The sequence below is a fragment of the Peromyscus maniculatus genome, chromosome 7, assembly GCF_049852395.1.
Source record: "Peromyscus maniculatus bairdii isolate BWxNUB_F1_BW_parent chromosome 7, HU_Pman_BW_mat_3.1, whole genome shotgun sequence".
Lineage (NCBI taxonomy): Eukaryota > Metazoa > Chordata > Mammalia > Rodentia > Cricetidae > Peromyscus > Peromyscus maniculatus.
Window position 1 is genome coordinate 95,793,572 of NC_134858.1, and position 288,358 is coordinate 96,081,929.

The 288,358-nt window shown below is 45.1% G+C and overlaps 2 protein-coding genes and 1 long non-coding RNA gene across 6 annotated transcripts; 2 read left to right on the top strand and 1 right to left on the bottom strand.

The window, feature by feature from the left end:
• Nucleotides 1–94,904: 94,904 nt before the first annotated feature.
• On the bottom strand, nt 94,905–97,644 carry LOC121830950 (uncharacterized). Its single transcript, XR_013052898.1, has 3 exons — nt 97,535–97,644; nt 96,400–96,889; nt 94,905–95,769 (listed from the first exon to the last, which is right to left on the bottom strand). It is a non-coding gene; the product is annotated as an uncharacterized LOC121830950 (long non-coding RNA).
• A 3,435-nt stretch (nt 97,645–101,079) lies between these two features.
• On the top strand, nt 101,080–222,960 carry Nmnat3 (nicotinamide nucleotide adenylyltransferase 3). 4 transcript variants are annotated; one of them, XM_076576879.1, is made up of 6 exons: nt 101,109–101,277; nt 132,120–132,203; nt 162,034–162,183; nt 209,308–209,491; nt 214,272–214,351; nt 221,588–222,960. In XM_076576879.1, exons 2-6 carry the CDS (start codon nt 132,158–132,160, stop codon nt 221,950–221,952), a joined length of 825 nt encoding a protein of 274 aa, XP_076432994.1. In that variant the 5' UTR covers nt 101,109–101,277; nt 132,120–132,157; the 3' UTR covers nt 221,953–222,960. The 4 variants fall into 4 exon arrangements, with proteins under 4 accessions (XP_006975216.2, XP_076432994.1, XP_076432995.1 ...); XM_006975154.4 differs by lacking the exon at nt 132,120–132,203 and having other exon boundaries at nt 101,080–101,277; XM_076576878.1 differs by lacking the exons at nt 101,109–101,277; nt 132,120–132,203 and adding an exon at nt 102,011–102,504.
• A 16,571-nt stretch (nt 222,961–239,531) lies between these two features.
• Nucleotides 239,532–261,119, top strand: Rbp1 (retinol binding protein 1). Its single transcript, XM_006975153.4, is given in 5 exon segments — nt 239,532–239,705; nt 239,707–239,809; nt 240,238–240,416; nt 258,794–258,895; nt 260,877–261,119. Coding segments are annotated over 5 exon segments (597 nt in total). The 5' UTR covers nt 239,532–239,546; the 3' UTR covers nt 260,931–261,119.
• Nucleotides 261,120–288,358: the final 27,239 nt, after the last annotated feature.

Consider the following 288,358-nt stretch of genomic DNA (forward strand, 5'->3'; position numbering starts at 1 on the left):
ATTAACTGTTGCTATACTAATTTTTTTAATTTTAAGCTAGGTTTGCATCCCTAGGACAAACCCCACTCCATCATGGTGTGTAGTTTTCTTGCATCTTGTGGAAATGAAATTGCCAATGTTTACTTGAGGATTTTTGTATCTATGTTCATGAAAGACATATGTTCTCTATTTTTCTGTGCCTTTGTCAGATTTTTGCGTATTGTTGATCCAATTTAATCTTCTGAAAAAGAATGTAAGGAATTATAGCTCCTTCCTTAACTATTTAGGGTAATCATCTAATGTGCTGGTGAGCCCACCTGGGTCTGGGCCTTCCTTTTTAGGTTATTAATTATTGATTCAACTATTTTAACAGATACAGACCTGTTCTTATTGTCATGTCCTTCTTGAATACATATTGACATAATGCATATTTTAAGAGATTAATTCCACTTCTAAGTTACCACATTTGTGGGCATAGAATTGTTTCTAGTATCCCTCTATTATCTTTTCAATGCCCAGGGGATGTACAGTTATATTCTCTCTTTCATTTCTGATGTTCATAATTTAATTAGTCTGTCTAGAAATTAATTAGTCTGTCTAGAAACTTAATCGATGTTGTTGATTCATTCACAAAGCCAACTTTTAGTTTATTGATTTAATTTTCTATTTTCAATTTCATTGGCTTCTGATCTGTTTTACTATTTTCTCCTATTTACTTTGGATTTCATTTGCAGTTCTTCCTCTTCTTCCCTGGCATGGAAGCCCAGGTTCTGAGTTCTAGGTCTCCTTACATCTCTCATCTTCACTAACATATGCCTTCCATGCCATCAATTTCCCTCTAAGTGCTGCCTCCACTCTAGCTCACACATTTTGATAAGTTCTATTTTTGGTTTTTTTAGTTAAGGAAATTTTTGTTCATTTTACATACCAACCACAACCCCCCCTTTCCTCCTCCTGCCCCTCTAGCCTTCTCTCCCAATCCACCCCCCATTCCCTTCTCAAATAAAGTAAGTCCTCCCATGGGGAATAAGCAGAGCCTGGTACATTCAGCTGAGGCAGGTCCAAGCCCCTCCCCCTGACTCAAGGCTGTGTAAGGTGTCCCACCATAGGTATTGGGCTCCAAAGAGCCAGCTCATGCACCAGGGATGGATCCTGATCCTACTGCCAAGGGGCCCCTTAAGCAGAAACTAGACATCAAAATACTGAACAATCCAATTTAAAAAATGGGCTACAGAGCTAAACAGAATTCTCAACAGAAGAATCTCAAATGTCTGAAAGACATCTAAGGAATTGCTCAACATCCATCAGGAAAATGCAAATCAAAATAACTCAGATACCATCTTACACATGTCAGAATGGCTAAGATCAAAAACACTGATAACAGCTTATGTTGGAGAGGATGCAGAGCAAGGGAAACACTCCTTCACTGTTGGTAAGAATGCAAACTTGTATAACCACTTTGGAAATCAGTATGGTGGTTTCTCAGAAAATTAGCAATCTTCAAGACCCAGCTACACCACTCTTGAGTATATACCCAAGATATGTTCAATCATACCACAAGGACATAGGCTCAACTATATTCATAGCAGCATTATTTGCAATATCCAGGACTTGGAAACAACCTAGATACCCCTCAACCGAAGAATGGATAAGGAAAATGTGGTACTATTTTTGTTTTTATGTAGTACATTTTACCTTTAAATTTCCCTCAAGATTTTTCTTTTACTCACTCATTGTCTAGAAGTATGCTGTTTAATCTCCAAGGATGTTGGTGTTTTCTAGGTATCTTTCTAGCTTAATTCCATAGTAGCCCAAAATCAGACACTGAGATTTATGATCTTTCTAATTTCACAGAATATTATAGTGCCTAAACTGTGGCATTTTTGCTGAATGTTCCATGTGTGCTTGAGAAAAACAGAAACCTTTAATGAGTTATTCTATAGCTGTCCATTGGTTCCCTATGGCTAGTGGTAGCATCAAGTTCAATGGTGTCCATATTCATTTTCTACCTTCTAGATCTGTTTGTGTCTAATACAAAGGGTGTGGAGAATCACAAATGCAGCTATAGATTCATCTATTTCCTTTACAGTTCTTCAATTTTATGTCTCATGTCTTTTAATGTTTTTTGTTGGGCACACATATGCCAAAGATTGCTGTGTTTTCCAGAGAACTGAACCCCATTATCATTGTGTCATATTCCTTTTTATACATGACAGACACCATTATTCAAGTCTACCCTTTCTGAAAGTAGCTACACTTGCTTTCTTTTCATTAGTATTAGCATGGGATATCCCTTTATATCCTCTATCTTTTCATGGATTATTTAGTCTTTATATCTAAAATAGTTTTTCATAAACAAAATATAGTTTCAGTCTTATTTTTGGATCCACTCAATGCCATTTTATTTTTTTCATATTTATTTTCTGCATGTCTGACTGCATGCACAAATGTGGCATGTGTTCCATGGTATGAGTGTGGAAGTCAGAGGAGTTGGTTCTCTTCTACCATGTGGATCCCAGGGATCAAACTCAGGAGTTCGGGTGTGACAGTAAACACTTTACCCAGTGAATTATCTCACTGACCAAACAATAGATTTTAATTGATTTTATTTTTAATGCATTTAGATTATTGACATTCAAAGTAGAATAATGGTTGAATTAATATCTACCATGTTTATTGTTGTTTTTATTCACTTTACTCCAACCTCTGTAGTTTAAATTAAGCATATAATATAATTCCATTCATAATTTATAGAAGTCCATTTTATAGTTTTTATTCTTTTTAATAGTTGCAATATACACCTGGTGGAATTCCACTGCTCTGGTGAAGACCCCAGCAGCCAGCCAGCAGGGGAGAGATCTGCAGACAGGCTGTACCACCACCGCTGCCACCCATTGGACTCTGTTCCCACAAGACCCATTCTACCACCCAACCACAACTACCCCAACATCCTCTTTGTGGACAGCCCTTTCTGGCAACATCAGCAGCCTCTATAGGCACAAGTACCACTTACACCAGTTGGAAAAAGAGATGACTAAACACCATTGTTTATGTAATAATACATAAACATACATTTATTCAACATCATAAAGGGCAACATGGCACCACCAGAACCCAGTGGTCCTACAACAGCAAGACCTGACCATCCCAGCACAGGTGAATCAGAAGAAAATGACCTTAAAATAACTTTATGAAGATGATAGAGGCCCTTAAAGAGGAAATGAAAAATACCCTTAAATAAATCAAGGAAAAGACAAGCAAAAAATTGGAAGAAAACAATAAATCCCTTAAAGAAAATGAGAAAAAAAATCAAACAGGTAAAGGAAACAGTTCAAGACTTGAAAATTGAAATAAAGGCAGTAAAGAAAACAAGCTGAGAGAATTCTGGAAATGGAAAGTCTGGGTAAGAAAATAGGAACGACAGATGCAAGCACCTCCAGCAGAATATAAGGGATGGAGGAGAGAACCCCAGGTTAGAAGACACAATAGAGGAAATAGATTCATTGGTCAAAGAAAATGTTAAATCCAAAACATTCTTAACACAAAACATCCAGGAAATCCAGGACACCAAGAAAAGACCAAACCTAAGAATAATAGGGATAAAAGAATGAGAAGAATTCTAGCTCAAAGTTACAGAAAATATATTCAACAAAATCATAGAAAAAAACTTTCCCAACCTAAAGAAGGAAATGCCTATGAAGGTACAAGAAGCTTACAGAACACCAAATAGACTGGACAAGAAAAAAGTCCCCTTGCCACATAATAATCAAAACACTAAACATATAGAATAAAGAATATTAAGAGCTGCAAAGGAAAAGGGCCAAGTAACATATAAAGGCGTACCTATCAGAAGTACACCCAACTTCTCAGTGGAGACTCTGAAAGCCGGAAGGTCCTGGGCAGACATTTTGCAAACACTAAGAGACTACAGATGCCAGCCCAAATTATTATACCCAACAAAAACTTTCAATAAACATAGATGGAGAAAACAAGATATTCCATGATAAAACCAGATTTAAATAATACCTTTTTAATAAATCCAGCCCTACAGAAAGTATTAGAAGGAAAATTCCAACTCAAGGAAGTTAGCTGCACCCATGAAAACACAGGCAATAGATAATCCCACAGCAGCAAAACTGAAAAAAGGAAAACACACACACACACACACACACACACACACACACACACAAAACCAACAACAACAAAACCAAAAAATAACAGGAATTAACTATCACTGGTCATTAAAATCCCTTAATATCAATGGACTCAATTCACCTATAAAAAAAGACACAGGCTAACAGAATGGATACAAAAACAGGAACCATCCTTCTGCTGCATACAAGAAATATACCTCAACTTCAAAGACAGGCATTATGTCATAGTAAAGGGTTTGGAAAAGATTTTCCAATCAAATGGACTGAAGAAGCAAGCTGGTGTAGCTATTCTAATATCTAACAGAATGGATTTCAAATTAAAATTAATCAAAATAGATGGAGAAGGATATTTCATATTCATTGAAGGAAAAATCAATGAAGATGAAGTCTCAACTCTGAACATTTATACCCCAAATACAAGGGCACCCACATTTGTAAAAGAAACATTATTAAAACTTAAATCACACATCAAACCTCACACATTAATAGTGGGAGACTTCAACACCCCACTCTCACCAATGGATAGGTCTGCCAGACAGAAACTTAACAGAGAAATAAGGGAACTAACAAATGTTATGACTCAAATGGACTTAACATTTACAGAATATTTCACCAAACACAAAAGAATATACTTTCTTCTTAGCACCTCATGGAACCATCTCTAAAACTGACCATATACTTGGTCATAAAGCAAATCTCAACAGATACAAAAAAAAAATGGAATAGCCCCCTGTATCTTATTGGATCACCATGGGTTAAAGTACAAACTCATGGAAACCAAACATCTCACAACTGAATTACCACTGAGTCAAGGAAGAAATAAAGAAATTAAAGACTGCATAGATTTCAATGAAAATGAAAGTACAACATACCCAAACTTATGGGACACAATGAAAGCAATGCTAAGAGGAAAGGTCATAGCACTTAGTGCCTAAATAAAGAATTTGGAGAAATCTCACACTAGTGACTTAACAGCATACCTGAAAGCTCTAGAACTAAAAGAAGCAAACTCACCCAGGAGGAGTAGTCAGCAGGAAATAAACTCAGGGCTGAAGTCAATAAAATAGAAACAAAGAGAACAATGCAAAGGATCAATGAAACAAAGGGTTGGTTCTTTGAGAAAAATCAACAAGATATACAAACCCTTATCCAAACTAACCAAAAGGTAGAGTGAGAATATCCAATTAACAAAATCAGAAAAAGGGGGGACATAACCACAGATACTGAGGAAATCAAGATAATCAATAAGTCATACTTGAAAAACCTGTACTCCACAAAATTGAAAAATCTAAAAGAAATGGACAGTTTTCTAGATAGGTAGCACATACCAAAATTAAATCAAGACCAGATAAACAAACAATTCAAACAGACCTATAACTCCTAAGGAAATAGAAGCGGTCATTAAAAGCCTCTCAACCAAAAGAGTCCAAGGCCAGATGGTCTCATGGCAGAAATATATCAGAATTTCAAAGAAGAGATAATATCAAATTGTTCCACACAATAGAAAGAGAAGGAATACTGCCAAATTCTTTTTATGAGGCTGTAGTTACCCTGATATCCAAACCACACAAAGATGCAACAAAGAAAGAGAATTACAGACCAATCTTTTTCATGAACATTGATGAAAAAATACTCAATAAAATACTGGCAAACCAATTCTAAGAACACATCAAAAAAATCATCCACCATGGTCAAGTAGGCTTCATCCCAGAGATGCAGGGATGGTTCAAGATACGAAAATCTGTCAATGCAATACACCATATAAACAAACTGAAAGAAAAAAACATACATGATCATCTCATTAGATGCTGGAAAAGCCTTTTGACAAAATCCCACACCCCTTCATGATAAAGGTTTTGGAGAGATCAGGGATACAAGGAACATACCTAAACATAATAAAAGCAATATACAGCAAGTCAACAGTCAACATCAAATTAAATGAGAGAAATTCAAAGCAATTCCACTAAAATCAGGAATAAGACAAGGCTGTTCACTGTCTCCATATCTATTCAATATAGTACTCAATGTGCTAGCTAGAGCAATAAGGCAACAAAAGGAAATCAAGAGGATACAAATTGGAAAGAAAGAAACTAAAACTCTTGCTATTTGCAGATGATATGATAGTATACATAAATTCTACCCAGAAATTCTACCAGGGAACTTGTACAGCTGATAAACACCTTCAGTAATGTGGCAAGATACAAGATTAACTAAAAAAAGAAAAATCAGTAGCCCTCCTATATGCAAATGATAAATGGACTGAGAAAGAAATCAGAAAAACAACACCCTTTACAATAGCCACAAGTAATATAAAATATCTTGGGGTAACTTTAACCAAACAAGTGAAAGATCTATATGACAAGAACTTTAAGTCTTTAAAATAAGAAATTGAAGAAGATATCAGAAAATGGAAAGATTTCCCATGTTCATGGATAGGTAGAAATAACATAGTAAAAATGGCAATCTTACCAAAAGTAATCTACAGATTCAGTGCAATCCCCCATCAAAATCCCAACACAATTCTTCACAGACCTCAAAAGAACATTACTCAACTTCATATGGAAAAAAAAAACCACAGGAAAGCTGAAACAATCCTGTACAATAAAGTAACTTCTGGAGGTATCACCATCCCTGACTTCAAGCTCTACTATAGAGCTATAGTTGTAAAAACAGTTTGGTATTGGCATAAAAACAGACACGTGGATCAATGGAATTGAATCTAAAACCCTGACATAAATTCACATACCTATGAACACCTGATTTTTGACAAAAAAGCCAAAATTATACAATGAAAAGAAAGAAGGAATCTTCAACAAATGGTCCTGCCCTAACTGGATTTCAACATGTAGAAGATTGCAAATAGATCCATATCCATCGCCATGTACAAAACTCAAGTCCAAGTAGATCAAAGACCTCAACACAAACCCAGTTACACTGAATTTGATAGAAGAGAAAGTGGAATCTAGCCTTGAATGCATTGGCATAGGAGACTACTTCCAGTAACACCAGTAGCACAGACTCTGAGATCGACAATAAATGGAACCTCCTAAAACTGAAAAGCTTCTGAAAGGCTAAGGACACTGTCAATAAGACAAAACGACAGCCAACAGAATGGGAAAAGATCTTCACCAACCCCACATCTAACAGAGGACTGATCTCCAAAATATATTTTAAAAACTCAAGATACTAGACAGCAGAATACCAAATAATCCAATTTTAAAATGGGGTATATATCTAAACAGAGAATTCTCAACTGAAGAATCTCAAATGGCCGAAATTCACTTAAAGAACTGTTCAATATCCTTAGGCATTGGGGAAATGGAAATCAAAATGACTCTGAGATACCATCTTACACCTGTCAGGATGGCTAAGATCAAAAACAATGATGACAGCTTATGTTGGAGAGGATGTGGAGCAAGGGGAACACTCCTCCACTGTTGATAGGAGTGCAAACTGGTACAGCCACTTTGGAAATCAATATGCCAGTTTCTCAGAAAAATGGGAATCTATCTACCTCGAGACCTAGCTGTACCATTTGGGCATATACCCAAAGGATGCTCAATCATACAGGACACTTGCTAAACTATGTTCATAGCAGCATTATTCGTAATAGCCAGAACCTGGAAGCAACCTCAATTTCCCTCAACTGAAGGATGGATAAGGAAAATGTGGTACATTTACACAATGGAGTATTACTCAACTGTAAAAAACAATGATCTCATGAAATTTGCAGGCAAGTGGATGGTACCAAAAAAAAATAAGACTAGATAACAAAGAGGTCCCAAAGAGGGATACATGGATTTTCCTAAGAAGGGGAAATCGAAGAGATCTGGGTAAACTGGGGGCGGGAGTGGGGGGGGGAGAGGGGGGTATGGGAACTTGAGAGAGCAGTTTGGGTGTGCTGGATGCAGGAGGCAGTTTAGGGGTGGGGTGGAAGGCTAGGGAGAAACCTGGTGCCAGGGAAACTCCCAGGAATCCACAAGGATGACCTTAGCCAAGACTGCTAGCAATAGTGGAGAGGGTGCCTGAACTGACCTTCTCCTGTAATGAGATTGCCGACTACCCTAGTTGTCATCACAGAGCCTTTATCCAGTAACTGATGGCAGCAGATGCAGAGATCCATAGCCAAGCATTGGGCTGAGCTCCAGAAGTCCTGCTGAAGAAGGGGAGGGGGGAGTGTACAAGCTAGGGTGGTCAAGGTCATGATGGAGAAGCCCACAGACACAGCTGATCTGAGCTTGTGGGAGCCCATGGACTCTGAACCAACAGTTAGGGAGCCTGCACGGGACCGACCTAGGCCCTCTGCATGTATGTGACAGTTGTGTAGTTTGGTCTATTTGTAAGGCTCCTAGCAGTGAGATCAAGACCTGTCCCTGGCGCTTAGCTGGCCTTTGAGAACCTGTTCCTCAGGATGGATTAACTTGCCCAGCCTTTATACAGGGGGAGGAGCTCAGTCCTACCTCAACTTGATGTGCCATACCAAGTTCAAGCCCATGAGAGGTCTGCCTCTTTCAGAATGGAGACAGAGAAGGAGTGGAAGGGGAAGGAGATAGATGGGAAGTGGTGTGGGAATGGAGATGGGAGGAGAGGAGGAAGGGAAACTGTGGTCAGTATGTAAAATAAAAAAAGTTAATAAAAAATAAAGATAAAATATAGTTGCAATATACATTTACTACCAGTGCAACCAGCTTTCTTTTTTGTTTATTTTTTTTCTTTTCTCTCTCTCTCTCTCTCTCTCTCTCTCTCTCTCTCTCTCTCTCTCTCTCTCTCTCTCAAAGGATCTCTCTATGTAGGTTGGCCTCAACCTCTCAATCCTCCTGCCTCAGCCTCCTGGATACTGGGATCATATACTTTCTTTGCTTCCTCCTCATTCTCCTCCATACTTCCACGTTCCCCTCCTCCCCCTCCTTTTCCTCTATTTCATGCAGGAAATTACATTCAGGTCTGATGCTTGCCAAGCAGGTACTCTTCCACTCACCTACGTACCTTGCCCTAGGAGAAGCTCCTTGTCATCAGTCTTGGTCATGATTTCTTGGATATGACACAAACAGGTAGCAACAAAAGCAAACACAGACAAGCCCGTCTGTATTAAAGCGCTTCTGCACACTAATCTACTAAGGAAAATGATCACCTTCAGAATTCTCCTCCTTCGTGAGTGAGTACATACAGTAAAGCCCATCAATTCACATACATTAACTATGCGACTTTCTATTAAAAGGAAACCATTTTTAAAGCACACTGTTAAGACAGAAATAGGAAATTACTGAGGACATTTTTATAAGAACATTAAATGCATTGCTTTAAAGAGAAAACAACACAAAAGAGGTTAAGACATAAATTGACTCTATGTAGAGCAAAGGAGAGTATTGGAGAAAAAATAGTGAGGATACAATGAAGCTTTGACTACCGAATTCTCCACTGGTCTGATAGATAACTGTATGTTCAAAATAATAGCGATTACATATTAAATTATGTATCCATATATAAACATACATATGCTTGTGTGTAAGAGAAATGAATGACAGTGAGCTAGGACAGTCACACTACAGACATTATTTCCACTATACATGAAGTGCAAGAGTTATTTGAAGTTGGGCTTAGGGGCCTATGAGATGGCTCAGTGTGGGTAAGGGTGCTTGCTGCCAAGCCTGATGGCCTGGGTTCACTCCTGTAATACACATGGTGAAAAGGAGAGAGCTGGTTTCTAAGAAACTACCAGTCAAAAACACTCCAAGAAAAACTGCCCTCCAAAGGTAAAAACAAAAGTACAATGTTATTTGCAACTTTTTATAATAAAGTTTTGAATAATTTTAATTAAATAAAAGTGATAAGGACTTGGCCGGACAAACAACAACATCTTGTTAACAGGATTGCTAACAGACCTGACCTGCCTTCTAAGAAATGCTAAAGGAAGTTCAAGTCCACATAGAGGAATTAAATAAGACACAAGCATATGAACATACAGAATGTGCTAGTGTGGTACTTGCATGGGCAAAGTGACAATACTCTAATGGTAGTCCACAAATCACTTTTAATTATAAAGTATAAAAGCCAAAAGACCAATTTGTTAAGAATAGGAGTTACACAACTTTGTTAATAAAGACAATAAAAAAGACATGAGTTTTGACATAATATAAAATTTGAGGGGAGCAGAAATACAGAGTTTTTACATGATTGAGGTTTGAAGTTGAGCTGTTGTTAGTTAATATTACTAGAATTACTATAATTATGAGATGTTTTATGTGACCCTTATACTAACTACAAAGAAAATACTTATGTAAAGATAAAAAGACAAAAGGTATCAAAACATAACAACAAGAACAACAACAAAAGAAACACAAAACAATAAACAGGAAAAGAATAGAGGAACAAGATAGCCTAAAAAATAGTTAAAATGGAAATGAATGCTCTTTTTTTATCAATAATCAGTTTCATGTAAATGGATTAAATGTCTCAGTAAAGGGACACAGAATGACTCAATGGAAAAACCAAGGCCAAATTACTTACCATCTATAGAAAGTGCATTTACATGTAAGAATACACATGGTGCACATCTTTAATCCCAGTACTCGTGAGGCAGAGGCAGGCAGATCTGAGTTCAGGCCAGCCTGGTCTACAGAGCAAGTTCCAGGCCAGCCAGGGCAGGGCTACACAGAGAAACTCTGTCTCAAAAAAAAAAAAAAAAGGCATAGGCTGAAAAAATAAAGAATAGAAGATTGTATCTAGTAAAATGATGAAAAAAGTGAGAACTTTGCTCTGCTTCATTAGGAAACAGATTTTTAAGAAACTTGCACAGAAGACTGTGCACAGATTATATAACAATTAAGCATCAATAATACATCAATAAGATGCAGCAATTACAAACAGCATGTGCCCTATCAAATACCTAAATATGGAAAGCAAGTCTGGATAGCAGATCTGGACAGCAATATATATATATATATACAGAGAGATGGTAGCAGGCTTCAATAATCCAGTTTCAGTGCTAGAACATTCGGACAGAAAATCAAACAAGAAAGAACAGACTTACATGTCGCTCTAGACCAAATAGATCTCACAGACATGCAGAACATGCCAACCAAAGCAACACATTAAATGTCCTCTCAAATGCACATGGCATACCCCAAGACACAGCACATTAGTAGCTGACAAAACAAATTATAATTACATTAAGGACACTGAATTTATACTAAATATCTTTCTAGCCACAATGGAACAAATCTACAAAGGACAGAAGGAAAAATCAGAGAGTTCACACATACAAATTAAACAGCACACTGTTACAAAAATGAGACAAAGAAGAAATCAAAAGGGAAATCACAAAATATATGAACATGCATAAGAAGGAAATACAACATACCAAAAGTTACTGAGTTCAGAGAATTCCCAGAGATAAATTCCACCACCACAAAAAAAGTGAAAGTTTTCAAACTCGATACCTTGAGGAACTGAAAAAAGGAAAACAGGAAAAATCAGGAGAAGGAAAGAAATCAAGATTACAGCAGAAATAAATGAGAAAAAATATAGAATACAATAGAAAAAAATCAATGGAACAGAAAGTGCTTTGATTTTTGTTGTTGTTTTCATTCTAAAGATAAATGAAATCAACAAATCTTTTGCTAGAGTCAACTAAAAAAATAGAGAACACTCAAATAAATAAAATCAGGATGAAAGAGGAGGCATTACAACTGAGGGCAAAAACATAAACAAGACCATAAATACTGCTAGGAACTGCATACCAACCAATTGGATAACATTGAAATGAACAAATGCCTAGAAATATACAACCAGCCCAAACTGAATCAAAAAGAAATCAACACTCTGAACAGATCAAAGATGAGGAAGAAAAGCCCCTCAATTTTTGTTTGCCCAAGAAAGTCTCCATTTGTCTTTCACTTTTGAGAATGTATTTCATAGAACATACAGTTCTAGGTTGGTGAGGTTTTCTCTCAGTGCTAAACAGCACCCTCTTCTTACCTGGCTTATCGTGCACACAGCTAAGGAAGACACATGATGCCTTAGAAATAAACATTATGAAATGGTTATTAAAATTCAGCACATCCATTATCTTTCATAGATATTCTTTGTGGGGGAAGAGCTAAGGACATCCAAACTAGAATATTTTAATAAACCAGTAAATGGTAGGGTAGGATGTTTTGGGTCCTGTATTATATGTTAGAGGTCTAACTTATCCATACACTTGCTCTAAGTTTGTCCCCTTTAACCACACCCCACCAATTCTTATGTCACCCCTCTCCACGTATAACTAGTAAACACCATTTTATTCTTTGTTACTATCATTTTATGCAGATCATGAGGTCTATGAAGCCAACTCAGGGCCTTTCTTATCTTTGTTCCTTTGCTGTGTGTTTACTGTTCTCTGGCATCTTTGGGGGTTTCATTCACCTCTTAATTTCTTAAAGTTTGAAGTGTATACCTAGATGTGGGATGATAGCAGTTTATAAGGCTTTCAACTTACTCTCTAAGTTTCCTGAATCTAGTGGTGTCTGACCTTGATGTAGGGAAATTCTCAGTCATTATTCCATCAGTTTCTTCATCCCTCCTTCTCTTTATTGTCCTTCTGGTGTTCTTGTTACATGTATATATTATATTTGTAGTCATCCCATAGTTTTTTTAATATTCTGTCGCATTGCTTTTTTCCCTAGTCTTTTTACTCTGTCAGTTTGGGAGGTTTCAACTGAGACAGCTCAGCCTTTGAGATTTATTCCTTAACTATATCCAAGCTGCTAATAAGCCACCAAAGCAATTCCCAACATCTGTTACAGTGTTTTATTCCTAGCATTTCTGTTATTGTGTTATCTCTGGCATTTCTTTTACAGTATGGACTGGTTAGTTCTCTGTCAACTTGACACAAGCTGAGGGTCATCTGGGAAGAGTAGACCTCAACTGAAAACTTGCCTCCATAATATGGGCCTGTGAGCAAGTCTGTGGGGAATTTTCTTGATAAATGATAGGTGTGGGAGGACCTCATCAATATGGGTGGTGACACCTCTTGGCTGGTGGTCCGGAGTTATAGAAGAAATCAAACTGAGAAAGCTGCGAAAAGTGACCCAGTGTCTTAGTTAGGGTTTCTATTGCTGTGGCGAAACACCACGACCAAAGAACAAGGTGGGGAGGAAAGGGTTTATTGGGCTTACACCTCCTAGATCATAGTACACTTCCTAGATCATAGTCCATCATTGAAGGAAGTCAGAACAGGAACTCAAGCAGGGCAGGATCCTGGAGACAGAAGCTAATTCAGAGGCCATGGAGAGAAGATGTTTACTGCCCCTGGCTTGTTCACCCTGTTTTCTTATAGAACCCAGTATCACCTGCCCAGGGATGGCACCACCCACCATGGGCTGGGCCCTCTCCATTGGTCACTAATTGAGAAAATGCCTTACAGCTGGATCTCATGGAGACATTTCCTTAACTGAGGCTCTTTCCTCTCTGATGAATATAACTTGTGTCAAGTTGACACACAAAACCAGCCAGTACAACTGACCCCTTGTCAACTTGACACACAAACACATCACTATTAAACCACCAGCCTTCCTTTCTTATTCATCCCCAAGATCTCACCTTAGAATCATAAATTTTAAAAGTCCCAAAGTCTTTAAAAATTCAAACACATTAAAATTTCAGTCTCTTTAAAATATCCAATCTTTTTTAAAAGTTCAAGGCTTTCATCTGTGGGCTCTTTTAAAAATCAAAATTAAATACCTTCAACAGGAAGGGACCAGGGCACTATCACAATCTGAACGAAGCAAAACCAAACTCCAACAGTATAAATAACTCAGTGTCCAATTATCTGGTATTTACTCACCATCTTCTGGGCTCCTCCAAAGGGCTTGGGTCATTTCTCCAGCTCTGCCCTCTGCAGCACATGCAGCTTGTCTTCTAGACTCTGGCTGGCTCCACTCCATTGCTGCTACTGTTCCTGGTGCTCTTTCCGTGGTACTGGCATCTCCAAAATGCTAGTGTTCCTTGTTGCAACTGGGCTACACTTTCACCAATAGCCTCTTACAGGCTGTCTTCATGGTGCCAAGTCTCAACTTCTTTGCAAGACCCCTTCAGTCCTGGGCCTCAATGGCAACTGAGCCTGCACCTTCACCAATGGCCTCTTCTGGCCTCTCACAATGCCAAGCTTCAGTTGCTCTCCATGACCTCTTCAAGGCTTCAAAAGCAGTACCACCTGAGTAATGCTTACACATTACCAAGTCTGCTGCCAACACGAGTTACAACCATGGCCATCTCTGGAACACAGATTCACTGTGCTTTCAAGAAACACTTCCCAGAAGATTTCACCTCAATGATACTGGTCTCTTCTTATTTACCAATTTCTTAGCTCCGGCCAACTAACATCAATATCCCAGCAAAGCAAAGTTTTGCTTTAGTAGTTCTGGTATCTTATTAATCACAGCTGATTCTTCAACTCCAGCTAACCAGAACCACAGGATCTTAATTCAGAATAACAGATGGCCCTGGTAGGGTCTTAGAAACTTCACAATCCAGGCCTCCATCCTCTGCACTACTCTCAATAGTCTTATCTCCCAATCTTCCACACAACAGCCCACTGAACTCTCAACACTCAATGGCTTTTCTAGCCAAAAGTTCCAAAGTCCTTCTATAATCCTCCCCAAAACAACATGGTCAGGTCTGTCATAGCAATATTTCCATTACACAGGTACCAATTTGTCTTAGTTAGGGTTTCTAATGCTGTGATAAACACCATAACCAAAGAGCAAATTGGGGAGAAAGGATTTATTGGGCTTACACTTTCAGATCATAGTTCACCATTGGAGGAAGTCAGAACAGGAATCAAGCACGGAAGGATCCTGGAGGCAGGAGCTGATGCAGAGGCCATGGAGAGAAGCTGCTTACTTCTCCTGGATTACTCAGCCTGCTTTCTTAATGAACCCAGGACCACCTGCCCATGGATGGCATCACCCACCATGGGCTGGACCCACCCCATTGATCACTAATTGAGAAAATGCCTTACAGCTGGATCTCATGAAGGCATTTCCTCAACTGAAGCTCCTTCCTCTCTGATGACCCTAGCTTGTGTCAGGTCGACACATGAAACCAGTAAACAGCACTCCTCCATGGCCTCTGCTTCAGTGCCGGTGCCCAGTTTCATGCTTTACATACTGCTTTGGCTTCCCTCAAGGACGGACTGTAGCCTGGAAGCCAATTTCCTCCCCAAGTTGCTTTTGGCCATTCATAGTGCTCATCACAGCAACAGAAACTCTAACTGGCACAGAAATGTGAAGCATTGCTCTAACTGGACATGACCAGGTTGTTTTTCTTTTGAGAGGGGTTTGTGGAAACACTTTAACCTTTGGGCTGGAAAAGCCAATGAGTGTTGAGCCCTTAATGGATTGCTCTGTGGGAGCCTGAAAGATAAGAATGTGGAGGAAAATGCAGATGATGGAGGCCAGGCTTGTGAAGTTTCTGAAGGAAGTGTAAGAGTCCCTCAAAGACTATCAGGGCAAATTGTGTGATATTTTGTACTATGATTCTATGGTTTCTGCTCATCTGGGGCTAACAGTCAGCTGTGATTAGCAGGGAATCGGCACCACTAAAGCAAAAACCTTTGCTTTACTGAGACAGTTTGTGCTGGTTAGATGGGCATAAAAAAAATGAGCTGTGATTAATAAGAGATCACCATCGTTTGCATGAAATCAACTGGGAAGGATTTCCCCAAGATCATCCCACGGAAGCTGTGGTCCAGAGAGGCCAAGGCTATCCATCAAGCTGATAGCAGGTCTTGAAAACTAATGTATAGAAGTTTCCCAGATGGTACTGGTTCTGAAGGATGGAAGGAGTCCCAGGAAAGGAATGAGGTTTGGCACGACATGGCAGGTTCAGAGTCTTCCTGAAAAGAACCCAAGGAGTCATTGTTGAAGGTCCAGCCTCAACTGCCCTGAAGATCTCAGCTTATTGAAATTCCAGGACTGTGGGATGACCACCAAGGACAATGGCAGGTATGGTTTGAATCAGGCCTGAGCCTAGAAGACAAGCTGTGCATGTTATGAATAGAAGAGCCAGAGAAATGGAGCTGCCTAGTGCCCTGGAGCCCAGGAAACCATAAGTGAGTCCCAGGCCTTGGACACTGACCTACAGAATTTGATTACCACTGTTGAACTTTGGTTTTGCTTGGATCTGATTGTAACTGTGCCCTAGTTTTTCTCTTATGAAACAAGAAAATATGCAACTTACTTGGGATTTTACAGGAGACTACAGTTATGAGCTGGGATTTTAAAAGAAAACAGACTTTTAAATCATTAAAATTTTGAAGGACTATGGGACTTTTAAGTTAGACTGTTTTATATTGTGATATTAAAACGAGACCTTGAGAGTTATCAAGAAATAAAAGATTACGGTTTAACTGTGGTGTGTCTGTGTTTCAAGTTGACAAGTGGTGACTGTTCTGTTTAGTATTTTGTAAACTTGATACAAACTGGGGTCATCTGAGAAAAGGGAACCTCACTTGAGAATCATCCCCCTCAGACTGTCCTGTGCGCAAGTCTATAGATCTATTCTTGATTAATGGCTGATGCAGGATGGCCTAGCCCACTGTGAATGGTGTCACCCCCTAGGCAGGCAGTCCAAGATCATATAAGAAAGCAGCAAGCTAAACACGCTATGAAAAGCAAGCCAGTGGGTTGTGTTTCTTCGTGGCCCCTGTCTCAGTTCCTGCCCCAGTTCCTGCTTGAGGTCCGGACTCGTCTTCCCTTGAAGATGGTTGTAATTTGCAAGCTAAATAAACCATCTCTCCTTCAGTTTCTTTGGGTCACAGTGTTTATCACAGTAATGGGAAAGCTAACTAGGGCATGGTGTTTTATCTCTGCATTTGTGTTACAGTGTGTTATCTCTCACATGTCTCTTGCAGTATGTTGTAGCATGAATTGTTAGAAGGTCTTATTAATAAAATCAAACCTGAAGCCAGGTATTGGGGTGAATGCTGGAAGACCAGAGAAGCAGAACAAACCACAGCTACCTCACCTCACCAATTCCTCAGCCGATCCTGTTTCCTCAGACTAGAAGCCTCTGAGTCCTCATCCAAATGGATATCAGCTGAACTGCTGCTCAAAAGCCTAAAAGCTTAACAGGCTCTAGTTCCTGGTCCTCATGCATATATACCTTTCTGTTCCTTGCCATCATTCCCTGGGATTAAAGGCGTGAGTCACCATGCCTGGTTATTTCCAGTGTGGCTTTGAACACACAGAGATCCAGACAGATCTCTGCCTCCAGAATGCTAGGATTAAAGGTGTGTGTGCCACCATTTTCTGGCCTCTACATCTAGTGGCTATTCTGTTCTCTGACCCCAGATAAGTATATTAGGGTGCACAATATATCAATATATCAGGGGACACAATACCACCCCAGCGTGTTATCTCTAGCATGCCTGCTCAGGTGTATTGTCTCTGGCATGCTGGTTGCAGTGTTTTAGCTCTGACATCTCTGCTGCAGTGTTATGCCCAACAGGTATGTTGCAATGCGTTCTAGCATCTCTGCGGCAGGGTGTCAAGTCTAACCTTCCTGTTTTGAGATGTTATCTCTAGCGTGTGTTATTTTAAGCATTTTTTAGTTTTTTTTTATAAAAATTCTATCTCTTTGCTTATATTGCCCATTTGTTTTTACATGCTATCTACCTTATCTATTAATGACCCTAGCATATTATTTATAATTTAAGTTTCTGTCTGGCATTCTAATATTCCCAATATATATGAGTCTATTTTCAATTATTTCCCCCCCCCCTTCCTTCTGTCTTTCTCTCTTCAGCTGGTCCTCACATAATGAGTGCTGTGATAAGTTGTGGGATGGGGGAATAGTCTACTAGTTTATAACCAGGTCTTTCAGTGAACAGGCTCACTGGACTGTTGAATTCCATGTTTTTCATTTTCCCCTCTCCCTTTGATAGAACAGTATAGATTAAGTGGTCTGGAACTGAGTACCTTCTACATAGTAGACCAGGGTGGTGGCTTGAATGAGAAATATCTCCCATGGGCTCATGTATTTGAATAATTGGTGTCCGGGTGTTGGACCTGCTTTGAGAAGTTATAGAACCTTCACAAGGTGGGACCTCGATGGAAGATCGTGCCACTGGGGCATGCCTTGAAGGTCTGTAGCCCCACTTCAACATGGGGATAGCATGTGAACACCTAGCTTCTTCCTCTTGCTGCTGTGCCATGCCTTTCCCACCATTGTGGACTCTGGATCTCTGGAACCATAAACCAAAATAAACCCTTCCTTTCTTAAGTAGATTTTGGTCATGGCATTTTATCACAGTAGCAGAAAAGGGACGAATAGAGCTAATAAGAGTCAAAGTTAGCTAGTTCTCAGTTTCTGTGTCAGTTTGTTTTTGATAAAAATCCCCACAGCTAGATGTGATTAAGATATAAAAAGAGGGGGCTGGAGAGATGGCTCAGCGGTTAAGAGTACTGACTGCTCTTCTAAAGGTCCTGAGTTCAATTCCCAGCAACCACATGGTGGCTCACAACCATCCATAATGAGATATGGTGCCCTCTTCTGGCCTGCAGGGATACACTGTATACATAATAAATAAATAAATCTTAAAAAAAAAAAAAAAAAAAAAAAGATATAAAAAGAGCGAGAAGATTCAGATCAGTACAGACAGGGTGAAAAAGGAAACAAACCATGTGGGCTCTTTTGTGAAGAACAGTCTGACTGCAAACAAAATGGCTCCTTCCCTGTCATACTGACAGAAATGTGGGGAGCTTTTTCTGCAGCATTCACTGTGGGAGCATAGAAAAGATCTCCAGGAACCAAAACTCATGAATGTTCAGAGCTTCCCTATGCCTGGGTTCTCCTGGAGCTCTTATTTCCTCACGTTTGCCCATGTTGAGCCTCCAGCATCCCACCACTGACACTCATATCCACTCACCCAGACACTGGTTCCCTCATGGTTTCTGAACATGGGGGTCTGCTTTAGTAAGTCACAGTTCTGTCCTACTTGTGGGTCTTCCCACTCCGGGTCCTGTCACCTTCCATCACTTATCCAAGAAGAGGTGTTGTTTTTTGTATTGTTCAGCTTTTTACTTGTTAGGGTGAGGTGGTGACTTGGGCATGGTGGACTGAAATCCAAAAGTCACAGTAGAGTTTCTGGATAAAAAGGAACCCTTGTACCTCCAATTCCTTCAGAGCATGTGTGACCAAAAGGCTGTAAAGGAAAGCTCTAGGAGGGGGGATGCTCAGGGAACAGGATAAGTCCTGATGGAACTATAATTCATGCCTCCCCTTTGAGGGTAACCTTAATGAGATACGAGGGTCTGAATTTTAGGCCCTCTTTGTCCAGGTAAAAAGCTCACTGTTACGGTGGATTTTGCAGGACAAGGGCCTGCATGAGGCAAATGGTTGTCTAACTTCCTCTCTGAAGGCCGAGTCTCACTGGTTCAATCAGCTTTGTTTTCTGTCACTCAGACAGGCAGCAATGAAATAGTGCTCAGAAAAATTACATTCCCAGCAATTTCAGAGTGTGCTTGGCTCCTGAAGCATGCACACAATTGCTACTTCATAAAAGTTTGATAAATGAGATGCAAAATATACAGTGCCTTCCTCTGAACAACGTAGGGGGCTTTATTCCAAGGGTCATTTTGGATAATGAAAAACACGATTAATGAGTTTGATTAAAGGATTCATTAACAGTGGAGAATGTCCAGAAAGTAAAGAAGAAGGATCTTTGCCTGGGAGTATCAAGCAAGCAAGTCACTCAGCTTAAAGCCATAGTAGTTTGACTTTGGGGGAAACCAGCTTCTGGGATGGTCTCAGCTACTGTGACCTTAGACAAGTGTGTAGAGACCTTGGGTAAGTCTTGGACTTTCTCTTTGCTTTACTTTATCTAAAGGAAGAGCTGAAATTCTAAAGTGTACTCCCTGAATTCTTAGATTCTTAGGGAGTGAGGTTTGTTGCAGAAACTAGGCCCTTAAGTCTGCTTGCTGTCTAGTAGGGCATCCAAAATGAAATCCATGGTAATAGAGTTTCCATTCAGGAGTGCAATATTTGCCCACAGTAAAGAGGGCAGTATTGGGAGAACTTGGAAGGTTCCATCTTAAATAATCATTTCAACCTTCCATAAACATAAAGGCATAAGTGCAACTGTTGGTCTGAATCTGTGTGTAAGTGTATACAGGGGTTTATATTTGCATTTTGTATATGTTTATGTATAAATATACATGCATATGAGTGTGGATGTCAGTGGGTAAATGTGTGAGTGTGACTGTCTGCAGGAATTAGTGGCCACACGAATGTGTGGATGAGCATACAAGTGAATGTGTAATCATTTGTATGACTGTGATGCATGTGTACATACTGTGTGCTTATATGAATACACACACACACACACACACACATGAGAATGTGGGGGGGGGGTCTCTGCATTTATAGATGTGGGAATATGTCACAGCATTTAGGTACAGGTTGTGCATATGAGCATTCCTTTCAGTGCCCTGCTCCTTTCCCCTGCTGGTAAGAGTGCTTTGCCTCCTGCTGCTGGCCCACTCATTCATGGGCTCTCTCTTTATAGTATCTCCTTCGGGTGCAGTAACCAGAGGACGTTAAATAATGCAGCCTGCAGGTATATAGAGAGCAGCTTGTAAAAACCCTTAAGAATAAAGTGTTTTAAGCAGAAAACTCCGACATTACACAGCAGTCCTCTGCTGAACTCATTCATATTGTGTTGGGGAACAGAAAAGAGGAGGTTTGCAGAGGAGAAGGCCAGCTGGGGCCCAGGACTGAAGAGCCTGTCAGCTGTGAGAAAACAATTTATATTTAGAAAAGGGACAAATTATTTCCATGACACAAACAACTACATTATTAACCCATAAATGCTTCCATTCTTAAAATGCCTGAGTATTTTTTGCATGAAGACCTGGATATATTTGACCTGAGTCCATACCAGATTTAACTATGAAAAGCAAATGCTTTCAGCAGGATGAACTAAGGACATGTGATTGGAAGTATGCAGTGCCCTTGCATCTGAATAAGATGTGAAAACACCGGCCAAGTCCTCACCACTTTCTGAATTTAAAAAATGCATCTGTGGAGAGAGAGCCTGGCATTCTAGGATGGGAATGACTGGTTTGTGTAGAGACGTTCCAAGAAGAGAAAAGATACCACTAGGCTGTGAGACAGAAGGTAAGTTCCCTCACTTTCAAATTTAGCATGACTTCTGGACATAGTAGATGCTAAAATGTTTAGTTTTATAAATTAAGTAAGTGTGTTATTGGATGAATCAATCAGCTGATAAATAAAAGTATTCCATGGTGGGAAAGTGAAGAACTGACTCTTGGCTTTTAGAGCAGCCTTCATTAAGATCAATCTGCCAAAAGGTGCTTTGTCCTCAAGCTCACAAGCACCTCCAACATCACATTTCCCAGAATGCTCTGCAACAGTGAAGTAAGAGCTTTTGGATACTACTATCTTTGTGAAGCTAAAGGACTGGGCCCCACGGACATGGGGATGCAGTCTCTTCTGATGCTGAAGTGCCTGTTCGGCTCATTTTGAAGATGTCTGAATGACTGATTCAACTCACTGTTGTTGAACAACAAAGGGCAAAAGTTATGATATCTGTCAGAAATGAGAGACCCATTCCTTTCTATAAGGCACCTTGAGTACTGATGAAGACAGAACCTGTTAACTCTGAGATAATACACAAGTCTTGTAAGTGGGTGGCTCTCCGAGGTTCAAAGTCTCAGTCTCTAGTTAGAAGGGAGATTTCTAGGGACAGGCATAATAGTATATGTAATAAATTTTGTCATCTATAAAAAGGAGGAGTAATGTTTTTAAACTATTATAGAAGAATCTCTATGCTAAATTAAGTACAAAAGCAAGATAGAAAATGAATATTATGCTACCATATACAGAAAGAAAGAATGTTTAGAAATGTATAGGAATTTTTTTCACTGAGATTTAAAGTCTTTATTCTGTCAAGATCAAGGATACAAAGAACATACAGAGAAATAATAAAAGCAATGTATAGCAAGCACAGCCAACATTAAATTAAATGGAGAGAAACTCAAAGCAATTCCACCAAAATCAGGAACAAGACAAGGCTGTCCACTCCCTCCATATCTATTCAATATAGTACTTGAAGTTCTAGCTAGAGCAAGAAGACAGAGGAGAACAAGCAGATACAAACTGGAAAGGAAGAAGTCAAATTCTCATTATTTGCAGATGACATAACAGTATACACAAGCAACTCCAAAAATTCTACCAGGGAACTCCTACAACTGAAAAACATCTTTAGCAAAGTAGCTGGATACAAGATTAACTCGAAAAAAAAAATAAGTAGCCCACCTATATACAAATGGTAAAAGAACTGAGAAAGAAATCAGAGAAACAACACCCTTTACAACAGCCACACACACAATACAACATATCTTGGGGTAACTCTAACCAAATTAGTAAAAAACCTGTATAACAAGAACTTCAAGTCTTTGAAGAAAGAAATTGAAGAAGATATCAGAAAATGGAAAGATCTCCCATGTTCATGGATCAGTAGGATTAACATAGTAAAAATGGTAATCTTACCAAAAGCAATCTACATATTCAATGCAATCCCCATCAAAATTCCAACACAATTCTTTACACACCTTTAAAGAACAATACTCAACTTCATTGGAAAAACAGGATAGCTAAAATAATCCTGGACAATAAAGGAACTTCTGGAGGTATCACCACCCCTGATCTCAAACTCTATTACAGTGTTATAAAAAAAAAAACACCATATTGGCATATAAATAGACAGATGGATCAATGGAATTGAATCAAAGACCCAGACATAAATCCATACACCTATGAATACCTGATTTATTTTTTTTACAAAGAAGCCAAAATTATACAGTGGAAAAAAGAAAACATCTTCAACAAATGGTTCTGGTGTAACTGGATGTCAACATGTAGAAGATTTCAAATAGACCCCTAACACCCTGCACAAAACTCAGATCCAAGTGGATCAAAGACATCAACAAAAATCTAGTTACACTGAATCTGATGGAAGAGAAAGTGAGGAATAGCCTTGAACACATTGTCACAAGAGACAACTTCCTGAATAGAACAACTATAGCACAGACACTAAGATCAACACTAAATGGGGCCTTATGAAACTGAAAAGCTTCTGTAAGGCAAAGGACACTGTCAATAGGACAAAAACAGTAGTCTACAGAATGGGAAAAGATCTTCACCTACCCCACATCTGACAGAGATATGATTATATATAAAACTCAAGATACTAGACATCAAAAAAACCAAATAATCCAACTAAAAAATGGGGTATATACATAAACAGAGAATTCTCAACAGAAGTGTGGGAGTCCAGCTCCAACCTTTTGAAGGGTTCTTAGGTGGAGGAGAGAAATTAAGAAATGATAGATAGAAAGAGAGACCTAGATGACAAGAAGAAAGACAGAAACACAGAATGGCTTCGTGAGGGCCTGGGTCAATATCCACTAGCCTTGAAGTTTATTCAAAAGGGATTTTTATAATATGCCAAGGGAAAAGGCAAAAGACCTCCTCCTTGCAAGACCAAAGCATACCATACAGCCAACTGTAGACCCTTCCAAACACCTGGTAACCAGACTCATGGTCAAATCATCCCATTATGCAGCCCTGCTGGGTAAAGCAAGCTCAGGTTCTCTGAACCTGAGTAATTTCTCACTAAGAGGCTTCTAGGGGTTCCCACACAGAAGAACCTCAAATGGCAGGGAAACAACTAAAGAAATGTTCAACATTCTTAGCCATCAGGGAAATGCAAATCAAAACGACTCTGAGAGTCCATCTTATACCTGTCAGAATGGCTAAGATCAAAAATACAAATGACAGCTTATGTTGGAGAGGATGTGGAGCAAGGGGAGCATTCCTCCATTGCTGGTAGGAGCACAAACTTGTACAGCCACTTTGGAAATCAGTATGGCAGTTTCTCAGAAAATTGAGAATCAATCAATCTCAAGATCCAGCTATACCATTCGGGCATATACCCAAAGAATGCTCAATCATACCACAAGGACACTTGCTCAACTACATTCATAACAGCTTTGTTCACAATAGCCATAACATAGAAATAACTTAGATGCCACTAAGAATGGATAAAGAAAATGTGGTACATTTACACAATTGAGTATTACTCAGCTGTTAAAAACAAGGACACCAGAAAATTTGAAGGCAAATAATAGAACTAGAAAAAAAAAAAACATCCTGAGTGAGGTAACCTAGACCCAGAAAGACAAACATGGTATGTACTCACTTATAAGTAGATATTATCATAAAGGATAACCATGCTACAATCCATAGACCGAGAGAGGCTAGGTAACAAGGAGGGCTCAAGGGGGGGATGCATGGATCTCCTTGGGAAGGGAAAATAGAAGAGATCTCCTGGTGGACTAGGGAGCGATTGGGGATGGGAACTTGAGGAATCAGGTTAGAGGGTGGATGGAAGGGGAGAGTACTGAAAGAAATGACTAGAAAGGGGGGCATTTGGGGGTCAGGTTGAAATCTGATGCATGGGAAATTCACAGGAATCTACAAGGATGACCCTAGCCAAGACTTCTAACAAAAGTGGACACATAACCTGAACTGGCCACCTCCTGTGATCAGATTGGTGACTACCCAAATTGTCATCAGAGAGCCTCTATCCAGTAACTGATAGAAACAGATGCAGAGACTCACAACCAAACATTAGGCTGAGTTTGAGGGAATCCTGTTGAAGAGAGGGAGGAAGGATTATAGGAGCCAGAGGAGTCAAGGACACCACAAGAAAACCCATAAAAACAACTAACGCGGCTCATAGGAACTCACAGAGTCTAAAACAACAACCAGGGAGCCTTCATGAGACTGACTTGGGCCCTCTCTATATATGTGACAGCTATGTAGCTTGGTCTACTTGTGAGATTCCTAACGACGGGGGCAGAGGCTGTCTCCACTGCTTTTGCTGGCACTCAGTAACCTATTCCTCGTACTGGATTGTCTGCCCCAGCCTTAATATGAGGGGAGGTGCTTAGTCTTACAGCAATTTGATATGCTATACTTTGTTGATACCCATGGGAGACCTGTCCCTTTCAGAACAGAAACAGAGGAGGAGTGGATTGGGGGGGATGATGGAGGAAGGGAGGGAATGGGAGAAGAGGGAGGGGAAAATGTAGTTGAGATATAAAATAAATTAAAAAATCAATGAAACAAAAAAATACACACACAAAGTATTCTTTCAATATACCTTGCTTTATTCAATTTTAGAACCACGTAAATATTATATATGAGACAAAATTAAATTTTAGAAAAGAAATCCCTAAATATCAAAATGTAAATGAAGTGAACCTAACTCCATTTAGTGGCTAAAATAATCACCCAGACAGGCTCAGTTTAAGACATCTTTTTTTTATATAATTTAATTTAATTTTGCATATTAGCCACGGGTACCTTTGTTCTCCACCCTTATGCCCCCCCCCCCGCCTTCCCCCCAGCCTACCCCCCATTCCCATCTCCTCCAGGGCAAAGACTCCCCTGGGGATTGAGTTCAACCTGGTAGATTCAGTCCAGGCAGGTCCAGCCCCCTCCTCCCAGGCTGAGCCAAGTGTCCCTGTATAAGCCCCAGGTTCCAAACAGCCAGCTCATGCACTGAGGACACGTCCCGGTCCCACTGCCTGGATGCCTCCCAAACAGATCAAGCCAATCAACTGTCTCACTTATCCAGAGGGCCTGATCCAGTTGGGGGCTCCTCAGCTATTGATAGTTCATGTGTTTCCATTCGTTTGACTATTTGTCCCTGTGCTTTTTCCAATCTTGGTCTCAACAATTTTCAATCATACAAACCCTCCTCTTTCTCGCCAATTGGACTCCTGGAGCTCCACTTGGGACCTGGCCATGGATCTCTGCACCCTGTTCCCTCAGTCATTGGATGGGGTTTCTAGTACGACAATTAAGGTGTTTGGCCATCCTATCACCAGAGTAGGTCAGTTCAGGCTTTCTCTCAACGATTGCCAGTAGTCTATTGTGGAAGTATCTTTGTGTACCTTGATATCTGATGGAATATATTCTAAAAAATAGAAAGAGGTAAAAACTCTTTTGCTTTATTTATTCATATAATTTCTTTGGTTTTGTTTAAATTCTTATTTTGACCATTTAAAGTGTATATAATAACTTATTGTGATTATATCTGCCTGACCCCCATTGCCATCTGATATCTCCCTTCCTATTCCTCTGAACCTCTCCAGTTCATTGGCTACACAAGCAAAAAAAAAAAAAATAGCTGGGCAGTGGTGGCACACACCTTTAATCCCAGCACTCAAGAGGCAGAGCCAGGTGGATCTCTGTGAGTTCAAGGCCAGCCTGGTCTTCACAGCAAGATCCAAGACAGCCACCAAAACTACACAGAGAAACCCTGTCTCTTAAAACAAACAAACAAACAAACAAACCAAAACCAGCAGTCATTAACAGTTCATAACTCCTCAGAAAGTGCTGGAGCCTCATGGGCATCTCTATCCATGATGGAATGCTTCAGGGCCCAATCTTACGCAAATGTCCATAGCAGCTGTGTGTTGTGGGTACAATGACAATATCATATGTAGACCTACCATTTTCCCTCTTTCTTTTTTCTTCCTCCCTCCCTCCCTCCGTCCCTCTCTCTCTCTCTCTCTCTCTCTCTCTCTCTCTCTCTCTCTCTCTCTCTCTCTCTCTCTCTCTCTCTCTCTTTCTTTTCTTCCCTTTGGTTAAAGCCTTGCCCCATAGTCCTGGATGGCCTCAAATTTGCAATTGCAATCCTGCCTATTCTTCCAAGTGCACCAATAATTCTTAAACTCATGTGTAAGTGTTTTTGTCATGGAGTTGGTGGTGCTGTTTACACTGTTCTGCTTTGTCAGGTGTGTGTGTGTGTGTGTGTGTTTGTGTGTGTGTGTGTGTGTGTGTGTGTGTTGCAATAAAACACATGAGTAATTATATAGTGACAGTGAAAAATGATGTGTTCAGTAAGGGAGAAAAGGTATATAGACAGATAATCATTGAGGTTAAGTAAAATCCTATAACCTTAAATCTGAGTAGGTAGCAGCAGAATTAACTCACAATAAATTTAATCTTAAATATATTTACATATGCATTCGTATTTCCTTGGTTCTACCCATTAAAAAGGCCTAGAAACAAGAGCTAAGGCATGGCACAGAGCTCTGTGGATGCCCATTTTCTCACTAAATGACACTGGAAATCCTTGGAGAAATACTTGATGACAAGTCTGGGACAGGATCTGTATGAGACAATTTGGGGACATTTCCTCAAACTTGAGTAGCAAAAATACTCTAAGAAGCCTCTAGTATAATGTCAAAAGGACTCAGGAGATAGTTTGAAGATGTCCCCACAAGCCAAGGGAAGGTGATTTGAGCTCCAATGATGATAATGGCTGAAACGGATGAAAAGACATCAAATATCCTTAAACCCATGAGTTTATAAAAATCAAAATTAAACTAGTCACCATTGGAAGGCACAAATTAACCAACTAATTATCTTAGAAAACAGTAAAGAGAGAGATAATCAAGCATTTATCTTGTTTTTCCTAAATGAACTATCCCTCAGGGTAACTGCAGAGTTGATGGAGGGAATTATCCATTTATAGATGCATTCTAGCTAATAAGTGAAGGCGGCAAGACTGAATTAGCATATGAACATCTTGCCAACTCCAATAAATTCATGGATCTAGACAGTGAGCATCGATGTCTGCAGCATCACATGTAGACAGTGAACACTGCTGCCTTCTGATGCAAACCGAACCATTGGGGAGACTGCCTTGGAAAAGAAATGTAACCCGAATGCAAGCAAGCTTCTAGATCTAACTGCCAATTTACAAAACTAAATAAGTAAATAAATGGATAAACAGAGAAATAAATATGCAAATAGGAGCAGGGCTTGTTAACATGTACCACAATAAGTTCTATTAGCAAAACCCAAAGTGTGATGAACTCTCCAGGACAAATGACCCAGACCCTCCAACAGATACATTACAAAGGAAAAAGACTTTGATTGACAGGAAGCCAACACACTACAAATGGTACCATTAAGCATGATGTCAATTCTTCACAATATATGAACTTTATACTTTAATTCAAACAAACTATAAAGACTATATAAAGCACCAGGGAATTATGAGTAAAAAATGGTTACTTTATAAAATTAAAGAATTGAAGCATTAATCTAATTAATCTTATCAATAGAAAGTCAGGAGTCAGATAGTGGGGTAAAAATGTAAAAGAGCAGAGAAGCAGGAGAGCAGCCACAGTCGCTTCCTACCTCTCTGATTCTTCCAAATGGGCCAAGATCCTCTCTCAGCGCCCCCTTACCACTTCCTGTCTCCTCTCTCTACAGTCCTTTAAACCTCTATGGTCAGCTAGTGGCTAACTCCACCCTCTAGCTCCAAGCAAGCTTTTTTTTTTTTTTTTTTGGTTTTTCGAGACAGGGTTTCTCTGTGTAGCTTTGCACCTTTCCTGGGACTCATTTGGTAGCCCAGGCTGGCCTCGAACTCACAGAGATCCGCCTGGCTCTGCCTCCCGAGTGCTGGGATTAAAGGCGTGCACCACCACCGCCAGGCATTTTGGTTTTTTTTTTTTTCCAAGCAAGCTTTATTTGTCAGAACACAATCAAAATATCACACATTTCTCCCTTTTTGTCTAAATAAAAAGCAAAGGTTTTAACTAACATAATAAAGCTGTATACAATAAATACAATAACTATATACAAATATATACAGGCAATAATTACATTAACAATGTCCAGTCCATTTGCATTTGACAAATTCAGAGAAAACACTTCATATATATCCTATCTTGGTGAGTCCAAAATGTTGTACCTAATTCATTTTCTATCCTAACTTGTGTTACCAACCCCAAACTATTTTTATGCCTTTCAATCTTATACACTTTATACGTTGTTTGTGAGTTTCTTTTCTAAATTTGTTAAAAAGGAAAACTATAATTATCTAGTCTTCAACTACATCAGAGACCCGAGAAGGATATACTATCACCTGAGTAAACAGGAAGTGCAGAGCAAACAACTTCTAAAACTAAGAAATGACAGAAACAGCTGGCTTCCTGGACAGTCACCCAAGGTTCCTCTGCAATGTTAGGGAATCAAGCTTTGGCCTCCAGGCCTAGAATATCTGCCAGACTTTCCTGTGAAGCAGTGAATTCTGCAGGACTGTCTTACCTTGTCTTGGCAAAGTTTGGCAGTCACTTTCTTTTGTGATTTCTGCTTGTCCAGTTTGGACAGTAACTGTCAGCAATAAAGACAAGGACAGTTTCTTGCCCAGTGGCTAACTTTTGCCACAAAGAAAGTAAACTGTGATGTTTCTTTGATGTCTATCATCTTCTCTAAAGTAGGTTGGTGCTACCAAGAGTAGACATGTCTCATTGTCATAAAAAAAAAAAGTTATTAAAACATCTTAAATGCCATATTCTGTAGATCTCTGAAGTGTTTAAGACAATCTATCTAAAATATGTCTATAAAATATCTAAAATATCAAAATATCAAAATATCTACTTGACCTTAAAAACATGCCTAACATGACTATAAGTTTGATTGTAATAGATAACTAACTACTTACATGAATTTCTTTATTATCCTAAATAGTTTGTATAAACTTGTAATAACTTTCAAGAACTAGAAATTTATATTACATTGTTAAGTGAGCTGTATAGGTACAATACCTTGAACAAGAGTAGAAATGTATGTACAGTATGTTCTAACCAAAATAACCTTAAATTTATATCAATATACAAAAATATCTTAAACAAGAGTAAAAAATATATACTGTATAACAAAAAGAACTTTAAATTTGTAAAATATTAAAGATTAATAATTGTTTTTTGGTTTAAAATATATTCAATAATCTACCTTGTAGTGGGTAGCCATTCCAGCTTTGGTCTGGAAGTTCCAACCCCCATAGAGGCTTTGGTAACTATCACACCTATGAGGCGGGGCCAAGAGAGGGCCCTGAAGACCCAAGATCCAGATGTACTGCCCTCTCTTGGTTCCCAGACCCTGGACGCTAGAGGTAGACCAAACAGTTCTCAAGAGAACACCACCAGACTGTGCTACATCTTCCCCAGACCCTGTAGCCTATCTGTTCATTAGTGAGTTACCCCACAAAATAAACCTCCCTTTTAACTACGTGGAGTGGCCTTAATAATTTCACCAATACTACCTTTTCTACCTTTTTATCCTATCATTTCTATCTTTTTCTTTTCAGAACAAGTTCCCTGAAGCTAATCTCCTTTGTTCAGCTTTTTTCCTGACCATTACCAATAACAGCTTGTAACCAGACCCCCTAAACAATGACAAATATCCATAACCCACTTTTTTGAGGAATGTGGGCATAGTTTTCTAGACTACTTCCTATTGATTGGGAGCACTGGTAATCTTTGAGAGACCCTGTGAAAATTTAGGATTATGGTCAAGTCCTAACCAGAGTATTCTGTGAGGCTGGCTCATCTCAGCCAGCAGCCGTGAAGCTGTTCTGGATGTTGGATCATCTGGGCCATCTATTCCCATTGGATATTTTTCAAGATGTCTTCCTCAATTAAACTTTATTTTTTTTTTAAATTTGGAATGAATCCACAGCCTCTCATTTTGTATAGAAACAAAAGCATAACCCCTCCCCCAAATTAACACATCTTTTGATTTAAATTTTGAACTCAAGATATTTTTTTCAAATATATAGGTTTGTTTAATCTAGCAGTCTTCATAATCCAACTCTTTTAGCAGCCAAAAATTTTAAAGATAACACAATAATATACATAATCCAGACTCTGTGTATTTTCCATCTTTACATTGCTTATTTCCTTTATATTATTTTTACTCCTCTTTTTAAGGACTTTATTATTTTAAAACTATAATTTTTTTAATCTATGACTATGTAACTCTTTTTATTTTCTCTCAAACCTATGTAATATTTTTAAACACACTGTAACAAAAGAGATTTCTTTTGTCTGAATCCATCTCTATTGTGTATCTCAATCTTTTTTGACTACTTGAGTCTTTAAACTACTAAGCAGCATGGCTAGAACCAAAGCAGTGGCATTGGCAGCTGGCTCCATCCTGCTTGGCTTCTGAGAATCTAGCTTCATGGTGGAAGTACCAGCAAGAAAGTCATGCTTACTACCACAACTCTGGGGAGCTGTTGGGTCCATGCTGCCACCAAGTAGCATGCAGCCTGCCTCCCACAAGCCCTATTCAAGTGCTCTGTAACAAGACCTCCCAAAAGAGTCATTCATGCCACCAGCACCAGGAAGTCCCTTTTTAAAGGAGCCTTACCTCTGCTTGCCACCAGAGCCTACCTGAGAAAAGACAGTTACCAAGAAGCTGTGCTTGACTCCATTTTTGTGGTTTAGAATCTTTTTTAAAGCTTTTTCAGGTCTTATGTGGAAATTCCTGCCAAACATTTTAGAGCCATATGTAACCAGATGTTTCCTATCCTGGCTGCCTGGTCCCAAATAACCAACTCAGAGGTGGAATATGAATTATAAATGCTTGGCTGATAGCTCAGGCTTATTACTAACTAGCTCTTATATTTTAAGTTAACCCATATTCCTTATTTATGATCTGCCACATGGCAGTAGCTTTATTAACATGTCACATTCATCTCCTGCTCCCTCTACTTCTGGCTGGTGACTTCTCGCTCCATCCTCCTCCTTCCCAGCATTTTCAATTTGGCTTTCCCACCTAACTTTATCCTGTTCAACTATTGGCCAGTCAGCTTCTTTATTAAACCAATCATAGTGATAAATCTTCACAATGTACAAAAGGATTATTCCACAGCAAATAAATGTTAAAATTGTTGATATTTTTAGATGGAAATAATATCATGGTTATTTTTTTAAGATCCTTCCCTTATAGAGGCATAGCCTAAAATGTTTAGGGATGGTGTGATAAAAATAACTGGATTGTCTCTTCAATAACCTATAATGGGGTGGGAAAGAATGGGTAAAAAATACAGAGGAAGAAGACTGGCACTTGGTTGATAATCACTGGAGCTGGGTAATGGGAAAGGGGGGTCTGTTATTCTATATTCACTACTTTCATATGAGTGTGAAACTTCTTATAATGAAAAAGAAAAAAAAACATGGTGACTGACAGCCTCATAAATGCTAGATAAATAGATGCCTAGACAAATAAAAGGCAATAAGCAGTGGGAACTAAGACATGTCATGGACAAGAGTCTTTTAAATTAAAGGATCAACCACAAAACCCACAAAAATTTCATTTTACCTGAAATGGCTTTGGCATTCTAGTTTGCTTCCTATTGCTGTGCTAAAACACTAACTAAAACTAACTTTGGGGAGGAATGGGTATATTTTAGCTTACAGGTTATAGTCCATCACTGATGGAAGTCAGGGCAGGAACTCAAGGCAAGAACTTGGGAGCAGGAACGGATACAGAGACCATGAAGGAATATTGCTTACTGGTTTGCCCTCTATGGCTTGCTCAGCATGCTCTTATACAACACAAGACTACCTGCTCAAGGCAGCACCACCCACAGTGGGCTGGGCCCTCCTACTACAATTACCAATTAAGAAAATGCCCCATAGACAGGGACCACAGGCCAATCCATGGAGGCAATTTTTCACTTGAGGGTACTTCCTAGGTGTATCAAGTTGGCAACTGAAGCTTCTGGTGACATAAGGTGTAACTGAGTTAGGCAGCTTCTTTAAGAGGCCCTTGTGTAATGTTCTTGTATCTCTCTTCAATATCATTGTGACTCTCATAATTCAAGAATTATGAATCTTGGAATGTCATTGACTCCTCCAAAGCCACACAGCTGATGAGTGCTGAAGCACCTAGACCACAGAATGAGTCTTCTAGAACCCTATGGAGCAGTAGTTCTCAACTTTATTATGGCTACAAATTTAATATGGTTTAATACAGTTTCTCATGTTGTGGTGACTTCCCAATCATAAAATTATTTTGCTGCTACTTCATAACTGTAATTTTGCTACTGTTATGAATTGTGATGAATTAGATGTATATATCTAATATGCAAGATATCTGATATGTGGCCCTCCTGGAGGGGTACAACCCACAGGTTGAGTAATACTTGCTGTAGAGAGCTTGTGTTCCCACCCACTCTTATTATCTCCTCTCTGGAAAAGATAACCTGTGGGCTTTAATAAACACACAAGACAACAAAGATCCCTTCTGATCTTGAACTATCTAAGACTTTCTCTTTTGGGGGGGTGTGAAATACACCCAGATGTCAGTAATACTTATTGCTTTGAGGGGCAGATTATGCATGAGTTTTTTTTTCTTTTTCTCTCTTGGAAAAATGTCACCCTTATCTGCAAAACTGCATGTCAAATGTGAAGTAAGCAAACCTCTCACAGCCCATTGACTCCCACCCACCCTTTCACACAGCATGCCATCACTGCCTGATGTATACACATCATCTTATTATATTGAAGAATGCTTTTCCTTGGTGTTTGGGGCTTTGCTTCCTCCCCCCCCCTCCAGATAGTAATGTTTATTTAAAGGTGGCAGCTTTCCATTCATAAGAGGCCTTGTTTCATCTCAGTGTCCATCATGTGGTAGCATGGAGCATATTTTCTAGCATAGTGTGAGATGTCCCTGTTTGAAATAATAGTAATTCTTTTTCACTCCACTGCTTTAAAAGGAGGTTTCTTCTAATTTTGGTGGACATTGGGTGCTATGGTTTACATGTATAGCCCAAAAATAATGTGTGGAAAGTTTAATTCCCAATGCAAAACTGTTAGGGTGATTCAGCTATGCAGGCTCTACTTTCATGAATAGATCAATGATGCAGTCAAAGAAGGGGATTCTTTATGAATGGATGGGATGTCTCTGTTTATTCTTCTCATTGCCCTTCCACTGTGTGGTGCTTTCTGCCATATAATGTTGCAGCAAGAAATCCCTGTACAAATACCAGTACCTTGGCACTGGACTTCTCAGTCTCCAAACCTATGAGAAATCAAATTATGTTCATTATAAAATTACCTAATCTGTAGCATTGTATTGTAAGTAGTACAAAACAAATTAAGATTGTGTGGCTGAGGAATTTGCACCAAATGCAGACAAATTTATTCAACAGCTTGAAAGGCACAAAGCAAGGCTGAGAAAGTTGGCCACACTGTCACCCTATGTGCCCGACGATATAACATAGAGGCCATAATGGCAGGTTAGGACTTTTGTGAACTTCTGTGCATGCTTTGTCCTCTGAACTACACAGCATGCATCTCAGGGAGGAAAGACATAATCTTTATCAAACCTACCATAGTGAGAGCAGAAGAAGCCAACCATGAGGGTGTCCGTGACTACTGATGCTGCTATGACACTGTGGTAGGAGCCAGACCTCAGAATGACATCAGGAAAAGCAGCCTGTGGTGTGTTGGACATAGGCTTTCCCGCATTTCACCTTTGTGGAAATGGCAAAAAATAAAGCCACAAAGTGATAGATACAATATAAACTTACACATGAGCATGCCAGTGAACATGGAGAAGCTAATTGTCCAAGAGCCAACAAGTGCAGAAGGCAGCGTTGACCCTGAGTCTTCTGATACCAAAGCATCGCAGAGTGCTAGCCTCTAAGTGTAACAGCCATCCTCTTCATCAGAGCATCTGTGACTCTTTGAGAGAGACCCTCAAGATCAGGCCTGTTGACTATTCCTTCATAGAAGGAGGCAAAACCATCATTAGACTCTCACCTGAGATCCTAGCTGCTCCATCCTTCATCTCCCAGACAGCCTTGATCCTGTTGAATTGCACATAGTGCTGTGGTCTCAGGAGGTGCTAGAGCACAGAGAATGGAAAGTTGTCTGAATGGTAGATTTAATCCACTCAGCCAAAGAAAAATCATCCACCCTGAAGTGAAAATTTTCAGTGGTTTGGCTACCTTTGAGTCACCTACATTCCTATAACCTCTTCCCTGAGCTTTGTAATTAAGTCCAATTAACTCATTGTTTCCTGCTTGCTGTGGTACATAATATGTGCTTATGGCAGAAAATTTAGGAAAGTGCAGAGTTTACAAACAAAAGAAGATATATAATCCACCATTCAGAAAATAGTTACTCTTTTTTTTTTTTTTTTGGTTTTTCGAGACAGGGTTTCTCTGCGTAGCTTTGCGCCTTTCCTGGAGCTCACTTGGTAGCCCAGGCTGGCCTCGAACTCACAGAGATCTGCCTGGCTCTGCCTCCCGAGTGCTGGGATTAAAGGCGTGCGCCACCACCGCCCGGCTGAAAATAGTTACTCTTAACACTTGGATATAGTGCGGAAAATCCTGGTGGCCTAATGCCTAAAGCTGTCATCACTATCTCCTCAAAACCTAGGAAAAGAAGTTGTACACAAGTGGTGGGATTCAGCAGAACGACAGTACCCCAATCATTACAACGATCATAAACATCTCCATAGCCTTTGACACATTGCTGATGTCATCCTAAGTACTTTATATACTCATTTACCAACAGAGGAGGAGAAAAGTCAACATAGTTGAAATTTTTCAATATTTTATACCGTCATAAAATTTGGCCCAACAACTTGAAACTCCTCTTTCCTTCCTCTGATACTCAGCAGGAAACAACAACAGAAACTCTATGTTAACATATGGCCAGTAGCTTACTAAGCACTTGCCCATCTAAGTACTGTGTGCGGCTCTTTAATAGGCTCCTTCTCCACCAAAAGTCTTACTGGACCACTAAGCATCAATTGTCACTTTACACCAGCCATGTCCGTTCATTGGTTGAAATCAAATTCTTCAGCTCTCTCCTGGACCTGCAAGCCAGAAATGATGGGGTGAACTCCCCAGTTTATGCCTCAACAAGTCTTCCAACAGTGCTAATGCTTGGAACCCATGATTGAAGACATATGAGGAGCCCCTATCACTCTGGAGGACAAAGCAGGGGGATCATGTTTTTCAGGAGAGCATGGACTGCATGGTGAGCTCCTGTATGCCCTCTCCTGCAAAAGATATAGTAAAATGTTAATAGTGACCACATCTGCTATTGGACTGTGTCTGGTGGAGTCCAGTGAGCCCTTCCAGAGGAGGTGAACTTTCCCTGGCACTCAGAGTTCCCCTTTAGAGAGGGAGAAACAGAGGGCAAGGCAGTGCTAGTCTTTAGGATTTGGGCTATGCTATGGGGCCTCACTTGCTGCACCCAGTGTAGGAAATCCTTCACTCTCACCTTCAGCTCTCAGCCTCGTCACTGCCAGTCAATAGCTGTCAATGGCCATTACTGTAAGGAATCAGGGAATTGATGAGTAGGCAGAAAGTGAGTGAGAGGTGCAGTCAGCAAGGGGGCAGAGGTGGTGAGGAGGTGAAGAGGTTGCCTGGAGTCCACCGGCAACCCTCATTGACCGTCCCACCCATGAAGTCACCCTGCTTGTCCTCTGATGCTATCAGGCTGCTCAACCCACACTCCAGGACCCATGACCCCCAAAGGCAGCACATAAAAAACAAGACACAAAGTCAGAATATCTGTCAGTCCATGAGAGATTGTCTCGGAAGTCTGTTCTATGTGAACAGCCTTTGGGGTTGGGTGTCCCAAAGTATGCCTGGTTCTGCTTCCCCTGGGGTCAGCACAGGGAGGCTTGTATCTTATGTTACATTTATCAGTCTCCTAAGTCAATAGGCTTCTGATCGGCCAACAAGGGAAGCAGGGGCGGGGGGGGGGGGCGGGATAGCAGGAGGAGGAAAAAAGCCAGGGTACTATTGTTCTGATATCTCTACCCACTGAGTTTCTCAGCCATGACTGACCATCTTCATTGGAGGAGCCCACACTACAAGTCTGGCAAATGTCTTTGTCCCCTTTTTATCCACATAACCAGTGCTTGGGGACGCCTGCTAGTGTGGATGGCATATTATGAAATTTGTCCCACTAAACTAGGCAGCATGAGCTCACATTTCCTGCTGGACAATGGCTCTCCACAATGACACTCTTCCTTCTTGCCTCCACAGCCTATGAGTTCTGAGCCCTCTGAGGCTCCAAATCTTATTCAGTGTCCGGACTTCTCCCCAGATTCATTGTTTGCTCTTCTCCAGCTAAGTAGAAAGCTCTGCCCCAGTCTTAGGCATACATCATCCCCAGACTTTGTCCAACCACTGCCCTGGACTGCTCCACTTTCCATATGCCCCTCCAAAGGCTTCTGTTCCTTTCAGACTCAGTCTATGCACACACACACACACACACACACACACACACACACACACACACACACACGTACTGCTTTCAGGAAGCCCCCCTGCTTCCCTCTTTCCTTATCCCTCCCTCCTCCCCTCTCTTTTATACACCCCATCCAACTCCTTGCCTATCTTACATACAACACACAAACATCTACCAGGAGTTGGCCCAGGTCTAGTACCTAGATATGTTTGGACAGGACCAAGACATCCTGAATTTCTGTTTCTCCAACAGGACCCAGTATAGGTCCTTCCCAATACAGATCCCTAAGGTTGAGGGAAAGGTTGAATTTCTCATGGGAATATAGGTCTGTATCAGTGCTGTGTGGGGCTGGGGCTTCTGTCATTTCACCTAATCAACTTTCTGCTTTCTTCTTTTCCAAATAATGTGAAGACATTTGGCCCCTGCTCATCCCCCAACTCATTGATAGTCTAGGACCCTGCAGATCAGCACAAGTTAATGTTTTCTATGTTGAGACATAAAACAATGTCCTGGTAGAGGCAAACACCAAGATTCTAGAAGTGTCTGGGCTTTGAGGAAACTTCACTGGTAAATTGGTATGTGATGTTTAAGCATGTTGAAAGCAGACACTGGGAGCAAGGGAACCCTCCTGTCCCATATTTATTCCAGACATTCATCAAAATGTTTTCGAAAACACATTTTCCTATGGTAGTCTGCCTCTTTGACTCTGTGATGGAGAAAGAGAATAGCAAAATGGTCCATGTGCCAAAAAAAAAAAAAAAGTGTATGTTCTTGAGGACAGTCAGAAGGTGGCTCATCTCCAACAGACATTACTGTTGTTTATCCCATAATATAAAGATGTCAAGCCATGGGAAGCTCATCCATGGAGGGGATAGAATAGATATGCTTGTGTTCCCAATTGGAAACTCCAACTACTGCCTCAGTCTGTATCCGCTGGATGATTTTAAGTGCCTAATTTGATGATGCTATCTATTTGATGCTACTTGCTTTTCCTTGGAAGCTTTACCCAAGGGGACATTCTGCTCAGTCTGCAACTCTCTTGATCAAGAAATCCAGCTAGCTGCCTCAACGGGATGTTTCTAGTTAATTTCTGTTGGCTGTTTATAATCCTTTAACTTGATGTTTCCTTCCATTTGCTCTCTCAATTGGCCTACTGCCATCATCTCTACTAGATGTTTTGAGCACCTGATTTGATGATGTTCTATGATCTAGCTGCAGCTCCTCTCTGCTGCTTGCTCTTTATTCTTTTACTTTTTGCTTGCTCTATATGTAATCAACTCACTTATTTAAACCTGAAAGCACCATTATTGTAGGCCATTCTCTGGATCATACAGAGCATCCACCTAGCTTGACCTCCTTGAGATTTTGGTACCCTGGCTCTGTCATCCTACCAGTTTCTCAGTGCCAAGGACAGGAGATTCAGAAACATGGACTAAAAACACTGGATCTTATGTGCTAAGTGCTGGTTGAACAGTATCAAGTGTATGGGGTCATCTTCAGAGGCAGCTCTTGGCCATCATTAGGCAATTTCTGGTCAATTGCTTCCCCTACTTTCCTTATCAACTGTAGCCAGTCTTTCTTGTTGGATTTTCTTTGGACTGCCAGCCCCCAAATAATGACACGGAGACTTATCATTAATTATGGAAGCTTGGCCTTAGCTTAGGCTTGTGCCCAACTAACTCTTATAATTTAAATTAACCCATTTCTATAAGTCTACATTCTGCCATGTGGCTCTTTACCTCTCTTCCATTCTGTACATCCAACTCCCTCCATATCTCACTGGCTTAATCCCACATGCCTCAGATTTTCCCTGAGTTCCTCTCTCTTCCTGGAAGTCCTGCCTATTCTCACCTGCCTAGCTATTGACCATTTAGCTCTTTATTAAACCAATCAGAAGGTGCTTAGACAAGTGAGGTAAAACAGCAACACGTCTTCATAGTGTGATCAAATATCCTGCAACAATTAACCATGTCATACATCCCACGAGCATGTGATCTTGTCTCCTGATTCACACAGACACACAGATGAATCCAAAAGTTTATTTCTTCTACTGAGTTAGATGCTTCCTCCTGGTTGTCATGATATCCGAGGCTGGAATACCTCTTTATAGAGCTTTCTCTGCAGTCAGACTGAGAGTACTTTAAGGCCTATCTTACTTATCCTCCTAACTCCTCAGCCCAGCACATAGTCTAAACCAGAGTAAGTGCTTATGGAACATTTGCAGAAATGAGAGGTTCATACCTACTTATAGAGTAGGCAATAAACACATGCACCATACAGTCAAAATGGTGTACGGTGCCCATGCTTGGGATTAGCTTGCAAGTAAGGGGAAGAATTCAGCACTAAGAACAGCACTTCTAATCCCATGGTTGACACTCTATGATTCTCACGATGAGCTTAATAATGATCCTGAGACAGGCCAGCCTTCCCACCAGGCTGACAGGCTGCCATTGGCCAAGGCAATACCCACGGTAGGATCAGAGGTCCCAGGACAGCTGTAACTGTGTAGCTGTGCATCTGCTCATTACTGCTCTGTACATTTGTCTCCCTGCCACTCATCCTCAGATGACATGGGATGAACGGATGTGTCTGGAGGAAGCTGTGTGGGCGGAGGCAGACAACATATGGCTCCTATGCCTTTCCATTTATACATGTTGATATTTCCCCCCCACAGCATGTGCCAAGGCCATAGACACTGTTTGTTTTGAAGTTAGCCTAATTAGTGAACTTCTCTGCTTCTCTCTGTGTGCCAATTTTTTAACTTAATTCTATAAAAAAAAAAAGGCTTCATTCAAGAGTATACAGCCTGGTACACAGCCACTGTTTGGGCCCCTTCACCCTTTGAAAGATGTGTCAATGGACCGACACCCAACACCCATAGAGGCATCAAAGTCAATAGAAGCAGAGAAGATAAAACACAATGTTTTCCCTCACTTCAACCTCCCCCTATAGCTGCAGCAATCAAGATTTGTTTGAAATAAATTTTTGGATTCGTCTGTGTGAATCAGGAGACAAGATCACGTGCTCGTGGGATGTGTGACATGGTTAATTGTTGCAGGATATTTGATCACACTATGACAAATCTTGTGAACAAATCTTGAAAACAAACATGTGTTTTCAGCACACTTAGGTAGAAGTAACCCATGTTACTGTGCTATTTCTTAGCTTAAAAACTCTCAAAGTCACCTTCGTGACACCAGGCTCTTCAGAAGCACCCTCTATGCCAGCTTCATCCTTTTCCACCCTGCCCTTCTACCTCATTTCTGCTCTCAACGCTCCAGCCAATTCACCAGGCACCAGTCATTTCAGTACCACACATGTGCTCACCACTCTTGAAGCCTAGGATGCTTTCCCTCTCTGCCCCACACCTAAGAATCATTGTGGTGATAATGTGTTCCCAAAAATATTGTGTACCCTAGTAAACTTATTTGGGATCAGAGAACAGAACAGCCACTAGATATAGAGGCCAGAAAATGGTGGCACACTCACCTTTAATCCTATCTCTTGGGAGGCAGAGATCCATCTGGATCTCTGTGAGTTCAAGGCCACATTGGAAACAGCCAGGTGTGGTAACAAGAGCCTTTAGTCCCAGGACGTGATGGCAGGAAGCAGAAAGGTATATAAGGTGTGAGGACCAGGAACTAGAGCCTGTTAAGCTTTTAGGCTTTTGAGCAGCAGTTCAGCTGAGATCCATTCTGAAAGAGGACTCAGAGGCTTCCAGTCTGAGGAAACAGGATCAGCTGAGGAACTGTTGAGGTGAGGAAGCTGTGGCTTGTTCTGCTTCTCTGATCTTCCGGCATTCACCCCAATACCTGGCTTCAGGTGTTGGGTGATTTTATTAATCAGGTTTGATTTTATTAATAAGACCTGTTAAGATTCGTGCTACAAATCATCACATTCAACATCATACGTTATGAACAAGCTAGTGTGTTGCCTCATATTCTGATTTGTTAGATTCATTGTGCAGATGAAATGAATGAGATTAAAAAAAATCATGTGACTTGCCCATGGCCATGCAGCTAATAACCATCAGAGCCAGAGTTTGACTTCAGATCTCTATGCAACCAATGTTCTTAGAAATGTCATGTTTCTGTGTTGGGGCCTCACCTCCCTGGATTCAGTGTGTTCTTTTCCTCTTCTCTGAAGTCTCTTTTGAGCCCTATATATCCTTTCCAAAACTCCTTCACACCTTTCTCTCTACACACAAGCCTCTAGGCAAACTCCTAATAGAGCCTTGAAATCACACAGCACTCTGTCTCCCAGAGTGAAGCTTCACAAAATGGGAAAGGACCCAGAGCCTTGGCACTTGGGTGAAGTTCTGACACATGTGTGGGTGTCTAGTCCATTGTTTTTAAATGAGCTAATTAATGGGTGACAAAGACAGTCCAAGTCTCAGTAGACGCAAAGAACGGCGGGAACCAAAAACATAGTCTTCCAAGTGGCACAGCCTCCTCTCATCACCGCAGTACCTTCGGAGCCTTCTGACTTTCTTACAAAGCTTCCAATTTCATCTTGGACAGCCTCTCTGCAGTGCAGGCATGCTGATCTCACGGGGCAAATGATATGGAATCAGAAGCTGGATTGTGGTGACTCCTGGAGACAACACTGAACCAAGTGTCCCTGCCCTTTTGTTAGATGCAGCTAAGATGGAGTGACATGGGACTGGGATGTAGTCCTTCCAAGCCAAGCATGCCTTAACCATTGTAACACATGATCATGAGCTGTCATGGAGTTATGTTCCTAAAGGACCATGCCAGAGCTCCCTGAACTTCTCACAAGCATGCACCTGAATGAAGCCACCTCCACATGCAGGTGTGGACTGCATCCTTCCCTGCCAGGGCTTTCACACAACTCCTGTGCCTGGAAGCAGAATCCCCATCCTTCTCTTTTATTGGTGTCACCGTCTTTCCCAGTAAGGAAAAGACATGCTTATTATTGTTCTCAACAACCACAGGAAAATGAGCTTCAAACAATATTGTTTCTCTTCCTTACTCAAAGAGTAAAGTCTGTGGAGTCATCTCATTGAGACAAGTATGGCTACAGAACCCCTGCTGATGGAATCATCATGTCCCAGAAAGAGTGTTCTCATCTTTTCTTGATATCATATGCACATGTTATTCTCATGCTAAAATTCTGTCATTTTCACACTGTAAAGGGCACATTAAGAAAGGAGGCAATCACGCATCTGAGCAAATCACAGCTCACTCTCTGGCCTCCTCCTTGTACATCTGCAGAGAGCAGTTACCAGGCTACGATGCTATGTTTTCACTGTCTCTATTACTGTCCCCTTCCCCACTGTAGAAAGCTTCTGGAAGAACGGATTTGCCTTACCACCTCTGTATCCCTGATCTTAAGCCAAGCCTCACTGTTTAGAAAGATGATCTTACATAAACACTACATGTTGATGGAATGTACCTCTGGAGCATCCCAGGAAGATTTTCTGAATACATGAATGTATGAATGAGAAAATGGGCCAAAGTAAGAAGACTTCATGATCTCTAGTCCAGATAGTTCTTAGATAGAAACTTCATTTTGACTTATTCACTTTCATATCCTTTACTTGAAAAGACAGAGAACTACAGAGTCCACACGAATCAGCTCCTTCTTTTATATCTGCTACCCACTGCGTGCCAGTACCACACTGAGGATGTAAAGAAGAGCCACACAGTTCTGAGCACAGCAGACTCCACAACTATGGTGTAGGACTGCCCAATTGAAGCTTTCACTAGGGCAACTATATTGTTTGCACATCTCAGAGAAAAATGAAAATGCCAAGTCTTGGCCAACAGCTAGTAAGTCAATCAGACCTCCTCACAGATCAAGGCCTCAACCCACAGTCAATGGGATGTACTCAAGAGATTGCTTCCTCCACACTAGAACATGCTTGGCCCCTGGATACAAGGTGAAGAAAAGGGAGAGGCTTTTGTGAGTCTCTTCCAAATGTGCTGTGGCACATATAGTCCAGAATAAGAACAATTTCCACCTGTCCCACACTGAGACATGAATCTAGCCCTCTCTCTACCTTCATCTAGACCTTGGGGACAGAAGGCAATCTCAGACCACAGGCTTCCTCATAGCCAGCAACCTGATCCTTCTTCCTAAAGTATCTAGCACAGGAATGAGAGGAGAGTGGTGGGTAGGCAGTCTTGAGTTCATACCAGAGAGGCCGCAAAGGTGAGACCACATATGAGCCAAATTTCAGTTCCCACATACTCCTTGTCCCAAATTTCAAAATAAACAATTGTGGATTTCAAGACAACAACATTGGACTATTAAACTGCAGATATGGGACCATCAACAACACTGGAATATTAAACTGCAGATATGGGACCATTCTGAACACAAGGACTGTGTGTCAACATGGATACACTGGTCATGTACTCATGATTGAGGCCCCGGGGTGGAGAGCATCACCAACTATAGCATTGCTTAGAGGGCAGGAGTAAGTGAGGTAATCAGATGAGGTAAGACCAACTCTACTGGGAAGACATGAAGGGCAGAGTCATGGACACGTTCTTATAGCCCACCTGGCCTTCCCTTTCCCATAGTGCTCTGAGAGGCATCTCTGAGAAGTAGCATCAACTTCACAACATTGTTTCAGATGTGCACTCTCCAGTCCCATCCTAGTCCCTCTGAGTGAAGACCTGGAGAGTGATACCCTTGATGTGATGTGACACCTCTCCAGGCAAGGCCAGTGCAAGCTCAGCTGTGAAATCCCCAGGTCCAGATAGCAGTACTCATAGCCCATCAGTATGACGTCAACCCAGAGATCACTCAGCAAACTCAAGCAGCACAGATGCTCATAATGTACATAATGCTCAGAAAGGAGGCCATGGGCCAGGCTGCTTGGGGTTGAACCCCAACCTTAGCCATGACCTACCTATGTGTCCTTGGATAATATGGCTAACCTTTTTGTACATTGACTATTATCCACCATCTGTAGCATAACAATGTTCACATCTCCTAATGATCAAAACATTGAGATTCCTGAAGTGCTTGGCAGAGTGCCTTGAACACAGTAAGTGCTCTGTATTTGATAGTCAAAATAATAAGATAACAGTGATGGTTAACATTGATCAAACACTATAGACCTGACACTAGTCATGTGTTTATGATGATGATCTCATTTTGCCATGCAAGTCTTTTCACCTATTGTGTGGTTAAAAATAAATAAATAAATAAATAAATAAATAAATAAATAAATAAATAAATAAATAAATAAAGTATTGCCAGAGAATCCACAATGGCAAACAGACATCAAACTCCATTGTCCTAGGCCTGTGTCTGAATCTATTGTTGATTGATTGAGCCTCACTCCTGAACCCACAGGAGGGCCAGTCAAGTAAAATCTCTATCTTGGTTGTAGGAAATTAGGTTAAGCACTAAAAAAAATCTGGTACATAGTAGGCCCTGGATCCACACAGGTCCTTTTATAGTCACACAAAACCTGCCTCATATTAGTGGGATAGCCTGTCACTCCCTGGCTACCATGTGATTTGCATAATGAGGATTATACCACAATCTCAGCCCTTGCTTTCCACATCCCTGCTAATCAGAGAAACCTCTTCACTTGGTTTTAGTCCTTCCTGTTGGAAGCTCTGAGGACAGGGGCCTCATCTTCCCCTTTCTCTTGGCCCTTCCTCCTGCTTTTCTCCTTGGAGAAAGCATATAAATATATCCAAAGAACACTGGCATTTAGATGCCCTACAGTTTAAGGGCCTATTTAAAATTAAGCATGCTGAATAAAAGTCCTTTATGAGGTGTTCTAAACCCCTATAAAATACCATCGCCGACACCTCAGGAAGCGGGTTATTTGCAGCTTCATAAACAGAGCTACGTGGTAGGTGCCTCAGCCAGGTTGGGATTAGGAAATCCCACACATAATTCTCAATACCTGAAATATTCTACCTCCTCCATGCCTGACGGTTGTAGCAAACCTGGAGGAGAGGGGCCAACATCCTCCAGCCAGTTGCTTTCCAGCCAATGTGTGCTCAGGACAGCCTTTCCACTGTCTTTACTGAGCCCCTCCCCCACTTTCTCAGAGATTCAAGGTTAAGATTCAGAGGGGAAACTGCACACACATTGTATTAATGTCAGTTCTGTGGTTTTACACTGTACCCCGTCACATAAGACGAAACGGTTCTGAGGAATTGGGTGATGGGGACACAGGACCTTTTGTACTGACTTTGCAATACCCTGTGAATCTGTAGAGGCTTATTCTAAATGAAAAGTTAAATTCAAAAGGAGATTTTTAGATTTTAAGAGGATTTCATGGCTCCTCAGTAAATGACCCATAATCCACTAGGCTATGCCCTGCCTAGTTTCCTAGGGAACCAATTCCTAAAAGAATTGGGAGGCCTGTTTTTTGTAAACTGATCTTTCTTTAAACTCAGAAAAGAAATTTGACACATTAGACACTAACTAAAATGTCTGCAAGGTCCTAGATTGTTGAATTTGGTTCTTTGGGGAATTATTTATTAATTATACTAAATATCAACATTATGCCCTAGACTCTAGGGCCTAGAGAGTGGGATGTTTAATGGTATATTAAAGCCTACACATCTTCACACAAGGGCTAATTCCTTTGTCATCACTTTATTCAATATTTCTTTTTACATATGTTTTGACTAACTTCAATTCAATTAATAATTCAATAAGCTGTGACTATTATGTAAAGTAAATCCACAATATGCACAGCAACAACTCTGGGCCAGGTGTTATTGTAACCAACATCGTGTCATGGATACAGTATGAAGAACTAACTCTCCCAAAGTTGTACAGCTGGTGGACAGAGTTCTTTAGGCTGAGATGGTCTTGTGACACCCAAGAACAGGAAGAATGTCCTTAGGTACTCAGAGAATTGTTTTAAATTTTAGTAAAAGGCATGTGCCATGAACTGGTCTTCTTCAGAAATGTCAGTCTAGTACAGTAATGCTAACTATAAATGTGTTGTTCAAAACAGCTAAGAATTTGAGGGCAATGACTGGAATATAAAATGGTGGGGACCAGTGTGGACACTGTCCAGGGTGCTGAACACTGAAGTATGTCTGACTCAACTTTAGAAGGTTCCCAAACAGAAAAAGAATCTTAGCTGTTATCTTTTGAAATTGTTTAGCAGTGTTAAGACTAAGATAAGAAATCAAAGGAATGGAGGGGTGAAATCAAATGTTTTCTTTATATAAAAGAAAAGAAAAAATACAGGAGACCATTTTGGAAACTTCAGTGTTACAAAGAGAAATTGTTTTCCAAATAAGACATTGCAGCCCTCATCTGATGGGCACTGGAATGAGAAGCCATTGGACTCTTGCTGAAATCCCAGTTCTGCCTCTCAGATAATGACAGCTGATGTTTCAACCCCATAAAAGTAGAAAATTAAAAATGAGATACTTTCTATATTTTAAACATATTAGTACATAAGATACTGTTACTGCTAACCAAGTAATAAACAGTGTAGCAAACATCACAGGGTTACATCAATTTATTACCACCAAATAAAGATCTATTAACATTCTATTTTCTCACAAATACACCAGGATAAAGCTCAGTCCCCTTTTTATGAGATCAGCAAAGCCTGTTAATAAAAGAAAGACCATGCATGCCCGGCATCTATTGAGAGATAAGGCAGAACACTTGATAATGATCTGCTGACAAGACAGGGAATTCACCTTCTCGGGGCCAGAAAATGAGCAATGTCTGAACATGGAGAAAGGTCTTGGGTTAGAGCCCATCATTGGAACAACAGACTAAGTGTTGGGGGCATAATATCCAACTCCAACCCTAAACCACAGTCCACATCATAGCCACAGAATCAAAGCATTTGATTCATTCATGAAGTTTTGCAGAGGCCCTTGTAGATGAACAGTCTTATTAAATAAGAAACACAGGGCCAATTGCAGAGTTAAAAGCCCAAGAGGTCAGAGCAGTAGCTCAGAGCTAAAAACCCTTTCTTACCCTTCACTGCCACTGCTGTCCTTCCCCTCAGCAAGAGGCCTACTTCCTGTGTGTCTGTCTTTTTATTGACTTTCTGTTCTGCCTTCTCATAGGTTGTAAACCCAGGCACATGACCTCCTCGTCACTGCCTGTCTATACAGACCTCCAGGTCTTCTAAGGTTGGTATTGAGATTAAAGGCGTGTGTCTCCATGCTGCTGTATCCTTGAACACACAGAGATCTGCCTAGCTCTGCCTCCCAATTGCTGGGATTAAAGGGGTGCACCACTACTGCCCAGCTTCTGTTATGGCTTGCTATTAGCTCTGACCCCCAGGCAACTTTATTTATTAACATACAAATAAAATTACATTTCAGTACAAATAAAATATCACCATAGGCCCTCCTTGTACTGGGTAGTCTCTGTTACTGAAAAATGTATGGAAAAGAGTTGTAAGAGTGAAACTATGGAGCACCTTGAGATTTCACTTGAAAATTTCACTTGGAAATTTGGCTGAATGCTATAAGTAAAGAAAGGCAAGGTCAAGATTGGAGGTTAAAAAGATATTAGGACTCCCTATGAGGCAGGACTGGTGATTAAGGGTGGCTATCTCAGTAAAAGAAAATGAATCCCAAACTAACAATGAAGACAGATGGACAGGAAGCTTCAGGTTCTCAGAGTAATGTAATGGAATAACCTATGGGGTTGATGTCTGCTATGATTGGAATGGAAGAATGAATTCTAGAATGTTGCCTAATTTTCTCATGACATGTGAAACTGTGTTGATATCATACAGCAGACTACAAGATACAGTGGAGGAAGATCAGGTTTGAGGGCAAAATGGAACTTTCTCCCCCATCCACTCCACCCCTCTTCTTCTCATCCTCTACTTCCTCCTAGTTCTCCTCTTCTACTTCTTTGGTGTTGGAAATTGAACTTAAGGCCTTGCAAATGCTAAATGAATGCTCTACAACTGAGCTTAACCTCCTTCATGTACACACACACACACACACACACACACACACACACACACACACACACGGGGGAGGGAGAGAGAGAGAAAGAGAGAGAGACCTTTAAAAACTCTTTTTTAAAAAGATGGGATCTTACTAAATTGTGCAAGATGACCTTGAATTTGCTCTGTAGTCCAAACAGTCCTTGAACTTGGCACCCAACCTCCTGAGTGTCTGGAAGCACCTGCTTTCTGCTGATAAAAACTTGTAGACAAATTTCTAGGTAGTCTTATTAAATAAAGAACACAGAGCCAAATATAGGGGTGAAAGCCTTAGTGATCAGGGAAATAGTGAGAGCCACCAACTACCTTATCTCACCAGCCCTGTAGCTTCCAAAATGTGAGCTACTTCGTGTCTAACCTGTGCCTTTATTGCCTTGCTTTTCTGCCCACTCATTGGCTCTTAGCCCAGTTACCTCACTTCCTTGTCACTGCTTGTCTATACAAACCTCCAGATCTCTATGGTTGGTACTAGGATTAAAGTGTGTGTATCACCACACTTGGCTCTATTCCCTAGTATGGCCTTGAATACACGGAGACTCTGCCTGCCAAGTGATCAGGATTAAGGGTGTGTGCTATCACTGCCTGACTTTTGTGTTAATGACTTGCTATTTCCTCTGATCTCCAGGCAAACTTTATTTATTAACATACAAATAAAATATCAAAAACTACATGAACAAAGTGAGGGGTTGGGCCCTGAGAGCCGTGGTGGTCCAGGCAGGAACAGAGACAGGCAGAATTGGAAGGCAGCTTTGTAGGAGGACTTGACACATGGAAAGTGATGTTGAAGTCCACAATACAGGAACCCTGTGGGGTATAACATGCCTGCAATCTGAGCTACATCCTTACTGACCTTCTCCTTTGCAGACTGGCATGCAGTCTCCCCTACCATTTCAAGCTGCCATGCTTCTGGGCCTTTGCATGTTCTGTGTCTTCTTCCCGGGGCACCCTACACTCCATCACACAGGGAAGGAAGCCCTACCATCCTTCCAGAATGCCTTGGGAAGGAATCTATGATACCCATGCTCACCTTGGATTATCATCAGACTGCATCAGTGCAGAGCTGTCTTATCTACAAGTCCCTGGCTCCAAATTCAGCACTATTAAATTAGCAATATCACTTTGATGAATAAATAATTAAATACTCAGAAGCAGCATGAAACCAATTGGAACAAGCAGGGAACATGCCCTGAGAAGAAACACTAGTTTTAACTGATTCACCAGGTGTTTGGGTTTATACATTTTCTTTATAATACTCTAATGTGAGACAAACTGACAGATCAATAGATGTGACAGAAGCCACGTGAGGCCTAAATTTGATTTGGAGAGAAGCAAACATCATCTCTAGGATTATAGGAAAACCATGTTTTTATTATCCTATCAACTTTTAAGCTACCAAATGCATTTTAACCTAAAGAATCCTAAATAATTACTGTTAAAATGGGCACCTAGCACTGGGGGAAAAATTGTTTTCCTCTTTCACTTTTAAATATTCAGTTATTATCTTGATATAATTGTTAGTAAGCCAGTCTCTCCTTCCTGCCAGGTAGGGCTCTGATACTCAGCCCCTTCCAAGGCACAGAGAAAATTTAGATTTCATGGCATCCAACTCAGCAGCATTTCTCCTCAGCTTCTTGCTGGAATTGATTCTTTCTGACCCTGAACAGCCTCACCTGAAGCTGTTAGGCCACACTGATTGGGTTCAGAACCTGTCACTAACATTATTTAGTCAGCTCACACTAGGGAGGCCACTTCACTGTCCGGAGACTTAAGTCTTGAGATTTAAGCCACACCTACCTTGTGGAACAAAGATTCTCAGCTAGGGCAGTTCTGGTTCCCAGTGGACACTGGGCGGTTTGGTCGACACAGCTTGGTATGGTTTGGTGTGGTGATTGTCAACCTACTGTGCACAGAATTGAGTTCACAAAACAAAAAAAAAAGAAAGAAAGAAAGAATTAGATGGCTAACCATGTTACAGTTGAAAAAGCCTGTGTGTGGAGTTTTCAGAAAGCACTTAAAGAATGGTGGAACTCCTTACTTCATCATCAGAATCCCATCCCTCCTCTTGGCTTCTTGATTCCTTATTCAAAAGTCCTATCCCTGTACAAGCTTTTCAAGGATATGTCTCTCCATCCTTTTACACTGGGACTTCTTTCTCCTGGAGATCTTTCTTGGCTCCCACCCTGGACCAAAGCTGTCCTGTAAAACAGGGAGCTCTTCTTGGCCCTGAGAGAACCGATGTTTTCTTGTACAGATCTTCAGCAGTGATCTCAATGCACAAAACAGGAGATGCTGGAGGAAGATCTGCTGGACCAGATCAAGATCCACAGCTTTCTGCATCACTAGAGCATCTAAAAATACCACTTCTGTTCTGATATACCCCAGGAATTAAATGCCAAGGGAAATATAGCAGGAAAATGATTTAGGCATCCTTTCCCAAAGCGCTAAGCCCACCTCTAACTTCATTTCCCATCATCCTACATGAGCCTTTCTTTAAAGTCAAACTATTATGTTTGTTATCTCCAGTGCTCATCTTGTCTTGTTTCCACACATTGGCTCTATCTCAGTCCCCTGCCTCAGCAGCCTCTCCATCCTTTTCACACGGCCAGACTCCATCCATTCTTCAAAGCCTGAGTTTACCTCATCCTTAAAATGCTTTCTGGTGAGCCTAGTCCCTCAGCCTCCATCCCTGGTCATCTGTCACAGTTTGAGTTCTTCTGCAGATGACTACCATGGCATTTTGTTCATCTTTTTGAAATTCAGATTCTGTCTGAATCAAGTACTGGTCGGGTCTTTTACGGATCCCAATATCTGTTACCCTCCCCAGAAAACATATCAAAACTACCAAGAAATAAATCAAAGTTGTGGAGAATTTCAGGAGGTGCACTGAGGTCCCCAGCTGTAGATGTTGCTAACACCCCTAGATTGCATCTGGCGTTTCCTTAGGTTTTCTGATTTCAACTGGACAGTTCTTCCCCAGAAGAGGAGAATTCTTTTATTTAATTGTCAGGAAGGCAGGAAAACCCAAGTGTTTATTAAAATCCCATCCTCTAGTCTTCCATGTCCCTTGGCCTCAGGCTCAGTTGACGGGTGACCATATGTTCAGATAAGCATCACCCTCAGAAGCTTTTAGTTTCTGTTAATAAATGTAATTGAGAGGAACGAAACATTTGGATCCCATTTTAATAAGTCAATAAAATGTAAATGGAAGCCATGCTTGACAATACCACGAGAAGTACCTTTTTCTCCTAGAAAGGGGCATTTCCATCCTCAGGCTACTGCCTGAGGATGGAAATGGGGTTGAATTTTTGCATAAAGACAGCATCTTTGGCTGACAGTAAGTTCTCTATCTTGCTCTAACCTTCATCTGAGACTATTAGTGATGAGTTCATCATTGTCCAAAATTGGTCCGTCTCACTGGGTTCTCTTCTAATATTGTTGTTGAGAGTTTTTTGTTTCCCATTTTAGGAGAATTTTAACATGAGCAGTTTTAAAGGGGAGAGGTATAAGGAGTGGCTGAGGGTATATCTCAGTTAGTACAGCACTTCTCTAGCATGCCCAAGGCCTGAGTTCAGTCCCCAGTACCACACAGAAGAAGGAAGGAGGAAAAGAGAGAGGTGGGGGGGCACAAGGGGGAAAGGTACAGGGAACAACATTCTTGTGAATGTCTGATTAAGGTGTCTGTTTGTTTACATGGTGATAACTAAATTACGCCATCACTGTTTGAGTCTGAAATATCCTGCACAGGATCCTGTGTTTGAACACTTTGTCCTCAGTAGGTGGCTCCAGGAAGCTGTTGAGTTTTCAGGATGTGGGGCCTACTAGGAAAAATAGGTTGCTCTAAACTTTGAAGGTTATAGTCTGGCCCTGCTTCTGGACCTGCTCTCTGATTCCTGTGGAGCCTGCATGTGAGGATCCCCAGAAGCTCCTGCCCCCAGTAATAAAGGTCCTTCCCCTATCATGCCATTCCCAACATGATGGACTGAAATTCTACTGGAACCATGAACCAAGATGAACCTTTCTTCCCTGAAGTTGTGTCTGTCAGGAGTTTGGCCACGAGCATGGGAAGCACCAACTTACAGCTCTCACAACTGAACTATGTGGACAAAGGTGGAAAAGAACTTCCTGTCTTTGACCTTCCTGTCAAACCCGGAAGTCATTCCCACCAGAACAAAAGCATCAGAGAGAAGTTAAAGAATAGCCGCGGGGCTGAGAAGCATGTTAGGGAGCTGAGAGCTGCCACTGGAATTACCTGCCATGTTTGCTGGAGACAGAGTTCTTTCATTCACAATCAGCAGATGGAATGCACTGGGTTTTCCAGTTGTGTGATGATGAATATTTAAGTTCTCTGACGTGGCTATCTCCTGGATTTCTCTGAGGTTGATCCCCATGGAGGGCAGGTTTGTGACAACCATTGAACTTCAGCGCCACAGCAATGTCACCTCTAGATATTTACCATAGAGAAACACCAGCATGTTGAAAGTACCATGCACACAGGTACTTATGACTGCATTGTTCACAATGACAAGTAATAGGAAACATAGCTATGAAAAAAAGCAGTCATAGTCTATTTCCCAGTGGAAAGCCTTCTGACAGGTTTTGTTTGGTGAGGAAAGCATGGCACAGGATAGCAGAAACTATTCAGAATGTCTATATTTGTAAATACACAGACATTCTCTGAAAGCACATAGTGCCTATAATGGTGGTTGCTTCAAAGAGAAGAAATGGATGAAACAGGAACTACAACCATAGCCTTCTTACCTTTGTGTTTTCAATTTGTATACTGTCTTACCACAACCATAAAGTAAGTTGGGGAGGAAAGGGTTTATTTGGCTTACACTTCCATATTGTTGTTCATCATCTAAGAAAATCAAGATAGGAACTCAAACAGGGCAGGAATCTGGAGACAGGAGCTGATGCAAAGGCCATGGATGGGAGTTACTTACTGGCTTGCTTCCCATGGCTTGCTCAGCCTGTTTTCTTATAGAACCCATGACCACCAGTCCAGGGATAGGACCACCCACAATGGCTGGGCTCTCCCCAATCAAACACTGATTAAGAAAATGCCATAGAGCTGTATCTTATGAAAGCATTTTCTCAATCGAGGTCCCTCCTTTCAGATAACTCTAGCTTGTATCAAGGTGACATAAGACTAGCTGGCACATATACTTCTGGATTTTTCCAAAATATGTGTTTCTAAAGACTAAACAGCCAGCTGGACTCCTGGAGCTCCACCTGGGGTTTGGCCGTGGATCTCTGCATCTGCTTCCACCAGTCACTGGATAAGAGTTCTATCATGACAGTTAGGGATTCAGCCCAGACTGGTAGATTCAGTTGAGGCAGGTCCAGTCCCCTCCTCCCTGCACCACGGCTGAGCAAAGTGTCTCAGCATAGGCCCTAGGTTCCAAAAAGCCAGTTCATGCACCAAGGACAGGTCCCAGTCCCACTGCCTGGGGTCCTCCTAAACAGTTCAAGTTCATCAACTGTCTTACTTATCCAGAGGGCCTGGTCCAGTTCCATGGGGGCTCCTCAGCTATTGGTTCACAGTTCATGTGTTTCCGCTAGTTTGGGTATTTGTCCCTGTGCTTTTTCCAATCATGGTCTCCATATCTCTTGCTCATATAATCCCTCCTCTCTAAGGACAGGGCACTCCATGACTGATATGTAAAATTAAATTAATTATAAAATAAAAATATTTATATAAAAAAGAATAAACAGCATAACAAAATGAAAGAAAATAGAATCTGTACTTAGACAAGGGCATGAGTCCCAGTCTTCCCCTACTAGCTATGTGTCTAGGGTGTGCTGATATGGTGGAGGCTTCCTCAATTCTCAAACAGGAATAATATTAACTATCACACTGCATTTTATTTTGAAGTTTAGAGGAGGCAGTGGACTCTGCTGAGGGTTCAGTAAGTTCTATCAGCCACCACATGCTAATCACATCAGGGTGGCAAGTCAAGAGCACCAAGCATCACTTGTCTATAGCATTGACTATGGACCACTCCTGAACTTAAACTCTATCTATATTCAACATCTTGTTCTGTTAAACCCCTCTTCATGACCCCTGTCCTGGCCAGGGCAGGATATTGGCCTAAGTGGAACCTACAGGAAAATGTGCTAAACAATGTAGCAGGAAGCTATCGATGTAGCCACATGGTGCTGGCTTCAAAGCTCTCCAACACAACCCATCACTCCTTACAGGAGGAAAAATTGCTTCAACACTTAACAAACTGTTAGGCAGTATCAGCTAATGCTAAACACAAACATGTCCTGTAACCAGTGGCTTTATTTCTCAATGCATACTCAACAGAAAAGAATGCATACATCCCTACAAAGATCTGTACAAGAATGTATGCTCACAGTAGCTCCATTTGTGATAGCCAAGAGCTGATCAAGCCAAAAATCTACTCTTTAGAAGAATGGACAAGCATTGCAGTACATTCATGCAGTGGGATGCTATCCGGCATCAAGAAAGAAGGAACCGTGAGTGCCTGACACAACACTGACACCCAAACTCAGATGTGAACACGTCAATGAATTCAGCAACTGGCAAAACATCAATGGTGACAGAAGTCAGAATAGTGATGACCTTGGGAGAATAGATACCAGCTAGAAAGCGACAGAAAGGAAGTTTCTGGGGTTTTAGACATGCTCAATATCTTGATCTGAGTGACGTTTCGTGGATGTCTCCCTAGTAAGTAGCCATCAACTGGGTGCTTGCAATTTGTGCCCACCATGCATCTCCCCTGTTGATTATACCACGAATGGAGAGTAAGTGAGTGACCACAAAAATGAGATTTTTCTCTCGGGCATTTTCACAACTTCTCCCCATGTCGACCCACCCTCACCAGCCACAAGGTCTCTCCTGTTATCTAACTTGTTCTTCTGGTGAGTACCCATCTCTCTCACCTGACTTTGTTCAAATTGGTCCTTGAAAACATTTCTCCTCAAATAGTCACCTTCCTGAGAGGCTCCCCCTCCCCTGCCGCCCCCCAGAAGTCTATGACAGCACACTTGTTGTCTTTATTCTATGGGGGACTCACAAGGACCTGGGTAGCAGCAGACTGCCCTTCAAGGGACTTCCATTCTCTGTAGGAAGCTCACTACTCAAAGTGTGGAGTACAAGGGGGACTGAACTCCTCTGATCAGCTGAGGGACAGTAAATCTACCTACAGCTTTAAGCATGGCCCTTCAGTGCATGGTTGGTGTCACAAACAGAAACAGATGGGAATCAGAATTGCTAATGCTCCATCTGAGGCCCTTGGAGGTGCCTGGCTTCTGCTGCCTGCTCCCTCTGCTGGTTCTCAGGAAAATGCAGCCTGGCCAGTGTCTGCTCCAGATGGAACTGGCCTAGGGGAAGGCACTGCAGACTGGAAAGCCAGCCCATGACATCTGTTTGCTCTGCCATCTCTTCCTAGAGCATCAGCGGTAGGGTTAACCTGATCATCTTCATTGTTGGAGAGTCAGGAGGCTGAGGAGACCCAGGGATGGTTTTGATTAGGGTGATGACTTGACTGCCACTCCCCCAAACACACACACACACACACACACACACACACACACACACACACACACACACACAGTTGCCACATACTGGGAGTAGAGCAGTGGGGCATTTATAAGGACACCTGTTAGAGAGGCTTGGAATGTTCCTTCACAGAGAAGTTTTTCCAAGAATCATGGAAAAGCATGCTAGATACCTGTCTCCAAAGCCTACATAACATAGAGAGTGGAAAGACAAGGAAGACGTGGTCATTAAGACCAGGGTTACATACTGTTTAAAATAGATAACATCTATTTCCATCTTCAGGAAATCTCATCTCTTGGGAATTCTCAAGACTGTTTTTATCTAGAGAAAACTAGATTTGTGAACCACACCCAAGTGAAGATAGGCACCTGTTCTGTCCAACCTAAGATTTCAGAATCCCCCCCTCCTGTGTCATTAAAACCACTTGAGGGGTAATTATAGCTTGCTGCCCACTGACCCTCGGGAATAGGAGCATGGGAGGCCAGAAATGGAATGCATTCTTAGTGGATTCCACAGCGCTTTCTCAATAATCCCTATTTAAAGTCTGAAATAGCACACCAAAGACTACAATAGTATCAAAAATGCATCTGTTTCCTTATTTTTCCAATTTCAAGTCTTGTTTGGATATAGAAACTTCACCTCTATATTCTCGATGTATGTTTGAATTTAATAAGGAAACGGGCATGTAGATGCAGTGTAAAACCCCCTCTGTTCTGCTCTCAGTCTGGGCCAGCAGCCAGGGCTTTGCCGTCTTCAGTGTTTGTTCAAATACTTCTCCAGAGTGTATTTATTCAGATCCACAGGACCCGGTAGGATGAAATGTAAACATCACAATAGCCTGGACCTTGAGGCAGGAGATTCAGAAACATCTGGTTGATTGTATAGTTATCCAAATAATAATCTCTGCCATTTGTCTCCAACAGCAAGGCTTAAGATCACGTGCAATTTGGACCTATGTGATGGATGAGAGTCACATGTGTCCCAAAGGCCTTTCCTGGGCCATCTAAGATCCCCTTCCTGGCTCCACTCCATACCACCTCTCAAGCTCAAGGAAGCAGCTAACTAATACAAGAAAGCTGCCCTAGTCTGTTCAAAAAATGAATCTGTCACTCAGATAACAATTTGTAGAAACAGGCTATGTTTAAAATTGGGCATCCAGGAAACTGTTGCTCGTGAGCCCTCCAGTTTCCCTCCACACACCTTGTTAGGCCTCATCTGGTGGCTGGACTGAGGCCTTTCCTGCTCATCCTATGCGTCGAGCTGAGGAAGCCCAGGCTCGATGCTGCTATGAGACCTGGGAACGGGACAAGAACTAGTAAGGGAAGATGGAGGAGGGAGCTTAGGCTAAAGAGTCAGTCCTCTGAGGGCAGGATTGTGGTGAGGAGGGCAGCGCACAGTTAATCGGGTAGAGGCCTGTTTGAGGGGGCAGCCACCAGGCACCAGCTAGGTCCAGGAAAAAACAGGCGGAGTTGACAAAGAATTTTGGGAAGTGCTCAATAAAGTTAAATGGGATTCTTTTCAGACACATTCATAAGAACCTTCAGAGGGAATATGATCAGGATTAGGGTTCTGGGCTTCCCTTTCCCACCGAAGGGTCACAAAAGTTAGTGAGCTGCATTGTGCCATTTTAGCTAGCTTGAGATGGAAACTTTACAGGAAAGTGTTTTCTCTATGGTTTCAAGTTGAAGTTGGAGAAAGTTGAAATCTCTTGAGACTTGGGGAGTGGAGGTAAAGCAAAAACTAACACTCTCTCTCTCTCTCTCTCTCTCTCTCTCTCTCTCTCTCTCTCTCTCTCTCTCTCTCTCTCTCTCCAGTGACAGGAAAGCAGAAATGACATACCTGGTGGGTTCTAGCTGTTTCTTCATCACTGAAACCACCTCAGACCCAGCACCAAATGCTTGGGAACCAGGAGAGTGTGAGAGACAGAGATGCCACAGCTACCTACATACCTCTCCTTCCATCCAGTTTTCCGTATCCACAGCCGGACCTATCTGCTCAGACTTTCCTCCTAAGCCCCACCATGATCATCCATGTCAGAAAGACAGGTAGTGACTGAAATTCTCCTGAGAAGATGAGCAAACATATATTCGTCCTAGGGCCGGGCACCAGCAACAGATCAAAGAAATGATCCCACTTGAGTCTATCTTGGTGAGCCAATGGGGTTACAGGGATTATTTATAGGCGCTTGGGCAATTTACAAGCAATTATAGCACTGAAGAGAAAGTCTTGCTGTCCCAGCAAGTCAGCTGCCTCTCTATTCTCAGGGAGGTGTGAGGCCTCAGGAGCCCTTCCCAACCTCTAACAGAATGGTAATGGTCCCAATCTTGTGCAGATCTTACTGGGTAATCATGGCTGCTGAGAGCTCCAAAAGACAATGACCATGCCATTCTGGGAGGACCATGTTACACCACTGGGTGCCATTACAGACCAGGTGGTATAAATGGTGGAAATTTACTTTCTCGTAACTCTGGGGTCTAAAAGTCCGTGTTCCAGGTGCCAGCCACAGTGGTTTCTTCTCAGGCCTCTCCCCTTGGCTTGCAGCAGCTGTCTTCTCTTTGGCCCAGGATGCTCTTTTCCTGCTCCACTCTTCTCATGCTCACACTCAGTTCTGCCAGGCTTGAAACCCGGAACCCTTTATAAAACCCCATAACTCCATACACACAAGTGTTCTCTAAACTTCCTATTCACCCTCCAAGGCAAAACTGGACTCAACTCTCCAGAAAGGCCGTTCCCATCTGTCTTTCAGGATCAACCATCCTCTCTTGCTGTATTCTGTATTCTGTTATATCAGATTGCAGTCTGTCCTACTGACTTCATTTAACCTTCATTCTCACTGTAAATTCCCTGCCTATAAATGTCAGTGCTGAGGCTCAGGACCAGAACTTTAATATGGGAATACGGGCAGATATAATTCAGTTTATAATGCAGGCTTTCAAGTCACAACTTTTCCCATTAGTATGAAAAGTCTAATCCTTACAACAAATTTCTTTTCCTATGACACATTCAATAGTTCCACTTACCAGGCTGATCCCCACATAGAATTTACACTTGGAGTAGAGTAATGGTGTTAAAAGCAGGGAGGCAGCAGGGAGCAGAGGATCACTCTGTAAAACACTTGCCCCGCAAGCATGAGATCTGAGTTTGACTCCCAGCACCCACACAAAAAGCTATCCATAATGATGTGAGCTTGTAATACCAGCACTGTTGAGGCCCAGACAAGTGGGGCTCACTGACCAGTCAGCCTCGCCATGAGAGGGCCCCAGGGCTTTATGGGAAACCTTATCTCAAAACAAAGGAACAAACAAAAAATAAGGTGGCCTTGAGGAGCAATACTTGAAGTTGATATCTGGCCTCCATTTCAACCTTTTCTTGTACACACATGAGCATACCCACCATACACACACACACACACACACACACACACACACACACACACACACACGGCATTGGCTAGGAACCAGATGGCAGAAAGCCCAAAAGTCAATGATTGTCCCAAATTACAACCTGCCTGTGGCCTGCTAGGACCCAGCAGAGGGTGTTGGCTAGGGGTGAGCTGTGGCCTCAAGGGTCAGGGATTCCTGTGGATTAAAGCAGACCAAGCTTTAGCAAGCTTTTCTGTAGCTTGCTAACAGCCTGAGCTCACTATGCTACTGGCTGGACCCAGAATCTTGAAGAGGCAAGCCTCCATGAGGATGCCACCATGCCACGCACAGAGAACTTCGAGCACAAAGGGCGCAGCCATGCTCTCCAGATGACTAGAGACACACATGATTAGTGTGATTAGTGTGTGCCACCAACACACATGTCCCTCCTCTCCCCTACCTTATTCACCAGCAAACATAATTGCTTTAAGTTTCCAGGAATGTAAGTGTGGAGTATTCCTTTACACTGTGTGGATATGTGTCACTGTGATTGGTTTAATAAAGAAGCTGACTGGCCAATAGCTAGACAGGATAAGATTAAGCAGGAGAACCAGATTAAGGATACTGGGAAAAAGAAGGGCAGAGTCAGAGGAGTCACCAGCCAGACATGGAGAGGAGACAGGAGGTGCAAGATGAAAGAGAGGTAGTGCCATGTGGCAGAATGTAGATTCATTTAAGTTGTAAGATCTAGTTAGTAATAAGCCTGAACTAATGGCCAAACATTTATAATTAATATTAAGTCTCCGTGTCAGTTATTTGGGAACTGGCAGGCAGGAAAGAATGGTCTTCCTCTATGTCAGGCTATTTCACACCTTGGAGCCTTTGCTCAAATGCTCTCATCTACTCAGGAACCCCACCAACAGAGATGCCCAGCAAATATCTATTCATCTTTCAAGTACAACCTTCTCCATAACATGTTTTCTTTTAACATCAGATGTTTATTGTTTATTGAGTATTTTTCATGTACCAGAAAATATGCAGACTATTTCATTTGACTCTGTTAAAAATTCTAGCCGGGCAGGGGTGGTGCACACCTTTAATCCCAGAACTCAGAAGGCAGAGCTAGATGGATCTCTGTGAGTTCAAGGCCAGCCTGGGTCTACAGAGTGAGATCAAGGACAGGCACCAAAACTACATGGGAAAAACTCTGTCTTAAAAAAAATTTGATATAGGTATCATCCAACTCATTTATAGTTAAGAAAACTAAGGTTCAGAGAGATTGATTTTTCCCCTAAGATTACTGCCTTATATTTACTAAAACTTGGCTTCATACCCAGACCCATTGTGATCAAACATGGCTCAACACACAGTCATACATGCCATGAAGACCATCCTCTGAGGCAGCCAGTGTTGAGTCAGAGACTGAGTTATTCTGGGTCCTTAAATACATCCTAATGGCTTCTATGGCAGTCTTAAGGTCAGAGTCTCATCTGAGAACAATCCTTTCTAATCCCTCTCTCATCAATGTCTAATCTCTCTAGACTACCCAGATAGGACAGAGAGATGCCAGAGTGTATCAGGAGTCACTCTGCCACAAAGAAGCTCCTGTTTCTAGGAATTTCTCACACCTCCTTATTTGCAGCTACTCCTGACGTCTCCAGGAGGCAGCCATACTTCCTATAAAGGAAGACACCAGAAGGAGAATATGACCCAAACTCAAATTACACTACCCCCAACCTCTGTCTGCTCTTAGATCTCCTGGGGGGAATAGGGTAGGCTCTCCTAGGACAAGGGCAATGTCTAAGGCTTTGTTCCCTGCCTTGTTTTTAAAAACATAATTAGGACTTTACCAGGTTATTCCTGGTTCTTTCTTCTAATAACCATTCTAAATTCTTGTATACAAATCATGTGTGTGTTATATGTGAACATGTATTTGTATAAGGTAGTATATTCAAAATATCTTACATGCATTTCTAATTGTCACTAAAAAATCCTGATGATTAGTACTACTCACCCTGCTTTGTACATGCTCTTCAGGGACAAATATATTGCTCAACAACACACAGGTTGCATGTGAGGACTGGACTCATGTCTGCTTCTGTTCAGCTTGAACCCTGAATCCCTATGAGGCCCCACATACTCAAGTATTCTCTGAACTTCCTATTAGCCCAGAGCAAACAACCCAAGTCTCCAGCAAGGCCATCCCCATCTCTCTTGTTAGAATCATTTTCACCCTCCCTGTATCTAGAGTTTCCTCCCTGTATTCAGTGTCTCATCCATGCTTCAGTTGGGTACCAACCCTACTGTCAAAGCTGCATTGTGACATGGTGTCCCTCATGCCTACATACAGTGTGAACTCTGAAGAAAGAGGACTAATTAATTAATAAGCAGGCACTTGCTCCTCAGGGTACTGCTATTGCAAAGTAGTGGAAATGTTAAAGGTGGAGACCAGTGAGAGGTCCTCGAATCACTGGGGTATGCCCCTCGAGGGGACTTTAGGATCTCAGAGGCTCGCTCTCTCCTTCACCCTTCTTTCCTCTGCTTCTCAGCCCTGATGTAATTGTTAAACATTTGACTCTACTGCGTTGTGACCACACACACACACACACACACACACACACACACACACACACACACACACAAAACCATAATGAAATGCTTCAGTACAGTCCCAAAGTAATGTGGCTGGCCATCTGATCATGGGCTGAAACTCCAAAATTGTAAGCCAAAGAAAACCTTTTCTCTTTATAAGCTGATTACAGCAGGTATTTGTTGCAGTAATGGAAAGCTATCAGAGAAAATTGCTACCATGAAGTGGCGAGAGCTCTGCTCTAACTGTCTTGCCTGATACTGTAGAAGCACCTTCTGAATTGGCTTGCAGGAGGATTTTGATGCCTTCTGAATTGGTTTGCAGGAGGATTTTAGAAAAGCTTGGAGGAGCAGGCTAGCTAAAACCTACAATGACATAAACAGAGCTTCGTGGGCGACTATGATAGGACTTTGAAGATCTGAATGCAGATAGGAATGTGGACAGCAGAGACTGTACCCTTGGGATTTCCAGGTGGGAGTAAGAATTCTAATAGCAGCCAAATGAAAGGCCATGGTTGCTATACTGTGGCAAGGACTTTGAGGCAATTGGTCCAACACCTGCAACACGGTGTGATGCTGAGAGTTTAAAGTTGATTGGTTAGTTGGTCTGGTCAGAAAGTGAGCAGTGCTCCCCAGAAACACCATCCTCGTATAGATGTACTACCTTGCCTTGCACACACCCAAAACAATGACCAGGCAATTACCAGCAAAAACCTACCAAACTGAGCCACATATAACTTGTTTTCTTTCTAAGTTCATGGTCTCAGGTGCTCGTCATAGACATGGGAGGCAGACTACCACGATCATTTCTGTCTTCCAGCTTGGAATGATCTGTCTTCATTGAAAATGCATTCTTCTGCTCCCTGCAGCTCACATTCACGAAGCAACACTGGCATCATTGAGATTCCCAAGGTTTCAAATGCACGTTTCTCTTATGAGAATGAGAGGCTCTCTTGAAAACTTCAAAATAAATGAAATGCAGTGCACAGAGAGTTGACCACATAAGCTCCTGATACCAAATGCTTTCTGGCTGGATGATGCCTAAGCATTCAAATGCACCCAGATATGCTCTCGATCAAAGAATTTCACTTTACTCTAAGGAAATAAAAGGAAACAGAGCAACATTTATGCTCAAGTGAGAACTGCTATATAACTCCCTAGAGGCAAGACAATTACATCCTCTCCTTTGCTGTTCTTTTTACCCACTGGTCTCCATTTGGATCTTTGTTAAACCTAGTGTGTTGTTTAGACATAAGGAAGGCCAATGCTTTAAAATCAAGAGTTGGATGTTAGCTATTTCCCCAATAAAAAGAGTAAATTTTCAAGAGAAATGTACAGCTAAATCTTAATGGAGGAAAGGGCCATTTTAGCCCCAGAAACTATGACCTGTCGAATCTACAAGAGGCAGGAGGAGTTGGCTTTATCAAGACTTACTGCACAACAGCAAAGGAGAGAGACTCTGCTGTCTGAAGCCTCATTTAACAAGACACTGAAGGTCCTTGTTTATACTAGAAGCATAAGAAAAAGAAAGGGTAAAAAAATTTAATCAAAATATACTAATATCACTTAAAGAAAATAATGTATCTCTTACAGAGGTAGCCAAATTCTATTTCCACTTACATACTCAAGAAACTGCACATATCTTGTAAGGGAACCTATATGAGGATGTTTACCAATGGTGTTATTAGTTCTAATAGTAGGAGATTAAGCTCAGGGATCCATCATTGGGATGGCAATTAAGTGAAATGTACTGGAGAATGAAATGCCAGGCAACAGTGAGAAGCTGTGGAGTAGATACACATAAATCAACATGGATGGATTTAAAAGCATAGATTTGAATGGGAAAAGTCAGGACCAGAATGGATTTTATGGAACATTACTTTTTATACAAATTAGGACCTCTAGACATTTTTTAAAGAGACAGGCCTATTGTCAACCCAAATAACAAACAAAGATTCTCCAAAGATAATGGATTTAATCAGGAATGAACATTGCCATGGGAGTACACATGTCACAGTAAATTATGAGTGTGTTCAAGGAGGGAAATGAAGACAAGAGTTTTTCAAGGGGAGGGTTCCATCATTCACTTTGGAACAATTATCATGGTTATGGGGATCAATAATAAGAAAGGTGTCAGTTCAAGGTTGAACAAGAAATTGCTGGGCAAATAGCCTTGTAGATGTAGCTATTGTATAAGGCCAGGGCACTTTGGTGCAATGTGGTAGTTCTGGAAAATTCTGTTGTGACGTTGCTTATTATGATCCAACTGCACATACAATCTTCTCCACAGTCCCTTCCATTTATAGTTTTTGTTATGATCTGACACAAGGGCTACATTGGTCTCTAACAACTTTTATACCCTCTCCACTTTTACACAAAACTCTTAGCATAGGAGACAATGTAGGTGAAAAAATATGGAGATCAGAGAAAGGAAAAGAAAGAAATAGGCAGAGAATAGACAGACCAGCATGGGAGAGCACCTCTGAACAAAGAGACGAGATGCTGCTGTTGAAGTACAAATCAAGAGTTTGGCACAGACAAAGGAGCAAAAATGACCAGCAAGAACAGCAGACATCCAGCAGCGGCTCTGGAGGAAGTTGCTGGACGTCTAATGCTGACTCCACTGCTTAATACTCTTGACCTTTGGCAAATTACTTCACTAGACTCTGCTTCTGCTTCCTCAGCTATAAAACATAAATGCTAATAGTACCTATGCCAAATGACATCCATGCAAGTTACATGATGGGTAGTAAGGATTTGGTGAACATTAGCTGCAAAAGGCTCTTTCTCTGAAATCTGTCTTCACATAAATACATTCCACATTGTTACATTCTCCATACAGCCAAGTTACATTACACACTTCTACATTCTCCATAATTTCTCCACACAGCCACATACCTCTTTTGCACAGTTACATCTACACATTTCTTCTGTCTACTCTGTTACATTCCTTCATATATTATTACATCATTTGTTCATTCTTTACTCACTCATTCTCTCATTCATTCACTCTCTCATCTTACTCTTAAATTTCTTCTTCATCTTTGCCCAAGTTTGGACAATTACATGTTACATTTTCTCTCTGCTCATTCAGCTACATCCCTCACTCAGCACACACACTTACACACAGTCACACACTCACTCTTACTCTCTGCCCACCTCTTACACCATTCCTTCACATTGCTTGCTCTCTCTACAGCCAAACTCTGGACAATTATATGTTGCATTTTCAGGGGTCCAACCCAATCTCATAACACATGATAAGTCACAAAGTTTCTCTTAGGCTAGGAAGGTCACGCTGACCAGATGGTTTAACACTTGGCTAAGCACATAGCACTCAGCTGGTGAAAGTTACCAGACAAAAAGTAAACAGTTGGGCGAACCTTGAACCTAGGAGTATAAGCAGTCAATTACTGTAGAGGGTTATGTCTACCAAAGTTGCTTCAGTTCTGACTTTGACTCAGCAATACTGGGATCTTGTCTTTGTGTATTTTCTGCAGAGGCAGCTTATCTGTTTTGAATTTGTTCTGAAGTCTAAAATTAGCTGTCTTTGTGACTGAGAATACTGTTGCTTTCCTGTGTGAGTTATGAAAAATATTCTGGTATTGTTTCTATTCATCAGAATTACACAGGTTAAACAGAAATCATCTTCTTGACCATCCAAAGCTATAAGTGTGCCCAAAGATGTGAAACACACTACAAATGAGCTGAGGAAAGAACCCCACAGCTGTGTTCTGTAGATATCAGTTACTAGAAAAATTGCCAGAAGTGGCAGAAGAGCCACCCAGATATCTTCAAAAGGGAAGAAGATTCCATGGCAAAGTCCTTCTTGGGTAATAGTGAAATCCTACCAAGACTCCTAAGCATAACCCCATGTACAAGTGCACCACCAAATCCATGATGTCACCTCTCGAGAGCCATGAGTATGCCAGGACTTCCCAGCTTTTAGAGTCGGAGTCCCAGGAAAGGGGACCATGGATGAATCCAGGCCATGCTATCTTGAAACTTCTTCCCTCTCCTCCCCGTAGAAATGAAAGCAACATGGTGGGGAGGATTTTAAGAGATGGCTTCTACTTTGGGGATTAAGTAGCAAGAAGTGATTCCAGGAGTCAAGCTTTTACTCTCGGGCTTTTCTTACCAACAGCTCTGGAGAATTCTGGTACAACTTTGTCAGAACTATTGACTCCTGACCAAGGAGAGGATGGTTTCTATTTCCTAAGTTGTTCATGTCTAATGTCTATTTGCCAAATGCCGTCTCTTCCTTTTTGTTGAATTTTATTCTTCCAGGTCCTTAATGCTCACATTTCTTAGGCATGAAAATTTAAAAAAACCTTTAGTCAAGTGATATACCTTGGCATGCTAGGTAGGACAGGAGGATTTCTCTGTCTTGGAAGGCCAGGTCCTACTTCCTAAGCTCCTTCTGAGCAACTAGACCTACACTATACCCTGAACTTGAGCAAAGCCCTGCCCTGGAGACATCCTTACACTGCTACTAGTCATCCCAAAGATGGGCCTGCTGACTAATGTGTACTGAACTAGATTCTGACTGTAACATTGAGGAGCACTTTTGATTCCATGGGCCTTAGGTGCTTCCACCCCTAGACACTTCTGATTTCATGGGCTACTTTCTCCATTAAAAAATTTAGAAATTAAATTTTATGATGGCAATAGTGGAAATATGAATACAATTCATGTTAAATTTGTTAATAGACTTACTGTGTTTAGTGAGTTCATCTTGAGCATTTAATATCTCTTCTGAGTAGTAGCATCTGTAGGGATATAAGAAATGATGTACAAAGAAGGCAGGGGGAAGAGATGACAATATACATATAAAAATTGAATCTCCACAAGATTATTCACTTATGTAAGTCAGTAAATGGTAAAACCAGAGCTAGTTACCTACAATCCACTCCTACCTCTGCTACAAAACACACACACACACACACACACACACACACACACACACACACACACTCATCGAATGCCCTCCTCTTTCCCAGAGTTGGGTAAGAAAGAACTTGTTAATTATAATTCAAGGAAAGGATCAGAGACTCCACCAGAGCCAACTCAAGGACACTTAAGGACATCAGTAATTGGGGACAAACCTGAGGGCTGTGAATTAGTCAAGGTTCTCTAGATAAGAAGACACAACAGGAGGTAGGGTGAGGTTTATCATTGGAACTGGTTCACATCATGGAGGCCAAGGGACCTTCCCATCTGCCTTTGCAAACTAGAGATGAGGAGAATCAGTGATATGGTTCAGTCCATATCTAAAAGCCTGGAGCAGAGGCAACAGGATAGATTGTCAATACAGGTCTCAGAACCCCAAAGCCTGAGACTCAGGAGTTCTGATGGCCAGAGATGATGGAAGTCCCAGCTCTAGAAGAACAAAGAAGAATATGCTCTTCTCTGCCTTTCTCTTCTAGCCTGGCCTCCAGTACTGGATCATGTTTACCTTCATTGGTAAGAAAGACTTGCCCTCATTCAATCTATCAGTTCAAACACCAAACTCAACAGATGAGATGATTTACATCTGTAATCCCAGATGTGAGAGGCTAAGGCAAGAAGATCAAGAGTCCAAGGCTAACCTGGGCTACATAGTCTCAACCCCCTCACCTCAGGGCCAATCCGATCTGGACACACCCTCACTGATACATAGAGAAATCATGTTTATCAACTGACTAGGCATCTCTTAGCCCAACTTTTCACAAAATTAACAACTACAGTCTAGACAGGGGAAGTGCAGATGAGGGGCAAAGGGAATATTCAGGTTAGGTAATATTACCTAGACAGCAGTGGGGGAAGAAAGGACAGCCCACAAGTATCCCCACTTCCATCTGTCTCCTTCTGCCTCTAGATACAAGCTGAAGGTGTGCTGTGGGCATCCACGGCTGAGTGACCCCAGCAGTTCTGCTACGCCAAGGGATGTCAGCAAAACAGAGTCCCAAGAATCAGTGCCTGCTTCACAGTCAAGTCTGTTGGGAAACATACATTGTCAAACAGAGAAGATGATTTTATTATTCTTATGAATGATTATTCAACTTCTCTCGAGACCTTACAAGAGCTTATAAGGGAGAAACTCGGCTTCCCAAAGACAGGGCTGTTTTCAAATCAGAGTTGGCATTCACATCAATTCTGCTGAGCATGGGCAATTCTCTTCTCCCTTGCCTGCATGATGGGAGAACTTGGGTTCCTTGCACAAGGGGAAAATAACGTTTGAAACTGCAGCCTGGCAGAAAAGGTAAAGATTTATAGGCTCAGTCCTTGTGATAGAAAAGATAACTGAGATGAGAAACACTGTGTGGGGCTGGTGCTATCCAATGGGAAGGACTTTGAGCAGAACCCCTGGTTTTTCCTCCATAACAGCACTAGGTAAGAGAGAGGGTGACAGAGGAGGGGTGTCTTCAGCACCCCCTGGGGTCTTCACCTGTCTCATAGCATGGATGTTGTCCAGCAGCTGATTTTCTGGTTCCTCTTCAGAGCATCATTGTTGTGGAATATTATTTTAACTGGGCAAAGATGGGTTACTTTTGTTTATGCTGCATTTGTTTAACTATGAAAAGATGTGTTGTATTTGTTTCACCTTGTCTGCCTAAGGCACCTGATTGGTTTAATAAAAAGCTGAACGGCCAATAGCTAAGTGAGAGAAAGGATAGGTGGGGCTGGCTGGAAGAGAGAGAATAAATAGGGGGAGAAATTTAGGCTCCAAAGAGAAGAGGGGAGAACGAGATAAAAAGGAGGAGATGCCAGCTAGCCGGACAGAGAAGCAGTTGAAGTGAGATATACAGAAATAAGAAAGGTAATAAGCCCCAAGGCAAGGAAAAGGTAGATAAAGAGAACAGGTTAATTTAAGTTAGAGCTAGCCAGAAGCATGCCTAAGCTAGGCCGAGCATTCAAAACTGATAATAAGTGTCTGTGTCATGATTTGGGAGCTGGTTGGTGGCCCAAAAGAAAAAGCTTGGCACACATCCTGCTTACACTCTCTCTAATATCCTGTCAGAGCCAGCAGAAATCTTTCAAAGGCTCCTGTCTGAGTTTCCAGTTCCTCCAGTGTCCCCACTGTCTCTCAGATCAGACTTTCCAGATAGTGACTACAGATTCATAGTCCTGCCTGATATTCAAGGCCTGGCAATCTTGTTTTTCTGGCTCAGTGTCCCAGAGGCCTTCAGGTCCCCTACAGATTCCTGTCCCCTCACACTGCTAGGCCTTTTTCACATGGCTCCCTAACTTGAGCTGTCCTCTCCATGACTTTCCACTTAGTATCAACAGCAGAGTTCAGTGAGCTGAGCTCCTGTGTGGGGCCAGTCCTGGCTTGCAGGTCAGGGGCACAGAGAGAACAAAGACGATTCTGTTCTCACAGACCCAGAGTGGATCAGAACAAGAGGACTTCCCGTGTCCTGTGCCACCCTGATGGAATACCTTAGATTGCTGATAGGAACAATAACAGTCAGTTTGTCTCAGGAAATCCAGAGCACTAGCTTCTGGCCAGGACCTTCATGCCACATCACTCCATGCCCAAGAGTGAGCGTACAAGCCGGGGTGAGCTCACTCTGTGACAGGTTCATTCCCTGATGATGCTGATCTGGTCAGAAGGACAAGAGGGGAGATCTTCCTTTATTCATCTTAGGCACCCCTCCTCACACTGCTACTCAGAGGGTCAAATTTTGGGCATATGGATTTACAGGAGGGTGGGGGTGGGGGAGGGGACATTTAAGCCACAGCACCAGGCAAAAGGGAAGCAGGCTATGCAGTGAAGTGGGAGAAAGCACGTGGTGCTTGGAGGTTGCCATGGGGGTGATGGCCGCAGGAGTTGAAGCCCTCTTCAAGTGACATAGCCACTTGACACCTTGCACCATGTCCAGGCGACTCTCCCTGCCTGGCTAGGGCGGTCTCCTTGGACATGCCTTGAACAGGCAGTGAACGCAGGCCTAAGAGCTCACAATTGGAGCCTGACTGGCTGAGTTTCGATTCACAGTTCCACTTACCCTCTGAGAGCCTGTTTCCACATTCTGACATGGAGATGATAATAGTGCTGATTGGGTTGGGTGATTATGCAGATGAAAGTGTGTAAATATGTAGCGCGCCACTTAAAACAGCATCAAGTGCTTCAACGCACTCACTGTCATGATCTGAGGATCTTCCCACAGCACACCATAGGGCCCCACAAACATGGTGGGAAATTCAGGCAGACACTGATTTTGTTTATTTAGATGTATTTCTTCTGTAGCACCCTACATATCTCCATAATGATGATCCACTCTATCCCGTTGACTCGTGTACTATCCTAGGCACCCTAAGCATGCTGATAGCATTACATTTTGATTGGCATTATAAAAAATGAGGGGGAAAAGAGAAGCTTCTGTCTGGGGTGTCCAAGAATAGACTCTGCATAAGCCTTGAAGCTCCAGGAATGGGATGGAATTGGAAGAGGAAATGATCATTTGTCGTCTTTCTTTATAGCCTGCATTTCTGGCATCACTTCTATGCTAAATGGGACTTTTTAAAAATAGACTTAACAAGCATTTTGACAGAGACTCCATTATGGATACCACAGGGATGTGGCCGTGGAGAGTGAGCATGCATGAAATCCGGCCAATGACCACAGCCACTTCCAAGGGTGTATTGGGTAACTGTGAAGACACTGTCTTCAAGGAGTGCTTGGGACTATGATATTGGTGTGATGGTAGCTCTCCAACTGCCTTATTGCCAGGAGTGAGAAGGAAGATTAGCCACATGTACCCACTGCTCTGCTTATCAAACCTCCAATGTCAGCAAACACTGTGAGGACCTTCGTCCATTAGTAGGCTTGCCAGGGATGAGACGCCAGTACAGAGAAGACATCTAGACTGTCACAGAAGTGTCCAATATGAAGTGAAAGAAATGGGGCCCCACTTGCAGATACAGTGGGACCCTGTGCAGCTTCTGGAAGTGTCTCAGTGGCTTTGCATCCACATCTGCAGAGTGGGAGCAAGTCGGTTCCCTCAGAGATATGTAAGGGTTCACTGCTGACTGTTGTGAACACAGAGTGACTGCTGCGATGATGATGTCACTATAAGTCCTATGGGACAGGATGTCTTCACACAAAGACAACCACAGGCAGGGTGCTTCATTCCAAGCAGAAAGGACCCTGCTGCCAGCCAGGATCCCAAAGTAGTGACTGTAATGGCACCCTCACCCAAATGGCTCCAAGGGTGACCAACTGATGCCCCCAGCTCACTGTCTGCTGCTGCCCCACCCTCCTCACACCCCTCCTTTTCTTCCTCCTCCTTCTACTCTTCCTCCACCTATTCTAATCACCTTGTTTTGCTTTTTCTTCTTTGGGCCATAAGGAAACTGCAAAACTTCAGGACTGGGAAGCAGAAGAGAGAAGAAATCCCATCGCTGATTTTCTCCACTTTAGCAAATGTGGCCACTGACCCAAGACTGGTGTGGGGGTGCTGGTCTGTTGCTAGCAGACAAGGTGTCCCCAGAACCCAAAACAACCCAACTGGCAAGGAGACAGAAGAGCCAAGGCTGAAAGGGAACTGAAGCCTTGCAAACCTGTGGCAGAGCTAGCGCTGCGGATCCCAGTCAGAGTCTTGCCCTCCCTCAAAGGCTGAAAGCACCTCCCACCTCTTCGTTCACTCTCAGGGAGCAGAATCAAGCACCATGCAGGCCAGGAACCAGCACAACTGGAACTAAAATACAGGACCACACACACACACACACACACACACACACACACACACACACACACACACGGGTGGCGGGGGAGAGAGAGAGACTCGTGTGCATGCAAATGCTCACATGCATAGGCAGGTTGATAATGGTGCACAGACGTTGGCGCACAGATGTTGGAACTGTTTGCCTGTCTGTGGTGAATCTGTCTATGATCTGATAAATCTCTGCATGAACAGGCTTCCCGGTACTTAGCACTGGGCTTACTTCCCTGGGCAATTCAAAGGGACAGAAGGTGCCGAATTTGCTCAGAAATAACTCGGAATTCAAGTGCTGTAGACCAGCAGATTCATAGAATGCACACACCATACAATTCACCCTCCACAGTGTAAATTGAAGTTAGGATTGACATAAATCATACAAGTGTGACAAAAACCACAATTTTCAACCTAGACATGAACTGTGCCCATCAGCAGTGGTTCCCCCTCCTCCCACTAGCCAACTACTAATCTACTCTGTGTCTGTAAATGTGTCTAGTGACCATTTTATATTAATAGAATAGCGCAGTGTATGGTCTTTTCAGACTTGCTTATTTCACCTTCCAGAACTTCATTTCTTCTATGGCTAAATAATATTCCACTGCGTGGATATACCATATGTGGTGCATCAGCTGATGAACACATGGGCTGTCTCCATGATTTATGTTATGAGTAATGCAACTCCAAACACCCTAAGGCAAGTTTTTGTATGGACATATGTTTTTGCTTCTTGCAGGTGTATACTTAGAAATGGAATTTCTGGGTCTTATGTAACTCTATGTTTAACATTTTGAGTAACTGCTAGACTGTTTTCCAAAGCGGCTGTACCATTTTACATTCGCACCAGTAGTGTGTAAATGTTCTGGTGTCTGCACATCATTGCCAAAGCTTGTTATCCATCTGATTATAAGTATGCAGGGCGGGGGTGGGGCAGGGTGAAGTACTTAAATATGGCTGTGGCTTTTCTGTTTTCCTGCTAACTGGTTGTGCTGAGCATCAGCTCCTGCAGCTATTGGCTATTTTTATATCTTCTTTGGGTAACAATTCTGATTCCCTTCCAATTTTTAAACTGTGTTATTTGTGTGCTTGGACCTTAGCCCCTTTCAGTATGAAATAAAGTGACTATGATTGATATTAAATTTTGTAAATATTTTAGTCTTTAGTCTAATCAAGTCTACAACTAGTCACTTAAAAATATTTATAGGTTTCCATGCCCCAAGCTGTATCATATTTTTCACAGCAATTCAAAGTTTTAAGATTGAAGCAAAAATAAAAAACAACCAAAGGAACAGAAGTGAACTTCTAGGTAGGTGAGATTAAGCGTTCTATGTTGTGTGAACTCTTTCTGGGGAGATGGATAAATATCTGTTCACTCCGTGTAGGAAGCCAGCGACAGGCCAAAAACAAGCTAATGAGTTTAGCTGGGGCTGCTTCTAGGAGCATATGCAATCCTGAGGTGAAGAAAATTCTCTCCTGTCCAGATGCCGTAAACCGCTCATCCAGGCTCAGGGAGGCGAAGAGCTTCATGGACCCCTTCCACCTGCATGTTGGAATTTTAACAGTTCCAACCTTGCACAGAGCGCCTCCAGATAATCACAGCTGCAGACAGTTAAAGTGGATGATGCTCAGATGGTACCCAAGGACAGCATCCCACCACACCCTCCTTCTTACACTGACCACATAAGGGGACATGAAGGACTCTCTGGAAGGACCAAGCACTCCAGCCACGTCCTGCCCATGGCCACTTCCCTAGCTTGCCCCCCGAGGTCTATTCCCTTATTTGGTCACGGATTCATTCCTGTGACTAAACACCTCAACATCCAGTAATCATGATTCGGCTACACTGGCTAACTTGCCCAATAAGGACTTACCACCACCACCCCCCCAGCACAGACTTCTCCTTTTCTCCTTAGAAAACAATTCCTGGAGGGAAAAATAATAAAATAAAAATAAAAACCTGCTGCTTGCAATCTGCCTTTGCCCGATCTACCTTTGTCTGATCCAGATACACACACACACACACACACACACACACCTCCACACTTGTCCCTCCAGGTAATAAATCTTTGTGCTGAAAATTTGGTGTCTGTGTGTGTTCTGAGTCAACTCCAAGGGGTCCCCAACCCCTACAGGACCAGTAGTGGCTGTCTTTTCAAGAATTACACAAGCAGGAACCAACTAAAGAAAGAACAAAACGGGTGCCTGTCTCTGGGGCTCCTGGCCCCATCTGTCTTAGAGGCCATGAATTTGGAAATGACTCACACCTGTGGGAAATGCCCATGCTTCCAAGTCTGTACCCACTCGCCTGTTTCCTCATCCCTACCTTCACACTAACCCAGCTAGCTTGCAGGGGAGAGCAGGTGCCCCATTTGGTATAGGCGGCATGCTCTGAGTACCTGCTATGTGTCAGATTCTGGACCAGGGACTATGATATTCAGCAAAACATCCCCTGACTTCTATTAGTTATGGTCCAGTGGGGGAAGCAGCCTCTTCATCTCCTGTGCAATATATGAACTGATGGAAGGACTTTTGGAGTAGTTAGGACCAACGAGGGAGGACTCACTCAGCCTGGATGCCCTCAAAGTTTTCCCAGGAAGGAGCCCAGGCTGGCTCTCCATAATATAGTGGAAGTTAGGCATTCCCAGTATAGAGCAGTGTGTATGTACAAACCACAGGAAGGGGGGAAAACTGCAGTGACTGCAAGTTCAAGTTTATTTGATCAATAATGCTGATAATAACAGAACATCTGTACTTTAGATTTTTTATTTGTGTGTAAATTTAATAAAATCTACAGCAAAGAAAAAGAACCAAACCCCATTCTACAAGAAATTCCCCAGGTATGATTGCTTTATTCGCCTGCCCAGAATTCCTTTCCACCCAGCTCAGAATTTAGACAGTGATCCTTGTGTTCACAGGCAGACTGGAGCTTCTTCAGAAGCAAGGACAACTTAGACCTCTTCCCTACTTCCCATGCCCCCCACCAAGAGAGTGGCCTCTCAGAAGGCATGGGGCCATACCTGATGAATGTTAGCACCCCTAACTTGAAAAATAGACTGTGGGATGCTGAAGGCCTGGGTAGTGCCTGAAGATGAGGGGCAGCTATGACACTGAGCTGAACCTGGCAAGCCTGAGCCCCATCATGGATGCTTCAGGGCGAAGGCAGGTGTTATTCATTTGAAATCCCTCCGTGGCCACTCCCTCCAGTGCAGGGCCTTGTCCAGTGCTCAGTGTACAGAACACAGTGGTACTCACTTGTTGTGTGGCTGAGGAATGTGGTTGGAACATTTTGAACATCAAAGACAGATGAATCATTTCTGACCAAGTCTTCTATGTAAGCCTTCCGTGCAGGTGACTTGGGGCACTTGGGGCAGGGCCAACTGTAGGAGAGGCTCCCCCTCACCAAGATCAGCCTGCATCCCTGGTATCTCCCATTCCTTGCCTTACTCCAGTGTGAGCCATGTCCCCGGCATGGGACCTCTAATGCTCCCACTAAGCTGCCCCCTGACCCCGGAGCTTCCTCTTCACAGGGCGCACTGCCCACAGCTGAGGCTGCAGGAGTTATGGGGAGTTGTCATTGCGTCAAGGAACCTCAAATGACTGAACCCTGAGAACAGGGGCAGAGCAACAAAGGGGAGGCGGAGTTTGTTTAACATTGCAATTACTGGAACTCTTGGTGAAGCAGTCATAAACAAGGAAATTCACGGCAGCCCTCTTAAAGTGGGTAAAGAACAACCATGTGCTTTAGGGTACTTTTCTCTTTGCTGTGACCAAACTCCCAATGAGGAGCAGCTTGCTGGTTTTGACTCACCACCTGAGGATACAGTCCAGCATCACAGCGAGGAAGTCATGGCGGCAGGAGTGGCTCCCAGGTGTGGCGGCAAGGGTGTGAGGCTGCTTGCTCACATCCAGGAGAACAGGAAATGGAAGACTGGGCCGGTGGGGGGGTGGGCAGGAGTGAAACCTGATATAATCCATCTTCCAGGCACCCACTTACTCAAGGTCCCTTCACCTCCTAAAAGCTCTACAACCTCCCAAAGCAGTACCACCCATGGGCCTGTGTAGAAACAATTCACATCCAGACCACAATATCCACCAAAGGAGGACCAGTGATACATAGTTCAAATCTTTTGTCCCCATGGAAAACAGACAACCAAGAAAGGGTTATTGAAATGCTGTGTCAGCTGGATTTCAGCAACATGCTCACTGTTTCCTTTTGAAAGATGTATATGTGGTAGCATATGGGAGGCTAGCACATGGCGATGAGCAACAGAGTTTCCTGTGGCCAAGTGGCCCCTGATGTCAGTAGTGGCTGCACCAAAAACCACTGGTGTTAGGCTTCTGAGGCCCACATTTGGACAAACCCCTCCAAAGCCTTGTCCCTAACATTCTTTTTGTAATTCTCTTTCTTGAATGGCCCCACATTATGCAAGCTTAAATCTAGCTCTAAATATCTAAATACAGTCTGATCAGTGTGTATAATATTACTTGTATGCATATGTTTTATATTTAAACACTTATTGAAAAAAGAGGCCCTGAATCAGAAAGAGAGCAAGTACACAGGAGAGTTTGGAGAGAAGAAAGGGAAAGAGGAAACAATGTAATTATATCAAAAAATAAAATAAATAATTGTTTAAAATCCAGCTTTGCCTATTTTTACTGCTTTATGCTGCCCACACTCCGGTCCAGCACCTCAGAGTGAAATGAATCCAACTCTTGAACATTTTCCTTGTTAGCATTTACATCTTGCTAAGTAAGATGCTTAAAAGCTGAGCCTATTTTAAGCCTTATCACATCAACTTCTACTTAGAAAGGTGGTGGGTTGGGTCCTCTCCCATTCCTACCCCGAACACACACACACACACACACACACACACACACACACACACACACACACACACACACACACACAGCTTTTCCTCCCACCCTCTCAATAGAATCACATCATAAATGTTTGGGTGTATCATTATTGTTTACATATCTTATACCATGTGCGAGTTGTTCATGACTGAGACAAAGAGCCTATTGTAATTATGTTTATTTTCTTGCCTTTCATTTTTGATGAAGTTGAAATTGCCTTCCCTTTTGATTTGCTTGGATTTTGGGTTTTGTTTGTTTGTTTGGTTGGTTGGTTGGTTTTGTTTTTCTGGGTGTCAATCACTAGCTCAAGCCAAGCACATCCCAGATTTAAAACAACTCTCATTAGAGTCAGGTACAGGAGACAAATCACTAAATTTCAGTATCTGTCTGGCCATGTTTCTCCCAGATCGCTCTACCTGCTGCTCGGGTCTGTAAAAGTGGCTCCTTGCTCTCCTGCACAGCTGTCATCCCAGGGCACACTTGTCACCAACTTATAAATCCCTTCCCTCCTCTCTGGCTCCTCTACATCCTGTTTTATTATTATTATTTTTTTTATCTATTTATTGTCGTGTTTTTACACCCTTCTTAAAAAAATCAGGGGGACGCCTGTTTTATTCTTGACAGTTGGGTCATGTGGAGAATTCTAGGCGAGTAAGAAGTTCCTCTAAGGATCTTGAAGTATTGTACCTTGTCTGTCAGCATTCCGGGCTCTGCTGTTGTCTGATGCCATTTCGATTCCCACTTATTTTTATATGACTCTGAGTCTCATTGCCTGCCGTTACGTAAATTATGTAAAATGTATTTATATTGATGACTCTTCAATGACTTCTTCCCACCAATCCTTTGCTCTCTTACTCTCTTTTATTCTCCCTTGCCCCCTTCTCTGCTCTCCCAATTAGTTGAGTTTATATCTCAAAGTTTATACATCATATACTGAGCCCATAGCTTCCTTCTCTTTCCTTCACTCTTTTCTTTGTTTTGTTGTTGATGTTGATGTTTTAGTGAGAGTCTTGTGTCTGCTCCTATTCTATGTTCTGAAATATACCTAGGCAGGAAGTGAAAAGATTTAGAGCCATGAAAGCTAAGCTGTCAGCATTCCTGGGGACCTGGACAAGGAGAGGGGCTGTTCTCTCCAATCTGTTGTGAGCTTTGACTCGATTGCTCTGTCTCCGGTGTCACCCTTAGAGCCCCCACTCAGTTTTTGAATGTTCTTATCAGGACCTCCCTGGTACAGTTTCTACACACTGATCTCCCATGATTAGCTAAAGAAGGAGAAGTACAGAGTCCACCTGCTCTCTGTACATACTTGGGGTCTGTCTGCTTGAGACCTGGCCGTGGGGGCTTCTGAGCCTCCTCATTCTGAACCCCTTACCTCTAAGTGAAGAGGTATCAGGTCTTAGTAGTTCCTTTGCAGTAAACAGAACATTCCCACTATCTCTACCACCCACATTCCCACACTCCCAGTCATGTGACCTTTCTCCTTTGCGGTCATCTTTGTTTCTGTTCTCTAGTCTGCTTGGATTTATATTATTTGAATTTCCCTTTTCTGCCATTTTATTGTTACCCCAGAAGAAAGTAAGAAATATGCATGTGTGCAAATCACCCTGCTCAACTCAGATCTTTATTTGTACGTCTCTTGTTTAAAAAATTGCAATTTTATGTTGCTTCATACCAAACAGAGTTGTGATTTGTGTTTAACAATTTAAAATGCCAGATCTCTTACTTTTGACAGTTCTAGCACATTTTAAAGAGCTTTTCAAAAAGTCTTTTCTGGGAATTTCACAGATACATTCAGTTCTCCCCGCCCCCAATCGAAACCCGATGTGTTCCACAGAGGATGCAGCCATCAAATGTGTGATAGGAGCCAACAGAATTGTCACTTCATCATGAAACTAGACTCTGGGACTCGGCAAGATCGCAGGTGGTATGGTGAATATGGGACAACGGGTTTCAGGCTGGCACAAGGAGATACCTGATGGGAGTCTGAATGGATCATAAGGAAAAAGGAGGAAGATGTAGCAGAGATGTAACATTTCAGTCTATCTCTGTCACACTCACTTGCCCATCAGCGGATGGGCCAACCACATCTGTAAGGGAAGAGTGGAGGTGCTGAGTCCAGCTGTGTCTGGACTCTGTGTCTCCAAAAAGAAAGTGGTCCATCAGTTCACAGATGCTGGAAGACTGTAGTGCGCTGATAAATCGAACTGCTCTTGGAAAATAAAGGAGCTAGATAATAGACAAGGTTATTATCAAACCCAGTGCAACCCAGACAAGTCCAGTCCTAACTTGTAGCATTATCAAGCAAGTATACTACAATAATCAGTTGTGGAAATAGACGGGACAAGCCTCTGGAAGTGTTTGTGAAGAAATGTGGCATTCATGACAGAAATTAAAGCCCATGTCATCTGAGACTCAGGAAGAGATCTTCCCCAACCCTTACCTACCTGTGTGGAGCTCTCAGAAGACATTCGTGAAGATGATGACATCTTAGAATGATGGACTCCAGGTCCCTTAGTGACTCTCCCTTACTGACCCACATTAGACTTTGTCAGAGTGAGAAATGAACTCACATGGGGCTAGGCCATGGGGACTTGGGTAGGTTTGTCACAGCATGGCCTATTCTTCTCCAACTGAGGAGCCTGGAGCAGGTGCCCCTGCAGCAAGGCCCTGGTGTTCAGGGGAGGGGTATGATAGGAGGAGGCTATGAGGGCTCTGAGTGCAAAGCTCTTCTCTTTCCCTGGGGACAGTGGTGAGAACAGGAAGGGACTCCAGGGTTTGGGCTTCTTAAACCTGGGTAACTAAACAAGGAGTAAGAAGTCTAGAGATAATTCATCTTAGAACATTGCCTCCTCAGCTTCAGTGCAGAGTCCCAGGCAGAGGTACTGCCCCATTTCATGGTCCCTCTTGTGTGACAGGCTCTCTAGTGCCCTCTCTAAACCTGTCCTCAGAGGTCCTTTCCTGGCTTACCTATTTAGGCAGAAGGCATGGCTCTCTAGAAATTGTACCCTCTGACCAAGGATATGCTTGTCTGAAAGGCAACCCACATCCTCAACTCCTAGGATCAGAAAAAGGAGCACCTGCCTCCTTCCCTCCTTTGGATTAGGCTAAGGACGTCCCTAGGGAGGACAGGCCATGGTTCCAGAAACTTGAACCTGGAGTCAGCATCTAATAACAGCTGTAAGTGACAAAGTAGTGGGATATTGGTAATGGCAGGGAAAAGAAACCGTGATTGTCTTTAACTCACTCCGGGCGAATTTAGACTGTTCAACAAACCACACATACTTCTAAAATTTGCCATCTGATTTCAATGTCTTTATAAACAAGCCATTTCAATAACATACCTTGTTTTTAAAAGTCAGCCCATTCATTTTATAGTTGAGCAGAACCAGAGAGAGGATATGACTTAGCCAAAGACGTGTCAGTGAGGACTCTGAATAGCTCTCACCCATTGGTGCCAGACAGGATCAGCAAAGGTAGCTGTGCCTGACATCAAACCTGGTCAATAAGCTGGGCGTGCCAAGGTAGCACTTCATATCCAAACCATCCAGCAGCTTCTCTCATCCTGGGTTAGTTTGGCCAGCATAACACAAACCTAGACTTCAGAGATGTAGATGGTGCTTTTCATCCATCTGAGACTTTAGGATCCAGGGTGGGCAGATGAGCTCAGCCATGCTGCTTTTGTGCACAGAGCCCAGGAGTTTCAGAATACTTACATCCTCATCCATACACAGTTTCTGTTGTCTTGGCTAAGGGCCAAAACAAACCCCAAACTGTGAAGGTGTTTTGATACTTTACCACTTTGGACAATCCACCCACTGAGTATTGAATTTTAAGATTCGACTATCCCAAGGCCCAATTAAGGAAAGAAGTAGAAGAAAATGTGAATAAGGATTAGAAATTCCATGCACAAATCTTTGGGGGGAAAATGTGTTTTCAAGTTTATCATAAATATCACCGAATTGTTTCATTTTTCAAAAATTACCAGCCGGCTTCCTCTTCTTTTAGAAATTGAGCAAGCACAGCACATCTCTGGCATGCCTTGCTAACCACGGATTCCATTATGTGTTTAATAATTGACTATTCAATAGAGCATTGATGCATTTTTGTCTGGAACTAATTCACCTTTGTCTGTGCCTCAGCACGGATGTTCAGTGAATCACAGATGGGACCGTGGAAGTGTTCTAGCTCTGGCTGCCCGACACAGGCCCACATCCTGGGGATTATTCACATCAGGCCCTGTGCTCAGAATGTTCTAGCATGCTAAAAACACCTAAAGATGTGATTTATGGACGGCGTGGAAAGTGGGACTACACCTTTTCCCTTCTAATGAGAATTTAACCAATCTTGGTCTGCAGGCAGCTTAAACTGACAAAGAAATTGTCAGCTATAAAATTAACAAAAATGGACATCCTTAGAGCCCGTTACAGCCCTGGAGCTACACAGATGGAAATGGGGCTATGATGGGTTGATTGGAGAAGGAGAATTAGACAAAGCGTGTGTCTTAACTTCTCTGTGGTGAAGGAAAAATCCCTCACCCCCTGAAGAATTTTCTTGCCTTTCTCTGTTGACTTTATGGATTTGAATAGCATAGCAAACAGTCCAATAGTGTATAGCTTTGAGATGGACCAGGTGCTCCATCCTGAAGGGTGCTTGTGCATGGACTCGGAGTCTGAGCAAGGCTGGTGTGGCATGGATATCTCAGATTTGTAAAGGGGCAGGAAGAACATACTCCAGGGCAGCCAGCTTGGCTGTCTGCAGCAGAAGCAGGGACTCGTGGGAACGCAACCCCGATGGAGAAGGGGTGGAGAGTGTACAAGAGAAGAGGATAGTGGCCTGGCTTACAGCCAGCTGTGAAACATGTGGGATACAAACGACAAAGGGACTACCGGGGTCCTCACTTCTCTATTGAGACGTTCGTGGAAGCTAGGTATATAATTTGATAGCTTGTGTATTATTTTATAAAATTATTTATTTGCTTCCAAATTCCAGCGCCAACTTAGCTGTCTAGAATTCCTCCTTCTTTCAGCTTGAGTTTTCTGATGAAATTTCCATTGCTTGGGATGTGGGACCTGTTTTATTATTTACCAAGTGCTGTAAGGTAATGAATGACAGAACATCTTTATCCCACCAATGGATTCTATGCCCCTGTTAAGTTCTGGAGAGGGAAGGGAGTGCATTTCTCTCCCAGCTCTGACCTGTTGTGTTCACTTGACTCCAGTGTAGGTGGAAAAGTCAGAACACACCCTCGGGCCAGGGCTGAGGAAGGCTGGAGTTCCTGAGTGACCAGGAACTTGGAGACTCAAACATGATTACAACCAAAGCTGTGCCTGAACCAAGACTGGAAAGATTTGGCCTGATGACCCCTTTTTGATTATTTTTTTTAAAAAAAAAAAACTTCTGAAATGCTTCGCCCTGAAGGTCTCTTGAATGAACAAGACACAGCTACTTTTTGTCTTTACTAACTTTGTCAAAATAGCAAAACCAGAGAGCCCAATATCTACAGCTATAGAAATAACTTAAGCTGGCTGTGATGGTACATGTTTGTAATCATGGCACTTGGAAAACTGAGGCAGGAGGATAACCATGAATTTGATCATGGGCTGCTGGGCAACACAGCTATATAATGAATTCAAGATTCACCTCTCCTCCAGCCAGACTACACTGACAATGTCAATAAATAAATAAATAAACTCAATTTGTATGGTACTTTCTAAAGAGGATGCTCTGTTGTTAAGTGTGTGTATCTATTATTTAATCATAATAACTATACATTGTAACTCCCTTAAAATTACAGATATGGAAACTGGGACGCAGAAAGGTTCAGCAACTTGCTCTAGGCTATGTAGCCAGTGGTAGAACAGCTTGGCACCCAAACCATCTGTAGACATAGTCTGCACCAACATGCTGCTGCCTCTTATGGGGAGAAAATCATGCAGCATCACTAGTGATCTGAAAGGCTTTCGTCCTTGGGCTAGAAATTCCTTTATTCGGTCTCTCGTAAGTGCATGACATTGTGACAAGTCTTAAAAACAATGAAAGATAGAGTATGATCTTCCTCTCTGAGCTCCAAATAAAGGAGGAGCACCATGGCATTCTGAAGGGCTTGTTGCCAGCCATGCCTCTTGGCAGCTGGGTGAACTTGGCAGCGTACCTTACCTTGCAGAGCTCCCATTTGTAAAAGGAAGGTGTTGGGTGTGGCCCCAAGGCATCCCTCTCCCTGGCATCAGGGCTGCTCTGCCAAAGACCTGCAGTAGGTGGTCTCTGCTAGTGCATGCTTGAGCTGGTATGACAGAAGGTCCAGGTCTGAAATAGTTAGTACCTCGTGGTCTAGCTCTGGTATGCTGGTATTGGGTTTCTTGAGAAGGTATTGCAGAGCCTTTCACAGGGGCCAGGGGATTATGATTTGAACAGAATCCCTGGAGTTTTACAACATGGAGGCTTTCCTATAAGAAAAAAAGGCGCACTTGGAGAGGCTGAAAAGGGAGGATCTAGGGAGAGGGAGGTGGGGAGGACATTCACAGAATGTTTTAAAGGGCTACTTAGAAAAGTTTGTAGCAGACATGTGGTACAACTGCCCCCTCCATATTCCTATGAGACCATTGGGGAAAAACATGCCACTTGTCGGTGCTTTTTAGATTAGACTAGGGGAGGAATTTGCAATGGGTAACAGCAAGAGTAGAAACAAAGTAAATTTACCCTTTCAGCAAAAACAGAGAAATCCAGAGGCCCAGCCTCAGTTCACCACAGAGCTGACTGCCCAATCACACCAGGTATCAGTGTATGTGAGATCACACCGGGGCATCACTGCAAGTGTCTGAGATCACACCAGGCATCAGTGCAAGTGTCTGAGATCACACCGGGCATCAGTGCAAGTGTCTGAGGTCACACCGGGCATCAGTGCAAATGTCTGAGGTCACACCGGGGCATCAGTGCAAATGTCTGAGGTCACACTAGGGCATCAGTGCAAGTGTCTGAGATCACACTGGGCATCAGTGCAAGTGTCTGAGATCACACCGGGCATCAGTGCAAATGTCTGAGATCACACCGGGCATCAGTGCAAGTGTCTGAGATCACACCGGGCATCAGTGCAAATGTCTGAGATCACACCGGGCATCAGTGCAAGTGTCTGAGATCACACCGGGCATCAGTGCAAGTGTCTGAGGTCACACCGGGCATCAGTGCAAATGTCTGAGATCACACCGGGCATCAGTGCAACTGTCTGAGATCACACCAGGGCATCAGTGCAAGTGTCTGAGATCACACCGGGCATCAGTGCAAGTGTCTGAGATCACACCAGGGCATCAGTGCAAGTGTCTGAGATCACACCAGGCATCAGTGCAAGTGTCTGAGATCACTCTAGGGCATCAGTGCAAGTATCTGAGATCACACCAGGCATCAGTGCAAATGTCTGAGGTCACACCGGGCATCAGTGCAAGTGTCTGAGGTCACACCGGGGCATCAGTGCAAATGTCTGAGATCACACCAGGCATCAGTGCAAATGTCTGAGATCACACCAGGCATCAGTGCAAGTGTTTGAGATCACACCAGGCATCAGTGCAAGTGTCTGAGATCACACCGGGTATCAGCATAAGTGTTTGGAAGCCCATGCAACAGAAAGAAGGAAGGACACTGGGAGAATTCAAGAAAGGCTCCTCAGAAGAGGAGAAATTGTCTGGAAGCAGAGGGTAATGTATGTGACTTTCAGAATATGTGGAGACAAAACTGTCCTGTGGTAGGAGCTCTGGAAACTCAGCCCCCATCTATCTCAGGCCTCAGGGACCTAACAAAATGGTGCCATTCTACCCAAAGCATTGAAAGAAGTCCTGGAAAGGTAGGTGTGACACACACCTGACCACACCTATCACCATTTCACTGGATGCAATGGCAAAAAAAAAAATTGAAAAGGCAATAGACAGACATATTTTAGGATTACTGAGCCCTCAGTCCTATGATTTAAGGCTTCCTACAGACTGGAGTGGGGAAAGATTACTGGGAAGAAACAGAAAATGGGATGGGTGAAGTAAGAGGAGCAGATGGGACATGTGCTGATTCAGTCACCTACTTCTCAGCTCTGAGTCAGACTCTGAAAGATGCTGGAGTGTAACCAGATCCCCTCTCAAAAGAACGTCTGTTCTAATAGGACTATATAGATATAGCCAGCACTTACATGCACTGACTCTGTGAGCCTGTGAGCATGCCCACATTCCCTAAGGTGGTCACACAGCGTTCTGCCTGGTGGTTGAGCTTACTCCAAACTGCGCAAACGCAAACTTCAACTTTACCCCAACAGAGAGGTTAGAAGTTAGAGACTACCAGTTCTTGGTGAGTTCTCTGGTTCTAGGGTAGTGTGGATTTCAAAGGATTTGACAGTTCTAGAGACAAGAGTACTGGTCAACCAGCCTTCTGCCTTGGTTTCCCATCCCACAGTGGTCCACTAACCATGCCTGGGGAAGAGAAAGAGGTACCATCTATCATTGCCTGTGTGAGCCACATGCTGGCTTGAAGGGGTGCTGTATACCTGACAAAATCAACTTAGGGCAGGAGGTGTTTGTTTGGTTTATGCTTTGAGGGGATACAGTCCAAAAAGAAAGTCACACCACAGGATGTAAGCTCACACTATACCCACAGTGGACAGAGAGATAAATGCTCGTGTGCAGCTCATTTTCTCTTTTTTCCTTGTTTTTGGCATGTGCGTATATGTGTGGCGTACACAGAATGTATTCATGCTTGCATAAGTACAGGCATGTGCTTGTGCTTGTGGTGGGCTGAGGCTAACATTAGGAACTTCCCTTGATGACTCCCCACCTTATACCTTGAGGTGGAGTCTCTCACTGGAGGTGAGAACTTACCAGTTTGGCCAGCCTCGTTAGACAGTTTGCTCTGGGCATCCTATGTCTGCCTCCCCAAAGCTGTGGTTACAGGTGAGCTGCCATGCCTGCCTGGCATTCACATAGGTGCTGGGGATTCGAACTCCAGCCCTTGTGCTTACACAGCAACCACTTCCTCCACTGAACCATCTCCCCGGCCCCCTTTCCTCCCCTTTTCATTCAAATAGGGTCCTAGGTCCTAGGATCGTGACATTCATTCACATCCCAGGAAGGTCTTCCTTCCTCGGCTAAACTTCTTTGGAAACGCCCTTAAAGGGATACCCTGAGGAGTGTCTGCAGAGATTCCAAATCCGGCCATGCTGACAATGAAGAGCCGCCATCCCAGGTGTCTTATCAAGCAGACGTTAGACTTGCCATTTGTATAGGTCGGGAAACGGTCTCCACATAACATACTCACACATCCAACTACCAAGCTACAGCACTGGGCCTTGAGGCCTGTGATTGCCAGACAAGGCTGACTCACACTCACACTTCTCTTGACCTGACTATGGATTCTTCCTCTGCCTCACCTATTCTACGCTGAGTTGCTACCCTTCATTCATGCTGAATGGCTCCTGTCTCCCTCTCGTCACCAGGCCATTGCTCAGGTTCTTCTAAATCCCTCCCTCTGACTAGCCAGTGCTCTTAAGAGCTTGATCAGGATGACATTTCTTCTGAAATGTTTTGTCTCATTGACATTACCCACCATCAAGGACCACTGTCATGGCTGGTAAATGCAAACCACGGTCCTTGACTTCTCTTGAGACCACAGCCAAGTGAAATTCATCCTTGACTCAGGACCCAGACCAGGACCTGGCTAAACTGAGACTCCATAATTCTTTGTAGGAGAGAGGGGAAGAAGGTAGAAGGAAGGAAGGAAGGAAGGAAGGAAGGAAGGAAGGAAGGAAGGAAGGAAGGAAGGAAGGAAGGAAGGAAGGAAGAAGCAAACCTATCCTCAGTCACTGGCGTCCTGTGCCATCTGACTTCCCCTACCACCACCACCTGGCTCTCAGCCCTGACAAAGACAATGAGGTCCCCATCCCCACATAGGGCCCAGATTCCCAGACTGGGGCAGTACATTGACACTGCACTCAATTTTTAGCCTTCCCAACGGGCACAGTTGGCTAAGTGGTGATCCACAGTGAATTTGTAATCACAGATCAGCCGCTCCCCCCTCCTGCCGCCCTGACAGGTCTCAGTGCTGCTGTGTGCCGAGGGACCATGGTTCTGTTTGACTAGGACCTGAAGAGAAACTAGTCAGGCAGGGGATTGTTGCTTAAGCCTCCACGCTGGCTGCTGAAGCCTTGTACAAACATTTCCCCATGATAACTGCTCCCTCCGCCCTGGGATAGCGCGGTGTAGAGAGAGTGGGGAGGGTTTTCTCATTCTGGACTACTAAGGAAAGTGGCTATTATCACCAGGGGGCATGAAAATAGATGACATTATGACAGGAGCCAATCTGGATCTAGGGCTTCCTGGACTATAAAGTCTTGTGTGTCTGTGACCTCAGCGGATCCTCATAACAGCAACATGAGGGATAATATCGCAAAAGTTACGGCCTCCCCGGATGTTTAAAAGATGCCGGGTGGGACAGCAAGATGGCTCAGTGGGGAAGGGCACTTCCTGCCTAGCCTGGCAATTTGAGTTCGACTCCCAACACCCTCATGGTGGCAGGAGAAAACTAAGTCCTGTAAGTCACACACACACACACACACACACACACACACACACACACACTTAAAAACCTATGCCAGGCACCATGCACACTGCCTTTAGAATGTTGTCTCTTTTGTGAACATGGCATTTTGGAGACAGGTGTATTGTGTTTTATAGCTGGTCCTTTGGTGATGCTAAGTTCTTTGTCTGAAGTTGCAGAGCCTGAAGGGAAGTCTGAGGCTTCAAGTCTGGTCTGTCTGATTATAAGGGCCCTGCGCTTGACCTCTTTGACAAGCTACATGCCCATTTCACAGATGAAAAGTTCGTACCTGGCAGTCAGTAAGGGATTTGAGCAAATATGCAGAGAGATGAGCATGGAGGCTGGGACCAGATGTTATGGAATTTAAATCTATGTTCAGCCACTGACAAGGACTTGTGTCCTTGGGCAAGTTGTTATGCCTCTGTAAGACTGGGACAATAGTTTGTGCAAGATTATTTACCGCGAAACCTTTGAAAAGAGCTGTTCTTAGAAATTCAAGACTCCCATTCTGATGGCCTTATAGGTTTGCGGAGTCCAAAAGTCCCTTTGAGTCAATGAGTCCCTGTCAGCTCATACTCTTTCACTAAACTCCGCTCATCCAAAGGTCACAAGACAAAAGAAATAAACAATGCTCTTGGAGGCCTGGCCGTGCTTCAATCACCGTGCTGGGGTACTTTCATGGGTTTGAGAGCAGCATGCAAGGTGGTATATTTATGCACAGATGGGGAAGATGAGGCAGAGAGAAGTGAGATGCTAGTCTTATGTCTTGTCTGGGCAGAGCCCACCCCCTTGGCTGCCCACTTTGCCTGCAATTTGCCACATCAAATGTCAGTTACCACCCCCCTACCCCCCAAACTCTCCCTTTCCTTGCTCAGTACACTTGCTCTCTTACTAACAGAAAATCTTCCCTGGCCAAGTTTTGCTAAATTCTAAACAGCACGGCTCCGGTAAGTTAAGAACTTAAATACCCACCTTTTTCTTTTTATAGTTCAAGATAAATGCATTCCGTGTGTGTGTGAGAGAGAGAGAGAAAGGGCTTTTTCCTTCTGTTTGCAAATAGTATTACTCAGCCTTCTTGTACCAAAGGGAGTTTACTTAGGTGTAAAAAAGGAAGAAAGAGGGGAAAAGAGGAAAAGAAAGGAAGAAATTACAGCGAACAAAAGACCTGGGGGACATAATTACAGGAACACTGCAGGTTCTGCATTAGCTGGAAAATTGCAGCCATTTCATCGTGGGAGCAAAGCTATTCTCTTTTATTTTAAAGTGGATCCTTCACCTTCCAAAGGGCTAATTACGGGACTGCCTACATGTTGTGTTCATAGGCTCCAATTTCATCTTTTCATTAACCACGCCAGCAAATAACAAAATTGTACCTGCACTCTAGAAGTGTCTTCGTGCCAGCTCCGGAACAGGGAGAGAACGTGGCAATCACTCACTTGTGACTCAGTCTGTGTTTTCCATAATTGGGCTCCCCAAAGACCGTGTCAATGGCCCCTCCTCCAGCTCAGCCAAGAGAAATTCATAAAACAAAGCCAGTGGGTGGCAGGAGCCAGAGGAGGTATGGGGAGGGCGAGGTGATATTTCTTAAACCCTAAAAGATAACAGAATGTTCATGGAGAGCTTTTAATGATATAGGAGAATCTCAGAAGCAACACATTAGGAGAAAAAGCAGATTGCACAGTATGTGGACAGTGTGGTTTCAACTATGTTGATTACACACACACGTCATTACAGGTTATTATAACGCTTTGTGCTCACTCATGTCAATGAACAGAATTCCTCATTATCTTATACTAACTCAAACCCCAGTCTCATAGGAAAGACAGCAGCCAAAGCCTCTTTCTTGAGATTTCAAGGACACCCTCAGAAAAGAGAATCGTTTTTTCTAGTAGTTACCTCTGACCACATCTTCCAAATCCTCTGCTTGTCTGGGTTCCTAGTTGCCAGTGAGAGGACTCAGCACCCACCCAGCGTGTATCCTGCCCCTCTTCCTAAGCACTTCATCCCTCTCAGGATAAGTGTCCCTCTCTGAATTCCCCAGGGCACCCTCGACACCAGGTTGCTGAGTGGAATAGGCTTTGTGAAAAGTTTTTAAACTAGCAATGGCTAGGGCTGTGACCCGGGGCAGAGAAGTAAAGCTCTTTTCTGTCCCTGTCTTAAGATTTCTGTGCTGAGATAAAACACTATGGCCAAAAGCAACTTGCAGAGAGAAGGGTTTATTTCATTGTACAGTTTGTAGTCTATCATCCAGAGACATTAGGGCAGGAACTCAAGGCAGGAACTTACGGAGAGGCCGTGGAAGAGTGCTGTTTACTGGCTTGTTCAGCCTGCTTTTTGATTGTACCCAGGACCATCAGCACACATATGGCACCGCCCACAGTGAGCTGGGCCCTCCTACATCAATCATCAATCAAGAAAATGCACTGCAAACTCACCCACAAACCTGTCTGCTGGGGTGGGGGGGCACTTCTCCATTGGGGTTCCTTCTTCTAAAATGACTCTAGCTGGTGTCAAGTTGGTGCAACACTAGCAGCAAAGTCCCCTGTGCATCCCCAGTCTATCTTTATCTCTGCCAGGCTCCCACCCTTCTCTGCATCCCTCACCTTCCCCCGGCGTATCTCTGTCTTGGGTCATCTTTTAGGCAGCCCGGCATGCTCAAACCTGTCTTTTTCAGTTTCCAGAGCCCCAGCTATGGGATATCTCTGCTCTTAACCAAGAACTGAAAAACTTGTTCGATTAATACTTGAAGAACTCAGAAAACACTTTTATCCAATGCTTCCCATGCAGACTAGCCAAGGAGAAGAAGAGAGGGGAGCTAATGAGCCCATTAAGGTGTCTTCCCAAACAAATGTTTTCCTTGTCCTTCCACCCCGAAACAGAAACAGCTGCAGTTTTAAAAATAGCATCCTTTCATCCTTTGAAAGAAATATGCCAAGTTTTCAATACCAGCTCTCTTTAAGTGACAAGGAATGGTTTAACATTATTTATTTCTTCCTATTTTCTGAGTTTTCCAAATTGTTCCTAGCTAGTATGAACTGCTTTATCATAATAAAATCTCCAATGTAGTATGCATCTGCCCAATATCTGATTTAATCTTCACAACAGCCCTAATCAGAGGTATTTATACTCTCATTTAGAAGTTCAGAAAGGCTAGGCAACTTGTTCAAGGTCACATAAGCAGAAGTAGGTATCAGACTAGACCTTTGGCCTCTCAGCCACTAAATGACAGCAGTGTATGTGCAGAGGCCTATCATCTCCTTCACCTGCAGGCAGCATTCTCACACAGGCCTCACCAGATCACCTGACACTCCTTGTAAGTGTAAACAAGTCTATACAATGTGACTCACAAGATGGCTCCCTCTAGGGACAATTCTGTGTTCCTATCTCATCCAAATCGGACTCAGCCCTATGGGTGAGTGTGTGGGTGGGTAGGTAGGTGGCTGGGTACCTTGACCTGTGGGACCTATAAATGGCAAGGGACTTGGTTAACAAAATGTAAAGGAAAATGACATGTCACATCTATGCCAAGTGTTGGGGGGGTGCAGCTCAGCTTATGCTTCTCTATGCCCCTCTTTTTCTGCTTCCACAAAGCCGTGTCCCCAAGAAAGGCAGTGTGTAAACAAGGGAGGTGGCTTGTGTTTCTCATACATCCTCCTCTTAGAAGGAAAAAGCAGGGACATCCTCATCAAACCATTAGAGTAAAATTCCACTTGTGCCTTTTGAAAATGATCTCAGGACAACTAACTTATCTCTGATATGCTGGCCCCGCCGGCTTCCTGCCTGCCAATGTCATCCCATCACAAGCTTTGGAAATGCCCAAGGAAAGGCATGCCAATTAACATATGGCTCTGAGTCATCCCCCAATCTGTGGGGAAGGAGTGCTTGGCCTCTCTCCTCCCCTCCAGGGGCATGAGTTCCCACCAGCTGCAGCCACAACTGGAGACTGTGGCCTCAGGTGCCATCTGGGCACAGTGTGAAGCAATAAAGACCAACAAAAGGAAGCTCTGAGCAGTGTAGCCAATTACCACCTTTCTGCCTGAGACCATCCATGAAAGCCAAGCGGCCCTCCTAAGCAATCTGTGCTCTCTGTGCCGCTAGCCAACACTGTCTTCTGGGGAAGAATGGCGACTGAGGGCAGGAGCTGCGTGCTTCAGACTGAGTACAAGAGCCCTCTGCACGGAGAAACAGGCAGGAGAGAAAGCTGACTCTGTTCTGTCATCAAAGGAGGAAGTCAGGGGGGACATGGTCACCTCACCTGCAGTGACTGGGTGGTGGGTCAGTTGCCGAAGTGTCTTTATTCTATTTGCTCTTTTTTCATCATTCTTCCTGTCTTTCATCTGGGCCATCACTCTTTGTTTCATTTATTTCGCAATACATTCATTCCTGGGCTTACTCATCCAGCAGGAGGTCTGGGCATTCCATCCAGGAGGATGGAGGGAGGAGCTGTGGGAGAGGATGGAGCTAGGGTTCCAGCTGAGCCTCCTGCTAGGTGGCAAAGTCTTCTGTTCTAGAATCCGGGATTTGGAAGAGAAAACAAAACATGTTTCCACCGAAGATATAATCCCAACCTACCCCATTTTGACAGAAACCCTGGCTTAGAGCTGTGTATAGGTAGGGAGGGACCAAGGCCCTTCTGTGAGCTCCTGTGAGCACATCCTGTTTGGTAGGAGGTGTAGCCCACAGGGACATGTACTGCTCAGACCTGGCTGAAAGGTTTGGCTTGAGAAGGGAGTGGTCTCCAGCTGTGAAGGTCTTCATACCTCCCTTGCTTTCATATCTAGGCCATTGTGTTACTGGGCAGCTGTGACCAAGGCCAGAGGAGGCCATGGCCTGGCCACTGCTGCCCAAGTCTCTTCTCTTGGGGGTCTGCATCCAGATCTGAGGGCTCCCCTTCCCAGGCCTGCTCTCTTCCCTTGCTTCCTGAATGAGTCACCCCCTTGTAGACCTTTCGGGCCTCTTTGTCCACCTCAGCACCTGCCTCCTGAAGAGCCAAGCCGGCCCAGGAGGAGGTGAGAGGGGGAAGGAAGAAACAAGAGGCTCTTTTTTGCCAAGAGCTCTAGAGTTCGAGAGTGGGTGCTGTTGCTGGCCATGAAGTGTTTTTTGTTGGTCAAGGATGTGATGACGTCACTGAAGGAACAGTCCTGTCATATTTTTACACCTCTGGCCTGAAGCAGGACTCTAGGCTGGTAGGAAAGATCAGCACGAGTCTTGTGACGCTTCAAGATCTGGACAGAGTGGACAGGGTCACACTGCTCTGTGAGAATTAGTATCAACATGAAAATGGTTCCCGAGAGTTCCAGGTCCTAAAGGATTATTGGTGACTGGGGCCTTGCTGAGGCAGTAGAGAGCAACGTGGCTTGACCGCAAGCATGTGGATCTTGGAAGGCTGTATGGAGGAATGGGGTGGCGGGGAGATGTGTTGGAACATGGTCCAAGAATGGAGTCTTATGAACTCAGTTTCTTCAAAAACATGGAATTGTTCTTGGATTTTGCTTTCATGCTCCTCCTGATTGTAGTGGATAGGAGTGAGTTTACTTTAGATTATTCATTAAAACTGGCTATTGTTATTTGTTTATATGTCTCTATGGAAAACCATGTTTTTGCCACGTGTGACTTGTCCTTGTAATTGTACACTTTACTCAGGTGACTCTTCTTAACCCTTACTGCATGAGACTTTAGCTCCCCTCATTTTTAGGCTCCATTCTCCCAGGTTCCACTGCCTCTAGAGCAGTAAACAGAGGTGTTGATATGTGATCTGTGCTTTGATAAGGAGCTTCAGGATATAATACAAACCAGAGCCTGTGGCCTGCCTTCTGCACGCATGTTTAGACATAGACCAAGCTATCACCAAGGCTTCTTTAGGACATCAACAAAAGAATCAGGTTCTGGATAAAGTAATCGGAAAAGAGAGTTTCTCAATGGGAGGCCATTGAGAAGCTGAGGCAGAAGCAGGCAGAAGAAAACTAGCTCCCATATGGTAAGAGCCCTTCCACAGTCCCACCAGGGCATGGGTGTGGAAATGAGTGTACCATTTCTAGTGTCATCGTTTCTGTGTTCATGGTTCAGTTTCTAAAGAGGGATACAGTATCTTGCCAGGCAGGGTAGGTGTAGTGCCTTGATGGACAGTCCTGGTGCTCTGTAGGGGCCAGAGAATGATCTACAGCTGCCAGACTTCCCATTTGAATGAGTGAGTTTATTAACTACATAGCAAGCAAAAGTAAATAAAATAAAATAAATAGTCAGTGATAAATAGATAGAAAAATATCATCAAATCAGGGGCTTGCAAGCATCTGTCAGAAACCGACCAGGAAAGCCCAATTAAGGCAGCCAGATAGAGGGCCCAATCAAGGTAGAAGAGCAGAATGTCCTGGTGAGGCTTCCATGTAAAATGACAAATAGCACCACAGAGAGACAATGTTATCAAATTGGGTGCACACAATACCCAACAGAGACTGACTGGGGAAGTTGAGGCAGTCAACTGGAGTTCTCAGTGAAGCTTTCTCTTGGTAGATGAGCTCCTCATGGTTGAACTCCCAGATTCTTTTTCCCACTGGAGGCTCCCCCCACCCCCACCCCGAGACAGGGTTTCTCTGTGTAGTTTTGTTGCCTGGTCCTGGATCTAGCTCTGTAGGCCAGGCTGGTCTTGAACTCACAGAGATCCTCCTGGCTCTGCCTCCTGAGTGCTGGGGTTAAAGGCATGTGCCATTGCCGCCCAGCACTGGAGGCTCTTTTATTTCATGGGGTAAACAATTGCAACCTCTGTGGTTTGCCTTCTAACTGTATTCATGGCTGTGATGTTTTTACCCTTTGGGATAGTTTTGTTTTGTTTTGTTCCTTCCCTGTCATGGGGGGACAGGGCCCAGAGCATGCTCAGACAAGGATGACACTTTGAGACAAACATACTTGGGTCTGAAGTGACCCTGCTTCCAGAGCCAACCTCCCGGTGAACTAAATCAACACATGATAACTTACCCAACTCATGTATAATTTGACAAGGCAAAGTGCATTTCAAGATTTAAAAAAAAAAAAAAAAAAAAAAAAAAAAGGAGTAAGAGAATACAAGATCCCAGCTAAAGGAGGGCTTGTCACCTATGAAGCCAGGAACCACCATCATCCCGTCTGGTACACAGGTTCAGGGAAGGGAGGATAGACAACAGGCAGTTCTGGGTGCAGACAAGGACAGAAGCTAGATGCTGGGAGCTGATGATCAAATGGAGGAGAGAAGATGTGGGCAGAGCCCTCCTTTGAAAAGCATAGATTAGAAGAGGAGGTGAGGATGTGCTTAAAGAGGTTTCTGGTAAAGGGAAGATTGTCCCCCCTAAGATAGGAGAGACTTGAGCCTCTTTATGAGCTGAGAGATCAGGAAAGATGAAGATATACCAGAAATGGTCACAGCAGACAGAGGACAGGGCCGAGAGGAAGGCAGAAGGCCTGGGCCAGTGCTGTCCTTTGAACTCAGTCTTTGCCCTTCTAGTGTATCCTAGCTGCTAGGGATGGATTGCAGGGGCAAGGGGGATGACTGAGCAGATTAGCATACCTGCTGTTCTTCTGGTGGGATTCCTAGCACCCATGATAGGTGGCTCACAACCACCTATGACTCCAGCTCACAGCAACGACCCAACACTTCCTTCTGAGCTACGAGGGCACCTGCACTCATGTGTTCATAGGCGCACATTTTTAGAAGATGGATTGTGAGTTAATTTCTTGCTTTCTAGTCTCTTTTACTTTAACTTCTGTGGTGGTTAACTTTGCAGGTCAAGTTTACTTGAATAAAGGATAGCCAGAGAGTAGGTAAAACATTCTTTGTGAGTGAAATGAGGGTGAGGCTGCTTTCAGAGGAGACTGGCATTTGAATCAGCGACCTTCTTCCCTTCCTCCCGGCTCCCTGCCTCACTTCCTCTCTCCTTCCTGGAATTGAGCTGGGACATCCACGTTTTCTTCTTCTCCTGCCTTCAGACTCTGAAGCTCATCCTAGTATTCTTGCTGCCCCTCCCCCATCTGCTGCCTACCCCCATCATCTGCTCCCCACCCCCATCTGCTCCCCACCCCCACCTGTTATCTACATCCTCTCTGGCTCTCAGGCTTTCAAACTCAGACTAAATTCCACTAGTTTTCCTGTCTCTCCAACTAGCGGAAGATCGACAGATTGTAAGACTTCACAGCTTCCATAGTCACGGGAGCCAGTTCCCATAATAGATCCCTCTTCTATAGCTCCAGAAATCAGATTGGGTCTGATCCGCTAGAGAACTTTGTGTAATCCAACTTGACCTTAAAGTCAAGAACCGTGACTTTGTAAGTACAAAAGATGAAGAGACACCATGACCACAGCAACTCTTATAAGGGAAATACATTTAACTGGGGTGGCTTACAGTTCAGAGCTTTAGTCCATTATCATCATGGCAGGACATGGTGGCATGCAGGCAGACATGGTACTGCAGAAGGAGCTGAGAGTCCTACATCTTGATCTGAAGACAACAGAAAGTGAACTGAGACGCTGGGCAATATCTTGAGTATAAGAGATCTCAAATCCCACCCTCACAGTGACATACTTCTTCCAACAAGGCCTACTTCAACAAGGCCACACCTCCTAATAGTGTTATTCCCTATGAGCTTATTGGGGGCCAATTACATTCAAACTACCACAACTGCATAGGGAGTCAAAAGACCAGAATTCTCACTTGGATTTGTACTATGGGATTGTTCCAGACTGGCAGTTACCAAGTTCAGTGAATTGGTCAACTTAAGGTTCAGTTTTCTTGTAAGACGTCACAAGGCAGGAAGTTCAGAGTTGGTGCAGCTGCTCATGATGACTTCGTTGGCCCACTCCTCCATCCTTAGCAGAGAGCTTTAGATGTTCTGTTCATCACCACGTAGATTTAAGATGGATGTCTGGCCTCCAGGATCATATCCACATTCCATGGCCAAAGAAATAGTTAGGCATCCTGTATTTGGAAAGCAAAGCCTTCCTAATTGACCCAAGCCAAGTCCAGTTTGCCTCTCCTGGCCACTTTCAGCTACACGAGGGCTGCCACTCTAAACTGAAGGAGGTTGTCATTGCATCTGGCTTCTCTAGTTCTTGCCTTCCTCTAACAGTATCGGGGCTTCCATTGGGGATACACCTCCCCGCCCCCACCCCACCTCTGCCACATGGGTCTCAGAAGGAGAGTAAAGTAGACATCTTTCACTCAACATCCAAAGCCAAACACCTTCCCCAGATGATGGAGTGGATCCCAACATCAGCCAATCAGAGGGCCTCTCTCAGGATTTGCTCCCATGTGTGAATGCGACCAGGCCAGAAGAAGCATCTGGAGTTTTATCCTCTATCCTGGCTGCACATCCCAATTAGGCCTTTCCCACTTAGGGCTCATTTTCTAAAGGTTCATAATTCCAGCTTTTCAGAGCTGCTTCCTCCCACCTCTTTCTCAGTCCAGATTGCCAGTCTGCCTGTAACTTCTGAAGGGCCATCCCAATACAGAAGAGAGTATTTCTGCTGCATATAACACACAAGCAAAAATCCAACTGACACATGAATGCCATCCCTGGCCATCTGTGTGTGACCTTGAGAAAATCACCTTCTGTCATAGGGCAGTGGTGTTTATCTCCAAATGATGGGTTTGTCACAAAGTGTCTTCTTTTCTCAGTGATGACTGTGGTTTTGATCACTTACAGGTGACTGTTTTGGTACCAAGGGGGTCCAAAGGAACATCAAAGTCTGGATGCGGGTTTCAGCAGAGGCTCCATTAGGAAAGCTAATTCAGAAATGTGGTGCTGCTGAGACTGGAACAATTCTTTGGGACAGTTAAGTCTAGGGAGACCCTCTTGACTTTGAGTGGTACCAGAATCCAAGGCTTCCAGGGATAACCATGCACTAGTTGGTGTCTTCCTGCCTTACTTGCAACACAGTCGTTTTAGCTGTGTTTGGTTGAAGCGCCTGGATTACACCCATGAGGGAGCATGCGCTGTCCACGGGAGGGCTTCCTCCTCAGCTGACTTACGTTATAAAGCCTTAGAAAAGCTCAGCGTGGAAGGAGAGAGCTGCCTCTGTAAACTCAGAGTCTGCACCTTCAAGGAAAAATTATTTTGTTAGGACAGCAGAGCAGCCTCAGTCTGGCCTTACATTCTAGAAAAAAGCTCATTTCTCGGCTGCATTTAATAATCCATGAAACATTTCTATTAGCTTTGGTGTGAACTGTGCGATTGCTGGAGTAAAAACAAAGTGAGAAGCAGAAATACAAAATATGCAAAAAATAAAAAATAAAAATAAGTGAGATCCTAAATATTTGATCAAGGCCTCTATTTCCAGGTAACCAGTTCACCAACAGAAGCCACAGAATACCATGCTGAATTATTCAAATGGCTGGGGGAACCTTTTTATTTCTCTTTACCACCTTTAAATGAGTATGCAGCCTTCCAAGCTAACCTTTACTTAAATATTTAACACAGACACTGGGTCAAATATAAAATAGCAAAATTTCTCACTCAAAAACTCCAGCTGTAATTATGAATCAGACTGTAGAATGTAGCTCGGCCTCTTCGCCTTCCCTTTGTGCTCCAACAAATTCTTCTAGTGTGGGAAGAACCTGGTTCACATTAGTTGAAAGTCTGAATTTTAGAATGACTTTTATGTTTGTGCTTATCCACGATATAGTTTTTTAATTTCATTTACTCAGTTCAACTCATTCAGCCCTTCATTCGTTCAACACATACTTTTCGAATACTTGCTGGGTCCCAGGCACTGTCCTAGATGGTGAGAATACATCAGGAAGAGTCAGCTCCTCTTGACTGTGTACTAAAATGAGAGAGACAGATTAAAAGGGAGAAATGTACTCCAAGGGTGAGCAAAAAAAAAAAAATATTGTGAAAGAAATGGTGTATAGAAGTATTCCCTGTTTTGAGGGCAGCTTGGTTGAATGGAAAGCTAAGGAGTTGGGTGGTAACCTTGAGAATGTGAGGAGCATATCCCATCAGTGGGAGGAGCATATCCCAGCCGTGAGTGAGAAGTGCTGTGCTGGTGTGGACAGAGCCAGAGTGCCTGTTAATGTCACTCTTTACGACATGACTGACTACATGTCTGACACGGACAATTTAAGGGAGAAAAGATCTACTTTGGTCCATGGTTCGAAGGGTCAAGGCCAGTGAGTGTGTGTGGTGGGGGAGGCATGGTGGTCGAAGCAGATCATGGTGAGGACTTGTGGTGTGGCTTTGTTCATAGCTTGCCAGGTCAAGAAAACAGGGAGGCTCAGAAGCTGGTGACTATAGTAGTCAATGCCTGCCCCTCATGGTGTGTCCGTCAGCTAAACACCATGTTCTAAAATTTCCATAGCCTACCAAAAAGACACAAAGTAGGGATCAAGTACCCAAAACATAAGTGCATGGGGGACATTTAGCATTAATCCCCCCCCCCACACACACACACACAGCGTCCAAGGAAGAAGAGCAAAAACAAGGAGACTGAAGATTAGGAAGGGCCAATGTACATGGCAGAATTTATGAGTGCCTTGTGGCCCATGAGGAAGACTTGTGATTTTGGGCCTAATTGTGATGGAAACCAGTAAGGGCTTCTGTGTGGTGTGGACTGATTCAGGGTTTGAAAGGATCAGTCTCGCTCACAGAGAGGCTTTCTAGTGGAGGCCTGCTTCAATAGCCATAAAAGAAAGACTTGGCTTGAATGTCACCTGTCTGGTCTTTGGTTCTAAGACAGCACCCACCTTCTGAAGTACTTGCAGTGGTTGAAAAGGCTGCCATCTTTGGTCATTTTAAAAAGTCCACCAATCTCCTTTCACACATTCTATTTTTTATCTAACCAAAGCTTGCTCTTTCTGAATGAGGGCTTAGAAGACAAGTTAAGAAGGGCCTCATGCAAGTGCAGTGGTCCCACACACAGTTCTTCTGAGGATCAGTTCTTCAGAAGGTCCTCAGAACACAGCCTAAGACTGTCACTCTCAGCTAGTTATACAACGATGGCCACCCAAAGAACTCCGACAGAGGGACACAGCCTCAGAACCTTTGGGTGACAGAAGACAAGATTGGGGCAGAGTTATACAATTGTTATAACTGCTGTTCTCGTGTTGGTAACCAGAATTGTATGACTAGAAATCATTTCCAAACTGTCAGCTGGTTTCTGCTCCGTGGGGACCTGCCTCCTGCAGATTCCCTTGGGTGGGATAACCTAAGCCATGGTCTGCCTACTGCTTTCTAGAACGTTCCTTCAAGATGACACTCTAATTCTAATCACCTGTTACACAGGCGTGCTGGCCTTGCACTGCCTCCTCACTAAGCACTCCCTGCCTGCCCTCTATGCTATCCTTCTTAGTTGGATTCTTTCACCTCGTGAGTAAACCATGTTCACGCAGCTGCTCATACTGTGGTCTGCTTATGAGAGACTCAGACAGACACATCTTCTACATCAAATCCCTGCTCTCTCTGGGATTCAGTTCCTAGACATCTTCCTTTAGTGAATAGAGTGGTAGAGAAACTAAATTTGCCCATAAGCTCCCATTACACTTATGATCTAGTAGCCAGCTGTGACCATAGTCAAGGGACCCAGTTATTCCCCTTCAGAATGCCCAGACTGGATTTCTCAGGCCTGCCTGCCTCTCCCCAGTATGTTCGCTAAAGCCTGGCTGTTATGTGAGAGTCTTACCGTCTTCCAAAAGCACACACCACCACTTCTTGTCCATGAAGCCAGCGTCCTCCTCAGGCAGGCCCTCGTCTCCACTGGCACAGGGTAGAATGCCTGCTCAGCAGGAGTCTTCATTGTTCAAGCTTTCCTCTAGCTGGATCTGTTTAGTCTCTGCCTCCCCAGCTCCAGGTCCTGACTCAGAAAGACATGGCCCTTGATTAATTTATGGCAGGAACCAACCTGTAGTAGCATATGCTGCATAGAGTCACAAACATCTTTGTGATAAACTTGTAATAGAGCGCACCCGCTCTGCTGGCACACAGGCTTACCTCAGTAAGAGAATATCCAAAGGACACTGCACACTCAGCTATGATGCCCCTTAGCCATCCAAATCGAGTGTGTTACAAGAGAAGAAAACTGAAACCTCAGTAGGTAAAGCTGCTTGCTCAAGGTCACCTTCTAGAGACACATTGTACCCCAAGTCTTGAGATGAGACCTAGAGGGCATGGTGTCAACTACCCGATGGAGGTACCCTTTTTCTGGGTACTTAGTGGGGGCCACCTGTGTGCCCATCTACTGATTAAAGACAAAGGTGTGGCCCTTCCTAAGAGCCTGGGAGGATTGTCAGGGGCTGGGGACAGAAAGAGGGTCCAGAGCCAGCTTCATAAAGCACTCCTCACACCCAGGGGTTGATTTGTCACTGTGGTTAGGAAAAGGAGGATATTAAATGTTCAGCAGTCACAAAGCCTGACATCATCTGGATGGCATCATTTATTATATATTTTTTTTCACACTCTCCCTCCTTGAGGATTGACAGATGCCAGTGAGCTTGATCTTAAAGACTCCTCCCTCCAATATCCTTGTGAGTTTTGGGCAGGTATAGAGGGTGTTATGGGGAAGCTGAAAAGCTACACTGTATTAGCAAAGCAAATTAAGGTCCTAAATTATACAAAGACCTCAGGGAGTAAGACCTGATCTCTAAGGATTTGGTTGTAATTTCTTAGTATGAATGAATATACTCACTAGAAAGGCCCAATTGTATTTCTTTTCTAAAGTAGCTCTCATTTTCCCATCCCCCAAACTGTGTCAGCTTAAGGACCCCATCCCCCCAGCCTTCACCCTCACCAGGGCAGAGCTGGAGAATAGAGGTGTAAATGTGTCAGGAGGGACGCAAGGGCGCCGGAAGAGAGTAAATCCTCAACCAACACGGCAGAAAGTCAATAGATAAATCAAGAAATCGCTATGTAAGCTCTTTTTTTTCTTTTTCTTTTCTTTCTTTTTTTTTCTTTTTGCGACAAGAAGTGACCATCAAAAGAAAAGAAGGGACTGATGAAAAGGGGCTGTGGGTGGAGCCGAGCAAGAGGGGCCTGTTGCTTTCATTATAAGTAGTTATTTTACACTTTAAGAACTGTTCATACATGGCTTGATATATTTTTAATTCAGACGTTTCAAAAAGAAAGTAAAGGTATCTAAAAGAAATAAACGGAACACAAAACCGAAAAATAAAAACAAGCACGAAGCAGTAAGGCCAATGGTTGCAACCGACTGGATACCTGAAGAGCGGGGGCGGGGCACTGGGCGTGGCCTAGACCTGGGAGAGGGGCGGGGCTCCACTGGACCCGCCCTCGGGGAGGGGGCAAGGCTATCTACTCCCTCGGGCTCCGCCCACAGCGGGAGGCGGGGAGCTCAAGGTCAAGTTCACTCTAGGCCCCGCCCCCAGCCCGGGTCAAGGCGAGTAACCTGGTTCCCACCCTGTTAAGCAGCAGGTCCGCGGTCCCTGTTGGACCCCCGAGGTTCGGGTGCCGCTGTGGAGCCGAGCGACGCGCAGGTAAGCACAGCCAGCGGCCTTGGCTGCCTGCTTCTGCCCGCGTGAGTGCCCACGAGGCCCCGGATCCCGCGTTCCTCCCGGGCTCACGTGACACGCGACGGCGGCGGCGGCGGCGGCGGCGGCGACTCGGGCGCGCGCGCGCACAAGGGCGTCAGGTAGCTGCGGAGCGCAGCCCCAGGGTCACGTTTCCGACCCACAGGATCGGGCTGACACGGGTTCGGATCCCTACTGCAGCGTGTGGGACAGTCAGCTAAAAAATAAGCGTGTAACAATTACGTTGTGTTATGCGGTATTCGCCTTCCATGGGCCTAAGTACCGGGGTCCCAGGCATTGGTCATAACGTGGAGCGTGCCACCCCGAGGAGCTCAGACTAGTGGGGAGACCTACAGCAAAGATAAACCACACACGTTAAAGTATGAAAGTTCAAGTTAGTAGGAGATGTGGAAATGAAAAGCCAAGAGTGCTAGAGAGGTTTTATCAAGTTCCCCGCCTGCAAAACCTGTTGAATTAAAGCTGCCACTGAATTCCAGGGTGGAAAACGCAGGAACGCATTCTCGCAAGAGAAAAATGTGGGCTGGGGAGGAAGGGTCAATAGGAATGGCCTGCTGAGAGCTGGGGCCTGCAAGTTCTTGTGATGGTTTTTGTCAACTTAACATAAGCGAAACTCATCTGGAAAGAGGGAACCTCGATGGTAAAAATGCCCCCATCAGACTAACCTGGCGACCAGGGTGTGAGGGCGTTTACTTGTTTAAGATTGATGTGGGAAAGCCCAGCCCATTGTGGGCGGTTCCACCACGCCCCTTCTAACTTCCCCTACCTGTTAGGTGGTCCTGGGTTGTATAAGCTGAGCAAGCCCTGGAGAACAAGCCAGGAAGCTGCGGTCCTCCATGCCCTCTGCTTCAGCTCCTGCCTGGATTTCCATCATGAATGGACTGCAGTGTGGAAGTATAACCCACATAAAGGCTTCCCTCCGAGTTGCTTTGGTCATGGCGTTTGACACAGCGGTTCCTTAGCCTTGCCGCTGTTCTAAACTGGGATTTCCTGAATGGGTTTGTGGAATGCAGCCACCAGAGCTGTTAAGGACAGCAGCAGGTGGACCAGCGGGGAAGATGTCTTGCAAAGAGGGGAAGATGTCTTGCAAAGAGGCGAGGCTCCTCAGGACTGAACTTGGATGTCTGTCTCTGAGCAAGCATGCCCCCTCCCCCTTAGTCCGATTTCCTCTGACGTGTAAGTAAACTCACACAGCCTGTTCTCTAAGTTGAGGACTGGTTCAGTCCTTCTTTCTGAAACACTTGCCTCATGCCTTTTCCTTGGCTTAGGGCCAAGAAAAGCCAAAACGTAAGGGCTGCTCTTCTGGAACTGTGCAAGCTTGGCCATGTGGCCATGCTGACCCTGAGCCACGTGAGGAAAGCTGTCTTGTTTCTGTCTGGAACAGGTTTTCTGCAAGCTCTGCCTGGTCCTGCTAGCCCCAAGAGTCCCAGAATACATGCTCCCACTCTTTCCCAGGTGGCTCTCAGCTCTTGGTGTCGCTCTCTAAAATCAGCCAGAAGACTCCCCAGCAGCAGCATCTCTGCTGGTCTCTGGCTGAGGACCCCTCAGAAATTCAGACCAGTACAGGGAGCACTCTGCACTTCCAGAAACACCTGTCAGCCACTTGGTATTTACATATGTGTGTATTTATATTTCCTTTTTTTAGGTTATAATATAATTACATCATTTCCCCCTTCCTTTTTTCCCCCTCCAAACCCTCCCCTATACCTCTCCTTGCTGTCTTTCAAATTCATGGCCTCTCTCTTTATTAATTGTTCTTACATACATACATATATGTATGTATGTAACAACAATTAATCCATATAGTAATACATACACATATGTATGTAACAATTAATAAAGAAAGAGGCTTAGACTTGGTATATATATATATTTTTTAATTTATTTATTTTATTTTACAATATCATTTAGTTCTACATATCAGCCACAGGTTCCCCTATTCTCCCCCCTCCCACCCCCTCCCCTTACCCCCAGCCCACCCTGCATTCCCACCTCCTCCAGGGCAAATCCTCCCCCGAGGACTGCGATCAACCTGGTAGACTCAGTCCAGGCAGGTCCAGTCCCTTCCTCCTAGACTGAGCCAAGTGTCCCTGCATAAGCCCCAGGTTTCAAACAGCCAATTCATGCAATAAGCACAGGACTTGGTCCCCCTGCCTAGATGCCTCCCAAAATGATCAAGCCAATCAACTGTCTCACCTATTCAGAGGGCCTGATCCAGCTGGGGGCCCCTCAGCCTTTGGTTCATAGTTTATGTGTTTCCATTCAGTTGGCTATTTTTTTTTCAATAATTGAGTAAAACCGAAATTTATTATAAGCCACAGTCGTCCTAGGGACCTCCATGCTATATATATATAGCCTCCATGGTTCTATGGGTTGTGGTTTCATTGTTCTTTATTTTATATCTAGAATCCACTTATGAGTGAGTACATACCATGACTGTCTTTCTGGGTTTGGGTTACCTCACTCAGGATGATTTTTTTCTAGTTCCATCCATTTGCCTGCAAATTTCATGCTTTCATTGTTTTTCTCTGCTGAGTAGTGCTCCATTGTGTATATGTACCTCATTTTTTTCATCCATTATTCCGTTGATGAGCATCTAGGTTGTTTCCAGGTTCTGGCTATTACAAATAGTGCTGCTATGAACATAGCTGAGCATGTATCTTTATGGTATGAATCAGCATTCCTTGGGTATATGCCCAAGAATGGGATGGCTGGGTCTTGAGGTAGTTCGATTCCTAATTTTCTGGAAACCGCCATACTGATTTCCACAGTGGTTGTACGTTTACATTCCCACCAACAGTGGAGGAGTGTTCCCTTTGCTCCACATCCTCTCCAACATTGACTGTCATTGGTGTTTTTGATCGTAGCCATTCTGACAGGTGTAAGGTGGTATCTCAGAGTCGTTTTGATTTGCATTTCTCTGATGATTAAGGATGTTGAGCATTTCTTTAAATGTCTTTCAGCCATTTGTGATTCTTGTTTTGTGAATTCTCTGTTTAGCTCTTTAGCCCATTTTTTAATTGGACTGTTCAGTATTTTGATGTCTAGTTTCTTTAGTTCTTTATATACTGTGGAGATCAATCCTCTGTCAGATGTGGGGTTGGTGAAGATCTTTTCCCATTCTGTTGGCTGTCTTTTTGTCTTATTGACTGTGTCTTTTGCCCTGCAAAAGCTTCTCAATTTTGAGAGGTGCCATTTATTAATTGTTGTGCTCAGGGTCTGTGCTGTTGGTGTTTTATTTAGGAAATGGTCTCCGGTGCCAATGCGCTCAAGAGTACTTCCTACTTTCTTTTCTATTAAGTTTAGTGTAACTGGATTTATGTTCAGGTCTTTGATCCACTTGGACTTGAGTTTTGTGCATGGGGCTTGGTATATTTTATGCCTTGAATGATTCTGATGTCTTCTGTGGTCTTGTCCACACTATTGATAGAGACTTGGGATTTTCTCTAAGAGAACAGAATGGGGAGCACAGTTAAGGGAGGAGCCTGGCAGTATTGTAGGGCTGTGGTCAATAGAGGATTGTTAGTAGGGTGTTGGAGGGAGAGGAGAAAGAGCAGCTATGGTGCATCCCCTCTGTTCCCCTCACAAGCCATGGCAGTATGATGGCCAAGAGGGGAAGAGAGGCTTCAATGTGGTGGCCGTAGACCTCTGACTTGCCAGCTTTGCAACTGATCTGAAGAGGTCACTTGTCCTCTGCGTGGTGAGGGTTGTGCGGGCTCTTGGCATATAGTTCTGCTCTGAAGAACTACCCATCCCCTCCCCGTTCCTTCTCCAAATAAACTAAAACAAGGGTAATAGTGCCTGCTCTAGAGGCCACTGGGATCTTGAGTACCCAGAATACTTGGCATCGTATCCAGCATGTAGGAAGTTACTGTGCTACTGGTATTGCCCATTCCTTATCTTGGCAGACACTGGTGAAGTGGGGGAGGGAAGTGTGGTGTGGAGATGAGGAGCTGGGCAGGGTGATTAGTGGAGGGGAGTGAGTTATCTGTGGTAGTGGTTTCCCCAGAAAGCACCAGCTTCCAAATGAGAGGAATGTTTTACGTGATAGTAGACCTCTATCCAGCCCCACTTTCAAAAGGCCCAAGAGTCTGAGAAAACTTGGGCCAGAGAAAACAGAAAAAAAAAAAATGGAGAAGTTAGTCAAAGGGGCTAAAATTGCCCTTCAGGGCTTGTCTTTAACTCATGACCAGATGAGTCCCATGCAGGGGTGCTACTGTTGCCCTAAGTGACCTCTGTTATCTTTATGATTAATGAAGGTCACAGATAAGTGGCCCCAGTTCAGAATCAGGCCTGTCTGGTAGCAGAGGCCCTTTAGACAACCAGGCCATGTGTATGAAGTGCAATCAGCCTCATGTGTATTTTTCTTATTACTTGAAACACTTGACTATGGGCTTTTTTTCTTTTCTTTTTAAGATTATAATATAATTCCATCATCTCTCCCTTCCCTTCCCTCCCTCCAAGCCCTCCCATAGTCCCCTCCTTGCTCTTTTTCAAATTCATGGCCTCTTTTTTCATTAATTGCAGTTACATGCATATATGTATATACATATATATTCCTAAATATAACCTGCTCAGTCTGTATAATGTTACTCATAAAGGAAAAATAAAACCTGCAAAATCATTATTTATGTGCCTTTTGAGTGCAGGTGTTTTATCATCTAGATAAATCTTCCATGCATCTATGTTAAAGCACTTTGGGCTGTCAGAGCTCTTAAATAAAGTGCCTTGTCCTGACCAGTGTCTGTCTGTGATCATTTATCATTGCTCCGTAGTAAAGATGGACAGATCCCATTTCACAGGGCAGGCCTCGGGCCAGCAGCTCCTACCCCATATATTAGCCATGCAGCCCCTGAGTGGAATAGTGTTTAACAAGTCACAGTGGACTCCATCTTCCCTCCTAGGTGAGGATTTTTCTTTCTTTTTTCCTCTGTGGGGACTGCACCCATGATCTCATTCATCCTAGGCCAGGGCTCTTCCACTGAGCTGCATCTCCAGCCTCAGATCGCTAGGCATTCCATGTCTTGTGTGCATGTGGGAACACACTGTGAGGACATCTTAAGTTCTTTGGGGTGATGGGTTTGAGGGTAAATGTGCCCGGCTTGAAGGTGCTTGCATCTTCTGGAAGCCATAACTGTCTGATCTTGCCATCCAGGTGTGTCGTATCTGGGCCTGGCCTCTTGCTGAGGGAAGTCTATTCTGCTCTCTGCTGCCCTGCCTCTGGCCACAGCTCCCCCTGAAATCTTGATTCCTAGGCAGCTGTAGAGGCACAGCTGTGGCAGGTGAGCCTTCCTCAGTCATGTCTGTCTTCGTGGTAATGGACACATGTCTGCTGGCCCCAGGGCTGCCTCTGCTGGCTGGAGTTCTTCCACAGCGGTGGGACCAAATGTTCCCGGGTCCCAGCGCTGCACCCGGCCCGTTGTCCTGCCCTCCTCTATCCTTTCCTTACACTGAAGCCTCAGCCAGTGTCCTAGGGATTTGAGTGGGGACTCAGAAATGGTGCTCTTGACTCTCATGAAGCCTGAACACAGGAGTCAGGTTTAGTAAAGACGACACGGGCAGGTAAGCAGACACGCCGCAGCGAATCTTCAAGGTGGTTATCAGTGGAGCATGAGAGGCCCGGCGTCCCAGGACAGCATGTCAAAGTGGACCTGCAAACACTGTTGGTTGGAGGCTTATACTCACATCGTCACACACCTTTCAAGACTACTGCAGGACTTTTTTGTATAAATTCTGGTGAGCAGTGATTTATGAGCTTACTGAGAATGTATGTACGCTTTTAAAATGGTGGGCCTCCAGCTTCCAAGTAAAAGAATAGGTCTCATGTTCACTGCCGGTGTTTACCCAGTTCCTGGTCACATGTCGTCTCCTTATAAACCCCAGGTGTCATTACTCTCCATCTCAGGCTCCGTCAAGGCAGCAAATGGCACTGGCTCCCCTAAGGGCATATCTGGTGAGGTGGGTGCTGGAGCCCTCTTCCCTTTGAGGGACAGAATGCCCAGAGAGCTTTTTTTATCCTAGGCCCAGTCCTACCGGGCTAAAGGTCCACATAGATGTTAGCATATGGCGGCCAGTGGCCTGTCATCTCAGAGGAGGTAAGGGCAACAGTACCTGCTGCTGACCCCCAGGGTGGGCCTTGTCTGTCTGCACCTGTGTGAGCTGGCTAAGCTAGTGGTGTCAGGGTGAGCCTGGCCTTCCTAGAGTGGTCACTCGTAAGGGACAGCTTACTTCAACTGGTAAGCTGGGACGCAAATGCCTGTGGAATACATTATCTCTCTGTGCGTGAATGTTATTAGACTAACATAATTTGCTTGTCCAGGAATGTTGACAAGTGGAAACCGTATTTAAAGAGCTGAGCTTCTTGTTTCCCCAGAGCAAAGGACAGAGGCATGGGAGGCCCCTGGCACCTCCTGGTGGGGAGTATTTGACTGCCACCCAGGCCAGTGGGGAAGGGCTGGATTCCCAGGGCACAGTTTTAATAGGATTGTAATTGTGTGGCTCGTGGCCATAGAGCAAAGAAATAGCTCTAGCAATCTCCCTTCCATAAAGGCTGACATGCAGGAGGTATTTATGCCTCCTGAAAGTGCATGTTAAGTGGTAGATATTTATGAAAGGGGTGCCGAGGAGTAAATGTGTCCATCAGTCAACCTGGAACTCTTTAGAGCTCCTAAGATGCTTTTAAATTAGAGCCAATCTTCCCTGCCTTCCACCTCCATCAGCTCCCCCTACCCTGTTCCTCTTGTAAAAACCAGGTGCCAGGGCAGGCCCAGGCCAGCCAGGAGGTTGGAGCTCCCTTGCAGAAAGAGAGTGAGCGGGTGCATGGTGACTCTTCACCATCTCAGCGCTCTGGAGAGCGGCAAAGTGTGGGACAGGGCTGGCAAACAGGGTTCAGCCTGATTGTGTCCTGCCATAGCCGTCAGCACCCCGCCATCTGCACTCCACCGTCAGCCAGGGTGTCTGCTCCTGAGGGTGCAGAGGGAGGTGGGGGAAACACGTGAGGCAAACAGCCTCAGTGTGAGCTCAGTGAGGGGCAGGTGGGAGAGAGAGAGAGCGTCCTTGTTGTAACTGAAGAGAAGGCTGCACAAGGCTGGGAGTCTGTGAGCAGGTGATCATGAGCACCAAGTACCTGGTATGGAGGAGTCTAGCTAGAAATTATTATGGACTTCTCAGCGCTCATTTTAAAGATCAGAGGTAGGTGTTTGTCACAAGAAACCTATCCTTAGGAGCCAAGCCTGCTTAGCTTCTAATTCCCATCTGGCCTTTTTTATGAGACTATTATTGGCCGCTTTTTGTCTTACTGCTTTTTTGTGTGTGTGGGAGAAGAAGGATGCTAATGTCTGCTCCCTATTACTTGTTTTGTTAAGAATCTGAAGAGCTGTAGATGGTGGAAGGACAGGGGTTGTTATTGAAATGTGACTACCTCTCAGCTTCGTCTGGGATTCTACCTTAAGAAAACATCTGGAAAGTGGAAAGAGTACTGCATAATGATGCTCTGCCCATCATCACTTGTGACGGTGAAAACTTGGGCATGACCTGAATGAACTATATAGGGTGATAGTGAAATTACAGGATACCACACTGGTGGGACCGTATGCAGTGCCAAAGCATGAAGCTGAGCCCCCATCTGCAGAGAGAGCAGCAGAAGGCCATTAGGTTGCTCGTGTTCAGAAAAATAGTCTGCCAGGGTTTCCTATGGTAGCGTGTGAGCAGTGGGATAATGGATACTTCATTTCCGTGACTTCACATTTTCTGTGTTGCTGTATGAGTTCTGTTAGTTTCTTTTGCCTCACTATGACCACAAATTCTGACAACAACTTAAAGGAGGGAGAGTTTACTTTGGCTTTTGGTTTTGTGCGTCTCAGTCCATCATTGTGGGAAAGGTGGACCGAAAGGGCTCATGGCAGTGGGAGCATGCAGTAGTGGCTGTTCATGTGACAGCCAATCAGGAAAGAGAAACCACCAGAGTTCCTTCATGGTGGACCAATGAGCTGAGAGGGAAGGGAAGAAACCAGAGCCTGGGTGTAGCCTTCAGAGCTTTTCCCCTTTAACCTACTTTTGCCAGCTTGTTCCTACTTTTTCAAGGTTCCACCGCTTTCCAAAGTCCTGCTACTGGCTGGAAACCAAAGGAATGATGCTGTAGAGAGGAGTGCTCGCCCCTAAGAAGGCTGAAATGCAGCAGGACAAACTTGAAATACTGCATCTCCACATCTAGCATCTGGGGCATGTGGTAGCATCCTCTGAGCTCCAACATGCTTGTGCAGCCCCACCCTGATGGGCCCCACACCTACATGGCCTCTCTCTTGGGCTGACTCCAGTTGGTGTCTGCAACGTTTCCTCAACAGATGCCCTACATCCCTGGCACCTCTAAGATCCCTTGGGTTTCCCTAGAAACTTAGGCATTTCCTTCAAAGCATTCTACATCACATTATCGAGAGCCCCCCATAAGGAATCTGACCCCTCTTTATATAGCCTGACCCATTAGGCTTTTCTTAAAAATGGGAATGCAAGCCTACATGACTTTGTAACTTATATTCCACTTGCTTACAAAACTAAGACCATATGGACAATGCCAAATTCTGACATCAGCTGGGCCCCTTTGGACCGTGCAGTGGTCTCTGTGTCCTTCAGCTGCTGAGCCAGGAAAAGCACATCCCTAAGCATCTCTGAGTGAGCAGGGTACCCTGGAGGGTGCCTCTTACCAAAGGAAAGTTTTTGAGATTTCTGGAGTCTGTGATAGATGAGGGAGATGCCATTCTCAAGGCACATTTCCTGTGGTTCCAGTACAGAATACAAAGTGTTTGGCCTCTCTTGAATGGTGCTAATCTTTTAAACACTTCCAGCCTCATTGTCTGCAACTGTAAACATGCCCCTTTCCTAGCCAAACTGCAAGGTTTTCAAGTCCTTCTGCTCTACATTTTCATCTCAATTTTCATTGTAAATCTGGATATAAGTCAGCAATAACCATGCCAAATCCTAAATGCATCCTTTCTTGAAATTTCCCCTGTCAAATTAATCAGTCTATTACTTTTAAAACCTTGCTAGCAATCATTATTTTATGTGTATGGGTGTTTTGCTTGCATATATGTATGTGCAACACCCACATGCCTGGTTCCTGTGGAGGTCAGAAGAGGATGTCAGATCCCCTGGGGTTGGGTTGGAGTTACAGACAGTTGTGAGCTGCCATGTGGGTGCTGGGGCTCAACTCTAGGTCCTCTGCAAGAGCATACATCTCTCTCTCTCTCTCTCTCTCTCTCTCTCTCTCTCTCTCTCTCTCTCTCTCTCTTTCACACACACACACACACACACACACACACACACACACACACACACACACCACAGCAGCAGCAGCAGCCCTGGACCAGCCCTGTACAATTCTGTCTTATTGTGTGGGCTTTGATGCCTCAGGAACTGAATTCTGTGTTCTGCAGTCTTCCATGTATCCACATACCTTTGCTGCCTTTGTTGGCCATAGTCCAGTGCACAGCCAACCATATGTCCTGAGTGAAGTGCATTCAATCATGCAGATATTGGGGAGTTCTGATATGTCTTTTTTGAGACATGGATTTGAGTCCCAGTGGTTTGTTTGGGAGAGAGTCCAGGAAGTACTAGCATGAAGCAGGGGACTGAGTCACAGATGTGCTCTGTCGAGCAGGAGCCCAACCTGGACAACTAGAATTTAACCAGAGACTACAGATTATCTGTCCTGGAGTTGTCCTTTCAGGAAGACTGGGGTCTGAGCATACACACACCAGTCCTGTCAGTCACTGGTTGGGCATCATTTCTTAGGGGTGAGATAGTGGTGAGATTCTAGGCAACAGGCAAAGCACCTGGGCCAGGAGCTGTAGATCTTGGTGTTTGGAAGTCAAGCTGGCTTGCCCCAAAATGGCAAAGCCTGAAGCAAAGGATGTACCACAGGCAATGCCTGCTGTTGTGCTTTAGGCCAACAGCATCACCCATGTAAGGGGCTGAAGATAATCCAGTTCATCATTCCACACTAAGTCCCAGCCAGTCACACCAGGTTGAAGACCACATTAAGTAGCCAACATAAGAGGTATGAGAAAGACAACCTTAAGAAGAATATGATCTTCTAATACCAATACTCTTCAAATTGTTCCACAAAATAGAAACAAAAGGAACATTACCAAACACTGATATTACCCTGATACTCAAACCACACAAAGATGCAACCAAGAAAGAGAATTATAGACTAATCTCCCTCATGAACATTGATGCAAAAATACTCAATAAAATACTGGCAAACTGAATCCAAGAACACATCAAAAAAATTATCCACCATGACCAAGTAGGCTTTATCCCAGAGATGCAAGAATGGTTCAACATATGAAAATCTGTCAATGTTTTTGCAGATGATATGATAGTATACATAAGTGACCAAAAAAATTCTACCAGGGAGCTCATACACATTACTACCTTCAGTAATGTGTCAGGATACAAGATTAACTAAAAAAAAAATCAGTAGCTCTCCTATATACAAATGATAAATGGACTGAGAAAGAAATCAGAGAAATATCACCCTTTACAATAGCCACAAATAATATAAAATACCTTGGGGGTAGCTCTAATTAAGCAAGTGAAAGCCCTGTATGACAAGAAGTTTAAGTCTCTGAAGAAAGAAATTGAAGAAGATATCAGAAAATGGAAAGATCTCCCATGCTCATGGATAGGTAGGATTAACATAGTAAAAATGGCAAGCTTACCAAAAGCCATCTATAGACTCAATGCAATCCCCATCAAAATACCAACTCAATTCTTCACAGACCTGGAAAGAACAACTTCATATGGAAAAACAAAACAAAAAACCCAGGATAGCTAAAACAATCCTGTAAAATAAAGCAACCTCTGGAGACATCACCATCCCTGACCTCAAGCTCCACTATAGAGCTATAGTAATAAAAACAGCTTGGTATCGGCATAAAAACTGACATGTGGACCAATGGAATCAAATTGAAGACCCTGACATTAATCTATACACCTATGAACATAGGATTTTTGACAAAACTGTACAATGGAAAAAAGAAATCATCTTCAACAAATGGTGCTGGCATAACTGGATGTCAACATGTAGAAGATTTTAAATAGATCCATATCTATCTCCATGCACAAAACTCAAGTCCAAGAAGATCAAAGACTTCAACATAAATCCAGTTACACTGAACCTGATAGAAGAGAAAATAGGAAGTAGTCTTGAATGCATTGGTACAGGAGACCACTTTCTAAATATAACACCAGTAGCACAGACACTGAGAGCAGCAATTAATAAATGGAACCTCCTGAAACTGAAAATCTTCTGTAAGGCAAAGGACATAGTCAATAAGATAAAACTACAGCCTACAGAATGGGAAAAGATCTTCACCAACCCCAGAGACAGAGAGCTGATCTCCAAAATGTATAAAAATTCAAGCTGGGCGGTGGTGGCACATGCCTTTACTCCCAGCACTCAGGAGGCAGAGCCAGGCAGATCTCTATGAGTTAGAGACCAGCCTGGTCTACAGAGCAAGATCCAGGACAGGCACCAAAACTACGCAGAGAACCCCTGTCTCAAAAACAAACAAACAAAAAATCAAGAAACTAGACATCAAAACACTGAACAATCTAATTAAAAAATGGGCTACTGAGCTAAACAGAGAATTCTCAATAGAAGAATCTCAGATGGCCGAAAGACATTTAAGAAATGCTCAACACCCTTAGTCATCAGGGAAATGCAAATCAAAATGACTCTGACTCTGAGATACCATCTTATAACTGTCAGAATGGCTAGGATCAAAAATACTGATAACAGCTTGTGTTGGAGAGGATGTGGAGCAAGGGGAACACTCCACTATTGGTGGGAGTGTAAATTTGTACAGCCACTTTGGTATGGCAGTTTCTCAGAAAATTGGTAATCAATCTTCCTCAAGACCCAGCTATACCACTCTTGGGAATATACCCAAGGAATGCTCAATCAGACCACAAGGACACATGCTCAACTATGTTCATAGCAGCATTTTTTGTAATATCCAGAACCTGGAAATAACCTAGATGTCCCTCAACTGAAGAATGGATAAAGAAAATGTGGTACATATACACAGTGGAGTACTACTCAGTAAAAAACAATGACATCATGAAATTTTCACGCAAATGGATGGAACTAGAAAATATCATCCTGAGTGAGGTAACCCAGACTCAGAAGGATAAACTTGATATGTACTCATTCATAAGTAGATACTACATGTAAAGCAAAGGATAACTAGACTACAACCCACAGCTCCAGAGAAGCTAGCTAACAAGGAGGACCCTAAGAGGGATGCATGGATTGCTCTGGGAAGGGGAAATAGATGAGATTTCCATGAGTAAACTGGGGGTGAGGAGGGCAATGGAGGGTAGAGGATTTGGGATGAGAACATAAGGAAGGGATCAGGATGGTCGAGCTGGAACAGGGACAGAGTGGGAAAGCAATGAAAGAGATAGTGTGATAGAGAGAGACATCATGGGAATAGGGAGAAACTGAGTGCTAGGGAAGTTCCCAGGAATCCACAAGGATGACCCCAGCTTAGACTACTACCAGTAGTAGAGAGGGTACCTGAACTGGCTTACCCCAGTAGTCAGATTGGTGAATACCCTAACTGTCATCATAGAGCCTTCATCTAGTAACTGATGGAAGCAGATGCAGAGATCCACAGCCAAGCACCACAAGCGCTCCAGGAGTTCAGTCAAAGAGAGAGAAGAGGGATTCTATGATCATCAAGATCATGACAGGGAAACCTACAGAGACAACTGAACCAAACTAGTGGGAACTCATGAACTTTAGACCAACAGCAGTGAAGCCTCCACGGGGCTGGACTAGGCCCTCTGCATAAACGAGACAGTTGTGTAGCTTGATCTGTTTGATCCACCTGGCAGTAGGATCAGGATCCAACCCTGGTGCATGAGCTGGCTTTTTAGAGCCCATTACCTATGGTGGGACACCTCGCACAGCCTTGATGCAGGGGGAAGGGCTTGGACCTGCCTTTACTGAATGGACCAGGCTCTGCTGACTCCCCATGGGAGGCTTTCCATGGGAAGGAATAGGGATGGGTTGGAGTGGGGAGGCTAGAGGGGCAGGATGAGAGAAGAGAGGATTACATACCAACTCTGTGTTGGTATGTAAAATGAATAAAAAATTCCTTAGTAAAAAAATAATAATAAAACATAACTTTGAAAAAGAAAGGAATAAAAGTCAATGAAAAAGAAAAAGAAAAGAAGACTATGATCTTCTCCCGTGAATAGGGCTGGAGTTCCAATACTGACTTAAGAGGCAGAATGCTAGTGTTGTGCAGCTGTACAGTTTGAGACCCAACACTTCAAAAGCAGGCCTGATGGTGTAATCAGATTTATCTGTTTCGTGGCAGTGTTTTCCCATCTGTTGATTACTCCTGCTATTTCTCTAGTACATTGAGATGCATTCCAAAGAAAAATTCACTGGGAGGAAACATTTAACCTCATTTGTATCCACTCACGGTTAAATCTCCCATGCCATGTTTTACTGTTTACTGGATTTACTACACTGGTGCTGATGCCAGCGTGTCAGGGAATTTCTGTAGTTATGGCTTTTGGTGCCCTAATAAATGATTTGTAGTCGCTGCCTCTCCACTGAAACACTCCATCTCCAATTAAAGGTTTAGTCAGCTCTTTATGGCAAAATGGCTGTGCACAATTGAGGTGTGGGCTATGGTAGCGCTAACATTTTGACTTAGTCCACCAGGTAGTCGTGTGTCCTTAACCACCCCATCTGTTCCGTTTTCCTGAGCACAGAGGAGGAATATCAGTGGCAATTTGGGACATAATAAAGATCCTAGGAACACTACATATGCTTATTATAATTGAATCTAGTGGAATATTTATTACCACAACAAGGACCTTGCTCAGTGAGGCTAGTGGCTGAAGTTCATATGCTTTGGGTTATGAGTACTTTGGAATTTATAGAGGAAGGTTTCAAGATTCCGCTGTTGTAGAAAAATGTAGCCATTTCCCTTTAAATTGTGTTCTGGGTGCATTCCACAGAGACCAAGATGACAAATACTCTATTTCATGCCCTATTGCTACGCCCTGTGCCCGTGCAGACAGCACTGACTGATGCCAGGGCCCAAACCCTGCTCTGCAGAGGCCTCCAGCAGCCACTTAGTAAATCATAAGTGGCTCACAAGCTCCGGCCTGGGGATGCTTCCTCTCTCCTCTGTACCCATCCCGACTATTGGTTAAAATAGTTAGTACAGGACTGGCCTGGAAACATATATACAACTAGCATTATGCAGACCGAGCAGATTGTGCTTCTGTGCATGGGAAAGAGGCTATGAATTTGAAAAAGAGCAAAGAGGGTATGTGGGAGGGTTTGGAGGGGAAGAAAGAAGGGAAAATCATGTAATTATGTTTAAAAAATAAAATAATTTTAAAATAGTTACTGTACACACACATAATGTATATGTGATTATATATATATCTCTATAAAGTATAGGTGTGGCTGTGCTATGTGAGTATATATTTGTTTTCACCTTTCCCTTTGTGTCATGGAGATATTTATTCATTTACCATTGTTTGTATCCCTTCTTTTTTTCTTCTATCATGAATCTTTTTATTTTTCTCTCTTTGTTTCTTGTTTAACCAAAAGATTAAACAGACAACCCAATATTATGTGCTCTTGTCTCATGCAGATTAGTGTTGCTGGGAATGCACTGAGGTACTGAGTGTTCCGGTTCAGGGCGGTACATCTGCTGTGGGTCACTGGTGACCTCCATGTTGCTGGGTCTTACAGGCATTCCCCCATCTGTGTTTTCCAGCAGCATTTGGTCCCTTAAGCTAGTCTTGTCTCTGGAGCCGTTCCCATTCTCCCTGGCCGTTCCTTGTTTGCCTCCCCAGCCTGCTCCCTTCCCATTGGTGTTTTCAGTGGGGACATTCTCACGTCCCCCTCCTTATCCACTCCATCTGGGTGACTTCATCTACCACCTGGATATTAACAGTCATCTTTCCTGGAGTACCTTCTGCATCCTTATAGCCATCACATCTCCGCCTCCGAGTCTGAGCCTCTGTGTCCAGCAGCCTGTTGTGTGCTTCCCCTCAAGACACCCATGAACATGCACAGTCAGCGTGTTTTGTTTGTTCTAGTGCATTCCTTCCTCCTCGGGGCCAACCAAGCACCTGCCCACCAGGGTGTTTCTGCTACCACCAAGTGAGGTAGTCAGAGGTAGACTTGTTAGAAAGCTTCCGCCCTAGGAAATCAAGAGTAAGTCACAACTTAGAAATGAAAGCAAGCATTTTACTATTATGTCGCAGTCTAGGGAGGTGAGGTAGGTCGGGCTTGGTTAGGCAGTGTTTGCTCCAGGCCTCTCATTCAGTTACAATTAGGTAATGGCTGCCTGAGGCTAGAGCCACCTCAAAGGCTTTCTTACTTAGTGCCTCACAGATGACAGTGGCTTCCATATGGAACCTTGTGGTATGACCTGGTTTTCCCCACAGCATGCCAGCTGGGGTATGGGGACAAAGAAATCCCAAGAATTCCAGGTAGAATGGATCATCTTCTCCATCTGTCCTTGGAAATCTCATAGCATCACCTCTGCCATATTTACTGGCCTACCTGATTTCAAGAGCATAGACTATAGACCCATCCCTTAATGGGAAATGTGTCACCATTACATTGTAAGAAGTTTGTGCATGGGAAATGATGTCATTGGGATAGCAGAAAAATACATCTTGCCATATAGCCCCTTGCCTCCATAGCTAAGAAACACCAGAGAAGGTTTCTAGGTTGGTTTGTTTTTTGTTTGGTTGGTTTTTGTCACTGGCATACAGATGGGAGCTAGAGAGATGGCACAGTGGTTAAGAGTGCCTACTGTTCTTGCAGAGGACTTGAATTGGTTTCTATCACTCAGGTTGGACAGCCTACAACCACTTGTAACTCCAGATCCAGGGTATGTGATGCCCTCTTCTGGCACCTTCAGGCACCTACACACACACACACACACACACACACACACACACACACACACACACACACACACAAATAAATCTTTAGAAACAGAGAAACATACAAACAGATACAGTGAAAGTGTTTTCCAAGTGTTTCCTGCCTCTCCATAGACAATCGCTGTTTATTTTTATAATCTTTTGGAGTTTGTGTTCTCATATGTCACTTTGTAATTAAGCACTCGGCATCCCCGCCCCGTCTAACAGTATATCTGGGATGCCTTGTCTTATCAGTATGCAGAGGATCTCCCTCCCCATTGCCCCCTCTCAATTACAGGTGCACTCTATTCTCTAATGAATAGTATTCTGCCTTAGCTTATTTCATCAGTTTTCTGTGGATGGGTTCTCAGCTGCTTCCAGCCCTTCGTTATTGCAGACAACACTGCAGGGAATCACATATATATGCCCTCTCCCCTGAGGAAGAATAAATCCGGACGCTTCCCTCAAGGGCCCCTAGACATGGGCGTCTCTTCATGCCCCACCTTACATCTGATCCCATCACACATTCCTGTGATTATTAGTGACTTTTCTATTATCAGATACCCAAAAGGAAGCAACTTACAGGAGGAGGGTTTCCTGTGGCTTCCAGCTCAGGGTATGGTGGCAGGAGTGTGACGTGGCAGTCACAGTGCATCCCCGGAAGGAAGCAGGTGACTGCTTGTGTTCAGGTCACTTCATCCTTTTCACCCATCTGGTCTCCAGCCTGTGGGTAGGTCCTCCCTCCTCAGTTAAGCCTTTTGGAAACCCCTTGTAGACATGCACAGAGGTGTGTTTCTGTAATGACTCTAGATCCAGTCAAGTTGACATAAAGGTTAACCATCACGCCATGCCTCCACTCACTGGTTATGGGCTCCCAGAGGTCATGCAATATGTCCACCTTAGTCCATGCCCATGCTGCCCAACACGGGGGCTGGGTGTTTACACTGAACAGAGGAGGCCCAGGGAGGAGTAACTGGATACAGGTAACTGGGTGACTATGCTGTCTAGTTTTTATGTCAACTTAACACAGCTGGAGTTGTTGAAGAGGGAACCTCAGTTGACAATATGCCACCACCAGATCAGCCTGTGCGTAAGCCCGGGGTGCATTTTCTTAATTAATGAGTGATGTGGGAGGGCCCAGCTCACCGTGGTGGTGCCACCCCTGGTCTGGCAGTCCTGAGTACTATAAGAAAGCAGGCTGTGCAGGCTATGGTGAGCAAGCCAGTAAGTGGTACTCCTTCTTCCAGATTCCTGCCCTGACTTCCTTCCAGAATGGACTGTGATGTGGAAGTATAATCGAAATAACCCTCTCCTTCACCGGTTGCTTTTGGTTAATGGTGTTTTAGCACAGCAGTGGAGACCCTAACAGAGACAGCCACTCAGGTTCGCTCCTCTGATTGTGTTTTTCACCGCGTCTCAGCGGCAGTTAACACTTTGGGCCCATGTGGCTCCTTCCTCTGCGTGTTCCTGAAACTGCCTGGTTCTCATGCACGGGATGGAGGAGGCTCTAGCCCTAAGACCGGTGTTGATGCAGACAGACTCCTTTGTCAGCCCAGATGCCTCCCTGGCAGCTTGTCTAGTTCAAAACGGCACCACACTGGACTTTGTGGTACTTGACAGTGGAAATGGTAGACCTAAAATATTGATGAATTGCTATCCTCTAAAAATCCAACAAAATGGAGTTTCTGCTTCTCGAGGAAGCTTGTGCTGTTTCTGTTAGGAAATGTATTCATGAAAAACATGCATTGTTTTGGTTAAATGAGGAGAGCAGACTCCAATAACCACAAGGAAGATTGACAGCTGAGCTCACTGCTTCCTAATGCTTTCTGGGAAAGCTGTGTGCCGGGCGTCTTCTGTCCTCAGAGGTAAAACCTTCACTTGGCCTGCATCAGATAGCAGAAGCAGGGACTTGACCTCTACTCCTTGCTGGCCCTCAGGCACTGCTGGCTCCAGGAGCTCAGAGGACTTGAGGCCTTCCCTGCCTGTCAGTTCTTACCACTGTAGTTTGGTTCTCTGAGGTGGGGACTGGGCAGCTCCTGGCTTCTTGGTAAGCTTTTGTCCAGTGCCCAGATCAAAACGGAACTCTCATTTGTCCTGCTGGGCTCATGCATCCGCTCCTGGCCCAAGTGTTAGAGGTGTGGAAGTCGTCAGCCATTTTGATTGTCAGACCCTCCAGATCTGCTAGCCTAGCAGTTGAGAGCAGAGCGGTGGAGCTCCATACACAGGAGGCACATGTCCTGGATGGATGGTGTTGCAAAACTCGAATGCAGACCAGAAAGTGCCTGGATTGCAGATGGGGTTTGGGGGGAGGGTGTTCAAGGAAAGGTTTATTATGTTAATCTTTCAGCTTTGGTGTCTCTTAGAAAAGTTCTTTCTTAAAGGACCTTAGCAAGAAAGGGAACCTTTTCTACCTTGATATGAGAACTCTCAACAAACCAGCCTTCCCAGCCCAGATCGCTTACTGTCCCGATTTTCTGGTTTCCTTTTGATTGTGCAAAGAAACCTTAATCCTTCCTTCCCTCTCAGCTGAGGATTGGGAGAAAAACACACAGCGCTTGACTTCAGATCTGTGCTGCATGCTTGGAGGGGTAGAGGAGGCAGCCTCCACAGATTCTGGGACAAAAGCCTTGAAACTGGAGAGAAAGTGAGCCAGGGTGCCCCCATCTGAGCAAGGTCAGTGTGGAAGGACACACAGGCGAGTGCTTAGGTGTGCCCTGGACTTTCTGGTACAGACATGAATGAGTCCAGATGCTCAGTGCTCTGTGACTTCTGCCAATGCCAATGATGGGTGCTCTCTCCCTTAACCTTCATGGCAGTGCTCCAAAGCAGGTCCTTTTTATTCAATTGAAACACATGGCCAGGGGCTCCAATAGTTCAGGCAGCATGCTCAAGGTCACACTGGGGTCACCAACTAGATATGCCTGCCTCTAGATTCGGCTTTTAGACAGAACTGGGCACTGGTGGAGGGAGACAAGGGTCACATCTTTCACTGTCAACTGCAGGATCCTGTGAGCATGTGTTCAGATGTTGTGGCCTGTGCCAGGGAGTGCCAATATCCCTTTCCTCAATAGAGGCCCCTCCCGTTTTCCTACATTTGGGAATGATGGAGCCTAGATAAGACAAGATGTGATACACTTTCTTTTTAGGGACTTTATGGAGATAAGTCATATCTGCCACTCCACTCACTGGGTACTCAATGACAACCATTACATTTTATTTTACATAAGACATACAGTAATACAGTCACTCATGTTAGATAATACTGGAAATGTTTGTGAATTACTAATTTTGTTAGGTGTGAGAATAATGCAGAGATATAAGAAAGTTTCATTATTTTAGGAAATATCTCTGTTTTTGAAGCATTTAGAGACAAAAATATTACACTATTTTTAACGGGCTTTAATCAGGAGCAAACAGTGAAGTTCACATGGAAGTATGCTTGTGATTAACTAGGGACGTATGTGTGCCATTCATTATACTGTTTACTCTTTGTATGCTGGTAATTTTTCATAATGAATCACTGTAAAAGGCATTTTCTGTCCCTTAGAATATACCTAGTCTGAAATGGACACCTCCCCATAATCTAGGAGAAAGCACAAATAAGTCACTTTGCTGTAGTGGAAGAGGCCCCTTGAGGGACTGTGGTTGGATGGTGGCTGGGAGCAGAGGTAGGACATGGCCTGGGAAAATAGGCTAGGAGAATGTGAGAGGCCAGAGGGGTCCAATTCCAGATCCCAGGTGCTCAGGCGTGGTGTGGAGCAGTTTCGAGGCAGTCCTGACTCTTACAAAGAAAAAGCAGTTGATGGTTTAATGCTGGACCATTGTCCTTCCAGGAGGACAGACTCCTTGCTCCTCTGCAGCGACATTTGTTCATGTGCTGCTGGATGATATTAGGAAAGCACCGCCATGGTAGTTCGTCAGACATCTTCTCAGGGTGTGCACTAGTGAACAGACATTGCATTTGTCCTCTCGGATTCCCCCTGCTTTCTTTTGGGGAGGGGAAAGATTCTGTAATCTCATCGGTTTTACATGAATGTTCATTTTTCAGACATAGCCTGGAACGGATAATCAGATCCTCCCATCTCCCAGTAACTTCTTCTTTTGTGTTTTCCCTTATCGAAAAAAGCCAGCGTGAAGAGGCACAGCCGTGCGAGTGTTCCACTTCTGTTATCTTCTCTAACTAAGCTAAGAACAATGCCAAGGACTCGACCAAATCGAAGAACTAACTGTTGGGCACCTTTGAATAGAGAGATCACTGCTAACCAAGAAGCTTCACAAGCATTGGTTTAGCTCTCTGAATTCCCTGTTAGCCTTCAGTGGAATTCCATTTTTTTCTTCTGAGTCATTGGCATAGGAACATGCACCCAGCAACCTCAGTGGTGATTTCCTAAGTTCTTGGGGGGAAATGAATTGTATCAGACTAATAATATCCACAGATGCACCACACTTTTTGAGCTGTGAGGGGCTGTAAAAGGAACCTGGTACAGCTCTCTTAGTGGAAGAGACATTCACTTTAACTGCATAGTCAATTCTCAATTAACAAGGGTAATGGAGTGGAAGGAGGTCACTGATAATCAAAAATCACAGTGAATAGAAGATTATAGTCAACACTCTGTTTTCTGGGGGCTGATTAACTGGTTTTCAGGCTAACTGTGGTTAAGACACAATGGACCTTAGGATGCCATCTCTTTGCTAATTGGCCAGCAGCTGCTCAACACCTGACACCCACCCACGGCCTCTATCCCAGGGAGAAAAAAGTTTCCTTTGGGGAAACCATGGTGGGGTCAAGTGGAACAGCAGGTCTTGGCTGGACTGGACTATAGTGACAGAGATAATGGTTTGGGGTGTGAGGAAGAGTTGGCAGTTAGGGCTTGTCCCACCAGCCGCTTGAGCAGTGACTCCCAGTGCCAGCCATCAGAATTACCAAAGCGCTTTGTGAAGTTCTAGACTGCTGGATCCCAGCCCTGCTTCCTGACTGAGTAGATGTAGAATGGGACCTTGGGATTCACAGGCCTAACAAGTGCCCAGGTGATGCTGCTGGACTTTGAAAGCTGCTGCTTCCTAACACATACTTTCCATGCAGGTTGTGCATTAGCATCCCTCAGGAGCTTTTAATCACTATTGTTAGCTGATGCACTTGGCCAGCTCTATGAAAGGCTCCTGATGTGGGACCCAGGCAGGACCAATGTTAGCACTCCCCTGGGTTTCTATTGTGCAGCAGACATTGACAGCCATTGCTCCACAGATTGCTGCCTACACTTTAGATATCCGTACCTCAGGCCCACAGATCTGTGCCTCAGACACTCATATCACATCTTTTTTCCCTTGCCATGGGTCATAAATGGGAGATAACTGTAAGTACAAGTAACTACCTGTTGACATGTGAGGTCTAATTTGGAACTACCCTGCACCTCATCACACTGTGGGAGTCTCTGCTCTAGAGCTCTGCTTTTCAGTCCCTTTTCCAACACAAAGGTGTGACATACACCATTTGTGTTCTTTGTCCAGGAAGGGCTGTACTAACAGACACCTGGTCTACCTCAGACTAGACAAGTAAGAATGACTGTGTCCAATAGGTCAAAACCCTTACTGTTTAAAAATGGAACTAACAGCCCAGTACGAGCATAATCGTGCTATAGCCAAACAATGGGATAGCACTCAGCAATAAAAGAGCAAACTGTGGATTCAAACCGCCATGTGGATTGTGCCACGTGAAATCAGACAAGCAGGACTGTGTGTGCAACTGTACATCTGCTTAAGGTTCTAAATGACAAACCCTTGGCGGGAAAGCAGAGTAGCATTGGTTTCTGGGAGGAAGATGGTGAGATTGAATGGGACTGACGTGGGGTCTCTGGGGTGAAGGAATGTTTTGTATGCTGATGGAGAAGGTGGGCTGACACGGGTGTATTTGTCAAAATTCATAGATGGGCGCCTTCCAGCTTTCTGCACTCCGTGGTATGTGGAGAGGGCAGGAGAGAGAATGCAGCGTGTGGCTGATGGGAGCATGCAGGTTGTGGGGCTAAGAGCACCCTTGTCAGCATCTAACTTTGTTGAGTCTCAAAGAAGTAAGCTGGATCAAAGTATGGATAAGAGGCAGATTTGCAATAAAATAAGAATTATGCACTTTGGGATGTGGGCAGGCAGGTGTTCACTTTCCAAGTCTTTGAACTTTGCTTTGTGTTTGAACATCTTGTCATCAGGTTAGTGGAAATAGGCACATATATTCAAAACAAGTCCTTTCCCTCACCTGCCTCACCTCTTCTGTGTTTGCCGCCCCATAAGTCATGCTAACGGTGGCTGTATATACAGGCATTAGGTGGGCCAAAGAGCCAGGGCTGAGCCTGGAGTGCAGAGCAGGGTTATTCATGGAGAGCTGCCATGTGGTGGAGGGCAGTTGCCTTACTTAGGGTTTCTATTGCTGTGAAGAGACACCATGACCATGGCAACTCTTACAAAGAAAACATTTAGTTGGGGTAGCTTACAGTTTCAGAGGTTCAATCAGTTATCATCATGGTGGGAAGCATGGTGGCATGCAGGCAGACACAGTACTGGAGAAGGAGCTGAGAGTCCTACATCTTGCAGGCAACAGGAAATCAGCTGAAACACTGGGTGGTATTCCAAGCATAGGAAACCTCAAAGCCCGCCCCCACAGTGACACACTTCCTCCAACAAGGCCATACCCACTCCAAAAAAGTCGCACCTCCTAATAGTGCCACTCCCTGTGAAATGATGGGGACCAATTACATCAAACTACCACAGCAGGGGAATCCTGAGTCCAAACTTCCTGCTGCTAGGCCCCTCTCAGAGAGAATGCCAAGGGTATTTCCTTCTGTCACCTATGTTAGGTCCTCGGGGGCTCCTAGGGGGGGTCACGTAGACAGCCAACCCTAGAGGAGGATCAGAGAAGAATGTAGTGGGTAGCCATTCCAGCTTTGATCTGGAAGTTCCAACCCCCATTGAGGCTTTGGTAACTGTCACGCCTACAAGGCGGGGCCAAGGGAGGACCCTGAAGACCTGAGATGCACCAGCGTTTTGGTTCCTGGACGCTGGAGGTAGACAGAGCAGAGTTCTCCAGAGAACTCCGCCGGGGTGCGCTACACCTTTCCCAGACCCTGCAACCTATGCCTTCACTTGTAAGTTACCCACAAAATAAACCTCCCTTTTAACTATGTGGGGGGGCCTTAATAATTTCACCAATAGAAGAAGCCATGCCAGATGTGAGCTACACAAACTCTAGGGTAGTAGTTCTCAACTTGTGCATCGAAAGCCTTTTGACAAACCTCTATCTTCAAAAATATTTACATTATGATTCATAACAGTAGCAAAATTACAGTTATGAAGTAGCAACAAAATAGTTTTATGGTTGGGGGTCAGCACAGCATGAGGAACTGTATTAAAGGACCACACATTAGGAAGGTTGAGGACCAGTGCACTAGGACTTTGTCACAAGTGGGACTGGTCCCCATGCCTCTCCTAAACCCAGGATACGCTGAGGTTAGCAATGTAAGGGTAGAAGCTTCCTCGCCTGGGGATTAGGAAGGTTAATTAGGAAAGTTGGGAGCTTACAATATGATACTACCTGGAGACCACACTGAATCCCAGCAGCTACCTCACCTCCAGCAAATCACAACTCACCCACAGGACACCTGCGGCACTCACAGCACACCTGTGGCACTCACTCTGCAGCGTACTTCCACAGAACTCCACAGCATACCACAGTCCACCTTCACAGCCCACCATAGCATGCTCACAGCATACCCTCAGTACACCTACCACGTGTCTGCCGTATACCGTCAGACTCGCTTGTGTCAGATCCTCCCGTGTCCTTGCTGCTCTCTCACAGCGTATCCCACTTACTGTGCACATATAATGCCCACAGTTCATAGCACAAGTTTCTCTCTATCCTCTGCCCCCACTGGACACCACATTCACAGAACACCTTCTGTGGCACACCCCAAAGACCCATCCTTCATCACAGGCCTCCATGTCAGACTCCTACAACATCCCTCTACACCACAGACTCCTGTTTGGCACCTCTTGAGACTCATGCTTCCAACAGGTCACAGTACACTCCCCATGGCACATCCCACAGGAAGCAGGAGAGGCCCTTGCCTGTGCCCTTGGAGAAGGCGCATCCTGGGATCCAGCTGCAGTAAGAACTTGCCTGCTTTTGCCGTCCTTACTCTTGCAGAGCATGAGATACTCCTCAGGGAAGAATTTATGATTGATGTCTAAAGGACTGCTAACATGCTGATTACATCTATTGTTTCCGACAAAAATGAATGAGCCCATCGTGAATACCAAAGAGCTGAAGGCTAGGGTGGGCAATCTGGGCTCTTCAGGGCTCCTCTCACCTCCACAGATACCAGTAAGTAAGTGGTCCCTCGGGTCCACAGGAGCTGCACATGCTCGGTAGAAATGAGTCTTTGAACCAGGCCTTCAGCCTCTGAGTTTCCATCAGAAACAAGATAATCTGACCATTTTGTCTGCATAGATAGAGTTAGCACAGAGTGAGGTTAATATGCAGGGCAGTCTAGGCATAGGTACAGAATATGAGTTCAAAACCATAAAAAGTATCTCTTAACATACTATTTAGCTATGTTTACTGTTGTTTATATGGCCATGATTTCTCTTTGTTACCATAGGAGTAGCTTTTTTTTTTTTTTCTTCCTGCATCCCATTTCTCTTCTAAAAGACATCCTGAGATCAGGGACTGTATGTACCCAAATCATCTCCATCCTCCATGACCAAGTAGTTGCACACAGACCTTAGGGATCTGGTTGGTGTGTGCAGTGGCACAATTTCTTGGTGAGCAAGCCATCCCAGGAACAGCATCATTTAGCTTATCTGAGCTGCACTTTCAAAACCAGCTGTCATCGGAGCACATTCTCATTTACATCTACTCTGCCCGTTAATGTCACATGCTAATTAAATGGGTCATTAAGATGCCAATAGGTCTGCAACTCCATGTGGTACAATCTTTTCACTTTCAGCCGGTGACCTGATCTCATTGCTTCCTATCCATTACCAAGGCTTGTCCTCAAGCCCATTCCCAGCCACCCTCGCACCACCACACGTGGCCCTGCCCCAGACCTGTTGGGAAGAGGCCCCATAGCAGTTAACACCGCTGGTTCCAACCATAGTATGACCAAACATTGGAGCGATGAGTGTGCATCTGAGTTATAGACATTGTCATCTTCACAGTGTCCCCCTAGAGGCAGACAACACAAACGCTGGAGTGCCAGCAGTTAGGGAGCTTGCTTGTCACCCAGGGCAGTCCAGCTTCCAGGGAACTGCTCTTGGAGTTGCCGTTCCTGGCACCAGCCAAGCCCTTAGCTCGCTGCAGTCTCCGCCGGGTTTAAGGTAGAGATCGCTGTGAGCAGATGCAGTCTTCTGGAAGGCCGCGCCAGTGCAGCCCACAGCTTGCATGGCATTTTTTGAACTCGTGCTATTTTATTGCCCTGGGCAAAAGGATGTGGCGGCGCTTACTTCTTCCCCCCCTCTGTGGCTCAAGCGCTTCAGTAATTTAAAAATGCATTCCTCCTCCTTCATCCTAAGAAGTAAAAATAATTATAATAGAAAACCGGTAATTTGCAGCTGCGATGCCAGGCTGATAATCAAAAACTTGTAAATGGAAACATGAGCATATGTTTATCACTTCTTGAAATTAGAATGCAATTGAACGGAGCTGTGGCCTCTGAGAGAGGGCATTATGGGAGGGAAGGCAGGTGTAGTTGTTAGCTGGAGACCTGCCTGCTAATGAGGCTTTTAAGCTGCCTTTGCCTCAGGAGCAGTGAATAAGGAAGGCGTCCCAGGAGAGGCCCAGGTGTTCAGGGGACCCTCAGGTAATGACTCCTGAATTGACCACTCCCTTAGGTAACAGCTCACCAGCCACTGCCCCCAGGATCAAAGTTTAACTGTGGTAAGCTAGAACCCTTTCCACCTGCCTACTCCGCCTGCCCTCTCACTGTCCCAACGTGCCCCAGAGCGTCCCGCTTTCCCAGATTTTTCAAACAGCATGTCTCTTACTTATCTGCCTCAATCCTATTCCTCCTCAAAGCACCTGTTCCTTCCTCCTTGCCCCTCTCCCTCAAACTGGCTGGGCCTCTTCCCTACATCCAGACTCTCTGCTTTTATTGTACCAGCTCTTCCCCTGAGCTGTGACCCTCTGCAGCTGGCCTTTCTACCTATTACTACCCCAGACAAGCCGCTGGGCAGGGATGCATCTTGCCCTCTGGCTCCTGATGCCCAGCAGGTGCCATGTGAAGTTTGTGATATGAAAAGCTAATTCATGGCAGCTAAGGGCTTTGAAACGAGTTTCAAGTCCTTCTTTGAGAAAGAGCTGCTGGGACTTAGTGTCGTTGATAAAGTAGCCCCACAATGCATTCCACAACCAGGTGAGCGGTTCAGAATCCCTACATCCATCTTCACCTTTGTGTTGGGCAAGAGATGGCTCATGAGGTACACCTGCTCAGTCTTCGAGCCAAATAGAAAATTGGGTGGTAAACGCCTCCCACCACTCTGCTGTAATCACTGTCGCTCGCCTCTTCTTGTGATATTATTAGAAGCCTGAAGGACTCACAAACACTTTCAGCATCTGAAGGAGGTCAGCCCTAATACTGAATTGGTTGCAAGCCTGAAATTTTTTTATCCTATTTGTGCTCTTGCCCAGTGCCTAGCTCACTCCCCTGGATGGGTCACCAGACCCAGTTTCTGTCTGTAAGAGGCACGTCTGTCCGTGCCCCGGCTTCTCATCCCTACCCTATTACAGTTTCCGGTCTGTGGATGAGGGAGCCACACGTTTACTTCTCAGTCAGCCCCTGGTTTGCACTGGGCTTTATTTTTGTCAGCAGTTCATGGCCACGTGGTTTGTTCCTCACTCCTTCTGTTGCCCTGAGCCATGGAGAAGACGAGTGGTCAACCATGACCCTGTTCTGAGCATCTCACCCATAAGACCTCTAGTGGGGACATTCCAGAGTCATTCTTGTTGGAGTTCTTGGTAAGAATTTCTATTGCTGTGATGAAATACCATCATCAAAAGCAACCCGGGAAGGAAAGGGTTAATTTCATCACACATGCCCAGATCAGTCCATCATGTAGGAAGTCAGGAGCTTCTTGCTGGCTTGCTTCTTGTGGCTTGCGCAGCCTGCTTTCTTATAGTACCCAGAACCACCAGCCCAAGGGTGTAATCGCCCACTGTCATCTGGGCCCTCCCATATCAATCATCAATCAGGAAAATGTTTACAGGCCAATCTGGTGGGGGCATTTTCTTAACTGAAGTTTACCCTTCTAAAATGACCCTTGCTTATGCCAAGTTGACGTAAATCTGGCCTGCACACTTGTTCACTGTCCCAATGCAGAACCAGGGAGAGAAGAGCTGGGCGTCAGGTAACAGGTACCCTTCGTCAGATACCTTACCTTGTCTCCAGTGTGCTGACATACAGACTAGCTGTGGTCTGGTTGCTACCCCTCAGCCCAGGAATGTCGTAGAGCTCTAGGTCTGAGTCGGAACATGTTGCCCTCATGATGCAGGTAGTGAGTGAATGGAAGTAAGATGTGGGAAGGCTGGGTAGCCAGTCTGGATCTTCAGTAGGAGTTCTAGGGAGGGACAAACTGGACTGTGGCCCGCTGATTACTCAGCATTTCCAAGCCAAGGTTCTGTGCCAGTTCAGTTGTGTTCAGGGCACAGAAATGGGAAGACAACAAGCTGAGCCCTCTGCCCAAACCCTGCTGCTCCTATTATGTGGGCTAATACTTACCAGGCAAACGTGTGGTTCTAATGTATTGGAGCCAGGTGTACTTAGTTAATGCAGTCATAGGACCTTATTAAATAGTAGAGAAGCTGAAGAACTGTATGGGAGGAAGGAGTTTTGAGTACTGAATTGAATACTATGGAAAGAGTCAAGCTAGGAGTGGCTGCCCTCTCACGCACCTTCTCCCCTCCAGGGGCTAGTGAGGGATCTAGTCCTGAAAGATGGTTGGAGGTAGAGGAAGGGAATAGATAGAAAGCCTCTTGTGGATTCTGGCCTACTATTGCTTACATTTTTGTAGGTCACTTCTCTATCTCAAATAACCGGAAGTGGGGAATTGTTGCTGATGGATAGGGTTTGTGGAATCTCTATCCTGGTCTAACTCAGTACCTGGCCCTGGATCCAGTGACCTTCTTGTGCCCATTTTAATTTTAATCTGGAGTCCACTTAGACTTTTTAAAGAATTCTGTTTTGCCATTTCTTTCTGCTGCCCCATTCAGTGAGGAGGGGCAGTCATGAGTGGGGTGGGACTGAGGGGCTAACTGCTGAAGCTGAGACTTACACAGAGTCACCAGAGCCAGCTCACGGCCCTTCTAGGCTGGGAACAAGTGATGATGAACAGTGTTGGAGGGCTGCACAAGGGAGTGGGAAGCCCGAGCCCCAGAAGGAAAAGGGCCTGGCCTGGCATTGGGAGGGAGTAGAGAAAAAGGAGGCAGGCAGATGTCCCAAAGGGGAATATGTGACTTGGTATGGATGCATTGAGAAAAGGCAAGAGTAATATGCTGGATAGTTTTATGATGGTGCTTCATTGCAGCAATAGCAATCCTAACGAAGACAAATTGGTACCAGGAGTGGGGTATTGCTGTTACACACCTGATCATGCTTTTGGGAGGCCTATGGAAGGACTTTGAAACTTTGGGCTAGAAAAGCCATTGAGTGTTGAGAGCTCAGTAGGCTGTTGTGTAAGGAAGGAGCTTGGGAGATAAGAATGTTGAGAACAGTGCAGAAGATGGATGCCTAGCTTGTGAAGTTTCAGGGGGAAGTTTGAAGATTCTATCAGAGCCATTTGCTATTTTGAATTAAAAGTCTGTCATTCTGGTCAGTTGGGCCTGAAGAGTCAGCTGCGATTAACAAGATACCAGCACCGTTGAAGTGAAACCTTTGTGTCACTGGGACAGATGATGCTGGTTAGCTGGAGCTAAGGAATTATCGGTGATTAAGAAAAGGCCAGCATCATCAAGGTGAAATCTTCTGGGAGGTATTTCCTTGGGGTAAGCACACAGAAGCTGTATTCCAGAAGTGGCTGAGGTTGTACCTTGTGCTGGCAGCCAAATTTGGTAGTGTAAGAATCACCCAGGTGGTACTGGTTTTGAGGGCATGAAGGAGTCATGGAGAGCAGCTAAGGCTCAGCGCTGTGTTACAGAGTCCCTGAAGAGAGCCCAGGAAGAGGCTGTTGGTGAAAGTGCCCCCCAGGTGCAGCAAGGGACCCCAGCAGTTTTGGAGATGCCAGTACCATGGGATGACCACCAAGGACAGCAGCAGCTGTAGAGTGGAGCCAGCCAGAACCTAGAAGACAAGCTGTGTGTACTGCGGAGGGCAGAGCTGGAGAACTGACCCAAACCCTTTGGAGGAGCCCAGAAGAGCATAAGTGAATCCCAGATAATTGGTCATTGAGTTATTTACACTGTTGGAGTTTGGTTTTGCTTTGTTCAGGTTGTGCTCTGGTTCTTCCCTCTTGAAGTAAGAAAGTACTTAATTTAATTTTGATTTTATAGGAACCCACAGTTGAAAACTTAAAGAGAGAGAGGGGGTTGGGGGAGAGGGAGAGGGAGAGGGAGAGGGAGAGGGAGAGGGAGAGGGAGAGGGAGAGGGAGAGGGAGAGGGAGAGGGAGAGGGAGAGGGAGAGGGAGAGGGAGAGGGAGAGGGAGAGGGAGAGCGAGAGCGAGAGCGCGAGAGCGCGAGAGCGCGAGAGCGCGAGAGCGCGAGAGCGCGAGAGCGCGAGAGCGCGAGAGCGCGAGAGCGCGAGAGCGCGAGAGCGCGAGAGCGCGAGAGCGCGAGAGAGCGAGAGCGCGAGAGAGCGAGAGCGCGAGAGAGCGAGAGCGCGAGAGAGCGAGAGCGCGAGAGAGCGAGAGCGCGAGAGAGCGAGAGAGCGAGAGAGAGAGAGAGAGAGAGAGAGAGAGAGAGAGCGCTATTTGGGGGTTTTACAGAGAATTTGGATATTAAAAGAAATTGGATTTTTTTTTAAAGACAACTTTTGGATTTAGAAAGCTGTGGGACTTTTTAGGTTTGTAAAATGTTTTATATTGTAATGTCTATTAATATGGGATCTTGGGGATGAACAAGAAAAGTAAAGGTTGTGGCTTAACAGTGATGTGTTTGTGTGTCAAGTTGACAAGGGGTCAGTTGTATTGGTTAGTTTCATGTCAACTTGACATAAGTAGAGTTATCCAAAAGAAAGGAGTCTCAACCGAAAAAAAAAAATGCCTCCATAGATTCAGCTGAATGACATTCTTAATTAGGATTGATAGGGAAGGCCCCAGCCCATTGTGGGTAGCACCACCCTGGGCCAGTAGTCCTTGTTTTTATAAGAGAGCGGGCTGAGCAAGCCATGAGGAGCTAGCCAGTAAGCAGGACCCCTCCATGGCCTCTGCATCAGTTCCTGCCTCCAGGTTCCTGCCTTGTTTGAGTTTCTGTCCTGGCCCCCTTCAATAATGGACTGCAGTGTAGAAGTATAAGCCAAATAAACCCTTTCCTCCCCAGCTTGCTTTTTGGTCATGGTATTTCATCACAGCAATAGTAATCTTAAGACAAGTAGGCTCTGAGAGGACTGACTGGGTAATGGTGCTGTCATTTGTGGGGAATTGGAAGCAGTGTAACTACACCAAGGGACAGAGGGCCTTCCAGGTGAGGGATGAGCCCCAGGAAAAGGACGGAAGCCAGCAGCTCCAGGCCAGGTGTATCATAAAAGGGGACCAAGATGATAGTGTCATTTATTCAGCAAGCATTTATTAAACACCTCTGTGTACCACCTTGAAGGCCATGGATGTAAAAATAGATTTGTCTCAGTTGCAGGAGGACAGCAAAAGACCGGGTGTCCACTCACCATGCCACGAGCAGAGTTGATGAAGGACAAAGCCATCACAGTGAAAGGTGCATCCTGGGAGATTGAGCTGTGGGAAGTGATGAGTGAGGGATGGCCAGCATTAGGGCCTGGGCAGGGCAGGGAGGGGGCAGGGAAGTGCAGCCTGAAGGAGGATTCACAAGGACTAGACACAGAATGAGAAATGTTGGTGTCTCATACTGCAGATGTTTTTATGCTTGAAGCTGATTCAGGAAGATGGTGGCCACCCACCTGCCGGTAAGTGATCTGTTAGGTACTTAGAGAATAATGGCTTCAGTTCACACAACCATTTTATGACTTCTGCTTTCAATTATTTTTTAGCTGAACAGTTTTTAAAATGATGATGTTTTTAACAACACCCCCCTTTTTTTTCTTCTGCTGTTCTGTGACCCACAGAGAAGTGTGAGGTTGTTTTGCACTTGAATTTAAAAATAAAGTATTCCCGAGTCCCATTTCATCTGCAAGATGACTTCTTAAGGACCAGTTCATCCCAACATGCATTTTTATAGGATGCCGTGGGAACAGAAAGGGACAGGGTAACACCAATCATTTGTGACATTTGTGAAAAAGCAAGTCCTTGAACGTCTGATGTTCCTGGTTTCTGTCTTTTCCTCTAACATTTGAACTCCACCATTTCGGTAAAATAGGAGGAAGGTCCTTTCCACGACACCCATTCTGTACTTTGAAACCTTTTAGGTCCTAAGGGCCTGCTGCTGCCCCTCTGTGAAGTGCATTCTGTCCAGTCTCTCTCTGTCACATTCACCTTTGAACTTGTAGAGTTCCAGCTAAAGCTTCTGGCTCTGGGGACAGCAAAGCTACACTTAGTTCTACAGCACCCCCAGCCTCTCTGGGGTGGGGTGGGGGGGAGTGGACATGGGCGGGGCTTATTGATCTCCATCCCCTCTCCTAGGGAAAGAGGCTGCGGGCATCTTTATGCTCTTGCTTTTGAAATTAAAATGGATTTAATTGGTTTTGGAGAGCTTTGCGGTTTCACTTAAACATGGTGCCGTTGGGAACCTGGGAGGTAGCTAAGAGGAGCAGTTGCCATCCTAGTTCCCTTTGTTCACTCCCACCCAGAAGACACCTGGAGAACCCAGCCAGGCAGCGTCCAATCCTAGCTCATCTTATCATGCAACCTTAAGCAAATTAGCTCACAACTGCAGGTCCCAGTGTGGGTCCCAAGGCGGAGTAGCAGCATCTAGTTGAAATGGTGTGTGTAAAGCAAGGGCAGAGTGCCTTTGATGTGGTTGGTAAAGCCTTTGCCCAGATTGCAGACTAACTCCAGTTTTTCTCCAGGACTCAGAATTACTCTGCCCTTCGACACTGACCGCTAGGCCATACCAGCAAATGTGGGCCACCCTCATTCTGACATTGGCCTTGGAGATGTACCTAGGGTCCTTAGGAACCTAGAATCTCGTCATTTCGGATGGGAAAGCAGTTCAAAGCCACAGAGGGTCAGCTGCAAAGTGCCAAACGTCATAGCATCTGCCCTCTTAACCTCACAGACGTTAGGCTGACCTCCTCTCAGAACATCCTCTGGCTTTTTAATTATTGGCATCAATGGATGTGGGATCATCTGTGTTGTTTTTACTTAACACAGACTCTACCCTAGGAAAAGCAGGGCCTTCTTAGAGCCAAAATGGAAGCTATGTGGTGAGTGCCATCATTCAGTTTTTTAGATGTAAGTGTAAGTTTCTCACCTGAAGTATTGTTACTCAGCCGGTATTTGTATACCATGCCTTCCATCCAGGTTCTTATACAGTGACCCGAGTGTCCTACGTCCTTACTGTTTCCTATAAAAACCAGTTAAGGCTTCAGAACACTTGAGATGAAGGTACTAAGTTTTCTTAGTTCCCAAAATGTCTTCCTTTTGTGGCTGAAATGCTCGTGTTAGATTAAAGCAGAAAGTTATTTTAAATAATCATTTCTGAGTTAGCAAAGTGAGAGGGATTTTTTTAAGCTGTGTAGCAGTTTTCTCTGGTTATATCTTGAATCCCCCTGTTGAGAGGAAGTCAGACCTTCCCATCTGTAAGTGGTTGTGAAATCGCTGAAGGGTTTTAGATGGATCTCTCTCACTGAGAGTGAGGTCAGCGCTTGGTGCTCCCAGGAGGAAGGGGAAAGGAAAGCATTGCCCTGGGTCCTCTTTAACCTCGTACTTCTCTCAGTGTCCTCCCTCCAGGGAGAGGCTCGTCTGTGTCGTCCCAGGTGCCTGTCTCACTGGGCCTGGTGAGGGCTCTGCAATGGCACAGCCCTCAGATACGACCCCCCCCCCCCCCAGACTGGAACTGAAGAGCTTGCTTTCTGGAAGGCCATGTCCCCCTGTGCTAGAAATCCCGGTGCTGAGCTACAAGTCTGAGCCTGGCGCCCTGAGCTCACTTGCTCTCAGACAACCCAGACCAAGGAACATCATGTCAGTTTCTCAGCAACAAGACAGGTGGGGTGTGACTCAGACATTAACACTGTGAATGGGAAGCACAGAGTAAACGGGACTGAACATTTTAATTCATTGTGATTCATGCTTTAAGATGGAGTCGCTCTACCATAGAAAAGCCCGCTCCAGATCCTGGGTGTCTGTGTGACAGTTTGTTTTAAGTTCAGGAGATGAAAGTCTTGAAATTTCTATTAAGGAATCTTAAAGTGTCACTGCTTTTAAGATTGGCAGCAAATCTTGGCAAAATCTACTTGGAAGAATAAACAGTTCATATTGTGTGGGAGGGAGAGGGGCTTGGTTTCCTTCAGAAGGCAAAACCCAGTGATTTCACAGATGCCATCTCAAGCAGTGTGGGTGGGGGGACTTGTGTCTGTCAAGCAGCTCCATAGCGTGTGTTGCAGACAGAAGTGACCGTGTCCTTATGTGTCATAAAGGGACTAGAATCGTAGTTTTGTTTGTTTGTTTTGAGGCAAGGTCTTTCTATTACTTAGTCCTAGTTGGCCTAGAACTCGCTGTGTAGACCAGGCTAGCTTTGAACTCACAGAGATCCACATGCCTCTGCCATGATAGAGCTCAGTGTCCTTTACCTGGCAACAGCGATGGAAACCAGGATGTAGCCATCAGTGACTGTAACCCTGCAGGGACTGTCGGCTTACTAGGAAAAAATGTCTTCCTTCCCGGGGGTGAAGGGACCGTCAGAGAGATCCTTCTACGTCATGATTATGTATACCTCGCTTCAGCTCTCCTGGGAAATTGCTGAGTCAGTAAATAGGGTGCTGGGATGCTGTCACTGAGAGATCTCCATTGTTCCCCAGGCTTCATGCCACACAACCGAAAGGTTTATGTTGATACCATTTTTATCTCTGTTTCTTCAAATATATAGAAAGACTATGGCAACCCCCATCCCCTTCTGAGGTGATGTGTTCAAAGATACCCAGCAGCTACTTTAAACAGTGCATGGCACATTGTGCTGCCCTCTAGAATGGGATTCCGCTTCCTTCTTAACCAAGCACATCCCGGGTACTGTAGCCAGGACTGTTGTTCTTTAAGGAACAACAGCTGTGGTGATATTTTATTTGTGCTGAAATGTGATTTTATTTGGATGTTAATAAATAAAGTTGCCTGGAGATCAGAGGTCACATAGTGAGCCATAAACAGAAGTCAGGTGGTGGGTAGCCCACGCCCTTAATTCCAATCACATGGCAGACAGAATCTCTGTGTGGTCAAGGACACAGCCAAGCGTGATGACACACACCTTTAATCCCAGTACCAACCATAGAGACCTGGAGGTCTGTATAGACAGGCAGTGACGAGGAAGTCATGTGGCTGGGCTTAGAGCCAATGAGAAGGCAGAACAGAAAGGCAATAAAAACACAAGTCAGGCAGGAAGACACTCTCTCTGGGGAAGCCACAGTGATGAGGTGGTAAGATAAGGTAGTCTTTGCTAGTTCTTTGAACTCTTTGGCTATTACCTCTGTATTTGGCTCTGTGTTTCTTATTTAATAAGACTGTTTAGAAATTCGTCTACAAACAGCAAAAGTTATCATGGGTTTCTTACTCCTACTTCACAGTTTCATGGAAGATATTTGATCTCACTGTAGATCTCCACAATGGATTGTTTTAAAGTTTATTTTTATTTATGTATATGTATGTGTGTTTGTGAGTATATTCCACATTGTGTGCAGGTACCCACAGAGGCCAGAAGAGGGCATTGGATCCCTTAGAGCTGCAGTTACGTGCAATTGTAAGATGCTTAGAATGGGATCTGAAAGAGGAGCAAAGGATCTTTTTTTTTTTTTTTTTTAAGACAGGGTTTCTCTGTGTAGTTTTGGTGCCTGTCCTGGATCTTGCTCTGTAGACCAGGCTGGCCTCCAACTCACAGAGATCCACCTGGCTCTGCCTCCTGAGTGCTGGGATTAAAGGCATATACCACCACTGCCACTGGGTGAGCAAAGGCTCTTAACCATCTTTTCCCAGGAATTTTTTGGGTGTGTGTGCTGAGGGGAGCACATACATGTTCATGTGTATGAAATGTTCATGTGAGTGAGGGTGCACATGTCATGGCGTGCATATGAAGGTCAGAGAAGAACCTCAAGTGTCAGTCCTCACTGTCCACATTGTTTAAAGCAGGGTCTGTGGTTCACCTCTTGGTACCAGGCTAGCCGGCACATGACTTCTGGGCATTCTCCTGTCTCTATCTCTCATCTTGCCATAGGCATGCTGGGATTACAGGTGCACACCACAGGTACTCTATCCACCAGGCTGTCTCCCCAGCGCAGGATGGTTGTTGTTGTTTCGCTTTGTTTTTCCTTTCTTTGTTGGGAACTTTCACTTTATCTGTAAAAGGAAGTACTTTGCAGCGTTAGCATACCCAAACTGCCAGCCAGCATCACTTCGCTTGTACATGGGAGCCATTTCCAAGTAAACTGCAGGTTACTTGAGCACAAGCATTGTGATGCTACAAAAATCAGACCTACAAAGCAGATGGCTACTGAGTGATTAGTGGGAAGGTAGCATGTACATGGCTAATCTGAACTAGGAGATGGTTCATGTTTTGGGTAGAGTGAAGCAGACTGGTACAGAATGGCACATTTCACCATGCTCAACAGAACAGCATCAAAACCTTTAAAAGTGTGTAAGGAAAACTCACTTCAGTTTGAAATGGCATGGCTGTAGCCCAAGTGAGTCCACTACTCTTGCCTTCTCCCAACGGCCTGTTCCTTTTGTAGAGTTAGTGGCTTACTGGACACTGGATATATTCCTACCCAGTGAATTTATAAATGTGTATAGACGTATATACACTGTGTATCATTCCTATGTATTATACTAACATAGATCACTTTGTTTAACGTGAGACAATGCATAATTCTGCCTCTAACTTGTATTTCTTCATCTAATATTTACTCACTAATAATCTGCCGTATCAATATATATAGAAACATGCCACTGTTTTTCATGGCTATATAAAACTCTGTGGAGTTTAACCAGTTCTCTCCTGGCAGACATGCAGGTTTCTGACTTTTTGTTATTGCAGACAAACCTTGAGAGAACAGCCTGCTGATATAGTCTTATAGCCAGCTGGCCATGTTTATTAGTAATTACACTTCATTTGTTTGAAGATGTACTTCCTACATAGACACCTATGCCCACACACATACACAGATGTAGTTGCACTATGAGGTAAATTTGTGGGAAGTTTCTTAACTCCTTAATGTCCTCTGCCCACTGCACATTTACCTGTTCAGATGTTTGTTTTAAGAACGGAACACTTTTTCTCCATGCTCTCTACTTCCGGCTTCAGGAGCGAGCACACCCAGAGCTAGGAGTTGCTCCCTGATGTTCAGCTCTCTTGTAGCCCACATGCTAGAGGCTGAAGTTGACTTCTGTGAAATTACCTAAGAGGGCCCGAGGAGTTGGCTCAGCTTGCCAAACACTTGTGACACAAGCATGAGGCTCTGAGTTCGGACCCTCAGCACCCGTATGAAAAAGCCAGGCATGACCATGCATTCTAATGCTAGCCCAGGAAGGGCAGCAGTAGGCAGACCCGTAAAGGTAGGGGGGAGATAGGAGACCCCTAAAGTTTAGGGTGGAGATAGGAGACCCCTAAAGCTTGCTAGCCATGTAATCAGTAAGTACTAGGTCCAGTGAAAGACCCTGTCTCAGAAGATAAATAGAAAGCCACCAAAGGAGAGTCCTGACATGATCTCAGCCTCCACATGCACCCACAGGCGTGTGTAAGTTCCTTCAAAGGACAGCATGTCCTGATGGGCAGGTGGATGAAGGGTCATGAGACTCAGAAAGTAAACAGTTCACAAGTCTCAATAAGTTCCTGAAACAAGGTTCACAAAGCCCCTGCCCAAGCCTATACAAGTGTAACCATTACTGGAAAAGGAGACTCTAACACGTCTAGTTCCTGGAAGTTTTGCAGAAAGCTCCCTGGTGGCAGCATCCCTGAGAAGTCACCCATGTTGGAATGTGCTTTTCAGTGATCCTGCTACCTCTGAGTCATTCAGACTCCTGTAGGTGACCTCTTACCCATACTTCTGTAAGTGACCCCAGTAAAACTCATGGGTTCACCAAGTTGGACTTTGGTGGGATGGTTACTTTGTTCTTTCAGCAGTGCCTTATCTGGAGGGAAGAGATGTTTGTTTATAACTTCCGAGAGCACTTAGTCATACAGCATCAACACATGTGTGCACACACACAATCACTGAGGAATCACACGAGTGTTTAGGATAGCTATTGTACAAAGTGACATCCTTCCTACTAACAACCTCTGTGATATACCAGTTTCTGATAGCTACTACAACAAATGACCATAAACTTGGTAGTTTAAAACAACAGAAATGTACATACTTACTCACAGTTCTGGAGGCCAGAAGTCTAAAGTCAAGTCCCACACAACAAAAACCACAGTGTCAGCGGACACATTCTCATGGGAAGCACCAGGAAAAGTCTGTTCTTTGTTCCAGCCATGGTGGCTTCCAACATTCTGTCTTGATCAGGGTTGTCTGGAGGGACAGTACCATAGAATGGATGTGTATTGTAAGAGGGGATTTGTTAGATTGGCTTATCTTATACAGTACAGGCTGGAGAGTCCAGCAGCTGCACACTGCACACTGGGAAGGTGAGAACCCATAACTGCTCAGTCCATGCAGCTGGATGCCTCTGTGGTCGCAGTCTGACCCAGAGACCTGGAAGATTTCCGGAGAGGCTAGTCTTCAGTACACACTGCAAGGCTAACCAAGTGGAGCCTGGTGTCAGTAGACGGTGGCGGCAGTGATAGATGCTCTCACCAGTGAGAAGCCAAGGCAAACAGGCTCACACTGTTTTTTCCTCAGACCTCCTTATATCCAGTCCCCAAGTTAGACGCCACTGCCTGTTCTGAGGGAAGAAGAGCTTGCCCTATCAGCAAATCATCCCTGGAAGCATTCTCACAGACATGCAGAGGTGTCTCTTAGGTGATCCCACGTTCCATCAAGTTGTCAGTCAAGATTAACTGTCACACATCCCCTAGTTTGTGACCTTGTCACTGCTGACTTCAGAACCAGCCTTCCCCAGTTTCCCCTGCTGTTTCTTTACGCAGCCTCCTCTTTGTATGTGTCAAATCCCCTTTTCTTTCTCTCTTATAAGGACACATAGCACTCCCGCCCCAATAGCCTCAATGACACCTGCAAAGACTTTTTAAATAATATAACATTTAGTCTGGGGTCTAGACTATGATATCTTTGGGGGGATGTTATTCTGTGTGTCTCAGTTTCCCATGTACGTTAAGTTATGACAGGGACATCTTTGAGCCCTTTGGAAGAATGCATGTGCATCCACAGAAAAGCCAGCTGTTCTGTTTTGTGCACTGAAAAATTGGCCTCAGAGATGAGGTGGCAGAGTCAGGGTCAGACAAAATTTCTGGCTGACATGCTCCTTGAACCAGAGAGTGCTGGCACGAACAGCGTGCACACCTCAGCACATAGCCTGTCTGCTCTTTAATTAGGGCTGCTTAGCTCTTTGCCCTGTGTGTACAGGCTGAAAGGAAGCTGAGACACTGCCTTTTTTTTTTTTTCTTATAGAACAAACTACACTCTAACGATGCGGTAGTTTTCAGACTATCCAGATGGACACCCGGGTGCTCCACTGTTGTTAAAAAATAGTGGAGGGTTCTGGACAAAAGTGAGGGCAGAAGGCCAGGAGGAGTGCATGCCTGTCAGGCAGGATGTACCATTCAAACACAGGATGAACCTGTGAGCACACATTGATCTGACAGTGCTCAGCGTCTGCACCTTCTAACTCTGATCCTCCCCATGAAAGGCCTGTTACAGTTTTGGAATTGGACCTGCCCTGCTCACGTGAAAGCTAATGTCTTATGCTTCCATTTCTCAATTTCACAGCAGACTCACATGCTCCTAAACTGTGCAGCTCAGCATACTGCGTGCATTCTAGGATTTGGTCCAAATGGCTTGAACTACTGCCTGGTTCAGCAGAACTCCCTTTGGCCATGGCTTGTTAATACATTATAGAGACATCAGGACAGCAATTCGGGAGTATGTACAGGCAGGTGCAGAACATGTTTCCCCAAAGAGCTTCCTAGCCAGATAGAAGTCATCTGAGGGGTGGAGGGAGAGAGATTACTGGTCATGTCAGTTCAGAGGCTGCAACACAGAGGGACCCCTAAACCAGAAGAGGGGGCTCATGTGCCGGAGCCCCCGTATTTGTAAAGAGCCTTGATTATAGGCTGATCTTCAGAGATACTATATCATCTGCAAGAAGGTTGTAAAGGGCTGGAGGGCTTGCTCAAAGACGTGGGTCTTGAGAATGACCACATCTGCCTATCAAAGGGCACACACCATTGTGCTCACGGGAAACATGAGCCTCCGCCTAGGGCCTGTTGGTATCAAGCGTAGGTTTGTAATCTCAGAGAGGTCAGTGCCTGCTCTGCAAGTATTGCTAGTGAGTCCCAAAGACTAACTGAGGAAGAAGCTAAGCTGTTCTGCTTCGGGCTCAGGCAGCAGTCATGACTGAACTGCCCACCAGTCAGGTCTCATTTCCACACAACACAGCAGTGACGCATACCATTAACTAAATGTTGGGTAAACACAGTTGAAATTGTTAATCACAGCCCCAAACCTGGCTCAGGTCTCTGATTTCATAGATCATTGCTTGGATTTGCAGCTGTCTGCTCATAGCTGCATGAAGAGAAGGTAGGCTGCTGGGCTTCTGATTTCCAGAGGAAGTGTTATTGCAGAAGACTGGAGAGAACGGCTCTATACTTGGTTATGTCGTCCCCAGCAAGGCCTTTAGTGAACACCTGTGGTTGAGTGTCGGGCCTTTGCTTGCTTCTTCGCCACTGCGTGTGATGCTCTGTTCTGCCTTTGTGGAGAGTCTGGCTGAGTTTCTACCTCCCTGGTATTTTGAGATCCTCATAGTGTCCTCTTGTGGCCTTGAAAAGTTTGGCAGCAATGACAGCTTGTTTTATATTGGGGAAAGTAAAAGAATGAAAAATCTAAAACAGAGATGTTCATTTGAGAACGTGTGTGTGTGTGTGTGTGTGTGTGTGTGTGTGTGTGTTATGTATAGTGTATATGCAAATATGATGTGTGTGTTATGTATAATGTGTATATGATGTGTGTGATGTACGGTATGTGTATATGATGTGTATAATATGTATAGTGTATATGTATATATGATATGTGTTATGCATAATGTGTATTTGTATGTGATGTGTGTTATGTATAGTGTGTATATGTATATGATGTGTGCTATGTATAGCGTTTATCTGTATATAATGTGTGGGTTATGTATAGTGTGTATGAGTATATGATGTATGTTTTGTATTATGTATAAGTGTATATAATGTATGTGTATGGGGGGTGTTCTCATGCCACAGAACACATGTGGAGGTTAGAGGACAGTCTTGGATGTTGAACCTTGGACCTCACCGTCCACTTTGTTTGAGACAGTGTGTCTTGTACAGCTGTGTACACCAGGCTAGTTGACCTGCAGGTTTCTATGGATTCTCCTGTTTTCTCCATCCCATCCCCCTGTAGGAGTACTGGGATCATAGACCCACCTTCGGGTCTGGCTTTTAGGTGGTTTCTGCAGATTTGAACGTGGGTCCCAATACTGGTGTGGAAAGCGCTTTGCTCACTGAACAATCTCTACAGCCCCTCTTACTTAGAATTCTTACATTTCATTTTAAAACTTGTCTGAAAATAACTAGTCTAAGAGGATTTGAGATCTTGTAGGAAAGACAGCCGTCACACCATATTCCTTGGCAATCTTTGTTTCTTCATTGCCAGAATCCTCCTAGCTTAAAACAAAAAAAGCCTAGATGACCTGTGAGTTCATGGGACAGACATGGGCACCAGTGCCTTCTGTTTGGCCCCATGCTGTGGCCTGGAACCCGCTAGCCACCCATTGCTATAACTCCTACAAGTATTTGAGGTCCTAGAATCAAGCACAGCTCAGGGTGCCCTGTCTCCTCTCTAGGCTCAAGATTCCCTAATCACCTTCCATACAAGGACAGCTGGGCCACACTTGTGTACACAGTCTCTTTCTTTCTGTCAGAAGTAAAATAATTGTGTGGCATATGGAGCAAGTGTGGTCATGGCCTCAGAAGTCTTTCCTGACAGTCCTCCTCAGTTGTCCTTCATGGGTCATCAGGGCAGTCCAGGATTTATTTTTGTGTTTCTCAAGATTGGTAAAGGGGCTAAGAGTTCACCTTCCTTACAAATTACTAAGCTGGCATCCGACAGCCTCATGAATACTGGAAGAAGACACAGAAATCCTGGCCAGAGACTGAGGACATTGCAGCTGTAGCAACACCTGGGTAACAGGATTTTCTTGTACCACTACCCTTGGCTGCAGTTCATCAGGGTGAAGACAAGGTCAGGTGACATCTTCTTAAGCAGTGCATTTGGTTACAAGAGAGGAGCCCTGTGCTGGCTAGTTTTAACGTGACACAAGCTAAAGTCATCTGAGATGGAACCTGAATTAAGAAAATGCCTCCAATAAGACTAGGCTGTAGGCAAGCCTATAGGACATTTTCTTAATTGGTGATTGATGTGGGAGGGCCCAGCCCATTGTGGGTGGTGCTATCCATTGTTTGGTAGATCTGGATTCTATAAGAAAGCAGGCTGAGTAAGCCATGAGGAACAAGCCAGTAAGCAGCACCCCTCCATGGCCTCTGTATCAGCTCCTGTCTCCTCACTTCTCTCAGTGATGGACTGTTACCTGGAAGTGTAAGCCAAATAAACCCTTTCCTCCCTAAGTTGTTTTGGTCATGGTGTTCATGACAGCAATAGTAACCCTAAGACAAGCCCTTTGCTTAGGGAGTCCAAATATTTTGAGTGACACACTTGCATGTCCTTTGTTCCAAAGATAGACATCACCTTTATTATACCATTCAGCAGCCACACCCGCTTCTGTCCCAGAAGATGATAATATCTCCACCTTCTAAGGCTGCTGTTCACTTCACAATGCCCTTGAGACATTAGTCCAGAACAATGAGCATTTGATGCTTTCCTTACAAGATAAGCAGAAGTTCAAGTGATCCAGGGATGATTGGCCCTCAATGCTGTCCTGTCTGAACTCATCCGTACAGTCTTAGTCGATACATGCTGTTCTCCCTTGCCTCTCTGCTGCTGTGTTAAAACACTTGACCAAAAGCAGCTTGGGGAGGAAAGAGTGCTTGGCTTGCACTTCTAGGTAATAACCTGTCTTTGAGGGAAGTTGGGCACAAGAAAATCCTGTTACCCAGCTGTTGCTACAGCTGCAATGTCCTCAGTCTCTGGCCAGGATTTCTGTGTCTTCTTCCAGTATTCATGAGGCTGTCGGATGCCAGCTTAGTAATTTGTAAGGAAGGTGAACTCTTAGCCCCTTGAGGAACTCAAGCAGGGACTGGAATGGAAACCAGAAGAAATCTGCTTACTGGCTCACTCCCTGGCTCATAGGTTTCTTATTCAGCCCAGAACCCCCTGCCTGGGGATGACCCACGATGGACTGGGTCATCAGTCAAGATAATCCCTCACAGACATGGCCATGGGCCGGGCTGATCTGAGCAGTCAATCTTTCAGCTGATGTTTCCTCAGATAACTCTAGGCTGTGTCAAGTTGACAGCTGAAGCTAACTAGGACACGTCTTACACCTCCTCCAAGCATGCCCTCTGTTTAGTGCTGGGGGATGAGAATAAAACACTGCCCTCAAGGAGTATACTGTCCAGACAATGGAGAGAGAGTAAAGTATTATGAGGCTGGATATAAGAGGAAGGATTCAAAGGGCTGAAGACCAGAGGAGCCCTCCTCCCCTACCTCAGCCTGGAAGGGGCAGGCCTTAGGAGCCTCAGAGGAGATGGGCCCTCAATGTTGTGGCTGTTACCCTGGTCTGAACATGTGAGAGTGAGCCCAGTGCTCAGGGTGGGTAGTAAGCAGATAGGATGTCAAGGCAAGGGAAGAGGTCAGATGACTACCAGTTCCAGTCTGGGTACTAGCTGGCCCACAGTGTCATCCCCTGCTGTCGTGAAATGGCGACTGCATTTTTCTGCCAGACAGAGAAAACCTCAGAGCTATAGCAGTGTGGGACTTCTTTCCTAATAGTAAGTATGGCTTTGTGCCCACTGCCAGAGCAGAGCAGAGGCTCTGTGCACAGACTCCAAGTTAGACATGGGTATAGGCAGGAGAAGGACAGAGACTCTGCGAAGCCCTTGGTTGTGACTCAGAGTCAAGGTCCTGGATGGGGTCACCCAAGCAGTGACCCATTTATAAAATTAGAACAAAGTGTGGGTTCAGACGGGTGCTCCCCCCCACACCCCCGCATAGGAGGGAGGAGCACTACAGGGTAACACAAACTGGGCAAGGCAGGGTGTTCCCTGGGCTGAAAGTGAGAACAGAGACGGGAGGGTGGTAGCTAAGCCTGGGGCTCTGCCGTTTTGACTGAGGGACATTTCTTCCTTGGTGGCTCCCACCTGCTCCAGCCTAGACCCTTCCGTGAAGGGTCTGCAGATCTACAGAGCAAGACCAGGACAGGCTCCAAATCTACACAGAGAAACCCTGTCCCGAAAACCAATAAACAAACCAACCCTTTGCTAGAGTAAGGTGATGAGCTCCTGAAGAGGGAAGGTTTCTGTAAGGATGGCTGGTCCCTGAAGGCTGGCTGCATCAGGGTGAACACCGGTGAAAGATGGGGGGAAGTGGGGCCAGGGGATGGCTCAGGCAGCAAAGCGTTCCCAGGCAAGGAAAGTTTGCTTTCCAAAACTTACATAAGAAGCCAGGTTTGGAGGCATACACGTGTCATGCCAGTTCTGGTAAATAGAGACAGACAGATCTCTGGACTGACTGGCTAGCCGGCCTAGCCTGCTTGTCAAGCTTCAGGCCAGTTAGAGAACATACCTCAAATAAACAAAGGTAGATTGTACCCGAGTGCGGTGGTCTGGATGAGAATAGCTCCCATAGGCTCATATAATTGAATGCTTGGTCCCTAGTTGGTGAAACTGTTTGGGAAAGGATTGGAAAGTGTGGCCTTGTTGAGGAGGTGCGTCACTGGGGGGTGGGCTTTTGCCATGCCATTCCTGGTCACTCTTTCTCTGCCTCCAGCTGTGGATCAGATGTAAGCCCTTAGCCATTGCTCCAGTGCCATGTCTGCCTGCCTGCTGTCATGCTTCCCGCCATCATGGTCACGGACTCACACTCTGGAACTATAAGCAAGCCCTCAATTAAATATTTTCTTTAGTAAGTTGCCTTGGTCCCAGGGACTCTTCACAGCAACAGAAAAGTAAGAGGCTAAGAAATGACACCTGAGATTGTTCTCTGGCCTCCACATGCATGCACAGAAATGTGCACCAACACACACACAGAGAGAGAGAGAGAGAGAGAGAGAGAGAGAGAGAGAGAGAGAGAGAGAGAGAGAGAGAGAGAATGAGGAGATACCATAGCAAACTGGTAGATTTGATCTTACACAACTATCAGAGTGGTTGAGTCTTCTTCAGGCAAAGGGACAAACGGCCAGAACAGGTTTGGAAATTTTAAACACAAGGAAAGGGAAAGAACTTACTTTCTGGAGAACCTTGTGTGAGCCAGACTTTCTTCTAAGTGTTCATCATGGTCACTGCTGGCAACCCTGGAGGTGATTTCAGTTCTGTGATTATCTCTGTCTGTGGGTCACTGAGATGGCTGATGAGCCCACTGTAGTAAGTACAGGGTAGTCAGATATTTCCAGCCCTCTACTAGAACGTATTTTCTAGCTCATTTTAATAGCATGGAGTCCACAGAAGTGACATGTGCCAATTTGTGACCAAGGTACATTTCCTGGTAAGGGACCTCCCAGAGTCCTCTTTGTCTCCTAGTGGCTGGCTCTATTCAAGGTGGTAGTTGATCTCCTGTCTTGAGTCCTGATTCGAGGAATAAATATTCAGGGTGGATGTCTTAGTTAAGGTTTCTATTGCTGTGACAAAACATGCAAGTTGGGGAGGAAAGGGTTTTTTGGCTTACATTTTAATATTGCTGTTCATCATTGAAGAAAGTCAGGACAGGAACTCAAACAGGGTAAGATCCTGGAGGCAGGAGCTGATGCAGAGGCCATGGAGGGGTGCTGCTTACTGGCTTGCTCCCCATAGCTTGCGCAACCTGCTTTCTTATAGAACCCAAGACCACCAGCCCAGGGATGGCACCACCCACCATGGGCTGGCCCTCCCCCATTGGTCATTAATTAGGAAAATACCTTATGGCTGGATCTCATGGAGGCATTTTCTCAATGAAGCTCCTTCCTGTGATGACTCTAGTTTGTGTCAAGTTGACACACAACTACCCAGTACAGTAGCATTCTAAGCTTCATGGAATGAGTGTATAAATAAGCAGCAAACTTTATCTTAAAATTTGGAGATGTTAATGCTGCTTACCTGTCTTCTCTATGGACAGTCATTCAAAGTAACTCAACTGGGAAGTTCTTCATCTGAGTCCATGTCTGTCTGTCTTGTTATCAAGTTGCTATGCACCTGTAGGGACCTGTAAACAGAATCAAGACCAGAGTGGTCTAACCTGGTGTTATCTGCACAGATGTGGTGAAGAGCAGGTAGAAAGGCATATGGGTTTATTCAGTGAGCTTTGGAACCAGATTTCTCTCTCACCCAGTTGATGGTAACCTCTGCATGGCCCCCTATCAGACGTGACTGCTGCCCACAGGCTCTGGTGGTTCTGAGATTTTTGCCTGGAGCTTGTGGACAGCTGAACCCTCAGAACATTGCTAAAAACTTCATAGACTCTGATGTCTGGAAATAGCCCAAGTGACTTGAGGTTTGTTCACTTGTAAATGTTTGAATATCGTGTCCACAAATTGCACATTGAGTAACCCAATTCTGAGGCACAGCTGTTATTTGGAAAAGACCCATCTAGGAGCACAAGCTCCTTGCAAAATGATTGTGCTTCATTTTTGTCAAGTACCAGGAAATGATTAAACCACCAAGCCATATGGCAAATGCCCACTCAAAACAGAGTGCAATGGCACTGTGTAATGAGTCTGCTTTGGGGGAGTCGATGGGGCAGCGTCTGGTTCCTGTGATGTACACAGGAACAGACTTGCCTCTGCACATTTCAGGTTTCCACAGTCCTGAGTAAGGACTTTTCCATCCATGAAAAATTCATATAAAAAATTAAGTTACATCAGACTTTTTTTTTCCTTAGGTGTATTTTTCTTTTTAAATGATATGCACTTGAATTACTGCATATAAAATGAATTTAACTGAGGTCACAGAAACTTGTAAAAATTTTACGTTTTCATTTTTTTTATGCTGCTTAGATCAACATTCTGTAGCTATCACACTCTCTGTTAGAATCATGTTCAATTGCACATAACAGGAAAAGAAAGAAAACAGTGGTGACATAGAAGATTATAATCCATAAGGATGACCCCAGCTAGCAGTAGTGGAGAGGGTGCCTGAGCTGGCCTTCTCCTGTAATCAGATGGGTGACTACCCTAATTGTCATCATGGAACCTTCATCCAGGAACTGATGGAAGCAGATGCAGAGATCCCCGGCCAGGCATTGGGTAGAGTCCTCCTGAAGAAAGGGAGGAGGGATTGTATGAGCCATGGTGAGTCAAGGTCATGACAGAGGAACCCACAGAGACAGCTGACCTGAGCTTGTGGGAGCACATGGACTCTGAACTAACAGTTAGGGAGCCTGCATGTGACAGTTGTGTAGATTGGTCTGTTTGTAAGGGTCCTAGTAGTGAGATCAAGACCTGTCCCTGGCATTTAGTTGGCTTTTGTGAACCTGTTTCTCATGCAGGATAACTTTGCCCAGCCTTGATGCAGCGGAGGAGCTGGGTCCTATCTCAACTTGATGTGCCATGCTTAATTCAAGCCCCATGGGAGGCCTATCCCTTTCTGAATGGAGACAGGAGGATTGGATGGGGAGGGGGAGGGAGCTGGAGGAGAAGAGGGAGGGCAGACTGTGGTTGGTAGGTAAAATAAGTGAAAAATATTAATTAAATAAAATAAAAAAATTTTTAAAAAGATTATTTCTTCTCCAGTTGGAAGATACCAAGAAGTAAACAGCCTCAGGCTAGTGTGGTCATTAGACTCTTGTTTTTTTCCTAGTTTGTTTTCTGTCCAACTAGAGTTGGCCCTTGTCCTCAGCATCCAATGCCATACTCTAGCCATCACATTGCAGGCAGAAGGAATGAGGATTATAAGAGACATGCTTTTGTTGGCTTTGTTTTGTGACAAGATCTCACTATATAACCAAAGTCAGTCTGGAAATTGTGATGTGGTCCAGGCAGCCTCAAACTCCTCATCCCACTGCCACAGCCTCCCAAGTGCTGCTAGGATTATAGGCATGAGCCACCATGCCCAGCAAATCACAGTAAATCTCCTCTCCCAAAGAGTGTTCCTGGAGGTGCACTAGCCAGTCATCCATCTCCCCCCGCTGCCCAGAGGACTGGGAAAAGTAGCGGTTGCTCAGTTAGAGGCAGGGATTCCTAACAGAAAAAGGAATGAGTCTATGGGGGCCTCTTGCTTCTTGTCTTCTTGAAGGAAAAAAAATCAGTTTAGAGACACAGTCTAAGTTAAGGATGTAGCTCAGTGGTAGAACACTTGCCTAGCAAACACAAGGTCCTGGGTTCAATCCGAAGAGGCATAGACAGTTTGGGTTTTGTTTGTTTTGGGCTTTTTTTGTTTATTTGTTTTGTTTAGTTCTTTTCAAGACAGGGTCTTACTATGTAGTTCTGCCAGTCCTGGAACTTGCTATGTAAGCCAAGTTGGCCTCAAACTCACAGAGATCTACTTGCCTCTGTCTCCCAAGTGCTGGGATTAAAGGAGCATGCCACCATGCCTGGTGAGGCATAGACAGTTTAAGCAGGGCTTTACTTAGCCAATCAAAACAGACGTTCTAAAGTGGGATTGGAGTGGGCTGTCCTGAAAGTGGAGCACAGCTCAGTGGGGTCTGCAGGGCGGATTTTACCGGTGTTTATGACTATGAGGTGAATGGCATATGCATGAAATAAGGTGATTTCTCTCCTTCCAGAGCACTGTGGATCAGAGCTCCCTTTGGGGTATTTTTTCCCATGATCCTCTAGGACAACCCATGGGGGCAACAAGGGGGCAAAGCACAGTCAAATGATGCTGTAATGAAGTCGGGGTCCTCTGAGGATGCAGACCCTTCATTAGTGCACATGTGAGGTAATTGGGTAAGTGCCCTGGCACCTTCGTGTTAGGTATAGCAGAAAGGACCTATCTGAAGCTTCAAGGATGTGTAAGGATAAAAAGAACCAGGAAACAGGGCTACCGACTACAGTGTTCCTCAGTTACTTCATATCCAGCTCCCTGCTACCTGGTGTCAGTCACCAGGCATGCAAGCCTGAGTAGCCTGTGTGACAGCAGGGGGATGCAGGTTGTGTGCCCAGAGGCTGCCAGGTTTTACACACAGGCAACTGGAAAATTGATGGGATCTTTCCAAGCAGAATAAGCAAGAATCTGGAGGCAGGTGCCGAAATGGGGAATTAGGTGTTAAAACGTCATGAAGAGAAACAGGGGAGGGCTCTGGAGAACCCTGTAAAGGGGAACCAGGGGTAACCAAACTCAAATTAGGAATGGAGTTACTTCCTCTTCTACAAGATGTCTTACTTCCATGTTCTCATCCTCAGCCCATCCTTTTGCATCCTTTTCCCACCAGGAGGGCCCTGGAAGGTGGAGATTTTAAACTTCCCACCTCTGCAAGCCCCAGTCAGCAACTGCATCCTGCTAGTCCATGCAAAAGAAAGAGGAGAATCCAGCCTTCCCTGGCACCCTACCTAAGACAGAAAAGCACAGGTTCTCAAGCCTAGTGGAGGACTCCAGCTCTGGGTCCCTCCTCTCAGAGTCGGTCTCCTGCATGCTGGGCTGTGGATAGTGTGACTTTTGCTTTAATAAGTCTTGACAGAGTGCTGTGTCTTCAGACTTCTCAGTTTGTAATTCTTGACTCGAAAAAGAAATGAGCCCAAAGAAAGACCCCCTGGACAGCATAATTTGAGACCTCACTCAGGACTTGCAGGAAGCCCATCTTCCAATTAAGGTCAGTCACAACCAGTTCAAACTGCAAAAGGAGCTGAGAACATGGCCATGGTTGTCTGGTGACTTTCTCGCCCTAAAAGCATGAGTGGAGAAGGCTGCCTCCGTTAGCAAAGCTGAGCTTACAGGCCAGTGGTTCTCATTGGTAGGGAGCCCCATCCCCATCCCCATCCCCACCCTGAGGAGTCTCCCCCAGGGCACATTTTCAGGTGGTCTAATCTAGGAACCAGTCTGGTGACCTCATGCCAAGAAGGTGCCGCTAGTAATGCTGAAAACTACAGCCCCATACTTAAAATAAAACTAGAGAAGAACAAATAATGTCCTTTTCCTTCTCTTTAACTCCCTTTTTCTCTCCCTCCTTCCCCTCTGTGCTCTTACCACATTTCCTCATCCTAAGAACCAGAGAGATTACAACTCTAAGGGAAATTGCAGAGAAATATGTTGCCCCTGAAATTAATGGGCAACGTTCTTTAAAGACACCTGGGTGACCATGGTTCGTTCACAGTTTGAATATCCCTGGGAATGTTTCTATATCCCAATTTCCCCATCCCTTCTGTGACCCATATGGAGCCTGGATAAGCCTCCGTAAAATCCCCCAGACGGGACTTCCTATCCTTCCTTTACCATCTGGGTCATCACACTCTACTCCTGTACCCCACATCTCCCCAGGCCCACTGAGACCTCACACGTTATATAAACCCTTGAGAATATGGCCTCTATTGACTGGCCTGCCACATCTTTAGATTAACATATGAGCTGATCTGGGCATATATTCCCCACTGTAATGAGCATAGGTCTAAGGTTTATTACTCCTCATAATCCAACTCTCTAGAGACATCTAAGGTCACCGTCACCGAAGAGGAAGATCCCTTCTCTGGAGCTTTTCATAATACTGGCCTGAAGTCATCCCTTCCTAGAGAAAATAAGCCTACAACTATTATTTTTCCAAGAATGGAGGCATCAAAGATAGCTAGGACACAAGCAAAATGATCAGGGTCCCGGTCCACGATGGTGGGTGAGCATGAATCAGTCCTACTTTGGGGGCAAACCTGTGGGGTTGCAGGAGCATATATTTTGGCCATGCTGATAGTCCCTCGGTGCAGGGAAGAAGAGGTGACCTTCCATCCACCTCTTCCATTCAGTTTTTAACCTTTCAGACAGGAAACAGCCTCAGAGACATCTTTTTGTTTCCCACTAGCCTGCCTCCTGACTAACTAGAAGAAATTAGATACCCAGTTCTCATAAAGGTTGTGACCTTCCTCTCTACCTGCACTTGGCCTGAATATCCCTTAAAGGACAGAGAAAATGGCCACCAGAATGGCCCAAGAACTAAAACACTGTTCTCCACTGAGACCTGTTTGTAGGAAGGAGAGTAATCTGCATTCCCTCTGTTAAGCTTTTCTTCCACTCCAGAACCACCCTGAATTAACAGAATACAGACCACACTTTCAGACCCTCGGACTACTATATTTTCATCCAGAAGACCCACTCCCTGACCAGGAGGAGAAATCCCCTTGAATGTTCCCCCAACCACCAGCCAAACATGCTTCTGAAAACTCCCAATAGCCTCCACCCAGTGGACTTTGTCCCCTTCAGATCACCCGGGCAGGAAGCCATGTGTCCGTTTCTCCTTGACCAAGGTTAAGGAGATTTTATATATATATGGGAAGCAGGGGTGTGCTAGGAACCTACACTGATATGTACAGCTCTTCCACCAATTAAACCAGCTATGTGAACCAGATTGGAGCGACACCTGCCACTGCTGGCACAAACCCCATAACCCCTCTAGATAGGAAAAGGGTCCGAGACCAGGCTGTCCGGGTGGGGAATGAGTCAGAGGCGGGCATAACCAAGTCAAAGGCGGGCATAACCAAGCAGTCCCCGCTCAGAAACCTGAATGGAGTTTGGGAAGTGAAAGAGATGAATGGCTCAGGAGCCCCTTTTTGTCTTGTATCATAGAAGAGCTGAGTAAAACTTCTAAACTACTCTAGCTTTCCCTCATCTATCAGGACGATAAGGATTCCCCCACTGCCTTCCTGAACAGACTTCAGAGACAGGATCACAGGAAGAGGAGATCCTCCTAAGAGACAAGTCTCTCATCCGGTCAGCCCCAGACTTCCTAAGCTGACTTCAGCCAGGCTGATAACAGAGGGTTACAATGGGGCAGAGGTTGGGGGGCAGGCAAGAGGAGATGAGCAGCTGGAGAGTCCATAGCTGCTGTGAGTCAGCCTGACAGAGGGTCACCCCTCCCCAGGAACCCACCCAGCCTGGCCTGGAGATGTGCTTCCTCTGTGGACAAGAAGGGCACTTTGAAGGGATGCCCACGAAGACATGGGTCCCTGCCAAGACTCTGCCCCCCATATATATAAATGTGTGTGTGTGTGTGTGTGTGTGTATGTATATATACACGTATATAAATATGTATGTATATACACGTACACACACACACACACACACACACACACACACACACACACACACACGTAAAATTTCAAGGAGATAGTTGCAGGATTCAGTGCTCTGAGAACCAACTGTGTTCCAGAAATCTCCCCTCAGCACCACACTGGGTCCTGGTTTCTGTGACACCTGTCCACCCAGAGGATCCCAGGACGTTGGCTGAGGAAGATTGACAGAGCCACTTCCTCACAGACACAGAAGCACCATCCCAGACCTACTCTTCTCCCCTGGACTCCAATCTCTCACTCTACGGCCATTCTGCCATACATACTCGGCAAGGCCATCAAATGTTACTCTACCCAGCCACTTGTTTGCTCACAGGGAGATACCCATTTCTGACTTTCCTTCCTGATACTGCCTGATACACCTGTTCTGTGCTGGGAAGGGGTTTGCTGTCCCAACTTAAGGTTAAGCTGTTTCTTCCTCCCACGCCCAGGATAGAGCTGCTGTTTGTGCCTAGTAGAGAGCAACATTTCCCCCATCACTGTGAACAAATGGGGCCACCATCAGCAGGGCTAAGGCAGCCACCCCTGCCTTAAAGATTCCTCCTATTTCCCCCATCAAACCCCATTCAGATTCAAATCGAGGGAAGGATTAATCCCCATCATAAGACCTAAGCAGCAAGGACTGTTAATTGAATGTTGTAGCCCTTATAACACTCCAATCTTAGGCATCCAAAGGGTCTCAACAAATGGAGATTAAGCCCAGACCTCTGGTTAGGTAATGAGGCCATGCCTCGCCCCCCATTGGTTACTAATCCCTAGATCTTGTTTTTCTTTACTTTGGTAAGAAAAGAACATGAAAAAGGAGCCTGTGGTGGTTTCAAAGACTGACCTCCATAGACTCACACATTTCAATGCTTGGTTTCCATTTGAACTGTTGGGAAGGATTAGGAGGTGTGGCCTTGTGGTGTTGCTGGGGGTGGGCTTTGAGGTTTCAAAAGCCCACACCAGGTCTCCTCTCTGCCTGCTGCCCGTGGATCAGGATCTCAAACTCTCAGCTACCGCTCCAACACCATGCCTGTCTGCTTCCCACCGTAATGACAATGGACCAACCCTCTGAAGCTGTTAAGTCCCAATCTAAAGCTTTCTTTTTTAAGAGTTGCCTTAGTCCTGGCATCTCTTTATAGCAATAGAAGAGTGACTAAGACAGACCTCTAGATGGCATCCCCTATATGGGCCAGGTACTGTGCAGGAGTTAGTTCCAGTCCTCATGAGAGCACTGTGGGGTCTCTGTAGTCATCTCTACTTCCCACGGGGCTCACTGAGGCTTGGAGAAATGAATTAGGCTGTTGACCAGAATGTAGGCACTAACCTCTCTCTTCCAGGTGTGTTGAAGAATTAGCCTCAGTATATGCAGCATCTTTCGAGCAGTGTGGAGCCTATTGCTCAATAAGTGCAGTAGCTATTACTCAGCTCTGCTTGCAGCGGCAGCTGAAATCAGTCCCAGACTCACACAAGTGTGGCATGGCAAGGGGCCTCCTTCTCTTCCTCGGGCTCCTTCAAGTCTTTGGAACGTTCTCAAAGCTGAAGCTGCCTGCTTCCCTGGGAGTCTCCTGATTAGGACGTGTGCTTAATTGGCACGTTGGCTTCCTCCAAGGGGAGGCTGGCGCAGGACCTTCACAGCGACATGGAAGGCCGTGCTGCTTTTGTTCTTAGCAGCACAGAGTGCCCATAGCAACAATGGGCAGAGCCAACAAAGTTAAAAAGAAAAAGTGTCTTAGTTCTTATGAAGGTTGATTGCCCCGGAGAGGTTGACACATCCACACAGATAAAAATGATCACCTGGGGTCCTGAAAAATGTGGTTGCCAGCCTCTCTCCACCCCCAAATACAAACTATGTCTCTTGTTTTCTTTAAGATGAGGAGACTGGTCAGGAGGTCTGCGTATAATGAAAGACATGGAAGATGCTTGTTGAATCCATTTCCATTCTGCCTGAAGCCATCTGCTTTATGTCTATAATAAACAGGATGTTTGCAGCCCAGGTTGGCTGTCAGAGGTACTCACTGTGTGGAAAGGAAAATTGACAGCCTCCCAAGCCATGAGCATTAACACATTACATCCGCAGTGATGGCGCTTAACCTGCCTGGCTCTTTCCTTCCCAGGTCTCAGTGAGGACCTGAGACAAATGGTCACAGGATGTGTGCTGGGCTAGAATGGAGTATGTGTGGGATAGTGGCCAACTTTGAATTACCTGGCAAGTGAGGTCAGATGTGTGTAACATAAAAGGCTTAGCATCCTGGATGTGGGGATCACCTGACCCTCCTTTCTGGAACACATGAAACTGGAATCTGAGCAGGACATTCCTGGTTTAAAAAATCTTAGAGTTTTCTCCTTGCCAATAGGATAAGATCTATATTTCCCATGTCCCCAGCCTACAGGATCCTCCTACCTCTGCACCATCATGTTGAGCCCTCACACCAGCTTACACCTACGTGGGGGCCATGCTGACACCTTGCTCCTTCCTGCCTCCTGTTGCCCTGTGGTTTCTGGAATAGGATGCCCCTGCCTCACCCAGGCTACATCCTCCTCATCGCCCCCTGGGCTCCTGCTCCCCGCTACCGCCTGGGAGCTCTGACAAGCTGCCCCTAGACAGCGAGTGGGTGGGTTTCTTATGGCTGCTGTGACAAACCACCACAAACAGTAATTATGGAAGTCCAAAGTGTGCCAGAAAAGTGGGAGCAGGCCTGAGACACCTACATCTCCTCTGGAGGCCACTTACATTGTTTGGTGTGGGCGCCTTCCTAAAGACTCCCCCGCTTCTTGGCCACTGTTCATCCATATATCATCTCTCACCTCCTATAGGGCCTGCCTTGATGAAACTGGATAATTAAGATATCTACCTTGTTTCATGGCTGCAGTAGTTTGAATGAAGATGGCCCCCAAAGGCTCACAGAGAGTGGCCTTGTTTAAAGGATTAGGATATGTGGCCTTATTGGAGGAAATGTGTCACTGGGGATGGCCTTTGAGGCTCAAGCCAGGGCCAGCGACTCACTCTCTCTTCCTGCCGGTCTGGATGTAGAATTCTCAGCTACCTCTCCAGCACCATGTCTGCCTGCATGCTGCCATGCTTCCTGCCATAACAATCATGGACTAAACCTCTGAACTGTTAGCCAGCCCTGATTAAATGTTTTCCTTTGTAAGAGATACCATCGCCGTGGTGTCTCTTCACAGTGATAAAAACCCTAACTAACATGGTGGCCATGTGTTTATCCACTTCTGCAAAGTTCCATACCATGTAACCCAATATAAGTCCAGGTTCCAAGGATCCGGATGTGAGCATCAGGGGATTGTTAGTCTCTCTCTTGTGGAGAGCTGCTAAGCTATAAGCCCTCCCCTAATGATGTTGAATTGTTCCTCCCATTCATGACCCAAAGCTATGTGAGGACAAGGGCCATATCTGATTTGCCTTCTGCTGTACCTGATGCCCAGAGGTCCAGACACTAGCAGATGCTAAATACAGTTATCTGGTGGGTGCATAGAAGATGGGCAGTGCCAGAGGCCTGGCCGTGGTACAAAAACTGGATCGTGTCTAAAACTTGCATCGACATCCTTTCAGAGTGTCAGGGCAGTACTTGGGGAGAGTGATCTGGAACAAAAACGGCCGGACTCCGGGACTGTTGGGGCAGAATGACCACCATCAGTTTTCACTTCGTCAAAGCAGAGGAGTGACTCCGGGTTAGTGTGTTGGGGTAGCAATATCCCCGTTGACAGGATCGTTATGTTGAAAATGGCACAGCAGGGCGGATTTGTTTACGTCTAAACTGGTTGGATGGGACTGGTGCAAGTTGGGATGCCTTCAGTAATCTCTAGGTCAGCAGTTTTTAACCTATGGGTTGTAACCCCTTTGGGGTGCAATGACCCTCTCACAGGGGTCACCTAAGACCATTAGAAAACACAGGTTTTACATTACAAGTCATAACAGTAGCAAAATTACAGTTATGAAGTAGCAATGAAAATAATTTATGGTTGGGGGTCACCACAACATGAGGAACTGTATTAAAGGGTCGCAGCATCCGGAAGGTTGAGAACATCTGCTCTAGGTCCTCTGTTTCTGTCTACAGAAGGCCCAGTCCAGTAACAGTTTGCAAAATCAAACAACAAAAAAATAATTAACCATGTAACAAAATGACTTGGTCAGGGCAGACAGTGGCCCTCACAGATGTTACAGGCATTTCCTGAGTCCCTGTGATGTGCTGGGTACGGGAATTGAAGGTAAGAGGGTGGAGCCTGGTAGAAACCACACTCTAGGACCCGCCTTCCACTGGGGAAGAACCCCAGGAGAAAAGGCAGCCCTGATTCTGTGGCTGATAAAAAGGGGAAACGCCTGCAGGTGCACATTTGCTAGGTGGAGGAGGGGCCGTAGGTAAACATTCCAAGAGCACCTTTAAGGGGGACCCACAGCATGATGGGGTGAGGAGAGCGTTTCAGGGGGCCTTACCCTCATTACAGAAGCAGCGGGTTCTAATTGACAGGCAGATGAATCACTCTGGAGCTGACTATGAGGTGGGAGGCCATAGCTGGAGAGGGAAAGGGGGGCAGAGGTGGAATCCACTCTGTCTCCAGTTAATGATGAATTCCAGGAAGGCACCCTCAGGTGTTAAATCCTCCAGCAGCAATTATTGCTCACTCTGCAGGCCTCCGCTGAGTGCTTATTGATGAGCAGTCTTTCCCAATCGGAGAGATCTCCCATGCTTCCTCACCCTACGAGACACCATCAGAAGTGAGGGCAGGTAGATTTGTCACATGCACCTGCCGAGGAGGCTTGCTCTCAAACCAGAGCCAGGTGTGTCCTCCCATCTGAGCCTTGGAGTGAGTCATTTCGACTTGATGCTTTTCTTTTCTCTGGGTTTGCTTGGGAGAGCTTAGCTGAAACCAGGGGGCACACACCAAAAGGGTGCGCACTGACCTTAAGCCAGCCGGGCGGCCAGGGTCAGGTGCAGCTGGCCATGTATTAGCTGTTTCCTCCTACCCAAGATGGGGCAGAGCAGAGTCACTTTTGAAGCAATTATGCCCATGGCAGGGGAAAAAGAAGAAGAAAGGCCCTTAGTAAAAGCCATTTGTTCTTCTCAGCATGACGGGCTTCCGCCATGCCGCCTTTCAAACCAGCTGTTCTAATTTACCTTTGGAAAAATGAACCAAAACCCCAGGATACCTGAGATGTTGTGGTTACATTTTGGTGGTTCTAAATATTTATATTCTGTCAAAATGAAGTAAGATATTGAAAGAAAGGCTTCAAGATAGCTGTGATAACAAACAAGCAAACAAGCTTTCTTTTCCAGACACCCTCATCTTGAGGCTGCTCTTGTGGTAGCTGGCACACTTTGCATATATCTCATTAAACCACTTCACGCCCCCACCCCTAGGGGAAGAAGCCTGCAGCAGCCTGTAGCCAGCGTTCTTTGCACACAGTAGGGGGTGTTCCTGTTGCTTAAAGGAAGCTTGGAGGACCCAGCTGTGCTACATCTGGGCTGTGAGGCTGCATCCTCACTGGTAGCTCAGGATACATCCGGAACAACTTCCCTGCATTGCAGTGCACACTAGGCCTTCTCAGGGCCAGAGGCAGGTCCCTGGCCAGCTGGCGGAGCCCCCTCTTCAGCGTCCACCAAGCCCTATGGCAGGCCACACTGCTTGGAGCTGAGATCCACAGATGAAAAGGCTGCTCCTGTTCACATAGGGCATACTATCCATGGAGCAGGAAGCACAGGGAGCCTTTTTTTTTTTTTTCTTCAGCAATGTGGCTTGTGACTTAAAGATACATCCCAGACCAGCTGCCCAAGCTCCAGGCAGAAAAGCCATCTTAGCTTTCTGCCCTCTCAGCAACAGGGCAGCTGTACCCCAGCTCTGTCTCAGCCCTGTGGATTAGCTCACCCCATCCCACCACCACCCCTTGCTGATTCCTACTGGAAAGGCTCTGAGGCTAAATTCATACCTGTCTAGCCTCCCTTGTGGCTAGAGCGGCTCTTCTAGATCTAGAGACCTAGTTCTGACCAAGGACACAGAAGCAAACATCTATGAGGAAATTAAAAGAAAAAAACAAAGCCTGTGTTCTGAATAAGAGGGACAGCCATTCTAATCCTGGCTCCTGTAGGTTACATCAACCCCAGGCCACATCAGTAGCTGCAGCAGCAAGCTTGTGACCTTGAGGGAGAAGCCCAGAGAACTGCAGGTCCTCATTGAGCCCTTGAGGCAGCGCCATCACCCAGATGTGTGCTTTCTTCTAGGCCTTCTGTCCGGAGAGAAGCAAACAGCCCTCCATTTGTTTCAGCCTCCAAGGTTAGGAGTCAGATGCACCTCCGGCTCTGTAGGAGACTCTCACTGAACAGAGAGGAGAGTCTTGGGTGCTGAACATTAACAGGTGTGCTGGGGGCTGTTCTGATGGGGGAACTGAAATAGCTTCAATCTGGAAACTTGAAACTTTAAAGAAGGTGTCATGGGGATCTTACAAAGAACCCAGGGATGCCAAGTTCACTGTTGCTAAGATTTTAAAAAGTAGTAGGTAAGCTGTGCTTGGATACAGGCCTGGAAATGTGGACAGGAGGGCCCAGGTTACACACAGGCCTCAGGTCCCAGGAACCCTTTCTGTTCCCTGTGGACTGCATTAAGTGTGGTCAAGGCACCACGGGAAGAGGAGCAAAACAGGAGTGAATGCCTGCCTCCTGGGGCCGGGCCACTGTGGGTTACTATTGCTGCTGAGCACATCACCCCCAATGCAGCAGCTTCAAACAACATGCGAGGAGGCATTTATTCATTTATTCATTATCATGGCTGATGGCCCCACAGCGTCTGTGGGTCAGGTGTCTAGATATGTGTTTGATCACATCTTCTGACTCGGAGTGTCAGTTTCGGTTTTCTATTGCTGTGATGAAATACCAGGACCAAAGCAAGTTGGGGAGGAAAGGGTTTATTTGGCTTACACTTCCACATCACTGTTCATCCTTGAAGGAAGTCAGGCCAGGAAGTCAAACAGGGCAGGAACCTGGAGGCAGGAGCTGATATAGAGATCATGGATGGGTGCTGCTTACTGGCTTGATCCTCATGGCTTGCCCACCCTGCTTTCTTATAGAACCCAGGACCACCAGCCCAGGGTGGCACCACCCTCAATGGCATGAGCCCTCCCCCATCAATCACTAATTTAAAAAATGCCCCACAGGCCTGCCTATAACTGATTTTATTGAGGTATTTTCTCAGTTGAGGTTCCCTCCTCTCCAGGGACTCTAGCTTGTGTCAAGTTGACATAAAACATAAAAACAGTTTGTTTGGGAGGTGTTCATAGGGCTGTAGTCTCACCTGAAGCTTGACCACGGGCAGCTCTGCATCACACGCACGTACACAGTTGTTACTGACAGACACGGTTTCTTGTGGTCTTCGGTGACCACAGCTCTCCCTCAGTCCCTGGCCCAGCCAGCCCCTCGGTGGGCAGCTCACAGCGTGTGGCAGCTTCATCAGAGAGCAAACGAGTAAGAGAGATGAACAAGAGGGAAGCTAGAGAGGCCTTCTGTAACCTTATCTCAGAGGGACCTCCCTGCCTGTTAGCTGTAGTCTGTTAGAAGCAAGTTATTAGCTCCAGCCCACGCTCAAAGAGAAAGGATTACAAATAAATGCCAGGCACAAAGATGGTTGGGAACCTTCGAAAAGCTGCCTGCCATGGGTGCATGGCTATCTTCATTCTCTGCTCCTGTGTGAGGAAGGGAGGAGACTGAGGCTCAGAGAGGAACTGTGATTTGTCTTTGGTCTCACAGAGAGGCACAATGCTAGTCAAAGCCCGCCCTGCCTTAAGTGACACTTCACTACTACCTCCAGGGCCGCATAGCGGAGTCGAGAGAGCCACCAGCCTCTAGCCCATGGCCAGGATCATTCTTCTCTCTTTTAACCACACCTCAGTGCCCGAAGTCACAGAGTAGGCTAGAGGCTGGCCTGGGCCTTTCAGAGTCCTTAGGTCCCAGATAAGGTGCGATGGCTCAGAAATCATGCTGATGTGTTTGCATGTCTAAAAAGATACTCTGTCTACAGCCTCCCTGCACACATTTTAGGGAAAAACTTATTTCTTGTAGTGTGTGTGTGAACAGGGAAGGAAGGAATGTTCAAATGTGTGGCAAAATGTTAGTACTGGGGAAATACGGGTAAAGAGTATATCATAATTGTCTACCCAAAAGTTTTTTGCAACCATTTTATAAGTCTAAAATTATTTCAAAATACAAGTTTTCAAAAGTGCCACCCTGGAATCTGTCACAGATGACTTCATAGGAATCTTGCAGATCTTCTTCAAACCAAGAGAACCTGGGGAGGAAGTCAGGAAGAGCAAATATAGACTGAGTTTGGGCTGCCTAGGTACCAGGCCTGGCCCAGCAGTTCCTAAGGTCTCCGAGCCACACATTTGAGACTGACAGAAGGGTTTGGAGAAAAGGTTTTTGTCACACTGGTTTGTAACACTAGACACAGTCCCTGGACTGTGGTGAGCTCTTCATAAATTGTGGGAGCCCGTTTTCGGGGTCCTCGTGGCTTTACCCAGCATGTCCGAATAGAGGATGATTAGGACCACGGGCCTGAGTGCAGGTGTCTGAGATGGTCTGCACTTGGCTGTGCTGTCGGGAGGTCTTTTGCTCCACTCCTTGGTGTCTCTATAAAAACCCTGGGGCAGAGACAGTGGGGCCGTTGGAAAAGGTTCCAGGCCCTCTCGAGGCTATCCTTTATTTTCTATCTGTTTATGTCCGCAAGCTTCTCCACAGTAAATCCTTCTATCTAATATTTCCTGCTGCTCACACTCAAGAAAACTCTGGGGAACTGTGGGGTTGGTGGGTAAACGCCCCACAATAAATGTTACTGTTGCTGCCTCCTTGTATATCTTGCAGTGATTGGTCATGGCTGTGTGTGGTTTAGCTGCGGATCTAGACAGTTGTCTCCATGCTGACTTCCTGACTTGATTTTTTGTCCCTATAAAGGCAGGGTGGCCACTGCAGTGGGTGTGGATGTGTGTGACAGCATGAAGAGCCGAATCCCTGTGGTGCTGCTGGCCTGTGGGTCCTTCAACCCCATCACGAACATGCACCTGCGCTTGTTTGAGGTGGCCCGAGACCACCTCCACCAAACGGGTGAGTCAGAGAAGCGAGTGCAGCAGAACTGACAGGTGGGGGCTGTTTGATGGTGTCATCGTCATCGCGAGTAAGACTGCTTCGTCGGTTCATTCTCCACTTAAGTTGGAGGCTACATCTCCTCCAACCTGAGCAGAGGACTCACATCCCTTAGCTGTGTGGCGTGTGCAAGTCCATCCCTGGCCGCAGAGTTGATATGTCTCAGAGTCCCTCCTCCTCACCCACCTAACTTTGTCCATGAATACTGTGAAGACATGGGGAAGGGACAGTTAGGGAAACGGTGCCCCACCCAGGGCCTCCTGGATGCTCCCCACATTTACCTATACATCCAAGAACAGGTAAATGTGCTTTTGGAAGGTCCTGCTACCTACAGCAAGTAAACTAATGTTCAATAATGGGAATTGACATTTCTCTTTCTGAAGAATAGGTCTTTCCCTATAACAAACTGCTTTCTGTATTCATAAATTTATTTTATGTCTGCTTTATGTTTTCATAAATGTGTTTTCTATTATTGTGTTGTCCAAAATTTTGCCTTTAAAGGCATTTTTACACCAGAATCAATTCCTATTTATTTTTAATATAGAAAAAAGGTATTTGAATAACATGTCAGTCATTTCTTCACAGAAATCATACACAAATGTTGGCTTATTTTTTTGTAGAAAATGACTTTGTTTACAAAACATACTTTTATTGCTGAACAAATGATCGTGTATGTCTACTCATACAAATAAATGGTTTTTACAACGGAATTTTTTGAAATACAAACAATGCCGTTAAAATTGCATTGTAGGCATTAGTAGGCAGTATACCAAAGAACTGTAAATGGCCAATAAACTTGAGGCTAGATACTCCGGATCACTAGGAAACAATGAAAATTCGAATAAAAACATGAGGAACATGGTCAGGTTATAGGTATCACAAGGGCAGTAACCATGGCTGCAGCAGGCCACCAAATGACCACCACCTGTCACTGGGCTGGTGGCTGCTTCCCAGTAAACATCAGTTGTAGACGTCAGTAGTCTCGGCCTATGAGATTGGCAAAGGTTAAAGGTTAAAGACTGGCGGAGTCCAGCACTAGCAGCCAAGGGAGGAAGTGGACCCTTGTGTCTGGTAGTGATCCAATCAACCATGAAACAACTTTGAAGGGCTGTTTGGAATTCTGTGACCAAAAGGTGTAGAACCAACATCCATAATCATAAAAAGTAGATAAATCAGTCATTGAAACCAAACCAGAAGCAGCAAAGGCTGAAGCAGATGTTAGAATTAACAGAGATGATGATAATCGATAGTTATGTGCCATATGTTCAGTGTTTAAATAAAAGCATAGGAAGCGTTAAAAAGGGCCCAAATCAAACTCCTAGAGATGAGGAAAATGGGTGAGGTGAGAAGACACCTGTTAGTGTTAGTAACACATCAAACACTGCAGAAAGGACAAAGGAGCGGGGAGAGAAGCAGGGGGACTAGCCAAAAGAAAAGGCAGAGAGGAAAAAATCATTTTAAAGCAGGAGTAACCATGATCCGCGTGACAACTTCAAGCTTACACCTGTCACTGGACTCTCAAAAGGAAAATTCAAGAAGAGAGGAGGAAAAATGTTTGCAGAAGTTGCGGCTGAAATGTGTCCAGATTTGATGGAAACAGCCCACAGGTCCAAGGAGCCCAGCAAAGCCGAGCTTAACGGGCAGGAAGGAAACAGCCCAAGGGACGTGACCATGAGATTTCCCAAAACCAGAAGGAAGACAGAAATCTTAAAAGCAGCCACAAAAAGAACAGAAATAAGGGTGACAGCAGCTGCCTTGTTCCTGAATTCACTGGAAGAATTCAGTACAATGACTTCCTTAAAGAACAAAAAGAAAGGCCCTCTGGTCCAGAGCTCTGTAGCCAACTCTATACCCAGCAGAAATACCTTGGGAAAATAAAACCAAAGCGAGGGTGTTTGCACAAACCCAGAGGCTGGGAGGCCTCGCTACCAGCAAACCTGTACTTCAAAAGCCATGCTCCTAATTCCCCTGGGCAGGGGACTGACAGCTAGAACAGGGGCTCCCCTGAGGGACTGCAGAGAGTTAGAAACAGTGACCACATGAGCATCATGCAGTAAGATGGGGTGAGATAAAAGCTTTTTAACATTTAAATGTCTTTAAAGGGAGGTTGGCAGTTTAAGTGAAAATTCAATATTGTGGGATTCTAGCCGGGAGAAGTTTAGGACAGCATTAATGCACTGGTGGAGAGGGGCAAAATCCACGTATTCAGCCTGTGAAATACTTCAGTGGTACTCAAAGATAGATTCTGATACCTTAAAGATAAGCATTTAAACCCCCAAATGTTTGTGTGTGTGTACATGTTCTTGTGTGCACATGTGTGCATCTGTGGAGATAAGACAACCTCAGATGGTGTTCCTTAGGTCCTCCCCCCATGTTTTTGAGACAGGCTCAGTCACCAGCCTGGAGCTTGGTAAGCAACCTGGCTACCTTAAATGGTTAATAAGCCCCAGGTGTTGTTGGTTGTCTTTACTCTTTGCTCTTATTCTTTTGTGGGGCCCACCACCCAGCTCCCAAGTAAATCACACATGCAGGCTTATTCTTACTTATGAATGCCCGGCCTTAGCTTGGCTTATTTCTAGCCAGCTTAACTTAAATTATCCCGTCTACCTTTTGCCTCTGGGCTTTTAACTTTTCTTACTTCTATATATCTTAGTTTCACTCTTTTTTATTTATTTATTTATTTTTTTTTTGGTTTTTCGAGACAGTGTTTCTCTGTGTAGCTTTGCGCCTTTCCTGGAACTCGCTTTATAGACCAGGCTGACCTCGAACTCACAGAGATCTGCCTGTCTCTGCCTCCCGAGTGCTGGGATTAAAGGCGTGTGCCACCACCACCCGGCTTAGTTTCACTCTTACTCCATGGCTGGCTGGGTGGCTGGCCCCTAGCATCCTCCTCTCCTTCTTCTCTTGCTCCTTCTTCTCCTCCCAGATTTTTCCTCCCATTTATTCTCTGCCTGGCAGCCCCATCTATTCTTTCCTGCCAGGCTATTGGCAGTTCATCTCTTTATTAGACCAATCAGGTAGGTGTTTTAGACAGGCAAAGTAACACAGCTTCACAGAGTTAAACAAATACAACATAAAAGAATATAACACATCTTTGCATCATTAAAACAAATGTGCCACAGCATAAACAAATGTAACACATCTTAAAATAATATTCTACAACACCCAGGGTTTCACCTGTCTTTGCCACCCCAACACTAGATTATGAGTCCACATAAAACCATGCCCAGTCTTTTGTTTGTTGTTTGTTTTGTTTTGCATGGGGTCTGAGGATTAAACTCAGGTCCCCGTGCTTGAAGAGAAGCACTTTGTAGATTGAGCCATTATCCCGGCCCTGAGCCCCAAAAGATCAGAACAGACAACCATGGTTGGTAAGTACAAAGGAAGTAGTATACAGCCAAATATGCTCAGGTAATTCAAAAGATTAAAGAGGGCCCAGAAGCAGGTGGGACAGGCAGAAAACAAGATGAGACCTCAGAACCTGACGATATCAATAATCAGTTTAAATACAGACTAGTGGCATCTCATACTTTTCAGATTACCACCCAGTAAAATAAGCTGGTCTCTGCGGTCTACAGTCACCCTGCCCCCTCCTCTTTAGGGAGATGTGTTCCAAGACCACCAGTGGATGCCTAAAGCTGAAGATCACATCAAACTTGATATACTGGGTTTCTTCCTACACAGGCTTATCTATAGTAAAGTTGGATTTATATATTAAGCAAAGGAAGATATTAACAGCAGCTAATAAAATGGAATGATTATATAACAGTGCACTGTAATAAAAGTTATTTAAGACATGTGAGCTATTTCTGGAAATTTCCATTTAATATTTTCAGAGAATAGTTGACCATGGGTAACTGAAATAGTGGAAAGAAAAATTGCAAATAGGAAAGGGTTATGTATAAAAACCACACTTCACATATAAAAATATAGATATGTTAAGGGAAAAGGAATTGAAAATTATCCCACATGAACACTAATTAAAGAAAAGCTGGAGTTGCTGTAATATCAGAGGACAGAAATTTCAGAGAAAGGAATATTACCAAGGATAAGATAGTTTTTCCCTAATTACAAACTTAATCCCAGTTCCAAAATACAGAGACCCACAGCCAGACAATATGCAGAGAGTAAGAGACCTTTGTAACACCCAGCCCTAAATGGTTGTCTCCATCAAATCCCTCTCCTCAGGGCCCAGGGAACCCTGTAGAAGAGGAGGTGGGAAAGAGGTTAAGAGCCAGAAGGGATAGGGGACACCAAGGAAACGAGGCCCTTTAAATCTCCAAGATCAATGTGAGCGCAGAGGAACTCACAGAGACTGAGGCTGCATACACAGGGCCTCCACGGATGTGCACCAGATAGGGTCCTGGAGCTGAAAGAAATGGACACATGTCCCCATCCCTAACCCAGAAGCCATCTCTAATTGAGAACCACTTGCAAATGAAAATTTAGTTTTCTCCAAGGGAGTCTCACTAGGAAAACAAACTACTGCCATGACCCAGCAATAGACAGCCAGCAGAAAATGAACTCAGCGGCATCTTAGAAAGTTCATTGTCTCACAATGTCATGTCAGGGCTTTTTAATTCTCATTTTTTAAATTTTATTTTATGTGTATGTGGTAGTTTGAATGAAAATGGACCCATGGGCTCATAGGGACTGGCACTATTGGGAGATGTGGCCTTGTTGGAGTAGGTGTGGCCTTGTTGGAGGAAGTGTGTCACTGAGCACAGGCTTTGAGGTCTCAGAAGCTCAAGCCAGGTCTAGTGTGTCCCATTCTCTTCCTGCTGCCTGCTGATCCAGATGTAGAACTCTCAATTCCTTCTCCTTCTCTGTCTGCACCCCACAATGCTTCCCACTATGAGGATAACGGACTAAACCTCTGAAACTGTAAGCCAGCCCCAATTAAATGTTTTCCTTTATAAGAGTTACTGGAATCATGGTGTCTCTTCACAGCAATAAAAACTTCTAGGCTTTTTTGTAGGCTTTATTGATAATTTTTATTAGTATATATTCACTGTTCATGGTACTGGGTTTTATAAGGACATTTTAATGCAAAGTATATAATATACTCAACATATCTCCCATACCCCTCCACCATCTTCTTTCTCAGGAAAATCTCCAAATTTTTCTATAGATTCATCCCAATTGCAGTAGGTTTTTGGTAGCAGTGAGCTGATTCTACTATCTTAATAGAATTAGAATTGTCGGAGAGTAACCTAACTGAAAGAAGCGCAGCTTTGGAGTGACTGTAGACTAACTATCAAGCTGCACACTTTGACAGCATCGCATTGCTGTAGGTAAACAGACCAATGGGACCGAGGGCCAGAGCTGAGCCTGTGCGCATAGACAGCTGCTCTCTGTGGCAGCACAACAGGCAAAATGGTAGAGAAGGGAAGTTTGTTCCAGAAACGGTACTAAATAATTGGGTGCCCATATGCAGAACATTTAATCCATAGGTCACCGTGCACTCTAATTCAAATGGATCGTAAGTCTTAACATAAAAACCCAAACCCACAAAAGCATAGGAAACAATTTTGGTGACTTGAGGTGGAGATTTCTTATATAAAACACCCAAAGTGTGATTCATAATGAAAAACAATGGTCAGTTGGAGTTGATCAAAACTACAAGATGCTCCAGAGACACAGTAAAGAGAAAGAGAGGACAAGTCACAGGCTTGTTTATATATTTGATAAAGGACTGGTGTTCAGAATGTAAAGCGACCTCTCAACTCAGTGATTAAACAGATATTCACTCAATATAAATTAATATATTTATATTAAATTTAATATAAATTAAAACTTTAAAAATTCACCCAAAAGATATGTAGATGGCAAGTTTTCACATGACAAGATGAACAAAGGGCATGCAGTTAAGAGCGCAGTGTGACACCTGTGAGGAAGATGGCTGAGGACAAGCTGACGGGAGAGCTCTCATAGCCCCTTCTGAGGAATGTAAATGGAGCAATGCTGTGTGAAATGGCATTGCAGTTTCCTGAAAGTTAACCCAATACCTACTGTGTGCATGCCCAAATCTGTGCGTAAATGCTCCCAGCAGGGTGAGCTGTCAAATGGACCAGATTGTGAATACATAAGCAGATTGTGACTGTGCCAAATTATACTCGACAGAAAACAGACCAAACCAACACTAGAGATGAATCTCAGAATAGTTATGCTGAATGAATAAAGTCAGCTTCAGAAGAGCCTATTTTATATCCCACTTCTAGAAAATGTTAGGAAATACAAGTTTTCTAGTGTGTAATCTACAGTGGCAGCAAATACAGTTGGGGCTGAGGGAGGGGAGTAGCCTAGGGCAAGAGATAAGTAGAGATTTAGGTTCCTGTGTCCAGGGGTGTGTGTGTGCACGTGTGCGTGTGCATGTGTGTGTGTGTGGTGTGAAAATTTATCAAATTGGAGGCTCCTGTGGCTCAGGAAGTCGAGTGTCTGCTTTGGGAACACGAGGACCTCAGTCAGGTCCGTAGCACCTTGTAAAGTCAGGCACAGCAGCCAGCATGTGTGACCAGTGCTGGTTGAAGGGAGCACTGGACAGGAGACAAAGGCAGGTCCTGCATCTCTCTGTCCCAGCAGTCTAGCTAAGCCAGTAAGCCACAGGTTCAGTGAGAGGCTTTCTGAAAAATAAGGTAGAAACTCGAGGAAAACACCTGACATCAACCTCTGGTCGCCACACTTCTGTGCATGCACACACGTGTTGTGCCCCCCACCACACATACACACAGACACACACAACTTCTCAAATTAGACTGTTTAAATATGTATAACTTATTGTATATCAGTTATATGTAAATTACCAAACAGGGTTGGGGAGATGGCTCAGTGGGTAAGAGCACTGGCTCGGCAAGTATAAGGACCCAAGTTCTAATCCCCAGCCCACATGTAAAAAGCTGAGCATGGCTGCACCTGCCTGCAACCCCACCCAGCATTTGGGGACGGAGACACATGGATCCTGGGAGCTTGCTGGCCAACTGGCCGAACCAGAACAGTGAGCTGGTTCACTCTGTCTCAAGGTATAAGGCAGAGAGTGATACAGAGACCCCAAATCCTGCTCTGACTTTGATATGCACATACATGAGCATGCACACCATCACATTTCTGTGTGTGCAAACCATACACACACACACACACACACACACACACACACACACACACACACACACACACTTACCAGACTTAAAAAACTTGACTCCATAGAGTTGGCTCAGTTTCATATAAAATTCTATAAGTTCTTTAGGACAAATGGAGGCCCAATTTATTTAACAAACAAATAACAAGAAAGAGGAATAAGAAACTATAATTCAACAGAGACTCAAAAACATAAGTAAAATATTGTATATGGATCTAATTTGAATCCTGATTCAAACAAATCAACTGTAAACTAGTATTCATGGAGAAATTTAAATCATCTGGATATTAGATGTTATTAAAGAATTATTTTTCTCAAAAAGAGCTATACTTACATTCCAATAACATGTGCCCTTTATTGTGCAGAAAGAAATGTCCACAGTGTGGGCCAGTATTCCCTGCACACCTTAAAGGGGATGTAGAATACTGTTAGTTATCATCAGGAGATAGAACTTCTCCGCTACCACTATTGGTGTGCTCTAAGTGTGCTATAAACATCTGGCCACTGCGTAGCTTTCCTGCCAAACATGACTCGTAAGAAAGGCCTCTGGATTTAAGGGTGCTATATTGTGAGGTTCTCAGGGCAGGGCTTGTTCTATGTAGAACAGGCCACTTCACAGACAGCTCCATCTAAAAACAATCTGGATAGTGGAAGTACTTCCTGTTAGACCTACAGGCTCTCCTTCAGCCTTGTGGGAAGGCTTTGCCATGGCCCAGAGCAGTTTCAGAGAGTTCTGCTTTCCCCAAAATCATATTAACCATCAAATGCATAGACAATCAGTCCTATGGCTGCATCACGTGTTTATACTAGGTTTGGTTTCTGTCTCTTGGTAGTATTAGATAAAAAAGGCAATATTACCTGCATCAGATGCCTCAGCCACTGCATTGCCTTTATTCACTATTCTCTTTGGAAAGCAGCTGGCCATTTGTGCAAGTGTACAGTGGACTCTCCTACCTCTCCTGGGAATGCAGTCTGCATGGCTTTCAACATCCCACAGACACTTATTTCATCTTCTCCAGACCAGGCACACACTGCACGTTGTTGGCAAAACCTCAGCTGCTGCCAGACAGAAGTGTGCAACCTAAATGGCAAGAGGATGAAACCCACAGATAGAAGACTTAGCTCAGGGCTCAGTTTGGGGTGGGGGGAGGGCGTACAGATGGATAAAAACCTAGACACAGGAGAATCACATTCCTGCACGTGGGAAACGAGTCCCAGGCAGAGAGAGTCTGTGTTGCCACCATGAGGTGGTGCCCTCTGAATTTCCCTTCTCCAAACAGTCAGGCATCATCTCCTCCTAACCATGGGCCCAGACGCCTGCTACCACTTCCCACAGCCAGATTTGTGCACCAAGCATGACCCTACACAGCCTCTCCAGGAACAGACATTTAAATGGCACATTTTCTCTCCATCTGAAACAGATCGCCATTAAGGCTGAGTGAAAATCTGGCCGCACAGCTGACTTTTTTTTTTTTCATGACAAAAACAAAATCTCTTTTCTATTGGTGTATTCACCAAAAACAACCCACAAAAACAACGTTCTATGTGGTATTGCATACATACAAATTGAATTAAACAGCCTGACACCATTTGCTTACCACCATTAAGGAGACACTGTACTCTCCTGCTGTAGCTCAACCTTTTGCTCTAAATCCGTTCCCTTTTCACAGCTAGCCCTCCTGTTGGAACTGTCCTTCCTTTACTTACTTCTTCCTTTTTTCCTGACCAGAACCTTAAAAACTGACAGGAGCATTGTAAGACATCAAAAGTGTTTGCCCCTTGGCCCGATCATAGTGCATCCCTTGATGATGGACAGTGGGTGCAATGGATGAGAGGAAGTGGAAACAGAGTCTGTAGATTTGCAAGATCAGTCATCTCCTCCAGAGTCCCCTCTCAGTGGATGAATGCTACACCCAGCGTTCAAGATCCTTAACCTGGAAGGCTATTAGGGAATAAGTTATAGGTCAGAAGAATGAGAAGTGCCCATGGGTTTCCTGTGCCGTTCATCTTGGGCACACCCTGGCCTTGCACTGTGTGCTCTGGAGCACCCCAGAGACTCTCAAAGGCTTCATGGATGAATCTGCATAGTGGATCTCAGTGGTTCTTACAAGTTTGTTTGGAATTTTTATTCTTGTTTTCTGATTTCTAAAGAAATTATTCAGCCAAACACATGGCTCGTCAATCACTTCAGACGTACCTAAAGCATTCACTGAATCTATTAAGAATTCAAGACTGTTTCTCTGAAGATGTTGGATGTATTCCCAGTTGTGAGTGGTTGTTTCCCAACATGCAGTCACAAACTTACAAATGGAGGCTGAATAAAATCTAAATGCTGTCGTCTGCCACTCCGATGGTTCGGTGTTTCTGATCAATGTGTTTGGCCCATGGCCTATGTTCCAACAAGTCCACTTGTGTTTCCTTTTCAGCATCAAACCTTGTCAGCTTAATTAATTCCTTTAGCAACGAGTTAGCGCCTCTTCATCGTTTGTCTTTAACTACGTTTGTATGGTCTGGTAGTCCTAGGTACCCTGTGAGAACTCACTTACTCTTGAGAACAACCCTACGATGTGATGTTACTGATTTTACAGATGAGAAAGCTTGGGCAAAACTCAGAGAGATGTAATGTCTTGACTAAAGTCACACATTTAGCCAGTGGCAGAAGCATTCTCCCTCATTGCCCATAACCACCCTACTGTGCTTCCTCCAGTGACTTAACAAGCACCTTTCTGACTGACTGTGCTGGGTGCTGTGCTAGATTGAAGGGCACACAAGGAAAGAAGTAATCCTTCCTCATGGTGGGGACAGACAGAAATCACATCTCAGAGAAGTAAAAATTACCAAGGTGATACAAGCCACTATCACTGTGAACAGTGTGGTGATTTGGTCTGCATAGAGAATCCAGGGAGTTCGTTTCTAAGGTTATGAGTGACGGAGCTGGAGTAGAACTGTGAGGCATTACTTAGGTTGAAAATGAGGTCAGTTAGCCAAGACATACAAGGACTGTTTCTGCCTGGGGAGTTGCATGTGTGAAGGTCCTGCAGCAGATGACAATGTGGCTCTTAGAGTATGAGAAGAGAATCAGCTGCACATCTCTCTTCTCTCTGTTGTACATGTGAGCCTACACACTCAACAGTGGATGATGGGAAGCTGGTTGGAGACAGCTGAAGCAGTGTTTGTAACATAGTTATTGTCATGGTTTGGCTATAAACTGCCCCTCATAGACTCATGAGAACTTGGTCCCCAGCTAGTGGTGCTGTTTTGGGACTTTGGGGACTATGGCTAACTAACAGAAGGTAAAACTCACTTTGAGTGCTGACCCAAGCCTCCATTTCCTGATCTGCCCTGATGAGAACAAGTTGCCACACAAGCCCCTACCACCAGACAGGGATCTGTTCCGGAGTCACTGTGTCTCACAGCTCATCAGCTGTAGGCTTTCAGCCTCTCTCCATGAAGGTCCCTGTGGAGCACCAGGACTGCAGCTCAAAAAACCTGGAATAGATGAGCAGGGCCAGGATGGGCATTGGAAAGTGGTGCTTGGAGCAGGGGAGGGAGGCAATTCCACTGTTTCCAAGCTGGGTAGCACAGTCTTGAGAGTGAGGCCTGCAGAGAAGGGGGAGTGTTGGATATGCTGTGTGAGACCATGGGAACCGCAGAGAAGGGAGAGTGTTGGACATGCTGTGTGAGACCATGGGAACCAGAACCTCTAATGCACTCAGGGACAGTGTGGCAAGTCCATCTGAGGACATTTCTCAGCAACCCTGGGAGATGGCTTGACCAAGTGGCTGCTCTGGGGTAACTTCAGGAAAGAGATGCTAACAGTTGAGCAAAAGAAGTGTGCTACTGAGGTGTGGTGAGGGGCGGAGGGGGTGGGACATTGTGCTGTGGGTCTTGCTGGGAGTCTCCTTAGAAGGACTGCTCTTGGGGTCCTGGGAAGATCAAAAGTGAAGATGGAGTGGATGGCTGGGGAGAGCTGGACAAGCTAAGCCCCTAGAGAGGCAGAACCAGATGATAAATAGTGACTGGGGAAGAGCTGATGCTGTGGAGGTCCAGTGCATGAAAGGGTCTCTGGGTCTCCAGATGTAGAGAAGGGACTTTTAGAGACAAGAACGTGAGACTCCAAGGTGGCTTCTTCTGGGCAGACTTGGAAATAAACTGGGTAGTGGTCAGATTAGGGGTGAAGAGAAACATGCCAGAGTCTAAGGCCAATACGTGATCCCTAAGGACAAAGAAATGGGCTGTGATGGAAGGGAGTGTGGAAGACCTGAGGCAAAGGTAACTGAGTCCAGGCAGAGGAACGCAGAACCTTAGAAATGACTGTGGCCTGGGTGGGAGAGTGTTTGCAGACGGTGCTCTAAGCACACTTGCGTCCCAGGAATGTTTGAATCAAATGGGCCACAGAGGAGACTGAGATGGGATCATGAGATGAGATAACAGGAATGTCCTAGACAGCATCACATGGGAAATCACAAGAGGAGGATGTATACAAGGATGTGCAGTAGTCCACAGGTAGGATTACTACCCCTACTCTATGACAGGGAAACTGAGGCACAAAGAAGTTACCCAGCTAATATGGGGCACTGAGGCCTGTCCTCAGCTCTCTGTCCCCAAGGCCCGTGTTCTTTTCGTGTCCCACCCCTGCTGCAGAAAGGCAACAGCGGGTTGTTGTGAGGTCTCCAAGTATGGAATGCCAGGGACAGACGTGGACAGGGCAGAATCTGAGTCAAGTAATGAGAGCTGGAAGTGGTCACGTGTTATTTTTGGAGCCCAAAGTGCCAAGTAAAGATGGATCTTAGTGAGGGGACTAAAGGAGAATATTTAATCAAGTACCCACTGGAAGGAATCTGCCATGATACCGGAGTCCTCAGTCTCCAGAAAAGATGCCTCTTCAGCCCTGAATGCTGCCTAGCAGAGCTCAGCTGAGGCTTGGTTGCCTCTGGATACCAAGACCTTTCCGATATCTCTTAGATGCCCAGACTTATAGAATAAAAGATGGTGGTGAAATCCAGAGCTGAAACTGCACCCTTATTGTGATCCTGGGTCACAGAAAGGCCACTGACTTTGCAGTCAGTCTTCGTGTTGAGCCCACTCAGTAGCCACTTGACCTTGAGCAGTTTACTGCTGCTGGAGTTCATTTCTTCAGCTGTCCCATGAGAATAGCACCTCCCACCCTTACAGTGTTATTTATCCTCAGCTGTCCCATGAGAATAGCACCTCCCACCCTTACAGTGCTATTTATTTTAAGGCTGAAATAAAAGGCTCACACTGTATATCCAGTGCCGATGTGACCTTTCTTGCATTGTGGATAAGCTCCAGCTCAGGGCTGGCCATGACCAGAGGGGTTAGCATAATCTTCTCATATCTATGCATGGAAGAGCGAGAAGCCACAGAATGGTCTCTCCTGTTTTCTCTTAGTCCTTTCTTGATACTTTATGGTGTTATTTCCTAACGATCTTGCCCCACATGCTTGTGGCATCCCAGATTAAATTGCATCGTAAAGATAACAACGCAGCCCAAAGCCTTGTCCTTTTTTGTTCCCCTTTGGACAACCTTGAGGAGGGGAAAGGTATTTTATGGCTCCCAGTTTTTCCTCACAGTGACTTGCATTTTAAACGGAAGCATATTTATCATGACATCATTTATACTCACCGTTCTCCATGTTAAGTAAAAGTGTCTGATCAGTGTTCAATATGATGCACGGCCCCTTTGCTCTTCTTTCGATTTTCATTTTAATTCTCTGTTGCCCAGTGCATATGGAGAGAATTAAATGCATCATGATAAGGCTGTGCAGTACAATCTGAGATAAGGGGGAAATTAAGCTATAATAATTCCACTTAAGCCAGTGACAGCCCCAGTTCTGGGTCTTCTGGGCTTTCAGAGATACCACGAGAGCACAAGCAAATAGCTGTATCGGCCCAGCATGTTACTTTAATCTTGGGCTCACACGGGTGTGTATTAATCAAACAGAGTGATTTGAATATATATTCATGGGCAGTGTTCCAGCTTGGTCTGGAGAAAAAAAAATTCATTTTCACGTTTCTAATTTAAAAGAATTTTCTGGAGAAGATAGGTTTAAGAATGTTGAATTACTCCAGCAATTGTTTGGAACCAAGATAATTTTTCCCTGCCACGTAAGGCTGTGAGGATTTGAGATTGTATGTATTGTATTCTTTCAAAGGGAGGTGTTTTTCTGATTTGATGATACATCAACATTTTCCTTGTCCTTCCATTTCTTCCTTGAGATGTGGCTGAAGGGAAACAAATTCTAAAGGTGTCTCTGAGGAGGCCGTTTCTGTGGCAGGTGTCACAGCGTCAGACTGCCACTCCAGGTCAGGGTGTGACCAGCATTGCACTGGCATGTGGGGTTCATGCCCTCAGCTCTTCACAGGACCCTGCATGACCTTTCCTGTCCAGTGCTGTAAAAATGGGGAACCCATTCTTCATTAACTAAGATGCGTCAACTCCTCCTGCCTTCTCATCTTCTCCTTTCTCCCAAACAACTATAAAACTAAGGTATATCAGTGTCCTTGTTTATCCTCAAAAAGAGTTCTTGTAAGCTGCATCTAACAAGATACTAGTTTCCGGAATAGATAAGGAACTCTCCAAACTCATCCAACAAAGCATTCCACCCATCCAGGAAATGAGCCAAAGGCAAGAGAAGACATTTCCTCAGTGAGCATACCCAGATAGTAAATAGTACGTGGAAGGATAGTTAACATCCACCTGAAAGAAAATGCAGCTTTAGAACCACAAATGATATTACTACTCACCTTCCAAAATAGCGAAAATGCAAACTCTTGGCATCAGTAGATGCCAGGAGGAACACTGGGAAGTGGAACCCTCCTAACCAATGGTAGGAGGGTAACATGGCTGGCCCAGCTCTCAGGAAAGCATGTCTCACAGCTTCTTATGGAACTAAACATGCAGCTACCATATGACCCAGCAGTTGTACTTTTGGGCATTTATCCCAGAGGAGTGGGAAGATGTTCACATACAAACTGGGACACGAATGTTCATTACAGCTCTACTCACGTGGCCAAAACCCAGAAAGCACCCAGCTGTCCTTCAAGCAGTGGCTATATCCACACGGCAGAATTCTCAGCAGTCAAAAGAGATGAACTACTCAGCCAGCACCTCAGCTGAATCTCCAGGGAATAGAACTGAGTCAAAAATGCGGGTCCTAAAAGGTCATGTGTTACATGGTTCCACTTATATAATGCTCTTGTAGGGACAACATTGTATAAGAATAGATTAATGGCTGCCAGGGATGAGGGGTGGAGGCTCAGAAATGGGAGCGGGCACGGTTATTAACAAACAACATAAGACCAAGATAACACAACATGAGACCAAGACAAGACAGCAAGGTCTTGTCCTTGCAGTGACAGAAGTGTTCATGTTTTGATTGATGGTTACATGGAAATTGTAATGCGATAATCTCAGCAGAACTATTCCGCACTCACACCTGCTATCTGCATACCCTTGAATGAGTGCATGTAAAACAAGAGAAGTCTGAGGAAGGTCACTGGATTATGCCAGTCTTGAGATCCTGGTTAAAATATTGTAGTATAACACTGTAGGTTGTTACCATTGAGAGTAACAGTGTGAAGGTACATGAGATCACTCTGTTAGTTCTTTAAAACATGCAAATCCATAATCATGCCAAAAAGTTTAACAAGGAACACACAAGGAAGGACAAGAATGCATCGGGTGTCCTCCAGCATCACTTCGCTCTCTGCCAGTGCCTTTCAGGTAGCCACTCCATGCTCCACACTGTCCCCGAGGTCAGGTGTTAAGGACCTGGTTTTACAGATAAAGGAGCTGGGGTTTGTGAGTGTTTAGCAAAGCCTGGGTCTCAGGGATGCAGAACTGGAGCTGCTGCTATACCAACCCATCAGGCCAAACTCTCAGATCCCTGAGGAGAGAGCTCCAGGCTTCAAGTGCCAGGGCTGGTAACCATCTCTGCCTCCCAAACAGGAAGTGACATCACTCAGAGTCAGGGGCCAGCGTTTGGCATCTTTGCTAAGCAGACCATCACGACAGCCCATGCAAAGAGCATTCAGCAAAGCCAGGGCAGCATCAGATCAGACAATCGGCGAAGCGGAATTCCCAGCAGCACAAAGGGCATTAATTAAAACAAACTGAATAGATGTGTCTGTATAAATATTCCGAAAGATGAGGTTGTCAGGATAGAGTTAGACCTTAGGGAAATTTATGAGTTACTGATAATTATAGAGAAAATAAATTTAAAAGGACAAAATCATTTAAGAATAGATTTTATAAGCTAATGAGATTGGTTAGTTAGGGGATGGATAGGAAGAGGTTGGAAGGATGGGGATGAGCCAGGCAGAAGTGATGAGCAGGGACTCTGGGCCCTGTGTTCCACAGCTCTAACTTTCAGAACACGGAATCACATGCCAGAAAGGCTAATACATAGTTAAAGTCTCCCGGGACACCCTGGGAGACCTCAGGATGAAATACAAACAGTAGCCAATGAGCCTCACTACATCACAAATGAATGTTTAAGTGCCCGGAGGAAGAGAAAGGAAGAACCTAGCCTTGGCTCTTTGAAAACAGCACCAGGATGGATCCTGCAAAGCTCAGGACAAGCATGTGCAGGTTCATTCTCCCCACAGGGAGTGACTGAGCAGTTTTGCAACATCCATATATAAATATTAGGGTCACGCAACGGAGTACATGATTGTGGGTAAGAGCCAGGTTTGTTACTACTGAAGAAAGGCATTCCAGTAAAGGAAGGGAGTCTAACATGAAAGTTGAGGTTTCAATATGAACACATAATTCAAATGCACACACACACACACACACACACACACACACACACACACACACACACCATGAGTAGTCATAGAGGTGTGGGAACTTGTGTTACAGTGGGTAGATAGGTAAATATACAGATGTAGCTATAGTAAGGAATATGTGCGCGCGCGCGCGCACATACACACACACACACACACACACACACACACACACACACACACCCCTAAGCCTAAGACTGGGAAGACGGCTCAGTTGGTAAAGTGCTTGCCACACAAGCATGAGGACCTGACTTAATCCCTAGGACCTACCTAAAAAGTCAAGTACAGCTGTAAACACCAGACATACAAGTTCTGAAGAGGCAGAGACAAGAGGATCCCACCTCTGGAGTTCACTAGCTAGCCAGTTTAACTGAACACACACATACACACACACACACACAGAGGGAGGGAGGGAGGGAGGATGGGAGGATGGACATCCCAAGTCTAGAAACAATAAAACGTAAGTAGCAGTGAGTGTAGTTATTAGGCCTCTTGGCTTCTAAATGCCATTCTTCTGTAGAAGATGAGAGCTTTAGAATGTTTGAGCTGCTCCCAGGCCTGGTGGCTTAGGGCCTATACACCCTGTTGCTCAGACAACAGGAAGCAGGAAGATCAAAAGGTCAAGGTCAGCCTGAGCAGCTTAGTGAGAGCCATCTTAACACATAAAGAAAAGGCTGGGGGTGTGCCTCCATGGCAGAGCATTTGCATCGAATGCCAACAGCTCTGAGTTCATGCCTAATACCACAAAAAAAGGGAGGAAGGAAGAGGGACAGGGAAGAGACTGGAGCAGGGAAATGATGAGCTAAACCTAGGCATCTGAAGGTTCTAGAAAACAAGGACATGCATAATAAGTGATGAGCACATGCCATAAAAAAAAAAAAAAAAAAAAAAAGATGCAGAGCCAACCCAAAGGAATTTCTATTAGGCCCATCTAGGATAGTTTAAGAAACACAATAAGTAAGAATACTAGATTGCACCCTCATAGAATAAAATAAATACCCTGAGTCCATGTTGATAAAAATAAATGAAAAAAATGCAGGTGAAAGGACAGTGTTTTCTTACAGTAGTATTATAATTAATACTGTGGAAAGAATGTTGGAAAAAGAAAATCGCCCTTCACAAAACATCACAGTAATGATTGTCATGGACCAGAATCACCAGTGTGTAGCTGAAGTTTTCCTGTGTCCCACCTGGGCCATGGTCAGGACAAATCTCTCTCACCCACCAGTCCTGCAGTCACTTGGACCCAAGTAAACACACAGAGGCTTATATTAATTAAAACTGCTTGGCCATTAGCTCAGGCCTACCGCTGACTAGCTCTTACATTTAAACTAACCCTTAATTCTTATTTATGTTTAGCCATGTGGCTTGGTATCTTTTCTTAGTTCTGCCTTCACATCTTGCTTCCTCTGTGTCTGGCTGGTGACTCCTGACTCAGCCTTCCTGTTCTCAGAATTCTCCTCTCGGCTGACCCTGCCTATACTATACTTCCTGCCTGGCTACTGGCCAGTCAGCGTTTTATTTATCAACCAAATCAGAGCAACACACATTCACAGCATACAAAAAGACGTCCCTAGCACTAGTGGATACTAACATTAGTAGGCAGAAACACAATAGGAAGTAGGGTATTTTGCACAGTCCTGTAGTGTTTTTCTACAAGAACTTACTAATTACAGATTCACATGAGAAAACAGTGGCTTCATTGCTGGGATCTGGCAGATATCAACTTAGCTACCTACCAAGGTTAATACGTCCGGAAGCAAGAGACTTCAGCATCCTGAGCCCTCTGATGGGATGAGCTGAAAAGGGCTCAGCCTGGCTTTTCAGGGATTCTTGCCTAAAGTGTGTAAGCTCCATAGAACCCCGTCAACACAGTATCTGTCAACACAGAGATGCTCCACACAGTAACTGGCCAGAGCTTTGCTAGAATCCAGATTCTGAAAAACAAGAAGCTGTTTGAAGGAGACTAAAGATCCAGGATGACTACATGCAACTGGATCCCAAATTCAGCTGTAAACCAGAGGGCATTGTGAGAGGTACGAATCATCAGTAGGTAGTGTTGGATTCTAGTTCATTTTCTACTTTAGAAAATCTGTAGCTTGGCTATTTAAAATGTTAAAATTAGCAGTACCTGAGTGAAGAGTATATGAGAGCTCATTATACTTATTACCTTTGCAACTTTATTAAGTCTAAAATTAGACAAAGTTGAAGTAAATAGGATTGCAAAGGACGTGCATTATGTTGAATTCATTATCTAGGTATTTAAGCAAATGTGTTAGACTAAAATAATTTTATCATGTGAAACCAACATAATAGTAATAGTAATGAGAATCATTTCTTACATTTTTCAAAATATTTTTTACCCTCTAAATATCCAAAATAACCCATGATGTTGGCTTTTCCCTCCTCCCACTCCTCTTCCTTTCCCCTCCCCATTCTCCCTGCCCCCTTCCTCCTTTTTCTCAATTTCTGGCTCCCATCTTCCCCCTCCCCCACTTCATTTTAGGGATGTAAACTCCTAGGGATCTTAATCTAAGAGGTTGGGTAGTTAAAATAAGCACAGAATACATAAACATGCAAAACCTCCAAAGCCAAAGCCAGACAGAGGGGCTGCTTTCAATCCCATTGTGCCATCTCCAACCTGGAAATGGCCTCCTTGACCTCCTGAGTCAGGAAATGCAGAGGAGTGCTTGGACAGTTGCCATTTGAACTTTTGTTGGAGTGTAAACCTGCAAACCCTGAAGGACAGACCATGATCTGACCTGGGCACTGACAGCAAGGATGGGAGCTCTGAGCCCTGGGCATCTTTGAGTTCAGCCCTGCAGCCTCTTCCAGCACAGGGTCAAAGCAGCCCTGACAGTGATCGGAACCATCTGCGGATTCTTAGCATGGGCCACATCTTGACATCACATGAGGATATCTGTCTCCTTTAAAAAAATGTATTTACTCAGGTCAGTGTATGTAAGAGAGTGTACATATCGTGACAGAGCTTGGTGTATATCAAAGAGTTAAAATGTTATTTTAATATTATTTTCAACATAAAAATTTATACCAACCTGTGGAAGAAATGAACAGGGATGAGAAAGAAGGATTAGTGAGCACTTGTTGGCACCTTAGCACCCCCCTTAGACTTGCCCTCAGTGTGATATCTTCACTGCCTCTCGCTGTTGTGCAAATGCTTGAAATGTGTAGAACTCTTTGGTCCTGAGATGTTTTTCTGGAGACCCCCTTCTAGATATCAACTTTGACCCTGAGATGTTTTTCTGGAGACCCCCTTCTAGATATCAACTTTGACCCTGAAATGTTTTTCTAGAGACCCCCTTCTAGATATCAACTTTGACCCTGAAGTGTTTTTCTGGACACCCCTTCTAGATATCAACTTTGACCCTGAGGTGTTTTTCTGGAGACCCCCTTCTAGACATCAGCTTTGACCCTGAGATGTTTTTCTGGAGACCCCTTTCTAGATATCAACTTTGACCCTGAGATGTTTTTCTGGAGACCCCCTTCTAGACATCAGCTTTGACCCTGAGATGTTTTTCTGGAGACCCCTTTCTAGATATCAACTTTGACCCTGAGATGTTTTTCTGGAGACCCCCCTCCTAGATATCAACTGTGGCCCTGAGATGTTGTTCTGGAGACCCCCTTCTAGATATCAACACATGAGCAGGAGGGTTGACATTGCCTTGCACAGTGTGGCCTCTCACTGAATGGAATTAATGTAAAGTAACAAGGACTCATCTACAGATAGGCATCTCTCTACAGTGGTATCCTGCATCACAGTGCTGTGTTTGGCATTCCCTTTCCCCTTAGAAAAAGGTGCTGTGCTCACAAATCAGCAGGAAATCTCATAGATCAATAATCTGACTGACCATCCCTAGGTTGGCAACATGCAGGGGAGAGTCTGTATACAGCTGGTGTTTATACACTGCAGCAGTGTGGTATAGCAGTTTTGTTAAGACTACATGGATCCAGCTCTTTGTCCAGCAATCGGCCAGCTCTGTAATGCTGGAATAATTAAACTTTCTGTGTGATGACTTGTCCATGAGGGAAATAGACGTGACGGTCACAGTTCTTCAGAGGACTTGTAAGGATTAAGAAGATAGTAAACAGAGGGCTGCACTCAATAAAGCGTCTGCCTCAAAAGCAGCAGGACTGGAGTTTGATCCCCAGTAACCACTTAGGAAAAAGCCAGATGTGGTGGCTCAGACTTGTAATCCCAGCACTGAGGAGGTAAAAATGGAAAGCAAAGACTTAGTATTTTCCTACCACAATGTATATGAAATTATTCTGTCTTTGGATTTTGAAATGGTTGATTTTCAAAATTCCTATTTGAGGACCATCAAAATGGCTCAGTGAGTAAAAGTATTTGCTGCCAAACCAGAAGACCTGAGTTCAATCCCTGGAACCTATATGATCAAAGGAGAGAATTTACTCCCAAAACTTGTCCTCTAACCTCCACATGTATACCCACACACATACATATAAATGAAAATAAATAAATAAACAAATGTAAAAACAAAATCAGTTATTTTAATTGCTGTTCACGATGTTGACAAGTTTAATTTTGGTCTACAAAGCGAGTTCCAGGAAAGGCGCAAAGCTACACAGAGAAACCCTGTCTCAAAAAACTAAAAAAAAAAGAAAAAAGAAAAAAGTTTCATAAGAGCCATTCAAGCCGGGCGGTGGCGCCACACGCCTTTAATCCCAGCACTCAGGAGGCAGAGGCAGGTGTATCTCTGTGAGCTCGAGGTCAGCCTGGGCTACAGAGTGAGTTCCAGGAAAGGCTCCAAAGCTACACAGAGAAATCCTGTCTCAAGAAAACAAAAACAAACCAAGAAACAAAAAAAGAATCATTTAAGAGATAGAGAGATGTTTAGCAGTCAAGAGCACTTGCTGCTCTTCCAGACTTCCTGGGTTCAATTCCCAACACCCACCTTGTTGCAAACAACCATCTGTAAACTCCAGTTCCAGGGGTTCTGACGCCCTCTTCTGGCTTCCACAGGCACTGCACTCACATGGTGCACAGACGTACATGCAGGCAGTACACCCATACACATAAAAAAAAATTTAAGTTTTAAAAAATTAAAAATCACTCAGGGAGTTTTGAGTTGGAATTAGTAAATAATTTCTAACAATTTATGAAATGACCTTAAACATACTTCTGGCATATATAGTTATATATGGAGCAGCATTCTCAGCATTGATTATTTTAAAATCAAAATAGTGTGATTAGCCGGGCGGTGGCGCCACACGCCTTTAATCCCAGCACTCAGGAGGCAGAGGCAGGAGGATCGCTGTGAGGTCGAGGCCAGCCTGGTCTACAGAGTGAGTTCCAGGAAAGGCGCAAAGCTACACAGAGAAACCCTGTCTCGAAAAACAAAAAACAAACAAACAAAAAAAATAGTGTGATTAACTATGAAAAAATTAAGATGTTGTGCCCTGCAGTATCAAATATTCAGCCAAGATTTAATTATTTCTGTAAAGACAAATAAACACTTCCATTTCATTAGTATGCAAAACTTGTTTTCACCTTTACTTAACAGCAAAATTATATCTATACTAAAGAACTGTTTTAAAGTAAGGTTTTTTATGACCTATTATCTGTTTGATTTGTGTGTCTGCTGTAAAGCTAGGTACTGAGGTCAAGTGAGATTTTCTTAAGAGGTTCTGAGTAGAAAAAGGTGAAGAGGCCTTGCTGGAGAGGGGGCGGTGCTAGTTGGTCCCGGAGTGGTGACACACTTCACTGACACTGTTAATGCTGAGAGGGGGTTATGCTGTTCGGGGCTTGCATTGGGAGGGTGTGGAATAGCAGCAGTGCATGCTGTAGGTCGTGTGATGGTGTTAGCAGTGATCTTGTTAGCCATGGTGTGATGCTGGTGGTGCTACCAGTGTGGTAGTTACAGTGAGGGTCATGGTGTTGGCCAGCGATGCTGATCATGAGTTGATGATGTTAACAGTTTGGTGGTCGAGTGCATGGTGGTGTTTCCTATAATGTAAATCAGCATTTAAATCTGAAATCCAGAGCTGGGATGTTTATGTACTATGAGAGTCCTCCAAATGGTCTTATATACACCCACAGTTATAAAATAATGACCTGGGCTAGGGAGATGACTCATTGGATGACCCTTGTCGCACAGATGTGAGGACCTGAGTTCAAATCTCTAGAACCTAGGCAAAGCTAATGGAGCAGCATGTATCTGTAAACTCAGCACTCCTGTGTCGAGGTTCGAAGTAGAGACGGAAAAACCCCTAGAAGCTCCCAGGCCAGCTAACCTGGCCTATGCATAGACAAACAACCAACAGGACTGACACCTGAAGTTGCCCTTTGACCTCCACACATGTGCTGTGGCAAGCACATGTCCCTTCTACCCCACCCCCACCCCCTCATCTCTCTCTCTCTCACACACACAAAGATTCTTTTTAAAAAGAAAAATAAGAGCCGGGCGGTGGTGGGCACGCCTTTAATCCCAGCACTCGGGAGGCAGAGCCAGGAGGATCTCTGTGAGTTCGAGGCCAGCCTGGGCTACCAAGTGAGTCCCAGGAAAGGCGCAAAGCTACACAGAGAAACCCTGTCTCGAAAAAAAACAAAAAAAAAAAAGAAAAAAGAAAAATAAGAATTTGTTGTCACCTCTTAAGCATCGCATCCAAACAGAAGCAGGCTGGCCTCTTGGTGTGATCTATCCGTGGAGACCTGTAAATATTCATCCAACAGAACAATCCATGAACGCTGAATGAGCTAAGGAAACCCTGAGGTTTCTGTCACCTCCTTGGAGTTACTGTGCACATCCTCATGGTCAGGACTCTCAGATAATCTGCAATCTACAGGAAAATTCTGACTCACTTTGCCTACTCCAGTGTTTGCTCAGCACATTCCCTCCCTGAACACTCTCCTTAGAGGAGACCCTACCGAGCAGACAGAGACGCAGCAAACAGCACTTGAAATGAGGAAATATAAAAATACAACTTAAAAAAAAAAAAATCTCCCTACAGGGACCAGTTGTTTTAAGTGTTTGTTGAGAATGGTTTGTTTCAGTTAGTTTAAATTATGTCATATATTATGAGTGGAAGGATCATCCTAAATTTACATGAGCAGAATTGGCCGAGGTCTATATTAGGCATGCAAATTCAAGGGTATTATTAGAAACAAAACTCAACAGTGAAATCACATTAACCCAGGGAAGCATTTACAACCTGAAAACCCAGGTCCTTTCATTCTGCACTCATAAAATTGTTAATCTGAGCATTATACAAAGCGGTCCTTGTTTACTTTGGAGCTCCAGCCTGGGTGAGTAAAATAACCTTGGGTGGCTGAAAAGAAGCAATCTGTCTCCATGGTGAAGACTCAAGTGATTCCCTGCTCACCTGGGGAAAAGTAAAACTCTGCGGCTCACAGTCAGGGAATGGCTTGGGTGCACAGCAAGGCACCTGCTCTTAGCAGGCCCCCTTTGAACAACTGATGTCAGTGCAGAACTAACTGCCTTGCCCTCCTCTGGTCCTTCTCCACAGGGTCAGTCTCAGGGAAAATCCCTGCTCCGGGCTTTTGTTCCTGCCCAGTTTCAGGAACAGCCAGGTGGGAGAGGTTGACCATGGGGCCACTCAGATCTCTTCCCTAATTCAATGTCTGTTAACCTTGAGGGCAGAGTCCACAACCCTACCAGACATTCTTAAAGAATTAAGAAAATGGTGCCCTGGCTTCGGTATACTGGGTAATCATTAGTCTTAGCACGAATAAGGGGGTAGGGGGACAGCTAAGCAGTTTAAATTTTATCCATAAAATTAAGCCCCATGTTCCGACACAGCATTTAACTCCATGACCTATTTTATTGAATCCCCTGGCAGATCTTGGATAGTTTCCTTAAGTGTAAATTACCATGAAGGTAAATTGAAAATGTATCGAGAAATGGGCAAGGATGCTCGTGCAGAGTCGGGGAGTCATCAAGCTTCGGTTGTTCTGGAAATGTTTTAAAAATTCCCCTTTCAGTATAATTAAGGTAGAAAGAATTGATCGGCTTAACAAACCTCCACCTTCTTTACACCATCTGCACTGAGGGTGGCCCACTCATCCCTCCAGCCTCCAGAACAGACACTCCTCCCTTCTCTGAGCCTCTTCTGAGATCCGGAGGCTAGCCTGTGTGCACTGCCCAGCACTAAGTACCTTGCGGTGGCTGGCTGCCTCCCTGAGGCTGAGCCTGAGGCTGAGGACCCAGACCTATGGACTACCTCCATGTTTATTTACGAATGCCCAAGAGGAAATGGTGCTTGAGGTGACAAAAGGGGCGGGGTTAAAATTCAGGTTGGGTAGCATTTCCTGCATGCCTTCCACCATGTCTTCCCGTGACAGTTTCTGTTCCCTATACTAATGCACTTGAATGCTACACCAAGGCTTTTGAAATATGTGCTATCATTTATTCCCATTGTGTAGGTAAACAGCATTAACATGATTTTTTGAATTCTCTGAAAAACCTGATTTTCAGGAGCAGATGAAGTGGCAGATTCCCCACCATTCACAAGGAGCAGAGCCACTTTGCATGGGTTCCACAAATGGAGGAGAACAAGGCAGAGTTGAGCTTCTTTCCCATGGCTTAAAGGGCCACATACCCAACCAAAAACGCCTGCTGACAACCCATCCCGATAGCCCCCTCACACCTGCTTTCTTTCCATGGAAAAGTCATTGCAGATCTAAGATCCTCAAGGAGAGGGTAGTCAGTTTCTGAGAAGCCACAGACTCGGGCATTTTCCAAGTTCTTAAAAAACCCACAGGCACACACCTATATTCCCAGCACTTAGAAGGTAGAGGCAGGAGGATCAGGAGTTTGAACTCCATTGCAGGCTAAATAGTAAGGTCAAGGCTAGCCTGGGCTACATGGACCTGTCTGAAAATAAATAAATAAATAAATAAATAAATAAATAAATAAATAAATAAATAAATAAATAAATAAAAAACCTTAAAAAGCACCCATCTATCTACTCTTGAGACAGAGGACCTAACCCCCATGTCTTGTATTTGTCTAGGAGTTTAGCACTGTTAAAAACTGCCAAGAATGTTAAGTTTCCTAACTCTTTACTACAAGTCCCTTTAACTTCTTTCCTCAGGTGAACAAAACTGGGGGAATAGGCATATGACCCCTGGAATGACAACTGGTAGAACTTCCCCTTATGCCCATGTGCCTCATAGGAAGCTCTCAGCTGAGAACCCTGAGAACTAAGGGCCCTGTCCAAAGCTCAGCACTGTAGAGAGGTACTACAGGTAAGAGCCATGATACCCAAAGCTCCGTAGCACTAAAGCAGCGGAAGTGCTCCCAACCCAGGGCAGGATCTGGAAGATGCTAAGCTGCAAAGGCTGACAGAGGCAAGGAGCGCTGGAGAAGCTGAAATTGTGGAAGGTGAAGGGCTATACAGAGGCAATGCTCTGAGGGCTTCAAGCCCCAGTCACTGGAAGAATTCAAGGGTGCTGCCAAGGGTTAAAGACCCCAATCAAAGCTCTGCAGTGTAACTCGGTGCTGCGTGCCCTAATCTCTACCTTGGGCACCTACAGCAATAAGCCTCCAGCTTTGAAAGCTCGGAGCTAAAGCCTCTGGTTCTCAAGGCTTAGAGACAAAAGCCTCTAGATGTGGGAGCCCAGCATCTGAGCCCCTAGAGCTCAGGGACATCAGTGTGAGGGGCTGCCACTGTGCCTATCGGCATTGTGTCTAGATAGAATAACAGAACTGCCAGGCATGTGTGGCATTCTTAAAGGACAGACACTAGATTCATCAGGCACTTTAGATGCACACCATCACTAGATGCACATGGCACGGGGGTGGGGGGCATTCAGGCATTCATGCAGATTAATAGTTTCTAATAATCTGCACATATTCGGGACCCCAAGCAAGCAACCACCCTACCAGGGGCTTTGTAACCACTCATTCAAGCAGAAGCACTGTCATCCAGCCAGTGCCAAGTGCCTGTAAGTGATTATAGAAGATGGGGATGGAGAGAGGACCAAAAAGCCTTTCTGTATAGAAAAATATTTTAAAAGGAGCAAAGAAATGGCTTGGCAGGTAAAGGTAAAGGTGCCTTCCACCAAACCCAGTGGCCAAAGTTTGATCCCTAGACCTCATGGTGTAAGCAGAGAATGGACTCGTGAGCTTTGCCCTCTGACCTCCACACCAGTGCATTGATGTGAGCACACACGCTCCAAATAAGCACAAACTTTTAAAAAAATTTTTAATCCTTTTTACACACGCCAGCCAAGAAGGAAATAGACCACAGGAAATACTGCTGCTTTCTTGTTTACTTTTCCCAACTGTTACAAAGCTGTACACAAAGAAAGCAGGACATTTGGAAAAGAATGAAAGAGAAAAGGCCCACTGGTAAGCTTGGGCATTGAAAGGTTCTGGCGGGGGCTTTCGAGCGAGCGTGCAGGACGAGGTTGCCTGTTGAAAGGAAGACACTGCACAGACAGATCAAGAGCAGACAGAAGAGCAGCAAGCCAGCACCTAGGGCACCAAGGAGGGAGGGTGGTGCACACACTTGAAGCTGCAGACTCCACTTTGGGGCTGCAGGCTACCTAGATCTGCTTTTCTCTGCACCCCAGGCCTCCCGAATCCAGGTATGCCGCCGTGGCCTTGGGAAGGGATGAGAGCTGCTGATTCGCTAGAGCATTGGGCTGCAAAGGGCTAAAAATTTTGGCTGAAGAAACAAACATGCAAAGCGTGTTAAATGTGCTTGGAATCTGATAAGGAAATTAAAGAAACGAGTGCCCAAATGGCCCCATAGCCTCAGCAGCCTCAGCTGCAGCATGCTCTCCAGGCTTCACTTGGAAGCCAGGTTTAATCACAATAATCTCTTTTTAAAAGCAGGCTTATCCTGTGGGGTTGAAATCCTGGCTTTTTAAAAACCTGCTATCCTCCAGCTCTCTTCCCCTGTTTCCTCAACTCCCCAAAGCATTTGCAACAGTTACTGTTGATATGTCTTAGATATTTCCCTTTCAAGGCCTTATTTCCAGGGTGCTTTTCAGCCAGCACAGCCAAAGAAAGAGAAAAATGAGCAAGAAGAGGGAGCTGATGTGGGCGGGGCTGGCTGCTGGGAGCTCACTGGGACCCTGTGCTTCTGTATTCCTGCTGAGCCCAGGACTAAGTCTGAAAGAGAAAAGGAATTAGCCCTCGCTCCCAGACAGCCACATCCTAACATTACCCACCCCTTATCTCAATTGTTTTCGTATGTGTAGTTTTGTTTAAAACTTGTATGGTGGGTCTTAATAAAATGTTGATAAATGTGCCAAGGCATTCTCTGTGGAAATAATGCAGTTTTCTGTTTGGAATTCCATTAAGGCTTTGCTTCATAGTTTGTGAGGCAGCCAGTGTTTTAAGTAGCAATAACATTTTGTTAAAGCCCGGTCTTGCTGGCAAAGATAATCACATTTTTCAGGGCAGTTCCAAAGAGGACTGTGTCTCTATCACATTCCCCAAAGTAGCATGGTGTGTGGACTACACCCCGACAGGTGAACAGTCTAGGGGTATCCTTCTTAGCCTTGGCTAGCTTAGCCATCCTCTGTCTAGACTTCACGGCCCCCACCAGCACAGTGCATTGGGAAACAGACCTGAGTTCTAATATAAATCCCATATTTTCTGTTAGTGCCTACAACCAGATGTTATGGAGGCATTTTCTCAATTGAGGCTCCCTCAGCTCCAATGACTCTAGCTTGTGTCAAGTTGACATAAAACTAGCCAGCACCGCTACCATATGAAAAACCACACCAAACTCAGCGGTACAAATTGACCACTTTGTAATGTTCACCAATTCATTGAGTCAGTAATTTGGATAGAACACAGTGGGCAATGCACTCATCTCTTGAGCAGTTTCTCAGCCAAGACAACCTAAAGACAAGACATTGTTTCCGTCATGCCTGACAGATGATGCTGGGTGTCGAGACCATAACATGGACATGTGGCCACTCAGCTCTCTACAGGTAGGCTAGTTTAGGATTCTACAGCATGATACCTGTATTGAAAAGATGAAGTGTCTCCAGACTCTAAAATGGAAGTGTCCAGTTATCAATCAGTATCACTGCCCATGTTGTAACATAGAGGAATAGCCAGGTTCTCATATGGGGGCATGTTTGGCCCAGGCAGTTGCCACAGTTTCCTCCCCTGCCAAGCCCACTGGGCCAAGAAAGAGAAGGAGAAGCCCTTACTAAGCCAGTTATGGAGGTTTTTAAGTAGCGTTCTCATGCTTTTTGTTACCAGATAGAACGTTAGTTACATCCAGATCACAAGTCTCAGTGACATGACAGTAAGCAGTTTATTTTGTTCTTTCTGAGACACTGTCTTGTTTTATAGCTCAGGCCTCAAATTTGTGCTTCTCCTGCCTCAGCCTCCAATTACAGTTAGAATTACAGGCCTGCACATCTCACCAAAGTGATAGTTTGTTTCTTGATCACAGATCTGTGGGTCAACGGAACAATGAATCCCTCCTCTCTTGTTCTGAAATCTAAGAAAATAGGAAGGGCTTGGCTGATATTCATGTTTTTCCAATGGAGACAGCAGAGAGATAGGGTAGAAGTGCTACCAAGGAAGCAGGTTTCACATCACGCCCCAAAGTCAAAGGGTGGAGAAGTATATTCTGTCTCCGTATAATGGTATAATGGGAGCATAAGGCATGGGGGCCAATGATTCAATCTACCATAGCCATTTTCTAGCACAGAGAAAATTGGATAAGGATATTGTGGCATTACAGCTAGTGTTTAACAGCATAATCATGGATACAAAATACCCATATAAAGTAGAAGGTTATCAAATTGCTAATAAAAAAATAATTCAGCAAGACCAGGTAGCATTTACCCCCAGTATTAAAGGACAGTTTCCTATAAAGATCCTTATTCATGTATCACATTACTAAGACAATATATTTTTATGAAACCTAAATCGTCATCTCAATACATACTTGAAAGTCATTATGTAATATGCAATACCTTCTCAGGTGGGGTTTTTTTCATACTCTTAGTAAATGAGATCCATAAAAATACTTCTCTAGGTGATGTTCAGTGGAGCCTTGCTTCAGGGGCTTCACCACTGAAACAAGGAAAAAGAGGGGACTACCCTCCCGCCACCATGCTTTTCCAAGAGTATGAGTCCAAAGTCAGAAAAATGCAACAGAGGCCCAGTCTTCATTGCTTGCAGGTGACATCACTCCATCCCTTGGAAACCCGGAAGCATTTGAAAAACCATTAGAACTAATAAGAAAGCCTGGGGGTTACTATGTAATGGTTATAATGCAACTGAATGAAAAAGATATGACAAACAGTAACAAGAATAAAAGTCAGCCACAGAGTTAACGCCCGAGATACACATCCCTGGAGGTAATTTGAGCTAGACAGGTGAGAAAATTGCCAAGTGGAACAGTCTGCCTTTGAGACACTTGGCAAAGTGGAAGTGTGGCCTAATCTCCGTAGAGATGGCTTTCTGATGAAAATACCCATGGGTGTGTTTATCTGACTTTCTCCTGGAGAGCTAAGCAGGTGCTTGGGGAGTGCTCAGAGAAAGTCAGATGTCATTTTTCAGAGAGGACTGAACAAATACGGCACTGACTCCAGGCAGCAAAGCAGAGCATGAAGTCTGTGCTAAAGAATGATGAATGGGGTGGGAGTAAAGATGCCAGTATGGTGACATGCGTTCGGAGTCTTCACCCGTGCCAAAAACCTGACAGGGTCTCACCCCCCTGTGCTCCCAGCTCGGCGGAGGCAGAGACAAGGTAATTCATTCTTAGAGCTTGTTGGCCAGCCAGTCTAGTCAAACTGGTGAGCTCCAGGTTTAGTGAGAGATCCCGCCTCAAAAACTGAGGTGGAGAGCAGCTGAAGAAGACACTTGGCATCGACCTCTGCCTTCCACATGCATGAACACACATGCATACTCACAAACATACACACACATACACCCAGAAAATGGAGCACACCTATAATCCCAGCACTTGGGAGGCAGAGGCAGGTGGATCTCTTTGAGTTCGAGGCTAGTCTGGTCTACAGAGCAAGTTCCAGAATAGCCAAGGCTATACAGGGAAACCCTGTCTCAAAAACCAAACCAAAAAAAAAAAAAAGTTTACAAGGTAGTATATGAAAGGAGAACATTTCAGTGTAGATGGGAAATGGTTATTTAATAAAGTAGTTGGCATAATCATGTGTTTAGAGAGAAAATGAAATTCTATTTTGCATTTCATATATTTCCCTCAGTAAAATACTAAAGAGAAAACCACAAGTGGAGAATCCCCTGCCAATGGCTATTTGCTTTGACCCGCCGCAGCCTCCTGGGACTATTCAAGTATCTGTCTTGAGGTCAAAGAAAAATGACAATAAGCCGAATGCAGCCTTTATCCTATTCTCTCGACAGAATAATTAAATAACCCCCACCCCTGGCTCTGGCAGGACCACCCAGCAGCCAGCGCTGTCCAAAAAAAGATGGCAGATGGTATGAGAAAGGCCACAGTTCCAGGGAAGGTGGCAAAGCCACCAACTCAGGACAGGAGACTTCTGTTTAAGAAACTGCAACATGTCAGCCCCTGCTTCCTTTTGAGACTCGAGAAGAAATGCTGCTCATAGCAGAGAGCCTGTCATTGAGAAGGAGTCAGAAGGCAGGGTGGCTTTACCAATGAAGACACCACTGTCCAGTGGGCACTCAGGGAGGCCATTGCCAGCAATACAGCATCCATCCCAGCGTGTGTGTGTGTGTGTGTGTGTGTGTGTGTGTGTGTGTGTGTGTGTGTGTGTGTGTGTGTGAGAGAGAGAGAGAGAGAGAGAGAGAGAGAGAGAGAGAGAGAGAGAGAGAGAGAGAGAGAGAGAGAGAGAGAGAGATTGATTGATTAGAAGTTGAACCCGGGGCCTCACATATGCTAAACAAACACTACAGCAAGCTGCATCTCTGTTTGTTCGTTCATTCATTCATTCATTCATTTTTGAGATAGGGTCTCATGAGGTTTCCCAGGCTGGCCTTGAACTTCCGATCCTACTGCTTTGGCCCCCAGGTAGCTGGAATTATAGGTCTGTCTACAAGGCTCACATTTGTTCAGAATTTCTAAGAAGAGATGTAGGAAGAAGCAGCTCCTTGGTTTTTTGCTTTTGCTTTTTCTCTCTCAAATTATCTAAAAGTTGGGGGCATGGTCTACAAAGATGGTCAGCACACACTGATCCTAGCACAATTTTGTTTATTTTTTTTTAATTTTCATTATTATGAAGACATATAAAGATGGTATTTTCAAGAGAGCTATTATTACCCAAGAAAAAATGTTGATCATAGAGTGAAGTTGTAAAATAGACCTAAATAGTAAGTGTATAATAGTAGACTTAGATAACACGAAGGAAAGCGTTAAGGACAAACTGAACCCAATAAGCAGTATAACTACATGTCCTTTGTTCTGATCCATTCACTTTTCAGATTTAGATACCATCTATACTATCTATTCTATACTATCTGCTTCCAGTTATGAAAAAGAGGATTTGGGTCTCTCATGCCTTCATCCTCACATTCATCGACATTTCTCCCCCACTACAAGCTCCCAAATGGATTGGCTCACATGGTGGCTGATAGTTTTACTGCAGACATTTGGGTTAGTGTAAACAGTGTTAATAGAGTACACAGTTCCCTAGGACTCCATTGCCTCTCATAGAAGCCTTCTTTTTTCCTAGAGTTAGTGACTGCTTCGTTTGTTTGTTTACCTGGGTTCCTTACACCTGTCCCTAATTCAATCCCAGCTTCTCAAGAAGATCTCTGAAAGTTTTCTTGTGTCTTCCTGGATCCCCCACCCCCACCCCCCCACCACCCCCACCCCATGCCCCACGCCCAGAGCCGCTCAGCTTGGGTCCCAGCAGCCAGCCCCCAGCGCTGTCAAACACACCCTCTTCCTGGGATTTCCTTCAGTTTTCCAAGGGATTCCCTTGCCTGGCTCCTGGTCCCAGAAGCTGCTTCTTGAATCCCATGCTTTCTGCTTTTATTGATTTACGTTCTTATTTTCGCAGAGTTGCATCCTCGGGCATCTTCCTGAGGATGCATTTGCCAAGACCTTGCAGATGTATGAACAAGGTTTGAGCCTGTAGTCCTGAGGGCAGTAACTACAGCCCATGAGCCAAATCTGGCCATGGCTATTTTTCATTCATTTGGTGAATTAAGAGGATGCTTATGTTGTCTTTCTATTTACATTTTTTCAAAAGAAAGAGTATTAAGAAATATTGGACATAGTCTAAAACACCTAAGCGTTTCTCATCTGTTCATAGTAGAAAAAGTCTGCCAGCCCCTATTTTGTGTTTTTAAAAAGATTTATTTATTTATTGTGTATACAGTGATCTGCCTGCATGTATGCCTGCTGGCAAGAAGAAGGCATCAGATCTCATTACAGATGGTTGTGAGCCACCATGTGGTTGCTGGGAATTGAACTCAGGACTTTTGCAAGTGCAGCCAGTGCTCCTAACCTCTGAACCATCTCTACAGCCCCTGCCAGTCCCTGTTTTTAATCAGCCAAATACAGAACTATACTTTGGAAGTCGTTTTCATTTAACACTTTGGAGACTCCTCTCCACTGTCTTCTAGGTCCCCCTGCTGTGAAGAAGCACAACGATCCTGCTTTCCAGACATGCATGTTTGACCTATAGTTCCCTCTCTGGAAACATCTAGATTCTTTACTTCCAAACTAATGGTCTGGAATCTCCAAAGGCGCCGCCGCAGTGCAGACCTTCTTCTGTTCAAAGTGCTAGTGATCAGCCTGAAATGTGTTTTCTAGTCTAGTGTTTTCTCCTTGGATGATTTCCTCTCGGTGTTTCTGCTCTCTCTGGAATCTCTGTTAACATCAGTCTACCTCCTGGATTGAAGGTCCGGTGCTATCTTTTCTCTAGCATATGATTCTCTTACATTTTTTCTTCTAAGTCTTCTACTAATTGATGCCACTGCCACTGTCGTCTACCAGAACACAAGTTCCAGGAGTGCAGGAATTAGCTATGATATCACCACCTGTTTCCCCAGCATCAGCACCACACCTGGCATGTACTAGGCAATTGGTGAACATTGTTGATTGATTGAATATCTTTTAATCTCTAAGAGCTGTCTTGTTTTATAATTGTTTCTTTATAATGCTCTCATTTTCATTCATAGGTGGGATGTAGTCCCTGAAGTATTTTTGACAATATTACTATAATGGTTTTTTTTGTTGTTTGTTTAACATTTATTGAATTTATGTGTTGTAGGGAGCTAGTTAGGTCCTGTTGAATGTGTATTACTGACATGAGCATAGTTATGTCAAGGCCCCCAATGCTTCAGACCCATGGCATGGCAAAGCCTTCCCTGTGTGAGGCTCTAAGGAAAGGCAAAGCCTTACTCTGGTTCTTGTGCCAGTGTTGATAATGTGTATAGAAAATATCCACCATAGCTTCCCCCAACTCCCAGGTGTTTATAAGCCAGAGACTGCCCTAGTTATCAAGAGACCAAGATTAGCTAAACCTGCATCCCTCTAATACCACAAACCTTGCCTCCCTGTCCAGCTGTATACCATAAGCCCCACCTCCCTGTCCAGCTGTGTACCATAAGCCCCACCTCCCTGTCCAGTTGTATACCATAAACCCCGCCTCCCTGTCCAGTTGTATATCATAAACCCCACCTCCCTGTCCAGCTGTGTACCATAAGCCCCACCTCCCCGTCCAGCTGTATACCCTAAACCCCGCCTCCCTGTCCAGTTGTATACCATAAACCCCACCTCCCTGTCCAGCTGTATACCATAAACCCCACCTCCCTGTCCAGCTGTATACCATAAACGCCACCTCCCTGTTCAGTTGTATACCATAAGCGCCACCTCCCTGTTCAGCTGTATACAATAAGTCCCACCTCCCTGTCCAGCTGATACCATAAGTCCCATCTCCCTGTCCAGCTGTATACCATAAACCCCGCCTCCCTGTCCAGCTGTGTACCATAAGCGCCACCTCCCTGTTCAGCTGTATACAATAAGTCCCACCTCCCTGTCCAGCTGTATACCATAAGTCCCATCTCCCTGTCCGGCTGTATACCATAAGCCCCACTTCCCTGTCCAGCTGTATACCATAAACCCTGCCTCCCTGTCCAGTTGTATACCATAAACCCCACCTCCCTGTTCAGTTGTATACCATAAGCCTCACCTCCCTGTTCAGCTGTATACCATAAGCCTCACCTCCCTGTCCAGCTGTGTACCATAAGCCCCACCTCCCTGTCCAGCTGTGTACCATAAACACACTGAGTTTCCAGGGTACTGTTGCTTCTCCATCAGAAAGCCCAGACTACCGATCTCAGCCTTTCTGTGCTCGGGTCTCTGTGCCTGTCATTTCTATCATTTCTTTATTCCATTGCCACCCTAGTTAGGGTTCCAGAACCCAAGCCATGCCAAGAGCATGGCAGTGTGTGTGTGTGTGTGTGTGTGTGTGTGTGTGTGTGTCAGACAGACAGACAGACACACACACACACACACACACACAGAGAGAGAGAGAGAGAGAGAGAGAGAGAGAGAGAGAGAGAAAGAGAGAGAGAGAGAGAGAGAGAGAGAGAGAGAGAGAGAGAGAGAGAGAGAGGACAACTTACCAGAATCAGTTCTTTTCTTCCATGATGAACGTCCTGAGTGTAGACCTCAGGCTGTCACTTCGTGGCAAGCGCCTTCATCACTGTCCTCTGAACTGTCTCATTTCTCCTGGAAGATTTTTTTTTCTTCCTGTAATTGGTCTCTACACTCCCTGTGACTTCTAAAGACCTTGTCTCCTGGTGGCTGTTTTAGTCTCCGTCTTTTATGGTAGGATTCCTTCCAAAATTCATCATTTCTTCTGTTTAATCCATTATCAGTTGTGATAACAAAATTGCCTGGAGCTGAGTTGTTATAGTTCTAGAGCGTGGAAGCTCAAGATCAAGTTGTTCATCTACTAAAGGCCTCGTGCAGGATCTGACATGACATGAGAGATCACATGTCAAAAGGGAGCGCTGGAGACTGGGAGGAGTGGGTCTCTCTCTTTTATAACAGCTGTCATGATGACTCATCCCATGAAGCATCAGTCCCTCAAGCCAGGACCTGATTACCTCATAGGCCCCTCCCCTTGGTGTGAGCCACACTGATGACCAAGCTTCCACCATGTGAACCTTGGGAAGATGCACTTACCCGCATCTAAGCCGTAGAAGCCTTCCAGGCACAGCTGCAGATCAGGTCCCAATGCTGACCTAAACTCCAGGCACTTGTGTGAAGCTGGCCTCACGATTGCATCGTGGTTCTGTAGGTGCAAGGGCCCCAAATAGGAGGAAATGCCCTAGGAATCTGGATAACTTCCCACAGAGACATCTCTACTTGTATTCTGGAAGACGAACTTAAATGATCATGTGTAGATGTGCCCCTCTCCCCCCCACACCCCCTCTCCGACTGTACTTATGTCCAGGAGTCAAAGTTCTCTCTGGTCCAAGCTAGTCAGGAAGCTCATATGTTGCCTGCCAGGGTGGGAGATTTAAGGTAGACAGCAGGAGGTTGGACATTCCTAAGTTTCCTTAGAAAAACTCTCAACTAGTCCTGCTTTCTGCCTGTCTGGCACCCCAACCTATAGAGTTCGCTGCTACCCCATTTCCCAAGTCACTCTGGGCTTTGGCTGTGTATAACTTGGCTTCTGTTGGGTCTGCTGCCTACTGGCTCTGGTCGGTCTGTTAGCATTCCTCAGTTCTCCAGGTTCCAGAATCTTGTGGACTTGGCTGACTATTGCTTTCTCTTTCCCAGTCCCATCACCCCTGCGATCTCAGCTTTACTTGATTCCCTTTTTTCCATCTTACCCATTTCCAGAGGGAGTGGAAATAAAAAGGAACCCTATGTGCCATGCTAAATTCACAGCCCTGTATTGCTTTAATAACCCCAAGAGGAAGCTGGTAAAACTTCATACTCACGGATGCTACCCAGAAAGAAATGACAATTCGGTGTCCTTTAGGAGCTCTCAGTTTCTTGGGGAAGACAAGGATGGACAGATGCAATCATAGATGAGCTGTAATGGAGGTGAGGCTCAGCATCAGGGGGTCACAAGAGAAGAGCTTGCAGGGAGTGGGAGGGCACGGCCCTGTTCATATAACAGGCAACACAGAGATTGTAGCCAAGAACAGCACAGAAGGGAAATAGCTCAGACTCATGACCCATTTGGAAGGCCTGAAGGAGTCTTAGCTCAAAGTGTTATTTTGATTGACTCTCCTCTCCCGGCTGCTATAAAAGAGCATTGATTTCTCTATGTATGATCTGCTGTCAGAATGAGCTAACCCACCAGAGAGACACCTGACTATCCAGGATACCCAGCAGCGTGGCAGGTTGGACTTTGTCCTTCCATCTTGCTTTCCTATAAATGAGAGGTGAACATGAAGGTCAAATGTATGTAAATTGCCCCCAGACAGCCCTCCTAGGCCCCATTTCTTCTTAACAGGAAAAGAGAAAAAGTAACACACCTGTCCTTTGGAGAAAATGGGACACAGATGTGCAGGGATGTAACATACTTTGCTTTCTGTAATGCTTCACAAGTGTTGAAGAAAAAAATCGAATTTTAAGCCAATTCTATTACAGGCCAGTTATTAATGAAGTTTGTCTTTCTCTGCCAAGCTCTCCAAGTGCAGCTAAAGCATCCTGGGAAGCTTTGCACTTTGCCTCTAAAAAGATGCACCCGGTCCTCACTGTCCAAGATCACAGGTGTGAGCTTCTGGCCATTCTGCCTCCGCCACAGAAGCTTCCTCGGCATCCTTGGCTCAGGTTATGATCCTGCTGTTATGCCTGGGCTCACCATAGTCCCTGTACTCTGTACCCTCTGACTGCTAATTCTTAACCTCCTTTGCCACTGCATTTGAAGGGCCTTGAGAATTTGTGGCTCTCTCCCAGCCCCACTGAAGCTGAGAGAGGGGTGTCTTAAGAAGGATTCTGCCACCAGGTGGTAGTGGTGCACACCTTTAATCCCAGCACTCAGGAGGCAGAGGCAGGTGGATCTCTGTGAGTTCCAGGACAGCCAAGGCTACATAGAGAAACCTTGTCTCAAAAAAAACCAAACAAACAAACAAACAAAAAAAAAAAAAGGACTCTGCCTATACATGCTACCCTGCAGTTCTATTCTGTTCACACTGGCATGGGATAGTGTGGATGCCTCTCTCACAGAATTCCAGGAGGAAGGCAAAATGGGAGCCTGCCAGCTCTATAGCTTCCAGACTTAGCTGGGCTCCTTAGCTGTACCTGTCTGTCCTAGTTAGGTTTCTTTCTCTGTGATAAACACTATGACCAAAAGCAGCTTGGGAAGGACAGGGTTCATTTGCCTTACAGATTAGAGACCACCATCAAGGGAAGCCAAGGCAGGAACTCAGAGCAGGAACCTGGAGGCAGGAACTGAAGCAGAGACCATAGAGACACACTGCTTTCCAGGCTGCTTCTCCTGGCTCACCCAATTTGCTTTCTTATACATCCCAGGACCATCTGACCCTGGAGTGGTACTGCCCACAGTAGACTGGGCCCCATATCGATCATTAATCAAGAAAACACCCTACAGAGTTGCCTACAGGCCAATCTGATGGAAGTAGTTCCTCAGATGAGATTTTCTCTTCCCAAATACATCTTTGTGTGTGTTGACAAAAGTCAACCACCGTACCACCCAACCCCATCACCAACATAGCTCGTTGCTGAAAGGTAACAGTCTAAGGAGCCATCTTCAGGCTGTGGCTATACTCTACGAACCACAAACACTCCCAGGCTCTGCTCTGCTCCTGTTGTCCAGCCTACCAGGCTAAGAAAGGGCCTTTCATCCCTATTTCTGTGTTCTCCTATTCCTACTACTCTCTGGACTTTAGTAAGAAAGACCCTGTGCTCTGAGTCCTTGGGTGCTGGTTCATGATGTCTATCAACAAGCATTTCTCTTGCAGCGAGAGCACTCGCTGTCACAAGGGCTTCCTTTGACAGGATTTTAGGAGCCACTTCTGGAGTCAGAAGCTGAATGCTGCATCCTTATTCTCAGCTGTTTTCTTCTTCCCTTGAAACTGTGGAACATCAGAGTCCAGGACAGAGGGCTTAAGGCAGCCAAGCTGTCCAGAGACACAAAATGCATCTGAGAGCTTCCAGTTTCCAGGAGGGAAAGCTACGCTCTTTGGAGCATGCATTAGCACAGTAAGAACATCTTTCAAGCTTCACTTTTAAAGCTAAAATGATGAGCTATTAAACTTGTGTAACCACCAACATAAGTGGCTTACTGCAATAGCATGGGCCTGCCACTTAAAAATGTCAGTCACTCTAGGAGACCACTCTAGATGAGACCTGACAGCATGGGAAAAATCAGTGCTCCCTCAGCTCCACCCCACAGTTCTCTCTCTCTATGTCTGTCTGTCTGTCTGTCTGTCTGTCTGTCTGTCTCTGTCTCTCTCTCTCTGTCTCTCTCTGTCTCTCTCTCTCTCTCTCTCTCTCTCTCTCTCTCTCTCTCTCTGTCAGACAGAGAACTAAGAAGTTAAGTGTTGTAATGTGGTCTTACAGCCCCTCCCTCTCTAAGCTGAAAGAGAGCTTTGTGGCCCTACCAGGTATCTGGTTCCATGCTTAGAGTTAAATAGACTAAATCAAACTAAATTAGATGCTATGGAACTTACCACAGGCCCAGAAAGCTTGTAAAAACAAGACCATCTCCTTTGCTCATCCCCTTTGTTCATGCTCAATCTTTCTCATCCTACTGAGGAACCCCATCCCCATCATGTCCAGGGTGACGATCTCTCTTTTTCTTTCAGCTGTCTCTCTCAATGAAGCTCATCTCCAGTCTTAAAGGGGATCTTTATCATTAGTGCCCAGTCGTGCTGACTCTGATGTGATGGGTGGTGCCCTTTTAATGGCCTCTCACTTCATGGTACCATCAGGCCTCAACATGTCTAGCTTAGTTCTGTCTTAGGAGCCCACAGAAATAGCTGTCAGGGACATGAGCCAGCAAGCATCTAAACAAAGCACAAAAAGAGCAAAACCAAGGATGAAAACAGAGATGTAAACATAGCGTGTACACATGCTGCAATTGTGTGATCAAATGAAGATTCAGAAACATGTACATTTAAAGAAAAGGAAAACTATGAAAAGTGAAGTGCCAGATTGGTTGAAGAACCGACTAGGATTTCTGCCAATTACTACAACAAAATTAAAAGTTCAGTGGTGACCCCCTACGACATAACAACTCTAAATATGTGCACACTAAGAACACAATCACAAAACACTGGTGTGAAAACAGAATTAAGAGAAAATTACCAAATCCGCAGTTGTAAGTGTGGATCCCGGCACTCAACTCTCAGCCTTCACTACCACTAGGCAGAGTACAACACGGAAAGAAATTCAGGAAGGCTGTGAGAGAACTGTTCTCCTGTGTCTAACTGAACTGTACAGAGATCAACAGACAGTACAGGTAAAATATGAAATGTTTTCAAGCACAATTGGAAGATCCAATGAAGAATACCGTGAACTAGAAAGCATAGCTTAAGAGTTTAAAACTATTGAAATCATATAGCATATGGTCTTTGGTCCAAGTGTGCCGAGCTGATAGTAAAAGAGACAATGCAAAATATTAAAACATTTGGAAAAGTTTTAAATATATGGAACTGTGTGGAAATGAAATCGTAGCCAATCAAAATGTTGGGTGGAGTTAATACACTGGAAGGGGTGGGGAACGACCACTAAATAAATACTTATATTTGTGTGGAAGGAGGGAGGGGCTTACACACCAGGGAAGAAACATGAACCTTTGCCTGGTTGCATGTGGCATGCTTGCCTGTATAAGCACACCTCAGTTTTATTATAGTTTATATCTGAAATACAGCTCCCTGCCCCAGGCTTTTGTGGTTTGAATGTTTGCTGCCCAGCTTGGTAGCACTTTTTGGGGAGGTTCTGGAAACTTGGGGAGATGGAGGAAGTAAGACTCTAAGGACGGGTCCTTGAAGCTTCCTTGTCTGCCATGAAGTACAAGCTTACCCACATGTGCCTGTCACCTTAACTAAGCTGTTCCACCATGAAGTCCCAGCTCTGCTGCACTAAATCCCTCTGAAACCTTAAACCAAAGTGAATCCTTCTTTCTTTAAGTTGACTATGTTAGGTTTAGTCACAGAGAGTAACCATAATAAGCAATACAAAAATTGGTACCAGGAGTTGGGTTGTTGTTGCAATAAACCTGATTATGTGATCCTTTGGCCTTTTGGACTTGGTTTGGGGAAGGAATTATCCTAGAATACTTTAAGCAGAGATTTATTAGTGATTCTTGTGGGGTTCAAAATACCAAAGGCCAATAGAGATTTCAGATGTAGATAAGAAATTTCGGGGGGAATTATACCAGGGGTTACATTGTTACATTGTGTCAAAGACACTCTACAGCTTCTTGGTGTCCCAAATTTTTAATTAAGGCCAAATTCAAAAGTAATGACCTATTAAGTTGGTAAAGGAAATTGGAAGATAGGATGACATTCAGCTTATGTGTGGCATGCTTGTTGCTGAAAGCCTTTACCTAGGTTTATAGTGAAAATTGGGAGCAAAAAGCAGAGCCAGATGATTTGAAAGGCATGAGAATTAGCCAGAAAAAGAACTTGTTTGAAGTTGAATCAAAGGACACCATAATTAAAGTGATTGGAACCAATAAAAAGAAACCAAGTACCTTAGTCTGGGATGACAGGAAGGATGCCTTGAAGTAATTTCAGGATTTATCATGACCTAATGAATCCTGCTCCAGGGTGTAAAACTACAAACTCATTTAAAAGACCTTATCTTTATAGAAGTGTCTCCCATGCACCTGCTCACATAGAGCCTCCTTAGGAAGTCTTTCCCAGGTTAAGCCACGTAGGTACTCACAGACTACTGCAGCCATGGCCCACGAGAGCCAGGGGGCCTGACTCGTGCTTAAGCAGCAGCAGAATTGCATGGGATCTCCATGATGGCATGTAGAATGCAAGTTACGGTTTCATAGAGGCTTCTAGCAAGATTCCAGGGGAAAACCTGCGAAGCTAGTTAGTGTGCAGAGGGTCAGATTACATGAAGAAAGCTCCTAAGAGATCAATGTATAAAACTGGGTGAGTGAAACCTAAGTTGTAGAAGAGACCCTGAGATATTAAAGATTCCAGGCATGTAGAATATCTGTAAGTTTGGAGTTCACATCATGCCACCACATACCTCTAATGTCAGACATGAATCTATAGGATTTGCTGCCTGCTGTAATGGGTTTCAGTCTTGCTTTGATCCTAACTTTCTTTTATGCCCCCATTCCTCCTTGGAAGAACATGATTTTCTTTTTATTTGTTCAGGGACTCATAGCTAAGAGTTGGCCTCGTCTCAGTGGAGACTCTGGGCTTAGACCTTTGACCAGTACTGGAACAGTTAAGACTATGGGGATGTTTGCACATAGACTGAATGCATTTGTATTATAAGATTATCATAAGCCTTTGGGTGACAATAGTATAAGTTTGTGGTTTGATTCTAAAATGCTCCACACAGGCTCATGTTTTGAACATTTATTCCTCAGTTGATGGGACTATTTTGAGAAATCTGTAAACTTTGGGAGGCAGGGCCCAACTGGAGCAAGTAGGTCACTGGTGTGTGTGGGGGGGGGGGGTGGTTGCTCATTTCCTGCCTTGCTCTCTGTTCTTTGGTCTGCTATGATGCAAATAGCTCCCACCACACACTTTGACTATCCTGAACTGAGCCATTTCTTCCTCATCATGATAGACTGAAACCCTCAGAAATGATGAGGAAATGAACACTTCCTCCCTGAAGCTGTCTGTGTCAGTTAATTTGATCACAACACTGGAAAAGTACCTAACAGAAGATGCAAGGTAAAGATCACCATGTAAACACCTATATATGTGCATTTATATATCCCAATAACAAATGTGAAAACCAGACTTTAAAACATCATACCATTTAAAGTTGGTTGAAGAAAATTAACTACTTAGATTAAGTCTAATAAAATGTGTATAATTTGTCTAAAATTATAATAGGCCATCATTGGAGACCTAAACAGACATAAACAGAAATCATAGGAGACCTAAACAGAGTATTACCATTTTAGTAGACTAGAAAACACTAAAGTTCAGTGCATTATTTTGAATTAGGCTGCTTGATAAACTGAGTGGATAGGAATATAAATCAGGTGAAATTATCCACAAGAGGGTGAGATGTGGAGGTCCCATAGATCTAGTAAGAAAGCTGGAAGAAACAGAAATAAAGAGCACAGGTAATTTCTACAGAGATAATAACTAAGAATTTTTCAAATCTAATGAAAGACACAAATCCACATGTTAAAGAGATTCTGAGGAAATGTAAATAAAGAAAATCTTATAGACAAAGACTATATATGAAGCAACAAGAATACAGATTACCTGCCCAGGGATGGCAGACTTATACAGCACTTCTCAACAGCAACAATATAGGACAGTAGAACAGTAATTGGAGAGCATTGAATAAAAACAATATTTCAACCCATTTATTTTATACCCAGTAAAAGTATCTTCCAAGTTTACAACTTAAAGTCACCAACTTAAGGAAATCCCACTGTTCTGCCAGAAGGAGGGTAATCCCAAGATAGAAAGACTGGTGTACAGGAAGAAAAGGTACAAAGAAAATAGGAATTGTAGGCGGAGTCTAAGTGAGCATTGACTACATGAAACAAAACCGCAAGGTCTATCAGAGTAAGGGGCAATGTGTATTTAAAGTGGCCACAACACTAACCTGTAAGGTAGGAGGGGGCCAAGTAGAGCACCAGCACCCTGAAGTTCTAACAAGGTGGTAATGAGCTTGGTCTCCATTGGCTGTAAAACTGCACATAGTGTCTACTCTAAGAGACAAGGAGAAGGAAATAATAAGAATCTAAACAATCAAGAAAGAAACAGAAGAATAGAATGTGTGCAAGAAAAATAAAACACAAAATAACATGATACCTTTAAATGAAAATACATCACAGTAAGTGTAAGTGAATTCAGTGTTCCAGTTTAAAGAAAAACTTGTCAAACTTGACTGAAAATGTCTTAATGGGCTATATACAAAGGCTTTGCTTTAAAAAAAAAAAGTGTAGAAATATTGAAAAGTAAAAGGTGGAAGAATCACCAAGTGTGGTGATGCACACTTTTAATCCCTGCACTAGGAAGGTAGAGGCAAGTGGAATTCTGTGGGTGTAAAGCCAGCCTTGCTAAACAGAGAGAGTTCCAGGACAGCCAGGGCTCTGTAGAGAGACCCTGTCTTCAAGAAAGAAAAAAGTAAAGATGCATATGCCATGTGTATATTATTATCAGACAGACTAAATTTTAACACAGTCTGACTAGCAACCAAAAGCCTCATATAAAGACACATGTTGTTGTAATGTGTATTCACCCAGTCATGTATTATTAGAATATGTCCAGAGAAAGTCTAAAAAAGACAAAGAAAAGGAAAAAGTAGAAAAATCCACAACATTAGTGGGAGATTTCCTACTAATACCGTAGGCAGACACAAATTCACTACGAGATTAAACAAAGCCACCACTTCCCTTGCCTGAATGGACACTGAACACCCACGGAATGAATACACATGCTTTCTAAGCACACGTGCAGCGTTCCTCAACCCTGATCGTATACCCTTACATATAAAGGAAGGCACAGCACGGCTCAGAAGATTGGATCTGCTTACAGTGTGTTCTCTGACTAGAGTGGAACTAAGCCAGAAATTAATACCAAAAATATAACTCCCCTAAATCATGATATGCCTGGAAATTAAGAAAAATGTTCCTAAATAGCCGGTCAAAACAGACATCACAACGGAGATTTAAAAAATGCTTTGAACTGAGAGACCATGAAAGCACGGATACTAAAACATGTGGGGCGTCAGGAAAGATGGGGGATTTTACAGCCCGAGTTGTTTATTTTAGGAAATAAGACAAACTTCAAGTTAATTAGCTCGGCAGATACCACACAAAGTTAGAAAATGAACAGCAAGAGAGGAGCAGGGTTGAGTCCATAAAAAGAAGAAAAGAAATTGGTGAGACAGAAAACAAACATTTAGCAGAGAAAAATCAACACAGCACGTGTTGGCTCTTTGAAAAGACTAACAAAATAACAACCCTTGCAATCTTGTGCAAGGAAAAGAAAAGGGGCCCAGCGTTGGGAATGAAAAGGACCCACACTGCAGATGCTGCAGATGTTGAACACTTAAGAGAAGGTTGTGGTGGACCTTATGCCAGTAAATTGAAAACTTTAAATGTAATGGGAAAAATTCTGAAAAAAAAATGTGCACGTTACCAAAAATCATAGTGAAGAGATGAAAAATCTGAACCATCTTCTAGCCATTAAGGAGATTAAAACAGTAGTGCAGACTTCTCGTACAAATTACACTCCTGCGTCCTCAGACTTGGCTGGCCAGGTACAGCCTAAGGACAGCGCGCTGGCCCTGAATAGGATTCCCAGGACAGAGTGAGAGGGGGGTCGGGGAGGAAGCAGGAAGGGAGGAAGGGGAGAAAGGACGGAGAGAAGGAGGAAGGGTTTCACTGGCCAGTTCAATCCTTCATGCTGTCCTTTTAGAGTATTAAGGAGTGTATAGCCTTGATAGAGAAACCTGATTGGGAGAACTATAGACATGTCTTCACCTCTAAAAATAACTAGCAACCAGAACCCATTAATACACAAAGAGGTAAGACAAGGTCAGTATGGTAGCACACACCTTTAATCCCAGGACTCAGAAAACAGAGGCAGGTGGGAATCTCTGAGTTCCAGGCCAGCCTGATCTACATAGTGTCAGGCCACCTTGGTGTATATAGTTAAGTTCCAGGCTAGTCAACCCTATCTCAAAGAATTATATAAATAAACAAATATTTAAATACACAAATAAATTGCACTTCATTTGCGACTAAAGAGGTAGCTAAATGGTTTAAAGCACTAACTGTTCTTGCAGAACCACAGGTTTCATTCCCAGTACCCACAACTGCCTGTGACTCTACCTCCGTGGCATCTAATGCCCTCTTAAGGCTTCCACAGGCTCTTGCACACACATGGTTCTCATATTCTCCCATAGGCTGGCTCGCTCTCTCTCTCTCTCTCTCTCTCTCTCTCTCTCTCTCTCTCTCTCTCTCTCTCTCACACACACACACACACACACACACACACACACACACACACACACACACAAATAAATACGTCTTAAAAGAATAATTAGGTATTTTGCCTTAACTGAGATTGCTTCAGGAATGCAGTGCTTATGATTAGAAAACTGATCAATGCTCTTCCCCTATCGTAACTGACCAGGGGAGAAAACCACACAGTAGTTTGTAGTTTGTGAAGAGTGGCAGAATATTTTAAAAACTTGTACATTCACTGTGCTGGCTGCTTCTATGTCAACTTGACACAAACTCAATTAAGAAAACGCCTCCATAAAACCAGGCTGTAGGCAAGGCTGTAGGGTATTTTCTTAATTGATGATTGATGGGGAGGACTCAGCCCATTGTGGGTGGTTCTATCCCTGGCCTGGTGGTCCCAGGTTCTACTAAAAAAAGTAGGCTGGGCAAGCCATGAGAAACAAACCAGTAAGCAGCACTCCTCTGCATCAGCGCCTGCCTCCAGGTTCCTGCCCTGTTTGAATTCCTGTCCTGACTTCCTTCAGTAATGAACAGTGATCTGGAAGTGTGAACCAAATCAACCCTTCCCTCCCCAAATTGCTTTGGTCATGGTGTTTCTTCACAGCAATAGATACCCTGACTAAGACACACCTGACAAAAACTCTTAAACTGGAGATCACAAGGAATGTCTCTTCAAGTATCATTGTTGGGGTGCACAGGCTTGGTCAGTTGCCCTTGTTTCAAGAACTTAAAACACCAGTTAGTGTCTCATCAGATAAATCCCACATAGGCTCCCAAGATCCTCGGGCAATATCCATTGCTAACTAGCTCAGCCTACTCCCTTCCCATCAGCCTCCCCTTCTATCGGGCTTCCCTTTCGTTGGCCACACATCACTCAGAGTCACAGTGGGCCTGTGCAGTCAGGGCGCATCCAACCAACCCTGCTTCGTTCCAAACTCCCTCTGTCCTAGTTAGCTTCCTATTGCCATGATAAACACCATGACCAGAAGCAACTTGAAGGACGAAACAGTTTGTTTTTCTTGTAGATTTAGTCCATCACTGAGGAAGCCAGGGCAGGAACCCAAGGTGGGAACCTAGAGGCAGGAACTGAAACAGAGACCATGGAGGAACACTGCTTACTGACTTGTTCTCACTCAGCCTGCTTTTTTATACCACCTAGGACCACCTGCCCAGGAGTAGCTCTGCCCACAATGGACTGGGTCTTCCCATATCAAACATTTAATCAAGAAAATATCCCACAGACATGCCCTCAGTCCAGTGGGATAGTTTGGACAACTGAGGTTTATAGCAAGCTTTTTTGTCTAACTGTCTTGGACTGCCAGCCCACAAATAATGACATGGAGACTTATTATTAATTATGAAAGCTGGGCCTTTGCCTAAGCTTTTCCCAGCTAGCTCTTATAACTTAAATTAGCCTATTTTTATTAATCCATGTTCTACCACATGGCTTTTACCTCACCTCGGTACAGCACATCCGACTTGCTCCAAGTCTGCTGGTGAAATCCTAGCACCTAGATTTCTCCTCTTCTTCCTCACTCTCCCCTGAAATCCTACCTATCCTCTCCTGCCTAGCTACTGTCCACTCATGTTCTTATTGAACCAATCACAGTGACGCATCTTCACAGTGTACAAAAAGATTATCCCACAACAGAGGGTCCCTCCTCCCAGATGACTCTGGTTTGCATCACATTCACAAAACTAGCCAGCACCCCCCCTCTTTGTTTTCCAGCCACAAAAATCTCTTTTGGGGATGAAACTATACAAATACAATGAACTACAGAAATGCACCTCATAATGTTCATCAAACATATCCTGATGCTGTTTGCCCTATGATCTGTTGCCTGAGCTCCATCCTCACAGCTTCCTCTCAATGAAGTACCACTCTACGTTGTCAAAGACACTAGAGGAGAGGCACAGGTCACCAAGGTAGTACCCTGGCAAGCCCTAGCTCACCAGGAGGGACCTCCAAGGTCTATTCACACACAGGGTGAGGTATAAACATTGAGCACCTGCCTGCACTGTGCGGGCGGCCGGGTGGCACGTGTCTTTCCTCATGCACAGCATCCCTATTCTCCCCTGCCTAGGAATGTACCAGGTGATCGAGGGTATCATCTCACCTGTCAATGACAGCTATGGGAAGAAAGACCTAGTGGCTTCCCATCACCGAGTAGCCATGGCCCGGCTGGCCCTGCAGACATCTGACTGGATTCGGGTAGACTCCTGGGAGAGTGAGCAGCCACAGTGGATGGAAACGGTCAAGGTGCTGAGGTAACAGGAGTCATGATGTTCTGTATTAACATTTGCAGATTGAAAGGATGGGACAGATTGCTGAGGTGGCCCCAGCCAGAACTTCCTAGCTAAGACCAGAGTAATGCCTGTGCTTATAGGGAGAGAGACCTGTAGATGCACCTTTTCAGAGGGGTCCCTGGACAAAAGTAAATGAGCAGCTGCTAGCATTTGGGACTGTCTTGATTCCGAGGACCAGGACCACTGTTACCATTTAGCAGCTCTGTGACTTTGAACATGTGACTTAACCTCTCTGAGACCTCTTTATCACTTGCAAAATGAAGACAATATAATTGAATGAAGATTTTAAAAACAGCTTTCCTGTCCTAGAACCAACAAATGGCCTTCATTAACTGGGGCCTTTAGCTTCTTGTCATTGACAAGTTTGAAAACTGAACCTATATAATACTCCATCTTCCCTTCTTGTTTGCTAAACATAGACTCTAATATAAAAGGGAAGGAGTTATTTTAAGAGCAGAGAGAGTTACTCCAGATTGTCTTTTGTCTTTTGAATTCTTAGTAGCATTCAGCATAGTCAGCACAGATGTTTGAAAGCCCTGGACCAGCCCTGCACATTAGGATAGCAGTCACTGTCCTGGCTGCCAGAGGGGAGTAAAGCTGGCCTGCTTCATCACTGGTAACGGGCTGCTCGGCTAGAAGGCACGGTAGGGGTGTGACCTGTGCAATCATACAGGTTCTGCACCTTCATTAGGGAAGGGACCACAGAGCATTCAGCAGCTCCGGTGCCACCTTAGAACCTGCTGCCAAACCGATAGGACGCAGGTTTAGTAACCGTGTGAATACACGATCTCTTCCTTTTAGCCATCCCTTGGCATAAGCCTAATCTCACACTCAAACATGCACCTAGAACGTCCTTTTTAAATGAGCCTTTCTCATCGCTCGATTCTCCAGGCTAATTGAAAGGAGCAGAAGCAAGACAGCAGAGTATCTAGCAAATCATTGAGCTTTAATAAGTACTCAGTGGCTAGGGCTTTCTCCCCATCCCTGTGAGCGCCACAGTTGCCTGGGACACAGGCTTTGAAGCCAGATTTAACTGAATGACTTGATGAAAGTGATTTGGCCTCCCCAAGCCCCAGTTCCTCACCCAATAAAATGAGAATAGCAGCACCTAACTTCCCTGGTTAGCACACCAGGTGGTTTTGATGAGATGGTGCAGGCAAATCAGCTGGTAGATGGTAGGTGCTAACTAATGCCATCTGCCCTCCCTCCATCTGTAATGCTGGCTGTGGTTTGTCCGCAAAACCAAAAAGCCATGCATGGACACAAAGGTGATGGCATAGTCATTTCGTGTTACTGCTGCTTCTGCGGCAGAATGCCAGTGTGAGCACAGGTACTACTGTGGTGATATTTTTGTTTGTGATCTAACAAATAAAGCTTGCCTGAAGATCAGAGTGTGGAGCTAAGCCACTCGTTAGCCATAGAGGCCAGGCAGTGGTGGCACACACCTTTAATCCTAGCACTCAGGAAGCAGAGGCAGACAGATCTCTTTGAACTCAAGGCCACCCTGGGCTACACAATATTGATCCAATCTAAAAGGGAAACAGAGCCAGGCAGTGGTGGCACACACCTGTGATCCCAGCCCTTGGGATCTCATGCCTTTAATCCCAACACTAGGGAGGTGGAGACAGGAAGTAATATGGGTGGGTGGAGAGAGGACTATAAGGCGGGAGGTGACAGGATCTCAGGACATTCATCTGAGGAGTTGGTGAGGTGAGAGGTGGCTGTGGCTTGTTCCTTTGTCTCTCTGATCTTTCAGCATTTACCCTGATATCTGGCTCCAGGTTTTTATTACGACCACTTAGGATTCGTGCTGCATACTACCAAATGCACTCTTTCTCCTTTTGCCCGGTGCCCTTTGCTCAAGTGCTTCTGGACACTTTACGCACAGCAAACTTCCTAGGTCCACCACCCATGTCCCACCCCAGAGGCTGTGATCTCATCAGTCTGGGTGAGGAGGGAAGAGATCCAGTATTTCGGTTGTTCCTGGTGATTCTAATATGTATCCAGGCTTGAGTCCAACAGCGTCGGTCACTGGATGAGAGAATCAGGATTCTGATCAGTGTTGAGATCCACTTAAAGAGCAATTGACACATGGTCACAACCTTGGCAGCCAAAATCACTTGGAAAACATTCTTTAAGGTTCTCTTCCAGGCCAGGGCTTTTGCTGGCATGGACACTAACCACAGGCATTTCTTTCAAGGTCTCAGATGATTTATGGTGTACTGTTGTGGTTGAGACTTAGCCAACAGAGTTAACCATTTCTTATTAAGATTTTTTTTAAAGGTTGAAAATCAGGCTAAAATTGTAAAGTCAAGTGGTTTTAGAATCATGGTAGAAATCAGCCCCAATGTCTGCTGCACTTAGTGTCCTCTTGATGATGGTCACAGTGGATTTACAACACAGCATAACAAAGGTCACTGTGATATCCGTTCACTGAGGGACTCGGTGGAGACTCTTTATTCTGATGACGTTTACATTTTTGCAAATGCCATAAAGTCTAGGCCAACTTTAATGAGAGAGCCTTGTCACCTTTTCCTTCCAGTGAGAAATAACTAAAAGGAGCCATTTAATAAGAAATCTTATTTTTGCTCACACTTTGAAAGGTTTCAGCCCTCATCTAGCATTGCTATTTCTGGCCCATTGTGAGGTAGAGCATCAAGGTGGAAGAGTGTGGTAGAGCCAACTTACGTATTCCCTGGTGGCCAGGAAGCAGAGAGACCGAGAGGAGCCCAGAATAAGGCCCCCAAGTCATCCCCCCAATGACCTACTTTCTCCAATTAGACCTTGCCTCCCAAAGCTTCAGGCATCTCCTAGGAATGCCATCCAGTCACAAACCCACCAGTAACCATCACTGATTTGCTGAGAACCCATCTTTCAATGACTGGATCTACAGCTAGGACCCAAGCCTTCAACACATAGGCCTTAGAGAGTACACTCAGTCACCAACCACAACAGTAACTTACCTTTTCCTCATGTTTTGGGGAAGGTCTTAGTCAAAGTGCCACTTCATGTGGTCTGTCCTCCACCCACATCACCTCATAAACCACTACAAACATGACCTCATGTCTTCATTTTACAGATGAGAAGCCGGAGGCTCAGAGATGCTCAGGTGATCTCAGTTACACAGTAAATATGCTAGAGGCAGAGTACCAGCCACTAGGCTGTGAAGCCATACCAGAACCAGCCTCTAAACAGAAGTTCTCAACCTGTGGGTCACAGCCCACAAGGGCCACCTAAGTCCATCAGAAAACACAGATTTTTACATTAGAATTCATAACCGTAGCAAAATTACAGTTACAATGTAGCCACCGAGTAATTTGATGGTTGGGGGTCAGCACAGCATGAGGAACTGTATTAAAGGGTTGTGGCCTTAGGAAGGTTGAGAACCACTGCTCTAAAAAAATGATGCTGGCCGAGAATGTGAGGTGACTTTTCTTTTACCATAGTTACCCTTTGCTGGGGTGTCCCTGGACAAGCTTCTGGAGACGCAGAAACCATGCTCTTGGGCTCAGTTCAGAGGCCTAGGACTGTGCACACTGGAGTACCACTCAGGCAGGCAGCAAAAAGCCAGCAAGGACCACTACCCCAAGGAACAGAGTCCACAGGGGAAGTGTGCTGAGTCTTGAAAGTAAACCGCCTCTCTCGAACACAGCTGTAATGATGCTCCACTGAGTCCGGGGAAGGTGGAAGATAAATTGGTGGACACGAGAGTGCTGGAGTTACAAGAGTGTTTGGCGAGACAAGAAATGCAGGAGTCTCAATTCGAAGATAGATTGCTTAAAATTGAGCATGTCAGCTGTGCATACGTCTGATCATACCTAACGTGCTCTGTGACTTCGCTTGGATTAACTCCCTTCATCTTCATAACTACCCGTTGTGGGGGCCACTGCCATCCTTCCCCATTTGCACTCAGGAACCATCCATGCTGACTGAGACTTGAAATCATTCATTAGGGTGACAGCCGGCAGTGGAGGTCGGGATTCAGCCCAAGCTGTCTCTCTCCAAGCCTAGGCTCTTAGCCACCACCTCATAGCATTTTAAAACACAAGTTCATGATAAGACTGTATTCTGGAGCCAGTGGGAGGCCACACTGTGCCGGGGCTTACTGTATGTAGCTCATTTACCTACACAGAATCCTGAAATCAGGTATCACCACTTAGGCTTTCTAAAGGAAAATGCATGTTTACACTTACATCTGTCTGTTTTCTTTTTTGTTGGTGGTGGTAGTTGGTGGGTTTTGTTGTTGTTTGGTTGGTTGGTTTGGTTGGTTTTTGTTTTCTTGAGATAAGGTTTCTCTGTGCAGCCCTGGCTGTCCTGGAACTCACTCTGTAGACCAGGCTGGCCTCAGACTCACAGAGATCCACATGGCTCTGCCTTCCAAGTGCTGGGACTAAAGGTGTGCGCCACCACCATATGGCTGACATCTTTCTATCTGTTGTTGAGAGCTGATGCCTTGGCACCTACTCACCACTAACGCCCGTATTTCCAGCAGAGAATTGCTGAGACGGGTGGACAGGGTGGCATCAGGCTTACCTGCCCACTGCCACCCAGCTTGCCTGAAATGTGGTACAGTGAATGGAACAGGACTCTCTGTGGCATATGCTTCCTGTCCTACCCTGGAGCGCAGCCTGGCACATGGTGGATCCTCGATACTAAGAAGCAAGTCTTAAATTCTGAGGCGCTGGGATGGTGTTGGGGGTCTAAAATACAACACACTTGAGCCCCTGTGTTTATACCACAGGCACCATCACGGCGAGCTGCTCAAATCCTCAGCCTCCACGGAAGGTCCAGACCCCAGCAAAACCCCGTCAGCCTCTGCAGGTGGGTGCTGACCCCTTGGTTCCAAAGGGGGGATTCAGGTGAAGACTGATGAGCCAAAGGGGTTTGTCCAGCCCTCAGCATGGACAAGAACTTGAGACCTGCCTGGTAGTGCAGGTAGGCCTGCACTGTATATATCCAAGGTCAAAAGGTCAGATTGGACAAACTCCACCTCACCCTATTAAATGTCCTAATTTGAGATTTGCTGCCCAAAGGAGTTTAGCCACCCTGTGACTTGTGCTCGTGACATGAATTACAGCTAGGGCCACACAGGGACAAACTGGTGACTGGTATTGTGGTCCTTTAAAACCCTTAGCCTTCTGCGTCTAAAAGGATAAAGTTTGGGTGAGAGACTCACACTCCTTAGCAGCCACTCAGTGAGTTCCTCAAAGGAAGAAACTTAGTTTTAGGGGAGCTTGAGGTTCTCTTGGGTTAGCTTCTTAAATCAGAAACCCACATCTCTACTTTTTCTTCTCCTGCTGGGTAGAGGCAAGTCCTGTGGTTTCAGAGTATGCAAAGCCCTGGTGTCAAGGGGCAAAGGCGTGGCTTTCTCCTACAAATACTCAGGAGTGTAGGATGTGTCGGGGAGGGGAGGATGTAACGTAAGCCAGGAGTCACTGGCCCCGCTGGCCAACATTCCAGCAGGCCATGTGCATGGGCTTCTACTACAGGGTGCCCAACTCTAGTTGGTTGGACACTTTCATATCAAAAGGGCCCAAGACTACCAAGGCTAAATGCAACTAAAACAGTTTCTTCACTGCAGAGTTTTTCAGAACCTTTACCGTGTCCACGTGTTTTATGACTTAATGAGAAAAAGACAGAGCCTATCACTTTTTAACCACGGTGCTCTTATGGTGTCTGTTGGTCATCAGAATTTTGAGAATACTCCCAAACACACCTTGGAAAGTACTTGAGAATGTCTCCAGGTCCTGAAATTGCCCTCAGATGCTGGTCAGAGATTACTTACGGCAGAAGTACCATGAGTCTTGTTAGAAACAAGAATTGCCAGACCACTCCCCAGACCTCCTGAGGGAAGGGCGCTGGGAGTCTGATGTTTAGTGATCACTCAGAAACTGTCACGCCACCACTTTGAGACTGTATGCCGGAATGAGAGTCTAAAAGGAAATTGCAGGGCTGCCATTGTAATCCATACACGTAATATTTACTGTACTCCTCTGGCCTGTCCTTCTTACCTGTGCGGGCGGGCTGCTCCGTTTCCAGCCCCAGATATGGACCGTGGACAGGATGCCCTCTGCACATCCTAGACATCCCCTTCTACGAAGTCCTACATAATGCTGGTGGACACTATGAGAGCCAGGCTCTGAGCTCAGGGGAGTGGAGGCACTCCAGCAGCCCCCCAGTCCATGCCTTGACACAGGGTGTGGGGTGGAGAGAAATGCAGGCATTCGTGTGAAAGGTTGCTGACAGCAGACAGCTACACCCACGTGTACAGGACCAGCTGTGGAGGGTAGAGCATCTCAAGGCAGAGATGCAGAGATGCAAGAGCAGGAATGTGTCAGCATGGGACACTGTAGACCTGGGATACATTAGAGACTCAAGAGAGAGGCAGGGGCAGCCAGAGGCAAATGGGGATGGCATGCTGAACCATAGCTCTTGTATTGCCTCTCTGTAGGTGCTCACAGAACCCATTCTGCCTCTGCTTGGTACCTACTCCTCCCCTTCAGAGGGGAGCATGTCCTGTGAGGCATTCAGAAACTATATTCCCAGTGAAGCCCTAGGTGCTAAGTTTATATGACTTCACCCTCTATCAGAGCCTCCCACCCCATGTTGGTTCCCTGTTCATTTCTCTGGGGGTTCCCATCTCTAATGACCGTATGTTTGGGCTCTTTCCAAGCTCCACATGCCTCAGGCTCCCAGATGTCAGAAGTGAAGGTGTGTGCCACCGTGTCTCTCTTTTATTGTTTGTGCTATGAAAGCAGATCTCACGATGTAGCCCTGGCTTGTCCTCGCAGAGAGCCGCCTGACTCTGCCTTCCCAGTGACGAGATTAAAGGCGTGCCCTCACATACCTGCTCCCCACCCCCATTTGAAAAACTATTTTTGTTAATTCTCAAGGATTCCATACTTTGTATTTTGAACATTTTTATCCCCCTCACCCATCTCCTCCCAGAGCCACTCCCCCATTCTGTACCCACCCAACTTTTGTCCTCATTTTTTTAAACCCATGCAGTGGGCCTGAGCAGTTAAGAACACTCACTGTTCTTGGAGAAGACTGGGGTTTGGTTCCCAGAACCCACATGGCTGCTCACAGCCATCTGTAACTCCAGTTTCAGGGGAAGTGATCCCTCTTCTGACCTCATGCATACACATGGTACATATGACTCCTGCATACACATGGTACATTTACATACACTAGACACATACATGCACATAAAATAAAATATTTTTCAAAACATCAAGCCCATCCGTGAGGCCTATGTACTCTTCGGTGTGCAGCCGTCCATTGGAGCATCTTAGACTCACCGGGGGGGGTCACACCCTTATAGACAACCAACTCTCCCTGTCATTAGCTTCTCAATTAGGCGTGGAACTGCATGCCTATCCACCCCTCCATGCTGAGATGTGTCTGGCTTGAGCTTACACAGGACTTGGGCATACCATCACATTGCCTACGAGTTCATGTGTGCAGCTGCCCTGCTCTGTCTGGAAAATCTTGCGTGTTTGTAGTCATCCACTACCTCTGGCTCTGACCATCTTTCTGCTCCATCTTCCAAAATGATCCCTGAGTCTTGGAAGGAGGGGTGTGTGGTAATAGATACTGCATTTAAGGCTGTGCAAGCCACAGTCTTGTACTGTCTACATCTTGACCAGTTGTGGGTCTCTGTGTTAATCACCATATTCCACAGGAAGAAGCTCCTCTGATGAGGGTTGAGAGATCCACTAATCTATGGGTATAACGAGACATCATCAAGAATTGGTATAATTCTGGGTCCCATTAGCAGGGTAATAGTAATAGGTTCTGTCCTACGGCTCTCTGACCTATCTACCACAGGTTCCTGGCCCAGTAACTGCCTAGCCACACACGCCTCTTTTTTTCTTACTTTTTATCTTGAGATGGGGTCTCACTAAGTTGCCCAAGCTGACCTTAAACTCTTGTATCCAAGGCAGGCCTTGAACTTGCAATCCCCCTGCCTCAGCCTCTTGAATAGCTCAGATTGCAGGTCTAAACCTTCAGGTCTAGCCAGCACAGCAGTTCTTTACAAGGGCAGAAAGTAAAAGCAACTAAGAATTTAAATGTAAAGGGACACTGAGTAAATGACATTGTATGCATCAAAAGAATCCGCATCAGGAGTTTCAAGGAGATGGGGAAACGCTGAGGAAGTAGGAGAAGCATCATATAATAATACGTGTATAACTTCGGATAAGAGTGAGTGTGGTTCCCTGTTGTTGGTGTGTCTAAATCAATATGGAAACCTAAGAAAACGCACCAAAATGTTGATGGCTGTAGAGCCCAGAATCAACCTGATGGGTTGCTGTTGTTGTTTTCAGTTTTCAACATTTACAGCTTCCATATGTTCCATCGTGAACACACATTTCATGTTCATCATCAGAAAAAGGCAAAAAACAAAAACAAAAAAAATGGACATTTTAAAACAGGAAGGTGGGCTTTTCTCAGCAGAAGCTTGGGTTTTGATGGGATGGCACATATGTTACCAGGGACATGTTTATTTCTAAGGGCCACGTTGGGATCTGTGCATTTTATTGTGTGCTGTCACAGTCTGGGATGGCAGATCACATGCTGAGCTCAGCACTCGTGGCATCAGATCTGGGCCTCACTGTCACTTCTGTAACTGGCAGACCTCCTTGGACTCACTTGTCCTCATGCAGATTGCTGTGATGCTGGCTGCTGGCCGGGCGGGGGTGGGGGGGGGACGACGGACACTGGAATAGGTGACACCCCAGGGCCTTTACCCGCAGCCCGTCTTCTGTCGTCGGTAAGGGTGGTCCTGCCCTTGGCTGATAGGGCCGAGTCTGGTTCAGAGAACCAACCCCCTTTCTGTAAAGACAGCAAGCACCTACCCTTGTGCCTGTTTCACCAGGGACGGTTAGTTTGGGTGCTGACTATCGGGTCTCATTCCTGGATTCCTCTCTGGTGCCCTCGTATGTAGATCTCGCCTGGTGTGCTGGTTGGATGTCATCATCCATGGCTGTATTCATACATCACAGTTGACAGGCTTTCTCTCCACCTGTCCCTTCCTATAACTTCCATGGAACCTTTACTGTCCCCATCTTATAGCTGAAGAAATAGGCCCACAGGCAAGTCACTTTCCCAGGGTCCCAAGAAATCTGAAATTTACACCCAGCACTGACTAGCCTTGAAATCGATGCTCTTTAATGCCATCAACTTAGGGCCAGCAAACATCCAGGCATCTAGGTTCTGGGGTATTTTCCTTGCAGCTTGCATAAAGTTTGGCCCATCTGCTTTTCAAAGCCCATCTATTCAGATGTGGACTACTCACCAGACACCCACAGACCTGCCACTCATGCCACTGTGTGATTGGTAGACGAGTCACACTGGCAGCCTTTATTCACTTCTCATTATTTATTTGGTGGGGGTAGTGCCTGCGTGTATGTCTGTACACCACGCACATGCTGTGCACACAGAGGCTGGAGGAGGGCTTTGGATCCCCCTAGAACTGGCATTACAGACAGTAGTGAGCCACCATGTGGATGCTGGGAATTGAACCCTGGTCCTCTGGAAGAGCAGCAAGTGCTCTTAACTGCCAAGCTTCTTTCCATCCTCCAGCCTTTATTCTTGAATTACACACTTTGGACCTGGACAGTTATTTGGTCTAAAACTTCAGTGGCATTTAAATGAATGAGTTTGAAGGGGTTCTGTGAGGCCTGGACACAGCAGCTCGGAGTTGTGGCCTGAGGCACATGTGATCATGTGAGTTCATCGCTTCATTGTCTTGGCTCAGGGGGACGGCAGGTACCTCCAACCTCATAGATGTACCTTTGATTGAGGGGCAGAGATCAAATCCTTTCTAGTCCTTTCTAGTCACAGCTCAAAGTGAATATCTTTTCTTACTGTCAATATTAATGAATCCATGTCTAATGTGGAAACCAAAATGTCAAAAAAATTCCCCCCAAAACCCACTAGGAGAATCTGGGGAGATGACCACACGCTTGCTGTGCCAGTGTGAGGACATACCTGTTCAGATCCTAACACCTATGTAAAAAGACAGGTGCGGCTATGTGTACCTGTAACCTGGACCATGGTGGGTAAGAAACAGGAATATTGCTAGGGCTTGCTGGCTTCAAGCCTAGCTCAAAAGTGATGTGCTCCAGGCCATGCCTCAATAGAATAACGTAAAGAGAGCAATAGAGAAAGAATTCAATCTCTCTCTCTCTCTCTCTCTCTCTCTCTCTCTCTCTCTCTCTCTCACACACACACACACACACACACACACACACACACACACACACACACACACACACTAAAGGGTGGAAAGTAGGAGAGACAGTGTCCCATCTGTTCTGACCTGTAGAAACAGAGCGGATGTGCCCCAGGCCCCAGGAGATGCTGAAATCAAATGAGTATCATTGAACCAGTTGTTTGAAAGACCAAACCCTGGTCTCTTACTTTCCTGCCGTGATTCAACACATAAGAATTAGAGCAAATCCTAACAGCTGCTGGAAAATACAAATCCCTAACAAATTAGTAAAGCGTGAGTTACTGAATAATTTGTAGCACAATTTTATTGCTTTAGAAATAAGGAGATAATTCATACTTATTAGATGGATATTTCTGGGTAGAAGGATAGATAAGTGGATAAGTAAATGGATTAGTGGATGAATGAAAAGCAGTTAAAACATGTAACACTCTGTGCCAACCATGTTTCTGACTGTCTTATTTGATAAACTGATCCAGTGCTAAAATAACCCCACAAGGTAAGCACTATAACATGCTCATTTGAAGTTGAGGTCACAGGAGCCACCAAATAGCAGAACTGGAACCAAGCCTGAGACATCTGGGGCTGTCTGTGTGGTCACTGAGAGCCTTGTGTGTACTAGTCATAGAATGTTCCAATGTCGTTGATTAGACCAGTGTTCTGAGGCTACAGCATTGGAAAAAAAGGAAAAATCTCTTTGTATGATGATATCTGCTGCTGTGAACAGTCCCCTGGCCTGTCCTCTCTTTTAGGTGAGAATTCTTTATACACCATGGTGTCGTGTGTGTGTGTGTGTGTGTGTGTGTGTGTGTGTGTGTGTGTGTGTGTGTGTGTCCCGGTGTGGCAGCCCAGAATCTCTTCCTTACCAAGTCTTCAGGGTGACACAGAGGGAAGGCCAGCCTTTGCCATCTTCTGAAATCAGTTTCCAGAAGTACCAGGGACACAGAGTGTGCTTCTAGCATGGCCTGGCTTTCCTGTTCAGATTAGTCAACTCCAGATGAATGGTGTCAGCAAGTCAGCTAACCATTACCCACCTTCTCAAGTGCTCCCGGGCTTCCTGTTCGTGGCGCACATGCAGATTCTCACCAGTAGGCGGCAGCAGAACCTAGCCGCTACAGATGCCCCACCTGGAGGCTGGCTGCTGGTTTGTGTTCAGGCTTCCCAACTGAGCTCTCTCTAGCCTCTCTGTGCCTTGGTTTCTCCCCCTGCAAAGTGGGCAGACTTCATAAATTTGTTCTGAGGGTCACATGTTATTACATGCATTGTGTCTAGTAACAGTACCATACTAAGAACCTCAAAACACTTGTAACAGTAAGTGTTCTACTAGAATAAACTCTTCAGGACTGCCACACTGACCAGCTGTCCTAGAGCTTTGTCATGTTGCAAACGAAAATGAAAAGGCCACCCGCTGGGATCTTAGAGACCTTGTAGTCATCCAGAGACCTTGTTGATGATGAAATGATGAAATGTCCTGAGGTTTTATATGAAAATACTAAGTCCTCAGGACTTAGAATAACAAGGGCTGAAATGGATGTTGGGGTGGCGGCTTGTATACCACTCACAGCTTCTTGATCTTGGGACTTTAAATAAAAGTCTCACTTCTCATCAGATAATGGACTTCTCTCTGCGCTGGTCCAGAGCCACCATAGACGGACTTTTGTAGTAGCACTGAGTACTGAAAGGCAAATTTTTTTTTTTGCTTGGCTTGACACTTTGCCAGTATTGAAGAAAAGCTGTGTTGCTGAAATCATGACTTACATTGTAAGTCACATCACTTCAGAATCCTGTAACTTTGCTGGGGTCCCCCCCCCCTTGTTTTGCAGCACTGCCCGAGCTGAAACTCCTCTGTGGAGCAGATGTCCTGAAGACCTTCCAGACCCCCAACCTCTGGAAAGATGAGCATATCCGGGAGATCGTGGAGACGTTCGGCTTGGTGTGTGTGAGCCGGAGCGGTCATGACCCGAAAGGGTACATCTTGGACTCGCCTATCCTCCGACAGTTCCAGCACAACATCCACCTGGCCAGGGAACCCATTCAGAATGAGATCAGTGCCACATACATCAGGAAAGCCTTGGGCCAAGGGCTGAGTGTGAAGTACCTCCTCCCCGACACTGTCATCAGCTACATCAAGGACCATAGCCTCTACATCAGTGACAGTTCCTGGAAAGGAAAAGGAAGGAGTAGCTAGAAGGCCTCTGAGAGTGGGCAGTTCTGGCCTTTGTTTTGTTTTGGGGTCTGTGTTTCCCTTTCTGTTTGTTTTGTTTCTGTGGTGGCAATGCCATTGGTAACTTCCTTCCCTGACAGACTGTTCCTATGGCTGGGATAATTGTGTATCAGAGCAATTTAAATGGTGTGGCAGGTCATCCGATTAGACAAAACCTCTCAGAGCCACTGGCAAGGAGACCTGTTTACTTTGTGTAAATGGAAATGATAGGATGTACACTGATGTTATTCTGAACATGGCAGGCCCCGAGGGGTCAGATCAGTTGCCCTCGTGCATTTTTTTTTTTTAAACTCAGACCAGGTGCAGTACACTGGTCTTGATTGGAAGGGTTTGACAGGGTGCTAATTACTGAACAGGGGACCTTTGCAACGTCCTTGTTTCAAACAGAATAATACCATGTGAGGATTCAGAAATCTGGAAACAGTACATCATGATTTCCAGTGTATTCTCCCTTACAAACAATTGCCTGCCTGCCTGCCTGCCTGCCTATGGTGTAGCATAAAAAATTTTGACCACACTCTTTCTATGTTGTAGTCAAGAAATACGTATAAGATTTATTGTATGTGTGTGTGTGTGTGTGTGTGCGTGCGTGTGTGTGTGTGTGTGTGTGTGTGTGTGTGTGTGTGTGTGCAAATGCATGTGAGAGGAAATCAGAGAGGGACCTCAGAATTCCTGAAACTGGAGTTATAGGCAGTTGTGAGCCACCTGATGGATGGAAGAGCAGTAAATGCTCTTAACCACTGAGCCATCTCTCCAGCCCCGTCAAGCAATATTTTTGATACAGCAAGTATTTTTACACTGCTATACTCTAAACACCAGGGTTCCCGATATCCTGATTTCTAAAAAGGAACTGAAGTAAAACAGATGCCTGGCTGTTTTAGAAGATCTGTTGAATGTTTTATGACTGCCTGACTGTTTGAATATTGGCAAAAGGATAAATAATAAATTGACATCAAAAAGTACTAATGAAAAGTTTCTCTTTTTTCCTTTGTTATTTTATTAATGCCCGGTGTTCAGCTGTTGCTCTTCTTTTTAGCTACTCTGAAATTTGTTCTTGTTCCGATCGAAGTGGTATGAATTCAAGTTTGTGTCCTGAGTACTAGAAGTAGAGGAATGTCTTAGACAGATTAACAGCCTAGAGTCACCAGAAGAGCATCTCATTGAAGGATTATCCAGATCAGAATTTGGCCTGAGGACATCAAGAAGCTGCAGTGTCCAAAGGAGCTTCTTTCAGAGAAGAGCAGTGGGAGGTCCCCTACCACGCATGAAGTCATGTTCATTCTAGGGCACACAGTGCCATTGCATAGGAATTGGAATACCCCACCCCTGACTCCCAGGCACCCCCGCTTCCGTTCTTCCCACTCTCGGTGCTCATGGTATCTTTCCGGACTAAGTGTTTACAGCTGAGGACTCCTCACAGCCCAGCCTTCTCCGTGGGCATCCAGGGCCTGACAGGTGGAGGCTCACTGCTGGGAGTTGGTTATTTCCTTGTTGTTATTGAACTTTAGGATTCATTTATTCAGATCACAGTTATTGAGGTCCTTGCATGGGCCAGGGGTGTAATGGCGAACAGACAGGGTCTCCATCCGTAAAAGCTCATAGCATGGTGAAGAGCAGACAAGAAGCCAGCACTGATGAGGACTCTGAAAGTGACACTGACAAGCTGATGGCCAGAGGCAGCGGGTTCTCTGTGAAGCTAATGAAGCTTGCGCGTTGGCTTCCCTCTTTCCCACATCCTAATTATATAGGGATCTGAGTTCCTGATTCTTGGTCCTTTTTTTGAAAGGGGTCCCTTTGAACTTGTACACGGTATAGACTCTCAAAGTGGTTTTCGCTGATGGTGTAGACAGCAGAGAAACTCTAATGGATGTGTTACAGAGACTTTGGGATGGATGGAGGCAAATGGCCTTGATGATGAATGGCATATACAAAGGCCCTGAGGCAGAGGGGCACCATGGGCACCATGGAGAGCTGGCGTCATCATTACCTCCTTCACAAGGTGCCCGTTACTACACTGCACCTGACAGCGGGTGCCCTGCATGCCAGTCACCCTTCCCAGCCTTTCCATAGATTTAATAGGCTTCGAGGGCATGCCTCCATCTCCCTGCTCCATGTCTGTGTCATGCAGTTTCCATAAGAAAGCACAGCAAGACCTATGCTGTGTATGTACGTATTATGTATGTGTACACATACACTCACATATATCTTAATTTCTGTCACCTGCCTATCTCACTGATTCATGTCACCTCCCTTAGTAGCAGAAGGGAAACTATGTCTCACTGCTCTGCCCCTGATGCATTTCCTGGCACCAGGATGTGTACGGATTTCACATTCCTCTCTGCTCCCTCAGGTGTCCTCTGCATCTTGATACCTGGCTATTTTGTTTCCTTTGCAAGAACAGAAAAACAGTGGTTCAGGCTCCTGGGTAAATAGAATTTCCAGCCTTAAATAAAGGATCTCCTAGGACACTATTCGACACCCAAATGAGAACAGGGCTGTATCCTTGCCTGGGGAAAGAAATTCTCATTTCTAATACTGTCTGTGTCACTTGGGACAGAATGATGTGAAATCCCATTTCAAACCAATAGAGCTTGAGCTTTGGGAGGCACGTTTGGTAATTGAGTTAATACATGAATATGTATTTCCTTAGCCTTATCCTCACATTCTGTGCTGATAGTGTTGCTGCCCCAGCCAGTTGTAGAGGTCTTCATACATCATAGTACCCGGTGTCAGTCATAAAGTTATTTTCTTAGCCCCAAACCTGACATTATAGATGCAAATATGAGTGACTGATAAATATATCTCTGTAGTGATTCACATAGGCACATACCTTTGAATAGTTTAGTATTGTTTAAATAACTTGAGCAAACATTGCTCTTGACAGCACAGGCTGCAGGGACAGACTATGAGAAGGACCCTAGTGTTCCCTGGGACTCACGTTTCCAAATTAGCAAACGCTGAGTGAGTGGGAGTTGGAGCAGGAACAATAGTATGCTCTTGGTCAGGCTTGGGAAGCCCTTCCTCACCTCCTGTTGGAAATGAAATGGGCCTCGTGCCCTGTCGATTCTACCTTCTGTGCATCCTTCATGTCACCCCCTGCTCTGGTTTCTTTTCTGTTGCTGTGATAAACACTGTGATCAAAAACAAACAAGGGGAGCAAAGGGTTTATTTCATCCTCTACCTACAAATTACAGCCCATCATGATGGAGTCAAGGAGGAACTCAAGGCAAGAACCCAGAGGTAAGATTGCTATTCTCTACAGCTTTAATTCTGACCAGTGAATGAACTCACAGCCCACAGAGTACACTGCAGGAGCCATGGGGGCTCGCTGCCTGGCTTCCCGTCATGCTCATACTTAGCTAGCTGTCTTATACAGCCTGAGGAATAGCACCCCACACACACGGTGTGCTGGGCCTTCTTCATCAAGGAGGACAATAAGATAATCCTTCATAGACATGCCCTCGGACCATACTCAGCTACACAGTTCTTCTGTTAAGGCTTCTCAGATAACTCTAGGCTGTGTCAAGTTGGCAAGGCCAACCGAGATACCTAAAGACATCTAAAGCATCGTCAGCTCTTACCTTGATCAATGCAGTGACCTAATGGGGTGTCCCATCCTACTCCTGGCTCCTGCAGTCACTTCTTCACCTAGAGAGTGAGTGCGCATGCACATTCATGCATGCGTGTTCAAATATAGTCATATTCCCTACTGGCGTTCCTTCTGGAAGAAGCCATTAAGAAAAACAGAAAGATAGCTGGGCAGTGGTGGCACACGCCTTTAATCCCAGCACTCAGAAGGCAGAGCCAGATCTCTGTGAGTTCGAGGCCAGCCTGGTCTACAGAGCGAGATCCAGGACAGGCACCAAAACTACACAGAGAAACCCTGTCTTGAAAATTTGTTTTTTTTTTTCTTTAAAAAAAAAAAAAGAAAGAAAAGAAAAAAAAAGAAACCACAGACTAGGGGGGACATTTGCCAGATTGCCAGATGTGTGTATCTGATGTATGTATCTAATAAATGAATTGTTTCCAAAGTGTGTCAAGAACTCTAAAAACAAAATAGCAGAATCAATAGCACAAATTAAAGCTGATCCCAAGAGTTATGTGCTGGAAAGGATAAAGCTTTCCAGACCCCCAATGTTGCTGGTCAGAGAGTCTGCTGGTGAGGCTGATCTTGCTTTGCATCCAAGAACTAACTCACCTTGCACAATGTTGCCTGTGTTTCTAACTGGTTGGCTTTTGTCTCTTCTTGAGATACTAAAGATAATCCTGTTATACCACCCTGCCTGGGATGTTCATACAATGCCATTTATGGAATTTCGGTAGCCATGGCTGGTTGTGTACCAGAGGTGCCTATATCACCAACCCCTGAAGCCTGACTCCTTCAAACAGGTCATCTGTAGTGGAACACCCACAAGACACCTTACCAATGACAAGTAGTCACATGAAAAGGTGCCCAACATCATTAGATATTGGAAAAATCCAAACCTAAACCAGAATTAGATGTAGCTGGAGTTTTCTCCAGTTCCACTCGGGTCCCTACAGTTCTACCGCCCACTTATAAAATAATCACTCAGAAGCTCATATTAGTTAAAAATTGCTCAGCCATTAGCTCAGGCTAACTATTGACTAGCTCTTACATCTTAAATTAACCCATTTCTGTAAATCTATACCTTGCCACATGGCTTGTGGCTTACTGGTATCTTACATCTTGTTTCTCATGGTGGTGGCTGGCAGCGTTTCCTCACTCAGCCTTCCTGTTCCCAGAATTCTCCTTGCTCTTTGTCCCGCCTATACTTCCTGCCTGGTTACTGACCAATCAGCACTTTATTTATTAACCAATCAGAGCAACACATTCACAGCATACAGATATCCACAGTACTTCCCCTTTTTCTTTTCTTTTCTTCAAAAAGGAAGGTTTTAACTTTAACATAGTAAAATTACATATAACAAAACAATTATCAAGCAAGAATTACAGTATCAATATCTAGTCTATTTATATTATCTAGTCTATTTGTATTTGGCAAAACTAAAGAAGATATCCTATCTATCCTATATTTGTGAGTCTAAGGTTTTATATCTAACTTATCTTTTATCATAACTAAGGAAATAACTATATAGTCTTCAACTACATCAAAGACCTCAGAAGGATATAATATTACCTGAGAAATGGGAGAAGGATGCAAGCAACTTTTGGGAGTCTTGTGAGAGTAGACAGAGACAGCTGGCAGCTTGGACAGTCATCTAAAGTTCCTCTGTAAAGTTGGGGCATCTGTCTTTAGCCCACAGGCCTGGAGTCTCTCAGTCACTTTTTTCTGTGTCCTGTAGAATGTCTGGTAGTTTCCTCTGCGAAGCAGGAACCTGAAGGACCATTTTGCCAATCAAAGTTCATTGGTCACCTTCCTATGGGTCCTGCATGTCCAGTTAGTTGATCAAGCAGTCTCAAATACCCAAATGGCTATTTTTGCCAAGAAGATAGACTCCATACGGAGTGTCATGAATGCCCATCTTTCTCTCTGAAGCAAATCAGTGCTGCCAGGAGCAGACATGTCTCACTGTTCAGAAAGTCTAAATTTTTAAAAATATTTTAAATGCCATATTCTGTAGGTCTTTGAAGTGTTTGAAGATTACCTACCTAATTGAATTATATCTGAGTATACCTAGAAAACTTAACATGACTATAAGTTTGCCTATCATAGAAGACTAATTATTAATCTGTATTTTTAATTATCCATTACAATCTAAATGAGTTATATAAACATAATACCTCAAACGAGAGTAGAACAAAATCAACTCTAAATTTGTATCAATAAACTAAAATCTATACAGATATCCACAGCAATGAGACATCATGTCACACCTACTAGAAGGGCTAAAGTCAGCCCAGCAATTCTACTTCTAGGAATCTACCCCTAGAGAAATTAAAACCGATCCACTCAGACCTGTATGTCATATGTCTGCAGCATTATTCGTTTAGGTAAAGTAAGATAAACAACCCGTGTGTCCATTTGGGTGAACCGAGAAACGAGTATCTTAAATCCACTCAATCAAATACTGTGTTGGCTTTCCAGATAACAAATACCTAAGAAATCTAATGAAGACAGAGGCTGATTTTAGCTCATTGTTGCAGTGGTTCGGTCCTTTGTTTTTGTTCTCTGGCTATGTATTTTTAATCATGCCTGTCTATCTTCTAAAACTATTCAAAATTGCATTGATGTATTTAACGTGGGGGTCACATGTGAACTGTGCACGTGTGTATATGGGGGTCAGAGGATAACTTGCAGGGGTTGTTTGGCTCTTTCCACCATGGTTGTCCTGGGGATGGAAGTCGGCCCTTCAGACTTGGCAGCAAGCATCTCTACCCCCTGAGCCATCTCATTGTTCCTCTGCCTGCCTGCCTTGTAGCTTTCTGATTCTTTGTTCAATATGATCTACTCCGCTATTGATACCATCTATCATTTTTTAAAAAATCTCATTTAGTGTACTTTTCAGCTCAAGGATTTCAGATTCATTTTTTAAAATTCCTTCCATCTCTGTTCAGTTTCTATGACAGAATATCGAATTTCTTCTCTGTATTTTCTTCAAGTTCCTTAAGACAACCATGTTGAACTCTTGCCTGGGGAGGGGTTCATATTGATTTTTATAGTATCAGTTTGGGGTGCCATATTTTGTTGATTGGGCAAAGCTGTTGGTTCCCGAAAGTTACTGTTTGTTGGAGCATATCGTCGTCTGTGAATTGAAGGGCAAGGCATTCGCTCCAGCTTCGTTTGTACCATTTCTTCTAGACTTCTAAGCATGCTGCTTGTCTTCTCTCTGCAGGAGTGATTTCTGCTCTTTCAGGAGCAGATCTCATCCTAGCCCAGGTTGGGATGTTCAGTATTTCAGCACTAGAGGGCATCCCAAGCCCAACAGAGACCCCCAATCTAGCATTGATGCGGTGTTCTGAATGCACCAGAGGAATGTGGTCTCCCCTTGAGATCATCACCTGTGGTCAGGAACCAGGAGACTTTGCCTGACTCTGGACCTCACCACAGAAGGATCGGCCTCAGGCTATGCAACGTGGTGCTACTTTCTCTTCCGCACACATGGACAACTATTCTGTGTTGTGCTGCCTGGATTCCAGGGTAAATACAAAATGGATTACACTCGGTCATGCTCAAGAGCCACAGGTCATGAAGCCCAGCACAATACAGAGACAAAACCAAGCTTCACACTGCTGTGACTGCCTCCTACTGGGCAGTGCTCATGACTCATGTTACTGCAACCAGCCACGACTGATTCAGCTAGAATAGAAGTCCATCAGGCTGGAGCGATAGGTCTCCCTTGGTGGGATAGGTCCTGAAGCTCTATCCATGGGCATTAGCCAGAAGACAGGGCCTATTGAGATCTGCCCAGTGTTGGGTCTCACCCACACACATTAATTTCCATCCCAGAGCCCTGGTCCTGTGCTTACTTCTGTCCTGCTCCGGCAGACTAAATCTTTCTATGCAGTGCTGCTGAGAACAGGGAGTTAAGTTGGGAGCAGATTCATGGCCACAGGGCTGAAGATCCAGGGCTCAGTCAGGTAGAGGTAGTCAGCTGGAGATAGAGGCTATGGGCTCTGCTTGGTATTGGGTTGTACATCGAAAGTCTGGGCTTAATTCCCTCTTGTTTTCCAAAGAGGAGAGCATCTCTTTCCATCCTTGGTTTGGGAAACAATAGCCAGGCCAGCTTTTCTTCCTGTGTCCTTCAGTGTAGTGTGTCTTTTCCTATAAAGCTAAAACCGACCACTGTGATCTCAGCTCATATTAAAGTTGTTTTGTGTTCGAGTACCTGCTTGAGTTCATGTTTCTGTGAGGAGATAATTACTCAAGAGCCTCTCATCTTTGTCTTACAGGAATTTCTGTGCTTAAATATGTTAGTGTCTCCTCCATTTCCTCTAGGATGAAATGCAGGTAACTTGTTAGAACCAACTTTAAGGCTGTCCCATTGGCCATTCTGAGCCACATTTACTCCACCTTTCCTACAGCGAGTGATATTCCATCTTGAAGCAACCAACCTCAGCTCTGGGTGGGACACATGCCTATTCTTCCTTCAAAACTCGGTTCCCATGTGCAAACAACGAGCTTGAAGCACACTGTCACACCTTTCTCTTACTAGACATCAGCTTCCTTATCACTGCATCTCACGACAATGTCCTCTGCATCCAGCCTGTTCCAGGCACCGGGAGAGTGGTCCACAGGGTTTGCTAAAGGATCCACATGTACATATTGACAAGTCCCAAGCTCTTCCAACACTGAGCTCATTATTGTGTGCTCAGCTCTTGACAGGATGCTGTGAGAAAAAAGAGAAGAATTTACAGAAACAGTTACTGCCACAAAGCACAGACAGTCTTGCTAAGGGAGCCAAATCAGGTCTGTACAAGTACACCCATGGGAGGAAGATCTCTGTTCACTTGGGACAGTGCAAGTCACGTGACTGTGAGCACTCAAAGAAGCAACCATGGCGAAACTGGAATGGGGAAGGGGCAGGGAAATTGCTCAGTGGGTAAAGTGTGTGAGGACCTGAGCTTGATCCGCAGCACCCATGTAAAAAGCCGGGCTTGGCAACACATGCCTGTAATCTTAGCACAGGGAAATGGAGACAGGACGATCTGGGGCTGAGTGGCCAGCCAGTCTAGCCAATCAGTGAGGTCCAGGTTCAGAGACCCTGTCTCAAAAAACAAGGTGGGGACGGGTCATAGAAGAAGATACCTGACATTGACCTCTGGCCTTCACAGGAACATACATGGGAATGCACACCCACATATCAATGTGCATGCACACCACACACACACACACCCATAACTTAGATGTTGATGGGTGCAAGAGAAGGAGAAGGGAGATTTAGCACAAAGGATATAAGAAAATAGGACTTAGTTGTGAAGGCAAAGAGGAGAAAGTCACTAACTCAATATAGGAAACAGATGCAGGGCTTGGAGAACATGCTGTGGTTGGGGGGCAGTAGACCACCACTGACGAGGAAAAGGAGCAGACTAGAGTTTGTAGAGGACATACAAGCCAGACTCCTTAAACCTCCTTGTGAAGGTGACACTCTGAGACACCAAGTGGCTGAGATCAGGCAACAGTGGGTCTAGGCTTTAAACCCAGTCTAATCTAAAACCCAGCCCTGGCCTTTCCTTGTGATTCTGTCAGTCACCAGATGGAGCAGGAAGGTCATAGACAAGAAATGATCATGTGCTGTTTGGAAGGTGGCCACTGTCTTGAGTCAGTGAGCTCCTGGCCTGCTTCTCATCTTTTCAGATGCCTGGGTGCCCTGCAGCACGTCTAAAACCATGTTTGGCCTCTACTGCTTCTGAGGAGATTGGATCCAGCCTGGGGCCTTAGCTTAACCCCACGTGATCTTAGCCCATCCCTCTGAGGCCAGGTCCTCCTGGCCATGGTCAACATGAGCAGATCTTTATTCACTCCCAGGGAATGCCTCAGAGGACCCAGTCTCATGCTTCCTGGAAATCAATGTGTGTCTGGCTAGATGTCTCCCTTTCATCCCTTCATTGTATAACTCTACCCCAAGATCACAAACACACCACTCTGGCTAGATTTGTTCTTTTTAAATCTGGTCAGAGCCTTACTAAGGTGCATTAATTCTTAACAGCTTATAGATTTTGTTTTTTCTGCTTAGAATATATCCCCAGAGTTTCCATTTCACATGGGATTCAGTTTCTACTTCCATATTGATGATGACTTGGAAGGCTTATTTCCTCTCTGTGACTCCCTTCTACAGGCTTATTTATTAGATCTGCCAGGTCAGGATCCCCATAGATCCTCACCTCACTGGAGAGACAACGATGGGTGGTTAAGATCTGAGGCTTTGGAACCAGAGCTAGACACATATCCAGACTCCAGTCAGTGCTGACTTTCTGCCCTTGTGACCTGCCTGGAACAAGTAAAAAAAAAAAAATAATAATAATAATAATAATAATAATAATAATAAACTACTCTCCAAACTTCATGCCCTTCTGCAGACCAAGATCCAATAGGTTCGTCTTGCCCAGAATTCTACAGCTATGTGTAGTTAAGAAACTTGGCATCTGATCTGGGCGGTGGTGGCACACGCCTTTAATCCCAGCACTCGGGAGGCAGAGCCAGGCGGATCTCTGTGAGTTCGAGGCCAGCCTGGGCTACCAAGTGAGTCCCAGGAAAGGCGCAAAGCTACACAGAGGAAACCCTGTCTCGAAAAACCAAACCAAAAAAAAAAAAAAGAAGAAGAAAGAAAAGAAACTTGGCATCTGAAAAGCCCCCTTGACTTTGCACAAGGACTTTGGTCTTGCCTTGCCTCGTACCTTTCTCCACTTCTCCTCTTCTTCCACAGGTCACTGCCTGCTTTTGCTGTGTCTTCCAAGCTGCCATAAGAAGCCCATCCCCACAACCTTCATTAGCTTAAAAAGCCCATCACCATCACAGTCTTGTTTATTATATTTACTGGCCTCTTTTTTATTACTGGAATGAGGGTTTGAGTTTTCTTTTTCTTCTTCTCCCCCACCCCCACCCCATACTGTAGCCCAGGCTGGTCTTGAACTCATGGGAATCTTCCCCTCTCAGCCTCCTGAATGCTGTGGTCACAGGAATATGCCATCATACTCACTAGAGGTTTTTCTCGTTCCCAGATGTACAGACAGAATCACAGCCCTCTCAAAGGGGGTCCAGGGGCTAACCTTGAGACCTGCAAATCTGTTACTGCTACGGTTTGGATTAATGTCCAGTAAAAGCATGTATATCAAAAGCTTGGTCTGCAGAGTGGTGTTTTGGGGAGGGAGTGAACCCTTAGGAAAGGTGGCCTTGTGGGGAGGCCCTTAGGACATTGCTCTTGACAGAAATCATTCCTCATTTCTGTGACTCCAACTTCTGCCACATGCTCCTCACCATTGCTGCCTGGGATGCCCACCAGAGGCTCCTCACCACTGATGCCTGGGATGCCCACCAGAGGCTCCTCACCATTGCCGCCTGGGATGCCCACCAGAGGCTCCTCACCACTGATGCCTGGGATGCCCACCAGAGGCTCAAAGCCACTGGTTGGTCTGCTTTTAGACTGGAACCTCCAACCTGTGAGCCAAAATGGGTCTTTTCTAAGTTAATTGTCTTGGGTATTTTGTTCCAAGGATGGAAAGCAGCCTAACAGTTTATGACAGAGATCTGCAGTTGGGATGGTGGAATCACACAATATTATTCTAAACTAGCAGAAGGTTGAAAGTGAAGAAGCTGGGGAAGGGAGCAACAGTCAGAATGTTGTGGTCATGAGCCAGAGGATGTAGGCAGCATCTAGAAACTGGAAAGTGGCAGAAACAGGGTCTCCCATAGAGCCAGGAGGGGATGTGTCTTCATTTTAACCCATGAGACCATGTGAGACTCTGACCTTTAGTGTGGAAGATAATAAATTCATGTTGCTTTATGCCCGAAAGCATGAGCCTTTGGCTTTGAGAGATGCTTCTTAAAATGATACAGTGTATCCTATTTAATAGAAATGCTGTGGGAAGTGGGGGATGAGACAGAAAAGAATCAAGGCTGGCCATGCTTTGATAATTGTTAAAGCTGGGAATGAATCCATATTGGGTGATTAAATATTTTTTCTTTTTCTGGTTTAAAATTTTCCATAATGACATAGTTTATAAAGCAAAAACAAGGGGTGGAGGAGAACGGAGGAGAGAGGAGGAAAGAGGGAGAAAAGGCCCTGTGGGGTCTGTCACAGTACAGAAATAAATGTAATGTGGTTGGTTGAGAAGCCACACGGAAGGCAGCAGACCCACACTGTAGAGCCATCTTCTACACAGAAACACACACACACACACACACACACACACACACACACACACACACACACACACCCCTTAGGTTATGATTCTAGGAGTTGTAGACATGGGTGTATAATTTGCACATTTGAACATGGTTTTGTGTGTGTGTGTGTGTGTGTGTGTGTGTGTGTGTGTGTGTGTGTGTGTGCACATGCCACACGTGTGGAGGTCAGAGGACAGCTTTCTTTCCTTCCAGGAGGGAGCCCAGGATGAGTTTGGGTTATGTCTAGCTTGTGCACCCTGTGCTTACCTGCTGAGCCCTCCCATTCCTGTCTGAATATCGGTGCACTCCCCGGTCAGTGCCCCCAGCCCTTAGGACCTCTTGATAAGCAAGCCCTGTCTCCCCAACACAGGACTCAGGAGAGCACTTTTCATGCCCACACCCTCTTCCTTTCAGACGTTAATTTTGAAGATAGCGTGGCGGCAGCCGGCCCTGGAGTGGACTCATTCTCCAGAGTGTGACTCCAGAGACATTTCACCATGCTGCATGTCTCCAAAGCAGGCTGAGCTCTTTGGGAGAGAAGCAGAGACACGATATGAGCACAAAAGACAGAGGGCCAAGCCCTTGGTCCCCTGCATGAAGTGAGGGTCCTGGGGTGGGAGATCTGGCAGAGAGGATGGGATGATGTTGGCACTCCCCATAGCACCTTGGCAGGAGCATTTTCTGAGGAGGGCCAGAGCCTCTGTCTGTCCCATTGCCCTTGCAGAACTCTGTAGTTCCAACAGCTGGAGAAGACCCTAGGCCAGCTGTTTGCTCTGGCAGTAGCAGGGGCAGAGGACAGCCCACCTCACAAGGCAGGCATGTGAGAAAGATACCCCCTTGCCTCTGATGTGATCCCATGGAGAAAACTGATCCACTGAAGAATGGAAAAGTGTGTTTCCTCCTGGTCCTCAGAGGGAGGGCCTGCAGCTCCTCTGAGCCCCTCCCCAGAGCCCCCAGTGGTTCTCTGTCCTCCCTACTCACCACAGTCCAGGAGTGCTCCTTGCTCCTTCTTTTCCCACTGTATACAAGCAGCTTGGCTGCTCTTGACCTTGGCACTCTTTGGGTCTCCAAGAATTGGTTGTGAATCTCCACTCCTGTTCTTAGGATTAGTGAATGAAGAAAGCCCAGTTAGGGGTATCCTAGTGTAGTGCACCCCACCAAGAACAAGCCTGCTCCTTTCTTCCCTCTGTACACTGACTCATCCCTGGACTCCCTCCTCCTCTGCCCTGTCCTTCCTTCTGCATGCTGATCCTCCCCTGGACCTCCTTGTTCTGCCTGTCCAGAAGCTCCAGCAAGAGCTGCCTCTTTTAAGGAGCCCTCCTTGATCACTCGCCCCCAGAGGTCCCACATCTCTAATGTTCTCTCCTCCATTGTTCCTCCCCTGCTTACACATCCGGGTAACCCTGCATCACACAGAACGACATTTGAAACCAACTCTACAGAATCCAGTGAGCAGAGGCAGCTATCAGCAGAAGGAGGATCACAGTGGTACCCACAGCTTCCGGTGGAGCACTTTACACTTCGGTTTAGTGGGTGAATCTTTTTTTTTTTTTTTTTTTATTTTCCATCACAGGCAATTTATTTTGTTCTATTCATTCACAGTTAATACAGAAAATACTTGGAAACATTTCCATATAATGTTTGACACAGAAATCATCAAATAGAAGTATACAATGTTGACAGGAGGCAGTACATTTATAATTTATAACCCCAAATGTATTTATATATTAGAAATGGAAAGATCTACAAATGAAATTATGAAGATTCACCAAAGTCATTTAATCTGTCAGTTTCTCATTCATTTTTATGTCTTAGGGTATATTGTTTTGATGAGACTTTTTACAACTGCAGCTGGATGTCTTTCTTTAGTCTTCCAAGAAGGGCCATTTTACTTTTTTAGAGTTACTTTTTAAAGTCATGAGGTCAACAACTTGGACTACTATGCATGTAAGTGCTAATGCAAATTAAAACCAAAGTTGACCTCCAGCAGCAGTTCATTCTATGTTGACAGCGAGAGAACACTTTGCCTGTTAGGATACTGTTACTCGTGGACTGAAATGCTGAAGAAACCCTTCCCCCTATTTTGTTTTTTTGCAAAAATCAAGGTATATTCTTGGGTTTCCTGGTTGACCTCAACAGATAAACTGAGCTGATAGTTTTAGTTCAGAAATGATCTGAATGTAGATTTACAGTCTACGTGTACAGCTGGCTAAGTGAGATCGCTTTCACATTCTGCATGTATCCCATCGGCTCCCCATTAGTCACTGAACTCTTAAAACTGGTATTGTAACATTATCACAATGTTTTGCGCCAATTTTATAAACTTTACAGTGCAATATGTGTTCCTTTTCTGAGGCAAACCAAAGGTATATTTCCCAAGGTTCTGCTGCTAACAGCAGTGTTGATGGAGGATTTTTTATACATTTGTAATATATAGAAATAAACCAGAAAGAAAGAAGAAGAAAAAAGTGGTGGAGGAAAAGGTGAACACTGCAAGAATACTCAAAAGGGCTGAGAGTTTCAAACACCAAGAATGGCTTTGCATAGTAAATGGAATAGAACAGCTCTGAACTATAGCTTACTTTTCCTGGTTTGGTCTGACAGAATGATTGAATGCTTTTGTACAAAAATCAGAGCCTTAAAAACAAGGATTTGGTGAGATTGTAAAATGGTGTGCCACTTTGGCAAAACAGTTTGTTGGTTGGTCAAAATGCAAAACATTGTTACTCTGTTACTCAACAATTCTACCCTTAGGAATATATCCTCAAACTACTGAAAATGTGCACCTATGAAACATGTACATGAAAGTTTATAGCAGTATGTTGCTAATAGTAAAAAAGTTAAAACAACTCAAATAGCTATCAAATACTGGAGAGAAATAAAATGTGGCTTATTCATACAATAGTGGGTGAATCTTAAGGACCCAGAGTGGGGCAGAGGCCAGCAATACCTCTCCCCCTTCCTTCACTGCTGTTTCCTCTGGCTCAAGCACAGAGGGTGTGGAACTGCCCTCTGTGTCATACCCTTTATATCTCTTTGTCCTTTGGGCCCCACCATCCTGAAGGAGAACTAAGTAGTCAGTGTGCCCATTTTACAGACGTGGAGACAGAGGTATAAAGAGGCTAATTAACTTACCCAAGATCACTCAGTAGGACAGTGACCTGGACTACATCAAAACAGGTGGTCTGTCCTAAAGCCCACACATGCAGCCTGGCACAGCTGCAAGACTGGTCAGCATCTAGGACTCCCATAGGCCCATATGTTTACGTTCTTGTTTCCCTGTTGGTGGAACTGTTTGGGAAGGATATGTATGGGCGTGGTGTGCAGGAGGCAGGCCTTCAGGTTTCCGTATCCTTCCTTTATCCCCAGTCCACTCACTCTGCTCTGGATTGTGGATATGAGTTTCCAGCAGCTTCCCCAGGACCTCTCCTGCCTGCTGCTGTCATGCTTCCCACCGTGATGGCAATGGACTCCTATCTCTCTGGAACCTTAAGCCCATAATAAACCCTTCCTTCTCTAAGTTGCCTTTATCATGGTTTTACCACAACAATAGAAACCCTCACTCAGTGGTTCTCAACCTTCCGAACCCTTTAATACACTCCATGGTGTGTTGACCCCCAACTATAAAATAATTTTCATTGCTACTTCATAATTGCTATTGTTACGAATCATAATGTAAATATCTGTGTTTTCCGATGGTCTTAGGCGACTCCTGTGAAAGGGTCCTTCGACCCCCGGGTTGAGAACCACTGCCTCACAGGGAACCTCCTGGGGAGTCCAAAGGGGCAGGATTATAGAGCACTAGAAAAAGAGACAGGCAGAGACAGAGTAAACTGACTAACATGCTATGTGCTCAGCAAGCCAGCTCAGCACAAAGGTCAAGAGAGCAGGAGATGGCCAAAGTGGCCAGGGGAAGGAGTGGCCAGATCTGCTGCCTCCCTGAGGAGGAGCAGAGACCTGGAGCAAGACAGCAGGTAGAGAAACATGCCTCTGTCCAGAACACAGGGGACACCCTGAGAACAGCAGCAGAGCAGGACTCACTGGCCCTACTCTGTGCCAAGCACTACCCTGGGGTTTGGCATAAACAATCTCAGGAGACTCATCTCAGGGCACAAAGGGAAGTGGCTGGGTGGGAGGGTGCAAATTGCACCCGGGTGGTGAGGGGGCGAGAGAAGGACTTTAGACTTGTTGGGGGTGGGGATTGCTGAGGAATCATTCATCCTTCATCCTGGTGAGTCAGGATGACAAAGAGGCTGTGTGCTGGGGCTTCCCCTCACTCAGTATCATAGATGATCTGGATAAAGGCAGGACCTATCCCTGCGACTGACCACAGAAGGGACTTCTTACACCTTTGGGTTAGGCAGGGCTGGGACAGGCTGTCTTGGCTGCCCAACCTAGCTGGGCACTGCACTAACTGGGGAGGGGACACAGGGCCAGGATCTGGATAATGACCGACAGCCTGAGCCACCCAGAGCCCAACAAAGGGCAGATGGAGACCAGGGCTCTGATGGGAATACAGCTGTGGCCCTCAACCCAGATGATTCTCCCAACCCCAGAACTTGACAACTAGCGGCATCTTTGTGGAACTTTAGGGAGTCGGGACCAGGAGTGTTACTGAAAATCCGTCAAGATACAGGACAGCTCGCAACCACCCATTTCAATAGTGCTTAGGATGAGAATCCCTGGTGTATAGCAAGAGCCAGAAGAGCTAAAAATCCCAACCTTTCTCCCAGAGGACACTTCCCCCACCCTGAGGGATAGTGCCCTTTAGTCATTTAGCACGGGATTGGGGGGGGGGTGTTGGGGGAGGTGTGGTTCTGTAGCTGGAAGAAGAAGAAAGCATACCACAGCTCATTCCACAGCCTCCTAGGCTCTGATCTGTGCTAAAAACAAATTTTTTAAAGAAACATTTAGTCTTTAGCAGGTCAAAAAGTCAGCCACTGTGAATATGCCGTCTCTTTGTAGCACACAGGTGGCAGGTGAGAGGTGGTAAGGTCTTCACTGCTACTGTTCACTGTTCACTGCTTCACTTCACTGCCAATGGCAGCAAGGATCAGAAGCCACAGAACACGCCCACCCCCATCCCCACCCCCACCCCCAACCCTGACACAGGCAATCAGGAGCTGAGCTGGGTAAGTAATGGAAGCCTACAAAACAATGGGAATTCATTCTAGGCACCGATATGGAAAAGGTCCCAGAATATATTAAGTGTAAAAGGCCAAGCGCAGAATCAAAGGGAGGGCTGTGTCGTCCTTCTGAGGAAGGAGCGGAAAACACAATACCCCGCAGAAGAATGAAGGTTCACATCTGCAAGAAGCCTGGGGTCTCTGACCACCGTGCATGGATTCACCTGGAGGGCGTTCTTGTCCAATGCACCTTTAATACCACCAACTTTGCTTTGTTTTCTGGGAGAGCTGTGGGCAGTTGCTCCGCACTTCATCCCAGAGTTAAACAGACTAGCTTTTCGAACTGGCCAGGCCACTGGCATGGAGCTTTAGACAAATGGCCTCTTCCTTAATGGTAAACCCGGAGGAGACCTGTCCTCAACATTCAAGAGGCCTGTGGGTGAGAGAGTTCCTGGCGTTTGAAGAACTCCCAGCGGGTACCGTGAGAATTCCAGGCGTTTGAAGGACTCCCAGGAGGGGACACAGAGACAAACCTAGCCCCGCACCTTTCTCGCCCCCGACCCGCCTCAGTCCCCGCCCCTGTCCCCGCCCCCGCCCTCGCACACTGGGAGGAGGGACGGCTACAATGGATCCTCCTGCGGGCTTTGTGCACGCTCGGAATCCAGCTGTCGCTGGCCAGCGGAGCCCCGTGTCCCCCGAGGGCGCCCATTTCCGGGCCTCCCATCACTCGGAGAGCATTGGCAGCCAGCGTCCAGGCCGAACCCACAGCCGCTCCCGCCTTCTCGGTGTCCGACCACCCCTAGTCTGTCCCCAAAATGCCTGTGGACTTCAACGGGTACTGGAAGATGCTGAGCAACGAAAATTTCGAGGAGTACCTGCGCGCGCTGGGTAAGCGCGGCTCGAGGTGCGCAACCCCGGGCTCCCTGCAGACCCCGCCATCCCGAGCCCAGAGTTCAGCCGCCGGCTTCCAACAAGAGGGCCTGAGTTGTTAGGGTTAGTTGGTGGCAAGAGTCTGCTAGCTGTCCCTCATGATAGATAATTCAATTAGTAGAGCTGGGCTAGCTTTGCTAGTTTTTGTTTGTAAAGGGCGAGCAAAGGGGCAAAAACTCACAAACAAACAAAAAACTTTATTTTCAAAAGAAAAAAAAAAAAAGGAGGGGAAAGGCACAGACGGCCCTCAGAGGCTGCGCGAAGTGAGCGAGGAATCTCAACCTTGTTCCTCCGTGCGATCGCTCCCGAAGCCCTCCACCTGGGGAACCCTTCCTTCTCTTCTCTGTTTTTGCTGTTGTTGTTTGACAACCCTGCCTCCCTTGCAGATGTCAACGTGGCCTTGCGCAAAATCGCCAACTTGCTGAAGCCAGACAAAGAAATCGTACAGGACGGCGACCACATGATCATCCGCACGCTGAGCACTTTTCGGAACTACATTATGGACTTCCAAGTTGGGAAGGAGTTTGAGGAGGACCTGACCGGCATTGACGACCGCAAGTGCATGGTGAGGCCCCCGTGAGCCCTTTGGTGTCTTCTGCCCTGGGGTTGGTTCTCTGTCCTAGGGCTGGGCTAGCTCATCTGGAGGGAGCAAAAATGCTGTGTTGGCAAGGACTGCGGATCTTCCCTCCCAGCCCCAGAGCCCCTGGGTAGGCAAAACCCACTCTGCAAGCGTTGGTGGCTGAACAAAACCGTTTGGGCGACCGTGAAGGCTCCAGATCGGTGTCTCCTCCACGGTGTTCAGGCTCTCTACCAGGCGCTCAGACACACGTGGCCTCACCGTGGCTCACCTTAACGGTGAGGAGATAGGAGCGCATCCATTTTACAGATAGAACTGGTTTAGTGAATCGGGTAGAGAAGTGGGGAGGGGGCCTGGAATTCCAAACAAGGCCGTGAATTATTCGGTGGGGAACAGGAAGAAAGGAGGAGAGAACACAGGGGGCCCTCTGAAGTTCAATTTCCTGTCTAGTGTGAAGTCTCTGTAGGGGGCTGGAGGTCTCCTGGCCTGCCGCTCTTGCTGCAAAGCTGGGATTTGGCCCTGGCCCAGCCTGATACCCACTGAGCCCTGAACTTCCTTTCAACTTTCACCCAGCTCCTAAACCTATAGGTCAGTGCCCAGCGTCCAGGGCCACGAGTGGGAAACTACTGACCCTCAGACCCCAATTAGCAATGTCCCAGACTCCGGAAGGTCAGCTTCAAGCCTCCATCCGCATGTTGGGGGTTTCTGGGAGGCCAGGATGCTCCCAGGGTCTCTTGCATGGTCTTGGGTCCAGACTCCCTTGTTCTTGCTCCCAGGAGCTGCCTTGCTTTGTAAGGAGGAGGAGCTTGCTACCCTCCCCTCACTCATCAACAGCATTTATGGCTGTCGCTGTGTGCCCTGCACGCTGTCACCACAGCTCGGTGAAGGGCCATTGGGAACTCCGTACTAAGCCAGTGACTGAGGAGCAGAAATTGCAAGAGTGGGGATTTGAACCCGCTTATCTGAAGGCCACACCCCACCCTACACTCTGCCAGGCTCCTCTGTGGACAGACAGACATTTCAGAAACAGCCTAGCTAAGTTCTCGAGGACTATGACTGAAGAGGGTTAAGAAGTCCCAGAAGGACTACTCAGCCTTACCTGCTTTATTCTCTGAGAAGCCACAGGACCAATACCTGAAGGGTGGGAAGAGAGTAGGCAGTGAGCAGTGTACTTGGAGACACCTTGGGAGCGGGGAAACTGCTGTTGTAGGACAATGCCACACTCTAAAGCCACGGTCCTCAACCAGTGGGTCATGACCCCTGTTGTCACATATTTGATATCCTGAGTGTCGGATATATACATTAGGATTTGTAACAGTAGCAAAATTGCAGTTATGAAGTAGCAATGAAAATAATTTTATGGTCAGGCGGTCACCACAACATGAGGGTCGCAGCATTAGGAAGGTTGAGAACCACTAAAATCGCCAGGCACCAGACACTTACAGTCAGAAAGGACACCTTCAGACGGGGTCTGCCCTCTTTCCATTGCCCAAGACGAACTCTTCCCGGCCACTACATGGGACTCCACTCCATAATTCAGTTCCCTCTTAGACACATCAGATGTGTCTTTATTTGGAGTCATTACGGTTCTGAATGTGCTGGCTTGTACTTGGTTGATGATTGTTACTGATCACCTAGTAATACTAGTGAGTATTCACTAGTTGTCTACTGTGTGCTCGGTGGTGTCATAGCGTACATTAATTCACCGACTCTTCACCAACTTTATGCACAGGGTTTCTTCCTGGGCTAACCTTGGGGTGGGAGTTCCCTGCAAGAGAGAGGGAAGATCTGAATGAGCAATCTGCCTCCCTTGAATGAGGTCAGGACATCATGCACACACACACACAGCAAAGCACAGTCCTTGACATCCAGGAACACACAATCTTTGTGTAAGACAGACACTCAGAGGTCCTAACAGCCAGTGTGTGTGTGCCATGAAGACAAAGGGAGGCAAGGTGAGCCCTGGGGCAGGCTGGAGGATCCCGAGGTTCTGGAGGGGGTCCCTTCGGCACTAGTGGGAAAGGAATGGGAGGTAGGGGAGCACTTAGAACACAAAGGAAGGAGCAATGGCCACCTTTTCTTAGACCTTTCTGGTACGTGAACCAGCGAGGGATCCTAGCGGCAGGTGTAGCTGGGTGATGATGCTGAGTGATGATGCTGGGTGATGATGCTGGGTGATGATGCTGGGTGATGCTGGGCTGAGGTTTCTGTTATCGTCACTGCTGCAAGATTTATTGGCATCACTCTCTGGGAAGTGGGATTGTTGTCAAAGTTGGGGTCACAGTCTGTATCCCACAAAGCCAGGTTCAGCTGCCTGTCCTGAATAAGCCAATTTAAAAAGACAAATTTAATACTAAAGAGCAGAAAAAAGAAATTTGAAGTGGCCACACTGGGGAAAAGGACATGAGGTCCAGTGACCTATCTCCCCCAAGTCCACCCTGGGGTCCTGAAGTGAAATTAAGGCTTAAATAGAGGGCCAGAGACATGCATGTCAAGTAGTCCTGTCAAGGTGTGTTCCTGCTCACCCCTGACCCTCACTGTCTCTCCTGTAAGGTGGTATAACAACCTAACAACCGGCTAATCTAGTCCCTCTTTGACTCTGGCTGGCCAGGCCTTTAGGATTGCTTGCCCCCCCCTTTTTTGGGGGGGCAGAATGAAATTTCAGAGGGAATTCCAGTTTCTTGGTGTCCATTGTTCCAATAGTCTGACAGGCAAAAAAGGGACACAAATGTCTTTTAAAAATGTCTTTATTCCCCACCCCCAACATACAAGATAGTCAAGGGACAGATCTAGCCCTCTGCTCTGCTGGAGTGGTCCTTGGGCCCCTTGAAGTGCAAGGAAGCCCTTCCTTGGGAACTGCTCCCTGGGTAGTATGGAGGTGTAGACCCCAGTGAAGAGGTAAAGAACAAGACTGGGATAGGTGTGAGATAACAATCAGAACAGCTTCAGGAGGCCTCGGGGAGACAGCCAAATGCCGAGGCCACCTTGCCCAGTGTCTCTTCTTCAAGATTCCCAAGTGTTGATACTGCCACCAAGCATCATGGCATCTGAGAAACCCCCAGCCTCTGAGGTGCGTGTTTGCAGTAGGGTACCAGAGTCTCATGCCGAACTTAGATCATTCATTCGTGGGTTCTGTACAGTCGTCTCTTTGGGTACTGCGAGCATCTCGTGTCACTTCCTCTCTATTTACACCCACTGCCTCAGTGAGGACTGCTGCCGTCCTGGAGTGCAGTGTAGGAGGGGATGAATTGTGGGAGTGGGACCCAGGAAGGCTGGGGGAGGGGTACAAGTCCCGCTGCAGTGTAATCAGGACAGAGACACGCCCCTTCTGGGTCTGGGAGGTCAGAGACAGTTCTCACTCCCAATAAGTCTGAGCTGGGGCGGGTAGGATAGACAGGAAGTAGCTGTGGCCAGCCAAACAGGAAAGGAATGAAAGCAAGGCCAAGGGCAAGAAGAGTGTCTGGCAAATAAATACTGGTTCAGACCTGAGTCTTACTGGGTTCTGGGCTCAGCCTGGGGAAAGGGATAGCTGGCTTCCTGGGTGCCCAGGGCGGTGGAGGAGGGAGATGCTTCCGTGGGCCATGGCAGACTCACACATGGTAAAAGCACAGAGGACTGAGAGGCCCAAAGCTGGGGTTCAGGGAGCTATGGTTAGGGAAGGCCCCAGGAGGAGCCACCTGAGCAGGGTCCTGAAGGACAAGGTGGCAAGAAGGAAGGAGCAGAGCAGACATACACCGTGAGTCCGGCGCTTAGGAAAGGCCTGGGTGAAAGGAGGCTGCCCATGAGAGAGACCCGGTACTCCGCAAGAGCTTGTATGTGGCTGGGGTGCAAAACGTGACAGAGGGACAAGGGGTGATGACCTAAGAGAGGACCTAAACAGGACCTGACAAGTCAGCAGGGTGTTCTCACCGAGCAAGGCGGGGCCAGGCCAGCATTCCTCTGCCAAGGGCCAGAAGGCTGCTGGCGCAATGTCTCTGTTTCTTCCTCTTCCACGGGAATCTTATCTGTATTCAGAGCCCAGCCAGAAGATGGAATCCAGCCTGCAGATGTATTTTGTTTGGCCTGCGCAGTGTTTGAGCCAGTTGCCAATGAGGGCCAAGGAGTCTAAGATTTCATAGGGAGAAGAAAAAAATCCTGTGTCTGACTGTTCTTACGAAACATCGAGAGCTGAAAACACCCGTCTCTCTCTCTCTCTCTCTCTCTCTCTCTCTCTCTCTCTCTCTCTCTCTCTCTCTCTCTCTCTCTCCCTCTCCACTGTGTAGGTCTCTCGGACACTCCAGTGCTCCCTTACGTGAGCAGTTTGCCACCATCCTCACCCACCCTGGTACCCGAGGATCAACAACAGCCACTTGTCTTGTTTACTCTCTAACTCCTGCTTTGGAGTAAGGCAGCGTCTCCCTACGTGTGCCTGTATAAAAAGCACCAATGAGGTGCAAAGGACCATGGGCCCCTGGCTGTAGTCGGCCTCCCCTGCCATCCCGGACATGCTCTAGAAACATATGAGCTGTCTGTGTGACCCTGAATCTCCTAGCCCACCATTTCCAGTCTGTGTGACCCTGAAGCTCTTAGCCCACCATTTCCAGTCTGTGTGACCCTGAAGCTCCTAGCCCACCATTTCCAGTCTGGTCAGTAGAGATCCTTCAGGACTACAGGGCAAGCAAAGGCCTCCGTTCTGGTAAAGGCTTAGTAGAAAGGCTGGTTTGAACCCAACAGACACAAGGGATTTCCCCACTGCCCGTGGTCTCCTTTGTCCACACTGTACACTATCAGACAAGGCACCAACCAGGAGTATCAGATGCAATCGACCTACAGGGATTTCTCAGGGTGGGGCTCAGACAGGTAGGTGCTCTGCAGCTTCAGATAGGAGTCTCCCACATCTGCTCAGGACAGTCCCTAGAATCATTCAGTTCTTTGTCCTCAGCTGCCCTCCAAAGTGAGTGGATCCTGTGGGACGAAACTGAGCATCAGCTAGGAACCAGCAGTGAGCCTGGCTCTGTATGCTGGTGGCAGAAGGGCCATTTGTCATCCCACAGTGGACACCAGGTCAGGGTTTCCCTGGAAGAGGCCGCTTTGTTCGCTCGGGTCTGGCGCTGCCTCCCTCGGCCTTGGCCTCGCCTTCCCATCTAGCTTTGAACTCAGGATGACCCCTCCACAGGACCTGCCTTCCCCTCCCAGCACTTGGCCCACAGCCGCTTTCTTTGTTTTTATTATAAAAGGGAAGGGGAAAAATCCCAATAGCAGCGGAAGAGAACAAAAAGAAAAGCAAGGGGCCCCTTCCTCCACTCAGCCATATCCTACCTCTCAAAGCCTATTACTGCTACAGTTTCCAGTGGGTCTCTGGGCAAGCCTTGCCTGTGTGTCTATCTACCAGATGGCCAACTGGCCAAAATAGCTACCTACGGCTAGAAAGAAGAGAGGGAAGAGAAGAAAAGGGAAGGGGAGGGGAGGGGGGAAGTAGAAGGGACGGAAAGGAGAGAAGAAAGGGGGAGAAGAGAGAGATGGGAAAATTCTGTTTTCCTGCATATAGATTTTTTATATATTTTTTAGGCATCTCTCCTTATGTGCACTTTCAGATTTTTGAAATATCTCTCTCTCTCTCTCTCTCTCTCTCTCTCTCTCTCTCTCTCTCTCTCTCTCTCTCTCCTTTGCTCCCCTCCATAACTTTCTTGCAAATGCCCGTTTATCCGTTCATCCAGCCAGGCATCTAATTATGTATGGCGACACATGAAATCCATCAAGCCCCTGTTAGCACTCCGGTTTAAACTCTTGCCAGCTTCCTGATCCTGTTCTTGACCCATTAGAGAGATCTTTGGGTTCTTACATTAACAAATATCTTGCCAGTGGTGAAATTAACGCCTCAGGCTGCAGAGCTCAGATGCTGTTGGATTTGGGAACCTTTTGAGAGCCTCCCCTGACCAGATCAGGCCCCTGCATTCAGCTGGGTCTTTTCCAAGTCTTCAACACAGGATCTCTTTCATGTCCTAGCTAAAGTTCTCCGACCTTTGAAATCGGTGTCAGCAGTGTGCTTTTGAGGATTACAAAAAGAAGAAACAAAGCAACCAAACAAAATTTACAAAGTAGCTTTCAGGACTCGCACTGGTTGGGTTTTTCAAGGCAGGAGTGGGGGAACGTAACACGCAGTAAATCCTCGCTGCGCCTGCACCAAGCCCTCTCCCCACTTTTTTCTGTCCGCCTTCCCAGCAAATGCTCTTCAGTAGGGATCGTTTTACCCATGTGGTAGATGAAAATCTGGGGCTCAGACAGAGAACGTGTTTTTGAAGATCTCTGCCCCAATGTCTGTAAGGTGAGCGGTGAGCATCCCAAGGGTCAGAGGGCCTGGGACGAGTGGGAAGAGCCCACGGCACTGTTGCACATCTGCCTGCAGCCTGACAGCAGCTGATCAGACACCCTGCTCCTGCTGCCACATCTGCAAAGAGGGCATCCTGATTGCTGCTGTGCCTGGCTCCCCGGGGTCAGTCCTGAGGACCACAGAGATAGTACACATTGCCTTTGCTGTGCTACCATACTGTGTGCCGAATACCAGCTTCCCTGCTGACCCCTGGACATGAGGAGCATGGCACATTCATCTAAGTGGGCCAGTTGTTTGTTGAATAAGTTACAGCTGTTTGATTTTTCTGGCCATCATTGATCCTTTATCTCTCCTTCCAGAAAGGCAACTCTTTTTACTGGTGGGAATTCTCTACTCTCTTTCTGGGTCCTGGTGGGCCCACACACTCAGCACATCCCCTCTCCTGGGATGAGTATGACCATCACACCCTTTCCTAGGACTTAATCTGAGGACTGGTGGGAGAGAGATAAAGAAGCTGATATGACATATGAGCTTGAGACTCTGTGGCCAGTGCCGACACCCATCTTCCCACTTTCCACAGCTACATGGAGAAATCCAAATGAAGGGAAAAACAAGACAAGGTCAGGGACACAGACATTCGGGGGAGAGAGAGAAGAGGTGGGGGGGGAGGGGAGAGAAAGCTTGGAGTGTTATGGGAGTTCTCAACATTAATACAGTTTCCCATATAGTTAAGCTAACGGTACATCTTTCTTCTTAAGCCCTGTGAACTGGTTTTCTATCTTGTGTCTAGATAAGTCCCTAAGACATTCAGACTCCAGAGCTCCTGAACTAACCATCCAAATCATTAGAACAGTAGTTTCTACACACTTGAGCCTATCTTACCCTGAAGGTTCTCACTCAGAGCTCATGCTTGTTTTTCCAACATGTCTCCAGATGTTGCTGTTGGTGGTTCAGCTGTCCAGGTCCAGATTCTTATGGCATTCTCATTAAAATTCAGAGTAAGAATTTTGTTGCTTCCATTAAAACTGCTCATTTTGAGGGGGATGAATGAGTGACGAGAGGTACAGCTCTGTACCACTGGGGGACAAGGTCAGGGACTGCCTGTGGACACCGGTCTTACAACAACCCATGATAGTTAAGGGTCCCAGTGATGCAACTGCATGTGCAGATGAGCCGGGAAGATGAGTGTGTGCTGGGAAGAATGATAGAGTGTTTAGGAAGTTAGGCTGGGCATTTGAATCCTGCTTCTCTACCTTCCAGCTGTTTCCCTGGAGAGATGAGTCCCCATGTCCTAATCTTCAAAGAGGAACTAGAAACTGTACCCTCCTGTGGCATGTGAGAATTATATGTGGTGATAAATTATATATATTTTTTATTGCAGAGTAGTAAACTATCTTGAAAACTAGTGCCTTAAAAATAAGTCATTTATTTCATTCACAAATATGCAATTGAGCGAAGTTCAGAGAGGACGGCTTGTCCCAGCTGAGAGCTCCAGGATTCTCTCTCCAGATGGCTCTCTTATACTTACTTGCCATGGCAGCAAGGTTTCAAGAATGAGAGTCTCATGAGAGGAAGGCAGATGGTGTATGACGTTTTTTGTGAGCTCTGAAGGCACTGTATTAGTCAGCTTTCTGTTGCTGTAACAAAAATACCTGAGCTAATTTACATAAAAGGAGGCAGGGTTTACTTTGGCTTGCAGCCTTGCAAGTTTTAATTGATGATTAGTTGGTGCTATTCCTTGTGGGCCCTTGTCAAGGTGGAAGGTTGTGGAGGAAGCTCTTTACAGGGGATGGCTGTTCACAGACACACAGTGAGCTTCCTCCATTGACCTACCATTCCCTAATGGCCAGAATGAAGGCAGGGTCCCAATATCCCCTTCAAGAGTATACCCTCCTATCACCAGAAGGCTTCCAAACAGGCCTCGACTCTTAAAAGTTGCAATATCTCCCAGCAGGGACACAGGCTAAGAGCCAAACCTTGAATACATGGGGCTCAGGGACACCTATCCAAACTGTAACATCTCCTGGCAACTCTCCTATATTCTGTTGGTGGAGGTAGTCAGAAAGGCTCACCCATCCTCTGTAGGAGAGGATCCAGGCTCCACATCTGAACAAGCAGGGTGTGGCGGGGCTCTAAACAAACACGGACTGAGGCTTTAGGAGAGCTGGCAGTACTATCGGCTTGACAAACTGTCACCAGGGCCTCTGGCACCCTGTGACTGCCCAGTGGGTCTGGAGCTTGTTTCTTTGCCTAAGCTTTGAAGGTCTATCCAGATGGGGCTGTTTCATTTCTGACTAATGTGAGTGGGTTTCTGACTCTGTGGGGGTGGGAGAGGAGCCGCAGCAGGTGTGCCTGAGCCTGTCCTTTGTAGTTAGGGTGGGGCTTTCTCACCTCCAGGGCCCAGCTCTGGAGACCATCATGTGGGCTAGAAAGGAACAGTCAGCCCTCTGGAGAAAACCATGTGTTGAGAAGTCTAGCCATCAGCCCAATGCTCTCTGAATAGACCTCCTGCTGGAGTCCCCACAGGGGGACCCACGGAGTTTGTGCCTTTCTTTTGACGGTCACTTCTGTGACCATTTGTCCTCTAGAAGTCAACCTTTGTCCTTTCTCTGTGGTCTCAGGAGTTCAGCGGGGGTTTTGACTTGGAGTTGATTGGAAACATTGCTGAGAACAAGGGTTGTGTCCAATCCACCAGTCCCCGCTCTGGGAATCCTGTTGGTTGCATCAGTCACTTGTTGGTCTAGAACCCTGCCACACCTCTGTGTTGTGTAAATTAAATGGTATTAGAGTGCTTAGTGAGAGTGTACACACACACACACACACACACACACACAAAACCCCTGCTAGCTCACCCAGATACCTGTTCTGCTGACCAAAGCCTTCATGAAAGTGCATTTATATGCCGGCCGGTAGTGGCGCACGCCTTTAATCCCAGCACTCGGGAGGCAGAGCCAGGCGGATCTCTGTGAGTTCAAGGCCAGCCTGGGCTACCAAGTGAGTCCCAGGAAAGACACAAAGCTACACAGAGAAACCCTGTCTCAAAAAAAAAAAAAAAAAAAAAAACGAAAGTGCATTTATAATGTTGCCGGTTGTGACTTCTCTTGGGGTTTCCTTTGATAGGCAGACAGCCCAAGATGACAGCTTCAGTACAAGGAGGGCATTGCATCTTTCCTTCCCTGTACCCTACCAGCTCTCCTTCTCCTTTTCTGATTTGGGAGTACAAGGACAACACAGAGGTCTTCTGGGGAAGAACTGTAAACCAGGTAGATGTACACGTAGGGATGGCAGGAAACACAGGCCCCCACCACCATCTTTCCCACCTCACAGTGAAACTGGTCCTACGTGCAGCCAGTGGGGGAAAAAAAATCTGTCTGACAATGGGCCGTGAGTCAGAAAATCATCTTACTCCTGACTCAGACAGCCCCCGCACGGCTCGTATTCCAGGAAAGCTGTTTTTCCCCTTAAGTTTGCACAAAGGTGTCTCTGTGTGTGCAGGTTTCTTAGTAAAAATCCCCAACAGCGCCCATAAACTCAACCCTGAGAGCTGCTGGGCCCTTGTGTCTGTTGAGCTCTCCAGGGGTCCATGGAGAGCAGGCTCTGGCCTCTACTTTACACACTGGGGTGGGGGTGGGGGGTGGGGGCGGTTTTCCAGGATCACACACGCTTCTTGTCTGTTGCCTGGGGCTTCAACTTTGATATCTGTAACTTCTGATTTTGTGTGGTTCAGAGAACAAGCTGTCTCCTGCTGGCTTCCTAAATACCGAGTCGTCGCGGGTCTCCAGGACAACTGACTTTTTAATTCCAGAGACCACTACTACACAGCCATATCAACCATTGCCTCGAAGATAAAAGTGTTTATAGGCAATTTGTTGACCAGTTCCAAGGACTCTGTTTTGTAATATCCATCTGCCACCCCCCCCACACACACACCTTCTGTCTGCAATAACAACAATAATACCAATTAACACCTCTTGAGCTTGTTGTGTGCCAAATGCAGCCCTTCCTGTGGACGGTCTCACTTCATTACTGCTCTGCTTCCACAGCCATCCCCTTTTCCCATCCTCAACACTCCAGCGCATCCTTCACATCTTCAAGAGGGAGCCTGATCACACACTGCTTCCCAGCTTGACACCGCCTGGAGCTCCTCAGAGCTGACCACCCTATGACCTTAGGAGACAGCCACTCGCCACTTCAGACCCACCCCCCAGCGCACACCTTTTATTTCTGGCCCCATCCTGCGTGGGGTGTGCCTCCCTTCGCTCTCTCCGTCACTCCTCTGGGGTGATCTCTTTCGCCTCCCTTTGGAAGCATAGTGACCGGTTGGTGGAGAGCTAGCCCAGACTTACCTGCTCTGTCCTTTCTAGTTAGGAGAGTCCAGACAGCAGAGACCCTTACTTGTGTGTCTCGTGCCCTGGCACGAGGGGTCGCAGTGGATTTGTTCAATGAGTGTTAAGTGAAAACAGCAGAACAATGTAAAAGGTTACCATTGGCCGGATCTCTCTCTCTCTCTCTCTCTCTCTCTCTCTCTCTCTCTCTCTCTCTCTCTCTCTCTCTCTTTCTCTCTCTCTCTTTCTCTCTCTCTCTCTCTGCCTATGAAGAAGGTGCCAGTATAAATAGGTACCCAGTGGACTTGGATCCAGGCAGTGTGACTCCAGGTGGTTAGCAAAGAGATGCGTGACTATTAATAATCTTAGGGGCCAGAGCTCTGGGTTGATCTGTCTTTGAGCTTTGGGGTCTAACCTGAAGTGTCCCTTCATGAAGCAGTGCTGCGGGATGGACTCATCAGTGGCTGGAGAGAGAGGCCCCTTTTGAAATCTGTTCTTCCCAACCATGGAGGCCAAGGGGCTGGCTAAGAAGCCCAAATTCCAGGGAGGCAATTATCCCTTATCTTCCTGGACACGGTTTTTCATTCATGCCCCATTCTGTCTGAGGAGTCTAGAAGTCAGTCATGACCTGTCAACTCTGACGCCTGACCTCCTTTGAAATCTTACCTCTGTGTGAACTGTTGCCCTGGGGAAAATTATTTCCCCCTCTCTGAGCCTCTACTAATCTGTGAAGTAGGGGTAATTAGAAAGTCAGGGATAATTGCTTCTCGGTGAAAGTTAAGTGGTGAATGAATGCCGTATGAGAAAAATCTTTAGGGCAGCTGCTCCATCGGGATGGGCTGTTAGAGTTCATCCTCTCACCCTGTGCACGGTTACCTCAGGAGATAAATTCAGGGTCAGGCACATGTATGAAGGGACACCTGGCCATCCGGGGGAGATGTAACAGGGTTGGGAGGAGTGGAGGGTTTAAAAACGGCACGCGCTTTACCACAGGCCACTCCATACCACAGGCCAGGCTGGGTGAGACCAGGCAACGGGCCAGGTTGCTGCTGACCCGACAGTTTGTGGCCTGCATGGGAACAGCCGCGTTTGAGCTGATGCTGTGACCCCTGGCAGAGTTATCACCCATTGGCAATGAGGAAATGGAGGCTGCAGAAGCGGAACGGCTCAGGGTCACCTCACCAGAAAGAAGTAGGGATGGCACAACCACATTCCCACGGCTGTAGCCGACTCCCCTGCAGCCTGCTGGATGGAGATCCCTGGTAGAAATGGCCCCGTGGGAATGAGGACAGGCTGTGGGCTCAGAGTCTGATTGGAGGAGATTAGAACTATGACCCTTGCTCTGGGTCCCTGAATAGTACCCCTCACTTCTTAGGCACCTGAAGCCAGATCACTCCTGTGACTGGCCCATTCTGTGAAGCTCATCTGTGGAGGAACTGGCAGCCACATTGCCTGGGGTGTTTTGTCTTATGGGCAGAGGTTTTTCTGGGACAGTCATTGAAAACTACCAGCATGGCCCTAGAATGGCTTTTGCCAATCATTCAGTCATCCATCCATTCATTCAAAAATTGGTTGTGTGCACTTTTCTGCCACAAAGTGGTGGTTGGCATCCCACATGGTAAGAGGATCCCAGACCTTGGGAACACTCTGAGCTGCCCACGCTTCCCTAGTTACTAAGAACACATCTTATATTCTGGGGGTTCCTTATTTTCTGTTTGCTGGGAAGGATCGCCAGAGGCAAGGGGCTCCTGTGGGAGACAAAAGGCTTCTGTGCCCCTCAGGTGGGTCATCACCTCCTGGACCCCTCTTCCTCCAATCTCCAGCACTCCCCACCATCTTGTGTGAAAGGAGCTGGTATCAGTTTGGCCTGGGAGCAGGGTCTAGAGATGCCAGCACCTGGACTTTCCATAGACCCGCCTTTGGCCAGCTGGAGCCCCAAAGACATGAAGAAGAAGGGGACTGTAAGCCGTTTCAGCAAATTCTGCTTTGGAAGTGCCAGGTTCAGCCTCATATGAAAGAACGGGAGAGTCCACCCCGGAAAGGCTTGCTTAGAGCTTCCTCCATGCAGACCTTCTCTTCTGACCTGCCTACAATTCCTAGGCTGTTCCCTCTGCCTGGTATTCTCTTGTTCCTCATCTTCTCTCTCCTGCTTCTTAGCAGAACCCTGTGGCTCTTTCTCACATCAGTTCTAGGGTCACCCATGGCCACACGTCCTCCAGGCTGACAGTACATCCTCCTGCTTTCAAACCTCCGGCGTGTCCATGGCTGCTGAATGCTGTTCCCTGCAGAGGCCACACGACCTCCTTCTCCTGAAAGGCTCAGCTGAAACCAGGGCGCTGCTGAGCACAAGTCACTGGCATTTCTAAAATGAGGATAGCTGCTTCAAGAGGTCCTGAGATGTCATGGCGATGTGCTTCATAACCTGCTCAGTACTCTGCCTGGTGCTTGTCACGAAGGTGACCGTAGTGGTGGTGGTGGTGATCACGACATGATACTGTCACTTCAACCAGGAAGTCTTCCAGATGCCTACACAGGGTTGGGTGGCAGAGGCCTCCAACATTTTTCTGTCCAGCCTCTCACCCCCTTCCTCAGGACCTTGGCCTCAGTAGAAGCCCAGCACGTTAGTCTAGGCCCTTGCTTAAATGGTTGTGTGTGTGTGGGGGGGGGAGAATAATGTACTAAGATTACTAATCCAGGTTTACTAATCTGAACATATTCCGTTTTGTTTGTTATCATTCCCTGTTAACATCTTCGTGGCAGAACTGAAGACTCATGGTGGAATTGCATTCTCTTGTGCCCACAAAGGTCTTGTTATGGCCATATTCATTCATAGTAGCTGTTTTTAGTGCTCTTTATGTCTCTAATTACTCATTTACATTTTTAAAGCCTTATTAATTTGGTTTTCATCTGCTTTCACAGTGAGTTAGCTCCCCTCTCCCTTAAATGTGCTGTTTTAGGTAATTGCAAGCCCCCTGGGAGTGGACCAGAAAAAGAGAAGCCACTACCTAGCCTTTGCATTTCTCGGCCAGAGAAAACTGAGTGCGCTCAGCCCCAGGGGCAGCAGGCTGGACGTTACAGAAGCTTGAGGTTTTTGTTTTTTTGTTTTTCAGTTCTAAAGCTTGCAGATTAATGAAGCACTGTGGCAAGCTCTCAGGACAGGACCTGGTACTCATGTGTTAGGGCTTAGGGCTTTCCTCCCCCTCCCACGCAACAGCTTATTTAACACTAGCGCCAAAGGCTGTCTTAACAAATCGCCAGGAACAGAAAAGACACTCGGAGAAAAAAGCATGTGTTAAAATCAAACCACAGGAGGAACGGCCAATTTCTATCTTTTAACAATTCACAGAATGTACACAGAAAGTGCCAACTCACTGGCTGGGCTTTGCCTTTTACCCCCAAATCTAGAGAGTGTAGGTGTTGGGGTCAGGGTTGGGTCAGGTCTGGCTCGGGAGTTTGCATACAAAAGTCGCCACAGGCAGAGTGTCTCCTCTTATGACCCGCCTCTGGACCCACAGAGACAAGATTGATCCAGAAGCAGGTCCAGCAAGACAGAACTTGGCAGGGCTGGGTGGACACGCGTGGAGGTATAGAAGTGACCAGTCATCCCTGTCCTTGGAGTGAGTGAGTGGCAGTATATGGGGACTTTAATAATAAATGTCGCAAGTTTCCTGAGAGCCACATTGAGTCTCAGTGTTTATAGGTCATGTCAGGTCACTCACTGTCTGTCACAACCAGTACTAGTCACCTGAAGGGGACAAAGGAGCATAAAGACATCCCTGGGACAGGGTCATTCAGACTTCCTGGCTGCAGTAGCAGCTAAGATTTCTGAGTGGCTGGAAGGTGGATAATGGCTTTTGAAATGACAGTCCCTTGTCAGAGTGGTATAAAATTGTCCTCACTCATCTCTTGGCATACGTCTCTCTCAGGAAGCTGCTGACACAGCCAAAGAGATGTGGATTATTGTTCATTTTTAAGAAAAACTTAGACTGGATTTGCTTATACCAGCCACCCTGGCTCCAGCCCTTTGCGCTTTCCTGTGATGTTGGGTAAGAGCTGCCGAGAAGATGAGTTGCAGTCCCCTGCCTTGTCCTTGGACTTATCTGGCCTTCACTTCTAAGAGGGGGTTCCTGAGTCTAGGGTATCAGTTCATGTCACACACACACCCCAGGCCTTTCCTCTCCTTGAGACTTGAAAAGCATCAGGAGTGTCCTCCTGACTGAAGTCCTATCCCAGTCACGGCCCTTCTCTGACACTGGCACTGGAGGGTAAACAGGTGTGAGTCTGGAGATCCAGTTGGCATGGTCATCAAAAGCTTTAAACATCTATACACGATTCCATAAGACAGTTCCTCCTGAGGACATAAGTTCTGAGGAAATGTGTTGAAAACTGTGTGTACAAGGAAGTCTTATTTATGCTAGTATAGAATTATAAAACACCCAAATGCCCAGGAATAGGTAATCGGTTGAATAATGGTGTGTATGTTCCCTAAAACACCACCAGGGCCTGAGTGCAAGGCGGGCCCCGAGGGGCTCCTTGCTTGGCCAGATGGTCTGCTGTGGCTGTCTTCAAGTTGTGATCACTTTTGAATGAGAATCCCTTATTTTCATTTTACTTTGGTCCTTACAAATTATCTGGCCATTTCCTGGATAGTATATAACAATGAAAAGAATGCTTATGGAGACTATCTATCAAAGTGGAAGTTGTCTCTAATAAATGAAGAAGCGATAAGGCATAAAAGAAAGGCATAAATACTGCAATCCTAATTTTCTGAAAGCACAATTATATAGGTATATTGATAGATAGCTGGACATAAGTACACCAAAATGTTAGGCAGTTATCTCTGAAGAGGCAAGATCACATAGACTCATTTCTGTTTTTTCTTTTCCATTACAGAGGGCATCCGTATGCCCATTGACTAACTGTTCTGGAAAAAGCAAAACTGTAGATCACAGCTGAGATCCAGCCAGTCTGTCTGTCTATGCCTGCATGGGGTCAGGAGCCCTTCACCTGCAGAGTAGGTCTCTGTATAAACACAGATCAGTTGCTGGGGAAACCAAGTGTTCTTAGGAGCTCTTTGAAGCCAAGGACTCATTTCTCCACCCCTCCCTCATCCCAGGCCTGGCATGAGTGACATCCAGTGCGTGGCGTTTTGCCATACTTGGGACATCAGGTAATAGCTTTGACCCATCACGGTCTCACAGGACATGGACTACACTGTATTCTGACCAGGAGATTGGACTTTCTCAATCTTAAGGCTACACATGTGCCCCATTTGAGTGTCTGATTCAAGGAGAGGAGCCACCCACAAGTCTTCCTATGCCCCTCACTCACTGTGAACCCCCTTCAGGAGCTGAGACCAGATTTGTTCCTGTGCAAAGTGGTGCACACCTGACTGCACCTGCCTCCCTTCTGTATGTCTTTGTATCTGTGTTCATGCAAGTGAGTGCAGGTGCACACATGCTAAGACACGCGTGTGGAGGTCAGGGAACAACCTCAGGGGTCGGTTCTCACCATCCACCTTGTTTTATTTAGACACGGTCTCCTGTTCACTGCTGCTAGGCTAGGCTAGTTGGTCCACTGGTTCCAGGCAATTCTCTCCACCTCCCGTCTGCTTCGAGGGGTACCTCGAATTATAGACACTTCAACCAGGAAGTCTTCCAGATGCCTACACAGGGTAGGGATTATAGACATGTGCACTACTGTGCACAGCTTTTAAGTGTGAGCTCTGAGGATCCAAACTTAGGTCACCAGCTTGTGCAGCAGGCACTCTGTCTCCTGAAATGTCTACCCAGCAGTGTGTGTGTGTGTGTGTGTGTGTGTGTGTGTGTACATGCGTGTGCGTGCATGCATACCCATCTACATGTGCAGGAGCGTGTACACATGTGTACATGTGGAGACATGCCTCAGAAGTGCCTTTTACCTTTGTGTTTTCTATTTGTTTGGTTTTGTTTCCCATTAGCCTGTGGTTCACAGGTTAGGCTGGGGTCCCAAGGATCTTCCAATATCTGTCTCCTAGCAATTAGGTATCACACCCTTCAACTTGCGATGGATGGATCCATCTCCCCAGGCTCCTCCTGTGTGTCACATTGCAGGCTCATCTCAACAGCAGGGGGCAGTAGTGATCAGCAAGTCCAAAGATGGGCCTGGTGCCCCTTAAAAGCCAGCAAGGAGAAAGGGAAGATCCTCCAGAATTCTCACTCCACACCCATTGCCCAGATTTCTCCTCTCTCCCTTCTGCATTAGGCTGTTACTGGCAGTCTTGATGCTAAGCTGCGTGTGGCAGAGAACACAGGAAGCTCAGAACATGAGCTCTCTAAAGTCTCTGAGTCAGCGCCCTCATGACCGGGTGGGAATGTGGGGACTCAGAGGAAGTGTTGAACTCACTCAGAGCCACACAGTGAGCAAGAGTGAACAGAGCCCTTCCCACTGCAGGGGGGCGGGGGCAGGACTCATGGTAGGGACCTTCCCTTTTGGCAAGGGTGTATATCCCAAAGGTGGGCATGGTATGTGGGTGAGGTCCTGGGCATGTCTGTTCACTCACTGAGGTCCTATTCTGAGGTCCTATTGCCACCAGGTGCTCATTCATTGGCCATGCCAGGGAGACCAGACTGAGCTTAGGTCCTCTTTTGAGCCTCCTACCCACCCCCGTGTTCCTGGGTGGGTCCCAGCTGCTCCAAGGAACCAGAAACACCTCAGGGATGCCTGTCTCCACATCTCAGCACCTCAAAGGGCACACTGTGCTCTATGAAGATGTGAAGGCTGAAGGGTGGGGTGTGGGGTTGAGGTGTATCAGTAGAGTGCAGCCTGGAGGCTGGTCTCATGCAGGACAGGAGGGCTCCTCACACAGTTCAGGTCTTGAATATTTGTACTTTATAATTTCCCACCTCTGCCTTTATCTCAGGACAGACCACCCAGAACCTTTCTCCTGGGGGCCCATCCTTCCTCCTTGGAGCCCATCCCAGTATCATCCCTGGCTTCCCCTTCCTTAACTTAACTGCGGATCTCTTAAAGTCTCTGACACTAAACATCAATGACATAAGGTCTTTAAAACAAAGCCAAGTAGCAGAATGGAAGGGAGGGACTTCAGAGCCCCACTGACCTATGTCCTGACCACCCAGATGAGCAGAGCGAGTCTCCTAACCTGGGCCATCTACGGGAGGTTCCAGTCCACATGACCAGCTACAAACAGGGAGATTGAGACTTGGCTCAGAGAGGCAGGTGGCTGTCGGCCTTGTAGCTGGCTGTTGATATCTGAGGTCATTCTCCCTTGAGATGGAGGCTCTTTGAGGCCATGGGTGGGGCCTTGTAGGTATTATAAGACCTAGCAAAAGTTGAATAATGATTGAATGGCTGATCTGTCTGGGGATAGACAGGGTTCTCACAGGCAAGATGCAGGGACGAGACCCTGACTGGCACACCCATATACAGCCTGTGCTCGGCCCCGGAAGCCCCTCCTTCCCAATCCCCATTCTCAGCCCTATCTCAATGACATTTTCCCTTCCTAATTGCCCTTTTAAATGGAATTTATGAAGGTTTTCATAAATTTTAAAACTGATCTGCACACTTTAATAAAAGCATGTGGTGGGCAGGGAGTATTAGGGCTGCCAATTTTCTACACTAAAATTGCCAGAGGCGCATCTTGAATTATTGAGGTCAGGAGCCTTCCTCTCCTCCAGTCCCTGGTGGGGCTGCTTCCCCAGAACTGACTACTGTGGTCTTTTGCTTGGCAGACCACAGTGAGCTGGGACGGGGACAAGCTCCAGTGTGTGCAGAAGGGCGAGAAGGAGGGGCGTGGCTGGACCCAGTGGATCGAGGGTGACGAGCTGCACCTGGTAAGTTCCATGGCGGGGACCCAGGCTGTGTCTTCAGAGGTCCTTGTTCCCTGAAGGAGTGAATGAACGTTGGAAAATAACACCTTGGCGAGGCATTGGTTCTATTCTGACGACGCTTCTCCTCTAAGGGTCTGGAAAAGGTGCCCGAGTGACTTGGAAAATCACACGATTTGTTTTCAAGGTCTAGGCTGACGCAAGGTCCTGCCAGAGGGAGCAGGTGGAGAGGCATTTGGTAGTATTAGCAGCTGGCGAGGCCTTTCTGTTCTCTGGAAATGGGAATCAGCTTCCTATCTTGGTGGTGAAGATTTGGAACTCTGAAAGGTGGGACGTCTGGCTTGCACGTCCGCTTGCATGTCCACAAAGCACAGAGCCAACCTTTGCTCGTTGCACATAACATATATGTGCCCTGTGCACAACCAGGCCAGAGCCAAGCTGAATTCACCAGGAGAATGTGATCTCAGCTTAAGCCAGGGGCCAGGTACGGCTCTCCTCAGTCCAGGCCTGTTCTCCACCCTCAGCCTTAGGTCAAAGCCACTTCCACTCTGTCTTCAGCCTGGGAAAAGCAAGCACAGAGGCCTGGGCTCCCTGAGAGCTAACACGGCCCATATCCTCGGAGGGGGGAAGTCTCCTATCACTCCTCCACCCTGCAACTCCCCAAGTACCCTTCTGCAGAAGGAACCTGGTCCAGATGGCCTGGAGCTTAATCCTGGGCCACACTGAGTGCCTCGGGTAGGTCTCCAGCTGTCCTCATTCTCGTCTGATAATGCCATCCTGCTGCACATGAGCTCTGCAGCTGTGAGGATGTGAGCTGTGAGGGGAAGAGGCCAGCTGCATGGGGCCGATGCTGTGGGGTCCATCCCCAACTCGGGCTCTTCCCTGGGCCTCTGTTTGCTTAGCTGCAAAAAGGGCAGACATAAGCTGGGCGGCGATGGCACAGGCCTTTAACCCCAGCACTAGGGAGGCAGAGCCAGGCAGATCTCTGTGAGTTCGAGGCCAGTCTGGTCTACAGAGCAAGATCCAAGACAGATACCAAAATTACATAAAGAAACCCTGTCTCGAAAAACCAAAAAGAAAGAAAGAAAGAAAGAAAGAAAGAAAGAAAGAGAGAGAGAGAGAGAGAGAGAGAGAGAGAGAGAGAGAGAGAGAGAGAGAGAAGAAAGAAAGAAAGAGAAAGAAAGGAAGGAAGGAAGGAAGGAAGGAAGGAAGGAAGGAAGGAAGGAAGGAAGGAAGAAAGAGAAAAAGAAAAAAAAAGGGCAGACATGATCTAGGTGTCCCCTCACTCTTCAGCCCTGCAGCTCTATGCCAAGGCTGCAAATCAGGGTGTGGAAGGTTGTCAGGTGATTTTACTTGGCTCTTAAAAGGCTTCAGGTTTCTTCAGTCAGCACTTACACTTCAGTGAACATCACACAAATAAATATTCAACTTTCCAGTTCACTTCCCAACAACTCAGAAGACACAGAATTTGAGTGCCATGACTACCTGGCCATAGTCTGCAGGAGCTGCCCCTGTGGGTAGATCTTGGGCTATCTTGGTTGCTCTTGGAAGTACCTGGAAGGCCAGCCTCCACCCACGGAGATACTGGCAACTCAGCATCATTTCCAAACTCCAGTAGACGGCCTAGGCTTAAATCCTTGCCTACTCTGAAACAACCTAGCGAACCAGTCCCTTCGAGCCTGGGCACAGACTGTCCCAGGCCTGGGTTCCTAAAGCTCTTTAACTTTTTAAGGGAGCAGGGAGAATGGAGCCATCAAGGGCCCCTACTGGTCAGCTCAGAACCAACCCTTCTCCCAGCCAGCTCTGTCTGTAGGAATCAGAGAGCCTGATCTCTGTGGCTCCCACTTCATCAACTTCCTCGGGAATTAGTTTAGCTCATGGGGAATGATAGTAGCCATCGAATATGTCCCAAGTCTTTGTCCTGAGATGCTCTGAGCCTCAAGGGTAATGTTGCTTCAGCTAATAACAAGTGTCTTTATTACCCTAGGAGATGAGAGCCCAGGGTGTGATCTGCAAGCAAGTATTCAAGAAAGTGCAGTGAGCAGCCCGAGAAGATAACCTTGGTCTTTAGGAACAAGTGGGATGGGCCCGTGGTCAGGAGCCCCCACCCCCCAGCATGGGGCTGGAACACATAGCCACCCAGGCATCTGCCAGCAAACTCTATCTCATCGCCTTGTCTCTTCCTTTTCTTAAGATGAAGCCACCCCCCAATAAAGTCACCTCTGTTTAAGACGTGTGTTTTGGAAAAATTTCACATCGACCTGTGCTTGCTTTTTCTCCAGGGCCTCTGAGGCTGGTTTCTCCTGATGCCTCCCTTGGGTAGAGGGAGAATTGCAAAGCCACGGAGGATTTAGTCCTGAGGGTACAGCTGTGCATCTTTCCCCAGAGGCATGAGCTTAGCTCTGGAGTGTGCCTGGTTTGGTATCTATCATCTGGGTGTTAAATACTTTCTACACCACTCATCCAACCCAAGCCACAGTGTGGGGAAGCCACAGAAGCAGGAGTCACCTTCAGCCTGGGCACTGAGAGCCTTGAGAGGGCTGATCAGCAGAATCTGGCTTCACGGGTGCATCATACACTCAGAGATGTCTCAGTGTTATCTATGAATGAAAGGGAAATGGACAGGATTTTCACCCAAAGCTAGAATGGGGGGAACCCTAATCAAAGGCAGATATGAATTGGATTTGACTTCACCCCAGCCCCTGGCAGACTGATGCCAAGTCATATTTTCTCACTGTTCCACACGAGACATGCAAATCCATCTAGGAAGGGAGAGCAGATTCGCACTCAAGTCTAAGTGATCGCTGCCTTTGCCACCATTGCTGTAAAGAAACCCAGAGAAGGGGCTGGAAAGATAGCTCAGCAGTTAAGAGTGCTTACTGCTCTTGCAGAGGACCCAGGTCATGTCCTCACATACATGGCAGCTCCTTATCACCTGTAACTCTGACTCCAGGTGATCTGATGCCCTATTCTGGCCACCTCGGGCTCCTGCACATACCTGGTGCATACCTACATATATGCATATATTATATACTATGTGATATAATATATATCCAGGCACATACAAACATTTAAAATTAAAAAAATAAATATTTAAAAGAAAGAAATGGAAGCAACTGAGAGATGTGGCTGTGTGGTAGAGTGCTTGACCAGCATGCATAAGATCCTAGGTTCAATCCAGGAAAAGAGAGAGAGAGAGAGAGAGAGAGAGAGAGAGAGAGAGAGAGAGAGAGAGAGAGAGAGAGAGAACCAGCACTGGAAGAGGAGGAAGGATAGAGAAAATAACTGAAATAAGGGAAGACTCATATGGAGGACCCCCCTCCCCGATTAACCTGACAATCAACCAGTCAACCCAGCTGAACTCCATGCTTTGGAAATAGTATTGGGTTGGGAGTCACATGCAGAGTTCAAGCTCAACTTACAGTCACCACTCACAGGGCAGCTCCACACCAGCCTAGACCTTGCTTCAACCAGAGCATCTGCCTTCCCTCCACACAGGAGGGATGTGAAGCTGCAGACTGCCCAGCGCCAGAATATTCTCACACCCAGCTACATATTAGATAGCCACCTGGGGAGTTACAGGTTCTCTTCCTCTTCCCCCTCCTCCTTGCTCAGCAAGTCCTGATTACTCTGGAATTTTTTTTATTTATTCTTTGAGAATTTTGTTCAGTATATTTTTACCATATTCTTTCCCATCCCCAAACGTCTTGTAGATCCATCACCACTCTAGCTACCCAAGTTCAAATTCTTCTCTTAACACAAAAGAAAAAAAGACACTGAAAACCCTGGAGTCTGATTGGTGTTGGCCATCTACTCAGAAAGCCTGCCCTACTACCACTCTATTGAAGAAAACTTGTTTGTTTGTTTGTTTGTTTGTTTGTTTGTTTGTTTGTTTTCTCTCCCAGCAGCCATCTCTTGTGAATAGTTTCTTGGCTCTTGGTGGAACTTGGTGCCCACTTCCCCTCCTTTGCGCTGGAGTTTTTTGTCTAACTTGAACTTGTGCAGGTCTTGTGCATTGTCACAGTCTCTGGCATTCGATTATACTTCTGCACTGTTGTGTCCGGAAAATGCTACTTCCTTGAAGTCATCGGGATCCTATAATCGTTTTCTGCATATATCTCTCAAGCCTTTCAGAGAAGACTTTGATAAAGACGTCCATTCAGGACTGAGCACTCCAAGTCTCTCACTCTCGGCACATTGTCCAGTTGTGGGTCTCTGTGATAATTCCCATCTACTGCAAGATGGAGCTTCTCTGCTGAGAGCAAGTGATGAACTGATCGATGGGTATAGCAGTATGTCATTAGGGGTTGCTTTACTGTTATATTTATTTAGTGGAATAACAGCAGGATTTCTCCTAGGCCCATGACCTCTCCAGTCTCAAGTTCTTAGACTCTTTAACAATACAGGTTTCAGCTCATGGAGTGGGCCTTAAATCTGATCTAAAAAAGGAAGAAGGAGGAGAAGGAGAAGAGGAGGAAGAGGAGAAGAAGGAAAGAAAGAAAGAAAGAAAGAGAGAGAGAGAGGGAGGGAGGGAGGGAGGGAGGGAGGAAGGAAGGAAGGAAGGAAGGAAGGAAGGAAGGAAGGAAGGAAGGAAGGAAGGAAGGAAGGAAGGAAGAAGAAATGGTGGTGGTTGGACCTGCCTCAACTGAATGTACCAGGCTCTGCTGACTCCCCATGGGAGGCTTTTCGGAGGAGGGAATGGAAGTGGGTTTGGGGGTGAATACTGGGGAGGGGAGGAGGGAAGAGAGGGGGCTCTGTGGTTGGTATGTAAAATGAATAAAAATGTCTCAATAAAGAAAACAAGGTTTAAAAACAAAGAAGTAGTGGTGGGTGGTTAGTCCCTCACATTCCTGCCGCTGTTGTACCACTGGGCACACCTTGCAGACAGGTCACTATTATAGCTCACAGGGTTGATAGCTGGGTCACACTGGTGATTATTTTTCCCCTCTGATAGTGTATAAAGCACCATCTAGCACTATGAATGCAAGCCAGTAGAGGCAAGGCTTTCAGTTGAGTTCCAGCCAGATTCCCCCAAGTTCTGTGCCATAATTATGAGGTGTCTTCAGCAATAGGGTCTTCCTGTCAGATGGTGGAGAGTAACCAATAGCATTGGCAATAGCCTATAGTGTTTGAGGGGTCAATGGGACCCCTTTAGACAATGATTCAAAGAGATGAAACCCATTCTTGGTACCAGGGACTTTATTTGGTAGAATATGATGTCTAGTTGGGGTATTGTCTCCCCTACATATATGGTAACTCCATTTAAATTCCTTTCACTGTGTACATATTTTAGGCAGCTTCTACAGTAGTGGGTTTTAATATGGCTTTTCAAAGGGCCTCTACCCTGCCCCCAACCCCCCCTTTAATCTTCCTGTTTTAGTTTCCCTTCCGTCCCTTTATCATATTATATTCCATTTCCCTTTACTCAGAAGTCCCCACTTTCCACTATGGCCCTAGCTGCCTCCTCTGTGGTTATTCTGAATGAAATACACATATCTAAAGCATAAAAGCTAACATACACATATAAAAGAAAACATGCCATGTTTGTCTTTCTGGGTCTGTGTTACCTCACTCTGAATAATTGTTTCTAGCCCCATTCATTTACCTGCAAATTTCATAATTTCAGTTTTCCTAATAGCTGAATAATATTGCCTTGTATAAATGTACAACATTTTTGTTATCCATTCACACCACAGGTTCCCATAGTGCCTCATGTATTCATCAGTTGATGAACATCTTGGCTTTTTCCAATTCCTGGCAATTATGAATAGAGTGCCAATAAACATGGGCAAACAATTATCTCTGTAGTAAGATGAGAGGTCCCTGGGGAGTCCTTATAGGCTCCTGTACCCAGGCTGTTCCCAGAATCAGTTCTACTTGGGCTGTATCAAAGCAAGAGGCATCTTTAGTTTTTAAGTTCCCAGGTAATTGGGAAAGCTACCATAATTAAGAGCTGCTGCCCTGGGCCAGGGGTTCCTGATGGGTAATTCAGCCTCAGCAATGTCTGGTGATATGATTTTAGGATGTGGGCAGGAACAGTGCTAAGCATCCTGCAGGGCACATGACAAAAATTTACCCACATGAAAATAACAAGGTTGAGAAACTGCCTTAGTGAATGTGGTGGTTTGAAAGAAAATGGCCCACAAAGGGAGTGGCACTATTAGGAGGTGTGGCTTTGTTGGAAGAAGTGTGTCATTGTGGGGGGGGGGGGATGAGCTTTGAGATCTCCTTTGCTCAAGCTACCCTCAGTGTGGTACACAGTTCACTTCCTGTTGCCAGTGGATCAAGATGTAGGACTCTCAGCTCCTTCTCCAGCACCATGTCTGCCCGCATGTCACCATGTCCTGCCATGATGATAATGGACTAAACCTCTGAAACTGTTAAGCTAGCCCCAATTAAATATTTTCCTTTATAAGAGTTGTTGTAACCATTGTGTCTCTTCATAGCAATAGAAACCCTAATTAAGACAGTCATACACTAGAAATGTTTTGTTTTGCTTTTGTTTTTGTTTATATCATCAGTGTCACCAAAGGAACAGAAAGCCTAGACTTGCTTATGCTGTGGGACAACCCTTTTCTGACCAGCCTTGGTTTCTGACCCCGTCAGTAGAGAACTCAGACAGGGGTTCTCGAAAAGACCATTCACACACAGATATTTCTGAAGGCCTGTTATGTACCAGCTAATGACCAAGTTTCATACCCATTGGGCAGTCAGAAATGTTGGAAAAACCACAAGTTGTCCCATACTACCTCAGGTATTGAGGCCTCCCTCATGAGACCTCCCCTTCGAATACATAATTGCCATACTCAACAGTTAAGTCTGGATGGCAGACCAAGGCATGGCCCCGGTACAAGCACATGTAGAGATTGTGGCCCTAATTTCAAGAGCTCTGGGCCTATGAAACTCAGTGTCATTCTCACTGAATGGCCTGAATACCAGGACTGGTTCTAGTGGGCAGTCGGGAGCCAAGGAGGCTTTAGAGCAAGAGAGTGACCTGCTCGGGCTTCGAAAGGAATTATGCTGGTGGCCATTCTCTCAGTAGTAATAAAAGCGAGTGAAGAACAGCACTTAGGAGTTTGGCACAGGACAGGCACAATTAATTCAAAGTTCACCTGCTGCCAAAGGAGTGCATGCTGAGCAGAGGACTGCATGGTGTTTGTAAACCTGTAACCACAGCAACAGACTTGGCTTTAATGCTGCTCTTCATGTTCACAGCTCTGTCTCCGACACTCAGCAGAGCCCTGATCCCAAGTTGGCAGCAGCTGGCATCTTGGTGGCTGCTCAGCCTTCTTTGTTACCTCAGCCTGTCTCGCCTCCAGTGCCAAGCTGCTGATGTTACCACGACTTCAAGCCCTGCTGCCTGGCCAACGTGTGGATGTCATTGTCACGGGGCACACAAAGGTGCCTAACAATATAACCAGACACCCATAGTGGAGTCACCCTCAAATCTCCAAAGCATGGCCACAGCACTGTGACACCCACAAGGGTTCACAAAAGATGGGGCTTGATTGGACTGGTACCATGGAGTTGTGGAGAGAGTTCCCCACATTTTACAAGTTCCTGGGACAAACACCTCAGAAAGTATGTCATTTGGGGACAGCTTTTGAACCAAGGGTTACAATCTCTCCATGAATGCTCTAAGCGAGACCATCCTATACTGGCATCATGTAATTCAACCTTAAGAAGTAGGTCTGGTTGCCGGGCGGTGGTGGCGCACGCCTTTAATCCCAGCACTTGGGAAGCAGAGCCAGGTGGATCTCTGTGAGTTCGAGGCCAGCCTGGTCTCCAAAGCGAGTTCCAGGAAAGGCGCAAAGCTACACAGAGAAACCCTGTCTCGAAAAACCAAAAAAAAAGAAGAAGAAGTAGGTCTGGGATAAGAACTTATCCCGGGTATATGAATTGGATTTTTGGAGCCCATTCCCTATGGTGGGGTACCTTGCTCGGTCTTGATGCAGGGCAGAGGGTCTTGGTTCTGCCCCAACTTGGTATGCAAGACTGTGTTGACTACCCAAGGGAGGCCTTACCCTCTATGAGGAGTGGATGGGGGTGGAGGGAGGGGGAGATGAAAAGAATGGGAGAAGGGGAAGGAGGGAGAGCTGTGTTGGTATGTAAAATGAAAAAAATTAAAGAAATAAAAAAAATTCCAGTGCCATGAAAAAAAAAAAAGAAGTTTTCTATTCATTTTACATACCAACCACAGATCCCAGGCTCAGCTGTTAAAGGCTAGGCTCAGAACCAAAAACATAAGAAAGAGATATCTTGATAGAGGGGCCATTATGGGGTTAGGGAGAAACCTGGTGCCAGGGAAATTCCAGGAATCCACAAGGATAACCCCAGATAAGACTCCTATCAATAGTGGAGAGGGTGCCAGAACTGGCCTTCTCCTGTAATCAGATCAGTGACTACCCTAATTGTCATCATAGAACCTTCATCTAGTAGCTGATGGAAGCAGATGCAGAGATCCACAGCCAAGCACTGGGCTGAGCTCCTGGGGTCCAGTTGAAGAGAGGGAGGAGGAATTATTAAACAAGTGGGGATCAAGATCATGATGGGGAAACCCACAGAGACAGCTGACCCGAGCTAGTGGGAGCTCGGAAACTCTGGACTAACAGCTAGGGAACATGCACGGGACCAACCTAAGCCCTCTGCATGTGTGTGACAGTTGTGTAGCTTGGTCTCTTTATAAAATTCCTAGCAGTGAGATCAGCACCTGTCCCTGGCACTTAGCTGGCTTTGGGGAACCTGTTCCCCATGCTGAATTACCTTGCCCAGCCTTGACACAAGGGGAGGAGCTCGGTCCTGCCTCAGCTTGATGTGCCATGCTTTGTTGAATCCCATGGGAGGCCTTACCCTCTCTGAGGAGTGGACTGGGGAGGGGTAGAAAGGAGGTAGGGGGAGGGAATGGGAGGAGGGAGGGGAAACTGTGGTTGGTATATAAAATAAATTTTAAAAATTAATAATTGAAAAAAGAAGTAGGTCTGCCTTGTGCACTATCCCAGGAAGGTGGTGCTGCTGAGGAGACTGGCCTCAATTGTACAGACCTCACTAAAGACAGGTGGTGGTGGCTGAGCTCTGGATCCCTCTATCCAAGGCTTAGGTCCCAGATCTGTCCCTTCCTTGCTCTATGAGGTGAAAGAACTCAGGCAAATATTCTGTGCCTCAGTTTATTTGCCTTTCAGTCTGGACTCACTTGTCAATGGCTTGAGATAATTGTGAGTTTAATAACGATGACAGAAAGATGATAGGAAAGCAGGTAGACAGACAGGTGATAGGACAGATAGATGAAAGGTAGGTAGGAAGGTAGATAGATAGATAGATAGATAGATAGATAGATAGATAGATAGATAGATAGATAATAGATAGAGAAATGATAGATAGATAGATACATACATACATACATACACACAATACATGCATGCATACATACATGCATAAATGCATACATACATACATACATACATACGCAAGCTAGTATTTGCCTCTGTGTCTGGCACATAGAAAGCCAGTTTATTGAATGTAAACAAACAAAAAGGACCAAAGAAGCCCCTCAGGTTGAGGTAAGCATACCAGTTTGCCCATAGATGTGAGTGAAGAGGACCTAAAGCTCAGAGCAATCCCCGTGAGCACAGAAATCAGAAGGCAAGTCCCTGACTCCACCACAGCAATAGAAGAAAAGGTCAGGGACTCTGACTCTCTGCTACATACTATATACATACACATGTGCACACACATGGGATGCGGGGTGGAACCCTGGAGCTCCTGATGCAGACAAGTGCCTTCCAATCATAGAGATAATTAGAAGATAAACTTTAGACTCTAAAACCCCAGGAACCCCCAAATGTCACTCCCAAGGAGCCTCCAAGCGTATAAATATAGTCTTACAAGGTGAACCCCAAGTATCTCTCTAGAAGTCCTAATTTATAAATTGCCTGAACCAAATAGGGTACCAAGACTGTTCTAATAAAAATAGACAGCCCAACACCCAACTGTGATCAAACACAGCCCAACTCTGAATGTCCCTTATCCATGCCAACAGTGACAATAGCCATCCTACCCCACTGGAACATCCCAATGTTCCATAACCCTTCTCCTGTAAGGGCTTTGCTATGTCTTCAGCCCTGCCTCACATCCCTTCTGGCCTCGGGACCTGCAGATCTGCCTGAGTAGAGGCAGAGCGTACCCATGGGTTGCAGGAGTGACCTTTCCTCTCCAGGCCTTGAGACAAGGATCCCTTTCTTGTCATCCTATGGTAAAGAAAGGGATCGTTCCACTCTGATAAATGGCATTCCCCTCCCACTCCAGCGACAGCAACAGGCCCTACCAAACCTTCAGAGATGAGCTCAGAGGTCCTCTCCCCCCCTTACCTCCCCCCCTCCCCGCCCCCACCATCAGCACCTGAACAGCCTCTTGTTTAAGCTCTGAATTTCTCACAGTAAAACCTGATCATTGCCCAGTTTGGGACAACTCTAAAAAAAGAACCACTAGTTTTTGCCAAAATTAAAGACACTGTGGATTATCTCAAATAATTATCTATAGAAAATTAAATAGCTCAACGCAGAGAGAAGTGATATAATAGAATTAAGCAGTGTTCGTCCAAGATAATGATAGGGTTATAAGACATTCGGATCCATGCTGTCCTGGGACTGTCTGGCTCCACTGTGGTGTACAACGTTACAGAAGATGAATGGCCTCACCCTCTCCTGTCACTGCTTCTGCACCCCTCTTATTCAACTTTATATGGAGGCAATGTCAACAATTAAAACGTCTTGAGTAAATGTCTGGGCCAGAGGGCTTCCTTCTCTGATACCGCATGTCACACCGGAGGCCCTGGGTGAACTCCCAAGGCTCCACTCTCATACTCTCCATCATTTTTATTTTGACTGTACCGGGAATGGAGTCTACGGCCTTATGCTAAGCAAGCATTCACGCTACCGAACTACATCCCCAGCCCTTTCTCTTAAAAGCCTTTTATTTTGAGACAGAGTCTCATTGAGTTTCCCGGGCAAGTCTTGCATTTGTAATCTGCCTGCCTCAGTCTCCTGAGCAGCTGGGATTATAAAACTGCTCCATCATTTTTTTAACGTTACTTGTATTTAATAATTATACATATTTACTAGGTATGGTGTGATATTTCAATATGGGAAGATGTTATGTGGTGATCAAATGTAATCAGTGTATCTATCACCAAAAATTCAGATTCTAAGTAGCTAGGATGGCACCCTTGTGGGGATCAGGGATACTGTCTACACTGGTGGTGGATGCTGGGTTGGACTGCGGTGTAGACTGTACTACTTCCTCATATGTAGCCTGGCAGGGAAGAACTTTGAATGTGAGTAGGACTCTGTGGCTCTCACCTGTCATCCCAGCACTCTGAAGACAAAGCTAGAAGGATGCCAGCAGTTTGAGACTAACCTGGGCTACATAGAAAGTTCCAGGCTAGCTTGGGCTACATAGTAAGACACTGCCCACTCCACTCCACTCCCACCGCCCCACCCCCCAAAAAAACATTGAATGTTTATCTTTTGGTAATACCATCTCACAGCTCCCACACCCACTTCTTGAGACAAGCCTCACGCATACCTTCATGTTCCCCCAGAACAGGAAGAGGAAATGTAGCCATGGCTGTATTTCCTCACTTGGTTCATCAGCCATAACCAATTGGAAGGGCTGGGTGAACCCCACTCCTGAGTGAAATCCTGGGAACTGGCATCCAAAGCTGCTGGCCAGTTTTTGCTGTTGAACTGAGGATCCCGAGCCTGGGTATAGATCAGGAGACAGAGGAGAGAAGTGTTTTGCTGCCATGCTTGGAAAAGCAGAGAAAGCTGATCTGTAGAGTTAGGGGTGATGTAAATACAGGCAGAGGAGCCTGGGAAGGCAGCTGCTAGGTTCCTAGTGGCATCTCATACTTTGCACATGATAGTCTTTGATCATGCTAAGGGATGCTTCCCGCTGAAGACACAAGGATATTCCTGTGGTCTCTCAACACCTTTCTCTTCCCAAGCTAGTTACTTTGAACTAGAAGAATCTATTGAACAATAGTTACTCACTTGGAAATTAATCATGTGCACCCTGAGACTTCCTTACACGGTTGTCTCAGGTATGGCTGTTGTTTTCATGACACTTACATAGATAAAACACACAATAAACATATTATATTTTTGCTTGTTTCATGTATATGCACATGTGTAACAGGTCTTCTTGATCCATAATCATATAAATCTCTGTGTACCAGCCACACTGACTTTACCATCATAAAACATCTCTGTTCACCTTTCTGAAGTGATTATATCAAATTTTTAAGTCATGGCAAAGGTGGTAACATCAACAGGGTTACCTGTAAAGAGAAAAGTTAATGAGCCAGGGGGAAAAATGACACTTGATTTCTATTTGGCACTTCTATCATGTTATATTGTTTATTATTTTAAGATGAATACATACTCATTTTATGACTAGGAAAAGCTAATGACTCCTAATGAGTTGATGGATTAAAGCACTGCTCATCCATGGCTGTTAATGTCACAAAGCAAAGAGACAGATGAGTAAGTGTGTGTGTCCTACATAGTGTGGCTAGGGAGGGGTCCGACCAAGAAATCAACTCTGAACCCAATGGTCTAGCAAAACATAAACAGAAAATTCAAGGACAGAGGGACATTTTGAAGGACATTACAGAGACACAATCGGTACCATATGGAAAAAGCATGTAACCTGCTGCTCCAGTGGGTAAGTTGTAGGAAACAGAGAAGGTGCTGCGATGGATTCTACAGTCTAAAGGGGACTCAGGGGACGCATTAACTAACTATACTATTTGGCCTTTATTGAGTCCCAGTGCTAACAAACTGACCATCAAAACAAACAAAATCATATAATTAGGGGAAGGTATAAACCAGTTGGGTATTTGCTACCACTGGAGATATTACTAAGTTTTTAGTGTGATAATGACAATACATAACCAATTAAAGAGCACGCTGTACAGGATTTGTTTAAAGATCCCTAGGAAGGGGTAGCTAGGGATGTGTGGCTCAGTGGTAGAGTGCTTGCCTCTCAGGCACAAGGCCCTGGCTGGGTTCAACCCTCAGCACAGCCAAAACAGCAGCAACACACAAGATTATTGGGGAAGAAAGGAGTAACAGGAAAAGAGACAAGCCAAGTCTGTGATGAACAAGGCCATGAGTGTTTAAGCAGGGTCTATGGAATCCATTCAATCCTGCTTGTAGAAGCAGATACTTGACCCACTCTGATGATGATGGTGATGATGATGGTGATGATGATGATGATGACCTAGTTAAGGGGGCCGGAGAGATGACTCAGCACTTGCTGTTCTGGCAGAAGACTGATTCCCAGCACCTACACTGAGCAGCTCACAGCTGCTTTTGACCCTACTTACAGGGGCTCCTCTTCCAGCCTTCTTTATTAATGATTTTATAGGATGAATATTATTATTCCTGGCCTCTTGCTAAGGAAATGGAACGTCTGAAGGGTTAAACTGCTTAAAATTATACAGTTACATTGTTAAAATTGTGTCTCCCCTGCCCCCAATCATTTTCTTTCTTTTTTCACTCATCTTTCATGGGGAAGGATTGTTTGTCATATGGAGCAGTAAGATTTTTGTGAGCACTGAGCTCTTTCCTTAGCAGGCAGTCTCCACACGAGCCAGAGAAAGACTTCTCAAGTAGATGCCCAAGCTTTCACACTGGAGGGATCACATACTCCCACCCCAACCGCGCTGCCTAAGACTTCTAGGACTGAATTTGATACTCACCACGCCCACTCCCTCCCCCCCCTCCACTCTAACATGGACTCTGAACATGTGAGGTCGAGGTTGGGGGAGGGGAACAAAGCAGCATTAGTACCAGGCGGAGGGATGTGGAGGAGGGTGAGGAACAAATAGAGAAGGGAGCTTCAGTAGCTTTAAAATACTTCACCAAATTCTTCTGGGCTGGAGAGGTGACTGCCTGGTTCAGAGAGCTTGCCATTCTTCTAGAGAGCAGAGTTTGATTCCCAGCCACCTACCTTGGATGGCTCACAACCTCCTCTAACTCCAGCTCCTAGCGGTCTGAAGCCTTCTTCTGCTTCTATGGTGCCCTGCACACACATGACAAGACATATACAAACACATAAGTAAAAGTCAATCTTTAAAACATTATGACAAATTCAAAGGCCTGATGACCCTTGAATACAGACTATGGACTGGAAGCATGGGTGCCATGCGATGCCTGAGGCTAGGTTATAAAGATGCTGTTCTGCAGGAAGGCGGCACTGGGTCATGAGAACTTATCCAGAGTAGGGAGGAAGCCCACATTTAGAACAACTGAGATGTCTCTCCTACAGTCCCTGAGCCATTTTGTAAGTTGAGGCCCAGATCTACACAAGCTGCTTTCATTTCCTACCCTTAGAACTGTGAAATGATATGCTTTGTTTACAATACCAAATTCTATGGTAATTTTTTCCCAACACTAATTCAGGAACTTCTAGATATGTAAACATGGTGGCTTCTCTGCAGTCTGAGGTATCTTGATGGGGACTGTGAAGAACTGCTTGCTCTCACAGACTCCTTGTATAGGGCATGCAGGGTGGTGGCAACTTCCTTTCTGCCCTACAGGGTTTCACAGGCAGAGCCAAGAGGCAGCTCTGAGACTCACACTTGAATCTTTTCATGCCACGGACTCTTCCCTCTGCTGGAGGCCACATCACTGGATGCCAAAATGCTAGAATAAGATGACATAAGGACTAACAAACATGTTTCATTGAATCTCAGACCCAAAACTGGGGAAGATGGTGATTTTCTTATTAATTTAATTATTTTAAACCCAATGGAAAGAGTTAGATCTCAAACATGGGACAAATGGCTAACTGAGGTACCTATTAACATATCAAAGCTGACATGGTCACCAGGTTCTCTCAGATCCCTCAGTCCCTGACAGTTACAAGGTCCTCCTGGCTGGCATACCACACCCCTTACCCTGAACTCTCCAGCCCAAGGGCTAGGCTGCCCGTCCCCCAGCTGCTCTGATTCCAGCCATTTTGGCAGTGCTGATCCTTTTTTTTTGGCCATTTTGGCCTGTTGACATCTTGACTCCGGGCTTCTCTCTCTTCCTCTCCCCTTTCCCCTCTTCCCTCTCCTCACTTGGCCTGGCTCAGTTGGCTGATCATGTTCAGTCTGGACTCTTCCAGATGTCTCTGGCTATGCTCTCTCCCATATCTGCAATAAATCTTCTCCCCCCCCCACCCCTGAAGAACAGTCATGTCCTCCTTTTATTTATTTATTTTTATCATTCAGAAAGCAGGTGGTGTGCATACTTATAATCCCGTCACTCAGGAAGCTGAAGCAGGAGGATTGCCAGTGAGAGGCCAGCCTAGGCTAGTGATACACTTTCTTCAAACAAACAAATGGGGCCAGGAAGACGTCGCAAATGGGTAAAGTACTCACAACCAAGCCCAATGACCTGAGTTTGATCCCCAGGAGCCACATGGCAGAGGAGAGAACTGACACCCCAAAGCTGTCCTCTGACTTCCACACATGCCCACCCCCCACCCCCACGAATGAATGTGATAATCAACTAAACAGCAAGCAAACGGTGGAAATGTGATTAAGGTAAGAACCAAGATAAGGTCATACTAGATGAGGGTCAGTCCTAGATCCAGTGAGATGTGAAGATAGAAGCAGAAATGGGAAAGACAAACTCACACATCAATGAACGTCAAAAACTGTCACTCCTGGGACCCAGGAAGGAGGCTCTTGAAGGCTCAAAGGTAAGAAGAGTCAGCCACACCAACACTCATCTTTTATTTCTGGCTCCCAAACCTTGAGAACCCCTTTCTGTTATGTTCAGCCAAACAAACAGCAGCAACAAGCACACCAATGAAACTAAATTGATCATGGAAAGATGTCATGATAGAAGCCCTTTCATTAGAGCCTTAGGGAACTGAGATGCACCACATACACACACACACACACACACACACACACACACACACACAGTCTTCTCATGTGCAGTGATATCCTCAGTGCCAGGAGATTGGTTAGGCCATTTTGCACAGGAAATGCAGCATCAGGACCAGATACAAAGTGGACATTCCAGCCAGATAGCCAGTGCTACAGATAGTGGATGGGATGCAGGCTTCTGGAGGACCTCCTGCAAGCTGGGGAAGGGATTTGAAAGGTAAGGGGGACATTTCTAGCAGGCACATAGTCATACTTGGGTCCATCACCGGGGGAATCAGAGCAGGAGGAAATACCTTCAGAATGTGGATCCTTAAAGAACCTGAAGGGAGAGCTAGGTGTGGCGGCAGACCAACTGTGATCTCAGCTCTCAGGAGTTGGAGACATGTGGGTCAAGAGTTCAAGGTCAGGCAGTCTGTCCCAGAAATTTAAAATTTAAAAAATAGAACCTGAAGCGAGCAACGCCTCAGTCCAATACTGTGATCTGGGACTCTCCTTGACATCTCAGACCCTGCAGGGAGTGAGAAGAGACTTCAGAAGTTGCCTGTGCCCATGGCAGCACCTCCACTCCGGTCACACAGCCCTCACATGCCCTCTTCATTAGGTGTTGGAGTCCCCTAGTGTCCCCCTGAAGCTCCTGGACTCAAGCTTCTCTCCTGAAGTTACTCAGGGGGTCCACACTCCATTCCTTTCTCTCAAGCCCCCTGAGTAATGCTCCTTCTGTTTTTAGGAACCGGCTCAAAAAGTCTGTCCTTCAAGTCCTCCTTGGATGACTCTTCATTCTGCCCAGCTTTGACTGCAATGGTGCCTGGGAAACCTTGGCAAGGAAGGGACAATTCTACCCATACATGCCAGGAGCTCCCTTTCTGACCCATCTTATCACCTCACTTCTTCCATCAGACTTTTGCCAGCCAGAAGGACCTGGTCAAATGCTGCTCTCCACTCCCTTCCTGCTCTCCCCCACCCACTGAGTACAGTTCTCTAGACTGTTCAGTAAGTTAATTAATACCTCGAACTTCATGCACTGTGGCTATCAGCCCAACCTTTACCACCCCGTCATTAATGATCCTTCAAAGGAAACTCTAGATCAACTTAAGAAATCTTCCTGCCACGCAGCAATGGACAGGGACCTTTGGCCTCCAAAAGAGCCACCTCTGAGAATGCGGCTGCTCTTCAGGTGGGGTGGGCATTGCCTCACCTACAGGGGGAACAAGATAATGCCTGGGGAGGTCTTAAGAACGCTTTGCTATTTTGTACTTTGGGACTCTCACCATTTTATAGCCCCTAATTGATAGTCCTCAAGGCTCCTGTAATCAACCACAGATTTCTTCAAGATTCTGCTAAAAGCCATACCTAAGCAAAACGTGTCTCTGTTAGCCTTGGATGACCTACCCTAACTGGCACTGTCATTAATAGACCCCATTCTTTTTGTGGTCTATCAAGTCCCTTAGAGTTTTTTGAACTAAATTATAATTTAAAAGTAGCATTGTGATTAGAAACTTATGGGAGCAGGGAAATGTGGGAGAAAATCACGTATCTAACAAAGGACTCATCCCCCAAATAAGTGAACACTACTCTAAGGTCAATGGTAGGAATACAAATAATCCAGTTAGAAAATGACCAGAAGACCTGAGTGGAAATTCCACCAATGTGGGTATCAGGGCAGCAAATAACCACATTAAAGGATGTTCAACAACATCAGGCATTGGCGAATTCAAACCAAAACACTGTGACACAGTATTCAGTGCTTTTCAGAAGGGCTATAATTCTAAATGCTGATCAAATTAAATGCTGACTGGGATTCAGAGATTTTTAGGTTATTTGCGAATTGCTAGATAGAGTAGAAAATGGTAAGGTGCTCTGGAAATAAGTTTAATCGTTCTTGAAAACTTAATGGGGCTAGCTCAGCAGATGAGAGCACTTGCTGCTCTTGCAGAGGACCAGGGTTCAGTTCCCAGCACCCACATGAGGCAGCTGTAACTCAGAACCACCACTCCAGCTCCAGGAGCTCCAACACCCCCTCTGATCAGTCAGCAAGGGCACATACCTACATGCACGTGGTGCACATATACACAGCGGGCATATGCATGAATAAACTACATAGATTGATATGTTAAGTATAATTATTTATAACCACTTTATATATAATGACTAAAAACTAACGCCAAAATGTCCTTTAACACATGAAAGGCTAAGCAAGCTGTGGTACATCGTGCGCTGGCCTGTCACCCCACAGTAAAATAACAACATGTGGTTGTTACTTAAAAACAATTTGGATGGACTTAAGGGCATTCTACAGATTTTTAAAAGCCAGTGTCAGGGGTCTGAGGGATAGCTTGGTAGGCCTTGCCACCAAGCCTCGTAATCCGAATTCTTTCTACTGGACCCACATGACAAGAGAGAAATGACGCCAGCAAGTCATTCTTTGACCTCCATATCTATGCCATGGCACACTGAGAACAAAAGCGTATGCACATGCACATGCACACGCACATGCACGCGCACATGCACACATGCAGTATCTTTAAAGCCAATTATAGAAGTCCGGTTTTATATGGTACATTTATATGGCACCATCTCCACGACAAATGTCAAAGTGGACACACCTGAAGTCGAAATAGGGGAGGGGCAGCAGAGGAGTGATATAAGAAAAGGCACTGGGGAGACAGAGCTCACGGTTGTAGTGGGGATTATGCATCTGATTAAATAGCATAAAATTATACCTAAAGATGGAAAAATGAGAGCATTCAGAAAACCGATGAAATCTAAGCTCTGTGATCCAGTTCACTGTACTCTGTACTAAGCAGGAAGCCAGCAGCTTCCTGGCTTTGATCATGCTGTGTACTTATCGAAGATGTCACCACCAGGGAAGCTAGTTGTGAAAAAAAGGGGGCTTTAGGAATTCTTTATGTAAATTTTCATGTCTATAATTACTTCAAAATTGTAAGACGTTTTATGTATAACACTATAAATTTCTATGGTTAAACGGGGATCTTACGAAATAATTGTAAGTACTTGATAAAGTTTGAGAATGATTGTATTAAGAAATTAATTAAGACTCAGTGAAGCTGGAGAGAAGGCTCTGACCAAAGTGCCTGCCACACAAGCATGAGGACCTGAGTCTGATCCCTAGTGTCAACATAAAAAGTCAGGTGTGGCAATGCAACTTGTAACCCCAGTGCTGGGGAGAAGGAGATGGGCAGGGCCCTGCCACCCACTCTCCAGCCAGTCTAGTCTAACAGGTGAGTGCCAGGTCCCAGTGAGAGATCTTGTCTTAATAAATAGGGTGGATAGTTCCTGAGGAATGACTCCCAAAGTTGACCTCTGCCCGCTACGTGCACACACATACAACTGTACACATACACATACACCTTGCCCACATGAACAATAAAGAAATGAAAAGTTATAAAGTGAAAAAGAAAAAGAAGCATAAGAATAATAGGAGAAATTGCTAATACAAAAAGTAATTAGCAGGTATGCTAATGAGCAATGTTGAAAATACAACTATATAATAAACCCAAGAGTTAGATCTTCACAAATCAAGACAAGCCGCTGGCTAACCAAATCAAGACAAAGCAAAAACGTCTGAAGCACACAAAATTTAAACTAGGATGGGGAAGAGTACTCATAAAACCTAAGGAGACCTTTCATGGAATAGAGAACTCTGCGGAAGCACAAAGGTTTCTCACAAAGTCAGCAGGCCAAATGGTTTTGAATGCATATTCTTATTAAATCTTCAAGGACCAAAAAGGACTCTCACATACATGATGAGTTTATCCTTTTTATTTTTATATTCTCATTTTCCAACACCTTCCATAAAAATCCGTTTTAATAGGATTAATATAGTATATTTTAAAATTATTTTTTATTTAGAATTACTGTGGTTGGGGGAGGTAGGATGGTTCTCCATGCCATAGTGCATGTGTGGAGGTCAAAGGTGACTTTAGGGGTTCTGGAGGTAGGGCTGGGTTGATGAGCTTCTCAAGAAGTGCTTTTACCTGCTAAGCCACCCCACCCATGGCAGTGTAACACGTGTTGGTGGTGCCACATCTTCATTTGTACAGTGGTACCACGTTATAATGTTGTGATTCCTACCATGTTCTAATTTCGTTTATTCCTTCCCACATTATTCCTAGACCTCTTTTGTGATCTTTAGTAATCCTGATAAGATTTCTCCATAAAGATCATGTAGTTTCCGCTTCTGTTTATTCCTTTGTAGGTTTCTTGCCCTTGTGAACAATTCCAGCTGTTTAGATTGCACTTTGGAAAGTTTAAGTCACAGCTGGCACAGGGCAAGGCTGTTGGTTTGGTGGTCCCTCAGCTCTCTTATCTGTTACTTTCCTGCTGCTATGATTTAAAAAAACAAAACAAAACAAACAAACAAAACCCCTCATGAGCAAGGCAACTTATAGAAGAAAAGGGTTTATTTGGATTTACAGTTCCAGAGGGATGAGAGACCATCACAACAGGGAGGAGAGCAACAAGCAGCAGGCACAGTGGCCAGAACAGCAAACTGTATGTACGCTCACATCCTCCACCAAAAAGCTTGAAGCAGAGAGAACAATTGGAAGTGGCGTGAGGCTTTAAATTCTCAATGCTCTACCTCTAGTGACCTACTTCCTCCCACAAGGCTGCACCTCCTAAACCGCAAACAGTGCCACCAACTGGGAGCCAGGTGTTCTAACACCAGAGTCTATGGGGGACATTTCTCACCAAACCACCAAACTTATCCATACAGTTTTCACAGATTCAGGGTAGATTCTGATTATTTCCTAGGTAAATAAATGATCATGTAACATTGAATCCTGATGATTTTAAGTCTTCAATAAACTCTAATAACACATAAAGTAATCTAGAAAGATAAAATAACATTTTGTAAATGGTTAAAAAAATTATCTATTTTCAAAGAAGTCACTAAACAGCATGTCCTGTAGTGGGAAGTTTTCCTGTGTTCCACTCAGCCAGCGGTCAGGACAAATCTCTCCCACTCACATCCCCCAAGTAAACACAGAGGCTTATATTAATTATAACTGCTTGGCCATTAGCTCAGGCTTATTACTGACTAGCTCTCTCTTTGGAAGTGAAGTGTCAGTGAGGTGAGGTTGGCTTGTGGCTTGTCCTATTTCTCTGATCTCTCAGCTTTAACCCCAATTTCTGGTCCATGTTTTATTAATAAGTCTGTTTAGCAATTCATCTACAATGTCCACCTTACAAAATTGAATGAATATATTTTGTAGAGGAAAACTATTAGTTCTTGTAAACAGCAAGTATATCATGTATCACAGACACAAAGGGATTCAGGAAATCTGGAGTAACTCTAAATGTTTCTGTTCAAGAGAGGACCAGATGGATATGCACTGGAAAATACTGGCTAAACATGACTTGATTCAGTTTTGTCTTTTAAAGAAAAGGGTTTGTTGTCAACTAACACTTCAAACAACAATTAACACTTTTGATGAATATCATCATGAAAACACTGTTAAGACCCACGTAACTGCAGGAAAGATTAACAGAACAATTTTGTAAGACCTCTATCTAGTGTTTTTTTTTTTCTTTTTCATAAAAGTAAAGTAATGCAGTAATGAGGCATTGATGAATTCCTAAGAACTGCATATAAAGTGTGAGGTTTCTTCAGTGTTTATGCTAATATCATCTCACTGGCACGCATTTTGTTCTAGGGAAGAGAGAGAGTGTTTTCTGAGCTGACAGCTTCTTCCATTCAGCCTTCCAGACCTATTTATTTTGAGCATCTCCTTTTATAAAGTAAAAGATAAATCTTCATGATTTTTCCAGGAATCCTCTGGGAAATCTCAAAGCCCGTTTTAGGTTTAATAGATGCTCTGCAAGCTCTATTTAATTTTCTATATCTCACGCCTGATTTGTGGAAGGCAAAAATCAGATGTTGTCAGAGAAGATTTGAACCCTTGATTAAGAGAGGTAATGGGTGCCTGAGACGCAGTGTCTGGTTGCCTATTGACTCAAAGTGACAAGGAGATGTTTAAAAATAAACAAGGCAATGGGATTGGAAAGAGCCTTGCTTCTTTTGTGTGAGGAACCCCTCCCTCCTCTTCCTTCCTACTTCCCTCTCCCTTAATCATTTCTTTTCCTCCTCTCCCTCCCTTCTCCCTGTTTATATTAAAGGCATTAAATCAGAACACAGACTGTAAAATGCTGAGGTCAGCAGCAGGATCCTTGTTTTCTAGGCAGATTATACAAGGTAGATAGGGTGACCAATTGCTCTGGCTTTCTCAGGACAATGCTGGTTCTCACACTGAATGTCCTAGATCTGGAAAATTGTTGTCACAGGCAAATCACAAAAGTTGGTTACCACAGAAATAACCACCATTAAGAGCAAAGAAAAGGAAGCTGGAAAGATGGCTTAGTGGTTAAGAGCACTGGCTGCTCTTTCAGAGGATCTAAGTTCAATTCCCAGCAACCACGTGGTGGCTCACAACCATCTATAATAGGATCTGATGCCCTCTTCTGGCATGCAGAGCATTCATCCATAAAATATAAATAAATAAATGTTAAAAACAGGGCTGGAGAGATGGCTCAGTGGTTAAGAGCACTGACTGCTGCTGTGGGATGTTCTGTATGTCCTGTGGGAGCCCTTCTTGGGTTCTTTGTGGCGTTACCCAGCAGGTCCATATAGAGGATGATTAGGACCATGGGCCTGAGTGCAGGTGTTTGAGATGGTCTGCACTTGGCTGTGCTGGGGGATGGTCTGTATGTCAAGTTGCTCTGATTGGTTAATAAATAAAACCTGATCGGCCGTGGCTAGGCAGGAAAGATAGGCGAGACTAACAGAGAGGAGAAATAAAAGGACAAAGGCAGAAGGAGACGCTGCAGCCGCCGCCATGACCAGCAGCATGTGAAGACGCCAGTAAGCCACCAGCCACATGGCAAGGTATAGATGTATGGAAATGGATCAATTTAAGATAAAAGCACAGTTAGCAAGATAAGAACAGTTAGCAGGAAGCCTGCCACGGCCATGCAGTTTGTAAGCAAAATAAGTCTCTGTGTTTACTTGGTTGGGTCCGAGCGGCTGTGGGACTGGCGGGTGACAGAGATTTGTCCTGACTGTGGGCAAGGCGAAAAAATCAAGCTACAGACTGCTCTTCCAGAGGACCTAGATTCAATTCCCAGCACCTACATGGCAGCTCACAACTGTCTGTAATTCCAGTTCCAGGGGATCTGGCGCCCTCACATAGATATTCATGCAAGCAAAACACCAATGCACAAGAAAATAAATAAATCTTAAAAACAAAGAAAAATCCCACAATGATCACTATGACTGTGTATGCTAGCCTAAAAAAATTAAATTAAAAAGCAAGCAAACAAACACAAAACCATTCATATGGTAGTAGCAGGTGAAGATATTAATTAGTAAAGCAAGAAAGTAGCCTATCAGAACTAAGTAAATTCAGCAAAAACATTAACTTTATTTTTTGTAATGTTGGTTGGGGACAGAATCCAGAGCCTTGCTCATGTTAGGCAAATGTCCTGTTAACCCTCCAGCACCTTTAAGAGCTTATAATACTAAGCTTTAGGATTTTCAAATTTATTGTTAAACCGTTGTAAGTTAAAGTGACTTTTTGTCCTTTGTGATTCTGTTTTGTCCTCTGATGACATTTTAATTCTGATGCAGGTCTAGGATACAAGTTCAAAGCTAAATTTAAAAAAAAAAACTTAAGATATTATTTAAGGCAACATGGTACATAGTCATCCTTGCTATCTTCAGATGAATCTCTCCTTTCAATATAGTAAGCAGTAGTTGTTACCACATAAACAAGAGCTCTTTCAAGTCCTCAGTGATTGCACAGGGACCTGAAACTTTGATTCTTTTGGTGTGTTTTCTAGATTATTTCACCTAAGAAATGCAAAAGTTTGAAGAATTTAAAATGTCAGTTGAGGTTATATAATTACTTATTTACCTAAAAAAAAAAAAATCAGAATCAAACCCCTATCTGTGTGAAGTGATGAGAGAGTTTATAACATTTTCCAGCTGTAAGAACAATCTATTACATCAACATCATTGCCTTGTGCCAGCCGTCATTACCAGAAGTGTAACCTGAACAGCTGGCGTTGTTCACAAGGGTGAGAAATCTACAAAGAAAGGAACAGAAGCAAAACCCACATCTGATTTGACGGAGAAATCTTAACACTTTATTAAAGAAGCTGGAAGAGGACCAAGGAGTGGGGAGGCATTCCATGTTTGATCTGATCACGTAACATGGTAAAGGTTTCTATTTATACCTGTTCATCTATAAACTGTATTATTTACTTCCAAACGATGGCCCTGCTCTACAGTTCACATGAAATAATAATGACCCGTGAATAGATACGTCTTTGTAAAGAGTGGTGTGGAGGAAGATTTGTCTTATTAGAGATTAAGATACACTGCTAAAGCAAAGGGACAAACACTCTGGTACTCAGGTACTGACATGGGCGCAGACATGTGGAGCAGTGTGCTGGGCAGGGAAGCCAGAGACAGACCCTTGTAGAAAGTTAACGTACAGTAGACGTGACTCCACAAAGCAAAGGGGAAGGGTTGGAGATCAGAATAGCAGTTCACTAACCAGTGAAAAGAAAATCAGATACCCTCATAATACCCCACACAGAAGGTGCATGCTGAGTGAATTAAAGGCTTGAATAGAAATGACAAAATAAAAAAGTTTGGAGCAAAGCAGTGTCTATTTGAAGACCTGAAGGGAAAAGACTCAAAACTTCAGAAGCACAAGCCATCAAACAAAATATGGCATTTATTGCATATAACTAATGATTTTGTTCAAGAGATGATACACCCATAGGACTGATTCATAACAGGCAACTGACCCATCTAAAACAGGAAGTGAATTCTATTTAGAATACACATAGAATTGAAAAAAATAACCTTAGTCTTTAAAAGACATTAAGGAAGTAGGTTGTGGTGCACACTTTAAATCCCAGCACTTAGGAAGCAGAGGCAGGCAACTCCTTGTGAGATCCAGGCCTGCTCTGCATAATGAGTTCCGGGCCATCCAGGGCTATATAGAAAGAAATGGTCTTAAAAACAAAACAGAATAAAAAAAAGTAAAAGACATTATCTTCATACCAACACCAAGACAAAAGAGAAAATTCTTTTAAAAAAATCTAAAAAAAATTTAGGGAGTGCTGTCAGGGAAATATGAACTGGACAATAAAGATTTAAAATATTGCCAGGTGGTGGTGGTGGTGGTGGCGGCGGCGGCGGCGGCGGCGGCGGCGGCGGCGGCGGCGGCGGCGGCGGCGGCGGCGGCGGCGGCGGCGGCGGCGGCGGCGGCGGCGCACGCCTTTAATCCCAGCACTCAGGAAGCAGAGAGCCAGGTGAATCTTTGTGAGTTCGAGGCCAGCCTGGGCTACAGAGTGAGTTCCAGGAAAGGCACAAAGCTACACAGAGAAACCCTGTCTCAAAAAACCAAAACCAAAACAAACAAACAAAACAAAAGATTTAAAATATTCTATCCTTTGAGTTCTAATGTAGGGACACAAATAAGGGTGACCACAGGAACAAAAGGTCTAAAAGGTCTGTGAAGACGTCAGTAGTGTCACAAGGGTTGATGACAAGAACCCAGGAGAGCAGCTGCACACCCTCAGATGTCTCCCTACCAGCGGGGCTCCCAGGGGAGTCGCAACCACTGGAACTAATTACAACTCTTAACTGGTGCAATGAACTCTTATTTCACAAAATAAAGAGAGGGGATAATTCAGATCTCGTTTCAGCAGATTAACAAAGCTTGTGGCATGACTCTTGCAGTCAGTCCTATGGGCCGCCGTGTGGCAAAGAGACAGGAGGTTGTTAACCTGGACCATTCTTGTAGTGTTTACTTTTTCTCCTAGAGAGACAAGTAAAAGTACTTTCGATAAGCACTAGGTCAGTGTTCTGCTCTGCCCAGTGAGACCCTGTGTGACTGCTGACCACACCATAGTTGATCTAATTTAACATCAATTAAGATGATCACAATTAAGATGATCACAATGAAGATCTTGGAAATCATCTTCAAGCTGACATGCTACACACACACAATGACTGTTGCAGTAAAGTATCTTTAAAATGATTTGATTCAGAAATTTATATTTTTCTTCATTTAAAACATTATGTCAACATTAGCTTATTTGATAAGCAAAAAAATGAGAAAACACACCAAGGGGAATAAGCTACTTACTTATATTGTGGTAATGTGGTAAATGAGAGAAAAGCAGTTTGTTTTCATTAAAATGGTATTAGTAAACTATTCTCAGTTACCAAGCATTTACTTTAGTTGTATGAATTCATATTCATAAACGGTGTCTGAGCCAGATCTGGGGACACACATTCCTGTAATGGTTACACTCACTAGGGTTCCAGCAAAATTGAGACCAGCCTGGTCTACACAGCAAGTTCCAGCCCAGCCAAGGCTACATAGTGAGACCCTGTCTCAAAAGCAAACAAAATTGCTGAGTTAGCCAGAAAGAAAAATAACACATTGTCGTGACACCTTAAAGAATTCAATGTTTAATATTAGGGATTTTATATAGGCAATTATTTGTTTTATAAACCAACCAAAAAGAGCAATTGTAGTTTTAAAATACTTCAGAATTTAATAGGCATACATAGACACTTGTAGAGAAGAAACAGCATTTCCTAACTACAGATAGAGAGCCAATGGCGTTATTTGGTTTTGGTTTTGACTCGGCTATATATTCAAGGCGTTGTATCTCCTCTAAGACAACCACAACCTGGGTGACACAAGAGACATGAATTAAAAATGAAAGCAAAATACTTTGGATAGCAGTTATGAAAGAGTATTTCTCATTTTCACAGTGGACATGGCATTTTTAATAGATTTGTGTTCAAAACTGGCAAACATGTAAGTTACACAAAGTAACAAAACAAAACAAAGACTTAAATCTTTCACTAAATTCTCTGTCTCACCCGGTAGAGGCCAGCTACTGCCTAACTGGTTACACCATAAAGCTAAATACTCAATTCTGTCTTAGGGGAGATACAATGCCTTGAATATATAGCCGAGTCAAAACCAAAACCAAACAAGAAATGAACTGAGGAGGAAAGTCCCACTGACTCTAAGTCTGCAAAAGCAAAGATTTAGTGTCAGTCAGAATTCTCTCAAAGCCAAATGAGGGGTGGTATAGGGGAGGGTGTCTTTTAAGCTGTTCAGGAGATGTACTCTCTGGGTACATAGTTCCCCAGAATCTATCGGTTTGCAAGGCAAAATCATAAGCATACAAATATAAAGTAAACACTTGATGAAGATTTCAGCTTAGTTCATTCATTAATAAGAAAACCTGTAGTGTGCTCACCAAGTGATTTAAAGGAAGACTTAACTTACAGAGACGTCTATTCCTTACCCAAAAAGCTGTTGACATTGTCATGGTAAGGAACCATTTACATAGCTATAAACCAGAAATATCTACATTATGAACAGTTCTAGATTTCCACACATTTTGGGTAGCTATTTCCTCCAAACTGGAGCATTCTCTTGAGGAATCTTAAACTTTGGAACTACATAGAACTTACTAGATTCAAGAACCTCAGAAAGCTGCAAGACTCTAAGGCCCCTGTCCAAGGTTGTATGAGCAAGGAGCAACTGATGAGGAAGAGGTAACTCAGGCAGAGCTGTCTCCAAGTTGTACAGGTAACTCCAGTAATGTGGCTTTCTTGAATCATCACCCACAATGGGTGGGGCTCTCACAGCTACCTTTGAGTCACACATGTTCCTGTAAGTAACCTGTCACCCATGTTCCTATAAACTCCAACAAACTCATTGGTTCACCAAGCTAGACTTGGGTGGAATCATTCTTTGTCTGTTGTTGGGGCCCTATGTGGAATAAATAGACATTTGTTAACATATTCCCAAGTAAGGTCATGCAAAGCAATTGTATCCCAAAGAGATGAACAGAACCAAAGAGGAGTTGGAGAGGACTGGTTACATGTAATGGGTGATAAGACAAACAATTGGGGCTGATCCATCTGAGAGTAGAGCATCTGTTGGAGAAATTCCAACATGGCTACCTTTCCTGGTGTGCCATGAGATGGCATGTCTCCTTGCTGTAGTGGCAGTTGCATGCTCCTGGCTGCCAGGAATAAGACATGCCACTGAGGCTGAGCTGCCTGGGAGTGAAGCATTCTTGGAGGTAATTCCAGAGTGGCTATCTTCCTCTGCATAGTATGATATGGTTTGCCTCCTTTAAAGAATGAGGTCTAGCATGTGGGTATGGGCATGCCCCCAAACAGATGACAGACTGGAGAATATATTACAGTCACTGAAAGTAGCATATACAGGGGACTTGTTTGTGAACAGCAATCATAGCAATTTAATGGCCTTGGCTCTGGGAGAGAAGGCATCCACCTGAGGCTCAGCTGTCTTCTCAGAAGGATCTTGGCATTCGGGGAAGAACTGCAGTGAGAAAGAGACATTCAGATCCCCCCCCCACCCCACCCACACACACACATTATCCACTGACTTGGTAAGAAAGTGGAAAGTGGAGAGAGGATGAGATGTAGTCTGAACACTTCTCACAGATGGCAAGAGACATGGGAAAGAGAAAACAAATTAGATATGTACTAAAGAGCCTTTCCATTATCCAAAGACTTGAATCCCATGGGAAGAACTAGACAGAAGATGGAGAAAATAAGGTAAGAGTGATGAGAGACACCCATTAGGTCTGACCTTAATGCAGGAAAAAGGAAAATCCATGATTCAATATGCCAGCAAGGGCCTCAATAATGACCCAGTACAGAAAATGATGATTGTCAAGGAATATTTTATATCTGAAACTATTGAATGGTAAAGAATTTAAAACAAATAAGAATTAGCAAAACCAAAGCCTCTCATGGCTAGGATCATGAAGCTATGAGACATGTGAGTCAATAGTATCAGCCTGGGTGCTAGAAAAATAGAGAAACTGAGCAATGAAACTGCTCACCCCTCCTTGAGACAGATGCTGCTATCACCTAAGGCAACACAAGGGGAAACAGCCCATGATGGATGGGCTCATGTGAGCTCCAGGGACACTTTGTTATTGCTAGCTGGGGTCACTATAGATAGCAGTGACTAGCGGGCAACAGAGGAAAGGGTAGGCTCCACGGAGGCGAACAAGCAGACCAAAAAGCAATGCTTCATGCTCAGTTCACTGAGCTGGTTAGGGCTTGTTCCCAGGAGGATTAAGAAAGTTAGCTCAACAAAACCTCAGGACTGGTTTGGGGCTTTAGTGGTTGTCTTAGGGTTTCTATTGCTGTGAAGAGACATCATGACTACAGCGATTCTTTTAAAACACATCATTGGGGTGGCGTGTGTACTGTTCAGAGGTTCAGTCTGTTATCATGGTGGGGCGTGGTAGCGTGCAGGCAGACATGGTGCTGGAAAAGTATCAGAGAGTCCTATATCTTGAAGGCAACAGGAAGCAGTCTGTGACAGTTGGAATAGCTTGATCTTAGGACATAGGAGACCTCAAAGCCTACCCCCACAGTGACACACTTCCTCTAACAAGGCCACACCTACTCCAACAAA

What these genes read in the sequence shown, in the direction of transcription:
- Nmnat3 (XM_076576878.1), top strand. Translation starts at nt 102,336, where the DNA reads ATGCAGCCACCAGAGCTGTTAAGGACAGCAGCAGGTGGACCAGCGGGG. An exon ending in GAAACGGTCAAGGTGCTGAG is followed by an intron (nt 209,492 to 214,271) that starts GTAACAGGAGTC and finishes TTTATACCACAG; the next exon opens with GCACCATCACGGCGAGCTGC. An exon ending in AACCCCGTCAGCCTCTGCAG is followed by an intron (nt 214,352 to 221,587) that starts GTGGGTGCTGAC and finishes CTTGTTTTGCAG; the next exon opens with CACTGCCCGAGCTGAAACTC.